At 38.9% G+C, this 288358-nt stretch overlaps 1 protein-coding gene and 2 long non-coding RNA genes across 6 annotated transcripts; 2 read left to right on the forward strand and 1 right to left on the reverse strand.

The window, feature by feature from the left end:
* Nucleotides 1–1328: 1328 nt before the first annotated feature.
* Nucleotides 1329–188891, reverse strand: LOC131479907 (uncharacterized). Of its 2 annotated transcripts, none has more exons than XR_009245158.1 (3): nucleotides 188707–188891; nucleotides 180681–180806; nucleotides 1329–1411 (listed from the first exon to the last, which is right to left on the reverse strand). It is a non-coding gene; the product is annotated as an uncharacterized LOC131479907 (long non-coding RNA). The 2 variants fall into 2 exon arrangements; XR_009245159.1 differs by lacking the exon at nucleotides 1329–1411 and adding an exon at nucleotides 119571–119691.
* LOC131479906 (uncharacterized) lies at nucleotides 45872–52744 on the forward strand. Its single transcript, XR_009245157.1, has 3 exons — nucleotides 45872–46192; nucleotides 50288–50461; nucleotides 52597–52744. It is a non-coding gene; the product is annotated as an uncharacterized LOC131479906 (long non-coding RNA).
* A 178-nt stretch (nucleotides 188892–189069) lies between the features above and the next one.
* C3H21orf91 (chromosome 3 C21orf91 homolog) lies at nucleotides 189070–217297 on the forward strand. 3 transcript variants are annotated; one of them, XM_004588606.3, is made up of 5 exons: nucleotides 189070–189121; nucleotides 189911–190044; nucleotides 213114–213650; nucleotides 214591–214653; nucleotides 216970–217297. In XM_004588606.3, exons 2-5 carry the CDS (start codon nucleotides 189918–189920, stop codon nucleotides 217134–217136), a joined length of 894 nt encoding a protein of 297 aa, XP_004588663.2. In that variant the 5' UTR covers nucleotides 189070–189121; nucleotides 189911–189917; the 3' UTR covers nucleotides 217137–217297. The 3 variants fall into 3 exon arrangements, with proteins under 3 accessions (XP_004588663.2, XP_058517727.1, XP_058517728.1); XM_058661744.1 differs by lacking the exon at nucleotides 189070–189121 and adding an exon at nucleotides 189368–189782; XM_058661745.1 differs by lacking the exon at nucleotides 189070–189121 and adding an exon at nucleotides 189374–189740 and having other exon boundaries at nucleotides 189907–190044.
* The last annotated feature ends 71061 nt before the right edge of the window (nucleotides 217298–288358 follow it).

Here is a 288358-nt window from a genome sequence, read left to right on the forward strand (position 1 = left end):
CTATGATGAAAAAAAGATGAGAAGGCACTGCTTCCATATGTTACAAATTAGAAAATCAATGTACCAGATAGTTTGCTGATACATTTTTATTTTCCTCATCACAGAATTTTACATGACGAATGTCTGCAAACCAATCTTGTGCTAAAATGAGTATGTCTGAAACCCAATACTGTTTTAAAGTGGGTTTGTTTACTTCAAAAACATGAGTAATTGGAGTACATTTCTGGAACATTTTATCTATTTTAATGGACCTTTTCAAAGTGTGACCCAGACCAGATATGGTAGCCTAGCAGCTAAAGTCCTCACCTTGTGCATGCTGGGATCCCATATGGGCACCGGTTCTAATCCCGGCCACCTGGTGTCCCATCCAACTCCCTGCTTGTGGCCTAGGACAGCAGTTGAGGATGGCCCAAAGCTTAGGGACCCTGCACCCAAGCAGGAGATCTGGAAGAAGCTCCAGGCTACTGGCTTCAGATCAGATCAGCCCCAGCCAGTGCAGCCGCTTGTGGAGTGAATCAATGGACAGAAGATCTTCCACTCTCTCTCTCTCCTCCTCTCTGTATATCAGACTTTCCAATAAAAATAAAGTAAATCTTAAAAACAAAAATGTGACCCGATGAGACTAATTTAATGCCATTTATCTGGAACCAGTATGAAAATAAAGTAACATAAAATATGACTTGGCAATCCCCATCATTACAGAAATTGAAACAATTTAGGCAAGGAAAATTTTATGACTTAGAAAAACACAATTTGCCAATGATTGCAGCTTGCAAAGAAGAAATCATTGCTTTTTAAAGTATACCTTAAATAAGCCTGGAGAATAGGAGAAACAAATCAGTCACAGAAGGACAAGTATCACGTGAGACTATTTATATGAGATATCCAAAACAGGCAATCCTGCACAGTCATTCTCCATGAGTTCAGAGTGTGTTATAAAGTCTGAACGTGTTCTAGACATCTACTATACAACATTATACCTAAGTCAATGAGAGTTAAGTATTTTTATAAAAAACACAAACATATGTATATATAAGAATACAAAGGAATTATTGGAAATTATTTGAAAAGATAATCCTTGACTGTGATGATGGTATGCATATATCCAAACTCATTAATATTGTGTGTTTGGTATACTTAGTACAAATGTGTGCACTTGTTATATGAGCTGTGTTTGTATAACTAATGCCACATTAAAAGTGTACATCTGGTGTATAAGTTAGACCTCAATACAGAAAAAGGAGAAGAAGCAAGAGAGGGCAAAGGTGTAAATGAATCTACACCAAACGAAAGATACAGAAAATGTTTCCGACACAATTTTATATTACCTTTGGCAGGCATCTTTCACTGGGACAGTAACTTTTCATGCTTGTTATCTTCGTTGTTTTTGTTTTTCTTCAAGACAAATGACCTACGTAAATACAGCAAAAGATGTTCCCATTATTTTCTTTACATTAAAATCTGAAGAAAATATTCTACTATCCTTTTCCTGATGAGTTTTCAAAAGCTAGAGGCTTATATGAGAATTTCACTTCAACTGATACAAATCCACAGTATGTACAACGATACAACCTGTATATGGAAAACAGAAACTCTGCAGTTTAAACACTGTACTTGAATCTAATTTTACACCAGCATATTTTATTTGAAAGGAAGAGAGAGAGAGCATCCATTGATTCATTATCCAAATGCTAGCAACCTTAGAGCCAAGAAATCATCCAAGCCTCCCAGACGAGTAGGAAGGACCCAATCACTCCAGCCATCACAACACATCCTAGAATCTGCATTAACAATAAGATAAAGTCAGGAGTTAAGCCAAGTATCGAACTCAAGCACTCCAATATGGGACACAGTCACCCCAACTGGCATCTTAACCAGCAGGCCAAATGCCCACCCCCTACTACATCTTCGTTTATAAATGGAATAATTTTCCTGGAAGTTTCTTTTGTAAGTTTAACCTCAAATACATGGTTCATTTATTTTCTGTCTCTTGCTCTAAAGAGAACAAACAGCAGTTCAACTTAAGGAGTTCCCAGTTCTCTTAAGACTACAAAGTGCCTTTAACAGTTTATAAGAAACTGCAATCAACAAATACCAATATTTTAATGAAATACTTTGAAACATAAATTGCTGTTTATTCACCTACTCACAACTTGAAGATGTAATAGTTACAGATTAGAATTCAACATGTTTATGAAAATTTGTTCAAATACCAGCCTGTCATCTTAGCAAAGATGTACAATGAACCCTTAGCCAATGTCTAGATGAACATTCTTCTGAATTACATTAACCCTAAGTATGTATTTGACTAGATTTTCACCTTTTTTACAAATTTATTTTTATTGAAGTTTAATTAATATTCTTTGCAAGCATATATATATATATATATATATATATATATATATCTGCTGGAATTCTCCTAAATGTTTTTTCTGTTTCTTTTTATCAACACAAACTGTTTATGCTTAAGGATGTTACTTAACCTCAGATTAGAAAGAAAAAAATCTGTTATTTGCTTATAGTCTCACTGTTACTCCTATAACATTCAGGCAAGAATTGTTAGGTGATGGCCACTTCTAAAGTGTCAAGCTGAGGCAGTAAGGCTGCCTAAGTGAATCAGTAGGCTGCCAAATTGCAAAAGGGTGACAGAGTGGGCAGAAGGCAGCATTATAATTCTGCCACCAGTTTCCTGGTATTGAAATTTTAAGTACCCGCACAAATCAACAGAGCATGAAATCTCTTAAGGAGATGGAGAGATAACCCTTGCTGAGCTGGTCTATGGGTGATCTTCCCATTGTGACACAAAATCTTCTCCTCATTTGTCTACTAAGCTTATAACACATAAAATATTAGTAAAACATAAAACAAAAGTAAAACTTTTATCATTTACACTAACTAACTTCAAGTAAAAGAATGGCTACAATTGGGCCCAGGACGATAACGTAGTGGTTAAGGTCCTCGCCTTGCACGTGCCAGGATTCCATAAGGGCGCCAGTTCTAATACCTGCGGCCCTGCTTCCCATCCAGCTCTCTGCTTGTGGCCTGGGAAAGCAGTCAAGGATGGCCCAATTCCTTGGGACCCTGCACCCATGTGGGAGACCCAGAAGAGCTCCTGGTTCCTGACTTTGGATTGGCTCAAAGTCAGGAATTGCGGTCACTTGGGAAGTGAACCATCGGACGGAAGATCTTCCTTTCTGTCTTGCCTCCTCTCTGTATATCTGCCTTTCCAATAAAAATAAATAAATCCTTAGGAAAAAAAAAAAGAATGGCTACAACTGAGTTCTCCCCTTTTGAACTGTTTGGGCCTCAGTGCTCCAGTGAGGGAGATTCATAACACACAAGCCACTGAAGTGACATCAGCAGTCCGTGAGAAGGACTCTGTTGAGTCCTACCTGGGGTACAGGCATGGATGTGAAGAGGAGGCTATGTGTGGATACCAGCAGCTATAAATGCAGCGCAGCATTTAAAAATGAGGACATCAACATTCAAGTTTTTTGAGTGGTGATTCAGTGAGATGGGACATGATTTCACATGAATCATATGTATATTTCATCAAAGAAGCATATGATGTAAGGATTCTGGTCATCTGACCCCTCCTGAAGCTAGTATTACTTCCAGACAAATTTAGCATGAATCTTTGATATGTCTTTTATAATACAGAGAAATCCATAAATTACATCGTTTCGAATCAGCTTTGAACATTTTCTACCACTTAGGTGGTAACTTAAACCTTTTATTAAGCAACACCCATTGATTCTACAGTGTTCCAAACATAAAGTATTGCAAAAACATATCTTTTATAAGGTTGTGCCAACTATGTGAGTTGGGTATTATTATTCATGGTTCACAAAGAAAAATTTGAGGCATCAGAGTGAAAAACGATTTCCCTAGTTCAAGTCATGCAGCAGGAAAATGGGAAAGCCCAAGTTAGAAACCGGAGTCTGGTTCCAGTGTCCCAGCTCATTACTAACCTTACCCCTTAGAAGTGGATCCTTCATTACCAAAATGGTGCCCTCATCTGTGTCAGCTTTCATTTTATGTAACTGCAAAAGATACCTGCTGTCATCTACTCAGAATAAATAGACTGTGCTAAATTCAGAGAGTGCCTGGCAACTGCTATTTGTAAAACTGGATCTGGCTGATTTTAACATCTGATTTTCCATATCGATTGTATGATAACCTCACACAAGTAAAAAATAATAGATAGTGTATATATAGTTTGTATAACTAATTATCTCATTTACTCAAACATTGTTGCAGGGAGAGGGGAAAAAATGGCCGACCATGGAGGGATGATGTAAGGGGGAAGGCAGAGAGAGAGGGCCAAAAAGAGCCAGAAGAAGGAGAAAGTATAGTTAAAAATAGTATAAGCAGGTGTGCGAACCTCCCAGGACACTGCTGAATCAACAAGATCCACGCAATCTGGAGAACCAACCAAAAACAACAACAAAAAACCCAAGGCAGCGCTCGGCGGCTCAGGCGGCTCGACTTGTCGGCTTGAAAAGGGTGAGTTATGAACCCAGCAGGGGAAAGGCCAGCGGGAATTTGAACCGGAGGATATACAGGCAACTTTAGGAAATCGTTGCACAAAGCTACTCCAGTGGCGGCTAGAAGCTGCAGGAGTGCTGAAACCTCTAGCACTGGTGGTGATATTAATAACCTTGGCGGGACCCAGGTAAAGACAGGAACGGCTACCTAACACTCACTCCCCCATAACGAAACGCCACGGTACCGGGAGGGTGCTAGGACCCTGAAGTGCAGTAGCCAGCAGCTGCGACAGCCAGGGTGAAATCCCCAGCATCACAGCTAATCTAAATTCTGGGCCAACCCAGTCTGGGGGAAAGAGGAGGTGGAGCGGGGTCCACCAGATCCCGTGCCTCAGACAAAAAAACAAAGCAAACCAAACCAAACCAAACCAAACCAAGCCAAGCCAAACAAAACAACAACAACAACAACAAAAACAACAACAACAACAACAAAAAAACCCAAGTAAGGAGACCCTGGCGCCTAGGCACTGAAACCTGCGGCGCTGAAACCTGAAACCCAGAAGGGAAACAAAAAAACAAAACCTCCCTGGTCCAGAAGGAAAACAAAAACCTAGGCCAGCAAGACCTCAGGCCACCCACTAGGTGGCAACAGAGGTCAAGGGTGAGAATCCAGCAACACCTTGGGCCACAAGTATGGGACGAAATAAGAGAATTAGTGAAGTAGAAACAGCTAGCGCCACCCCAAAAAGCCACCATAAAGCTGGGTCAATCGCAGAGATTACAGATGAAAAAATTGAAGACGTCTCTGATAAGGAGTTCAGAAAAATAATTATAAAACTCTTCAGAGACAATGAAAATCGATGGGACGAGCTCAAAGATTTCAAAAACCACATAATCACAGAAACAAAATTACTCAAAAATGAGATCCTAGACTTGAAACACAAAGTTGAGATCTTAGCCAACAGAATTACAGCAGCAGAAGACAGGATATCTGACTTGGAAGACTCCCAGAATGAAAGCAGGCAGATTATTAACCAACTAGAGTCACAACTACACAAGGCGACCAAGACGATCCAGGAGATGAACAACAACATCAAGAAATCAAATATCAGAATCATGGGGCTCCCAGAAGGAGTGGAAAGAGAGATAGGCATACAACCAGTACTTGAGGAAATTATGCAGGAGAACTTCCAAAATACCTGGAACATGAACCCAATCCAAATTCAGGAAGGCCAGAGAACTCCCCACAGAGTTGACCCAAAACAATCCTCCCCAAGACACTTGGTAATCAAGTTACCCTCCAATGAATACAAAGAAAGAATCCTAAGGTTAACATGAACCAAAGAGAAGCTTACATTTAGGGGCAGGACCATCAGAATCACTGCCGACTTCTCAGAACAGACGCTCCAGGCAAGAAGGGAGTGGAACAAAATCTTTCAAGTACTGAAAGAGAACAACTGTCAACCAAGAATACTCTACCCAGCAAAGATTTCATTTGTATATGACAACGAAACTAGATACTTCCACAGCAAAGAGAAATTAGAAGAATATGCCAACACAAAACCAACTCTACAAAATCTCCTTAGAAATGCGCTACTCCCAGAGAAAAAGGAAGCAAGCCATAAGCAAGGATGGCAGTCTGGGAGATCTCAATAAAATCCATCCACAGAAACGACAATCAATTACCAACAACCTCAAAAACACAGGCATATTGCACGGCAAAATTATAATTTCTTAATATTAACCCTCAACACAAATGGCTTAAATTCATCACTCAAAAGGCACTGATTAGCAGACTGGGTTAAAAATCAGGACCCAACTATATGCTGCTTGCAAGAAACACATCTAACCAGAAGAAACGCCAAGAAACTAAAAGTGAAAGGGTGGAAACAAATATCCCACGCCAATAGATGAGAAAAAAAAGGCTGGTATGGCAGTCCTATTCTCAGATGATATGGACTTCAAAGTAACGAACATCGAAAAGGACAGGGAATGGCGGTACATTTTCTTGAAAGGGAGGATCCAACAAGAACCAATCGCCATTCTTAACATTTATGCTCCTAGCCCGGATGCACCCAACTACGTGAAACAACTACTTTTGGACTTAAAGGGAGACATAGATGAACATACGATAATTCTGGGAGATCTGAATACCCCACTAACACCAATAGATAGATCAACGCAGCAAAAGCTCAACAGAGAAGCCACAGAACTCACACACACAATAGAACAACTGGACCTAGTAGACATCTATAGAATATTTCATCCTAAGGCCACAGACTACACCTTCTTCTCAGCAGTGCATGGCACCTTCTCCAGGATAGACCACATAATAGGACACAAAGCAAGTTTAACTAACTACAAAAATATCAGAATCATACCATATACCTTCTCAGACCATCACGGAGTGAAACTGGAAATCAACAACTCAAAATGTCCCAAGAAACACGTAAACTCCTGGAGGCTGAACAATATGCTATTAAACGAACAATGGGTCAGAGAAGAAATTAAAGACGAGATCAAAAAATTTATGGAAACCAACGAAAACCCAGATATAAAAGTCCAAAACTTATGGGACACTGCCAAAGCAGTGTTACGTGGTAAGTTTATTGCAATTAGCGCACACGTCAAAGCCCAAGAAAGGCAACAAATGCAGGAATTAAGCACACACCTCCAGGAACTGGAAAAGCAACAGCAGAAGGACCCCACAAAAAAGAGGAAACAAGAAATTATCAAAACAAGACAAGAACTAAATCAGAAAGAAATTTAAAAAACCATTCAGAAAATAAATGAATCAAAAAGCTGGTTCTTTGAGAGGATAAACAAAATAGATACCCCACTGGCCCGATTGACAAAGAACAAACAAGACAAAGCAAGAATTAGCAGCATCAAAGATGAAAAAGGCAACATAACAACAGACACTACTACCATTAAGGAAATAATTAGAAATTATTACAAAGAATTATACACCACCAAATCCGATAACCACTTGGAAATGGAAAGATTCCTAGACTCCCACCACTTACCAAAACTCACCCCAGAAGCAACAGAAGACCTGAATAAACCCATTACCGAATCAGAAATAGAATCGGTGATTAAAGAGCTCCCAACAAAGAAAAGCCCAGGCCCAGATGGTTTTACTGCAGAATTCTACAAAACATTCCAACCAGCGCTAACCCCAATCAGTTACAAGCTCTTCAAAACAATAGAAAAGGAAGCAACTCTTCCAAACTCATTCTATGAAGCCAATATCACTTTAATCCCAAAACCATATAGAGAATTAAAAGAGAAGGAAAACTACAGACAGATCTCCCTGATGAACATTGATGCTAAGATTCTCAACAAAATCCTAGCCAATAGAATACAAAAAAAATCAGACAGATCATCCATCCAGACCAAGTAGGTTTCATCCAGGGAACGCAGGGATGGTTCAACATAAGGAAATCCATAAATGCGATACATCACATCCAAAAACTGAAAAACAAAAACCATATCATAGTATCAATAGATGCAGAAAAAGCCTTCGACAAAATTCAACACCACTTCCTGTTAAAAACCCTAACCAGGGTGGGGATAGAAGGAACAATCCACAATATAATCAAAGCAATATATGAAAAACCCAATGCCAGCATCATACTAAATGGAGAAAAATTGGATCCCTTCCCACTGAGATCTGGAACAAGACAAGGCTTCCCATAACACCACTGCTATTCAATATAGTCCTAGAGGTACTTGCAGAAGCCATAAGAAAAGCCAAAAAAACAAAGGAATCCAAATTGGAAATGAAGAAGTCAAGCTTTCACTATTCGCAAACGACATGGTTCTTTACATAGAAGAACCAAAAAACTCAATACAAAGACTCCTAGAACTCATACGAGAATTTCGCAGAGTGGCAGGATACAAGATAAATGAACAAAAATCAACAGCCATAGTGTATGCAAACGGCCACAAGATGGAAGAAAATCTAACCAACAAGCAACCATTCAAAATAATAGAGAAAAGCATCAAATATCTGGGAATAAATTTAACCAAAAGCGTAGAAGACCTTTATGAAGAAAATTACAAAACACTCAAAAAACAAATAGAACAAGACCTCAAAACATGGAACAACACCCCATGCTCCTGGATAGGCAAAATTAATATCATCAAAATGTCTATATTACCAAATGCAATATATACATTCAATGCAATCCTAATCAAATTGCCCAAAACATTCTTCATCGAACTGGAAAAAATGATACACAGATTCATCTGGAAACACAAAAAAACCACGAATAGCCAGAACCACTCTGAAGAACAGGAACTTAACAGGGGGAATCACAGTACCGGACCTATGGACATACTATAGGGCAGTGGTTATCAAAACAGCCTGGTACTGGCACAAAGATAGAGAGGAAGATCAGTGGAACAGAATAGAAACAACAGATGGAAACCCACACAGATACAGCCAAATAATCTTTGACAAAAAGACAGACAACAATCCAAGCAAATGGGAAGGTCTGTTCAATAAATGCTGTTGGGATAACTGGTTGATAGCCTGTAGAAACAAAAAGATAGACCCACATCTCTCACCATACACTAAGATCGAATTTAAATGGATAATAGACCTAAACCTACATCCAGAAACCTTCAAACTTTTGGAAGAAAATGTTGGAAACACACTGCAACACTTAGGAGTAGGCCCTGACTTCCTAAAAAAGACTCCAAAAGCAGTAGAACTCGAGACCAAAATAAACAATTGGGACCTCATCAAACTAAGAAGCTTCTGTACAGCTAGAGAAACATTCAACAAAGTAAAAAAACAACCTACAGAATGGGAGATCTTTGCACACTACATAGGAGATAGAGGGCTGATCTCCAGAATATACAAAGAGCTACAGAGAAACCAAAACACCAGAACAAACAAACTGCTCAAGAAATGGGCACGGGAAATGGGAAGACATTTCACAAAAGAACAAACCCAAATGGCAAACAAGCATATGAAAAAATGCTCAATTTCCCTGGCAATAAGGGAAATCCAAATGAAGACAACAATGAGGTACCACCTAACTCCAGTAAGGATGGCACACATACATAATACCACCAACACTTGCTGGCGAGGATGTGGGGAAAAGGGAACCCTTAACCACTGCTGGTGGGACTGCAGACTTGTACAGCATCTATGGGAATCAGTTTGGTGAATACTCAAACAACTGAAAATCAACATACCGTATGATCCAGCAATAGCACTCCTAGGGATATATCCAAAACATCTCCTACACAAGAAACCAACGTGCACGCCTATGTTCATAGCAGCACAATCTACAATCGCAAAAACCTGGAAGCAGCCAAAATGCCCATCAATAGAAGACTGGATAAGAAAGCTATGGTTCATCTACTCTATGGAATACTACTCAGCTATTAAAAAAAACGAAATGCAGTTCTTTGTGGTCAAATGGGCCCGACTGGAATCTATCATGCTAAGAGAAATGAACCAATCCCAAAAGGTTAAATACCACATGTTCGCCTTAATCTGAGATGAAAAGATGACAACCTGGAAGATAGTACCTGTATATTGTAATATTAGTGCAATCTCTAACAACCTGTATCCAATGCAATAAGATAAAGCGATATAATCTATAAACCAACAATTAATGTCAGAATACTTAAGTAATACATCGAAAAACTGTAAAACCTACTATACCCTCAATATGCTATGTTAATGCTAATGGGGAGGGAGTGCAGGGAAGTCTTTCAGGACCATAAAAAGAGTGAGGAAAAAGCACAATATAGCCTATCAAGATCAAATCTGGTAATTCATAAACAACAGACTCAAAGCGGCACTAAACCATGGTAAAACTACTATACCAATACATGAGGGGGGAATCGGGTGCGATCCTGACAACCTCTTTTTTTTTATTATTAATTATTTTGCATTATGTGACAGTTTCATTAGCTCTTGGAATTACCTGACTCCTCCCCCTCCCCACCCACTCCTCCACCTTGATGCAGTATTACAGTTCAAATTCAATCAAGATTCTTTCCTTGCAAACGTATACCAAGCATAGAGTCCAGCTACTTATTGTCCAGATGGTTTGAACAGTTTCTTGGGGAGACCATTTCTGGTCCGAAGTCAGAGCTGGTAGAATATGATTCCAGTCAATTAAGAGTCCCAATATAACATCAACAGCAATTTGCAATATTATGGAATTGACATGGTTTTGAGTAACCAGTATGTTACAAAAAAAAAAAAAAAAAAAAAAAAACCAAGTCCTAACCACAACCTATGATTAGCTCATTGACATTTCAATTTAGTTTATATACAGGACCGGCTGCTATATACCTTAAGATGGCTATAAGGTACCATTCAGCTGTCTCGTGTCTATTTCATTTTAGTATTTAGCCATTTGTTGTGTTGAAGTATAATTTTGCTGATCTTGGCAGATTTTAGGATAATCTAGACTGGCTTGTAACTATAACAAGATATTTGTCGACATTTAAGGTGTAGAACATTTTTTTTGGGGGGGGTGTGCAGGGAAATCCTCAACACCATGGTGAGGAGTGACTAATCTTTGTGTCCCACCCAGCGAGGCATGAGCCAATCCACGCCAGCTCTTTCCTGTCAGATTTCAAGCTCTACATCAAGTGCGTGGAGCAGGGGGCACTCCAGAGTGGAGCAGGTGGTACGGAGGAAATTTGGATCCCAACCATGAAGACTCCCAGACCTTCACCACAAACTATTAACACGAGCAACAAGGACTATATCCCAACTGCCAAGGAGGCCACAGGGAATTGGATGCCCTCAGACGCCGAGTACTCTGATGTCACCCACCCCCTACCGGAGCTTCCACAGGGGATGGAAGAAGTCCAAGCACTACCGTGCAGAAACCAACGTCATCGGAAAGACAACCAGAAGCCCTGAGCGGTCCGCAGAAACAGAAGAACAATAAACGTCCTTCGGGACCAGGGAGGAGAGCTCTCTCTGGTCCGAGCCTAGCTCTACCTCTGGACCCCCGCCCTCCCTCGCAATGACCATCGGTATCACCCCGAAAACCCCTCATAGCAAACAATCAATCATACAAACTAAAAAAATCCTAAAATAAATAGACAAACAACAAAAAGTAGAGCTTGGAATCTGACAGGAAAAAGCTGATGTGGATTGGCTCATGCCTCGCTGGGTGGAACACAAAGATTAGTCACTCCTCACCATGGTGTTGAGGATTTCCCTGCACACCCCCCCCAAAAAAATGTTCTGCACCTTAATTGTCGACAAATATCTTGTTAGAGTTACAAGCCCGTCTAGATTATCCTAAAATCTGCCAAGATCAGCAAAATTATACTTCAACACAACAAATGGCTAAATACTAAAATGAAATAGACACGAGACAGCTGAATGGTACCTTATAGCCATCTTAAGGTATATAGCAGCCGGTCCTGTATATAAACTAAAATTGAAATGTCAATGAGCTAATCATAGGTTGTGGTTAAGAACTTGCTTTTTTTTTTTTATAACATACTGGTTACTCAAAACCATGTCAATTCCATAATGTTGCAAATTGCTGCTGATGTTATATTGGGACTTTTAATTGACTGGGATCATATTCTACCAGCTCTAACTTCGGACCAGAAAGGGTCTCCCCAAGAAACTGTTCAACCCATCTGGACAATAAGTAGCTTGGTATACGTTTGCAAGGAAAGAATCTTGATTGAATTTGAACTGTAATACTGCATCAAGGTGGAGGAATCCACCAGGGGGGAGGGGTGGGGGGAGGGGTCAGGGGATTCCCAGAGCTAATGAAACTGTCACATAATGCAAAATAATTAATTAAAAAAAAATAGAGCAGGCTGCATCTAGCAGAGGTTTTGGATTATTTCCAACATTTTTTCTTATAGATTAATGTACGAATACATTCTCCAGGATAAAGAAGGAATGATGCTATACAGGAGCCAGACACTGTATTTTTTAACTGCGCTTACTCAACACCTAAATAACTATTGTTCTATTTTGCAGTTAATTTCAGGTGTAATGCGGCAAGGAGGCCAAGATGGTGCCACTTACGTGACACCACAAATCCAAACTTAGACAGTTTCAATTCAAACTCAGTTTGTAAAGACACTTGCTTTACTTGAAGAGGGAAATTTATGAGGCAAGAGAGAGAGAAGGAGAGAGAGATGAGGGAGAGAGAAAGAGAAATCTTCCAGGTACTGGTTTATTCTCCAAATGGTTACAAAGCCTGTGACTGGGACAGCCCAAACGCAGTAGCTTTTTTCTAGATGCATCAAATGGGTACAAGGGCCCAGTGCTTGGTCTACGACCCTGTGTTTTCCAAGGTCCATTACCAGGGAACTGGATCGGTGTGAACAGCCAGAATTTAGGCCTACAGCTGCTACCTGAAATGCCAGCATCACAGCGTCAGGTCAGGTTCTGGCTGCTCCACTTCTGGTCTTGCTCCCTCTGACTGTGCCTGGGAAGAGCAGAAAGTGGATGAAACATTTGTGCTGATGAACGCAACATGGCAGACTCAAACAAAGCTTTGGATTTTGATCTGGCCTAGCCCTGGATGGTGTGACCATCTGGGAAGCGAACCAGTCGATGAAATCAAATCTCTCTCTGTCTCACTCACTCTTTCATAGGAAATAAGTTAGTTTTTTAAATAGGTACATATTTATATAAAAATATATTTTCTTTTCTATTGTAAAAAAAAAATTGTTGCAGGGAGATCATGAATCTCATTTTGCATTGTTAAAATACATGACTTCATTTGAGCATTTGACCAAACAAAGTCACTTGGGATACCTACATCACATATAGGAATGGCTGAGTTTGAGTTCCAGCTTTGCTCCCAATTCCTGTTTCATGCTAATGGATACCCTAGGAAGCAGGAGGTGAACTTGAGTCACTGCCACCCATATAGGAGATTCAGACTGAGTTTCTAACTGGTAATTCTAACTTTCTTGGTCTAATCCTGACTGTTATGAGCACTTTGGTGGTGAACTAGTCAATGGTAACTCACTAATTTTCTCTCCCTCTCCTATAATACAAAGCTATGACATCAAAACTGAAGACTATAAATACACACATATATGTGTATATGTATTTATAGTACACACTATAAATAGACTATATATACACAATATATAAAACTAATTAGACTATAAATACATACACACATGTGTGTGTATGTGTAATAATTAAAATGTTAAGACTTTGAGAGAGAAAGTAGTATTTGCATGGAGTGGCTGCATTTAGTTATGTAAGTGAGTTCTAAACCAAACCTATAAAAATTCAATCGTCCCTATTAACGTCTTTTCAACAAATTTAGATAATTGCTTGCTTTATTTCCTAAAAGCCATGATATTTATTATATTTATTACAGGCACATCAGTAGGAATATTATACATGTTATTGTGCTTTTTTACCAAGAATATTTCTACTGTAACTGATGGGTCATTTTTTAAAGCTAGGGGAAGATTTAAAGTAATATAGGCATCTTATGTTAATATACATATATTAATTTAGGCTGTTAACACTACTGAGGGAGTAGAGACTATAGCTTGCTTTCTTTCAGAAACCAATTTACATGTTATTTGTGATTGCATGAGAGTGTTACAGAATCCATGGTATACTAAGAGTACTTAAATATATAACCAAATGTCTCCTCGAAGCACTTCAAATGTATGAAAAGAGTAGAATTGTTACTAGCTTCCCTTGTCTAAGAACACTAGTTGCTTTACTAGATTTTGTTATTGAAATTTTAGCACTTTTATTATTTTCTAATAGAGGCAAATAAATAAGACACTTTTACTCATTAAATGTGTAATCCTCCGCAGATAATTTTGCCTCTGCACTTACATACAGACTAATTGACATCCCTTCTGTATATTATTATTTTAATTAAAGTGTATTATCAAATGAGGAAATACATATAAAATTCCCAACGGTCAGTCTACTGCTTAGGAAATAATCAATACTGGCTTTAATTTTAAACAATATATTCTAGATTGTTACTATACATGAGTACATGAAACAGCCCAGGAAAAATATATATTAAAGTATGTATTTATTTAAATCTGAAATACTTTCAAAATCACACAAGACTTCAAAGTTCAAAGATGATGTATATTATGACAAAATTGCACATGTATCTAAGAAAAATTGCACCAGAATCACACATTTTTTCCATAAACCATTTGACACAGCATCATACTTTTCTGAAGTCTTACGGTATGCTAGACTATATCACAAGCGCTTAATTGAAGTGGAAAACATTCTTGCTATGGATTTGGTTGGTATGAACAGAGCAGCAATTCTCCTGCTGACGTTCAGATAGAGAAGCATGAGGAGCCACAGAAGGTAATGGAGGTAACCCCAAGACTCTTCAGTTTAACAGCACTCTCTTCCTAAAGAAAAAGATTATACTCATCTTAAAACCATCTTAGATGATCTCCAACAGGCTTCTCTGCTCATCAAATCATATTACCATTGTCTCAGTAAACAGACAAGTGTGCAAGAATGACATGTTTCCCCACCCTCCCCATGAGATAATGAGATTCAGAGGGGACTGATTGCTGAGCGGGAATCAAAGTGAAAGTCTGTTAACTTGAGGGTTGAAATATCTACAACATATTCAAAGAGCACTAATTCTAAGCCACTGGTCAGTATGTCTCATTGTAATCTACTCAAAGCTAGCACAAGACAAAAGTTTTAAAATTAAAACCAAATGTTTTTCAAATTAAAAAAATATCTATAAAATATAAAGATCATAACAAGGTTAACATAACAATAAGATAGAAGAAAATTAAAACCAAGGTCCTCTTGACATCTTTTAGTACAAGAATTCCTTAACTTAGGAGGCATTGCTGTTCTGGCTTTAGTAGTTGCCTGCAAAGACAAATTTCTGAAGATTCTTTGTAAGACAGAGTGACCAACAGGGGCAGACCAGGCTGAATCAGTCCATGTCATACACTGGTAAATCCGAACACCAGAACAGATTGTGGGTCGAGCCGGGACTGGTCGCAACAAAACCAGTGCGCACTACTGAACGCTAGGGTGAGGTTGCCTGTACTGGATTTGACTGCAGCACCCAACCAGCACTCGCGAGATCCAGGAAGGGAGGGACAGAGCCGGCGGGGGGGATTAAGGAGCTGGTCCCCTCGCTGGACAGCTACTCCCACTGGAGAGCTTGGGCTGGGATGGGGACAGACCAGACTAAGCAAGGCTGCAACACCTGTGCGCTGCACGTGGACTAGATCAGGGAAAAGCCAGGCTAGGCGGATTATTCCTGCTGGTACAAGCATAAATTAGAGTGGGTGAGGGATGTTTGGGCTTAGCCACAGCATCAACTGGCAGAAGCTGGCACTGGGGACTAATTCTGTCAAGTCAAATCACAGAACCACCCGAAGAGTGCATAAACTGTGACTGAGACAGACCTGGGAGGGAAATAGTGGGTTCCCCCCTCTTGGGTCACTACTCCCACGGGAGGGCATGAAAACTAAGACGGGGGCTGGGGTGGCTAGACAGAGAGGCACTCAACAACATCCGTGAGGGCTGTATAGTTGAGTTGGTTAGATGGAACTAAGCTTTAATACCCACTGACAAGTACAAGAGCCAAATAGGATGTGGGACAGACTGGACTAGTCTGCTATACATACTGGCAAACCAGGGTAGTGGGCGGGCCTGGTGGGGGTTATTGTGGGTCTCCCCGACTAGGCTGCAGCTCTCACTGTTTGATGCAAGGGCCGAGTATGCGCTGCGCAGAACCAGGCTGGACTGCAACACCCATTGGTTCCAGTGGAAGTCAGGACTGAAAACAGAAACAACCCAGCAATTGAAACCACCAGCTGATTGGGGTGATGGACTGTGCCGGGCCCTGTGCTTGCTAGAACATACAAGAATCTGATCTGGGAATACCTCAAAGTTTCTTTGGAGATCTCCCCAATCAAACTGCTGGACTCAGAATCCTAGCCAAGAAAAGACAGAGGACGGAGCAAGTCAATCAACCACCTCAGCTATATGTTGGCAGCGAAATACTGGGCAAATGAAGACTCTATGATGGACTGTGTCAATCAGTGGACAACCTCATCTAGTGAAACTGGCAGCGATTCATAACTGGAGAACTATTAAAACCATTTGAGCAAGAATCTCAGAGCATGCCCCACATCCGGGACTTGGGGTGGGTGGGAAACTGGGTGGGGCTTCTCCGTCAATATCCCCCTTTATCTCAGATACATGATGGAAACAATATGGACATAATACTATTACCCACTTCCCTATACCCCCTGAACCTTTTTTTTTACCGTAATTAACTATGTAAAGATTGTCAACAAAAATACAATAAAAAAAAATAGTAAAAAAAAAGAAAAATCTCAAGCCTAAAAAAAAAAAAAGGCAAATGAGAAGTGAGTTTTGCAAGCATCAGCTTAACCATCTGTGCCATAATGTCCACCACACAGATATGATTTTTAACTAAGAATATATATCTACATGTCATCATTAAGTTTCTATCATTTAATTTACATAATTTGGCAGGCCCAGAAACAAGTATGTAGACTCACATATTGATGCTTTATCATTATACTCATTGAAACTTATTATAGCCATCTAATTTGTCTAATTTATTTAAAGGTGAATTACTTTGTAATTGTTAACTTCATCTTGCTTTTCATTTTACAAAGAAATGGATTGTAATAACCAAAACATAGGAAAAGTTTCTAAAAGAGTTTATGACCAATAAATGCTGTGAATTCTCTCCCATCCTAATGTAGGTGTATTTTTTTAAGGATTGCAGTGCAGTGTAGCAGAAGGACTAAATGTATTTGCTGGCTACACAGATACATATCTATTTAACAGTCCCTGAGCAATCCTTAGCATGATAGATCTGAATAAGCCATTATGGCTTGAACTGGCAAATGAGACACATCATTACACTGTGTTTAAAACAAAAAGGCTATGCTTAGGGACCATTTGCCAAGAGCCTCAGGAGGTCTTTAAATACACCCAGAGAAAAGATCACATGTAGGCATCATGACAATAAAACAAACCTGGCATGTTGTCATCATCATATCAAAATTTCTTCAAGTAAGTGACCCTCATTGTTAAACATTCTGCCTCCATTAATTGAAAGCTTTCTCTGGCTTTAAAATCAGAAAATCTAAACTCATTGAGGTTTCACCTCCTTACTTTTCCTCTCCCCTCCACTCTCTTCCTTTCCTCCTCTTAAGTCCTTCCCTTTCCTTCCCTTTCTCTCTCTCTCTCTCTCTGTCTCTCTTTTATCTTGCCTACCTTACGATGCCTTTGTTCCATGGCCCCTGATTTCAGATTTTGTCTCTCTCACCTACTCCCATATCCGAGGATGGCCATGTCATAACTTGCAAATAGCCTCTTGTTCTGTATCTGACCAAATCAGGACATTGTCTGTATCACATAACATGTGATCAAACCAAGATACAACACAATCTCTGTCACACAGTGGATAATAATGATGATGATGAAGATTATCGGCTCATTTCTTTTGCCTAAAAGCTAAAACACAAAGTATAGTGCACAAAACTAATTTAGGATCAAATTACAGTCTGTTTTTCAGGAAGTTCAATGTGGAAAGTTGAAACTAAGAGGAAAAACAAAAAGGGCTGTTCTGGGAGCAAAGTTGGATTTGAACTTCCACCTTGTTATTTTTTTTTTAATTTATATGAATATTTATAATACTGTTGTGAACTGAGTCACAATTTCCCCTGTTGCCCATGAGAACTCTTTACTAATTTATTATTGATGTGGGGAAGCTAAAGGAAGCCCTTTGTACATGCAACAGGGAGAAACGTTTAATGGAAAATCAAGTGAACATTTTATCATTCCCCAGGGGGGATTTAAAAGTTCACAGAAAAGAAAGAACTGATGTATTTCCCTTATTTGTACAATACCAATGCTAAAGTGCAGTTAAAAAGTGACTTACTGGAATAAGACACACAAACTGGGGGAGCATTAAGTAGCTAATTAGTTATCTGATCCAGTTAAGCAACTTAGTCACCAACATTCATAAAGGACTCAGGAAATCACAGATGACAGAGACAAGCATGCTCCAATAGTTCCGTAAGCCAAGGAAAAAGTTTAGGACATTCTTCTATATATTGTGAGTCTCACCTTTCTGGCTGGTTCAGAATGATCCAAAGACCTAACATGGTAAAAACAGTACTGAGTCTCAATTATGATTCCAAGGTCCCTACACAGAAATATGTAGTACTGTCTTATTTATAAATGGATTACTAGACCATCGAATTGTAGCTGTATTTGGAAAGAAGATGGTCAAATTCAGTGTTGCAATTCTTATTTTAGGAGTCACATTAAGAAGTTGAAACTGAGTATCTGAGAGAGTTTCTTTGGGAAAAAAATAAAAACTAGAAATAGATACATACCTGTTCCTTCCCCCATCTCCTATAAGGAGAACAAGAACTGTATCTCTCCTCACCTTGAGTATGATATAATAAGCTTCCTAAAGACTATAAGACAGGTTGGTGCCTGTTTATTGATGTGGTCAAAGTAAGAATTGACCATCCATTTGAAAAAACATTAACTGAAAAGCAGACATTCAGCCAAATTCTTTAAAATGCTTTCATCTTGGGCCTGGAGCAATGGCTCAATGGTTAAATCCTCATCTTGGAAGCACTGGAATCCCATTTGGGCACATTCATTTGTGTTCTGGCTGCTCCGCTTCCCATCCCTGCTTACAGCCTGGAAAAATGCATGAGGCTAGGCCAAACCCTGGGGCCCTGGACCCACGTGGAAGACGTGGATAAAGCTCCTGGCTCCTGGCTTCAGATCAGTCCGGCTCTGGCCATTGAGGCCACATGGGTTGTGAATCAGCAGATGAACAACCTTTCTCTGTTTCTCCTACTCTCAGTAAATCTGTTCTGCTTTTCCAATAAAAGTAAATATTTTTAAAAATGCTTACATCTTATATTGGCATACCTAACTCCAGCTTCTTGCTTGTTGCTAACGCACATTTTGGGAGAAAACAGTAGTGACTCAAGTCGTAGAGTTCTTGTCACCTGAGTTGCATCCGGGGCTCCAAACTCTGGCCCCAGCCCTGCCCCAGTTGTTGCAGGAATATCAACTAGGGAGTTTGCAGATGGGAGCCCACTTTTACTATCATTCTTTCATAAATAATTTAAAACGTTTTTAATAAAAAGTGTGTATGACATTTACCAGTCGAGGGAAAAATCCACAAAGCCCTACAACCTACATCGTCAGCAATGTAACATAAGAGCTGTTTTTTAGAATATCTGTCAAGCCGGGAGGACATTGGTATCTGCACGTCAGTAACTACTGATAGATGATCTTTTCTTGCAAACATTTTTTTTGCATTACCCTCATGTTTCCAGAAGTAGAGATAACAAGGTAGGAATTCTGGTATTGTGGGTTAGACTACCGTTTGGGGATCCACATTCCACAGTGGAGTGCTTAGAATAGACTTCAGCTTCCGCATGATATCCATCTTCCCACCACAGCAACTGGTAAGAAGATAATGGTCCAAAAATAGGAGTTCCTGCAATCCAGTTGTAGTTCCTGGCCTGGTGACTGTGAACCTTGGGGGAGTGAGTCAGGAAATGAGATATCTCTCTCTCTCTTTTTCTCTCTTTCTCAAATAAATAAATAGAACTAAAGGTGGGAAGGAGAGGAAGCCGCAAAGGCCCTGGCTGTCTCCACGCAGGTTTCTGAATGTAAGAGACCACACTAAACAAAGCAAAAAATTTTCAGGAGTGAGTCAAGATTATACTTTTGATTATTACATCTATCTATGCAAATCACTAATATGAGTTTATATGGGGGATGAATTGAACCTTCCATTTTCTTCAGGATAAGTAAAATTACTAGTTTCATGGTTCATATTCAAATCAAAGATAAATAACAAATTCAAAGTTGCTTTGATATTTCTGTTAATGGTCTCAATTGTATTTTTCATATTTTTCTTTCATATAAAATATTAGCTTCCTAGAGAAATGTTTTTAAATTTGTCTTCAAAGTAATATGCTCTTGGCTAACAAAAATATTTTTAATCCTTATATTCCCCTAGGATTTTATGGTGGGAGTCACATAATCTCAGATTTTTCAAGTTCCTTTGAGATCTCATCGTAAAGTATGTGAATATCCTCCACAGATTCCACAAAACATAGAAACAAGTTCATAATTCAAAAACTCCTGAGATATGTAGCCTTTGTTGTGGAGCTTTATTATTTAAAAGCCCTTCCTCATATGAAAAGCAAAATCTATAAGCATTCAGTTCCTGTACTGCCTTGTGGACTTGGCAACAATCCACTCCCCATTCCAATCCCAGATTCACTGGACTCCATTTTCTCCCATCTCCTTGTGTCCCCACTGAGCTCTTCACACACACATAGCATGTCACTTAGCACAGAATGTTTCCTGTCTAAGCAGTGCCTCCTTTAATAGAATGAACTGCTGATAATCCACTGCACAGTATTCTGCATAAGATTCTAAAATAATCAGACAGGTTGCATCCCCTCAAGCTGTGCTGACACAACAAGAAAGCAAGGGTACATTCATCAACAATGTTCACTCAGAACGGAATTAAGGTAGATTCAGATTTCTTATCGTTTTTAATTTTTTATTGGTTGTGCATACTAGTGGGGTACCATGTTATTTATTTATTTATTTATTTATTTATCATTTGAAAGGCAAATTTACAAAGAAAGGAGAGACAGAGAAACTGTCCATCTAGTTGCTCACTCCCCAAGTGGTCCCAGTGGCTCGAGCTGGGCTGGCAAAGCCAGGAGCCTGGGTCTCCCACATGGGTGCAGGACTTGGGCCAGCTTCTGTTGCTTTCCTAGGCACAATATTATGGAGCCAAATTAGAAGTGGAGTAGCTGAGACTCAAACTGGTAAGCCCGCACGTCAGGCAGAGGTTTAACCTACAAAACCATACTTCCAACTCCCACATGTAATCTTTTAATACACATTTAATTAGTCAAATGATATGCATATACATATTCAAATAATGATAAAATAATCCCTTCAAATGTTTCTCGTGAAAATATTCAAATTATGTTTTCATTTAAGATACACAAAGTATATTGTCCTTATAGGTGGTTACCCTACTGTCCAGTAGAACACTAGAACTTCCTACTCTAACTGCAATTTAACATAAACTGTAGATTTCTGAGAAGGAAACATTTATTATTTCTCTCTTGGTTTAATATCATTACTGTCACCTCCCCTTCCAAATGTAATACACTAACACACTGTAAACTACATCATCTGCAATTTACATGAACTTTCATTTGATGTTATAAAAAGGATTATTTATGGCTGGAATGGCAGGAAAATTTTTACATATGTGTGTGATATGTATATATGTATGTATATATAATATTAGAGCATTTAAGTTAGCCACTCAAGAGCATTTATATAACCATGGGCAAAAAGTGCTTTTGCAGAGAAAACAAACTGATGAGGAATGATCACTCAGTCACATAATATACGCAGGGAATATCAAGCAATTCGATTCAGTGGAAGTATAACACATATGGTTGAAAGAATCAAGTGATCACTGAAGTTGAAATAAATATTAGTCGAAAGTCAACAGTTACTAAGAACTCAGTATACTGAATACTTTGATCCTATTTGAATATTCGGATAAGAAAATGAAATTCAATGCTTCATGCATGACTTCAGAATTTGAAGGAATGTATTCCTTTTCCTAATATTCAATCAGTTAAGTCACAGGCACAAAACCATATCCTACTCAATCCAGTGTCTTTCCATAAGACTCTAAAAATGAAAGGAGCAAACCACTGAAGTGAAGATAGTCAGAAATAATTAAAGTTGTTGTGACAGTGAAGACAAAGTCCAGCTGCACAAGAGATGACTTTGTTATTTAGTATTATTTAACAATGTAATTCTTAAGGCCATTATGGTGGAATGGTAGGTAAAGCCATCACTTGTGAGGCTCGTATAATGTGGCCACTGGTTTGTGCCCCAACTGCTTTACTTCTGATCCAATTTGCTAGTAATGGCCAGGGAAAAGCAGCCAAAAAATGGCCCAAGTGCTTGGACCCCTGCCACTCACATACCTGCCTCTTCTCCAGACCTGGACAAAACACCTGGATCTTGGCTTCAGCCTGGCCCAACCCAGGGCCACTGAGATCATCTGGGGAGAGAACCGGAGGATGGAAGCTCTCTCTCCCTCCCTTCCTCTCTCTCTGTGACCCTGTGTTTAAAATAAATAAATGCATTTTTAAAAAAATCTGATTCAAGAACACCAAAACTATAAAATATCTGTTATATTACTATCTGATACTTCATTACTTATGCTGATATATCTAACTGATATCTGTTGGATAGAAACTGTAATGAATGTAAACCTGCACTGGAAATGTTAGAACACAGTGTACAGAAATATCAGTGACTCATGCTACCTATAGCACATTAGCTAAAGGCAAACTCATTTTCCATGTAAAGCAAAAAGATATAGTTCATAGGAAAGCATTATAATCTCTTAAGATACAGAATTTACAGTGATTCTCACTGTGGGTTTTTCCCTATATTACAGTGAAAGTCTTCTTTATCAACAGTGCTCATTTGAAAAGTGAGGTAGGGCCCAACATGTCACCCTAGTGGCTAAAGTCATCACCTTGCACATGCTCTGAGATCCCATATGGGCTCCAGTTTGTGTCCTGGATGCTCCACTTCCCATCCAACCCCCTGCCTGAGGCATGGGAAATCAGTCAGGGAAGGCTTAAAGCCTTGGGACCCTGCACCCATGTGGGAGACCTGAAAGAAGTTCCTAGATCATGGCTTCAGATTGCAGCCACTTTTGGAGTGAGCAGGCAGACAGAGCATCTTTTTGCATCTCCTTCTCTCTGCCTTTTCAACAAAAATAAATAAATCTTTTAAAAAGTCAGGTTGAAACATAAATCAGTGGCTTCTTCAAGGCCTCTCAGAAGGACCCAAAGAGCCAAGCCAGCTTCCCTGACAAAGCTTCTTGGTCTGATCTATGCCTCCATCTTATTCTGATATCCAGAACCATAATCTTAAATGATTTCATAATCGCTCATAATATTCCAGCTAAGTAATATTTATAACACAGAAAGTCATAGACTTAAAATTCACACTACTTTATTTCTAGATTCTTCTTTTTCTCAAATTCAACAGATATTCAGCCATCATAATTTTTCCTCCATGGTTGAACCTTTACTTAGTGAGGGTAAAAACTTTCCACACGAAAGAATGACCAATAAACCTGTTATCAGAGTCCAGGTACACAGAGTAGTCCCTGGTGAACTGGAAGCCTTACATGGTTAATGAAATTTAAATATCAGACAGTATCCACACAAAAAGGGATTCATGACTTCCTAAATGTGAGTTATTTGTTTTAAAGATTTGTTTCTTTGTTTATGTACAAATTTGAAAGTATGAGTTTTATAGAGAGAGGAAGAGACAGACACACACACATAAACAGAGAGAGATAGCTTTCATCTGCTGGTTTGCTTCCAGCTGTCCATAATAACTTCAAGTTGAATGATGGAATTTCATCCAGTGCCCCATGTGGTTGACAGGGATCCAAGCACTTAACCCATCTTCTATTGGTTTCCCCAGGGTGTTAGCAGGGAGTTGGATCAGAAGGGGCCAGTCAGAACACAAACCTGGGCCCTTTGGTGATGCCGCCATCACAAAGGCTTTACTCACTGCCCTGAAACACTAGCCCTGAATTTGAATTATTTCTAGAAAATACCAAATGCTCTATTTTCCTCATGACTTTACACAACAGGAAGATTCAGGTAAGGTAAAATTTAATGGTTTTTGCAACTGCAGAAACGTTTTGATCTCCAGACTGTGCCATTAATACTGTTTCATAATTATAGTTTACATAATGCCTTTTTAAAAATACTTCAGGCAGAAAAAAATTATTTTCTTTGAGGCCAAAGTCTTGTACTCACATCAAAAGGCTTATCCCCATGTACTTGCTCTCAGTTGTATCTTTCTCAGAGCCATGAAACATGGGATGGGTTATAAGTATAATGTCAAATGCCTTACAATTTGTTTTCATAACCAGCAGCGGGATGCTTGTTATTCACATTAAATACATAATAGACACAGCAGGTGGTGCTGCTTTCATTCCTGATAGATCATAACAGACTGAAATATAATTATGTTGCGTTCTGTAGTATGGTTTCCCTCAAGCTCTCTCACAATCAAACAAAAACCTGTGTTACTGTGATTTAAAGTACTGCATGGATATTTCTATGCTTTTCTACTAAGTTTATGTTAGAAGAAAAAAGACTGTGAGTACATATTACATTTTTAACAATTATCCTTTGGCAAGTGTTTGGATGGATGCTCTAGTTACCTAGGAAATGAGGACAAAATGAAAATGGATTGACTTATCAAGTTGATTGTGAGCTGAGTTTCAAGTAGCAGGTGTGTGTGTTGCACATAAAATGTAGCTGCTTTGAAACTGATTTTTTTATTTGTTTTATCAGTAATGATGCCGCATACACTTGTAGGTAGAATAAAGTGACTGTATTTTGCAAGAAAATGCAGTTTTGAATGATATCCTAATGATTTCAGCTAGGAAAAAAAGATTTTTCAAAAAGTAATTCTGATGTGGGTGCTTGTCTTAATGTGTCACTAAAAATGATTATGTTTGTGACAGTAGAATCATATCGATGGTAAGAACACTGCAGTTGTCTGGTTCTTTTTAGTAATTGTCGGCTGATATTGGACTAGTGGGAAGGAAACTTAATGGCTATTCCTGTAAAAGCAGTCCTAACCTCCACCCTTGAAATTCTTCACAAGATGTTTCTGTACAACAGGCAGAACAGATTACAAATGAAAAATAAGTGTACTTTTTCTAAGTTATCCTAACTTGCTAATATTCTGTCTCTCCTCACAATACCACACATCTTCTTCCAAGTCTTGACTTCACAATGTCGCCTAACCCATCATGGCCCTATGCTATGATCTACCTTTCAAGGCATTCAGTTTGGAACCACTTCATTATTAAAACTTCTAAATCTAAGATTTGGCAATATTTAGATTCCTGCTTTTTATGCTGTGATCAAATGGAAAACATTGGAGCTTAAAGTCATAACGGTTTTCATGAACTGGAAGTTTGCATACGCCTACCCTCCAGAAATTCATGTGTTATAATTCTAACTCTGAACATGATGGTATTAAGTGATTGGGGTGGTGGGAGAGGGGAAGAAGTTGGGCATTTGAGAGTTGATTAGCTCATGAAAGTGAAGCCCTCGTGATATAAGATTGGAGTCCTAATAAGCAGCAGCAGGAGAGTCAAATTCTAATATGGAAAAAAACATAGTGAGAAGGCAATATCTGAAAACTAAGCATGACCTGTGGGGAGCAGCTGACCTCACGTGTGTGTTAGCTGGTCACAAGATGGCAGCTGGCCGAGGGCCAGGAGGTGGGATCTTTCTCGCCAGCAGGGAAACAGGATAGGCTAGTTCCCCCGCTGCGATTGCTGGCCTATCAGATAGCACCAAGTGACCCGCAGGGAGAAGTGATTGGTGGAGAACGATATAAAAGTAGCCGGTAAAAGACGGACGGACGGACGAAGATGGAAGACAGGGCACGACTGGGACGGATGGACAGAAGAAGACTGGGGGGCGAGCAGAGACAACTAGGGAGCGACAAGGAGACTGGGGGGTGACGAGGAGACTGGGAAAAGAAGCAGAGAGTACGGGAAGAATGTGGGAAGAAGGGTGGCAGAAAGCGGGAGGAAGGGTGGTAGAAGAAGCGGGTAGGAAAGCTTAGACCAATGAGTACAGGCGCAGTGGAGAGAAGTTCTTAAACGCAGACACTTTTGACAGTGAGAGGTCCGGTTGCCAGCTTTTCCTGGACCCTCAAAAGTTTGACCTGGCGTTTTTAGTGTTGCCGCTGCTGGGTGGTGGCGGCGACAATGACCTCTATGTCACCAGGCACCAAACCTACTGGCACCCTATATTTTAACTACAGACCATCTAAACTAGGGAAATAAAAGTTTACATTTTACCATTTAAGCCACCCAGTCTGTCATAATTAGTAATAGGCTCTTAGCTGATAAAAACAACAGTCTCAGTGGTTATTCCCAAAAGAGGAATTTTCATCTTGTTGGATAAGATTCTTTATAAGAAAAACATGGTTCTATAATGGAAGAATAATTGCAGAAAGCAGTGAAGCCTGGGAGACAAGTATCTCAGGACATAGAAGCCTTGCTTTTTTTTCTTCAACACACAATCTATAACCACTATAAAGTCACAATACAGGCAAAGCATTCTCTCAGGAATTAATTGGAAGATAAATCAAACCATAATGATTTTGATGATGACAAGAAATGGCGAATTTCCCTTTCACTGTGCAAATGTGATTGCTCCATGATCATGTGACTCTTTAGAAACTTCCAGGTAATGAAGACATGGATGTGTTTGCTACTATTTGAAGAAATTGAAGTAGAAAAATAGAAATCCCTGTGTGATGTATGGGACAGATGAAATGAGGTACAGATAATACAAGGTACTGGAATTGCCCATTAAGTAACAGTCTTTACATTAAAAGAAAGAGAGAGAGACAGAGAGAGAGACTGCTAAAAGGGCAATGAAGTAAGACACTGAAGTTATGGTAGAAGAAGTATAAATTTACTGAGGGACATAAAAGAACAACTGAAAAAACTGGATGTGGTAGACATGTTTCTGGACAGGAAATATCAATATTATCAATGTGTCAGTTTCTTCAAATTAGTCTATAAATGTAATACATTCCTAACAAATATATACATGAGAAATTTTCTGAATAACTATATGACTCAGTTTTATCTAAAAATTTATGAAAACAATAATGCAAAACTCTCCTTATTAAGATATATTATGAAGTTACAAGAAAAATGCATTATTGCTACCAAACTAATAACTCATCAATGGAAAGAACAGACAAACACACACATACACACACAGGGACATATAAGTCTAGGAATCTAGCAGGTGATGACAGGAGTATTTTAAATTAGAGAACAACAATTTATGAAAGTAAATAAATTTAATTTTTGAGGAGAAATATATTCATATCTCTAAAATCATACCAATCTGCATTGCAGACTAACTAAAGTAAAAATGAGACAAACTATAAAACTGTCTGTTTTATAAGTGCTACTGAAGAAAATTAGGATACAGGAAGCCTTTCCACATCTGACACAAAGACAAAATCCCTTAAAAAAAAGAAAAGAATTACAGGAATTAAATGTTACAATGAAAAAAAATTGTGTACATAGGACAATAAACCAGAAAATTCTTAAAACATACTTTAATAAAGGGCTAATATCTTTTCAAGTTAAGATAATGACAAAATGTCTAGAGACTGAGCAATATGCTGCTAAATAAACAATGGATTAAAAGAGAAATCAAAGAAGAAACTAACAATCTGCTTGAAATGAATGTTGGCATCAATATATCAATATATATCAATATATATCAAAACTTGGTGGGACACAGGCAGCACTAGAGGAAAGATTACTGATAATTCCCATGTCAAGAAACCAGAAAGGCACCAAGTAAATGAGTCAAGCATACTTTTGAAGGAGCTAGAAAAACAACAGCAGAGCCATCCAAAGATTAGTAGGAAAAAGAAATAATCAAGGTAAGGGAGGAAAAAAATAGAGAACTAAAAAAAAACAATACATAAAATCAACAAATCAATGAGCTAATTTTTGGAGAAAATCAACAAAATAGATACCCCACTAGTCCAACTAATCAAAAAACGAGGGAGAAGGTACAAACTCACAGAATCAGAGACAAAAAAAATGAAATAAAACAATGTATACCTCAGGCATATACGGAATAATTAGGAGCCATTACCAAAAATAAATAAATAAATAAAAACTATATGTAAACAAATTGAAAGACCTAGAAAAAATGCATAGATTTTTGGACACATATAATTTACCAAAATTGAATCATAAAGTAATTAAAAACCTCAATAGACCTACAACAAAGACAGATATTAAAAGAGTAATTAAATCTCTACCAACATAGAAAAACCCAGGACCGATAGTTTCCCTGCTGCATTCTTCCCAGTGTTCCAAGAACTTATCCCAATCCTGCACAAGCTATTCAAAATAAGAGAAAGGGAACAAATCCTTTCATCCTCTTTCTATGAAGCCAACATCACTTTCATACCAAACCCATATAGAGACACAACATAGAAAAAGAACTACAAACTAATATTACTGATGAACATAAATGCAAAAATCCTCAACACAGTTTTAGCCAACACATTTTAATAATATATCAGACAGATAATTCTAACAAATAAGGTAAGATTCATCCCTGAAACACAGGAATGTTTATCATATGTAAATCAATAAATTGAAGAGTAAAACAACAAGTGAAAAATAAAAACAATATGGTCATCTCAATATATGCAGAGAAGGCATCTGATAACATCAACACTACTTCATGCTTTATATTTACTTGAAAGGCAGATTTACAGAGAGGAATTAGAAAAGTTTTCATCAGCTAATTCACTCCCCAAATGGCCACAACAAATGAAGTTGAGACAATCAAAATCCAGGGGCCAGGAGCCTGGAGTTTCTTCCAAGTCTCTCATAGAGGTGCAAGGGCCCAAGGCCTTGGATCATCCTCTGCTCCTTTCCCAGGCCACAAGCAGGAAGCTACATCAGAATTGGAGCATCTGGAACTATAACCAGTTCCCATATGGGATGCCAGAGCTTGCAGTTGGAGGATTAGCTTCTTGAGCCACCGTGCTTGCCCCATTATTTGTTTTGTTAATGTTGTCACATCCATATCTTCATAATATTCAAAAGACGGAACAAAGACAGAACTGCCATCTAGTACATAATTTAACCAATATTTTTCACCAGCTCAGCTTAAAGAAGAAATATCATGGCATGATTTTGATCTGTTTGTGTATTATTTTTTATTTTGCTTTAAAAAGTGTTTTATTTAAAATAGCTGATGCCAGACTTCACATCAAGACTTCTACTTCATTCTCGGTAGAAAGGAAAGGACACAGTTTAAAACATACACTGTCAGTATTTGTGAAAAAGAATTAAATACGTTCAAGGAGACATCACTTGTCAATGATTAACAAATATAGAATAAATTGAACTTAGTTATTTTATAAAAATCAAGCTAGCAAGACAATAACCATATTAACAGCAAATCATCACAGTACTTTAAATAATCTTGGAATTCTACTCCATTTTATATTACCTTCAGCTTTTTAAAAGAGCTAAGACAGGCCCGGCGGCATGGCCTAGCAGCTAAAGTCCTCGCCTTGAAAGCCCCGGGATCCCATATGGGCGCCGGTTCTAATCCCAGCAGCTCCACTTCCCATCCAGCTCCCTGCTTGTGGCCTGGGAAAGCAGTCGAGGACGGCCCAAAGCTTTGGGACACTGCACCCGCGTGGGAGACCCAGAGGAAGAGGTTCCTGGTTCCCGGCATCAGATTGGCGCGCACTGGCCCATTGTGGCTCACTTGGGGAGTGAATCATCGGACGGAAGATCTTCCTCTCTGTCTCTCCTCCTCTGTATATCTGACTTTGTAATAAAATGAATAAATCTTTATTTAAAAAAAGAGCTAAGACTACATGATTATACAGAATTACTAGATGTGTGCTCCATGAGGGCAAGGACATTAATTTTTAGCCATCTGTAGCATGTACAGCACTGCCTACCCCATAGTAATCATTGAATCAATGAATGAAGATCACCTTATTTTCCTACAAGATGGAGAGTCTTTATAAAGAGTATCATGATTGCACATTTTTATTTTATGTGGACATGCAGAAGTTCATAATAGTGAGGAAAAGTTGGGGGTAAAGAAAGGGCAGCACGCACATGTTCTTTTGTATCTACTGGTGCCAGACGTTTGTCTTCTGTTTAGTACACCTCACAACCACCTCTGAGGTTGCTATTAATTAACACTCCCATTCTAAGAACACCAAAGAACAGGGATTTTAGAGAGATTCTCAACAAAATAAGGTTGTGATATGTGATTAAAGTCTAAGCAGAAAAAAAATGGTCTAGCAACTGCAAACTAACATATAATGAAGAAATTCTAATTATGACTATGAATGTTGAATATATATGACTATATATAATAATAATTTAAATAATTTAAAATTGTGATCTTGAAGAGACAGCTGTGCTCCCATCTTCATTGCAGATTCACTTGTGATATACAGAAACAATTCAAGTATCTATTTGTCAGGAGCCGTGCACTATAGCCACACTGAAGCCATTTTGAATATAGACTTATGGGACAGTGGAAACCCCCGGTTGGCTAGATGCTTGGGAAAGAAGTTATGAAACTAATCACACGCTTAGCTTCAATTGTTCCTAGCAACTGTTTCAGAATGTGATTGATGCTGTACTTACCAACATCTTGTTACTGATTACCTATGCTATTGTCGATATGTTGGTTACTATTGTTGATATGGTGGCTGCTCAAGAACAATCGGTCTTGAGACCATGGCTTGCGTCCCAGCTTCTCTTTCCCTGAGCCTTAGTTACTGAAGAATATAAAAACCCTCAGTTGAAATCAATAAACTGACAGCTTGATCAGACCTACTGTCTTGCTGTCCATTCTTTGTGTCTCTTGTCCCTTCATTCTCTCCTAGGTGGCTGCGACCCCGTTGACTGTCCTGCTGGACAGGACAAATTGGCGCCCAACGTGGATGTGTGCAGACCACCGACAGAGAGAACGCCGTGCCATCATTCATGGAGAGGCCTCTCGTGGTGTCGAAAGGAACACCGGTTGAGCAGTTTCACGGTTGACCCGCCGGAAGTCGAGCTCGTGGGAAATATTCACGGCGCAAATCTTACGGAGCCAAGGTAAGATGGGACAAGCATTCTCATAACATGACCTATTCTTGCAAGGTCTTATAGATTCATTCAAGACACGAGGAATTAGGGTGAAAAAGAAAGACCTCAAAACCTTTTTGGATTTTGTTGGTCTGATTTGTTCCTGGCATCCCCAGGACGGTTCTATTGTTGAGAAAACTTGGTGTAGAGTAGGTGATTGTTTTAAAGATTATTATGAAGTTTTTGGACCTGAGAAAATTCCTGTTACGGCTTTTAATTATTGGATTTTGATTTATGATATTTTAAAGATTAAGTCTCAGCATCCAGATTTACAGGATCTGGCTTTTGAGGGAGAACAATCTCTTAAAAAGAGTCACTCTCGGCTGTCCACACCTATCCCCTCACCTTCCCCAGGTTCTCGACCATCTTCTGTCATTATAGATATTGAGGCAGAGTCCAGTGCCAAGCCCCTGAGCAATCTGCCCCAGAAACTATATGCTCTCAGATTAATAGTCATTCACGACGCCTCTCACCCACCTCTACCTTATGCTTCAGAAGCAGCAGCTCCTTCAGCCCCTGCCTCATTACTAGAAGAGGAGCCTGTAATAGAACCCCGTAAGAGTGAGGCTTCAGATCTCCCCAAGAAGAGTGTAATATGCTGCCCTGTTATTCACATCCCTGCACGAGGTGGTGGACACCACGCCACGAACATCAACCACTGCAGTTTAAAGTTCTAAAAAATATTAAGCAAGCAGTGAAAGATTATGGCACTCAGACACCTTTTACCTTTGCCCTTATTGAGTCCTTTTCAGGCATGCATCTCCCACTTCTTTACCCAACCCCTTAGCTGAGAGAGGCAGGGTAAGATAAGCCATTTAAGGTTTATTAAAAAAAAAAAAAAAAAAAAGAAAGAAGAAAGAAAGAAAAAGAAAAGAAAAGAAAAAGAAAAAGAAAAGAAAAATATGTTCTGTAACTTGATGTAACAAAAGTAATCTGATAAAGAGTGATCCAAATCCACTGTTAAATTAACTTAAAGCATGAGATGAACCTATGTGTGCTTGTTTTATAAAATATCTCCAGGTTAAAGTATTTTGAAGAAGAGTCTGGAAGTTGCAACAGGTTTGAGAGTTATATGTCTCTGTTTTGACATGTTTGGTGTTTGTGCTTATGTTTGTTTTGTCAATATTCTTGGTGTTCTATTATTTTTGTCCGGACAAAACTAAATTTTGTTTTAATATTCTTTCTCCAGTTGTGTCTTTGTCTTGAATTGTTAAGTTGTTGTTCTTGTTCTGAATTGGGTGCGTGTGTGACTGACAGACGAGATGGGACGGACCATGACTAACCCTTTTTCTCTCTCCTGGTAAATAATTTTAGAGAGGTCTAACAAATTTAACAGGACCTGGCCAGACCGGACTCCCCACCTCCACTGAAAAAAAATTCGTGTGTAATTTTCTTGCTATTTGGTCTTCAGCTTATAGTGTTGTCCTGGCATTGATTAAGTCTAACATACAGTATTCAACATGTTCAGTTAAATGCTAAAGGTACTTTTGTTTAACTCATTTAGACCTCTAAATTCTTCAGAGCTTTAAACCAAATCTCATGACTTTGGGGGTTCCAGTAGGATCCCTGGAACTCTCAAAGATTGAGACAAAATTTAAATAATGTACTTGTCATTTAAAATAATTTGGATTATAATCTCACAATATTACAAAATTATGCTAAATTTATTGCATCATATATGCTGTTAAAATAGAAGAGCATTTATGTTCATTGGTCAAAATGTTTCCTACTCATGAAATTGATCCAGATTGTAAATTACTTGTGTTCTTACTTATAAGGAAATATGTGAAATTTTGCCTTGCAGGAGAACAATGGATTCTTTAAAGATGTATAGTAAAATGGGTCATAATGTGTATATTTTCTGAATGTTTGCCTTTAAAACAATGGAGTTGAAGTCTGATTCTTTGTGAAAAACAGTGTTTTAACATCTTCTTTTAAGTAATTTTCATTTTATTGATAACCAAACCTGTTAACTAACTTCAGTAAATTCCAAGGTAGTCTCTCAAGACAACAGCTAAATTTAAGTTTTTTCAGCTCTCTTGACTTCAGTAAAACAGAAGCTTAGGGGAAGCTCCAGGCCTATCAGCCATAAAACAAGGAAGGGATGTGCTTGGAGTCTGCCCTTTGAAGAATTTGGGATTTGACTTTGTCCCTGTTGTGGTGATTCTTATCTGCCTTCATTTTAAAAGGGAAAAATTTCCAAATCAGCTAGAAGAAGACTGAAAAAACTTCTCTTTCCCAGTTTTGAGGAGGATTTGTGCTAAAATGTGTTTCCATGAATTAGGAGAAATGATTGAAAATTGCTTAAAGCCATTGTATTTAAAAGTTGGTATCCTTTTATTAAGAAACTGTCTTAAGAAAAGTTGAGGAATGAATCTTGTAAGCTTTACATATAATTGGCTATAATTTTAAAGATACTATTATAACATTGTGTAAATCTTTAACATTAATACCTAATACATGCTGATGTTAGAATTGATATCTGTATTCAAAAAAAGTTTTTGAAGTGTGTATACATAGCAATGCTAGTAAATACCTAAAAATAAAAATATCTCCAATTTTGAAAGCTGTTAAGAAATTGAAGCATTGAAAAAAAAAATTGAAACATTGAACTTTAGGTAGTCTCTGTTTAATGGGTAGCTTTGTCAATTGTCTATCCAGCTTCAGTAAGCTCTATTCTTGTTCCAACCTTTGAGTTTGTTACAGTTCTTAAACAGTTAAGAGATGATTTTATGCACTAATTCCCATGTTTAAGGTTATATCTCCCTTTTGGTGACTGACTAAGGAAATATACATTTTGCCTTTCAGTTAGATAATCCCTTGTGTTCTGTATATTGTCTTTGTTAAATTCTCATGATTTAAAAGAACTGTGTTTAAGGGTATTTTCTGGTATGTACTTACTTTAAAATGTTTGGGTGATCATTTATAAGTGATAAAAAAAAATTTTTTTTTGATGTGTTGTTTGAATCAGTCTGACTAAATGAATGGATATTATAATGAGGAATCTTTGATCAGATACTTTAAGAACTCTTGGCATATTTAATAGGTTTAACTCTTCTGGTTCTGGAATTTCTAAATAGGCCCCTGACAGTCTCAAACTCAGAAGAATGTGTTTCAAAGGTTGTATCTTTCTGCTAATGAAGTTAATTGTGAGACAAATAATTAATTAAATCTAAAAAAAAAAATTAAATTGGGGGTGAGAGGCAATTGCAGAAAAGACATTGGGAAACCTTGCCAGTGGGGAGCCAGGACAGCTAAGTCTAAAAAGTACAAGAGTGTGTAAAATCCTACAGGTGGTATCAGAGCTAAACATAGATACTTTGTTTTCTAGGATTCTAGCAAGCCTATTGCATCCATTAAAGCTAAAGTTTAATTGTAAACTATAGGTATGGTTTATTCAGATTACTAAGAGCAAAATGTAATTCTAAATAATTGGTAACTTGAACATACTTAACAGAATTCTCAAGTAGCTGTTACAAAAGCTGTTTTGTTTTATGTGTGTTATCTGATATGCATGTACATGTTTATGAATGAAAATTGCCAAGCTAAATCCTTTTTAAAAATTATGTATAGATGCATAATTAAGCTCTTAGAGAGTCATGTCTGTTACTGTTTTCTTAGGACCTACAAGATCTGTTCAGCTTAATAGTTCTACACGATTTTAAATGGACTTACTGCTAGCGTACAGTTTCAAGATTGGCCATGGGAGCCCAAATCCTCATAAGCTAGATGGAAAATATATGAGTATATGTATGCAAGTGTTTAATGATAACTCAGATGTCAGAGAATGTTAAAATGCTCCAACATGGGAAACAGCTCTTACAGCAGACTCATAGACTGTCAATTTTAAGCAGCACTCAGTGGCCTCAGAATCAGCCCAAAAGGCATTCTGATCTGACAGGAGAGCCAGCAAGAGAGCAAGCATATCAGGTGTGGAAAGCCAGGACGCTGCTGCTAAGAGTGTCCCTCCGTGAAGGAACTCAGTGGTCCACGCCCCAGTGCAAAGAAGCAACCACCGAGGATGGTTGTGCTCTTCTCTCAATGGAGGAGAGAACTTCCACTTTGTGTGTTGCCAGGTCTGATGGGGTTGTTGTTGATTCAAGAGGCTTCCACAGCCTAAACATTGCGTGTCTGGAGCCTCAGGTGATAACTGACGTCACATATAAGAGTGCTAATTTGTTAAATCCACTAGAGTCACTGTGTACACTGGCTTCCCATGCAGGACTGTATATTCAGTCATAGTAAAATTAATAGTACACCTTGCTGTATTTTAGTATAAAAATTTATCATCTCAGTTTTTTATTATGTCTGAATATTTAACTCTTTGGCTCTAAGAAGTCAGCTTGCATTTACCTGTTCTGTGATGGTCTTATATCCTGATGCTGTATGCTAATCCTTGCATTGTTACTGTGCCTTCTGATTGATCTAGGTTAGCAATTTTATGCAGCTAAAAGAAGTTTCATGTATTCCATTGAGCTTATTGAATATGTTCCAAAATTTGAGACTTCAAGGAGTTAATTTAGACAGGTGTAAATCTAGTCCACAGTCTTAAATTAAAGTTTACTCTGACAAAGATTGAAAGCTAACAATTCTTTTACATCTAAGTTCTGAAGCTCAAGTATTCAAATTGCTAACCGAACTCACAACCTGCTAAGCTGGGAAAGTTAACTATGTTATGTCTTGTTATTTAGACTTCAAGAAAGAGAAACCTTTCAAGTGCCAGAATGTACATAGAACACCTAATGACTTCTGCCTTCTATCAGGAACCACTAGATGGATCCCCTACAGCTGCTGTTACCCAACGGCGCCCCCCCTCTCAGCAGGAAGTAGTTAAGAACAGATGACGGCGTCCCTTTTCCCTAAAAGCAGCTGGGGTCCATTTCTGTGTTTGGAAATGTAGGAGCTAGATGGGATAATGGGCAGTTAGGGTCCCCGGTTCCTGGTAAAACTGTCTTGTGTACATGTAACAATGTTAGTGTTATGAGATTCTTGAATGTTTGTATTTTCAACAATACTTGTACATTGTTAAATATGTCTTTTTGAATTTCACCAGTCAGCTACTCCCCAATATACCATCATATATGTGTCACTCCAGTAAAAGTCCACAATGTTTTGGCCAGAGTGATAAAAATCAATCAATACCTCCAGGGACAATGGTCTAGTGCCTTCCTAAATTTCACCAGTTAGCCACCAGTATAATTAAAGTAAATGAGACCCGAGTTCTACCCATGTCAGGAGAAGTTATTCTAAATGGCATTAAATTGGCAGCTTGCATGTTCAAGGAATGGAGCAGGATTATGGCCTTAGAAACCTCGATGGTTGCTGCACTAGTAGTTGCCATGCTCTTCCTGTATTGCATACACAAACAGCAAGCCTGGGAGCAAGTTGTCATTGGACAAGCCGTGATGGCACTGGCTGTGGAAAATCCTAGCGCTCAAGTTTGGCTGAGCATGATGTGTTAATAGGTGATCAGAGACGGATAAGATCTGACGGGACTCTCCAAGTGATAACCCCCCACATCATGCCATGCGGCTCCAGTCTTCAAAGAGGCTTGTCTAATATAATGGGGCACAGCCTTTGCCAGATAAGTGTTTAGCCAATGACGGGCACCTTTCTGATACCCCATCAACCTAAGACAGGGAGCCCTGGATGACTGGCAGGGCTGCCCAGAGACGGGTAAGAGCTGAGGGTCCCTCAGAATGAACCTAAGACAGGCAGCGCTTATCTTGCTTCACAAACCTTTCTCTTTTCGCCGCTTTCATTGATATATAGAAAAAAGGGGGAGATGTCAGGAGCCGTGCACTATAGCCACACTGAAGCCATTTTGAATATAGACTTATGGGACAGTGGAAACCCCCGGTTGGCTAGATGCTTGGGAAAGAAGTTATGAAACTAATCACACGCTTAGCTTCAATTGTTCCTAGCAACTGTTTCAGAATGTGATTGATGCTGTACTTACCAACATCTTGTTACTGATTACCTATGCTATTGTCGATATGTTGGTTACTATTGTTGATATGGTGGCTGCTCAAGAACAATCGGTCTTGAGACCATGGCTTGCGTCCCAGCTTCTCTTTCCCTGAGCCTTAGTTACTGAAGAATATAAAAACCCTCAGTTGAAATCAATAAACTGACAGCTTGATCAGACCTACTGTCTTGCTGTCCATTCTTTGTGTCTCTTGTCCCTTCATTCTCTCCTAGGTGGCTGCGACCCCGTTGACTGTCCTGCTGGACAGGACATCTATTGACAGATAAATGGATGAAAGAAATTAGTTATAGAAATTTAATGATTATCCAGTATTGAAAAAGAAGGAAATCATGCCATTTGTGTCAGTATTAATGAACTCTAAGGACATTATCCTAAATTAATACACCAGACACAGGAAGACAAATATATGATTCCACAATATGAGACACCTAAGATACTCAAACTCAAAGTCAGAAAGTAGGACAATGAGATGGGCATGATGGCTCAGTGGCTAAATCCTCGTTTTGCACATGCTGGAATCCCACATGGGCACTACTTTATGTCCTGGCTGCTCCACTTCCCATCCAGCTCCCTGCTTGTGGCCTGGAAAAGCAGCAGAGGATGGCCCAAAACCTTGGGACCCAGCATCCACGTGTGACCTGGAAGAAGCTCCTGGCTCCTGGTTTCAAACCAGCTTAGCTCCAGCCATTGTGGCCATTTGGGGAGTAAACCAGAAGACAAAAAATCTTTCTGTATCTCTTTCTCTCTACACATCTGCCTTCCAGTAAAAATAAATAAATATCTTCAAAAGAAAGAAAGTTCAACAATGGCTGCCAGGATATGAAATAGTTCTTCATTGGATACAAAGCATGTGTAATGCAAAATAAACAAATTATAAAAATCAACTGAATAACACAATAGAGTTCCCAGTGGAACTTCTGTAGTTCAAAATCTGGTAGGATGACCAATTTCATATTAGGTGCTTTTGCCACACACACACAGCAAAAGGACACAAAAGGAACTCTGGAAGATGTATCATGTGTCTATATGCTTATTTGTGGTGATGATAACACAGTTAGCCAAACCATCAAATTGTGCATATTAAATAAGCCTAATTATTCTCTTATAGATTATATTTACATAAGCTTTAAAAACCAAATAGCAAAAACAATTCCTGTAAAATGGGCAAATTAAATAAATGAGCAATCTGAAAATATAAAACACAGCTTTATATTTGATACGTGGAACAAATTCAATCATTACTAAAAAAATACAAATTAAACGCATATATTCTACTTGATTAACACAGATTTCAAAATTCATGACAAGAAGTAATAGATTTGAGAATGTGGGGAAATGAATTGCCTCAGTCACTAAAAAAATGCCATAAACTGCTATAAGCAGTTTTACTAAAAGCTTTACATGTATATATAAGTCCTCATTAGAAAATATCAGTTTTAGAAAAACATCTCAACAACATAACCAGACCAACTTATAAAATGTAATGTGGAAGTTTATTAAAACATTTATAAATGTGGAAAAAATGTAAAGGACATAAAAACAGGGACTTTGTTAAATAATATGTAGTATGCCCACACAATAAAACATTAGAAAATCATTTGTAAAGTGAACATTGATTTTACAGTTAAAATCATGGAAAAATATTTTATGACATCCTTGAGGCTAAACATAAAACAAGTTAGAAAGTCTATTGTGATTAATGTTCCTAATTCATAAAGCATGTATGTAAGTCTATATGTAAGAAGATATAAAATATTTGTCAAACTTCACATAATTATAATAAATAATAATATGTAAGGGAATTTTACAAGTGCATACTTTACATGTAAAGGTTAACTGAAGAATGAGGTTATAAGTGGCTTAATTTTTGCTTAGTGATAAAAACTTTTTGAAAAGACTATATTTTCATAATCAGAAAAATAGTTAATATAATTTTCCTTTAATTAAGATAATTTCTTAGAGGGATGAAACTGGAGTTACTTGTTCATCTGAGTATCATTTGCAATATTATGCTTAACTGTTTAAAATCCATACACTATTCATGCCACAGATTGATTTAGGACTTAGTCAGGACCTTTTGTTTCTTTATAAAATCTTCAGCTTTGAAAACCCTTAGAAAGAAAAAGAGAAAACTTCACAAGCAACTGCAGCATTCTATATTCTGTACGGCTTTGAGTACCGAATCTGGAAGTGAGAGTGCCTTTGACTGGTTCCTATCAATCACAAAGCAATTCAGAGGCACAGATCTCCAAGGAATGCGGCACACCAGCAAACAGCTTCACAACATGTGTCCAGCAAGAAGGGTTAGTGGGAACATGGCTTTCCACTTTAAATTTTAGGAACTGGAAAAATGAAAATTCTCATTTTTCTCGGTCTGATACAATATAGAATTAATAGAACATTTTCTAAAGTAAGATACTAAAAACTACATTCATACCAACTAGCTGGGAAGGTATAGTAACCCACTAGTAAATATTAAGAATCAGAAAAATCTCTAAAAATGTCAATAGTAAACCATCCCAAAGAAATAAGTAGGTCTATCTCATATGAATACATCTGTGTTAATAAGTTTGATTTTTACCCATTTTGAGTTAACTTTTCTTCATTCACCATCAGTGTCCATGCTAATAAATAATAAGATAATTATGTGATTTTAATTAATACTAAAACCTTTGTGGTTTTTTCCATACCCGTGCACTAGATGTAAAGAAACATGTCAAATAGGGAAGTTGTTTAGTCATTCAGAAATGGGTGTTTGGTATCAGGAAAGAACACGTAACTTGGGACCATGATTGCATCTGTAAGTGTCTCTGTGATCCACCACACACACACACCCCTCAAACTCATTTTGTAAATGTAGGATTTACGCTCACTTTCTTTTCCCTGAAGATGAGCTGACTCTTTATTGCTGTTGAATGACGGAGGTGCCCTGAGACAACTGACATTTACAAGACTTAACCTGAGCCCCACCCATTGCACAAGCTTGGAGTTTCCGTTTCCATGGAAACAAGTCAGATTGCCAGAAATGAGGTCACTTAGAAATGATATTTTATACAAGAAGCAGTACCCACTACCAACATATTAGTTGAAACAGTGATTTGTTTGCAGCTACTTCTTTTTTTTTTTTTTTTGTAAAGAATGAAACAAATACCTGTTTCCATGGTAGCAGATTAATAAACGTCAAAGATAGAGCTGAGCTCTACTTCTGGCAGCACCCCATGCTCTGAGCCCACTGTGCTGGGAAAGCCACCTGCATTATGGGGCTATAAAGATGTTTCTTAAAACAATAATGCAGATTAATTACTTTATGTTCATATGTTTCTCAAAGATGGAATATATTAACTAAATGTAAGGACATAATACTTTTCATAATAATAGATATCATAATAACTGCTATTTGTTGACTGTCCACAATTGACATATTATGCAGGGTGTTATGCTGTAGTTATTTCCAAGACTCAGTATCATTATCATCATTTTACGCAGAAATTGAGATTCATTGAAGATTGTGTGCTTATCAACAGGGACATAATTTTTAAACCAGCTCTGGCTTCTCTCTCACCTTATCCCAAGGGAAGAATGGAATCGAGCGACTTTGTCCCCACCCTCTGCTAACCACAGTGTTACTGACAGACTCCTTCCACCCAGGGAAAAACAGGTGAGAAGTAGCAATGTTTAGGATCTGTCAGTTTCCCTGAAGTCTGAGAATGGAAGCTGATTTCCAGTGTGACACTTTTCCAATGGAATTTAAGGAAATATTTTTCTTCTTCACTTCACCTTCTCACCATCAGCCAACAACCTGATGTTACTAAAATGTTTTAGAATATGTTATAAATTACAAAGTCTTGGTGTAAAAATGAAAACCTTTTAAATTCATAATCAACTACTGAAAATATCAGTCAAATCATAAGGCAACAGCAGGAATTGTCTTTATTCTGAAATCACACCTTTCTGGCTTACTGAACAATGTACATTTCTAATACTCAATGAGAGGCATAAGGGGCCACATGGTCTTCAGAAAATTAGATAAGGACAATGGTCATTTAGGTCTGTCTGCAAATTAATTTTGTCAGAGTTAAAAATAAACCCCCAAAAGCTCAAAGGACATACTTAGCAGAAATTGGATCCATGTCAACGTTAGAACAGCTGTCTTCCACATTTTTTCTCAGGCAAAATGTTGGTGGAAAACTGATATAACAGATTGCCTCTCCAGGCAAAATAAAATGGATGACTTTAATGTCAGCACAGGAAGAAAAGAAGGGAAAATTCCCAAAAGAGAAACTCGATGCTCACTTTTAATCTATGTCAATATTTTTCTATTAAAGTAAGAAAAGAAGCCATGGAGTAGAACAATTTTAGGGCATTGAAGCAGAGACATCCCTGATATTACAATGACAGAATTTAACCTGGAGCTTCTTGCCATCTGTGTAATAGGGCAAAGTTATTTTCACTTAAAGAGTTCAGGAGATTTGCCATAAAGACCCAAATGACATTTAATTTGAAGGTATAATTACCTTGTTTCCTGAAATCTCAATACCTTCCCAAAGACCAAACACTTTTTGAGAAATAAAACACAAATTCTCATGGGAAGAAAAAATATTCTAGGTAAAATGCAGTTTGATTTCTACTTAAGCTACAAACCCTCTGCTAATTCAATTTTTGTGTCTTTAGAAATGAAATTTAATGGGTTGGCGTGATGGCTCAATTGGCTAATCCTCCACCTGCAAAAGCTGGCATCCCATAAGACTGTCAGTTCATATTCTGGCTGCTCCACTTCTGATTCAGTCACATCCTCATGCAATAGCTGCTTGTGAGCTGTACTACCCCTGGGATTGAAGACAGGAAATGTGCTCACTTATAGTCCTTTGTCCTCTCCACCTCCCATGCTCCTGTGCCCATGATATTCCTAGAACATAAAGAGGGCACTACAAGTCACTCCCACTGGAATTTCCAGTACAGAATGCTTTCAAAAAGTCCAAGAGCTGCCAGAATAAATAACAGATCCAAGATTACCACTTCCATTACTGGAATCATCTCACAGTCGAAACTTGGTAGTAAACTACACAAAATCGATCAAATGGAATCCAAGCCAATATTACTTATCAAATGGAAACCCAAGATCCAACACTCTGGAGAAAGTAAATATTACAAAAACCATCCAATACACTGACATAGATACAACTTGTTTCACTAGATACAAAAATATGAACATTAAGCCACAAGTAAGGTTATAAACAACAGCATTATGGTGACTCCAAAATAATGCAATAATCTTCTATTTTCCAAAGATTAAAAGATAGAAATAGATCTTTCATCAATTAATTCACTCTGGAAATAGCCACAACAGCAGAGCAGGATCAGGTCAAAGCCAGGAACCTGCAATTGCATCCAGATATCTTCTGTGGGTGGTAGGGATCCAAGTATTGAAGTGATCTTCCACTTATTCATTAGGCACATAATCAGAAGTGAAGCCACTAGCGCTCAAACTACTGGGCATATGAAATGTTGTCATCACCGGTGGTGACTTAATGCATTGCACTACAACAGCCTCAATGCAACGAAGTTTGACAACAGATTCAAAAAAAAAAAAAGGAAACTGTTGAAATCTCTGCTAAACCGTTTGTAACATAATGGTCCCAACTAGAGATCATAACTCTCAGTGAAATAAGCCAATTCTAAAAAGAAAAATGTCATATGTTCTCTTTGATATAAGGTATTGTCTATGCCTGCAATGTCATGATACACTTACATAGCAAAATGACAGACTGGTGACTGTTGTTGAAGGACGATAAACAGTGGGCAGGGAGGGGTTAGAGGAATGGGAATGGCGAAGGTGGAAGGAGAAATCCCTGGGCCTTTGGAACTCTATCATGAAAAATCAAAATTAAAACAAGAAAAATGAATTTAAAAATAATTATGAATATGTTCATAGACACAAGAGAATATATACAACTAACTATAAACAGAAAGCAATGCATGACGTGAGAAATTCAATAATAACATTGAGATCTTAAAGAAGAATTAAGACTTGAAAATGAAGCATGCAATAAGCCACAGATAAAACATCAACTGTAGACTTCATTACGTGGAACAGAGAATATCAGAATTTAAAAACATGTCACTTAAAATAGCTAAGTCAGACAACAAAATGAAAGGGCGAATAGACATATAGACCTTTGAGACACCATGGCATGCATAACTATATTGATGCAGGAATCCCTGTATTAACAAGAAATTATGACATAGAAAATGCATTCAATAAAATAATAGCTGAAAAACCAAAGAATCCGGAGAAAGATATATGTACCCAAGTGTAAGAGGCCCATATATGTGGCCAGAAAAGAACCTCACTGCAACATATTATAATCAAACCTGGAAAAGGGCTACAAGAACAGAAAAGAGAATTTTTAAATCTAAAATAGAAACACAATTCTTCAAAAGAAATTTTACTAAAACGAGAGTAAAGTTTTCAATAGAAATTTTATATGCCAGAATGGAATGGAATGATAGATTCAAAGGCCAGAGATAAAATAACGCTAATCCAGAATAATTTGTTCAGAAAAATATCTTAATTTATAGATAAAAAGAAACAAAGGTGTTCCATGAGAATCAAAAGTTGAAGGAATCCATTACAACCAGATTTGTCCTAAAAGTAATTAAGAGAGTCATACAGACAGAGCCACTAAAAGAATAACTACCATGAAGATATTATAAAACCAACAAGGAAAATAACATCAGATATCAGAATAAAAAGAATATATTTTTTTAAAGATTTTATTATTATTAGAAAGCCGGATATACAGAGAGGAGGAGAGAGACAGAGAGGAAGATCTTCCATCCGATGATTCACTCCCCAAGTGAGCCGCAACGGGCCGGTGCACGCCGATCCGAAGCCAGGAACCTGGAACCTCTTCCGGGTCTCCCACGCGGGTGCAGGGTCCCAAAGCTTTGGGCCGTCCTCGACTGCTTTCCCAGGCCACAAACAGGGAGCTGGATGGGAAGTGGAGCTGCCGGGACTAGAACCGGCGCCCATATGGGATCCCGGGGCGTTCAAGGAGGGGACTTTAGCTGCTAGGCCACGCCGCCGGGCCCTAAAAAGAATATTTTAAAATGAAAGCTCAACCTCCCTTCTTCCACTCCTTCTCTCTCTCCTTTCAAAACTCTTTCCCTCCATCTCTTTCTTAGGAGAAAAACACAAATCTTTAAAATTATTCCTTGCTTTACTGAGAAGCAATGGAAAGATGTAAACTAAATAAGAAGCTCCAGTGATCATCTCCCCTGAGATGACAATTTGAACAACTATTCACACCTTAAGACATCTCCAAAAGAACAAGGAAAGAGAGTAAAGTGTAACAGAACAGTACAGAAACTCCAGAGATGGGATGCCAGGGTCTCAGGCAGTGGCTTAACCCTCTGTACCACAAAACCAGCCCTAAAAGGGTAAAATTACCAGGAGCTCATTCCCTAATGAAAATGTAACTCAGCATGTAGGCCAAAGATCAGTAGTTTTTTGCAAATTTATTTCACATACATTTTAAAGAAATGCTTGGCATTTAAACTGATGTTCATATTACCACCTTAGCATATTTCCTCTACCTTACATTACATCTTAGTTTCTGATCAATATATCACTTACGTCCAAAACTTAAATTCATAAAATTTAAGATACCAATATATGTGGTTATCAATGCACTTCTATAGGACCATGAAATGCTCTATGTCTGTAACTTGTGCAATGGAATTAATTGTCATTTAATTATAACTTCAGAAGGTCACAAATGAATATTTAGGATAAAGTGAATACAGGAAGACAATTATTCTAACTGTGGTATTTGACATGATTTATTTATGTTCCCTACTCATAAGTTACAAAAACTCAAGAAATCAAGGCTCCATTTAGTGATACTGAGCAAAAGAAAAAAAAAAAATGATGATGCTTTTAAGGCAGATGCCCCAGGTGTCCACACTACTGAAATATATCACTTTCCCAGAAGTAACAGAAAAACCATTGATGGTGCTTCACAGGCCCCTAACTCTGAAGCATAAAGAAACTGTTATTCCCAAAAGCTCTTTGATTTCTAGACTTTAAAGACATTCAGTAACACTACCACTGAGTTCTGAAATGGCAAGCTAATGCGAATGCCATGTATGGTGAGAAATTTCATATGAGCTCTGCATTGTCTCATTGGTTACCTTTTGGAAAACACTTATTAGATACAGGAAAAACAACAAAAGGAGAAGTCAAATGCTAAAAAGGCACAAACTTTCCTTCAGAAGGTCTATATTTTTCTGATGAGCAAGACATGAATAAAAATAACAATGTCACACCAATAGTATTTGGCAATAGCCATCAATGTTAATAGTTGTATCTTTGATTTGTTGCCTTTTTATTCACTGATTTATTCCTTACAGCATAATAAACATTAAATACATATCATGTTGATTGAACAAACCAATAATCAGAAATGTCAAATAAATAATTGGGCTGCCTCAAGAAAGAAAGTGCTTTTGACACCTGAGAGGTCCTGGAGCTGGGTTGGGGTTTATGGGAGATGGGAAACAGAGAAGGAATTCCAGCTGCATTATCCTAGTTAGATGCTCAGGTGACCTTTATGCTGTCTTCCGGTTTTATGAAAACAAAACTGAAACTTCCTGAGAGCAAGAACGTTAGTGAAGCTATGGTCCATGAAGGTTGCCATTGTCACTAATCTGCTTCCACCTTCCCTCAGCAACCTCGGGGATTTTTTGTTTGTTTCTTATTTTTAAAATCAGTAGACTATAATATTGTCATCTGTAGCAACCAAGATGTTCCATGGTAACACCAGAAATTCTTTCTCCTGTGTGAATGAGAGGTATCACTGTTACGCAGTCTTCTCTTTCTTTCCCATCTCCATTCTCCGTAGGCCCTACTAACCACTATTCTGTTCCCGACATCTACTAGATCATTTGTTTAGATTTCATTTGTGAGTAAGATTGTATGATAGGTACTGTTGTCTTTCTGGCTAATCTTACCTAACATAACGGCCTTTATTTCACTGCATGTCTATGTGTATTTTCAATTTCAACAGATTCCATTAACATGCTTCCATTCGTTGTCTTGTGAAAAATGCTACAGTAAACATAAAAGTACAGATGTCTCAACAGTTGACTTCATTTTCTTTGGGTTTAAATCCATACCTCAATTGCCGGATCACACTGGTAATTTTACTGTTAATTTTTTGAGATACTGTCACACATTTTCATTGTAGTTATACTAATTTACATTTCCACCAATAATGTGCAATGGTTTCCCTTTCTCCACATCTTCACTAACTTTTACTGTCTCCGTTTTTATAATGGCCATTACAACTAGAGTCAGATGACATTTCATTATGGTTTTTGTTTACAACTTCCTGATGAATGTATTGATGAGAATTGTTTCAGCTACTTCTTTATAACCAAGTTTATTGACAACTTTGTAGTTGTTGCTTTGCTATTTCATTGAGTTCCTTAAGTAATCTGGCTATTAATTGCTGTTAAGATTAACAGTTTTTTTCATTCTGTGGGTTTGTGCTTTACTTTGTTCAGAAGCTTTCATCTATGATAAAACTGTAGATGCTTAGTTTTCCTATTCTGTGCTTGTGGATCTTACCCATCAAATTTTTATTATTCCAATGCTATGATATACTTCCCCTATGTTTTCTCCTAATACTTTCATAATACCAGGTCTTAATAGATAGTGTAATTTCATCCTTTTTGCTGTGTGGATGCTCACTGTTCCATCACCATTTTGAGAAGACTCTCCTTTCTTCAATTTATGTTCTTAGCAAGTTTGTGGAAAATCAGTTGGTTGTAGATGGTCGGAATACATTTGTCTCTCTGTAATCAATGAGTTTTCTGCTTTCTTATATTTTGTCTTACTTATTAGTGTCTCTTTCAGCTTAGAGAACTCTCTTGTAGGACAAATGTGATGGTACTACATTTCTTTTTTTTTAAATTATTATGCATTATGTGACAGTTTCATAGGCTCTGGGAATCCCCCCACCCCTCCCCACGCCCCTCCCCCCTGGTGGATTCCTCCACCTTGGTGCAGTATTACAGTTCAAATTCAATCAAGATTCTTTCCTTGCAAACATATACCAAGCATAGAGTCCAGCTACTTATTGTCCAGATGGGTTGAACAGTTTCTTGGGGAGACCATTTCTGGTCCAAAGTTAGACCTTGTAGAATATGATCCCAGTCAATTAAGAGTCCCAATATAACATTAACAGCAATTCTTATCTGTTGTTTAAGGAAGTGTATTTTCTCTGAGACTAAAAACTTCTGCTACTTCAGCACTAGATGGAACCCTAAATCAAGGACTGTTGTAAGTCTGCTGATGATGTGTTGTCATTGTTTCATCAATAGAGGGCACCCACTTCTCAGGTATATTCCAAATCTGCATCTAGGATGTCGTTAAGAATAAACTCCTAGTGTTTTATTTTAAGCAAGGTTCAAACATGTTCATTTAAGAAAACTGAGTTTTGGACAGAAAAATATTGCTGACAAGTTTGAACATGCCCCCAGAATGAGAAACGTTTGTGAACTGTCTGAGGTTGGGTACAAGCTGGTATTCAAAATAGATCTTAATAAGCAGGATACAGAATCTAGTGTCACAGCATAGCAGAATAAGCCAGCACATACGATGTAGGCATTCGTAAGAGTACCCATTCCAGTTCAGGTTGTTCCACTTATAATCCAGCTCCCTAATAATACTCTGAGAAAGCAGTGAAACGTGATCCAAGTGTTTGGGACCCTGCTATCCGTGTGGGAGACTTGGATGGAGTTCCAGGTTTCTGGCATCAGCCTGGCCTAGCTTGGGGAAGAACTATAGCTACAGAAAGTTTATACAATTACCTTGGTACTTCTTGGCCTTTCCCCAATTCTCAACTATATATCTCTTGTGAACAGGAAGCACATATTCAGAAGCAACAGTGAAGACATGTTGATAGGTGGGAGGTATTATGAAGACTACAGTGGAACCAACTGGGTTCATTCATTTGGGGAAATCTTACAGCTTGAGGTAAACTCTAGAGTCCATATTTGCAAAAGTAAAATCAAGTTTCTAGGAAGAAAGTGAAAATAGGAACACTCTGAATCCAAGATTCAGATTCCTTACAGAAGAAAGAATATTATAGGGTTTCAGGAAGATAGACACATTTTAAGGGCATGATTTTCCTGGGATGACACATTTGAGTCTCTGACTTATTCATATTATTAACTGTATGATACGATTAATATCTTAGCCCAGTATCTTAAGTATTCCAATGGTTGGAAAAATAAAAATTCCTTAACCAAAACAAATTGCAAATATTTGTCAGTCACATAAAAATGTGAGAGAAAATTAAATCTGACCATGATGATAAGCAAAGCTTTCTTAATACTTTTGTTTCAACAGAGGCCCAGATGAGAATTGTGCCAATGCGTTACTAAACAGAAACCTAGTGCCCAAGAAACAGCCCTGCTTGAACTCCTCTTCCCTCTCCATGAAGTGAATAGCTCTGGCACTACAAAAACATTATCCAAAAAACCTAGGAGGCTATTCTGGTATTGTGGATGCATGAAGGGGGAAAAAAAAATCAATGAGCAAAGCACTCAGTTTTATATCTCTGGATTATAAACCATGCCTTGAGATGGCCTGAGAAATAAATGTCAAACGTGGAAGGACTCAATCAGTTGCTACCCAGAGAAAACAACAGAAAAGCCAATGTAAACTCAAAGAAATATCAGGAGAAAAATAATTTCTATATCTTCCTGTTCCTCACAACTTATCTTTCATATAGCCATTCAAATTCCTTTTCCTTGGAGATACTGCTGCACCCACAGTTTTCGACTGTGTTCTTGCAATCACCACAAGGATTAAAGAGACACCATAATTTTCATTCAATATTAGGTGCATTAGCTCAATTCCTACAATATTTGCCTGAGCCATCAGTGCCATCTTACCATTCATTAGCAAGTCTGAGTCATGGCTATATATATATATGGATTCTAGAAAATACTGAAGTGCTTATAAGATCATATATATTTTAAGATTTTCTTATTGGAAAGTCAGATAAACAGATAGGAGGAGAGGAAGATCCGTCCAATGATTCACTCCCCAAGTGGCCCCAATGGCCAGAACTGAGAAAATCTAAAGCCAGGAGCCAGGAGCTTCTTCCACATCTCCCTCGCAAGTACAAGGTCCCAAGTCTTTGGGCCATCCTCAGCTGCCTCCAGGGCCACAAACAGGGAGCTGGATGGAAAGCAAGTCTGCCGGGACATGCTCTGGCACATGCAAGTTGAGGAGTTTAACTGCTAGGCCGCCTGCACCAAGCCCAAAATCTATTTATTTTTATTAGCAAGCCAATACACAGAAAGAAAGAAATGCAGAAAGGTCTTCCATCCACTGGTTCACTCCCCAATGGGCTGCAACAGCTCAAACTAAGCTGATCCCAAGTCAGGAGCTTCTTTCAAGTCCCCCATTCAGGCACAGGGTCACAAGGTTTTGAATCATCCTCTACTGCTTTCCCAGGTCACAAGCAGGGATATGGATGGGAAGTGGAGCAGCTGGGATATGAACCAGTGCCCATATGGGATCTTGGCACATGCAACACGAGGACTTTAGCCAATAGGCTGCCGTGCAGGGCCCTAAAATTATATTTTAATACTGGCACAAATAAGAACATAATAACTTTCCTATTGAATTAAAGCCATAATTAATTCATCCCAGGTGTCTATAACTAAAACAAGTTTCTGCTTGTAAAATTTAGCTTCTTTTGAAAAGCATTTAAAACTGTGTCATTCCATTTAATAATTTAATAATTTCAATTTGAGATACATCGGTCATTTGATTCATTATATTTTTCTTTGTGTAAACAAGGTGACCCTGGATCATCTATGAATTTATTCTTTTCTTTCTTTACTAACATTTGCTGTGCTCTTCTTAGGTGCAGACTCGTGTTGGTAGATGCCTAGAGATAGAAGAGTGAATGAGATGTGGAACCAGTGCCCAAAGCCTCACAACAAAGCAGAAGTGATGTGAAACCATCTAAATCAACACCTAAACAAGCACATTGCTTACAATGTGTGGACAAGGAGTTACAGAAGCTCAAAGTAGCAAGGTACTGCAATGCAAAGGGCAACAACAGAGATGGCACTGAGACTGAACAACCCATTTAAAGAATGAAAATACTGGGAGGAAGAGGATGACTTAGAGGGGGTAGGAGAAAGAAAACCAGCAAAAGGATTGTTAATAGTAAGATAAAAAGGCATGACCGGAGAACATATTGTGTAAAGAGAGGACACGAGATAAAGCCAGATGAAATACAGCATATAGTGAATGCTAAGTTAAAAATCATTGAGTTTGTGTCTTTTTTTTTTTTTTCTACAACATCCATTGGCAGACCTTGGAGCTCTGTGAAGTGAAGCGACAGGATTTCTCCTTCTAAGTTTTAGGAAGAAAATGTTATGACAGGATACCAGATGTGTATGTTTTGAATGTGGATGCAGGGCTATGTGCAATTCTTAATAAATTAGAACAAGGAAAATGTAAATGGAAAATTAATGGTTTTAGAGATAACAAGTAGATGAGTTTTCCAGATGAAATTAAAATGTCAATTTAATTATTCTGTCAATAGTCTTTTCTGAAGTATGTTGAGTCTAAATGAAGCAGAAATTTCCAAACTGCTGCTTACTGATTGTTTCCAGATGTTCTTGGCTTCCACTTTGTTTCTATATCATGCAGGACAAGGAAAGCAGCAACTGCCACTCTAACACGTCTGTAGTGCTCACAGCACATAAAGAAAAATGACAATTGACAACTATCTGGCTCTCTTGATCAAAACAGACCAAGAAAATCTGTAAAAGATCAAGCAAATGAGACGTTATCAAGTTACCCAGAGTGACAGTCAATCGTGATGACTTTAGGCCAATCACAAAGTGAAGTGATAGATTTGTTTGTGGGCACTCACTATGCAAAACAAGAGTTTTTATTTGGAAGGCAAACCTCAGTCTATTTTGGGAAAGAATTCTAAACAAGCCTTTCTTAAATAAACATTGAAATAGACTAAAACCAATTCCTGTATAAAAGACAACACTAACCATAAACAGATTTATCCATTATTCTAAAGGAAAACATTCCTTCTAACAGCGTAACTACCTGACACACCACTGAAGTCTTTCCCTGTCCTAAACTGTTGGCTTCTTCATACTTTTTAAAAGATAGATAGATAGATAGATAGATAGATTTATTTATTTATTTATTTATTTTTGGAAAGTCAGATATACAGAGATGAAAAGAGACGGAGAGGAAGATCTTCTGCCCAATGATTCACTCCCCAAGTGGCTGCAATGGCCAGAGCAGAGCCGATCTGAAACCAGCAGCCCAGAGCTTCCTCCAGGTCTCCCATGAGGGTGCAGGGTCCCAAGGCTTTGGGCCGTCCTTAATTACTTTCCCAGGCCACAAACAGGGAGCTGGTTGGGACGCGGAGCTGCTGGGATTAGAACCAGCAGCGATATGGGATCCTGGAGCATGCAAGGCAAGTATTTTAGCCATTAGGCTACCGCACTGGGCCCTGGCTTCTTTAATTTTAAAACACAAATAATTAATTATCTTCTTCGGGACTTTTCAGGTATGGTGTGTGTGTATATACATACACACATATCCATATCCAGCTGTGTTTATGGACTCACTCCATGTGTACCTTCTATATTTGTAAATTCTTTTCTTTTGTTTTCTCTGTGATATTTTATTAGGTGATATATATTTGACACATACATATTGATCATAAAATTACTTATTTTCAGTGTGATACAAGATAAAATAAAAAATACAATTTATTATAACACTCTAAGACTTTAAAAATATACTTTTAGCACAACTATCCACCACTTATCAGAGTGCTCATGTATAAAATGTCTAACACATGTATGAAGCATTCCCTCAAAAAAAGATTTTTTCCATTTCAATTCAGCCTCTTAGGTAGCTTTTGTCTATTGAAAGAATTTCAAAACGTGGATGTTATGCTCATTTGTACTACCTCTGATGTAACAAGTTTCTTGATTAAATTCTTTCACAGTCAAAGACATATGCCAGGGTGATTATGCAGTTTGAATGCATTTTTCCATTACTATGAGTGTTTCTGATCTTTTTGGCAAGTTGTTTCTATTGATGGGAGAATAAAGGTCATTAACAGAGTAAATATAAAGTGATTTCATTTCAACTAAATCCTTTTATTTTACCCGTGCTTTTCTCCAGAACGTGAACACAAAGAGTCATAAGCAGGTGAAATGACAGCAGTGGCAGAAGAGATGGAGAGCAAGACCAGCACGCCTTCCACCAGGAGAAACCTCAGACATACAGAAACAAAACACATGAAGACGCGAGGAGCATCGGTCTTTTTCTGGTTAGACACGTGAGAATTACCGTTGTGTTACCATTTGTCATCATTTTCATAATCTTATCCTTTTCTCTCCTTTTTTTAAAGATATGCCTGTTTACTAGAAAGGTTGATTTACAGAGAAGAGAATGAGGGAAAGTGAGAAAAGGCTGATATAAAAAGAGAGAGAGATCTTCCAGCTGCTGGTTCATTACCCAAATACCAACCACAGCCAGAGCTGGGCCAGCCCAAAGCCTGCAGTCAAGATCCTTCTATGTGAATGTCAGAATATTCCATTTTGTTAGAAAAAAGTATAAGCGAGCCAGTGCCCAGATGGGTCTCAGCCTACTGGTCCACGGAGGGCCACAGATACATGGTACACTGAGTGCCCAGGGCCGTGCACTGACTGCAGCCTCAGCACACCAAGGATCCCACAGTCCACACAGTTGGCAGGGTGCCAATGTCCCTGTATACCTTCCTCCTCCATCTACCCTTTATGGTAATCCATTCTGTCCAAAACAGCTTCAGGGTGTGGGCCAGTCACACAGTGCCATTCAAAGGCATGTGTGCCCTTAAACTGATTGGCTGGTGTGGCGTACACAACATATATTTACATCCTATAGAATTACTGTTACTAACCCATGGCTTAATCTTCTTGCCCCACCCTATATAAGCACGTGCTTAGCTGCCAATAAATGGACACCTCACCATAACTGTCTCCAGTGACTTTCCTGTAAGGAGTGCCAACGCCACACTCAGTTGCCTGTGAGGGTCATCTACCAGCCAAGACCTCAGCAAATCAGAAATGTTTTAGCTACCTGAAATTTAGGACAGTTTGCCTGGAATGGAATGGACTCTGCTATATCCAATTTTAAAGGAATGATTGCAGGGTAAATAATTTCAGACAATTCTAGAGAGAAATTGTTGATCCACTTTCCATGAAAGCAGTATTACTTCTTTACAATAATTCCCACTAAACGCATTAGCCACCCATGGTATTTGTGATTCCATAATTTACTGTGATTCCGTAATGTACTTTCTTAAAGCTTTTTGTATTCCAGAAAAAAGACTATCACTTTATCAGCTAGCTGGCTTCCCACCAATTCTTCTGGAAGTTTCCCAACTAGCACTCCATTCCCAGGTATTCGCATTATGCATAATTACTCACAGATGGCTGAACCGCTACCCATTCAGATAGCACAGACACATCCTCAGGCTCAGCTCTCCAATCTGCAGCAGTGGACTTAGAAGAGAACTTCGGAGATTCTACATTTCAGAATCACTGCCCAAAACTGCTTTCAGTTCATGATAAAATTTCCTTTCTGAACAAATCTGTAAGTGCACTGAGACCTGGCCTCTCATCCAGCACAATGAAGTAGAATTGATTACATCTTTTTTTTTTTAAGAAATTTATTCATTTTATTACAGCCAGATATAGAGAGGAGGAGAGACAGAGAGGAAGATCTTCCCTCCAATGATTCATTCCCCAAGTGAGCCGCAACGGGCCGATGCGCGCCGATCCAAAGCCCGGAACCTGGAACCTCTTCCGGGTCTCCCACGCGGGTACAGTGTCCCAAAGCTTTGGGCCGTCCTCGACTGCTTTCCCAGGACACAAGCAGGGAGCTGGATGGGAAGTGGAGCTGCCGGGATTAGAACCGGCGCCCATATGGGATCCCGGGGCTTTCAAGGTGAGGACTTTAGCTGCTAGGCCACGCCACCGGGCCCGAATTGATTACATCTTAAGATCTTCACATTAGAGAACAGAAGTTCAACCTACTGTGGGGAAAAAAAAACTTTTTTGGCCTTTTTTTTTTCTCCAAATAAGAGCTTTTATGATAAATTAAGGTGATATCTCTTTGGGAGAAGAAAAGTATTCTTGATTACACACTGTTGATAAAGATATAAAGAAAGTGTGATTTTTGCTTTCCTATACACTTAAAAACAGGTTCTTACATACTCATTAATTGGCACCTGGGGTAACCCAGTCCTGAGTTTGGAAGACCCTGAATTGTACTGGTGTGTTTTGATCTACCTAGAACCAGAGAATTTCCTAGAGACTTCTGTTCATACAGCAAATTTGTCTTGTTTCCAATGCTTTGCAATTTCCCAAGCTCCTCTGATGTGGTTATATTAAAGTCTGAAGAAGAAATAATAAAGATCTTAGGGGAGCAAATAATAGACCCTTTCTACTCCAAATAAGTCCATTCACTCTTGTCCACTCTTTCCAGGAACTGCTATATTCTGAGCATTTATCCTCCAAGGGTTGATTTTACTTGAGAACAGCTCTGTTATCATCCACTAGACTTTCAAAATAACATATTAGCAACACAATCCCAGCTCTGAGGCATATTTTAAAGGTTTTATTACAAAGATTAGTCTGTAGTTTGCTCCTGGGAAATGGCTCTTCAGGATTAACAACCAGAGTTTAGAACTGCGATGAGTCAGTAAATCAGACTTGTCTTGTTCAGAAGCTGCACAAACATCAGCTGGGAATAGGCAGTCAAACAATACCCTTCCCCTGGCCGCTGCTTCAATTATGATCTTGTTTGAACGCCTGCCCACCACATTTTCCCAGGACACCTTTAAAAGGATCTTTAAATAAGGATGCTATTCTGTGAATCATCTGGCAACTTCCTGGAAAGCAACAGCGCAAGATGTCCCCACTCACAGCGACTGACCAGACTCCCAGTGGAACACTTCAAAGTTAGTGATTCACAAGATGCTCACTGCACATCAAACCTGTCTTTACTGGTTGAACTGATAGGCCTGTAAGCAACCAACACTTTAAAGATCATGAGCTTTATTTACTTGTTGAATTCTTTAGTGGAGGGTTAAATGTGATTATAAAACAAATTGAAAGCATATCATTGCAAAGCTTTTTAAAGAAAAACAAGAAAGGAAGAATGAGAGCCAGGTAAGAAGCAGGGAGGGTAGGTTAGGAAGTATTATTACATTCTTCAAACTGCATATAAAAAATGTGTTCCCTAAGTATACATTTAATGTTTTTTGAAGAATTGGCAAGAGAACAGAGTACAGTACCACTGAAGTCTAATGCAAAGGGACAGAGGCAAAAGGATTTCCCCCAAAGAAAAGTAAACCTATTATGTTGTGCTGTTCAATCAACAAGCACATTTTTGAAGCACTGAGAATATGAGGATAACAGATACACAGTCCCCACCTGCCAGATGTTCACTGCCTTACAAAGGAGAGAGAAAGAAGTAAATGCATTACATTCTAGTTTGAAGCTTACTGGAAAAAAATAAAACAAGTGAACCATGAAAGCTAATACCAGTAAGAAGACTAGCAGAAAAGAATACAACGGGAAAAAAAGAATATTTGGGCAGGGATAATATACTATCAATGATATTGGCAAATAAAGCATTTCCATAAGTGATGATCACTTATTATTTCTTAAAACCTAATTAGAGATGGGGGTATGGAAATAAGTTTTCTGGTTTAGGAAAGTGAATAGGGGGTGAGGAAAATGCAAAGAGAAGCCAGAAAGAGAGATAATATGGGTTGAGGGTAAAGGAGTTGTGGAGTGTACATATAAGTTAAATTTACGGAAAGAGATACTAGTTAATTATCCTATTAGAAAGGAAAAGAACAGGATTAAGAAGAGATTCTGAAAAAATGCTAGGACTAAAGTGAAAACATAATAAAGGAATCTGGTGTGGGAAACTGAGAAATAACAGACGGTAACAAAGCAAAGTTTGGTGGCCCCTGTAATGCCAAGGGAAGTTTTAGAATGGGAAGGGGGAGTTAATAGCAACAAATGTTTCTCAAAAAAGTTAAGAATGGGACTGAGAAAATATCCATGGTCAGAGAGGCAGTGGAGTCAAAACACTGCCCTGCTGGGCAAGTTGGTGCTGGAAGAGCGACTTAATTCATTATCTAATTTGTCATTCTTTAGTTGGTAGACCAAAAGAACAAAGAACAAAACACCACACTGACTCAAAAGCTAACTTTTTTTTTCAACAATCAGTTCCAGCTTTCATCCAGAAAAATCCAAGACATTAAGAGAGACATCATTTGTCACCTTGTCCAGTAAGCTTAGACAACACTGGCACTTCATGAGCACGGTCTTGGGAAGACCCTATCGTGCAGCACTAAATCCCCCTCTCTGTGTCTGCTGTATACACTAGAGGTCTAGGGTGTCTGTAGGGGAAAAGAGAAGAGTTTCAGGTAGTAGTTTATTACCAACTGAATATAAATGTAAAAATATTCGCCCAATATGGAAGGTAATACACAATGACGATAAGGCCTTCAACAATAAGAAAAATTGATGACATGGACAATTGCCTTTTTAAGTTTTGAGTAGTAAGACGCATTTCTTCAATTTGCTTTTGAATCTAAATTCAGTATGAACAATATGAATACATTTGCATTGTTTCAAAATGTAACACTGGGCCTGGCGTGATAGCCTAGTGGCTAAAGTCCTCACCCTGAACACGCACAGGATCCCATAATGGGCACTGGTTCTAATCCCGGCAGCCCATTTCCCATCCAGCTCCCTGTTTGTGGCCTGAGAAAACAGTTGAGGACAGCCCAAAGCCTTGTGACCCTGCACCTGCGTGGGAGACCTGGAAGAGGTTTAGGGCTCCAGGCTTCAGATCAGCTCAGCTCTGGCCATTGAAGCCACCTGTGGAGTGAAACAGTGAACGGAAGATCTTCCTCTCTATCTCTCCTCCTTTCTGTATGTCTGTCTTTCTAATAAAAATAAATAAAAATCTTTTTAAAAAATCTAACACTATCTAGATATCCCCAAAACTCTATATCATGGCTTTTGATTAAAATTATGGCAGGTCTGAAACAGGTACAAAATCGACATTTTTGATACTACATTCCTTTCAAGGAGTCAAATTATGCATATCTAAAATAACCAATACGAATTCTGACATTCAGTAATGTCATTTATTAGTTTGTGATTGGGTGGTCATTATAGTATTATATATGTCAATTAATACATTACAATAATTAGCAATTAATGTTAATAGTGCTTGTGCTTGATACAGTGGGTCAAGCAACCATTTTGAGACACCAGCATCCAACACGTGTTCTGTTTCAACTCCATGTTACTCTGTTACCCAGCCAGCTTCTTACTTATGTTCCTGGGAAAGCAACAGAAGATGGTTCTAACACTTGAGCACTGGCCATGCTTGTAAATGGCCTGGATGGAATTCAGGCTGCTGCTTTTTCCCTGGTCCAGCCATTGCAGCTATTTAAGGAATATTGTGGTGCAAAGAAAAAGAAAGACTAAATTTTACATAGAGTCACATTTAAGGGAGTGAACATTATTATGAAATGCTAAGTAAATAAAACTTTCAGAGGTGATGTTATCTCTGAAAAATAACTTGTTCATGGGAATACTAGGTTTGTCCTTATGATTGACATTATTTAATCTCCACTAACATTATTGGCACAATGTAAACATGAGCAGAGTGTTCATGTCAAGTGAGATAAGCAAGTAAGCCACTGATTGGAAATCAATAGCTCAGAGTTCTACACCTACCACTCTAGTGTTTTATTATGGAGTCCTGGAAAAATAATTTACCACCTTTTAATTTTATTCTTTACTAGCCTTCAATACAGAAGAACCACTGGGGTTAGCTACTTTCTAACCTCTCCTCTAGTTTCCACATTGTTTTCTCCAGATACAAGGTATTAAAATATCTCTGCTTGAAGAACTAGGCCGGCATAACCACAGAGTAGTTTGTATATTTGAGCACAAAGGAGTAAATAAAGATGAAGAATTATCTGTGTGGCTCATCCTGCAGGTCAGCTATATACATATACCCTCTTCCACTGCCGATCACAAGGTAAGATTCCCTGTCAGAAACCTTATAATCTGTGACTTCCACAATGTCCATCAAGGATGATACACTGCTGAAACTTTCAATAGCACGTTACACCAGAGCCACCGGTCTTTCTTCAACGGCAGTAACTACATTTTAACTTCTTGAAAAATCTAAATATAATAATACTAAATTTATTGGTTAAAAATACTAAATCTCCTTTTTGATTTAAGTTACCATTTTCAAATAACATCTAAATTGTCCTAAGTACAGAAATGTAGGAATATCTTTGTCCAAATACAAATATAAATGTCGGTTGACTCAGTTTGCTAACATTTGAAAAGCAAAAGGAAAAATAGCTTCCTATTAGTGAGTTAAACTCACTATGGCAATGTATTTTTTCTTGCTTGTCATAGTTTTATACTCAATGATTCCTTCCTCAATTCTCTCTTACTTTTATGCCATCCTTAATTGATAAATGAGACTTTTCTCAGGTCAATGCTCAAAATTAAAACCCATACGTTTTATCAAAAATCAGCACAAAATTTTCAGAAGATCTTTTCTGACTCCGAAATTATCCACTAACTTAGAAAATACTGTCCTCGTGCTATCAAAGATCAAATTACAGTTAAGAATGGCTAAGGATATAATAAAATAAAATAAAATAAAATAACAAGCAAAGCAAATTCAATTAGGATGCCTCACAAACATTTGCACACAATTTCGTCAGAGCCAGGGATCCATCATTGCTCCATTTAATGAATGACCTGGCCTTGACTACTTCTACCAGTTCTGTTGGAAATATTCAAGAATCCGAAACACCTGACACCCAGGAGGAAAAGCTGAGGGTAAGCATACTTTGTAGCATGTACTTGTCATCTCCGTGGCTACTTTAGGTAAACTGTGTCCCTTTTCACACTTAGAAAAAAAAGCTTCCAATTTCGTTATTTCCTTTCATAAGAATTAATACATCCTAAAATAGAAGGAGCTTGTGTTTTTGTCCTTGAAACCCACAAAGAAGAAGAAGGACTAGCAGGAGACACTAGAGGGGAGGGAAAACATCCAGAGTAGGGCAGTGTGAACCAGAAAAAAAGAGAATCAGGCTGCAACATCTTGTAACAAAACAGAAGGAGCACATTAAACCACTCTGAACCACATAAGAGCCTTCAGATTTAGTATTGACAAAGTCATGTGCATTTCCTAGAGAATGGATTGGATTTTCCTGTTCATAATTCAAGTCTTAGTGCTATGTAAACCTGTCTTTGAATTACTATTTTGTCCTTATATTTATTTCCAGACAGTTTAGATTTAAACGGACTCTTGGATCCTACTCTCTAATTTACACTGAAAATATTCTTGATATTGGGCTCACATTCCTCCCCATTTAGATCCTTCTGCCTCCTAACACTGTTCGCCGATCCCTACCAAGTGTCTGGTGGGAACAGATGAGCATCTGGGTTTCTTTTGATTGTTGTGAAAGCTGTACTTGTACATATACACCGAACAAATGCTTTTGAAAATAATTTTGAAGACAAAGGGGTGCTAGAAGTAGGATATCAGGAAGCATCAACAGTAGATGAATGCTCCAAGAGTTGGGAAAATATCCAATCTCATTTTGTGACAATGGTCTCATCCCAATAGAATACTGTGTCCAGTGTTTATCATTGCAGTTTAAAATGCTTCTGAACTAATTTGAGAGGGGCTAGTAAAAACCAACAAAAACAAAGGAAAATACAAAAAGACAGAAATGGAAAAGTTGTATTTGGAGAATAATTAAAGGCACTGGTTAGTTTTTTTTTAAGGCTATAAGAAAATTTACACTAATAACTAAAATACAACTGAGTGGTTCATATTGGACAAAGGAACAATGAAAGGAAATATGCTCACATTAAAAGAAATGGGGAGAGAGAGCTTTGTTAGACATAAGGCACAAACTTTTGGCCTTGATGTTAAAACTTTGTAATATAATGCCCAAAACTGTTGCAAAATTTCTTGGAAACATCCATAACAATCTGTACCAATTAGTTAAGCATTTCTCCACTGCTAAGAAACAATTTAACAGAGAATAGCTCTTTTGAGCAACAATGGGCTATTTATGAGAATTTATATACATAAAAATTAAGGTCAGACACAAACTCCGAAGCACAAACCATTTTTTGTTAACATTATAAAGATTACTGACACCCTTAAGTTTTATTAGATTTAAGAGGCTTAATGTTCATGTTGCAGCTTGTTTTGGTATTTTTATAATGTGACTCTGACTCTGTATTTTGAGCCAACCACTTTGTATTAGGATTTTATAAAGACAGAGTGAATGAGATATCTACATAAATATGTCAAACATTTTATTAGGGTGCTTGACTCAGGTAATTAAGCAATCATGACAGCTCAAAAGATTCCTGTGACAGGTCATCTGCAGACTGGGGAGCCGAAATGCTGGTAATATGGCTCAAAGTTAGTATGAAGGTCTCAGAAACAGGAAAGCTGAGCGCATAACTCAGGTGGAAGCTGAAGGCTTGACTGCCAATGAAAGAGGATACAAGTGTAAATCTTGGAGTCTAAAGGCCAGCAAGATGAAAATACTCAGCTCCCAAGAGAGACTGTTTTGTCTTCTGCATTTCTTCTCTCCAGACTGCCAACCAAATCATGGTTACAACCCACTCCAAAGCCAGGCTTTCCCACTCAGTCCAATTAGACACAAATGCCTGTCTCATTCACAGACACTCTCATAGACACTGCCCAAACAACGTTTTTTTTTCCACAGGTTTCAAGGTATTCTTTTATTTTTATGTTTATTTTTATTAATTACATTGCATTATGTGACACTGTTTCATAGGCTCTGGGATTCCCCCAACCCCTCCCAGTGCCCACCTTGTTGCAGTAGGTATTCTTTAACCCAATCAGGTGTACCGTCACTAAGCCTCACAGACTCTTCTATGTAGTATGAACTTGTTTAGGGCTCCAGAGTTAATTAAAAAAACAAGAAGAAGAAGAAGAAAAGAGAGAAAAGATACAGATGTTCTGATTTATAGAACATGCAAACTTGTGTGTAGCACATGATCCCTACTTCACAATATGGTAACCACCTGCCTATGTGGTGTCCCAATACCTGATGGAGGAGAAATTGGAGGATAATCAAGATGGATGAAAACAGGAAGGAATCAAGATCCAGAGCCTGAATGAGAAAAGAGCATGTGGAGGCTAGAATTCTGTCTTGATGGATTGTTCAAGCTTTGAAAGACTTAAAGCACAAAGTTACAAAATCCAAAACTTATTTTACTAAACCCATTCTGAAAATGTAAAGAATGGAACAGAGTGGTGTGGACTAAATGTGAGAAATCATTGTGGCTTCAACGTGGTAGTGGGAGCCAACTTAGAGTGTGGCAAATGGATGCCAGAGATGCTTAAGAAGCACAGTCGATAAAGTGCGGTGATGGGGCAGAGGATAGGGCTGGTGAGTGAAAGAGGAAAAAGCAAAACAGTCATCAATTGTTGAATTGCCCAAATACGTTGAAACTGAGTCCCCAACATGATGGTATTTGGAGTTTAGGCATTGGGAAGATCATTGGGGTCATAAGTGCTGAGTGTTTGTATCCACAAGGTCGCTGGCCCTTTTCACCATGAGAAAGGACAGCAAGTAATAACACGTTCAGAGGATTGGGGTCAGTTCTGTTCGGAATGTTTTGTAGAATTCTGCAGTGAAGCCGTCTGGGCCTGGGCTTTTCTTTGTTGGGAGGTCTTTAATCACTGATTCAATCTCTGCTTCAGTTATGGGTTTGTTCAGGTCGTTTGTTGCCTCTGGGCTAAGATTTGGCAGGTGGTAGAAGTCTAAGAACTTTTCCATTTCTTGGTGATCTTCTGATTTGTTGGAGTACAGTGCTTTGTAGTAATTTCTAATTATGGCCTTAATGGATACGGTGTCTGTTGTTATGTTGCCTTTTTCATCTTTGATGCTGTTAATTCTTGCCTTCTCTTGTTTTTTCTTTGTCAGTCGGGCCAGTGGGGTGTCTATCTTGTTTATCTTCTCAAAGAACCAGCTTTTTGATTCATTGATTTTGTGTATGGTTTTTTTTATTTCTATCTGATTAATTTCCTCCCTTGATTTGATGATTTCTTGTTTCCTATTGTGTGGGGGGCTCTTCTGCTGCTGTTTTTCCAAATCCTGGAGGTGTGTGTTTAGTTCCTGTATTTGGCGCCTCTCTTGGGCCTTGACATGGGCTCCAATTGTGATGAATTTACCCCGCAGCACTGCTTTGGCTGTGTCCCACAAATTTTGGAATGTTGTGTCAGAGTTTTCATTGGTTTCCATAAATTTTTTGATCTCACCTTTAATTTCTTCTCTGATCTATTGTTCGTTTAATAGCATATTGTTCAGCCTCCAAGAGTTTCTGTATTTCCTGGGGCATTTTGAATTGTTGATTTCCAGTTTCATTCTGTGGTGGTCTGAGAGGGTACATGGTATGATTCCTATCTTTTTGAAGTTATTTAGGTTTGCCTTGTGTCCTATCATGTGGTCGATCCTGGAGAAGGTGCCATGCACTGCTGAAAAAAATGTATAATCTGTGGCCTTAGGATAAAAAATTCTATAAGTATCTATCATGTCCAGTTGTTCTATTGTTTGTATGAGCTCTGTTGTTTCTTTGTTGAGTTTTTGTTTTGTTGATCTGTCTATTGTTGTTAGTGGGGTGTTAAGATCACCCACTATTATTGTGTGCATATCTATGTCTCCCCTTAAGTCCGTGAGTAATTGCTTCACGTAGCTAGGTGCATTTGAATTTGGTGCATATATGTTCACAATGGTAATTACTTCCTGATGGATCAGTCCCTTCACCAATATATAATGTCCTTCCCTGTCCTTTTTGATGTGTGTCAGATTGAAATCCACATCATCTGAAATTAAGACAGCTACCCCAGCCTTTTTTTCTCGTCCATTGGCATGAAATATCTGTTTCCAACCTTTCACTTTCAGCTTCTTACAATTTCTTCTGGTTAGATGTGTCTCTTGTAGGCAACAGATAGTTGGGTTCTGTTTCAGGATCCATTCTGTTAATCTATGCCTTTTGATTGGTGAGTTCAGGCCATTTGTGTTAAGAGTTAAAATTGAGAGGTTGTGATTTTGCCCTGCCATACTTGTTTTTGTGGGTGTTGATATCTGTGTAATTGCCCTTCCTTGTGTGGACTTTAGTGGGGAGACCTTCCTGTTTGCCATCTTTGCTTATGATTCACCTCCTTTTTTTCTGGATTTAGTGCATTTCTAAGGAGATTTTGTAGAGCTGGTTTTGTGCTGGCATATTCTTCTAATTTCTCTTTGCTATGAAAGTATCTGATTTCGTTCTCAAATACGAATGAGATCTTTGCTGGGTACAATATTCTTGGTTGACAATTGTTCTGATTCAGGATTTGGAAGATCTTTGTCCATTCTCTTCTTGCCTCTACAAACTCTTCAAAACAATAGAAAAAGAAGCAACCCTTCCAAACTCATTCTATGCAGCCAACATCACCTTAATCCCAAAACCCGACAGAGACCCAACTGAGAAGGAAAACTACAGACCTATTTCTCTGATGAACATTGATGCTAAGATTCTCAACAAAATCCTAGCCAACAGAATTCAAAAACACATCAGACAGATCATTCATCCAGATCAAGTAGGATTCATCCCTGGAATGCAGGGATGGTTCAACATTCGGAAATCCATAAATGTGATACACCACATCCAAAAACTGAAAAACAAGAATCACATGATAGTATCAATAGATGCAGAAAAAGCTTTCGACAAAATCCAACACCACTTCCTACTAAAAACTCTAACCAAGGTACGCAGAGATGGAAAAATTCACAACATAATTAAAGCAATATATGAAAAACCCAACGCCAGCATCATACTGAATGGAGAAAAACTGGAACCCTTCCCACTGAGATCTGGAACAAGACAAGGATGTCCACTTTCTCCACTACTATTCAACACAGTCCTAGAGGTACTCGCTGAGGCCATAAGACAAGAAAAAGAAATCAAAGGCATCCAAATGGGAAACGAAGAAGTCAAGCTCTCACTATACGCAGATCACATGATTCTCTACATAGAAGATCCAAGAGACTCAATTCAGAGACTGCTAGATCTTATACGAGAGTTTGGAAGAGTGGCAAGGTACAAAATTAATGAACAAAAATCAACAGCCATAGTGCTTGCAAATAGCCCAAAGATGGAAAAAGACCTAACCAGCAAGATACCATTCAAAATAACAGAGAAAAGTATGAAGTATCTGGGAATAAACCTAACCAAAAATGTAGGAGACCTATTTGAAGAAAACTACAAACTGCTTAAAAAAGAAATTGAACAAGACCTCAAAACATGGAGTAACATCCCATGCTCCTGGATAGGTAAAATCAATATCATTAAAATGTCTATACTGCCAAAAGCAATATATACATTCAACGCAATCCCAAACAAATTGCCCAAAACATTCTTCATGGAACTGGAAACAATGATCCAAAGGCTCATCTGGAAACACAAAAAACCACGAATAGCTAGAACCATTCTCAAAAACAGGAAGTTAGCAGGGGGAATCACAGTCCCAGACCTCTGGACATACTATAGGGCAGTGGTTATCAAAACAGCCTGGTACTGGCACAAAGATAGAGAGGAAGATCAATGGAGCAGAATAGAAACACCAGAAGGGAGCCCAAACAGGTACAGCCAAATAATCTTTGACAAAAAGACAAATGACAATCCAAGCAAATGGGAAGGTCTGTTCAATAAATGCTGTTGGGACAACTGGTTAATAGCCTGCAGAAACAAAAAGATAGATCCACATCTCTCACCATACACTAAGATCAGATCTAAATGGATAAAAGATCTAAACCTACATCCAGAAACCTTCAAACTTTTGGAAGAAAATGTTGGAAATACTCTGCAAGATCTAGGGGTAGGCCCTCACTTCCTAAAAAAGACTCCAAAAGCAGTAGAAATCGAGACCAAAATAAACAATTGGGACCTCATCAAACTAAGAAGCTTCTGTACAGCAAAGGAAACAATCAACAAAGTAAAAAGGCAACCCACAGAATGGGAGAAGATCTTCGCACACAACATAGGTGATAGAGGGCTAATCTCCAGAATATACAAAGAGCTACAAAACAACCAAAACACCAAAACAAACAAGCCACTCAAGAAATGGGCATGGGAAATGGGCAAACACTTCACAAAGGAACAAACCCAAATGGCAAATAAACATATGAAAAAATGCTCAATTTCCCTGGCAATAAGGGAAATCCAAATTAAAACATCAATGAGGGACCACCTAATGCCAGTAAGACTGGCCCACATGAATAAAAGCACCAACAACACTTGTTGGCGAGGTTGCAGGGAAAAGGGAACCCTACTCCACTGCTGGTGGGGCTGGAGATTGGTACAGCCTCTATGGAAATCAGTATGGAGAATATTCAAACAACTCAAATTCAACATACCATATGATCCAGCAATAGCACTCCTAGAAATATATCCAGAACACTTGTTTTATGAGAAACCAACATGCACTCCTATGTTCATAGCAGCACAATCAGTAATTGCAAAAACATGGAAGCAACCAAAATGCCCATCAACAGAGGACTGGATAAGAAAGCTATGGTTCATCTACTCCATGGAATACTACTCAGCTATTAAAAAAAAAACAAAATGCAGTTCTTTGTGGCCAAATGGGCCAAACTGGAAACCATAATGCTAATGGAAATCAGCCAATCACAAAAGGTTAAATACCACATGTTTGCCTTAATTTAAGACGATTTGATGTTATGTATAACATGTTATGTTATGAATGTTATATGTTGTGTATAAACTAAAATTGAAGTGTAAGTGAGGTGGTCACAGAAGGTGGCTAGGAACTCGCATTTACTTTTACCATATTGGTTACTCATTACTATGTCAATTAATTCCATAAGGATGTAAATTTTTGCTGATGGTATGCTGGAGCTTTCAATTGACTGGGATGATACTCTGCTGGCTCTGTCTTCAGACCAGAGAGGGTATACCTAAGAAGCCGTTGAACTTGACTGGACAATAAGATGCTGGACTCTATGTTTGGTATACGCTTGCAATGAGGGAATCTCAACTGAACTTGAGCTGTAGTTATGCAACAAGGTGGAGGAATCCACCATGGTGGGAGGGTTTGGGGAGGGGTGGGGAGAATCCAAGTACCTATGAAACTGTGTTACATAATACAATGTAATTAATGAATTAAAAATAATAAATAATTAAAAAAAATAACACGTTCATCTATGAATCCAGAGAGGGTCTTTCCCAAGCAATGAATCCACTGGCATTTTGATCTTGGACTTGATTTCCAAAGTCTTGTGAAGTGAATTTTGTGTTGTTCATGAGACACCCACCCATTGTGAGGTGTTTTTGTGCCAGTCTGAAGAGTCTAGGAAAGCTGATACAAGGAGACTCTGAGATAAAGAATGGGCTTCTTGTTGGACTGTGACTCCTAGTCCACAAGCTCAAATACAAAGACATCCTGGATTTGCCTGAACACTTCAAAATCTTTTTCTTAGTAGGCTATTCAGTAAGAAAAATAATTGGATTGACCTTTAACATATTTCTGAAGTTTTTTTCTGAGATATTCTTGTTTAATCTCCAAAATAGCTCCATAAATTATTTGACAAAGAACTAGAGACACCTAGCCATAGAATTACATAAGTGAACATGCAAGGCCTAAAATCTAATTTCTTGAATTACTTCACAGCGCTTAAGATTTTTATAAAATCCTATTCCCAATATTCTAGACTTGTTTTTGCTTTCCTTTAGGCCAAAGTACATCATTTCCAAAGGCAAATCAAAATTCCAGCTACCCTGAATCTTATGTGCAATGTGAAACCCACTCATCATATAATTTCAGATATACTTGGCAACTCAGATAAGCTGCTTTGGTGGAGCCCGCATGAGCACTCCCCTGGTGACTATCTAAAGCATCGTCAGGCAGAGTTTTAATTGAATCTGCCTAACACTCTCCTGGAGATTAAAGGTAAGTGCTTCCAAGAGGAAAGAAAATTAATAGAACCGAAGAGCTTAAAATCAGATAGTTGAATTTCAAGAGAAATGAGTGGAACAATGTTATAGCATTTATGCCATTGGCAATAACAGCATAAGCCCTGCTAGAAAAAAATACTTGAATCATGATTTCTTTTTCAGAATCATACTGTTTCAGAGATGGACAATAGATCAAGAGTAAACTTAATCACTTGATGAAAGCCACATACACAACAAAATGACTACCCAGGATGGCATGGTTTAATCCCACGACTTTAGGAAGCTAAGGCTACTTAAGGATAAAAAAATAAACTATATTTAAACTGAATGAACATTGAATGGAACTGATGAGCTTTTGAATTCAACTGGTCAAGATAAAAAGCTAAAATTTTCATTTAAAAAAAAGCTGCTTCTTGTTTTAAGCACCTGCTATTAAACATTGAGCTATAAAAGGTCATACTGCAATAGGTCATACTGCAAGAGTTTTTAAAAATGAAATTTTCAATATAATCAATGAATAAAAATGTTACATTACTTCCTATTGGTAAAGAAGGAGGACTTGGATTTCCTTGCAGACTTTATTATTTTCCAGATTCTATACTCTTTCTTTTCTTTTTAAGATTTATTTTTATTTTATTACAAAGTCAGATATACAGAGAGAAGGAAAGACAGAGAGGAAGATCCCCCATCCGATGATTCACTCCACAAGTGAGCCGTGACGGGCCGATGCGCGCCAATCCGATGCTGGGAACCAGGAACCTCTTCCGGGTCTCCCACACGGGTGCAGAAACCCAAGGCTTTGGGTCATCCTCAACTGCTTTCCCAGGCCACAAGCAGGAAGCTGGATGGGAAGTGGAACTGCTGGGATTAGAACCGGCGCCCACATGGGATCCTGGGGCATCCAAGGCGAGGACTTTAGCTGCTAGGCCACACCGCCGGGCCCTCTCGTCCCTTTCTAAACTTTAACCAGCAATATATAATATATCTGTATAATCTGTCTTCCCAAGTAGATGTATTCCACAACCACTTTTTTTACATCTTTTCTCTTCTCCATTTGTGAAATTATTTCCACACCATATACATTTCATTTTAGTTGCTTCTAAAGGTACCTTTCAGTTTCATGTACACAGGATGTATAATAATTCCCTTATCCCATGTCTGTCAGCAGATATGGGACATTTATGTATAAAATTATGTTTTAGCTACAGTTTTCCATGACCTTTTATTTATTTGAAAGGCAAAGTTATACATATGCACACACAGAAAAAGTGAGAGAAACAGAAAGACAAGAGAGAACGCCCATTTATCGGTTCACTATCACAGCTAAACTAGGCAAAAGCCAGATGACTATCACAGCTAAACTAGGCAAAAGCCAGGAGCAGGGAACTTCAACTGAGTCTCCCACATTGATCAGGAGCCAACAGATCTGGGCCATCTTCCACTGCTTTTTACAGGCTGTTAGCAAAGTGCTAGAATACAAGTAGAGCAGCCAAGACTCAAACTGGTGTCAATAAGGGATTTAGGCATCACTGAATGTGGCCCAACTGCCTCTATCACTGCTCCAATTCCCTTCAAAGTTCTTTCAATTTCTTTCTTTTTTTTTTTTTTTTTTTTTTGAGCTGACAAGATGTGGTGTGTCTCAAGTATTTCTAAGTTTTTCAGAAAATATTGGTCACATCCATAATCTATACCCCAAGATCATTTCCTATTCTCAAAAGCTTTCTCTTCTGATTTACTCTAAACTCTGCTAGCAAACAGGACGACTCCTTATTTCAGTTCCTCTCTCTTCTCATTTTTTGTGTATAGGGACAAGAAAGCAACAGATAATTTCATAATTTTGCCTTGTAATTACTTGGATCAGAATCATATGTTCATTTGGTATATTCCCTATTTTATAACATCTCAGAAAGGAGCTTTGCCAATATTTTAGCAGTATATGAGACAAGTCATGATTTCTGAAACCTCCAATCATCTATTCACTATTTTCACATCATTGCCATTTTTCAGTTCTCAATTACAGATAAATAGCAAATCAATGCCACATAGTTTAGGTTTTGTTACAGCAGTATTCCAACTTTGGATATCAATTTCTGTGCCTGTTATAAAATATCATATATTCATATACATCACTATTTTGTGCCTGAAAAGTGCAATCATTTTATCTGTGCATGATACTAGGGCTCAACAAATTGGCCTGAGCTGCGATTCATTTTCTAGTCTCTTCTAAGCCCACTCACATGGCTATAAAAAAATGAGTTCTGCCACCTAATGCAACTGTCCTCAAACAATGCATCTATTTGGTATTTGGTTTAGATTATCCACTGTGCCTTTATCTCATTTCTCATTTTCAAAGGACACCAGCTTAAAATTTGTGTGACAACTGCAGGATGTCAAAAACAATAAGTACTTGACCTAAGATCATAAGTCACAATATCATTTCTTTCACATTCCATTAAGGAAAGCAGATTACCAAGGAAACATCCATTAAAGTGGCAGAAAATAATCTCATCCCTTAAAAGCAGGAGCTGGGAGCAAACTCACTGAGCTCATTGAAATGCACTGGTCCCAAGGGAAAATAATGCCAACTACAGTATAGTAGGGGTCAAAATAGGTAAGTGTGGCCCTCAGACCTAACTGCCAACAGGTTCTGGTAAGATAACTACCACCAATAACCTAGCTATATAAGACACCTGGTGTCTCCCTAATCCTTGGACCTGCTCTGACCAGAAGTGGGAGAAAGTCTATATAGACAATGGTGCAGCCTCAGCACAGTATCACAGGAGGTGGAGAGAGGTAAGCCAGGAACTGGGGCTACGGATACCATGGTGGTAATCTAACATAAAAACCCAGACCTGGAAGTTGGTGGAGGTAGTGGCACAAGTGACTGCAAACAAAGAGCCGTGTACCAACTGCAATAAGTAAAATCAAACTGTAGACCTGTGGGTGACACAGCTTAGAAACCTACCCCAAGGAGAAGAATCTGACAATCAGAAGTACAATGACCAACAGCAAAAGAGGAGGCAGAGGCATAAGGAATATTACTGAAGCCCTCCCTGCAAAAGAGCAAAACCCTTTGCCAACCTCAGGGTTAACTGAGGAAGACATCGAGAAAATGGGGGATACAGAATTCAAAACACTTGTTATAAAACTCCTTATCAACAATGAGAAGCACTTAAAGCAGGCATTCAAAGAACTTAAGAATTTAACAATTTCACACTGGAAATGAATCAAATGAAAGCTAAATTATCAGAAAAGAAGAATACAGTGGCAAAAAATTAAAAGTACAGTGGAGAGTCTCCAAAATAGAACGAAGGAGGCAGAAGAAATCTCAAAATTAGAAGATATTTCCTGTCACCAGGGGGATACAAACAAAAAGCTGGAAACGGAGCTGAATCAGGCCAAAAAAAGTATTCAAGAATTGAAAGACACTATTAAAGGGAAAATACAAGAGTTATGGGTGTCATAGAAAGTGCAGAAAGTGAATTTGGGTTTACAAATGTGCTTATTGAAATAATAAAGGAAAATTTCCCTAATCTAGAGAAAGAGTTGGGAAACAACATGTAGCAGGGGCACAGAACTCCCAACAGGCTTGACCAAAAGTGATCTTCACCAAGACACATGATAATTAAGCTCACTTTAACTGAATATAAGGAAAAGATCATTAAGTGTGCACATGAAAAAAAATCAACTGATATATAAAGGAATGCCAGTTAAACTCACATGAGACCTCTCACAGGAAATTCTACAGGCAAGAAGACAATGGAGTGACATATTCCAGATTCTAAAAGCAAAAAATTATTGGCCCAGCATAACATACCCAGCAAAATTTTCCTTTGTCTTTGAAAATGAAGTAAAATTCTTTCACAGTAAAGAAAAATTAAAAGAATTTGCCTCGTCCAAACATGCCCTAAAAATGATACTTAAAGATGTTTTCTTCACTGAGAAGAGGAATAGCACCCGCCAAAACCAAAGGCAAATGGAAAGAACATACCCTAAAGTAACAACAGAAGACTAAACCAATGAACAATCCATTGCTAAAACGACAGAACCAAATTACCACCTACTTGTATTAACTCTGAATGTAAACAGTTTAAATTCATCAATCAAACATCGTAGATGAGTAGACTGGATTAAAAAAACAAAACACATCTATTTGTTGCCTACAGGAGACATGTTTCACCAACAAAGATCAGCATAAACCATATATAATGGATTTTGAATTTCTTGCTAGCTTTATCTCTTCAAAACACCTTCTGATTAAATTCTTCAATAACTCAGATCATACAGTAGCATCATTTTCTTCAAGAACGTTCTTGATTTTCTTTTTCATTTCTTCAGCGACACATTAGTCATCCGGTAGCATGTGATTTAATTTCATGGTGTTGTCAATTTTTTTCTTCCTGTTGTTGATTTTGTTTGTGGCTTTTCGTTTAAGGGCATGTATAGTAACTATGTAATGGAGACTGTCATATCCAGACACCATGAGGTTATACTAATCATGAAGAAGCTAGTTCACCCCTGAGAGAGAAGGGCTGGGACTGTGTACACACTAGCCAGCCCCAGCACTCCCTTCCAATACTGACTATAGACAAAGGGGGCTACACCAAAGCCAACTTTGAAGTCATTCTGGACACCAACCACACCCACATGTGGTGGCCAGCCCTCTCTAGTCCCACCCAACACATGTCCCTGGAAACCCAGAGTAAGCCTTAGGCACTTCACTAAGACACAGAGAATTTCCAAAAATAAAACCTTCAATTTTTAAAACAACAATAATAAAAATGCATCCTCTATAAGAAATCAAAACAAGATATCCCTCCCTCAGCTGCAGAAAAATCAATGTAGAGAGGCATAGCAGCCTAAGCTTCCACCTGTGGTGCTGGCATCCCATATGCACACCAGTTTTTTTCTTGGCTAATCCATTTCTGATCCACTCACTGTTATGGCGTGGGAAGGCATCAATAATGAATGTTTCAAGTCACTGGGCCCTTAAAGCCACTTTGGCGACCAAGAGGAGGCTTCTGGCTCCCGACTTTGGATCAGCACCAGCCATTGCATCCATTCAGTGAGTGAACCAGCAGATGGAAGAGCTCCCTCTGTCTCTTCCTATCTCTGTAACTTTTCTTTTCAAATAAATATAAAAACTAAAAGATAAGCCTTTACAAAAATCCAATATAGAAACATACACGGAAGCAGTATAAGACCCATAATTACATATTAACATCAAACAGTGAAGAAAAGAAAAGGTTAATGAAATACATATGAAGGAATCAGAAAAATTATTGCAAAGTGCCGGAGACCAGCTCTGGCTGACTGAGAGCTTGCAAAGAATGCGTGGATCGGCGAGACTATATGAAGAAGAGATAAGACACGGACCACTATGGCTTGATGCTCATAATGGACAACACAGAAAAGTTGCCTTCTTTATTTATACACAAATCATCACAAGCTTTTGCACAATATCCAATTGTTTCATTTTTACATCATGATTAAGAAAATACAAAAAACAATCCTAAAAAATATTATTTACTTTAAAGAAAACATTTTCGCCAAACCATTACTCATTGAAACCTGCAGTCACCTGGCTGAAGCCAGGAACTCCACGGTTGGCTGCGTTTGCAGTTACATAGTGACAAGTAGTTTACTCATACTTAAAATCAATTTTTACTAAACACAAACTAACTAATATTGCTTAAAATATTAAGAGTACAGAATTAATAGATCATAAATGAAAGGACTTTATAAAAGCATATAACATAGATTCTTTGCTAAATCTTATAATCAAATCATGCATTAATTACCGTCACCTTCACCTAGTGTTGATTCAATTGTTTTTTGTTCTTTTGTTAAAGGGCAGTGAAAGGGATCAAGGCAGCTCAACCAATCTACAAACAGAGGGCCTTTACAAGAAACTTCCTTTTATCTTATAAACTGTTTTCTTTCCCTAAATATAAGTGCCAATATAAGATAGAAGTTTTTATAAACTGTTTTCTTCCCCTAAATATAAGTGCCAGTATAACATTGAGATTTTAAGTCATTTTGAGGGGGTTCATATTTGTTTCCCTTTAGAAGATGCCCCATATACTTTTGCTTTCTGTGGTGAGAAACTAAAATGTGTCATATCATGTTTTGTAACAGTTCGAGGCGCATGGTGAACAAACTCTTTGTACCTCCATGATTGCCATCTGTTCCAAGATATTATCAAGCCATTCTTAAGGAAAACATTACTTTTACTAGGGCAAATTCCAGGACAAAAGTGGGCACATAACAGGATGTTTGGAGACACTGTGGGCTCAATTGTACTATTGTATACTTTTAGCTGTGTGTCATAGCCTTACGCCGCTAAAGATGTTTTTATCATAACATGATTGATTAATTTGAGGTGTCATACCAGTTACAGGAATCACTTCACATTAGCAGAAAAACAACACCACCCTCAGGAGAGTTCTATGAAACCTCAGAGAGGTGACTGAGTGTCCATACAATGGGGTGAGGCAGCAATGAGGTGACCAGAGACATTCCGCCGGGTCTTGCCTCGCTGTCAGAAACTCCTCACAGCCTTGCTAACCGAGGAGCGGTGCTCATCGCACACTCATGCCATCCAACCCAACTGCATGGCTCCCCACAGTAAAGCTATTTAAAATTATACTGAAGCAATTATAAAGTTAGGAAGTCAGATAATTACATGGATAACCAATTCAGCAAAGATACTGAAGAAAATCAAACAGCAATATTAAAAATGTAACATTCAATAAATTAAACATAAAAGCATAAAATCTTAACAATAGATTTGGTGATTTAGAATAAAGAATATCTGATGTAGAAGACACATTTTTAACTAAGACAAATGAAGAAAGCAGGGGAGAGGAGCAGGGAGGGTGAAGGAAGAGGTGGAGGAAGAAAGGAAACAGAGTAAAATAGGAAACAATTGGAAAGATTGAAAACAGTGTTTAAATCTGTGAGATACTATCAAATGACCAAACATGCAAGTCTCAGGGATTTCTGAAAGCAGGGAGGAACAGAACGGCTTACAAAATCCTTTTGGTGGAGCCAGTGCTCTTTTATGGTGGTGCCAGCATCCTATCTGAGTGCTGGTTGGAGTCCTAGAGGCTCCACTTCCAAACCAAACCCCTGCTAATGGTTGGGAGGCACTGGAAGACGGTTCACGTTCTTGGTACCCTGCACCCACATGGCAGATCTGCAAGAAACTCCAGGCTTCTAACTTCAGATCAACCCAGCTCTAACCAAAGAAGCCATTTGGGAGTGACAGCAACAGATAGATTTCTCGTTGCCTGTGTGTGTGTGTGTGTCTTTCTCTCTATGTAACATCACCTTTCTATAAAAAAAATATTTTAAAAAAAGACCTATTTGGTGAAATAATAGTGAAAATTTCTCTAGTGTATAGAAAGGTATGGACATTGAAATACAGAAGGTTCACAGAGACACAAATAAGCAAGATCACAAAAGATCCTCACCATAACACATTTTCAAAGATATCAAGAAAATATCCTACGAGTCTCCATAGATTCCAAATAAATTTAAAATATTTCCTATCAGAGTAGCAGCAGAATTCTCAGCAGGAACTCTGCAGGCCAGGAGATGATGGAGAAAAGCAGTCCAAGAGAAAGCAAAACTGCTAACCCAGAAAATTTTTTACTGCCATTTACTTACCTCTAATGCAATTCTTAATGTATTTGGGTCTTTTTTGTTTTGTTTTTTTATTCATTGATTACATTGTATTATGTGATACAGTTTCGTTGGAACTGGGAATCACCCCACCCCTCCCTCCGCCCTCCCCCCATGTGGAATATTCCACCTTGTTGCATATCCACTGATCAAGTACAGTTGAGATTCCCTCTTTGCAGGCATAAACTAAACATAGAGTCCAACATCTTATAGTCCAATCTAGTTCCTCAGCTTCCTGGGGAGACCCTGTCTGGTCCGAGGGCAGAACCATCAGATTATCAACCCGATCAATTAAAGGCTCCAACGTAAAATGTATTTGGGTCTTAGGCTACTATTTGCCATCTGACTTTCTTGTCTGTTCTGTTACTGACCCTTTTAGTTGTTTTATTGCGGATTTTCTAACATATTTCATTTTTCCAGCTGGATGTTTACCTACTTGTATTTTTAAATGATTACTCTAGGATTTACAATATGCACTCCGAACTTATTACAGACTACTTTGTTATAATTACGTATTAATGAATATAATTCACCACTACATTTACTTATCTCTCATTCTTGATTGCAGACATATGTAGTACTTTAAAATATATCCTGCATTGAATTACTTTTTTGGGCTTTAGGTAATCAATTTTCTTGAAAATAAAAGAAAAATCATTTTCATCCTCCACATGTTGACTATTCCATAACATACAACATAATCTCTCCTCTAGGTCTAAGAGCTATCTGGTATCATTTCTCCACGATCTAAAGAAACAGTTTTTAGCATTTCTTTTAGGCTAAGTTTACCGGAAATAATTTCTCTTGTGTTTTTCTTGTCCAGAAATCATTATTTTCCCTCATTTTGAAATAATTTTTTTTGCTACTGATACAATTTTAGGTTAATTATGTTATTTTCCCATTGACTTCTGGCAATGATTGTTTCAAATGAGAAAAGAATTATTACCTTTTACATGTTTACACTGTGTAGAATGTGCCTAATTATTCTTGGTACTTAAATTTTCCTCTAAGATTTTAGTATTCAACAATCTGACAACAAAGAACCTAAAGTTGTGATTGCAACTATCCTTCTGGGATTGTCACCCTTCTCAGATGAGTACATATTTCTGAAAAACTTTTAGTGATGTGGCCACCATCTCTTTAAATATTTTCTGTCCAATTTCCTATTGGACATTAGACTACTTGTAATTTCCTTACAGGTCACTGAGGTGCTGTTTGTTTAGCTAAGTCTTTTTATTATTTCTGTTTGAGCTTTATGTTTGCATAGCATCTTTTGACCTGTTAAATCCACCAATAATTTTTCTTATGCAATGTCCATGTTAAAATAAACTCATCAATTTTTAAATTCCAAATGCTTTTATTTTTTCAGTTGCAATTTGGATTTCAATATGTATGTGTTCAACTGTCTCCTGATTTTTTTTCTCTTTACCTTATGGATTTTTTAATATATTCTTGAGGATTATTTTAAAGTCTACCTGCTAAAGGTAATGTTTGGATTATGGATCTGTATGGATAGTTTGTTATTTAGGATCATACTACCTACCAGTTTTAAACAACTGGATTATTATGGTCTCTCAGGATGAAAGACTGTCAGCATTAAAGCCTGACAGTGCCCTCTGGAAGACACAACCTTCCAAGTCCATCTTCCAAACTCTCGATGCCACATTTAACTGAGAACAACCTTAGGTGCTACAAATCTACAGACGCAGATAACTCAAAAAAAAAAAAAAAAAAAAAAAACATGAGCCCTGTAACAACATAAGAAAGTGGAGTCCATACTGAGCAGAAAGAGAGATCTCCTTATAACTGCTGATAACTTAAACTCCAGGATTCAGGGATTCAAGTTACACTCGAGCCCAACAATCTAACTTCTGATTGAAGCCAATCCTAAGTCAGCACGGATCTTTTCATACTTTTAGTATGCACGTGCTTATGTATATCTGAAGAGTTTGTCACAGTCTGTACTTACCCTCTAAAATTCCCATGAGAAAGAATTAATGGCCAAAGATGATTGATTTTTGTTTGGGGTTCTTCCTATGTGTACAGTTCATGGACATATAACTGATTTCTGTGTAACCCATAAACCTGTGCCTACCCTACTCCTAATCTCTGCCACTGGTCCAAAGTACGACCTTACATACGAAACCAGTCGAAAGAGTTCATCCATCTGAAATTTTCAGAATTCTTTAGGACTTCTTTGTCTTCTTGCACCCACAACTCTTAGATGGCTTTAAAGAGAGGGGTGGAGGTTGAGCAGGGAGAGAGGGAGAGGGAGAGAGAGGGAGAGAAGCAGAGAGGGAGAGAGGGAGAGGGGGAGAGAGAGAGAGAGAGAGAGAGAGAGTACATATACACTTAATCTCAGATTTCCTGTTGTGATGAGAGGACTACCAGTCTTTTACCTCCTTCTACATCACAACCAATAGCAATAACTTTATCTCCGTACATTTTTTTTTCTCTTTAATGCTCAAGTTCTACCAGTTTTCTTTTCATGTCCATTTATACTTTACAATTTCTTCCATGAAATAGTGCATCTCTGGAACTTTGTAATAGGTCATTTTGCTTGCAACTTCTTTTTCTGTACTCTTATTTTCAATTTCTTACAGAAATTATTTTCCTTCACTAATTCGATTTTCTTTGGCTTTTTCTTCTTATTGTAGCCCCATTTTTAAAAATACAGCTATATTTTTTGGACCAAAAGAATTGTCTATACCTTTTAAAAAATGCTGATTTTATTTGAAAGGCAGAGGTACAGAGAGGACAAAGAGCACTTCCATCAGCTGATTCACTTCCCTAATGGCTGCAATGGCTACAAGCTGGGCTGATATGAAGTCAAGACCTTCTTTTAATCTTTCACATGGGTACAAAGGCTCATGGACTTGAGCCATCTGCTGCTACTTTCCAGGCACATTAACAGAGACCTGTATTGGAAGCAGAGCAGCCAGAAAAGAACTGGCACTTCTATAGGATTCTAGCACCTCAGGCAAAGATCCATTTTATATAGTTTATCTTTAAATAAGTGTAACATCTTTTTAAGAATAGTGTGAGGGATGACAGAGCATCAATTGTGTGTAACACTTGAGAATTTGAATTAGCAGGCCCAGTGCGATGGCTCAGTGGTCAAATCCTCTCCTTGCATGTGCCTGGATCCAATATGGCTGCTGCACGTCCCAGCTGCTCCACTTCCCATCTAGCTCCGTGTTTGTGGCCTGGGAAAGCAATAGAGCATGACCCAAAGCCTTCGGACCCTGCACCCACATGGAAGACCCAGAGGAAGCTCCTGGTTCCTGGCTTCAAATTGGCTGAGCCCCAGCAGTTACAGCCACTTGGGAAGTGAACTAGGAGACAGAAGAGCTTTCTTGGTGTCTTGTTTCTCCTCTCCATAAATCTGCCTTTCCAATAAAAATAAATAAATCTTTTTTAAAAAAAAAGAATTTGTATTTGAAGATTGCACTAATCACTCATACAAAATCTTTTGTGAGACTATTTGTCTACAGTTTTCTCTGCTTAATAAGCCAATATCCCTGTATCTGCACCCTCTGGTCTGGAAATATGCCATCTTCACTTTGCTGCTCCCCTCTAGCACTTTGCTCTAATGAGGCGGAAGAGTTCAGATATGAGAAACTATTTGCCATCATGAGTCCCCCCTGAACTTGAGATCTTTATTTTAGTCTCTGGTTACCCATCATCTCTCTGGCTCGCATCACTTTAATAAAATCATATTTGGATAGTACTTCCAAGACTGTAGCACTTCTACAATTTCCTCCTAAAGATCAGATGAGATAGATCAGCACTAAGTTTCATCTCTCTTACTTGAATTGATGTTCCATGTATTTCACAAGCCTAGGACAAATCCAGGATATGGTGATAAAGCCAATTCCTTAATCACTGAAAATAAATGAAAACCTCATGTCTTTTTCAGTTCCCCCTCCCCTCCTTCCCACATGCAAACAGCATTTTACTGTGTTTATTTCTTTGGCAATCTTTGGGTGAATAAGATGTAAACAAATATATTTTCTCCACAATCTTAAAAAGTTCACTCTTCAAATATACTTTCAATACTACCTTGCAAACGAAAATCCAAGGATCTTGCACTTTGAGAACATACATGCATTTATACTTCATAGCCAAATAATTTGATCTGGGGAATTTCTTGAAATGAAGCAATTTAACACGGTAAACTTCTGAGGTCAACATGTCATTTAACATTATTCTGAAGCTAAATTACAACTCAGAACTAGAAATTTAAGAAACTGATCCTGGGTGGTTTCTTGCCCCCAGAAAGTCACTAGAATTAGCTCTGCTCTCAAGTTCATCAAATAAGTGAAACCAGTTCCCAATCAGAGGTGTTCAGCCGAATACAATCAGTGTGACATTATTAGTCATTCTAAATCCATGTACAAATTTGCCATTCCTTAGAGTTAGAGGTATTCCATGAAGTATTTTACAAAACACAATGATTCAATCAAGCTATGACTGATTTCTCCACATTCACATCTAGTAATGCATTTTCAAATTGAGAAATTATTTCAACAGTGTTTACAACATATATTAAGCACCTTCTACTTTGGGGACCAGACAAAAGGCACACACAAAAAAAGCAAATAATCTTCACATATTTCCAATTCAGCAATTATTAAATTCTCATTTTATGCTTTTAGTTTAGTAGGCAAAGAACTCTAAAAGTTTCTGGTCTACAACAAAGGTGTATTATTAAGTGTGCAGATTCATTCTTAAACAAAAAGAGAAATTATGGTGACAGTCTAAAATTCTATTTCATAATAATCCTTGGCAAGTAGAGGTCAACTAATGAAGTTTCAATTAGTCCATGTCATATAAAATAATGTCAATAATAAATCATTAACGGTTTATTTCTATGGAGGTTGCTTGCATATCCAGCTTTTCCATATTCACTACTCACTATCAGGTGTCAGCAAAGATAAAAAAAAATCTAAATGTGTGTCAGCAAGAACGTATGGGGGAGTGGGAAAGTGACAACAGATTCTGTGCTGATGCACAAGCGATCTCTAAACTTCCACTCTTTACAAACTTGGAAAGCATCCTTGTTACTCAAATGAAAATTATAGTAAGAATATAACCCCTTAAGCACATGTTATTCTTTATCAACTAAGTATTTTCATCAAAACTAATTTCCACACAAGAACAAATAAACATGCACATGAAAGAACTACTCCACATCTCTAACATATGAATTTATGATATCAACTGGGCAATTCAATTCCCATTTCTAAGAAAATGTGCTTTTAAAACAGTCACTTTAGGGCCCAGTGCAGTAGCCTAGTGGCTGAAATCCTTACCTTGCATGCGCTGGGATCGTATATGGGCACTGGTTCTAATCCCAGAAGCCCCGCTTCCCATCCAGCTCCCTGATTGTGGCCTGGGAAAGCAGCTGAGGATGGCTCAAAGCTTTGGGATCCTGTACCCGTGTGGGAAACCCAGAAGAGGCTCCCGGCTCCTGGCTTCAGATAGGTGCAGCACCGGCCATTGCAGCCATTTGGGAAGTGAAACAACGGACAGAAGATCATCCTCTCTTTACAACTCTTCTCTGTAAATTTGACTTTAAAATAATAAATAAGTCCTTTTTAAAAAAAAGTCACTTCAAATAGATACAGAAACTTGATAGTAACTACCTCTGTTTTCTGGCTCATATTAAATAGCATCAGGTCTTCAAACACACTGCATACCTGACACAATACTTGGAAGATATTTTCACAAACTCACTTTCAGATCAATGTGTAACTTGCTCCCAACAAACATGGAGAAATAAAAATCTGTTTTCTATTTAAATCGAGTCACTGCCCAGTTTCTCAGACATTTATATAAACAGTGTCTGCACTGCAGAAGTTTCCTACTTCTGGTTACTTTTAAAAGCCATCCTTACTGTTTATGTTCTCATGTCAAGCTACAGATACCTCACAGCCACTACTGTCAGCATTTTGTGTTTTTAAAAAGATGTTATTCTTTATTGATATTGTTATTTTCCATGACACTATTACTATTTTCCCTTTCCTTTCTTCCCCCTCCATCTCCACTCCATTCCTCCGCCACCATTTTCCTCTATATTATCAGAATCGTATAGTCCTTCAGCATCAGTCACAAGTCCAACATTCTGCTATTTAAGTTTATCTTGGCATTGTAGGTATAGGCAGCGGCAGAAAACCTGGCATGAAATTTTCAAGGTATATTTAGAAGTTTACCTGGGAGTCATCTTTTCACTCAGGCATAGAGATATATTCTTCACTCCCCAGTATGCTAGTCCTTATTATACAGTTCATCTGTGAGAACATATGTGTGAACTTGTTACTTATGTATCTATTTATTTTGTATTTTGCACAAAGACTGCCTTACATCAGAAAGAACATATGGGATTTGTCCTTTGTTGAATGTTTGATTTCATTGAGCATAATAGTCTCCAATCGGGACCACTTTGCTGCAAATGTTAAACTTTCATTCTTTTTAATGGCTGTGTAGTATTTCATGGAGTAGATGTACCACAGAAAACATCTTAAAAAGTCACTTTCTCCTTTTCAATGTTTACAACCAAACAACACCATTACAATCAATCTGAATTCTGCTATGCTCTTTAAGCAATAGGCAAACACAGACACATTTGCTCTTTTACTTTTATGCCAGTTGAATCATTCGCTGCTCATCCTTTACCTGCCTAAGATCAGCTTCCATACCCCACAGACTAAGGTATACCAAGTTGTGTTCATGATAGAGGAACTTCACCAAAGGTTATATAAGGAAGTGTCCTTCTAATTCTGTATCAAATCTCTCATGTAGCACCAGCCCTGGCATTTCTTTTGTTTTCAAGCAAAGCCAGTACTGATACAATGTATGTCCATTTATTGTTTGAATGCTAAGGAACTGAGTACACATTGTATCATTAGACCAAGATTTTTACAAACTGGGTATAAAGTTGTTTGTTTAAATGTTTGCCAAATATAAAACAAAAAAAGGGAAGAAAGGGGAGTGTTATTCCTTTTAAAACAAGAGCTCCAGAAATTTAATTTACCAGGAATATAAGACATAGCAATTGAAATAGATCCGCACTCGGGGCCTCAGGCTAGCTACCAATTCTACAAGTGTGACACAGTCATCAACAAATCTGGCATCCAGTTCTCAGAATGCAACTTGGAAACATGGAGTTAAGTGACTAATGTAGTGACTGTGAAAATATTGGTTTTTCTTGCTAATCACCCCTTAAGTCATAAATATCCTTGTATGCATCTGATGGATACTTTGGGCAAAATGATCATGGCATTAAATCACTGTGAAATATATCTTTCTTTGTCATATTAAACTTTCATGCAATTATTACTGCAATTGATGAGCTTGCATAGAGAGTGGAGAAGCCTTTGATTGATTCAATGGTAAGTAATAAGAAGTGTGAGTCAGCTGTTTCCCTGTTTCAATTTTAATTGCCCAAGGAAGAGTCAGCAAAGGCAAACAGTTAAGATTACTGCAGAAGGAATGTCTGTTTTGTGTCACTCTGAGTGTACTTATCCTTCTGTATATTTTAATGACAAAATAAGTCATGATTTTCCTATTAAAATGAAAATGCATTTCAGATAAGATCAAACCTTTTTCTCATTATTCCCAAGCAATATCCTCCATCACTGAACCCTGTACTCCCGCTTCTTGCAATCCCACCACCACCACCATACCATGGGGAAGCCTAGCCCTAAGACTCTGCACCCATGTGGGATACCGGCAGGAGGCTCCTGCAGGAGGCTTCTGGTTCCTGGCTCCTAGCTTCAGATTGACTCAGCTCTGGCTGCTGTGGCCTTTTGAGAATTAACTAGTAGATGAAACATCTTACTCTGTCTCTTCTTCTCTATGTAAATCTGCCTTTCTAGTAAAAACAGATAAATGTTTTAAAAATTCCCATATTTTAAATTTTTATGTTTGTATCTTAAATTTTTATGTTTGTAGATTTCTTTGCTAGGTTTTTCACTGTTTGCATTAATATGCATTTTATCCACCTGTGTTTTTTGTAAATGACTGGTATAGCTAAAGCCTGTTTCCTCCTTCTCAAGTTCATGCTGAAGTATTAACCTCCAAGATGAAAAGGAAACAGCCTTTGGGATGTGGTGATGCCATGAAGACAGTTGCCTCAAGAAAGAGATTTCTGTCCTTTTAGCAGTGGCCCTTGCAATATGCCTCACCCCCTCCACAAGGCAAGGTCACGGCTAGAAGTCAGAGAGGAAGCCAAACATACAAAATCTGCTGGCACACTGATCTGGGACTTCCCAAATGCTAGACCTGTGAAAAATAAGTTTCTGGTGTTTAAAAACAACCCAGGTCATGCAATTTTGCTATAATAGACTGATCATACTAAAGAACGGCATCATTCTTAACCAATTTTTGTGAAGAAGTCTTTGAAATCTAATTAATAGCCTATTTTTTTAAATATCCTAGATGAATTTATATTGTCAAAAATAGCCATTTATCCAAACAGGAGTTGTTTTGGTTTACCGAAAGGGCACATAAGAAAACAGCATACACGATACAACTATATAAAGAGACTCAGGAATCTGATAGTGTGCTCAAGGAAGAATGAAGAGCATTTAGTAAGGCAATGAGCCACTAAATCATAGATTGCTTAAGAGAGCCCTTGTGCTTCCAAGGGGTACACTCCTATTCCCCTTGATAACAATGCCATTTACTTCCCATGAAACCCACATCCAGGAAATGTGTAAGTTTGCAGTACCTCACTGTTGACAATGCTGTACAGCAATAATGACATACAATGTTTCACAGCAGATCTCTAGGGTGAGTTCTTCTTCCCTGACTAAAAAATTATACCTGGATAGAAAAAAGATGGCCGACTGCAGAGAGCTGGTGTAGGGTGGAGTAGGGAAGGAGGGGAGCCGATCCAGCAGAGAAACAGGCCAGGAGGTGCGAAACTGTAGGGAGAAGAACGAGAAGGTCACTGGAGTTCACTAAAGCAAGAAGATCTACACAGCGTGAAGGAACAGCCGCAAAAAGTAGGAAAGAAAATACAGCACGCCGCGAGAAACCTGGTGAGTCACGATCCCAGGCAGGGGGAAGGCGGCGGAGGCTCTACCGCCCCAGGGAAAACAGAGGCGGCCGGAAGGATAGGCGCCCACACCGACAGGGGCACCAGTCCCCTGGAAGGCAGGAGCCCCCAGAGGAGGCTACTGGACTGATCATTGGGTGCATCATCCCTGCAGAAGTGGAGGAAAAGCAGGGGAGATTTCCCAGAGGCTTGCCTACCCGCTGCTCAGCGGCTGAGGGAGAGTGCAGAGGGAACAGGAGCGGCGCTGTGGGACTGGGGCTCAGAGATCCCCGTATCGGCTCTGAGCTGTGGACTGGCTGCGGGAGAGTCAGTGGATCCTGTTGCTGGACTAGCCCTGAGCCCCAGAGGCTGGGCAACGCTCGACAGGGCCTCACGTCCTGGTCAGAGGAGCGGACTAGTGGGGGCACATTTCACCTCAAGGGCTGTGTGCCTCTCAGAGATCCGCTTCTACCCTTGAGAGAGTGCAGCTGAGGAAGTGGCTTCTTCAGGGCAGAGTCCCCAGCTGGGCTCAGCTAGAGAGGCCAGACCAGAGCGGGCTCAGCTGAACTGGCCGGACAGGTTTTCCCAGCAGGAGCCCACTCGGAAAGACCTGCCTGTGGTGTTGCAGCCCTCAGCGGAGCAGCGCTTCCGAGTTTGGCACTGGGGCCGAGGAGATTTCCAGCCCAGCACAGGCCGGGGTTGGGGATTTTAGACTCCGGGCAGCAGGAGCCCCTGCTGTGCTAACCTCAAGCCCTGAAGGAGAGTCTCGGCTCAGCACTGAGGCGGAGACCCCCGCTGTGACCCAAAGCCCAGGCGCGGCTCAGCAGAGTGAATCTGTAGGGCACTGCCTTTGAGAGGGAGCCACAGGGGAAGGGGCCTGGCACTGGGGCTGGCCCACAAAGCCTCCTGACCCAGCTCAGGGCTGTGATCTACAGACCCTGAAAGCAGCTGGTGACTCAGGCAGTAAGCCCTGCTGGGCTCAGCCGGAGGCCCCAAACCAGAGCCAGCTCATCTGAATCACCGCTAAAATCTCAAAACAACAAGAAGCAAAAACACAATGAGGAGAAGTATCAGAAAAAGCAATGACCCAGAGGAAAGATCAAGCACTCCCTCCCAATACAACCAAAAACTAATCTCAATATCTGAGATGCAAGATGAAGACATAGAGGAACTATCAGATAAGGACTTTAAGAAGCTAATGATGAAATTCGTCAGAGAGAGTGAAAAGCGCTGGGAAGAGTCTAAGGCATTCGAAAACCATATCACTGCAGAAATAAATCAAATCAAAAAGGGAATCCTCGATATAGAGCACAAAATTGAAAGCCTAACCAACAGAATGAACACAGCAGAGGACAGAATATCAGAATTGGAAGACAATCAGAATGAAAGGCAGCAGCTCATCAAACAGTTGGAGACAAATCTAGAGAAAGCCAATAGGTCCATACAGGAAATGAAAGACAACCTCAAAAAATCAAATATTAGAATAATAGGCCTTCCCGAAGAGTGGAAAAGGAGACAGGCTTGCAACGGGTGCTCAATGAGATAATACAGGAGAACTTCCAGAATATTGGAAATATAAATCCAGCACAAATCCAGGAAGGGCAAAGAACCCCCAGGAGATACGACCCAAACAAATCGTCTCCCAGACATGTGGTCCTCAAGCTACCTTCAAGTGAACACAAGGAAACAATTCTAAGACAAGTAAGAAAAAAGGATAAGATTACTTTCAGGGGAAGGGAAATCAGGATCACAGCCGACCTATCAGAAGAAACGCTCCAAGCAAGGAGAGAATGGGGTAAAACCTATCAAATCCTGAAACAAAACAACTGCCAACCAAGAATAATGTACCCAGCAAAGCTCTCATTTATATTTGAGAATGAAATTAAATACTTCAACAGTAAAGAGAAACTCGAATAATACATCAACACGAAACCAGCTCTGGAAAATATCCTCAGGAAGGGGCTAAACCCAGAAAGAAAAAATACAAACCAAAATCAAAGATGGCAAATGGGAAGACCTCCCCACTAAAATCCATACAAGAAAAGTCAACCAATCAAGAACTCTAATAGTCGCAAATACACACTTGCACACTTACACTCATGGCAGCCCAAAACCAATTCCTTTCAATATTATCTCTAAACACAAATGGCTTAAACTCACCAATCAAAAGGCATAGATTAACGGAATGGATCATCAAACAGCACCCAACTATATGTTGTCTACAAGAGACACATCTAACCAGAAAATCCTGTAAGAAATTTAAAGTGAAAGGATGGAAAAAGACATTTCATGCCAATGGACGAGAAAAAAAGGCTGGCGTAGCTGTTCTAATCTCAGATGACCTAGACTTCAAGCTGACAGACATCAAAAAGGACAGAGAAGGACATTATATATTGGTGAAGGGACTGATCCATCAAGAAGTAATTACAATCGTGAACATATATGCACCTAATTCCAATGCGCCTAGCTTCGTGAAGCAACTACTTACAGACTTAAGGGGAGACATAGATACACACACAATAATAGTGGGTGATCTTAACACCCCACTAACAACTATAGACAGATCAACAAAACAAAAACTCAACAAAGAAACAACAGAGCTCGTACAAACATTAGAACAACTAGACTTGGTAGACATTTATAGAATTTTTTATCCTAAGACCACAGATTATACATTTTTTTCAGCAGTACATGGCACCTTCTCCAGGATCGACCACATGATAGGACACAAAGCAAATCTAAATAACTTCAAAAAGATAGGAATCATACCATGTACCCTCTCAGACCACCACGGAATGAAACTGGAAATCAGCAATTCAAAATGTCCCAGGAAATATAGAAACTCTTGGAGGCTGAACAATATGCTATTAAACGAACAATGGGTCAGGGAAGAAATTAAAGATGAGATCAAAAAATTTATGGAAACCAATGAAAACTCTGACACAACATTCCAAAACTTGTGGGACACTGCCAAAGCAGTGCTACGGGGTAAACTCATCGCAATTGGAGCTCATGTCAAGGCCCAAGAGAGTCGCCAAATACAGGAACTAACCACACACCTCCAGGAATTGGAAAAGCAGCAGCAGATGAGCCCCACACACAACAGGAAACAAGAAATCATCAAAACAAGGGAGGAAATCAACCAGATAGAAATAAAAAAAACCATACACAAAATCAACGAATCAAAAAGCTGGTTTTTTGAAAAGATAAACAAGATAGACACCCCGCTGGCCCGTCTGACAAAGAAAAAACAAGAGAAAGCAAGAATTAACAGCATCAAAGATGAAAAAGGCAACATAACAACAGACATTACAACCATTAAGAACATAATCAGAAATTACTACAAAGCACTGTACTCCAACAAATCAGAAGACCACCAAGAAATGGAAAAGTTCTTAGACTCACACAACCTGCCAAAACTTAGCCCAGAGGCAACAATCAACCTGAACAAACCCATAACTGAAGCAGAGATTGAATCAGTGATTAAAGACCTCCCAACAAAGAAAAGCCCAGGCCCAGATGGCTTCACTCCAGAATTCTACAAAACATTCCGAACAGAACTAACTCCAATCCTCTACAAACTCTTCAAAACAATAGAAAAGGAAGCAACCCTTCCAAACTCATTCTATGAAGCCAACATCACCTTAATCCCAAAACCAGGCAGAGATCCTACAGAGAAAGAAAACTACAGACCTATCTCTTTGATGAACATTGATGCTAAGATTCTCAACAAAATCCTAGCCAATAGAATTCAAAAACACATCAGACAGATCATTCATCCAGATCAAGTAGGATTCATCCATGGAATGCAGGGATGGTTCAACATTCGCAAATCCATAAATGTGATACACCACATCCAAAAACTGAAAAACAAGAATCACATGATAGTATCAATAGATGCAGAAAAAGCTTTCGACAAAATTCAGCACAACTTCCTGCTAAAGACCCTAACCAAGGTAGGCATAGATGGAAAAATCCACAACATAATCAAAGCAATATATGAAAAACCCAATGCCAGCATCATACTGAATGGAGAAAAACTGGAACCCTTCCGACTGAGATCTGGAACAAGACAGGGATGTCCGCTTTCTCCGCTGCTATTCAACATAGTTCTAGAGGTACTCGCTGAGGCCATAAGACAAGAAAAAGAAATCAAAGGAATCCAAATGGGAAATGAAGAAGTCAAGCTTTCACTATATGCAGATGACATGATTCTTTATATGGAAGAGCCAAAAGGCTCAACACAGAGACTACTAGAACTTATACGAGAGTTCGGTAGAGTGGCAGGGTACAAAATTAATGAACAAAAATCAACAGCCATAGTGTATGCTAACAGCCCCAAGTTGGAAAAAGATCTAACCAGCAAGATACCATTCAAAGTAACAAAGGAAAGCATGAAGTATCTGGGAATTAACCTAACCAAAAATGTAGGAGACCTATTCGAGGAAAACTACAAACTACTTAAAAAAGAAATTGAACAAGATCTAGAAAGATGGAGTAACATCCCATGCTCCTGGATAGGTAAAATCAATATCATTAAAATGTCTATACTGCCAAAAGCAATATATACATTCAACGCAATGCCAATCAAATTGCCCAAAACATTCTTCACAGACCTGGAAACAATGATCCAAAGGTTCATCTGGAAGCACAAAAAACCACGAATAGCTAGAACCATTCTCAAGAACAGGAAGTTAGCAGGGGGAATCACAGTTCCGGACCTCTGGACATACTATAGGGCAGTGGTTATCAAAACAGCCTGGTACTGGCACAAAAATAGAGAAGAAGATCAATGGAGCAGAATAGAAACACCAGATGGGAACCCACAGAAATACAGCCAAATAATCTTTGACAAAAAGACAAACGACAACCCAGGCAAATGGGAAGGTCTGTTCAATAAATGCTGTTGGGACAACTGGTTGATAGCCTGCAGAAACAAAAAGATAGACCCACATCTCTCACCATATACTAAGATCAAATCCAAATGGATAACAGATCTAAACCTACATCCAGAAACCTTCAAACTTTTGGAAGAAAATGTTGGAAACACACTGGAACACTTAGGGGTAGGCCCTCACTTCCTAAAAAAGACTCCAAATGCAGTAGAAATCAAGACCAAAATAAACAATTGGGACCTCATCAAACTAAGAAGCTTCTGCACAGCTAGAGAAACAATCAACAAAGTAAAAAGGCAACCCACAGAATGGGAGAAGATCTTTGCACACGACTTAGGTGATAGAGGGCTGATCTCCAGAATATACAAAGAGCTACAAAACAACCAAAATGTCAAAACAAACAAGCCACTCAAGAAATGGGCACAGGAAATGGGCAAACACTTCACAAAGGAACAAACCCAAATGGCAAATAAACATATGAAAAAATGCTCAAGTTCCCTGGCAATAAGGGAAATCCAAATTAAAACATCAATGAGGTACCACCTAACGCCAGTAAGACTGGCCCATATGAATAAAAGCACCAACAACACTTGTTGGCGAGGTTGCGGGGAAAAGGGAACCCTACTCCACTGCTGGTGGGGCTGCAGGCTGGTACAGCCTCTATGGAAATCAGTATGGAGAACATTCAAACAACTCAAATACAACATACCGTATGACCCGGCAATAGCACTCCTAGGAATATATCCAGAACACTTGTTTTATGAGAAACCAACATGCACTCCTATGCTCATAGCAGCACAATCAGTAATTGCAAAGACATGGAAGCAACCAAAATGCCCATCAACAGAGGATTGGATAAGAAAGCTATGGTTCATCTACTCCATGGAATACTACTCAGCTATTAAACAAAACAAAATGCAGTTCTTTGTGGCCAAATGGGCCAAACTGGAAACCATAATGCTAAGGGAAATGAGCCAATCCCAAAAGGTTAAATACCACATGTTTGCCTTAATTTAAGATGACACGATGTTATGTATAACAAGCTATGTTATGAATGTTATATGTTGTGTATAAACCTAAATTGAAATGTCAATGAGGTGGTCACAGAAGGTGGATAAGAAATCGCATTTACTTTTACCATATTGGTTACTCGTTACTATGTCAATTAATTCCATGGTGATGTAAATTTTTGCTGATGGTATGTTGGAGCTTTTAATTGATCGGGATGATAGTCTGCTGGCTCTGTCTTCAGACCAGAGAGTGTATACCTAAGAAGCCGTTGAACTTATCTGGACAATAAGATGCTGGACTCTATGTTTGGTATATGCTTGCAATGGGGGAATCTCAACTGAACTTGAACTGTGGTTATGCAACAAGGTGGAGGAATCCACCATGGTGGGAGGGTTTGGGGAGGGGTGGGGAGAATCCCAGTACCTATGAAACTGTGTCACATAATACAATGTAATTAATGAATTTAAAATAAAATTAAAAAAAAAAAAATTATACCTGGGTAGCATTAAGGTCCTGCACTCCTCCCATCCCATGTTAAGTGTTCTTATAATAAATAAATAAATAAATAAATAAATAAATAAATAAATAAAATTTAGAACCAATTTTAATTTGTTTGCATTTTGAAATTATCATTTCTTTGCATTTCTTATCAACAAGTTTTCAAAATTTTGTGAGGATAGCCTATTTCTTGATTCTGATAAGGTACAATATTCTTTTTAAATGCCTCTATAGAAATATAATCAGGAAGGATAGATAGAAGCAAAAAATCCAGCAAAGAAAGATGTGTGTGAGAGAGAGAGAGAGAGAGAAGGAAGAGGTACACACATGTGTGTACATTCCTGGGAATTTGTAGAAAGGCAGAATAGCTTGAACTTTCACAAGGAATAGTCTGTGAATTTCAGTTGATTCTATGCAAAATTAGTATTCATAATCACTATAAGAACGTATATAAGTAGTCCTTGTTTTCATATCAATTGACATTTATTCTATACATTAAATTGGTTCTCTTCTAAATAAATGTACTATGAAACAAAACAGAAATTTGCTTTCTTGTCAATATAGATCAACAATCATGGCTAACACTCACCAGTTCCAGTCCAGAGAACTATAGAAATGATAGCACTTCTGCACCTACATGGAAAAATCCAGTGACAACTACATTTCTCCCTGGGGTAAGGTGTCATCTTTAATTAGTCTAACTTTCTGCACTGGTTAATTCCATGTGGTAATTCACCGATTAGTTGAGCAGTAATCCTGAAACATGGAAAAGACAATGAGGTCCCAATTGTTTATTTTGGTCTCGATTTCTACTGCATTTGGAGTCTTTTTTAGGAAGTGAGGGCCTACCCCTAAGTGTTCCAGTGTGTTTCCAACATTTTCTTCCAAAAGTTTGAAGGTTTCTGGATGTAGGTTTAGATCTGTTATCCATTTAGATCTGATCTTAGTGTATGGTGAGAGATGTGGATCTATCTTTTTGTTTCTGCAGGCTATTAACCAGTGGTGGGGCTGCAGGCTGGTACAGCCTCTATGGAAATCAGTATGGAGAATATTCAAACAACTCAAATTCAACATACCGTATGATCCAGCAATAGCACTCCTAGGAATATATCCAGAACACTTGTTCTATGAGAAACCAACATGCACTCCTATGCTCATAGCAGCACAATCAGTAATTGCAAAAACATGGAAGCAACCAAAATGCCCATCAACAGAGGATTGGATAAGAAAGCTATGGTTCATCTACTCCATGGAATACTACTCAGCTATTAAACAAAACAAAATGCAGTTCTTTGTGGCCAAATGGGCCAAACTGGAAACCATAATGCTAAGGGAAATCAGCCAATCCCAAAAGATTAAATAGCACATGTTTGCCTTAATTTAAGACGATATGATGTTATGTATAACATGTTATGTTTTGAATGTTATATGTTGTGTATAAACTAAATTGAAGTATAGGTGAGGTGGTCACAGAAGGTGGCTGGGAACTCACATTTACTTTTACCATATTGGTTACTCATTACTATGTCAATTAATTCCATAAGGATGTAAATTTTTGCTGATGGTATGTTGGAGCTTTCAATTGACTGGGATGATACTCTGCTGGCTCTGTCTTCAGACCAGAGAGGGTATACCTAAGAAGCCGTTGAACTTGACTGGACAATAAGATGCTGGACTCTATGTTTGGTATACGCTTGCAATGGGGGAATCTCAACTGAACTTGAGCTGTGGTTATGCAACAAGGTGGAGGAATCCACCATGGTGGGAGGGTTTGGGGACGGGTGGGAGAACCCAAGTATCTATGTAACTGTGTCACATAATACAATGTAATTAATGAAGTTAAATAATAAATAATTTAAAAAAAAGACAATGAGAAATTTTTTCAGAAAATTTGATTCCTCCATAGTACAAGATATTTTGAGTTGAAAATCCACTGAAACACAAGTCTGAGGAGCTTAACAAATTTTGGATTATACTTTTCTGATGTTGCATGTTGGTTCCTTTCACATTGTGGTCAGAGGTTTGAATTCTATAAACACTTCAAGAAAAAACAGGTGTTTCATTTATCTTCATGTCATTAAATCTCAGCACAGCACCTGATCCTTATCAGACATTAGTAATTATCTGGTGACGACTAAATCAGGTCACACGAGCTTTTGCAAAGAACCGTAGAAAATTTGGAGGAGTAGGCATCTTGGTGTGGCAGGTTAAACCACCACTTGTGATACAAGCATCCCATGTGGGTAATCCAGCTCCCTGCTCATGGACTGAGAAAAGCAGCTGAACATGACCCAACATCTTGGACCCTTGCAACTATATGGGAGATCTGGTAGAAGCTCCAAGCTGCAGGCTTCATGCAGGCCAAGCTCTGGCCAATGCAGCCTGTTAGGGAATCGAGAGAGAGAGAGAGAGAGAGGTGTGTGTATGTGTGTGTATGTGCGCGCACGAGTGTCCTTTCTCTCTGTAACTCTGCTTTTCGAATAGAAAATAAATCTTTAAGAAAAAGAACAGTATGGGCCCAGCGCAATATCGTAGTGGTTAAAACCCTCACCTTGAATGCGCTGGGACCACATGGGCACCAGTTCTAATCCCGGCGGCCCCACTTCCCATCCAGCTCCCTGCTTGTGGCCTGGGACAGCAGCTGAGAACATCCCAAATCCTTGAGACTCTGCACCCCTGTTGGAGACTCAGAAGAGCTCTTGGCTCCTGGCTTCAGATTGGCTCAGCTCCAGCTGTTGTGGTCACTTGGGGAGTGAACCATTGGATGGAAGATCTTCCTCTCTGTCTCTCCTCCTCTCTATATATCCGCCTTTCCAATAAAAATAAGTAAATCTTTAAAAAAAAAAAAGGTACAAAAATTTTTGACTAATCAAAGTTATTTGAAAATGACTCTCATGGTGAAAAAGTGAGAAGGTAGAAAAATCTTCTAAAAACAAAACTCCTGGCTTAAAAAGAGCTAAATGCTAAAAGAAATCTAAGGTCCAGTGGTTAGGAGAGTCCAGGCAAGTGTAAAACTGATAACCACAGGAATACAAAACAGATCTGCACAAAAACATTGTACTTTCATGAAAAACAGTGAGACTGGATTAGAAGTAAGCTTACCTATGACCTTAGGCAATGACTTCATCTATAACAGAAACAAATCTGGATCATCGTCTTGGTGAACCTTTCCTGCTGTTCCTGGGACACCCATCACTTCTGAGAAAAGGACAGTGCACTATGCAGCCTGGGCACATTACAAGTTTATGCAGTCTAACTTCAAATGGGCCCTCTGTGCCCAGCAATCCTGCAATGGCAGCCAGCTTTTCCTTCCCTGGTGGATTTTAAAAACTTGTATTTTCTCACCTTTCACCAGCTTCTTTTCTTGCATCCCTTTAACTCACTAGTCCATCAACTTTAATGGAAAAATTGAGGCACTGGGCCCGTCTGGCTCTTGTCCTTCACCAACCCCTGTCCTCATCTTAGAGCACATCTGCTTTTTATCTAGCCTTCCCTCCTGAAAATACAGAACAAGGTACTTCCCTCCCCTTCTCCAAAGATGATTCCCTGTGTGTACAGGAGGTCCCTTTCCTAATTTCTGTCAACCTTGAATCCCATACTTATCATCTGTCTCCCCAACACATCTTCTATATTGCAAGATTACTATATTTCTCTATGATTTCAAATGTGCAAATGTATAGCTTAACTTCAAAAGAAAACAGGGTAAGACAAAAAACATCTATTGAATTTACTCCATTTTCTAAGTATTATGAAACTTTTCTGGACTACAGAGTTTTCCAAGTAAACTCTGCTTAGTAATTCCCCTTTTAAACTCTATTACAAAGCCCCATTATTAGTTCCTGGAAAAGATATGGAGATTTCTCTCCTCCATGGCTTTCAAATACATCTTTCACACTTATTTTCACATTGCCTTCCTCATTTTTGACAAATGATTTCATCTGCCAAACCAAAACCATTCCGGTCGTCTTGGCAACTTCCTCTAAATGCTCATACCTCACAACCCATCAATCATCAAGCTCTATCAATTCTTCCTTCACAGTGATGTTTAGATTCCTCTCCTGTTCTTCATCACCTAAACTCCCACTCCTCTGTGCCCAGCGAACTCCTACAGCCTACTTGCTGTATACAATGTAGGAAAGAGGGCAATATCTCAGCCTTAAATCTTTAAGTCCTATAATCAGAATGTTTTAGTCTGAAAATAATCAAACTGAATCTGCTTCATGCTTTTTACCCCAATAGTCAAACTAATGGAACATCCTTTGTCAAAAATAATAATAAAAAAAAAAACTCAAAAACTTGCAAGACAGAAAAACAGCATCAAACCTCATAACTCAGAGCCAAGTCTTCACTGGGAAGTAGCTACTACAGAGTTTTGTATTGCTTCCAAACTATACATTCACTCCCATATTTGTTCTCTCGTCTCTATCCCCAGATGACCTCGACTGGCAGTCTCTGCCTAAACCTACACAGATTTACAAGATACGCATATTTCCTTGTGCACATAAAAAATTAAGTCACTCTCTTTTCCTTTTTTTTTTAACATATTTTTGTTGCATTTCATTTTATTTAATTAATTACATTGCATTATGTGATACATTTTTTTATGCACTGGGATTCCCCCCGCCCCTCCCAAAACCCTCCCCCCACGGTGGGTTGCTCCACCTTGTTGCATTTCCATAATTCAAATTCAGTTGACATTCTTTCATTGGAGGTATTTACCAAGCATAAAGTCCTGGTAAGTTCAATGGTTTGTTGGTGAGACCATCTCTGGTCTGAAGGTAGAGACGGAAGAGTATCATCCCAATCAATTAAAAGCCCCAACATAATATTTCCAACCATTTACGACATTATGGCATTAATTGACATGGCATTGATTAACTAAATTGTTGCTAGGAAAATGCAGGTTCTCAACCACAACCTGTGACTTCTTCATACACATTTCAATTTTGGTTTATATTCAACCGTGTTCTATACACCTTAAAATGGCTATAGATTGCTATTCAGCTGTCTCATGCCTATTTTAATTTTAGTCTTTAGCAGTTTATAGCATTGAAGCATGTTTTTGCTGAACCTGGCTGTTTTTCAGGTGGTCTAACTCTATAATTCTAACAGGATATATGTCAACCATTTAGGTGAGCATGTTTAGGAGGAGTGTGCAGAGAAATCTTCCATACCCCAGTGAGGAGTAACTAATCTTTTTGTCCCACCCAGTGAGTTATAAGTGCATCCCCGCTGACCGTTTCCTGTCTGTTTCTAAGCTTTCCTTGTTGTTCCCTGTCTATCTATTCTAGTTTTGTTTGTTTGTTTGTTTGTTTGTTTTGAGGGGTTTCTGGAGCGCTCCTGATGGTTATTATGAGAGGGAGTGGGGACCCAAAACTGGAAGCAGACAAGGACCACAGAAAGCTCCTCTCCCTAGTCCTGAAGGAAGTTTACTGTTCTTCTGTTTCTGCGGACCGCTCAGGGATCCTGGTTGTTGTTCCAATGACCTTGGATCCTGCAAGGCAGGAACTGGGCTTCTTCCATCCCATGTGGTAGATCCAATTGGGAGTGGGTGACCTCAGAGTTCTTGGTCTCCGAAGGCACTCCATTTCCCCGTGGTCTCCTTGGCAGTAGGGATGTAGTCCTCGGTGCTCAGACTGATAGTCCTTGGTGAGGATCTAGGAGTCTTCAGGTTTGGGATAAAAGCCTCCTTCTGTCTGCCTGCTCCACTCTGGGGACCCGTCCCTGCTCTATGCGCATGACCTCCTGTTAAGAGGTTGTTAGGATTACTCCTGATTCCCCCATTTGCCTTTGTAGTTTTGCTCTTGTCTAATGCTAATTCGAGTCTGTTGTCTATGAGTTACCAGTTACGATCCTGATAGGTTATATTTCCTGTCTTCCTCACACCTTCTAGGGTGATGTAAGATTTCTCTGCTCTCCCTCCCCATTTCCAAGTATCATAGGGTCTTACAAGTACATTAGGTTTTACAATTCTTTGATGTAGATCATAAGCAATCTGCCTCATATCATTGGCTACTTCACAATATCTTATTGCATGAGATACAGGCTGTTTGGGGTTGAGATAATATTACTGTTTTTCGGATTGACATCATTTTGTAACAGCCACATTGATCACAATAACAACAACAACAACAACATCAACAACAAATTGTAGCACCCTGCTAAAATAATGTGCCACTGAGTATGCAACACATGCTTAACTAAAAGGAAACACAGAAGTCTTTTGGGAAATGTGATGCCCTCGTATACTTCATGAGCACTTGATGAATTCTACTAGAGAATAGAGATTATTTGGAAGCAACCAAACTGACATAAAAATATCAAAACATATGAGATACAGCCAAAAGAGCAAACAGACAATCACCGAAAAAAAAAAAAGTATAGATTGGGCTGTTGGAGTTACACTTTCCATGTTGGCTTCCTTATATGAAAGAGAATATATGGTATTTGTTCTTTTGTGATTGACTCATTTCACTGAGCATAATGGCTTCTAGTTGGGACCACCTGGATTTAAATAGAATAATATCATTCTTCTTAATAGCTGAATAATATTCCATGGAGTAGATGTACCACAGTTTCTTTAACCACTCTTCCTTGGACGCACATCTGCTTTGTTTCCATGTCTTTGCTATTGTAGATTGTGCTGCTGTAAATATAGGATTACATATCCCCTTCTCATGTGCAGACTTCACTCCTTTTGGGTATATTCCTAAGAGCGGGATTGCTGGGTCATATGGCAGGTTTATTTGCAATTTTGCAAGCACTCTCCATACTGATTTCCACAGTGGTTGGACTAGCCTACACTCCCACCAGGAGTGAAGGAGGGTGCCTTTCTCCCCACATCCACGCCAGCAGGTGTTGTTTTTCGAGTTCTGAATGTAGGCCAGTCTCACTGGAGTTAGGTGGTACCTCAAAGTGGTTTTCATTTGTATCTCTCTGATGGCTAGAGAGCCTGAGCATCTTTTCATGTGTCTGTTAGCCATTTGAACCTGTTCTTTTGAGAAATGTCTGTTCATTTCTTTTGCCAATTTTGCTACAGGGTTGGTTTTTTTACTGTCCCTGGGTTTCTGAAGCTCTTTGTAGTTTCTGGATATTAGTCCCCTATCACTCGTGTAGAATGCAAAAATTTTTTCCCATTCTGTTGGTTGCTTCTTCACTTTGTTAATTGTTTCTTTTGCTGTACAGAGCTTTTTAGTTTGATGTAGTCCCATTTGTTCATTTTGGATTTGATTGCCTTTGCTTTAGGCGTCTTTTCTAAGAAGTCTTTCCCTGTTCCTATATCTTGGAGTGTGTTTCCTATGTTTTCCTTTAATAGTTTGATGGTTTCTGGGTGTAGATTTAGGTCCTTGAGCCAGTTAGAGCTGATTTTTGTATAGTGCGACAGGTGCGGGTCCTGCTGCTTTATTCTGCAAACTGCTATCCAGTTGTCCCAACAGCATTTGTTGAATAGACCAAGTTTTTTACCTGGATTGTTTTCCGTTTTCTTGTCAAAGATTAGCTGACTATACATGTGTGGATTCCCTTCTGGTGTTTCTATTCTGTTCCACTGATCTTCTTCTTTGTTTCTGTACCAGTACCAGACTGTTTTGATAACCACTGCTCTGTAGTATGTCTTGAGGTCTGGAATTGTGATTCCTCCAGTTTGATTTCTATTTTTCAGGACAACTTTAGCTATATTCGTGGTCTTTTGTGATTCCAGATGAACTTCTGTATCATCGTTTCTATTTCTGAGAAGAACGTTGCTAGGATTTTGATTGGGATTGCGTTGAATCTGTATATTGCTTTCGGTAATATGGCCATTTTGATAATGTTCATCCTGCCAATCCAAGAACATGGTAAGGTTCTCCATTTTCCGAGGTCTTCTATTTCTTTTTTAAATGATTTATAGTTTTCATCATAGAGGTCTTTCACATATTTAGTTAGCTTAATTCCTAAGTATTTAAGATTCCTTTCCTCTATTTTAAAGGGAACTGTACTTACAATTTCTTTCTCAGCAGTGGAATTATTTGTGTACACTAGTGCCATCGATTTGTGTTCATTAATTTTGTATCCTGCTACTTTGCCAAGGTCTCTTATGAGTTCCAATAGTCTTTTGACTGAGTCTTTTGGTTCTCCTATGTAGAGAATCATGTCATCTGCGAATAGCGATAATTTCAATTCCTTAATTCCAATCTGTATTCCTTTAATTGCTTTTTCTTGTCTAATAGCTCTGGCAAGGACTTCCAAAACTATATTGAAGAGTAGCGGTGAAAGTGGACATCCCTGTCTAGTTCCAGATTTTAGCGGGAAGGCTTCCAATCTTTCCCCATTTAATATGATACTGGCATTGGGTTTATCGTAAATTGCTTTGATTGTGTTATAGAATGTTCCTTCTATGCCTATCTTGTTTTGGGTTTTTAACATGAAGTGGTGTTGGATTTTATCAAATGTCTTCTCTGCATCTATTGAGAGGATCATATGGTTTTTATGAGTCAATTTGTTGATGTGATGTATCACATATATTCTTTTGCGAATGTTGAACCATCCCTGCATACCTCGGATGAATCCCACCTGGACCGGGTGAATGATCTGCCTGATGTGTTGCTGGATCCTGTTGGCTAGTATTTTATTTAAGATCTTTGCATCTATGTTCATCAAGGATACCGGTCTGTAGTTCTATTTTTCTGTTGTTTCTCTCTCTGGCTTTGGTATTAAGGTGATATTAGCTTCATAGAAAGAGCTTGGAAGGATTGCCTCTTTTTCTATTGTTTGAGAAAGCTTGTGTAAGATTGGGGTAAGTTCCTCTTGGAACGTTTAGTAGAATTCAGCAGTGAAGTCATTTGGTCCTGGACTCTTCTTGGTTGGGAGGGCTTTAATTACTGATTCAATCTCAGTATATGTTATTGGGCTGTTTAGATTGTTAATTGCTTCTTGGCTCAATTTTGGTGGATTGTATATGTTCAAAAATCTATCCATCTCCTCTAGGTTTTCTGATTTGTTTGCATATAGTTGCTTGTAATAGTTCCTGATGATTCTTTGTATTTCTGAGGTATCTGTTGTTCTATCTCCTTTCTCATCTCTGATGCTATTGATGCGTATTTTCTCCCTCCTTTTTTTTAATTAGTCGAGCTAGTGGGGAGTCTATTTTGTTGATTTTCTCAAAGAACCAGCTCTTTGATTAACTGATCTTGTGTATAGTCCTCTTGGTCTCTATTTGGTTTATTTCCTCCCTTATTTTGATGATTTCTTTTTTCCTACTAATCTTGGGGTTGCTCTGTTGTTGTGTTTCTAGATCCTTCAGCTGTAAGGTTAGCTGATTTACTTGGTGCTTTTCTTGTTTCTTGACATAAGCACTGATTGAAATGAACTTTCCTCTCAGCACCGCCTTGACTGTGTCCCATAAGTTTTGATAAGTTGTGTTGATGCCTTCATTTGTTTCAAACAATTTTTTAATTTCCCCTTTGATTTCCTCTCTAACCCATTGCTCATTTAGTAACATATTATTCAGCCTCCATATGTTTGTAAGTCTTCCTTGGTGTTTTGAGCTCTTGGTCTCAAGCTTCACTCCTTGGTGGTCTGAGAAGATGCATGGTATGATTTCCACTTTTTTAAATTTGCTGAGGCTTGTTTTATGGCCTATAATATGATAATTCTGGAGAAAGTTCCATGTACTGATGAAAAAAAAAGGTGTATTCTCTGTCTGTAGGATGAAAGGTTCGATAGATGTCAACTAAGTCTATTTGCTCTAGAGTTTGGGTGAGTTCTATCATTTCTTTGCTGAGTTTCTGGTTTTTTCATCTGTCCATTTGCATTAATGGGGTATTAAGGTCTCCCACTATGATCGTATTGGAGTCTATTTCTCCCTTTAAGCCCGTTAATATTTGTTTTACATAGCTAGATGCTTTGGCATTTGGAGCGTAAACATTTATTATGCTGATCTCTTCCTGCTGGAGGCTTCCTTTGATCATTATGTGGTATCCTTCTGCATCTCTTTTGAAGCTCTTCACATCAAAGTCTATGTCATCTGATATAAGAATGGCTACACCTGCTTGTCTTTCCTTACCATTAACTTGAAATATCTTTTTCCATCCTTTCACTTTCAATTTTTTTCTGATCTTTGTTGGTGAGATGCGTCTCCTGTAAGCAGCAGATAGTTGGGTTTTGTTTTTTGATCCAACCCTCCAATCTATGGCATTTGACTGATGAGTTTAAGCCATTTACATTCAGCGTTATTATGGATAAGGGGCAGCTTGATCCTGTCATTTTGGCGATGTGTTGTTCTATGATTGGGTCTTCTGTTAGCCTTTTAGTGGGATGTTCTCCACATTTGCCTTTGTTTCTGGTGGTTGCTATTTCTTTTTTCTTTCATGGGAACATCCTTGAGTATCATTTGTAGGGCAGGTTTAGATGAGACAAAGTCTTGAAGTTTTTCTTTATTGTGGAAGAATTTTATTTCATTTTCAAAGACAAAGGAGAGCTTTGCAGGGTAAGTTATTCTGGGTTGAAAATTTTTCTCTTTTAGAATCTGGAATATGTCACTCCAGTCTTTTCTGGCCTGTAGTGTTTCCTCTGAAAGGTCAGCTGTGAGTTTGATTGGGGTTCTCCTATATGACACCTGATTTTTTTCTCGTGCACATTTAAGGATTTTTTCTTTTTGTTCAACTGAAGAGAGCTTGATTATCATTTGTCGTGATGAAGTTCGTTTTTGGTCAACTCTGTTGGGAGTTCTGTAGCCCTCCTGTACATTACGTTCTAATTCTTTGCTCAGATTAGGGAAGTTTTCCTATATTATTTCACTGAATATGCCTCTAATACCAGCTTCTCTTTCTGCACCTTCTGGAACTCCCATAACTCTTATGTTAAATCTTTTAATTATATCTTTTAATTCTTGGATGCTTTTTTTAGCTTGACCTAGCTCTGCTTCCAGCTTTTTGCTTGTTTCTTCATGGTGACAGGAACTACCTTCTAATTCTGAAATTTTTTCTTCTGCCTCATTCATTCTGTTGTTGAGACTCTCCACTGTATTTTTAATTTGCTCTACTGTGTTCTTCATTTCTGATATATCAGCCTTAATTTGATGTATTACTGCTATTTCTTCTTTGAACTCTTGTTTGTGCTTCTCATTGTTGACCAGCAGCTTTGCAATGAGTTTTCTGATTTCTTTGCCCCCATTTTCTCAATGTCTTCCTCAGTTAACTCTGGGAGTGGGCGAAGCTTTTGCTCCTTAGTTGGAGAGACTTCAGTAACATTCATAGTGCTTTTGTCTTGTCTTTTACCTTTTGTAGTTGCCAATCTGGTTGACGAAATCATCTCTATGGTGTATTACCTACACGTCTATAAGTTGATTATTATGTTCAATCAGTGCCCTGGATTTGGGGAACACAGCTGCCCTGAATAATTGCTTTGTCCACAGCACTGATTTTGTAAGCAGCACTGAGCTTGTCGCCCCCTGCTGGCCAATAAGTCTAAGTACCTCCTGGGGTTATTTTGGGTGGAGTTGGAGGCGTGCCTTTTCGAGGCTGTTTTTTTCCGTGGAGCCTATGCAGTGCTCTAAGATGGAGGATTTTTGTACCCAGGTCAGCCCTTGGGCGATTCAGCTGACCTCCCTTCAGTGTAACAGTATCTGCTCCGGTGACACTGTTATCTGAGAGTTGCTGAATTAGCGCATGCGCAGTTTGCCACCCCTCCTCTTGCAGTTTATCAGTGTTCGGAGCACTTGCCTCAGTGTCCAAGATGGCGCCTGTATGAGGCACCAGTAAAGATCAGGCTGTTGCCATCAGCTCCAGGGACCACACAGACCCCACAGGCTGCAAGGCTGTTGCCGTGGGCTCAGCTTAGCGCAATTAACCAGCAACACGTCCACTCTGGATCTCTACTTAGGGTTCACACCTGCTGCCCTGCCACCCGATATGGCTCCAGGTGGAGAACTGCAGCTGCTGGCTTTCAGTTCCAGGGACCACACAGACCCTGCAGGGAGCAAAGCTGGTGCTCCCCGCCACCCTTGGATCAGTTCCATGTGAACAGCCAGAAAGGGGCCTGTGTGTTGCTCTGTCAGCTCTGTGTTCCGCCTCTCCACACAAGATGGCGCCCTGAGTCCCCGACTCTCTCCACCTGCAGCTGGTCTCAATCACTCAGCTTGTCTCAATCACTCAGCTTGTCTGTCCACTCCCAGACCACACTCGCTTTCCTAGCTCCCCACGCGGACACAGGCTCTCACCTGGCGGTCACAACATCTGTGTGGAGGCCACTGCTGGATGTTTGGCTGGCGCTGGAAACGGATTGCTGGAGCCTGGATCACCGGAGCCTGGATCGTCAGAGACCGGATCACTAGGGTCTGAGTTGCTGCTTGCTGACTGCTGGTGGGTTCTTCGATCCACTACAACACTGTTGTCTCGTTTCCACAGCTTCCCTGTGTCCAGGGGGGGTTCCTGGCACCCCCTGCTTACTGCGTGAGCCCTACTTATCCCCTGTAATCTATTGTACTTCTCCCTGCCTAAAGATTCTGCACCTTATCAAGTGTGTCTGTACTCTATGCCACCATCTTGGTTCCTCCCACTCTCTTTTCCTAATCATTCTCTGTGCAACACAAAGACAGTTCTTGGTAGTTGATATCAAATTTGCCTTTTGTCTATTTCAGAACAATTTTGAATACGTCAGTCATGACAAAATGTACCATTTGTGACATAGAGTCAGACCATCATCTCCTAACAAGAGTGAGCTTACGGAAAATGGAAAGAAAATAGGCAGTAATGTAAGGCAGACAGGGTAAAGACTCCAGGTTCTAAGATAAACCATATGGGTTCAAAATCACGGTTTTGCCACTTTCCCACTGGGTGCTCATTTGCAACTTACTTAGCCATTTCTTTTCCCTTTGCACATAACTCCTTTTGTTAAAACACCAGGGTGACTATGTAATATATGAATATCACTTGGCTATTTCATTGCAAACTGTGAAAAGTTCTTATAATAATGACTCGCACCTATGAAGTACTCAAGGAATAAAAAGTGGTGTTGCCATTTCCCTTAGTCAAAACTCTAACAATTCAGACCACACAGAGTCTCAGCTGAACTTTGCTATTTTCTACTTCCCTTGTTGCCAGGAATGACACCTACAGTATTTACACTACAAATTAACTTTAAGTGTTTAAACTCAACTTTATATTTTAAAGCAAAATGCAGTAAGACATATGATTATAATGGAGTAATTGGGGTGATGAGAGCAATACAGTTAAAAGATTATATAAATATGGCCACTGAATATGATGGAAAAGGTTTGAAAAGAATTATAAAGACAGGGAGAACTCGGAAGATGGCCGACCATAGAGAGCTGGTGTAGGGCAGTGTGGGAACAGAGGGGAACCGATCCAGCAGAGAAACAAACCAGGAGACACAGAATTGTGGGGAAAGGTGTAGGAAGGTCACTGGAGTTCACTGAAGTAAGAAGATCTACACAGCGTGGAGAGACAACCATAAAAAGGAAAAAAGAGGAGACAGCACGCTGCGAGAATTTTGGTGAGTCGCGATACCAGCCAGGGGGAAGGCGGCGGAATCTCAGCCGTTCCTGGGAGGACAAAGGCGGTTGGAAGGACAGGCATCCACACCGACAGGGGCACAGACCACTGGAGTGCAGGAGACCCTAAAGGAGGCTACTGGATGGAACAAAGGGGGCATCATCCCATGAAGATAAGCAGGGGGGGTTACCCAGAAACGTGCCTCCCAGCAGGTCAGCAACTTTGAGAGAGTGCAGAGGAGACTGGAGCTGCACTCTGGGTCCGGGTTACAGTAATCCCCAACTCAGCTCCGAAAGGTTGACTAACTGCAAGAGACTCCAGTGGAAACTGCTGCTGGGCTCAGCCTGAGCATTAGGAGCGGGGCAACAGAGCCTCCCTGGACAGAGGGGCAGGCTGGTGGGAGCATGGCTACATGACTCCCACAGCTCTGCTCCCAACGGCAGAACACCTCTGAGAAAGTGCAAAAAAAAAAAAAAAAAAAAAAGAGAGAAAGAAAAGCCTTGTAAAGGGGGCAGGGCAGGGCAGGACTGTGATCTTGAACAGATCCCCTGCTGTGCTCAGCTCAGCAAGAGACCCCGAAGCAAAGCCAGTTCTGCAGAACCGCGGGGCAAGTTCTCCCAGCGGACCTGTGGCCTGAGGTGGCGCAGGGGCCCCAGCTACACGAGGCTCCCACCCCAAGCCCAAGAGGCGGGACGCGGCTCTATAGACCAGTGGCCTGAGGTGGCACAGGGGCCCCAGCTACACGCGGCTCCCGTCCCAAGCCCAAGAGGCGGGACCGGCTCTGTAGACCTGTGGCCTGAGGTGGCACAGAGGCCCTGAGCCCAAGAGGCAAAACACAGCAGAGTCAACTAACCCAGACGGAGGTGTGGAGCAGTGTGTCTTCCAGTGGGGCAACAACTTTGAGTGGGAGCTGCAGGGGAAAGACATAGAGCCTCCTGACCCAGCTCGGGGCTGTGGTCCACAAACTACGAACAACAAGCAGCTGGAACCCCCTGCTGTGCTTAGCTATACTTAGGCCAACACTCCATACAGCAGTTGCTGGGTCAAACTTCATATAAGCTACAGCAACGAGGGCAACAGCTCTGGACAAGCAAGTCAGAGGCTAAAATCCCAAAATGGCAAGAAACAACAACACAATGAGGACAAGTATCAGAAAAGGTAATGACTCAGAAGAAAGATCAAGCATTTCCCCCCAAAACAACCAATACTAATCTCAATACCTGAGATGCAAGATGATGACATAGAGGAATTACCAGAGAAGGAATTTAAGAAACTAGTGATGAGATTCATCAGAGACAGCGAGAAGTGCTGGGAAGAGTCCAAGGAATTTGAAAACCATGTCATTGCAGAAATAAATCAAGTCAAAAAGGGAATCCTCGATATAGAACACAAAATTGAAAGCCTAACCAACAGAATGAACACAGCAGAGGACAGAATATCAGAATTGGAAGACATTCAGAATGAAAGGCAGCAGTTCATCAAACAGTTGGAGACAAATCTGGAGAAAGCCAATAGGTCCATACAGGAAGTGAAAGACAACCTCAAAAAATCAAATATTAGAATAATAGGCCTTCCAGAGGGAGTGGAAAAGGAGATAGGCTTGCAACGAGTGTTCAATGAGATAATACAGGAGAACTTCCAGAACACCGGAAATATAAATCCAGCACAAATCCAGGAAGGTCACAGAACCCCCAATAGATTCAACCCAAAGCGATCCTCACCCAGACATGTGGTCCTCAAACTGCCTTCAAGCGAATACAAAGAAACAATTCTAAGACAAGTAAGAAAAAAGGACAAGGTTACTTTCAGAGGAAGGCAAATCAGAATCACAGCAGATCTCTCAGAAGAAACACTCCAGGCAAGAAGAGAGTGGGGTAAAACCTTTCAAATTCTGAAGCAAAACAACTGCCAACCGAGAATAATGTACCCGGCAAAACTCTCATTTGTATTTGACAATGAAATTAAATATTTCAACAGCAAAGAGAAACTAGAAGAATACACCAGCACGAAACCGGCCCTAGACAACCTCCTCAGGAAGGTGCTAAACCCAGAGAGAAAAAAAGAAAACTAAAATCAAACATGGCAAATGGTAAGACTTCCCCACTAAAATCCATAAGAGGATAGTCAACCAGGCAGAGATTCTAATAGTCGCAAATACACACTTGCACACTTACACACACTCATGGAAGCCCAAAATCACACCCTTTCAATATTGTCTCTAAACACAAATGGCCTAAACTCACCAATCAAAAGGCACAGATTAACAGAATGGATCCTGAAACAGAACCAAACTATATGTTGTCTACAAGAGACACATATAACCAGAAAAGCCTCTAAGAAACTGAAAGTAAAGGGATGGAAAAAGATATTTCATGCCAATGGACGAGAAAAAAAGGCTGGGGTAGCTATTCTAATTTCAGATGATATAGACTTCAAGCAGACAGACATCAAAAAAGACAGGGAAGGTCGCTATATATTGGTGAGGGGACTGATACATCAGGAAGTAATCACCATTGTGAACATATATGCACCAAATTCCAACACGCCTAGCTACATGAAGCAATTACTTACAGACTTCAGAGGAGACATTGATATGCACACAATAATAGTGGGTGACCTTAACACCCCGCTAACAACAATAGACAGATCAACAAAACAAAAACTCAACAAAGAAACAACAGAGCTCGTACAAACAACAGAACAACTGGATTTGGTAGACATTTATAGAATTTTTTACCCCAAGGCCACAAATTATACATTTTTTTCAGCAGTACATGGCACCTTCTCCAGGATTGACCACATGATAGGACACAAAGCAAACCTAAACAACTTCAAAAAGATAGGAATCATACCATGTACCCTCTCAGGACACCACGGAATGAAATTGGAAATCAGCAATTCAAAATGCCCCAGGAAATACAGAAACTCTTGGAGGCTGAACAATATGCTATTAAACGAACAATGGATCAGAGAAGAAATTAAAGATGAGATCAAAAACTTTATGGAAACCAATGAAAACTCTGAAACAACATTCCAAATCTTATGGGATACGGCCAAAGCAGTGCTGCGGGGTAAATTCATCACAATTGGAGCCCATGTCAAGGCCCAAGAGAGGAGTCAAATAAAGGAACTAAGCACACACCTCCAGGATTTGGAAAAACAGCAGCAGCAGAGCCCCACATACAACAGGAAACAAGAAATAATCGAAACAAGAAAGGAAATTAATCAGATAGAAATAAAAAAATTATACACAAAATCAATGAATCCAAAAGCTGTTTTTTTTTAAAAGATAAACAAAATAGACACCCCACTGGCCCGCCTGACAACGAAAAAACAAGAGAAGGCAAGAATTAACAGCATCAAAGATGAAAAAGGCAACATAACAACAGACACTGCAACCATTAAGAACATAATCAGAAATTACTACAAAGCACTATACTCCAACAAATAAGAAGACCACCAAGAAATGGAAAAGTTCTTAGACTTATACAACTTGCCAAAACTTAGCCAGAGGCAACAAACGACCTGAACAAACCCATAACTGAAGCAGAGATTGAATCAGTGATTAAAGACCTCCCAACAAAGAAAAGCCCAGGCCCAGACAGCTTCACAACAGAATTCTACAAAACATTCCGAACAGAACTGATCCCAATACTCTACAAACTCTTCAATACAATAGAAAAAGAGGCAACTCTTCCAAACTCATTCTATGCAGCCAACATCACCTTAATCCCAAAACCCGACAGAGACCCAACTGAGAAGGAAAACCACAGACCTATTTCTCTGATGAACATCGACGCTAAGATTCTCAACAAAATCCTAGCCAATAGAATTAAAAAATCTTCCAACAGATCATTCATCCAGATCACGTAGGATTCATTCCTGGAATGCAGGGATGGTTCAACATCTGGAAATCCATAAATGTGATACACCACATTCAAAAACTGAAAAACAAGAATCACATGATAGTATCAATAGATGCAGAAAAAGCTTTCGACAAAATGCAACACCACTTCCTGCTAAAAACCCTAACCAAGGTAGGCATAGATGGAAAAATCCACAACATAATCAAAGCAATATATGAAAAACCCAACGCCAGCATCATACTGAATGGAGAAAAACTGGAACCCTTCCCACTGAGATCTGGAACAAGACAGGGATGTCCACTTTCTCCACTACTATTCAACACAGTCCTAGAGGTACTCGCTGAGGCCATAAGACAAGAAAAAGAAATCAAAGGCATCCAAATGGGAATCAAAGAAGTCAAGCTTTCACTATACGCAGATGACATGATTCTCTACATAGAAGATCCAAGAGACTCAATTCAGAGACTGCTAGATCTTATACGAGAGTTTGGAAGAGTGGCAGGGTACAAAATTAATGAACAAAAATCAACAGCCATAGTGCTTGCAAATAGCCCAAAGATGGAAAAAGACCTAACCAGCAAGATACCATTCAAAATAACAGAGAAAAGTATGAAGTATCTGGGAATAAACCTAACCAAAAATGTAGGAGACCTATTTGAAGAAAACTACAAACTGCTTAAAAAAGAAATTGAACAAGACCTCAAAACATGGAACAACATCCCATGCTCCTGGATAGGTAAAATCAATATCATCAAAATGTCTATACTGCCAAAAGCAATATATATATTCAACGCAATGCCAATCAAATTGCCCAAAACATTCTTCACGGAACTGGAAACAATGATCCAAAGGTTCATCTGGAAACACAAAAAACCACGAATAGCTAGAACCATTCTCAAGATCAGGAAGTTAGCAGGGGGAATCACAGTCCCAGACCTCTGGACATACTATAGGGCAGTGGTTATCAAAACAGCCTAGTACTGGCACAAAGATAGAGAGGAAGATCAATGGAGCAGAATAGAAACACCAGAAGGGAGCCCAAACAGGTACAGCCAAATAATCTGACAAAAAGACAAATGACAATCCAGGCAAATGGGAAGGTCTCTTCAATAAATGCTGTTGGGACAACTGGTTGATAGCCTGCAGAAACAAAAAGATAGATCCACATCTTTCACCATACACCAAGATCAGATCTAAATGGATAAAAGATCTAAACCTACATCCAGAAACCTTCAAACTTTTGGAAGAAAATGTTGGAAATGTTGGGTTGCACCTCTGCAAGATCTAGGGGTAGGCCCTCACTTCCTAAAAAAGACTCCAAAAGCAATAGAAATCAAGACTAGAATAAACAAATGGGACCTCATCAAACTAAGAAGCTTTTGTACAGCAAAGGAAACAATCAACAAAGTAAAAAGGCAACCCACAGAATGGGAGAAGATCTTTGCGCACTACGTAGGAGATAGAGGGCTAATCTCCAGAATATACAAAGAACTACAAAACAACCAAAACAACAAAACAAACAAGCCACTCAAGAAATGGGCACGGGAAATGGGCAGACACTTCACAAAGGAACAAACCCAAATGGCAAATAAACATACGAAAAAATGCTCAAGTTCCCTGGCAATAAGGGAAATCCAAATTAAAACATCAATGAGGGACCACCTAACGCCAGTAAGACTGGCCCACATGAATAAAAGCACCAACAACACTTGTTGGCGAGGTTGTGGGGAAAAGGCTGGAGATTGGTTCAGCCTCTATGGAAATCAATATGGAGAACATTCAAACAACTCAAATTCAACATACCGTATGATCCAGCAATAGCACTCCTAGGAATATATCCAGAACACTTGTTTTATGAGAAACCAACATGCACTCCTATGTTCATAGCAGCACAATCAGTAATTGCAAAAACATGGAAACAGCCAAAATGCCCATCAGCAGAGGATTGGATAAGAAAGCTATGGTTCATCTACTCCATGGAATACTACTCAGCTATTAAAAAAAAACAAAATGCAGTTCTTTGTGGCCGAATGGGCCAAACTGGAAACCATAATGCTAAGGGAAATGAGCCAATCACAAAAGGTTAAATACCACATGTTTGCCTTAATTTAAGATGATATGATGTTATGTATAACATGTTATGTTCGGTTTGTTGTACGTTGTGCATAAACTAAATTGAAATGTCAATGAGGTGGTCACAGAAGGTGGTTAAGAACTTGCATTTACTTTTACCATATTGGTTACTCATTACTATGTCAATTAATTCCATAATGAGGTAAATTTTTGCTGATGGTATGTTGGAGCTTTTAATTGATCGGGATGATACTCTGCTGGCTCTGTCTTCAGACCAGAAAGGGTATACCTAAGAAGCCGTTGAACTTGACTGGACAATAAGATGCTGGACTCTATGTTTGGTATATGCTTGCAATGGGGGAACCTCAACTGAACTTGAGCTGTGGTTATGCAACAAGGTGGAGGAATCCACCATGGTGGGAGGGTTTGGGGAGGGGTGGGGAGAATCCAAGTACCTATGAAACTGTGTTACATAATACAATGTAATTAATGAATTAAAAATAATAAATAAATTTAAAAAAAAATTAAAAAGACAGTGTTTCAATAATAAAAATTTAAAAGGATCAACATGCAGTGAAAAATTGCTTTAAAACTGGAAAAGCAAAGATGATACACTTTGAGACATTGCTTGTAAGGAAAAAAATCCAATGAATGCAATGGTTTGAAAAATAAATAAAAGGAGAAAAAAAGAAGAAATGGCTAGAGCATAACAGCTTAGAAATTTTATGAGAGCAATCTCTACTAAAAATACATAAAGGAAAGTGGGAAGGACTATAAGTTACATATCAAATATCTCCATCGTGCCATCTATAAAATTCTGCTAACTTACGAAATACTTCCAATTCCAGAGGTTTAACAAGTTATATTTCAGGACAGACATCTGGCACTGCAGTTAGGATACCACTTGGGTAGCCAACATTCCTTACCAGCACGTCCAATTGCCAATCTGACTCTGCTTCTAATTTCTGCTTCCTACTAATGTGCAACCCGGGGAGCAGCAGGTGGTGCTCCAAGTACTTGTTCCCTTGCTGTTGAGTTCTAGAACATTATCACAGTGTCCTAGTTCAGCAGTTCTCACCACTGAGGGAATTTGGTGAATCAATCATCAGATAGAACTCTGTCTCTGGCTGTAGGATGTTCAAATAAATTCTGAAAATAATTTTAAAATCAAACCAATTTTCTTATTTTTATCATTCTGTGATGTGTTCTTTTGTATGTTCTATATTTTACTTTTTGTTTGTATTTTTCCAATATGTCATTAGATTAATAAATTTGCATCTTTAAGTGAAATCTAGCTAAGTATTGATGAATTAATGATGATATTCACAGCCTGAAAGTGTACAACAGTGACCTGGCAACAACACTGGTTTGATACATAAAAAATATTCTTTACTTCTAAAATGTATGTTCATTTAAATGAAGCAATGAAACAAATAAGTAGAAAAGAGTCACATTGTTTCTGTGGTGATTCTTCATCTGCAACAAGTAAAATATTTTTAACTGCATGTATTGGCATTCTACTAAAGGACATATTTCCAACAAGCCATTGTTTTGTCAGTGTCTGGTGTTAGAAATTGTTCCTTTATGAAAACAAGACTGCACCTCCATAGGATCTCACCTTTCATTCTAAGCAGATTTCCCATGGTTATGATACATTACAATCTGTTACTAATACAGAGTATATTTCAGTGTCTCAAAGTCGAAATCAAGGATAGATCTATTATGTCCACATCTACTTTCCTAAAATATATCACTAAATAGGTTTGTAATATAATTTAATTCGATAATTATAATAGTCATAGTTCAGAAATAAAGTCAATGATGGTTTGCTTGTTTTAACAAACCCAGTTGCTTGGATTTACCCCCCAAGATTCACAGCCCAGAAGCTTGGTCTTCAGCATGCCAGTGATGGTAAATAGGGGATCTTTAAGAAGCGGAGCCCAAAGCGAGGATAAGAAAGCTATGGTTCATTTACTCCATGGAATACTACTCAGCTATCAAAAAAAACCCGAAATGCAGTTCTTAGTGGCCAAATGGGCCCAACTGGAAACCATTATGCTAAGAGAAATGAGCCAATCCCAAAAGGTTAAATACCACGTTTGCCTTAATATAAGATGAAAGGATGTCAATCTAGAAAATAGTACCCATATATTGTAATATTATTTTAACCTCAAACAGCCTGTATCTAATGCATTAAGATAATGTGATGTAATCAATGAACATACAATTAATGTGAATCAGACTGCTTATATTCAATATCAAAGAACGGTAAAACCTAATATACTCTTGAGACCCAAAGCTACTCGGAAATGGGGCGGAAGGGCAGAGAAATCTTCCATCTCCTTAGAATGTGTGAGGAAGACATGAAGTATAACCTATCAGAAACATAATAGGTAATTCATAGACAACAGACTCGAATCAGCATTAAATAATAGTTAAACTACAAAGACACATAGGGGAAATCAGGAGCAATCCTGACAACCTCTTAACAGGAGGTCATATGCATAGAGCGGGGGGGACCCCAGAGTGGACCAGATGGACAGGAAGAGGCTTGTATCCCAACCCTGAAGACTTGGATCCTCACCAAGGACTATCATTATGGGCACCAAGAACTACATCCCAACAGCCAAGGAGACCACGGGGAATTGGAGTGCCTTCGGAGGCCGAGAACTCCGAGGTCACTCAGCCCCATCTGGATCTACCACATGGGATGGAAGAGGCCCAAATCCTTCCTCACAGGACCCAAGGTCACTGGAACAACAGCCAGGAGCCCTGAAGGATCTGCAGAAATAGAAGAACAGCAAACTTCCTTCAGGACTAGGGAGAGGAGCTTCTTCTGGTCCTTACTTGGTTCCAACTTTGGATCCCCACCCTTGCTTGCAATGACCATCAGGATCGCTCCGGAACACCGCCCCCCCAAAATAGAATAGATAGTCAGAGAAATACAAGGAAAGCTTAGAACCAAACAGGAAACGATCAGCGTGGATCCACATATACCTTACCAGATAGGACACAAAGATTAATTACTCCTCACTAGGGTACTGAAGATCTCTCTGCATACCCCTCCTAAAACTGTTCTGCACCTAAACTGTTGACAAAGACCTTGTTAGATTTATAAGCCAGTTTAGATTATCCTAAAATCTACCAAGTACAGCAAAATTATGCGTCAACACAATAAACTGCTAAATTCTAAAATGAAAACAGACACGAGACAGCTGAATAGTACTCCATAACCACTTTAAGATGTATAGCAGCCAGTTCTGTGTACAAACAAAAACTGAAGGGTCAATGAAGTAGTCACAGGATGTGGTTAAGAACTTGCACTGTAATAACATATTGATTACTCAATACCATGTCAATTAATTCCATAACGTTGTAAATTGTTGATGTTGTGCTGGGGCTTCTAATTGATCGGGACGATATTCTGCCAGCTCTGACTTCAGACCAGAGATGGTCTCTCCAAGAAACTGTTGAATTTATCTGGACAATAAGATGCTGGACTCTATGCTTGGTATATGTTTGCAATGAAAGAATCTCGACTTAATTTGAACTGTAATACTGCAACAAGGCGGAGGAATCCACCATTGGGGGGGAAGGGCACGGGAAGGGGATGGGGGAATCCCAGAGCCTATGAAACTGTGTCACATAATGCAATGTAATAAATAATTTAAAAAAAAAGCAGAGCCCAGTGCAGGGTAACTGGGTCATTGGGAGTATTACCCTTAGAAACAAATGATGTAGTTCTCATAGGCCCATGGTTAGCTAACAGGAGGGGGTAATTATAAAAGCAATACAGGTCCCTCCCTAATGTCTCATTTTCTGTCTCATCATAAAATCCTTCCCTCTTGCTCATTATGCTTCTATGATCCCTCCATCATAATGTGACAAAGCCAAAGCTATGAGGTTAAGCAGTCCTTAACACAGGCAGTATCCATCCAAAAGTATTGTGTTTTACCGCATAAGAATCAATTAATAGCAAATTCCCTATTCTTTGGCCTACCCAAACATTCTTCCTCTTACTATTAATTCATAGGCTTTCCCTGTTTTCCACAAAAATTGCAGTGACGGGCAGATAACTAAACATGACTATTCTTTCATTATTCTTTTACACAGCAACACTATGTAGTTCATCTTTTCTTGTAGCTTCAACTCTCAAAACTTACTTTCCCCATATTAGTACTAATTATTAGCCAATTTGTAGTCATGCTCTAGTGTGCTTTCTTAATTGGACCATGCTCACTGCCTCTACATCTCATTCCAACTATTCTTCTAGGACACTTTTCATCTGTATCCAACCTGCCCCTTACCAGTCACTTTAACATCCTCTGTTTGCATGCATCTTTCCCCCTGGCCTTCTGCCTCTTCTGATATCCCCTTCTTCAGAGCCCTCTTAAACCTGGAATGTGCCTCTCACTCCTTTGCATTTGTGATCTATACCTTTTGTAATCACCAATGTTCCCTGTGTGTTAGCCATGAGGCTCTGGGGAAATGATACATTAGTTGATGACAGGAGTACATTTTAGTATTCCATTGTACAGTGCAATAAGTTTCAATACAGGACTAACAGAAATTTTATTTATTTTTTTTTAGAGATTTATTCATTTTATTACAGCCAGATATATACAGAGGAGAGACAGAGAGGAAGATCTTCCGTCCGATGATTCACTCCCCAAGTGAGCCGCAACGGGCCGATGCGCGCCGATCCGAAGCCGGGAACCTGGAACCTCCTCCGGGTCTCCCACGCGGGTGCAGTGTCCCAATGCATTGGGCCGTCCTCAACTGCTTTCCCAGGCCACAAGCAGGGAGCTGGATGGGAAGTGGAGCTGCCGGGATTAGAACCGGCGCCCATATGGGATCCCGGGGCTTTCAAGGCGAGGACTTTAGCCGCTAGGCCACGCCGCCGGGCCCGACTAACAGAAATTTTAAAAATGAATGCTTTACATATTTTAATGTTAATATTTGTAGGATTTACAACCATTTCAAAGAGAACAAATACTTCTACCTTATCTAGTTGCACTACTTTCAATAAAAACAAGTTGTTTTCTTCCATCAAAGCTAGTCTCACAAAGAGGCAGAGAGACAGAACACCAAAGGACAGAAACTTTGGTCAGGTGCAAATGTAGCTACTCTTTCATTTACCCTTTTAAGTATTTATTCACTTATGATGATTTATTGAAACTCCGTAACACAGAAAAGGTAAACTTGCCAGGGCCAGAATTGTGTGATCTGTTCTTTCAAGTCTTGAAAACCTTCCATTTTAGAACTCTTGATAATTCTTTCCAGGAAAATCAAGAAATTGTGGCTAGAATCACGAGCACTTAGAGGATGTGAGGCCATCTAAGTCATAATCATCGGAGTACAATGGCGATAAAATGATTAGGCCCAGCTCTCATCTGCCAGTGAGGTCAAATGCAGCAGAAGATCCCAGGTTCCTCGTGTCCTGCTTTCTTGTACCTATTGTACATGTACAGCATACTCTATAATCTTCCTTAGATTCAGTGATCATGGTGGGAGTAAAAGTTTTCCCTTAATACAGCAGCTCAAAACTTCAATTTCCTCAGCCGTATAAGGACATAATGAATATCTACCTCAGTTGGTTATTGTGTGTATTTAGTGAGAAGATTTGAGTGCAAAAAACAAAAACCCCTTAGGTGTTATGTGTATGAGCCATTCAGTGATCATGGTGGGAGTAAAAGTTTTCCTTTAATATGGCAGCTCAAAACTTCAATTTCCTCAGCCATATAAGGACATAATTAATATCTACCTCAGTTGGTTATTGTGTGTATTTAGTGAGACGATTTGAATGCAAAAAAAAAAACCCTTAGGTTTTCTGTAATATGGTTAGAAAAATATGTGGATTATCATTGAAATACAGCTTATAATAGAGTACTCTGCAGAAAATGTACACTAGGCAATGGTTTACGGCGTGTTCGTGCAACAAGATTATGCAGCCATTAGGTTTTCATTTGATAAACTAAGTTTAACCACAAACAAAAAATGGTGGTGGTGTTAGATGTTATAAAGGAAGCATGGTAAATATTTTTTCATTTGGAGTAAAACTAAAAGCACTGTTAGAAAAAAAAAGATCTTTCAGTGTTCACTAGTCTTCTATCAAACACAAATACATCAAAGAAAAAAATTCTTTGAATCATTTCATATAACACATTTACTTGGGTTGCTTGACCTCTGTGTGAGTGTAAGAACGACACTCAAAGAGCCAGAAACAGGGAGGGAATGCAAAAGTCATGTAATAAATGCTCAAGACAAATATCACTTATAAACCACCTAAGAAGTGCACAAATTCTCTTGCATAAATGTGGCCAGAAATATGTTCAGCTCTCTTGTTTTCCTGTATTACTGGGGCCAATCTTGCTGATTTCTTCAGCTATGAAATAGATATTTTTTGAAGTCTTTCTACCTTCACATATAAAAGAAATATGGCCTTAAAAATCCACAACAACCTTTCTTTATTTCACAGACATTAATTCTTGGGGGAAATTTTTAAATTATTTGTTATTCTTAGTAGCTTACTTAAATATTTCTTTAACAATGCATTTTGTGAACCCTCAAGCAAGTGAGATTCTTTCCTTTTTTCATTTCACTAACAGACTAAAATTTCATAAAATTCCAATTAAAAAACTGACATTTATTATGTAGGATTAGTTGGAGTATTGTGAGTGATCAGATCAGAGAAATATCTGTGAATAAGCGCTAAGCTTTTCAGCCTGAACTATAGTCCTGAGCTGTAGTTTGCTGCCCCCTTGAGGAGCCATGAGTGGTTAAATCTATTAACTGGATACTTTCTTATGTTTTTATTACATTAGGCTTATTGAACTTGACTAAATTACTGATTGTCTTAATCATGCCACAAATTGAAATAATATTATGACGCATCTTCTACAAATCCAACACCAAAAATTCCAAATAGCTATAATAACCATTACATTATTAAATTTCCAAATAAGACAACAGAAAATATTGAGTTTACCGTTTGCCTTCTGTGAACAACCAGCATGGAATAAGCATTTGTCCAGGAATTCAAAAAATATGAGCCTCATAGTTCTGGATATCCTGGCTGAATTGCAATGAGTAATAAAATCCATTAAAAAATCATTCAGATTGTTTATAAGCAAATGTCTATTTGCATGTTAATTTAAAATGTGTGGGTGGTAATATATTAATGTTTATCATTTAAGTATGTCTTCCAATTTGTGACAGTAAAGATGATTACATAGAGGCAAGTTCTCACTTGCTAATTCAGCACGCATTTATCCAGACCCTTCTATGTGCTCTTCCTATGTACCGAAGGTCAGTTGAAAATCTATGAATTACTTAATTCTCTCTATATGTCCTTTGATATTCCAAATGTATGACAAAATTTACACTCAGCATGAAACTCAGGGATCAGGAAAATGGCCAAGGCAGATTAATCCTCACCCACTCTCCACTTAAGCAATCAAACCATTAGACTGCATTAAGAATCTTTCGCCTGCAGAGTTCAAAAGCCCTAAATTACACACTTTGGGTAAGCCGGAGTCAACTTCCAGATGTGTGCCCCTCACTGCTTTGGGGATGTGCATCAAATTATTAGTGTACCAGAGTGGCCACCAGAGGTCGCAGCAGGTGGAATTTAGTGAGGCTGCCCACCTACAACACAGATGAGGCAAGAGCCCTGGGGCTGTTCTGGGTGCTTTTCCTGCATTCCAGCCACATCCCAGCACTTTCTCCCTGTAACCTGGAGGCCCAGACTAGTCACTAATGCACTAGGCACACCAAACCCTTTTTTTCAAAATTCTATTCCTACACTGTATTAATTCTGAATCCAGGCTGTATTAGTTAATTCAAGCCACAGATTTAATAAGTGGGAATTGGCTGACGCAGTCTTTTAAAAAAAATTAGCGGTTAAAAATGCAATTTGTTGATTTTATTAGATATGTATGATCACACATATACACACACAAAATAAAACCAAAAAAGACGTTTAAGCTCTTCTCTAAATTCATTAATTTCCAACCTGGCTGAAAAGTCAAGCAAATGTTATTGCTATTCTTGTGTTAGCTCTTCTTTCTTTTTTATTTTCTCTTGTGAGAGATCAGCCCTGGATCTCTGCCTGCTTGGCCTATGCAGGAGGTCACGTTCAGAAGCCAGACCATGTCCCGGGGAAACTCTCTGACAACCTGGCCTGTTTACTGGTCCAATGGGCCAGAACAGTGGGTTGCACCGCAGTCTCCTCGGTCCTTGGACAAACTGTGCTGAGACTTCCTTGTTAAGTCAAAAGGGGCTGGGGCAAAAGGGGTGTTGTGATGCAACAAGTTAAGACACCACGAGGGTTTGTGTCCTGGTTGTTCCACTTCCAATCCAGCTCTTTGCTGGAAACCTGGGAAAACCAATGGAGGGTGGTCTAAGAGTTGGCACCCTGCCACCCATATGGGAAACCTGGATGAAGGTTTTGGTTCTGGCCTGGCTCTGCCTTGGCCACTGTGGTCACTTGTAGAATAAATCACCCAAAAAATGTTGGTGTCTTTTTCTCTTTGTCTATAAATCTGCCTCACAAATAATAAACATTTGCAAAATATGAGTGAAATATTATAGATTTCAGCAGAGAATACATCAAATCATCCTGTATCATGGGAAACTTTCAAGAGCTACAACTCCCTGCATTAAAAAAAAAGAGTAAAATTAAATCTAAAGAATAAGAAAGGCCACCCTGCTGGGCAGAAATTTGGTTCTGTGGTTAGGAAATCACTTGGGACGCTTGCATTCTGTACCAGAGTGCCTCACTGCAGTCCTGGCTCTGCCTTGCTGTTTTCTAATGGACACCCTAGCAGGCAACGAGTGATGTACTTGTCACACACGTAGGAAACCCAATTTAATTGGAGCTCCTGGTTTCAGCCTGATGCATTTCCTGAGATTATAAGCATTTCAGAAGTTAATCAGTGTATATTATTTGGGAGTTGGCTCTTATCCTCCCCTTTCTCCAGTTCTATTATTCGCTCTAGCTACACGGATATACCTCCAAGCGGAGCATTATCTCTTTATCTTTGCTTGAGATTTTTAAAAAATAAGACATCAAATAAAGTCAGAAAATACTATTTCATATCTTCATCATTTTTCATTAGGGAAAAACAAGAATTTGTCATTTTCACTGAGGAGATTTACTAAACCGCTAAATGTTCATTATTAATCACAGGGTGATTTAGACCTCTGCACTGACCAAGATAAGGTCAGGTGGGTAACTGATTGCAAGAAGTCTACCTACATTAAGGAAGGGCTCTTGCCTTGCCAAATTCCCAACTGCTCTACCTGACTCTAACCTTTCCCTGCCTCAACACATTCTCTTCAGTAGTCAGAATGACTGACTCATCTCAGAAGCACTACCTGCTGTGGTAAACAGCCCCCTCACATCCCCGTCCTTACATGTTAGAAATATAATTTCTCACACGTGTCACTGTCATGCGAGACAGGGTGGGGGACAGGGTGGGGGGCAGCGTGAAGGCTGTGATCCACCTGGTCTTTCAAGGATTCAGCTTCTTTTCACTCAGTGTCTTCTTCATCCTCTCAAGTTTGAAGTTCCATTCTAAATTGCTTCCTTCCAATCTAGCAAAAGAACAAAATCATAGAGGAATGGGACACGAAAGAGGCCAAACCTGCAGGGGACACATAAGACTTCTGCTCAGTACTTCCTGTGATAGCTAACGTTATGCTTAAATATGACGGTGATCGGGAATGAGGTTACCATTTAAACTGTTGATCTTTGAATAAAGGAAAAGCCTTCCTTAATGTAGGTGGACTTCTTGCAATCAGTTACCCACCTGAGCAGGAGAAAGACATTGACATCCCAAGACAAGAGAGATCATCAAAAAAATTGCCTTCAGATTTTATCTGCGTCATTGGCTCACCTGGGCCTCCTCCCCTGTGCCTGACAGCACTGCAGATTTTTGACTCCTCAATCTCCATTATCATTTCAGCCAATTCCTTATAGAAAATTATATATTATAAGGCCAAAAGTCATGCATTGGATCTAAAACTGCAAGCAAGAAAGCTTAGAAATGCAGCTTGGTAGAGTGCCCAGAAAGATGAGGTCTGAATAGTATGCACCAATATCTTCTAAAACAGAAATTTGCCATATCAGCTTTGTGGGTAGATTCCCCCAGGAAACTCCCCCATTGTCCTTGAAGTCATGCCCAAATTTATTATCAAGCCATAAACGTCCAAATTCTTACCTTTACCTACATCTGTATTGAAGCCTTTCCTTGACACTCTTACACCAGCATTATACACTCTGATGAATATCCTCTGCTTGGTCCCATTCTCTATGGAGTTCAAGTCATTCTTAAGCATTGTTTATAATGACAATAAAACACCTAACAATTATTGAGCACTTATTATCTGCTAAATATAGTCACAAAAAACATACATTTACTTGTAATTCTGTTAAATAAGTATTAAAATTATTCTGGAAAATTGTGGCACAGAGTATCTAGATAATTTAACCAAAGTCAGCCAGCAAATAAACAGTAAAGATGTAAGCTGCTAATGTAACTTGAAAGCTTTTTCACCCCAGTCTCCGCTTGCCATTCTCCATGTTCATCAAGCTATATATCTTGAGAAGATCAGTTTGAACTTCTCCTTTTATGACTCCACAGATCTCAGGTCTACCTACTAAAGTATTCATGTAACTACTTATTTCCTATAATAACATGTGTGTTGTTACTACTGATATTCTAGCATCTCTCTTAAACTTTGGGTTCAGAATTGGTAGAACTACATACACACGCACGCACACACATGTGCACACACTAATGGCAGAGTATTCTATTTACAATATTAGCAAAAAGAAGGCCCAGTGTAGTAAGTCTCTCTCTCCTCTCTCTCTCTCCGTCCCTCCCCTCTCTTCCCAGATCTATTCTTAACCCTTCTCCTCTCTATTTTATGCTCCAGGAGGCTGAAATCCATTGACCATAACAATGGTCTTTTTGTCGTTCGACTTCTGTATTTGGCCATTAGGAGGCACTGGTAGATAATGAAATCACAAAAGAAAAGCGTATCAGAGTTTCTTCCACCGCGGCATTGTATGCTTCTACAAACATTCCCAGTTGTTACAGGGAAACCTTTGCTATAAGTACTCCCTCCATTGTCTGCAGCCATTCTCTCCACCTTGTGCTAGATGATGTCATCCCTACTCACAGGGTATCTTGCTATGCCTTGCTGAATTCTCCCAATGCTTCCACAAGCTTAAAAATGCTCCTCCACTGCCCAATTTCATTTACTCTTTTCTGTCTCTTTCTTGTTGGTAGTCAATATTCACAAATACAATGAGGTTCAAGAAGAGACTTAAATAGAGATATAGACCATGATAAATATTTGGAACATCTATGGATTGATAATAAATATGGACATTATATCAAGGACAATGGGATGGATTTAATACAGAAAAATATGAAAATTCCATATGGAGAAACAAAAAAAACTAAAATGGACACAAAAAATGGTATGAAGAAATGAAAAATAAACCATATTGATTGAAAGAAATAAAATAAGGAAAATATAAACCTCCATTAATAATCTGCCCATTTTCATTGGTCCAAATAAAATTCCAACTAAAAAGGTTAATTTGGAGCCCAACACAGTAGCCTAGCAGATAAAGTCCTCTCCTTGCATGTGCCGGAATCCCATTTGGGTACAGGTTCTAATCCTGGCAGCCCCGCTTCCCACTCAACTACCTGCTTGGGAAAGCAGTAGAAGATTGCCCAAAGCATTGGGACTCTGCACCTGCATGGAAAACCCACAAGAAACTCTGGGCTCCTGGCTTAGAATCGGTGCAGCTCCAGCCACTGTGGTGGCTTGGAGAGTGAATCAACAGACGAAAGAACGTTCTATCTCTTCTCTCTATATATATCTGACTTTCCAATAAAAATAGATGTGAAAGAAAGAAAGAAAGAAAGAAAGAAAGAAAGAAAGAAAGAAAGAAAGAAAGAAAGAAAGAAAGAAAGAAAGAAAGAAAAAGAGAGAGAGAGAAAGAGAGAGAGAGAGAGAGAGAGAAAGAAAGGAAACAAACAGTGAAGCCCAGCACCTGGGTCATAACAGGTTATAAATGGCTAGTACAGGGAAAAAGCTAATCTTACAGTCGATATTAAAATGTGCATGCAAAAACACAAAAATATCTCTAATAAAATCTATTGGCCTGTAAGTGGAATAAGGGAGCAGCCTCGATCAGTTATGTTCAAGGATTTAAACTCAACCATCTTTCAATCAACTAAGAGTGCTCTGGCACATGATGCCAATAATTCAATCAACCAAGCTTGCATCAGTGCACAACACAAATTATTCAATTAACTTTAGTGGCATAAAACAGACAAGCAGTTTAACCATCACGAACTTTTATCCAATCAGTAAGAGCTGCAACCTGTCTAGTAGTGAACAACTGAACCAAGCAAGTTCTTCCAATTCCATGTACAGAAACCAATTTGGGGCAATCAGCTTATTTCATGAGCCAACAGATAAAAAAAAAAGAGAGAGAGAGAGATTTTCTTGTGGTAAGTATTCTCAGCACTCCACTTTCAACACTTTCAGTGAACCCAATGTTATGATGGACACATCCTGGAAACATATCAGGAAATCTAGCCTTATTGTTGCTATTTTTTATTGCTCAGGCTGTCACAGGCTAATTCGATGAAAGTGAAATCTCCAATCACAGAAGTCCTTCAAAGAAATCAGCCACTAGTATTTTCTCAGGTCCTCAAAGACTCATCTCTATATTGTGTAAATGAGGCCTCTGGTTCCCGTCTACTCAACCAGTGGTCTATCACTTCCTCATCTGAAGATGTCACCTTTGGCTCTGTTAAGGAAAAGGGAAAACAGTCTCTCTGGCTACTTTAAAGCTGGAGAGGGATGTTGATGGAGATAGCAGTCAGGATTCAGTGGAAGGTTTGAATTTATGATTCCATCTGCAGGGTCATCTGGAGCTTGACAGCCTCTAGAGCATACAAGCTTTACAGGAATGTAGAGTGTTCAGAGCCCAAACCTAAACAGTACCCTGAAAAGGGAAGGAGTTACAAAGGGGACTTAGTCACTTTAGGACTACTCCCACTTAGTCCTAAAGGGTAAATGAGAGGCTGTGGCCTGCTAGAACTTGAATCTGTCTCTTCTCTCAGATTATCTGTTAGCCTACTATTGTTTTTTAACACAAATTTCTTCTAAACAGTGAAAGTTACTTATCCAAACACAACATGTTTCACCTAAGAATACTACATGTTCCACATTGTTGAGCTGTGAGGATGTCCAAGGTCTGTGGATTTCCCAAGACCAAAGAATTCAGTAAGTTAATAGATAGTTGTTAAGTCCCAATATTTGTTATCATGACCTCTCATGTATAAGATGGATCTCAACAATGTAATGATAATGGCAAACCAAAAGAGTTCTCTGTAAATGAAGTGTTCCACTTCAGGTCTTCATAAGAAGTTGTCATGGACCTGTTCCCTGAAATAACAAGAATATTTCTAAACTCTCCCTGTGTTGCATACAGTGAACAAGTTAATGCCAAAACACAATAACATTAGTGGAAATAAGCACGTGAACAATAAGAAGAAAAGAAATAATGCTCTAGGTGCATGGCTACGTTCAAAATAACTGCTACTTGATGATGATACTAAAGGATGAAGGTTAAAGAGGAGTATCGATAACAGATACACCTATCTTAAAAAAAATGAATTTGTGTCCTTTGGTGGCTTGGCAGGAGAATTTATCTTCCTTGTGACTTTTTAAGTTGCCCTCCAGCTATTGAAATCAGATAAGAAACACAGCTTTCACTTAGGAATGGTGCATCCAGGATTCTAATCTAGATATTTTTTTTTTACCACAGTGGAAATACAAAGAAGTATAAAATCCTTCCCCATCCTACTTTAAAGACGGAGAGTGATTTTGAAGGATCTTTACTAACACCGAATCTTCCGAAGCATACTTAGGGCTTCCAAGCCCCTGGGATTGTGTGTTCAGGAGAATGGAAATGACCTGTTGGAATTCGGCAAGTGCACCGATAAACCTGTTAAGTCATGAGGTCTAATTGTCCAGTTAGAGATCATTAGTAAGGAATGATAGCACCATTACATCTCAAAAGGCTCAAACCTAACTTTGAGGAGGTATTTCTAATATGCACTAAAGCAGAAGAGAGACCCAGGAAAGCTGTCTTGAAATAGCTTCTTGAAGTGTTTCTTAACGATCTCAGTAGACATTTCTACCTTCCCTGTAGATTGGAACCAGCAGGCACAATGTAGATGATATTGCATACCTCTTGTTTTAAAGATTGCCTAAGTGATGGTCACCCTAAATGAGGGACCACTGTCACTTTGTAGGTTCTTAAGAAGTCCAAACTAATGGACTTATTTCAGAAATCAGCATCACCACTAGTTCTGTTGGCCAGTTCTAAAAATAAGGTTTTCACCCAACTAGTGATGGTGTCTACCCACACCAACAGGTTCTGGATATTTCTTAGGTATGTGAACAAAATGGTTGTCATTGCTTTTCCAGGACAGCTTCATTTTCTTTGTACTTTGGGGAGAGCAGGCCTTTGATTTAAGGAATCATTCTGAAGACAAAGCTTGAAGTTCCTCACAGCATGTTTTATCATGTTTAGGAGATCCTTTCCCATAAACAGGCTGTGGGCCTACTGAAAAGCCTTATCCTTCACCAGGTGGAAAACTTGATGGAGACTGTAAATGCTCTCCATTGGCAGGAGGAAGGAAGATGGATCTTTTCTTCTTTAGATTGAACCCATCCAAAGTGCTGGAAACTATAACTTCTAGAAAGCACCCATTTGGTCTCTTCAAAGGAGACGCTTGACCTAATTGCTTGTAGACAGTTTCCCAAATTAAAGTAGCCTCTAAGGACTCACGAAGGGAAGATCCTTCTCTGCCATTCTGGTTGACAAACCGACCAGTCAGTCCTCAGCTGTTTCGCGGAGCCAGTTGCAGTGTGAAACTATCACTTCTATGGAGAGGAACACTGAAGGTAATAACATATTTCCTGATGGTTTTTGATAGGTGAAGCATTTGCAGTTAAGATGTGCCTTTCTTTCAAATATCCACATAAGCATGGAGAACTAGGACAGCATATTTACCCTCAGTGTAAGTATGTACTCTTTTAAAAAATTGTTTATTTTTATTGGAAAAGAAGGTCAGATTTACAGAGAGGAGAGATACAGAGAAAGATCTTTCATCTACTACTTCACTCCTCAAGCTGCCAGAGCTGAGTTGATCCAAAGCCAGGAGCCACGAGCTTCTTTTAGGCCTGCAAGGCAGATGCCGGGTCCCAAGTCTTTGGTCCATCCTTGACTGCTTTCCCAGGCCAGAATCAGGGAGCTGGATGGGAAGTGGAGCAGCAAGGACACAAACAAGTGCCCATATAAGCCCAGTGCATTCAAGGTGAGGATTTAGCCATTGAGCAATCATGCCAGACCCAAATTCACCTTTTTATCTGAGCTCAACTTGAGATCTCTCGTCAGAGCCACTAGCTCTGTCAATTGAGCACTTGTGCCAAGAGAAAGATGACCGCTCTTAACGATCTCATTTAAGATGACTATGAGACCTTTTATCCACCCAATGGGTTCCTTGTTCCAGAAAGGAATCCCCACCAGCACAGAGAATCCAATCCAAGTCCTTTCATGGAGTCTCACTGAAGTTTTCTCTGGCTGAATATGTCTATAGAACCACCTGTTCATATTCATGTTCTGGGCTTTCCATGTACTCAGGGACAAAACAAATGGAAATGAAAGAGGAGCAAGTCTTGAAATATTGTAAGGCCTTTCAGAAGTAGTTCAAGGTGCTTTAAAACGCAGATGCCAGGACCAGCATTGTGACACAGTGCATTAAGTCGCTGTCTATGCTGTCAACATCTCCCATATGAGCACCAGTTCAAGTTGCAGTTGCTCCACTTCCCACCCAGTTGCATACTACCACATCTGGGAAGGCAGCAGATTTGGATGAACTGCTTGTGCCACTGTACTCATGTGAGAGACTTAGATGAAGCTCTGGGATCCTGGCTTTGGTGTGGCCCATCCTTGGCTACTAAACCTTTCAGGAGTAAAACAGATGAAAATTCTGTGTGTGTGTGTGTGTGTGTGTGTGTGTGTGTGCACGCGCGCACGTGCATGTGTGTGTACATGTACATGTGTGTGTGTGTTTCCTCCCTCCCTGTATCTCTGACTTTCAAATACATAAATAAAATATTTTTCAAAAGACAAGTATCTGTTCTCAAGGGACTCCTTGTATGGCTAGCAACCCTGTCGCTTTACAATGGTGTACACTGTTTGATAATTTTCCCAGGATTAATTTTGTGGCTTCAGAGATTAGGAGTGTGAGAGCTGCCATCATGTGGAGGCAGCCCAGCCACCTGGTCAGGTTGTTCGCTAAGATACCCTGCAGGCTACTGAGCTGATCTCTTGAGCTGGGTCAATACTTCTAAAGCCATTCTTTTTCTATTGCATACAGACTGAAGACTTTATTCATTGGCAGGCTTAAAAACGGGTCTACCTTATAGAACTGGCAAACATTTGGTTTATCTCACAGGAGAAAAAATGTTTGCACATAAGTGCTATCAGACCATTTCCTGCCTCTACAACACAGAAGGTCTCATTAGGAAACACTATTACAGTCAATACTTCCCTCTAGAAATCAAATCTCTCGATCCTACAGCTTGTATTCTGCCATGCAGCAAGAGAGAAAGACTTGTTTCTTCAAGGTTTGGAGTTCCCCTATGTAATGCTATATCTGACTCCAGAGCACAAAACATCAGACTTTTATGTTAAGTACAATATAAGTTTTGCATATTTTACAACCTTACAATTTATCTTATAATCTATTTAACATGAAAATTTTAACCAAAGCTGTGAGCCAGACCTAATCAGAGTTGCAGTAGTCACTTCAACAACTAAAATAGGAAGATAGTGCTAGCTCCTGTAAAACTCGATTCTCCTGAGTAATTGAGACTCCATAAAGACAACAGAAAACATATCACACATTCTCCTATTTGTAAAAATTTCCTTGCTTAGGTCAGTTACAACAGCACAGGAAAACCTTGTTTAAAAGGACTAGCACAGAGAATCAACATGTGATCCCATTATTTAGGGTAGTTGAATATATCTTTCATGAAGCAAAGATATAAAGAATCAAATCATTCTGATGCCAAGAACTGAAGGAAAATCAACAAAATGCAAACTACAAAGGAGGAAAAAAATCAAGTTTAAAGGGTTAATTAATTAAGACTTTTCCCCGTGTCTCTCTTGCTAGCTTAGGTGGGTAAACCTATCCAATAACCAAACCAAAGACACCCTCCTCACTTCCTTCCTTGCAGTTGAGACTGTGAGAAGAAAAGGAGTAAAAAGAAATAGGAAATAGAGGAGTACAGGGTTCGTTAGATATCATACTGGGCAGGCATAGTTTTAACCTGGGCCACATCAGACAGAGACCTTCAAATACCCTAAGACTTTACTCCAGTCTCACAGCTTGAATGAATTTACATGGAAGAAAACTGAGGCAGACCAAGATTGATCAACATTGCCTATGTAAACTGAAGGGGAGCTAATCGTGTCGGCCCAAAAGAGCCTGCCCTCTAAGAACAGAATCTCCAATAAAGAAACAGAAGCAGTCCATCTTTACTCAGCTTTCCAACCATCCTAGTCAAGCCCCCAGAGAAATATTACAGGAATGTGTGGTACTGAATGCTTCAAAATACATGACTCTTTTTTGTTTTAATCTCTGTAACATTGGGCTCCATTTCTGCTTTTTCCTGACACTGTAACCCCTGGGGGTCACTGTGGCACCTGAGGATCACAAGGAGATCATCCAGTTCTGCATGTCATTTGATCACAGTACCATTCATGAGATGCCTATTACCTCTCTCTGGTCATTGATCAAAGAAAAGCTATATGGAGACATGCCACATCCCTGTTCGCCCAACTCTTTTGATCTCTGTTGCTTTTGTGAGACACTTTGAGGATTAAGACTTATTCTTTACCCATGCCACAATGGAGTCATCGGTGCATTTACTTGTGGTGCCATATCTGACATATGCCAGAAGTCAATTTTTCCCAAACAAAGCACTTTGAGAATCACTGTACTAAGTATTATAAAGGTTAAGATATTAGATTGTGGGTTTATAAAATCATATTTGGGGGGACATAAGTATGGTGGTATACCAAACTAATCCTCCACTCTGTGGCGTACACATCATATATATGGGCACCAGTTCACATCCTGGCTGTTCAATTCTCTTCCAGCTCCCTAGGAAAGCAGTGGAGAAAGGCCCAAAGTGTTGGTAACATGCATCCATGTGGAAGACCCAGAGGTAATTCCTCGCCCTTGTTCTCAAATCAGGGTAGTAGCTCAAATCTCTTCAGTCTTTTGAGGAGTGAACAAGTGGATGGAGCATCAACTCTCTGTATCTCACCTTCTCTTTGTAAAATCTGTTTTTCAAATAAAAATAGGTAATTCTTTTTTTTTTCAGGAAATTGATAACACAAGTGAGTTGAGAGAAGTCAAATAATGTTGGTCAGGAATACAACTTGACACCAGCAGTGGTAGGAGCCAGAGGAGGGGACAAAGTTATAGAATCCCCAGAGCTATATCACAACAGTAAATGGACGCTTGGCCAAGTTCACTGTGGAAGACAGGAGTCACAGAGAAGTAGCCACGGATATGCTACCTTGTGCAAAGAGACAGAAGAAAATGCTCATTTCCCAATGTGTTTCTCATCTCCTTGGACACTAGTAACCTGTTGCATTGTTTTATTTGTTTTGTTTTTTCTCACTTCTGAAACCAAATGCACAGGAGCTTTTCTCCCTCCTGACTCCAAATGAATGCAACTTTTTCAGTCCTACTTTCCCAAAACTCCAACACCAGCAGGGAGGGCAACTTTTTTTTAATGTTGTTTTAGAGACAATATTTTTCGAATTTTTTCTGAGCAATTACTTTCTAGCTTTTTTTTTCTACACACGAATGTTATTCTCTTACCAACAATACATTAAATTATGCTGGGATCAGTGTTAATGGTGGCCCAATATCGACTCACACAGTGCCCACTCATAGAAAAGTTTTCCAAAATTTTGGTATATTCAAAACTACCATCTTTTTGTTCAGAAAAACAATGATCCTGCTTTTCCAAAGAACAAAGACTGGGACAGGAGTCAAAATTAAGACCTACAATGAAAGGAAGCTCAGATCAGTCAGAACAGGAAGTGACCCCAACAACTGGGGAATGAAGCAAGAATATTCCCATAAATGAAGAGGGAAGCAACAAAGAAAAAGGAAATCTGCCAAAAATGCTTAAGATTGTATGTGAGTGAGCACTGTCTAGATGCTCATGGACCCATATTATATTTTTGATTTAGTTAATTATCAATTTTGTGACCTAAAGTAACACAGTCTGTGGTCCTGAGCCTGTTCCTTATATCTAAAACAGAACTAGTAACAACTACTTGGGAGATTCTTGTAGAAGTATGATAAAATATGTTAAGTGCCTGAGCAATTGTAAAGGAACACAATTACAACAGTACATTCATTTTTACTGAATTCCACAGTAAAGCTTCCCAATTGGGAAGTTTACTGCACTTTGTTGATATTTTCATGTGGAAACTCCTCCAAATCAGGCTTCTACAACGACTAGCAATTGCTGCATACCTATACGTTGCTTAATGTCCGGTGCTAAAAGAGACAAGCAATTACTACAACAAACAACAGATTCCAACTCAAACACAGCATGCAATGTTCATTTGTCTCAACAAAAAATAATTGGCTATAAAAATATTTTCAATACTTTTGGGAGCAAACAGTAACCCACATTTTTTCAAAAGTCACAGGACGACTCAAGCACTGCATTTGCAGAAGACACAGAAAGAGAATTTTCATATTCTGTTGCTGTACCTGTGCTCTCCTGCATCAGACCTTAAGCAAGGCTGCTAAAGTAACCTTTCAAAAAAGCTCCACGTCTTACAAAGACAGTACAAGGGTCACAGGGCAATCAAGTAGGAGTCGGAAACTGATTTCCAAAAGCCTTTTTCTCAGACCTTGAGACAGCTTAACTTCATTCTAATTCTGAATGGTGAGTGTACCATACCCCATGAACTCTAACACGCGATTCTCAGAATAAGGGTTGAAAGGAAATGCTAATGCCCCAGGCAATCTACTGCCAACGCTCAGGCTCTGGCCTACAGGTGCTACCCAAGGCAGGTGCAACTGCAGCCAGCCCATTCCCCTCACCCCGACCCCTTTTCTATCCTCTTGGCTCTTTTTCCTTACAAAACCAGTATCACTCCCAGGTAGTCCTCAAGTATTGCTCCAGGAAGCTCTTCAAATCACAATTTTTTCATAAAATATTTGCAGCTTCATGTGATTTCAATCCGGTATTAATGCAAAAAAAAATCACTATTTTGATTATCTGAATTATTTACCTAAGTAATGAGAAAGAAGAATTTTTAAAAGCTTTCCCAATTTAAGAAAAATACATTAATCAATCAGCAAATACTATTACATTTCCTACTTTGTCAAAAACTAGAAAACAAATGCTTCTTCAGGACCCATCTTGTTTACCCTCTTTTGTTTGAATTATTCCCTCACTTCCCTCCTCCTCAGACTAACCTCTTTCTGCTGCTTCACCTTACCACACTGAACTTCCCAACAGCTTTTGTAGATTCCTCTATAAAACCTCTTATTGCTGTTATTATATCACTCTTTTTTCTTAATAATTATCACAACATAATTCTCAGAGATCCATTTCTATTATTGATGGTTTATTTGTAATCCTGCAAGGTGTTTTGGATTTTCCTGCCTTACCTCATCGTTCGACTACCAAGTCTGGAACATAATAATGAGAGCTTGAAAGGTTGTAAGATTTTTGTACTGCTTGCAGCCAAAAAGTTAACCCACATTATCTTCACTGATGCTGGTAGAATTTATATGACTCTAAATCAGAGATGAAGGACATTTTATCAACCACATCAGGCACTTGTTAGAATGTTGACATCTTTGCACCAGTTTTCTAAGTCTCATGTTTTCAGGGTAACACAAAGAAAGCCAGAGGACACTTGGATATATGGTAGTTTGTAGTGCCATATAGAAGCCCTAAGTTTAAGAAATCCAAATACTGGACAATGTCAGAAAAACCCAAGCTCTTTGTCCCTAATCAAGGTATGATTGCTATCTTTCAAAACCATTTGCTATGTGAAACAATCCTGAAAGTGTATTTGGGGACAAGAGGCAATTATCTGACAAAAAATATTTTCTGATTTAGTGAATAAATAAACTAGAGAGCCAAACCAGGATAATGGTAGAATTAATTTAAAAGTAAAGGAGGAGGAACAAAGCAAGAAGGAAGGTCCTTGTTTTTTCCAGAGACCTCCTTGTCCAGTGGAATGCCTGGAAATGCTTAGCAACCCGCTCTCAGAAAAGCCTTGGCTTGCCACATTTTCCAATATCCTTAGCTAACGTATTTCCATGGTAACCTGAAATAAACTGCTGATGTCTCAGGATGCAGAGTTAGGGAGAGATGCATAGCAACAGATCATTAATAGCATTTCCACCACACACACAAAAGATGCGAAACATCTCAACAGAAAACTTTACTGCATAATTGTAAAGGCAGTAGAATAATTAAGGAGTTTTAGTTTGAGTGTATATTCTGTTATCCTAAAGACAATTTTGTTGGAAGTTTTTCTAATTCGGTTTTTAATTATGTTTAAAACTAGCTCATAGAATTCTTGAAAACTCATCACTTGGGTCTTACAAAGTGGGTACCAGTCAGCTTCAACATGGTTCTTAACAATTGTTTCCTATCCTTTCCTGTCTATGGTGTCACGTTTGCCATTCCAATCCCACTATGTATCTTGATTCCAGGTTTCCTATTCCCCTCAATTCCAGCTGCTTATCATGTTGGAACTCTACTGAGGATCCCTTTATTATCTTCCTCCTCTCACTTCACACTTCCTCCATCCCACTCCTGGAAAGCCTTCATCCTATACTTCATCACTACATAACTCTGTCTGTCTGCCTCTCTCTCCCTCAGCCCCCACACTCCAGGGACAGATCCAACACTTCCATGGAGCCCTCTTCAGGGATCAAGATTACAGAAGTGAAGATGACCTCTACATTATCAAGTGACAGCTGTCAGTACATTTTCTTCTTGGAACTGTAGCCCCAACTTCTTGCCGTGTTCTACTTAAAACAAGCATGCTTATAAAGGACATGTATTAACAAATCTGAAATTTTCATGTTTCATTTTATGTGAAACATGAATTCAGATTCCCACATGTTCAAATTTTGGGAACACACCAATACTGAGACTTCTTAATATACAGCACTGGACATGCAACATATTCTTAACTTTTCATTTGCTAATTTATGTCCACAAGGGGGCAGCAAAAAATTTTACATGAGCCGCACATCTACTGTAAAGAAATCAGACAGGAAACCATTAGAGACTCAGAAAACAACATTATTTAAAACATATGAATTAGAAAGTGTAGAATTTATACATTTCTTAAAAAGATCTGTTCCAAAAGAGATCCAAGACGGCGGACTGCAGAAGGCTGGTGTAGATGACTGTGACGAAAGCTTAGGGACAGAATCTAGACGAACCGGGAGCTGGAGGAAGAGAAGTGTTGGACAAGGTGTCTGAAACTCCCTAGAGTTCACAGAGAGAGACAGTTGCCAAGAAGGAAAGGAAGGGCTAAGGTGGACGCACAGGGTCACAGCCAGCAGCCGACAGCCCAGGAGGGCAAATGCTGATTGCAAACAGAGAGGTGGACAAAGCCAGGAGAGTTGTAGATCTGCACAGGGACATAACCAGCTGGAATCTCTGTCACCCCCCGGAATAATGGAGGAAGGCAGAGGAGCCAGGGTGAGGAACACTGGTGAAGGAAAACAATTAACCCGATTAAGCGATGAGTGCCTGCTCCAGCTTACCCAGAAGCAGGGAGATGTCACTGGGGAGGGAGCGGCTGGAGAGTTGATCATTCGCACTAGGTCTGCTCACAACTCAAGAATCTGAGCCCTGAGGTCCCGAGAGAGAGACCAAAAATCCTCAAATGGGAGACATGGGATTCCTGGGGAACAGTGTGACGCCAAGGCTGGGTCACAGGTTAGTATAGTTGTAGGCAGCACAGTAACCAGCTTAGCCAGCAAAATTCATTGACAGTGTGGTCCACCTGGGAGTTCATGAAAAATAAGAGTATACAGTTGGTGGTAAGCCTCTCTGCCACAACTGGCATCTTAATTCACAGTCAGTTAGCAGCATATACTGAAAAGCAAACAGAAAGAAGAGTTTCTCCTAAACAAAAGCAAGCAGAAAATTGCACATGCAAATGTTAAGACCGTAGACACTCTCTCAATCTCCTTCACCTCTTGGAGGACAAGTAGTCATAAGGGTAAACTGGAAACAGAATTCAGGAAAATTTGGGGCAGGAGTTTAGTATAACAGTTAAGACGATGATTAAGGACGTCCACATCCAACAGGCTGTATTAGAGTTCCTGGACTCTGTTCCTAGCTCCAGCACTTGACTCCACGGACACTGGAGTAACTGATTTTCATTCACCCATGTGGGAAATCTGAATTGAGTCCCGGGCTCCTGGCCCAGCTACTGAGGACATTTGAGGCATGAACTACAGGACAGACTCGCTCTCTCTCTCCTCTCTCCTTCTCCCTCCCTCCTTTTCTCACTCCCATCTCCCTCTCATTTTCAGATCTTAGCTGGAATAGTCACTATCCAGATGCTCCCCCCAACATATCCTCACAAAAGGACTGCTCAAAGTACATAACTGATCATAGTAATTTCTCATGATACTCAATTGTCTCTTTTCAAATTGCCTATGAAAACCTTGGTAATAACTAAAACACATGGAGAAAAGAGAACCCCTGTGCTCTTGATGCTAATGTAAATTACTAAAAAAAATGTGGAAAACAGTATGGAAGTTCCTCAATAAAACAAAAATAGAACTACCATGTAATGCAGTGATTCCACTTACAATAAATAAAATACATCAGATGAACAGATATCTCCATTCCAACATCTACTGAAGCAATAATCATAATATCCAGCAAATGGAAACAACCTCAGTGTCTATCTAGCAATGACTGGATATAAAAACGTGCTGTATATACACAATAGAATATTGCTCTACCATGAAAAGTAATGGAATCTTCTCACAATAGCATGGCTGGGTGTGGAAGTCATTATGTTAAGTGAAATAAGCAAGTATATAAAATAAATATATCATTATCTCATTCATGTTTAAAGGCTATATTTTAAATAGTGCTTCTAAGAGATCAGAAAGTGGTGTGGGCAGGGAAGAAAGTTAAATGCCTCAAGGATAAATATCCTCAAAATAATTTTGTAATGATTTTGACCTGTAGGAAATCATTTTATAGTACCTCATACATATGTATGACTGAAAAAGCAAGGGAAGTTGCAACTATTGGTGTAGTAGTTAAAATGCCAGTTAATATCCTACATTCCATAAATGGAGTCTCTGGGTATGTGCCTGCTCTGCTTCAAATTCCATCTTCTTTTTAATGGACACCTTAAGAAGCAGCAGATAACAGCCTAAGTTTTTGGTTTCTGCCACCCAACAGAATTCCCAAATGTGAAATTCAGATTGAATTCTGGGTTCCTGACTTGTTTTGACTCACCCCTGCTATGCCAGAGCTATGGGAAGTAAACCTGTCTCTGTCTACTTTCTCTCTTTCTATCTCTAAAATAAAGTAAAAAAAAAAATCAAATATATTTAAATGAAATTTTGCTCTTTCCTCCTATTCATCCATGTCAAGTGTCACAGGCAAAAATCCGACATGATATTCATCAGCAGAATTTGAAAACTAGCTCCCAATGCCTGCAGACCATTGGGGCCAAAAGCACTAATTGTTTTAGGAAAGATGGCATATCAACTCTAAGGAAGATGCAATGGTAAATAGAGCCTTCCATTTACATGCAAAATATCATGAATTTTCAGAAGACATACAGAGGCTTTCAAATATGGTAACTGAGCTTAATCTATCATTTAGATCATATCTTTTATTATGAAAAGCAAGTTATATTACATTCCATAATTCATCATTCAACTTGTTTGACACCACTTAAGCAAAACTGTCTTTATTTCCACTGTCACAAAACCAGCCAGTACACACACTTAAGGATTTAATAATAGTGCAGTTAATACTTACCTTAGAATAATCAGTTTTAAGTTTCATGAATTATTTTAATCAAGTAACATTACCTCTAAAATTGTACTTTACAGTTCTAATATAAGCATGATGAGCCATGTGCTAGGGATAATGAGAATGAATGTCAAAGACAAGATTCCTTATATTAGACAAGGTGCATTAAAGAAACAGAATGCCTGGGATGGATTCTCTCTAATACATAGATTGAATGAGATCCATCCAAGTAGAGGGGAAAGGAATCATCTTTTCTCAGATTAGCAGTTTAGATATTAATTTCATTCAGAAATACCCTCACAAACCCAAACATAATAACATGTAGTCAAATGTTGGGCACCTCATGGTCAAGTTACACAAAATTAACCATCCTTCTTTGGTATACAAAAAAACCAACCATTTAGGGACAAAATAAGATTAACATAAATAATGGGGAAAATGGCACAGAATTAAGCACTACATTAGGTTATGCTACCTATAATTCCTATAGGACTTCAGAAACAGAATAGAGAATTTCTGATTAACTGAATAACAAATATAACAAATAAATGAAAGACAAAAATGTGTTGGAGACTTTACTGTGGATCAGTGGGTTAAGCCACTGTTTATAATGCCAACAACCCATACGGGCATCTGTTCCAGCCCAATCCAGCTCTTTGCTAATGTGTTTGGAATTACAATGCAATATGGCCCAAGTGCTGGAGCCCCTGACACCCTGGTATAATTCCAGACTCTTGCCTTTGGTTCAGACAGTCTTTGGTCATTCTGGCCATTTGGGGAGTGAAAGTGAACCAATGGATAGAAGAGGCGCTCTCTCTCTCTCTCTCTCTCCGTGTGTGTGCATGTGCGTGCATGCGTGTGTTATTGTTGTCTCTAGGTGTCTGTGTGTGTGGCCTCTCAATGTTATTCTCCCTTCAAATATTCAAAACAGATCTTTTTCTTTTTTGAGACAGGTGTTTAAAATGATTTGAAAATGAAGGTGGGCATTGGTACAACAGTTAAGACCTTGATTAAAATGCTCATATTCTATATTCGAATGCCTGACTCAACTCCAGTTTCATCCTAATGCATACCCTGGGAGGCCACTGGTGATAGCTCAAGTATTGCAGTCCCTTTATCCATATACAAGCCTGGACTGTGTCCTCAGCCTCTGGCTTTGGCCTAGCCCAGCTCCAGCTGTTGTACACATTTGGAAACTGATATCAGTGCATGGGAATTTCTTTATCCCTCTCTCAAATAAATAAAAATGAGGGAAAAAACACATAGAAAATAAGAGAGAAAAATAACAGACTGCTTTAGCATTTTTCCTGTCTGAATCTGATACCATTTGGTGAAACACTATTTTAGCTGACAGAAAAATGGCTTTTGATGCTTCATATTCCCAAACAGCTGCTGGTCCTAAGTGTCTCAGCAACTAACTCAGCCTACTGTGAATCCGTAGGTTATAATCTTTGTATTCATAGCTTCTAGAATATTTTTAGATATTTTCAACAGAAGGAGAAGAACAAATGATGTGATGCCAATTGATTTTTCAGACCAACAGATGCTATTCACTGCATTAGTTTCCTACCCGCTATTCACCACATTCTATTCTTTCTTGGGCTGAGTTTTTTTTTTAAAGATTTATTCATTTTATTACAGCCAGATATACACAGAGGAGGAGAGACAGAGAGAAAGATCTTCCATCTGATGATTCACTCCTTTTGGGCTGAGTTTTATTAAGAGACATACAAGGTTTAATTTCACATTCATTGATTTTATAATGGACTAAGTAATGGCATATGAGCAATCCTGTTGGCCAATGTTGATGGAAGTTTTTACAGAAAACTGATCACAGAAATAACTAAGCCAAATATTTGAAAGTGTTTCTCTAATTGTTCTTGCAGGTATCAATCCCAAATGACCTCAGAGTCATTAAGTATATAGAGTTGACAAATCTGTCATTTTTCATTAATTTTTGATTCTTCAATAGTTTTAGACCAACTCTTGACCTAACATAGACCCCATTTTCTATCCACTCTTGCTAGCCCAGCATGGACCCAAGGAATGTTGCCTTTCCATCAACAGAAACAGACAAGTGGACTCCATTTTTACTGATTCTCCATGATGCCCACACAGCAACTTTACAGACTGATCACTTTGCTCTGATCAAATCGAACAAAGCTGCTCTTTCTCTAGAGTGATCTTCCCCAACCATAGTTCTGAAAAAGAATTCAACCAACTACTAGGAAGCTAGTACATGTGAAATGCAAGCAACTATTACTACAAAATGAAGTAAGGTTTCCCTATGCATTTAGAGTGATAGTTTCTAAAAACTAGCATGGCAGAGCAGGTAAAGCTAAACATTTAATTTTCCATAGAGTTTACTTTTGTTAAAGAAGCCAAGCAGTATTTAAGAATTTATTACATAGGTTCTGGTTCAGAAACTCTCCTAACTTTTTTAGCATTTAATTTTTTGAAAAAAACTACTTTCATATCAACAAACAAATATGAATGACTTGACTTGTACCACATAATTATATTAAAAGCTTTAGGGTAGAGTTAAGTTTCAATGTAGGGGGAAATCATAGAATTTAGTAAAAGGGAAAGAGAATATATTTGGAAAAGATTTTAATGGGAAAAGATCTAGATTGTTGAGAAAGAATTTAGTATCCCAAATTCAGTCAAATGAAAAAGAAAAAAAAGTCAGAAACCGTGAAATAGACTTTTGAGCTTTTTTTTTTAAAGATTTTTAAAATGTATTTGAGAGGTATGTTAGGTACATAAATATAATAAGAATCCATATAGCCCATAACCAATACTTGATTTATAGGTCTTGAAGTTCCCATGATCCGAGATGAAGAGCCTCAGACAACTGATATTGAGAGATTTGGAGACTCTAGTACAGAGAGTGAAATCATAGAACACAAGACCCTGGAAACGTCACTCAAGCATGAGGAACTCCAGACATCAGCAGTAGGATTGCCTACATTTTAGCGAAGTTCAATAAAATTAAAAGCATAAACAGGTTATCATTCCTCAATCTGGAAGAGATAAATCACCCCAAAATCAGAAGACAGTCCCATACTAAACAAGTCAATCCTTACTTAGAATAAACATTCATCTTGAGGAAAAACAAAGTGAGGAGACCTCATGGGAAGTAGGGAGAAAGAGACTTGGTACAGAGGTTTGTTTTATATATAACTTGAATGAAAAGCTTATTTATTTTTTTCTTTCCTTTATTTATCCTATGATACAGTTCCATAGGCTCAAAGATGTTTACTTTGAACTGGCATCATATTCTACCACCACTTAGAGACTAATTATAGTAATCCCTCGTTGATGCGGAGTCATCACAAGACCCCCATCTTCTAGATCAGTAAGAGAAGCAGCTGGTCAATTAAAAATCTGTAATTGCTGAGAAATTCTCTGACAATCCACCTGCACAACTACGTTTCATTCACTTTCTAGGGCATCAGATATGTCCAAACGTTCTATTAGCGATTCATACATTTCGGTTTCAAAGATTATTTGATCATTATTAATGCGATACTAAAAGGTCAATATTTATGTGAGGGATCCTTTAATGCTTGTGTTAAATATGACTGTATTAGAGACTGTGGCATTTGATGAACCAGTTGAAACACTGTTTGGGAGTCCCAAGTCAAATATAAAAATTCTCCGGTTCGAGTCCTGACTCCACTTCCAAATTCTTTCTTTATTTCTCCTTCCTTCCTTCTTCTGTGCCTTCCTCTCTGCCTCTACCTACTCCATATATGATATGCAATATAATATGCACATATATATTTAAGTGGTACAAAATTTTAAAATAAAAAGGACAATGATCAAAGAAAAATCAAGGAGCCTAGTTCTTTGGTGCAGGTTAAGCCAATGCCTGCAATGCCAGTCTCCTATATGGATGCTGTGTCCCAGATGCTCTACTTCTGATCCAGCAACCTACCAATGCTCCTGGGAAAGCAGCAGAAGATGGCCCAAGTTCTTGGGCCTCTGGACCTATGGAAGAAACCTGGGAGAAAAGCCTGGCTTCTGGCTTGACCTGGCTCAGCCCCAGCTTTTATAGCTGTCTGGGGAGTGAATCAACAGACAGAAGATTCTCTCTCTCTTTCTCTCTCTCTCTCTCTGTCTCACTTTCTCATTCTTGCCATCTCCTCCTGTTCATCTTTTTGTAACTCTGCCTTCCAAATAAATAAATATTTCTTTTAAAAAACAATAAATTTAAGCAGTATCATCCAAAGATATTTGATAATTGATGAGAATGTTTATGTTAAAATATGGTCAAGTAACAGTGAACATTTTTTTTCCTTATAGACAGAGAAAGAGAGATAGAGAGAGGTCTTTCATTTGTTGGTTGACTCTGCAAATTGATGCAAGGGTTAGAGCTGAGGTGATCTGAAGCTGGGAGCCAGGAGCTTCTTCCAGTTCTCCTATGTGGATGCAGGAATCCAGGAACTTGGGCCATCCTTCACTGCTTTTGCAGGTCATAAGCTGGATCAAAAGTGAAGCAGCTGGGACAGGAACCAGCACCCACATGGGAAGCCAGCAACACAAGGTGAAGGATTAGCCTACTGTGCCAACACACCAGACCTAAGACACCAGATATGTGTTAAGACACCTAAGACACCGTAATTTAAAAAAAAAAACAAAAACAAGAAGAGACAACTTGTCCAGGATCAGGATGAAGCACTAGAATGACTAATACAGAAAAAAAAATGAAATATATTCAACTCTTTTCCTTAGTCCTAGAAACAACCAGGCCTTTCTGTAGATACAATTCATCTGGCTTAATCAGTTATTTCACCAAAGTTGGGTGCAGAATCACATCATTTGACATGTGTTTTTCAGATCATATCACTATTATGTAAAGACACAAAGAACAGTCACATGAAAGTCATCCCGTCTGTTGCCACATAGAGGAAGTAAAGAACATTATTAGGCGCCCCTTTTATAAAGCACCACATTGAGAAAGCTTATCAAACCTTAGTACTAAAAACAGTGTTGCCTTCCCCAAGGAGTTTAGCTACTACCTAGTTTCGGAAAAGAGTCAACAGATATTTCTATTTGCTTTGCTTGTCAGGAAACCCAGGGCAACATCCACATAGGACTTCACAGATTTTGCAGCCTAGATGTTTGTCCATGGCTTCCTAGGTACTCATTAATACATTCTCTGTTCACGACCCTCCCTTTCTCATTCCACATTAGTTTATTGTGTGTGCTTGCTGTCAACCACCACAAATTCAGATAGGAGTGTGAAAGAGAAAGGTGACGAGACAGACACATTAAGAAATAGACACAGAAATAAGTGCCCCTGCAGCCTTTGTATGGAACCGACTGGTGCAGTAGAACCGTTAATCTGAAATCTTGCTTCCCATGGTTTCAGTTACTTGGAGGCCTATGTATTCATTGGGAAGTTCCAGAAATGATCAGTCAGAAAATTTATATTGTAACCCAGTCTGAGTCCTACGCAGGATGTCTCTGTTCATCTCTGTCCCTAAAATATCCACATTGTTTCCATCACTCACCTCTCATTGCCTAGCTATTATCTTGTCAGATCAACTATCTTTGTACTTGTCTCCAAATGAGCCTTACACAGTAGCCTAACACTGTGTTACATTATCTATGTCACCCACCTTGCTTCATGTCTTCCAAAAGGCGGCAGTATCAATTATGTCATCACAACAATGTGAGCACAACATAATAAAATATTTTTAAAGAATGACAAGTCACATAACTTTTGTTATTTTATTACAATTGTTCCATTCTAATGCAAGCTACAATTTTCAAGCTTTTCCAGTGCCTAACTTATAAACTGAACTTTGTTACAGATGTGTATGCGGTAAAAAGAGTAGTACTATTCATGGTCTTGGAACATGCCTCTCCCCAAATCTCTCCCCAAATTATGGGGAACTACTACACTTTGCAGGGGTCCTAGAACATCACTGGTATCTAATAATTTTTAATATTTCTAAACAAGGATGTATTCCTAGATATTGTTTACTTCCATCAAAAAAGAGATATGTTTCTTACTGAGAAAGTGTCAAAGATACCGAGCACAGTTCAAGTGTGCCAGCTTTCAGCATCAGGCAGGTAAATTGTGGGATTTTTTTGACCATACTGAAGAATAACACTGGAGAAATAAGTAATGCTACACCAGCACAGGCCAAAGAACCTAAAAGGAAACATTCAAGTGAGATTCCTTATGATCGGCATGTGGCTAAGAGATAAAATCTTCTGTTGAAAGCATGTTTATCCACTGACAAAGGAGAGCTAGCATGAAGTATAACAGGACAGCAGCCACTCATGCAAGCAGATACACTGCTGATGTTTTTAGGTGAATTTGGCAGAAATCCAGAACACATTTTACAATGGGAAGAACCCAGAGAATAACTATTTGTAATACAAAGGTATCATATACATGTAAATATATAGTTTATTAAGCAAATGATAGAAAACACATTAAGATATGGTTCATTATTTATAACATTACCAACATTACAATAATACATTGAACCTTCAGAGTTTTACTTTTATGACGTGGAGCTGGAGAGCCCATACCTTCTCTCTTAAAAGGCAATTGGCAAAAAGGAATACTACATCAATCTACAGAATTTGGAAAGCTCTGAGCTTGTTATGAATTTCTAAAGGCACAATGATTCCCTTGTCTAAAGGGATGTTTTAACGTGGTGCCATGTGGAATAACTATTCTAAAAAAAATTAATTGGAATAGAGGATAAAATTAATGTTTGTGCGCTTTCCCCAGTGAGAACTTTGTCCATGTATTCATTCCAAGAAACATTTGCACAGAGCTTTCTGTGTCCAGTCACTAGGGGAAGGAGTTAATAAAGCCAAATAAAACATACTCCTAGCTCTAAAATGATTAATTAAGGTTCTAAACAGTTTGTATTTTTCTCTTATAAATGAACTGTAGTCTCTCAAAATCTTTGCTGTCCTAAAGTAGAAAAATGAAATATGCATCTGAAAGAATGTTACATTCTTAATTTTTATCTATTTATTGTTTTCCACTGGAATTCCTCTGTAATTTGAACCAACCAACCCTGAGAGTCAACCTTGTCTTCTTGTTATCTAATTTGTGAGTTGCTGGTGATTATTTGTTATTTTTTTGTTATCTGGAATTATCCAGAGAATGGGGAGTAGCCATGAGGAAAGGTATCTGCTATTCTAAATAAAGTTTTGTTTTGTTTTGTTTTTCTAAAGCATTTACAATTCTCCAGGAGTTCTGCCCTCCAGCCTCTCCTTTCCATTTAATTTCACACCTATTTTTCTCTTCTCATTTAGGTTGAAAAGTCTTTTAAAATAGATCTATTATCATTACTTCTTTATCTTCTTTTTATTCTTCTACTACAACTTTCTTCAGTACACCAAAACAAACTCGCCTGCATTTCGATGACACCCATGTCAGGAAGTGTACAGAGCACTCTTCAGTCCTTCCACTTGACCCTCAGTAACATTCAACATGACTGACCACTTCAACCTCTTGACTTGCTCCTTGACCTCCATTTCATTAGACTCCTCTGAGTTTATTTGGTTTATTTGGCCATTTCTTTGGTCCTAACTTCTCATCTTCCTGCCTTTGTGTCTCCTTCATTTTTGTCCAACAATTGCACTTGAGATTTCCTTGGAACATCTCAGACTATTTCCATTACTGAGTGAGGAGTTCGAAGTGCAAGATATTAATATAGATATTAATATAGATGGTTTCACATAAAGATTTTGTCTACCCTGAAAACCCTCAGCTAGTATCATTTGTTCAGTAACTGCAACTTTACATTTCTGAACTTGCTCCGTTCTAAATTTTCCATTTTAAATTTTTATTTGTATGAGGTGAATAAATTTCATATTTCACATATACAGATTTAAGATCATGATACTTCCCTTCCTTCCACTATCTTTACCCTCACCCTCCCTCCTTCTTTCGTTATTTTATTCTTTTTAATTTTTAAATATCACACTTTTAGCTTATTTCACCATCACAAAATTTACCCTTAACTAAATAAATAATTCAACAAGTAGTAAGTAGAAAAACTACTATTCCTCAAGAGTATAGATGGGAGAGACCAGATGGTCAAACAGGGTAGGAAGTTATAGCCAAGAGTGCAGAAGAGCACTGCAAGAAAAGATCAGGTAGAACACAGAGCTAGAGAAGGAAAATCACCGGATGGGGTGAGCAAAGCTCCCTGGAGGCCACGGGAGTAAAGCAGTAGCTGTACAAAAACATCTGCTGAAAATGCCACGGTTATGGCTAGCAGCCCAAGAAGAAGGTGAGCTATGAAAAAGTGCTCCACCCCCAGATAAACGCCAAGCAAATTCAGAGCCAGCACAAAGGGAACAGGAACAGGCAGGCTCCTGGCACAAAGAGATAGTCAAGACAAAAAAAAAAAAAAAAAAAAAAAAACAGGACAAAACACTAGTGAAGGGAAGCAATGCTGAGTGGAACCCCACAGGCTCCTGATCACCCCCTAGAAGGCTCCCAATCGATCACTCTCCCAGACTGGGGTAGTCACAGCCATTGGGTAGTGAGCCATTGAAAAGTGAGCCTCTAAGAATTAACTCAGGGAACAGAAGCAGAGTCCACCCCACCCTCAGAGGATTTGTACTCTAAATCCCCTGGAGAGATACTAGAACCAAGAGGGGTACACTGGAATCCCTGGGAGGCAGCAACTGAATTGGGATCAGCTACATGAATCTCACAGTAAATCACAGAAAATACGCAGACACATTCGTATCAGCTAGCCTTAAGATCCAGGGGCTCAATCGCTACACCAGGAGCAAAAAGAAAAAGACAGCAGGGTGAAAACCCACAAGGTGTACATATCCATAGTAGGAACCACCTGGTGACACACTTGAGCAATCCCAGTAATTGGGAAGCTGCAAGAACAGTAGATGGCAAGCTAACAATCTGAGTGGCAATAAAACCGCAGACCTGGGCCACTTCACAGCTCTATGGGTTGCAGGCAGGGTGAGACACAGAGAAGAACTACCCAAGTGGCTAAGGGAAACAGCCACGGCGGGACTGTCTGAAGGTACTGAGGCCAAAGCCTCCCCATCCACAAATTTGTATGTAAAGACAAAAGCTGCTTGAAGAGAAATCCCATTGATCTGCAAGGCCATGGGGAAGGAGAACAGAAAAACAGCAAGCAACATAAATGAGGAAACCAATGTTTCCCTCAAAAATGAGCAAAAGACCATCTCAATCTTAAAGTTACAGGATTAAGACATTTAGGACCTCCCAGACAAGGAATACAAAAGGAATCATTATAAAACTCTTCACAGACTATGGGAAACAAAGGCAAGAATTCAAGGAATTTAAGGAATATATCACAAGAGAGATACAATCTATAAAACAGAACCAAATTGAAATAGCTGAAGAACATAATACAGCAAAATAAAAAGGTGACTGAAAGCCTCGCCAATATAACGAATGAGACAGAAGAAAGAATATCAGAATTGGAAGATGTCCTATTTGAGGACATGCAATTAATCAGACATATGGAAACTAATCCGAATAAAACCTATAAAACTATCCAGTAACTGAATTACTCCATTAAAAATCAATTATCAAAATTATAGGAATTCCTGAAGTCGTGGAAACAGAGGCAAGAATGCCAGAAGTATTTGGTGATATTATAAAAGAGAACTTCCCAAACATTGGGAACATAAGGGGAAGCCAAATACAGGAAGGGCAGAGAACCCCAAATAAATCCAATTACAAAAGACCCTTACCCAGACACATCATTTTCAAGCTCCTCTCAATGAAACATGAAGAAAGAATACTGAATCAAGCATGAGAAACGGAGCAGATAACATACAGGGGAATACCAATCAGACTCACTGCCAACTTCCCAGAAGAGACCCTTCAAGCATGAAGAGAATGGAGTGACATTTTTCATATTCTAAAACAAAAACTGTCAACCCAAAGTAATATATCCAGCAAAGCTCTCATTTGTGTTTGAAAGTGAAATAAAATATTTGCACAGTAAAAAAGAAGTTAAAAGACATTGCCAACATTAAGCCAGCCCTAGAAACAACACTCAAAAACATTCTAAAGACAGAAAGAAAGGAAGTCAGCCACACTCATGATGGCAAAGGGGAAGATCTTCCCATTAAAGTCCATAAAATAAACCATTGAGATACCATTTGGAAAAATGGCCTTATGATTTTTTAATGCTGATTTTATTTATTTGAAGATCAGAGTTACAAAAAGAGAGGAGAGATAGAGATCTTCCATCTGATGGTATATTCCCCAAATGGTCAAAATAACCAGGGTTGAGCCATGCTGAAATCAGGAACCAGAAGCTTCTTCTAGTGTCCCTGATGGCACAGGACCCCTAACCAAGCACTTGAGCAATCATCTGCTGCTTTCCCAGGCTCATTAGCAGGAGCTGGATATGAAGTGGAACAGCCATAACTCAAACTACTACCCATATGGGATGCCAACACTACAGACAGTGGTTTACCTGCCATGTCATAGAGCCAGCCACTACTGTATGATTTAAACTATATCGCTATTCAGTATTTAATGATCTAATGTAAAGCTATTGCTGAGCCCATTCTGTTTCAGACACAGTGTAATAGGGATTTCTAGTTGTCTCCAAAGGAATTATAACTAACTCTAAAACCTGTTAAGTAGCAACCTTCTTTGCTGACCTATCTGCTAGTGCATTTCTTTTCTTTTTTTTTTTTTTTTTTCATGTGGCTATTCCAATTTTGATGTTCTCTCCAGTCAACTGTCACTTCCAGAAGCTCCAAAATTGCCTGGAGAAGAATTGAAATTTCTTTCCCATGTATAATGGAAGAGCTCTTTTCAGTCAGTAGGTATGTGTTTTCCCATGTAACACAAGAAAGCACATTTAGAGTCTGTATAAACATTAACTCTATCCAATTACATGGCTCTAATCAAAGCAGTAAGTTAAGCCTTTTAGACTAAGTGTCAAATTCCTAGCTTTCATCACTTAGATCAAACTCATATGGTCACATCCAACAGTGTCAAAATGTAAGTGACATTAAGGATGTTGCTTGGAACCACCATCTTTGACTCCATAGGTGAACTGCAGCTCAGACCTTTAAGATTTGGAAAAATATCCTATCGCCTTCTGGGACTATTTTTTTTTTGAGAGACATGTCTTTTTCTGCTACTGGCACTAATCGAAACCAAATATCTAACCATGGGCCATCAAGTTGTCATGCAACCTATACTTTCTATCATGAACTAGATGTTCTCTGATCCAAGAAGTCATTACATTTGATATGCATTGAGCAAAATATGGTTCTATTCCTTTGACAGCCAGTAGTTACATGTGCAGAAACAAAGAAGTATGACATTACTCAATGTTTTCCCTAGGGACTTACTATAAAAAAAAATTTACTTCTTGTTCCCAAAACTTTATTGTCTTATAGCCTGGAGGACTTACCTACAGGAAAAGGAAGGCTTTAACCATGAAACATAACAATGATTCTATTGAACTAAAAATTAAGACCACTATCCCATCATTTAGGCTCTTCATCTGTCCAAGTCAAAAGACCAAACAGGGAGTCAATGCTGTTAGATTGACTGATATGCACCATGAAGAATAAGCACTAATTGACCTGCTTGCTGCAAGAAAAGAGAATTCATGATGACTGCTTCTTGGTTTTTTGACTAAGATCAAGTGAGAATCCATGATGAATAACACAAGAAGGTCATTCTAAAGACAAATTACAACATAACAGCAAGTTACAGAAGCAAAGATTGATTGTAATGACTAATTTTACCTTATTTTGCTATGATACAAATATTTAAGCAAATATGCATACAAATATTTAAGGTAATATAAATATGAGGTATAGATACAAATATTTAAGCAAATATTAATTTTCTTTTCTTATTCCATTATATAAAAAGTGTATTGACTCTATATAAATGTCTAAGTATTATATATTTTATATTTCAATTTTTAACTTGAAGAGTATCAGAAATAGAACCATTCAAAGACTTTACCTTTTCCCCTGAGAAAGAGAATAAAGTGTTTTTAAATTATACATATAGCTGAATCATACCTCCAGCTTCCGAGGTTCTCAACTTACAGATGGCAAGTCGTTACACTCCTTGACCTTCATAGTTGCTTGAGCTAATTCAATATAACATTTTATTTCTGTATACAGACATGTTTGTGTGTGTGTGTGTGTGTATATATATATATATATATATATCAGCTTTTTCCCACTTTCCCTACCCGACCCTCACCTGCTGCTCCTACACTCACATTCATGCTCTATCTAGTTTCCTCAAGCAAGAATCTAATAGCTATTCTAAATTCTTTCCCTTCCTTCTACCCACATATTTTCACTGCCAATTACTCCTCCTACATGGTTCTATAATCCCTCCCTACTACTCTTGCCTAATCAAGCTTGCATTCTACTTTTGACTACCTTGAAATAGCCTCCTAATGGCTCTTATAGCAATTCTGCCCTCCTCTGAATCCTCCTCCACATAGCCATAATGACACAAAATCCGATTTAACCATGGAATTGCCAGACGTAACTCTGTTGCAAACTTTCGACACAGGTGCTACTCAGTTAACACACTTACCACTCTATAACGTGATTATTTATTTATTTAATTCTTTATTTCTCTTTTCAATTTTACCTTCTAGTTATCTCTAACTGATTGAAATTGCTATTAAATGATGCTGTTTTCCTCATTCTTCACTCCAGGATATTTTCCACAACTGGAATGCCATTCAGCTCTCATCTATTTAACCCAAGATTGGGATTTGGGAATATCTCTTTCAAGCATCCCAGACTTCTGGATCAAATTGTTCAATTTCCTACAGTCACCATCACCCCAACTAACCTCTCATTACCACATAAACTGAAATGAACTATTTAAAATTTATCTCTTCAAACAAAGAGTGATCTCTCTGGGAACTCGTCCTATGCCATATTTATATCCCAGGCTGTATTAGACAGACTGGCACATCTGAGGCACTCAAAAATAACTGGAATTTCTGAGATCATTTTGAAACTCTGTGACAGAACCCAATAAATGTTTTTGGCCTTTCTTGGAACAAATTCCAATCTATTCCCAGAGATAGGTTCCCCTCTCAACATTGTTTCCCATGTTGCTTTCCTATAACTGAACACAAGTAATATATAAGGTCTCACTGTTAGCTTTCTGGAATTTAAAGGACTTAACTGGGGGGAACAATCTATTGTTCTTTATTCCACTCTTCTTTCTGTCTGGGATGTAACCAAATGATTGGGGTTCTAAAGGGCAATTTGTTTCTCAAGATGTAAAGCCATTCTCTGAAGAGGCACAGGGTTGTGGGTCTCTGAAAACCAGGAAGCTGTTGTATCAGGTGGCATTCCTGCACTCAGGACTACACTCAGGTAGCCTTTTGTTACATCAGAGAATATGACCTCTACATAGGTCTTTGTTACCAGTCTCTGGTTGCATAGTTACTGCCTGCTTTGAGTAAGGGTTTTTCTTTTTTAGTTGGTCATAAATAAATGTTTCATTGAAATCAACTAGAGTGGCATTCTGTTTCTAAATGTATGGCTCTACTCAACTATGTCTAGGAACTGGAAGGTTGAATGACTTTTAATATGTTTGTAAGATACTTTTTCATTTCTTATTTAACATTAATAACTTGTCACTTAGCGTTGAGAGGAAATTACTTGAGTAACTTTTATAGCACTCTTATTCACAGCTAGTAACTATTATGAGGGTCTCATATTGCCTAATTAAGAAATAAGGACATAGTAATTAGAGTTCTTCCAGGGATTTACAACTAAGAAGCATTCATGAATAATTATCCAAATACACTAAATTAATTATATCTATGTGTATAATTATGTCTTTTTGTCAGCAGCAAGCATAGATTATTGATTTAATTATTTATGAACATAATTGATTTTGATTATTATTTATAAACATAAAATTGAATGAAGAAGACAACAAGCAACACACTGATGGATTTCAAGAACATATGTGTCTCTGTTTTACCATATACCATATCTCTACCTAACAATGTGTTTATCTTATTGCTTCCTCAAGTGCATCATAAGCCATTTTAACACTATTCACTTCACGCGCTACAGTTGATATGTAGATACTGACACCATATAACTTTTTCTCCAAATATTTAAGGCTAACTTGTTGACATCATCAATGCACATTTTCTGAGTGACTCATACCTGAGCTTTTCCATAATATGTTCCATGTGTTTTTTGTTTGCAACCAGTGTTCCAGACTTGTATGCTTGTTCTTCAGCCAGTGTGAAAATCAAAATTTCCATAGTAACATACCTGAGCTACTGATTATTCTCCTGTTTAGAGAATTGCTTTAACCTTTTGTTGTTGCATAAAGCATGACACTGTACAAAGTGCTTCTAGATTATTTTAGCCCTGTCTGTGCTTTTCTCTGCATCCACTATGTAGTGAAATCACTGAGAGGTTTAATCAGGCAACATCTATAATGTCATTTTAAACCCATCCACTCAGTGGTAGAAAACAAAATCTTTCAATGGCTGAAAGGCAAACTCAGTTTCATTCAGGCTTAAAAGAATCATTGCTGTAAAATCCCAGATAGAAACATGTTCACTCTTCAATACTAGAATCTTCAGGGAAGGAGCTGGCACAACAGTTAGAATGCTACTTGAGGTGCTCACATCCCAAACCAGAGTGCTGGCTCAAGCCACGACTCTTTTTCTTATTGATATTACTAACCCCAGGAGGCAGCAGAAGACATTTCAAGAGCTTAAATCCCTTCTACCAAAGTGGGAGATCAGAAAGGGGTTCTGGATTCCTGATTTGGGGCCGGCCCAGCTCTAGATGTTGCAGGCATTCAGAGACTGAGAAAATATATGGAACATCTCTTTTTGTCTATCTTTAAGATAAAATGAAAATTTAAAAAATACACAATTACTAAAATTATCAAAGTCTGTAAGAGTGGGGACAAGAGGGAAAACATGTGAATAGATTACTATGGATATTAAGGAGAAGTTCTACCTTCAGTTCTCTCTCCTACAACCTGCAATTTCATATTGTCAATATTTTTTAAATCTATAAGAAATAAAATTTTATATATTGATCCTTGGTTAAATAGATCCAGCAAGACAGCAAGAAAGAAACAGGCTGACTTAAAGACGTTGAGTTATCATGTCTACTTGCCCAAAGCTTCATTCACAGTGACACTTGTTGGTCATGGACTATATTTAGTCACACTTTGAAATCCTATCCAATGAGGTTCAGCTATATGAGTGTTCCCCAAACACATTGTAATCAGCCTTACAATTCTGTGTCTCTCTCTGACAATCTGATTATACTACTAGCCACTTCCACCAATCAGTATAGATTTTGCAGGCTCTCCACCAAAAGATAAACTGAAGAAATAACATAAATTGAATTTCTGGCTACTGGGAGAGTTTCCTTTTTCGATTGTATTTTAGGGCCATTCCTGAAGATGGGAGTGAAGTCTTAGCAATCCACTTCTTGGGTATGTATATAAAACCATTCTTAACCAGATTCAAGTGCTTTTCCCTTCAATTGCCTGATCTGAAGGAATTCCTCTTTGAGAGTGTAATATAATGCCACAAAAGGCAAGGCGAGAGTTAGTGAAATTATTCATCCAACTTATTTCTGCTTGCATAATCTTCTGACACCTGATTTAAGATTAATGATTCCACTTGCTGGCCATGTCTAACTTCAGTATTGGTTTCTTATTCTCGCTACTTGTTATATAATCCCCTATTCTTTTAGGGAAAATATAACGCAATATGACTCTGATCTATGTCTCCAACATTTTCTATCATCACCACCTGGAACACTTACTCCATCAGGCCACATTCATAATGCTTGTTCACTTTGTCTTTTCTTCCTCTAGAAACATAAAAGCTATTTCTGCAGGCCATTATTCAATGCAATATTCTTGGTGATACCATTCCTGACAACACTTTTTAGAAGTATACTCCATTGTGGCATAGCAAATAAAGCCACCACCTTGAAACTGGCATCGCAAATGGACACCAGTCTATTTACTGGCTGCTTCATTTCTGATCCAGCTCTGTACTAATGCCCTGGGAAAATCAGCAGAAGATGACCCAACTCCTCAGATACCAACCACCCACATAGGATCTTAGATGAAGCTCGTAGCTTCAGCTTGGCCCATCCCTGGTCATTGTGGCCGACAGGGGAGTGAACTAGTGGATGGAAGATCTCTTTCTCCCCTTCTCCCTGAAACTCCAAGTTTCAAATAAATAAAAAAATCTATTATTAAAAAATGTGCCCTGGAAATCTTGATTCATCCAGATTTGTCTTTCTCCTTGCACAGGTAATCATCTGATATACTGTTTATTTTCATTCACTTCTTTATCTTGGGTCTTTATCCACCATAATACAAGCTAGTCACAGGAAGGTTCATCTGCCTAGTTTACTGACCCACTTCACACTGTCAAATGCTTCAAATTTATTTTCTACTTTTGTCTTACATCTTTCAAATGTTAAATATGTAAAATGATGAGTAAGAACAAATCAGATCAATTTGTTCTTTGGCAACCTTTGCTGATTTTTAGAATAACAGTGTCATTGATTGTTTCTGATTCAAACACAATGTGAGTCTTTGTTTCTTAGAGAAGTCAACCAAGCAAACAATTAGAATTATTCCCAGTGTGAAGAGGCACATTGAATCCAGAATCTCCTGGAGTTGTTCTGACCATGTAGAAATCAGCCTGATCTAAAATTAGTAGCTCCCTTTTAGCTTACTAACAACACACACACACACACACACACACACACACACAAACACATTACACCCACCTGCAAATAAATTTAGTATAAATTAATAATGTTCTTACAAAATTCCTTCAGCTTATAGATCAGATTTCTTGTTAAATTGGTTCCTTGAGCATGTTGGGATTTCATAGCAATTAAAGTCCTGGACATAAACAAGAGGATAACAGAGAGAGAGAAGAAAAACTGGTTACCCCAGGTCAGGTATATCCCTCTGATGTGCCAATTAAAGGGCTTGCTGGAAGGCTGTCCTCAAAGTGGAAAAAGCATCATCAGAGATAAGAGGATGACTGCTTTACTTGCCCACAAAACCCACCAGGGAGCTGAAGTGCCTTTCAAATAACAAAATTTCCACTCTTAGCATACTATTTCTTCCAAGGCTGAAAATTCTACTGACATTGAATTTTAACAACTCAGAAACTTAAAGGTTGCTTTTATGCACTTTAGTTTTCTTAATCCAGTGACTCCAAGAAACGCAGTATTTCTTGGGGAGGATTAAAAAGTCATTAATTTTTTATCTATACCTTAAGTAAGACATTATATAATAATAATAATAAATAATAAAACTTCCCTATGTGTTCTCTCTAATATAAGGAAATCATCATGCAAATTGGAATGTATAGTGATGGAGTAATGGAGACTATCATATTCAGGTGTGAAGACACAACGCAACATGTGTCCCTACTTCCAAACAAAAGATGGACTCCCAATGAAAGTGTCGGATATATCTAGACAATGGGATGATGGACTGTCTGACATTATCTGTACCAGCAATGTTGGGGCACACTTAAATAGCAGACTGATGGAAATGTAGCTCCAAATGAAGAAATGTACTCTTGTGACAATATGGGAAAAATCGGTCGGTGGACAAATCGGGGGGAGAGGAATCCCAGATTATACAGAATTGTACGATAAAATTCAAACTTTTAAATTAAAATTTAAAAAAACTTCCTTTAAACTACATGGAAACTTTAATAGTATGTACTATACATTACAGAAGTCTCCCAAAATCTTGCTTCAATTAGCATTACATTGCAGAATGAATTTTTTTTGAGATTTATTTATTAACTTGAAAGAGCTATAGGTAGAGTGGGAGATACAGAAAGAGAAACCTTCCATTTGTTGATACCCTTGCCAGATGTCTGCAACAACCAGGGCTGTGCCCTGCCAAAACCAGAAGCCAGGAGCCTCTCCCAAATCTCCTGCATGGATCACAGGGGAACAAGTATTCAGGCTACATTCAGTGCTGTTAACAAGCCATTAGCAGGGTGTTGGATCAGAAGTGGAGCATCTGAGACAGTGGTGCCCATACAGGTTTGCCAGCATTTCAAGCTGTGGCTTACCCACTGCCACAATACCAGCCCCAGGGTGAATAATTGGATATACTGTATTATTTCTGTACCATAGACTGTCAGAGATCTATTGATTACCAAAAAGAGTTTTCTCCACTTTTAACTCCTTTTAATAACACAATAATGCTGCATTTAAAAATAGATAGTTTGGGGACTAGTGCAGTAGACAGCAAGTTAATCCTCAAACCTATGGCACCTGCATCCCACATGGGTGCTGGTTCATTTCAAGGTTGCTTCATTTCTGTTCCTCCTCTCTGTTTATGACCTAGAAAGCAGCAGCAAGCGTCCCAAGTCCTTGGGACCCTACACCCACCCATGTGTGAGATCTGGATAAAGTTACTGGTCTTTAGCTCCTGACTCTTGGCTTTGGCCTAGCCCAGCTCCAGCTGTTGCAGCCATTTGGGAGTGAACCAGTGAATGAAAGATCTCTCTCTCTCTCCCCCTATTTCTCAGTAACTCTGCCTTTCAAATAACTAAACAAATCTTTTGTAAAAGGAGTTAGTTGTACCCCCTTTTCTATTGCAATTCAATTCACAATAGCTGAGATATGGAACCAACCTAGATGCCCTTCAACTGATAACTATATAAAGAAGTCATAGAATATATACACTATGGAATACTATTCAGCCATAAAAACAGATTGGCCTTTCTGCTTTTTACTTGTTGAACATTAGAGTTGGTGGTACATTAGAGCTCTGATTAAAGGAAGGATTGAAGTTGTGTTTTTACAAAACATGGAGGAAAGGAAGAAGGGAAGGAAAAAGGAATGAATGAAGGGAGAGAGTAAGGAGAGAGAAAAAGGAGGAGGAAAATATGGCTATCATAATTGTGTCTATGAAATCTGTTCTCTTTATATTAATAAAAATAAAATAAAATGTCAAAAACAGGGAAACCAAAGGTATAAATAGTAGATTAGTGGGATCTGGAGATGAAGGTACAAGTACATAATAGGAATTCACTGTGTAAATTCCCTCTTTTGAACATGATAAAAATGTTCTCTAACTATTGAAGAGTAGAGATCATTACATAACTCTAAATATGCTGAAAATCACTCAATTGTACATTTTAAGTGAGTTAAGTATATAGCTTATAAATTATATAGCAATAAAGCTACTATACTTTTCAATTTAAAATTAAGACAGAATTCTCTTAAAATTAACTTCATCTATCTCTATTTCATCTTAGAGAAATTAAGCCACTAGGGCCCAGAGTGATAGCTCAGTGGCGAAGTCCTCACCTTGCAAGCACCAGGATCCCTTATGGATGCCAGTTACAATCCCGGCTATTTCCTCCTCCCATCTAGCTCCTTGCTTGTGGCCTAGGAAAGCAATAGAGGACGGCCCAAAGCCTTGGGACCCTGCATCCATGTGGGAGACCCGGAGGACACTCCTGACTCCTGACTCCTGACTTTGGGTTGGCTCAGCTCTGGCACTGCAGCCACTTGAGGAGTGAACCAGCAAATAGAGAATCTTTCCCTTTCTCTCTCTTTCTCTCTGTAAATCTGATCTGCCTTTCCAACAAAAGTAAACACATCTTTAAAGGAAAAAATAAATTGGGATATTAAACGATGTTTAACAGCTCAAGCTACACTTCCATCGGCCCAGTTGCAGCCTTTACACACACCTGGGGAATAAAACAGTAGATGAGAGGTATTTTGCTCTCTCCCTATTTCTTGCTCTTCTATTCTTCCTCTCCCTCACCTTCTCCCTTATTCACCCTCTTTCTCCTTTTGCTTTCAAATAAAAAATTTTTTTGAAAGAAAAGAAATGCCTTTATAAACATCTACCCCTCGATTCAGTTTCTTTTTTGATGAATATAATATGAAGAAATTGAAATACAGGAAAAGAATTTGTTTGATCTCCCCTAGAAGCAGGCACAGAAATAATTTAAGATCTAAACCTGACAATGCAGCTTTTGCTGCCCCCATTAATACAGAAGACAAGAAGAAATGGAGACATGAGGTCAAGGATTTGGAATGAGGAAAAATGAGCAGTTGGGGAAAGATGTGTTATTGGGCTAAGAATGGATCTAGACTTTAGAAGAGAGCCTTCAGCTCTAAATGCAAGTCTCTGCGACTTCAATGTACAGATGATATTTAAACTGTTAGGCTACATGAGCCCATCAATCCAATGAGTACAAAGTAAGAGAGTTCCAAGATGCTTTAACAGTCTAACAATTCCTTAAAAATGCTAAAAATAAAGTTATCCTATGATCCACTCCTACACAGAAACCAAGAGCAATTAAAATATATGCCCACACAAATATTGTACATTCATTTCTTATCAGGAATATTCATGGTTGCCATAGGTAGGAGCCAGTAAGGGAGAAACAGAGTAAGAGTAAAGTGTCCTAAAAGTCAAGGAAAGAGAATATTTAAGAGAAAGGTGACAGTTTGTGTTTGGAACACTGTCAACAGGTTAAACAAGGTAAAAACTGAAATCCATCTATAGCTTTTACTACGTGGGAGTCAACAGCAATTTAACAAAAGCTGTTCACTGAAAATGACTAATTAGAAAATGTAACACAAATGAATTGCAGATACAAAATGCATGTAAAATTATTAAGAATAGTGGTCTTTTTACAGAGCAAGAAATAATGCAGTAGTTGACGGGCGATAGAATCTGGAAAAATTTCCCCTCCCTAAGACAGAAAAAATAGCATTTATAAGCTGTTGAAAATAACCAAATAACCGAGAAACTGATTTTACAAGAGAGATGGCAGGGGGTAGAAACTGATGAAAGAGTGGAAAGGACTGACTTTGGCCAGGAATATGGAGAAGGCATCCCATTGGAGTATGTGGGCACAGGGCACAGCCATGAGCAACTGTGGAAGCAGATTTATCTTGGAAGTGTCTTCTACTGTCTTTAATAAGAAGTAAATATTGGAGCCAGTCTTTTGTAAAGTGGCTAAAATGCTACTTGGGATTCTTCACACTCTATTGGAATGCCTATGTTTGAGTCATGACTCCGCTCCAGATTCCAGGTTCCTGCTACTCTACACCCTGGGAGGCAGCAAGTGGAATCTCAAATTTTTGGATATCCAACACTTTAGTGGAAGATTTCAACTGAGTGCCCACTGTCTAGCTCTTGGCTTCAGCTAGGTCAGATACCAGCCTTTGAAGGCCTTTGGGAAGTGAACGACTGGATGGGAGCTCTCTGTCTGTCTCAACTACTCAACCACTGGAGCCATTATCAACTACCCTCCCCAGGGTGTGCATTAGCCGGAAATGGGAATTTGGATGCAAACCCAGGCACCCCAATATGGAAGGCAGGCATCCTATGCAGTGTATTATTTACTGAAATATATTTTCACCTTATTCAATCTATATAAAGTAAAATAAAACTCAACAGTGCCTCCCATAATAAAAGGCTAGAAGAAGAGCCAGGTTTCACAAGGAATACAAATCCGAAGCAATAAAATAAGACAACGCTTTGGTCTTTTCTTTCACTAACTGTGTTGGCTTTTGTGTGTGTTGGTTTCTGGGTTATCTCCACTATTCCTATGAACCTCTTCACTTGCCAAACAACATCTCAGTACATAGTTCCCAAGATCTCCATCATCTGGTTGAGTCTTTGTCTTCCTCAGACAAAATGCACAAGGCACAAAACAATTGTCTCAACTTGAATCGAGGTTTAGTCTGTGATTCAGTCATCTGGAATAAAGAATAAAAATCCACTGGCCAAAATTTAATGACCACTCAACCCCAATAATTCAGACAAATGTGGGAAAAAAGTAACTTCAATGATAAAGGTCAAACAAGGGCACAACATAACTCCACGAAAGTTTGTACTTGCAATCTCTACAATAAGAATGGATGTCCTCAAATCAACACACAAAAGATGGTATGTCAGAGCTTTTAATTGATCGGGATGATACTCTGCTGGCTCTGTCTTCAAACCAGAGAGGGTATACCTAAGAAGCCGTTGAACTTGACTGGACAATAAGATGCTGGACTCTATGTTTGGTATATGCTTGCAATGGGGGAATCTCAACTGAACTTGAACTGTGGTTATGCAACAAGGTGGAGGAATCCACCATGGTGGGAGGGCTTAGGGAGGGGTGGGGAGAATCCAAGTACCTATGAAACTGTGTCACATAATACAGTGTAATTAATGAATTAAAAATAATGAATAAATTTTAAAAAATCAACACACAAAAGAGATCAAGGTAAATTATAAATATTGAAAATTTGTTTTTGCTCTTTTTATTTTCAAATACTCCTTTCTGATTCAGGTAGCTTTTCATAGTGGAGATTCCCAGAAAGTCTTTGTGGAGTGCCTATTAGCACAAAGCAACAAGTTCTTCACTGTACACATGAGACAAGCATAAAATCATATTTAACAGCAAAATTTCCATTTTTGAAAAGGTTGAGGAGCTGGAATGTTGCCCTGATTGCAAAATAAAATCTGTTGAGAACACAGAAAATTTTGAAGCTTCTCTTCCTTCTTCAGAGAAGTCTAATGAATACTTATTACATATGAGTACACTGGAAAAGTAGACTGTAGGCAAAAGTAACAAGAGAAAACTCAAACATAAATCTATTAATGGCTTGTTTTCTTCCTAAAATCTTTTTAGTTGCAAAAAATTGTACGTGATATATGTTTACTTACTTAATAATTCAAATATGTACATAACAGAGAGAGAAAAGACTTCTTCCATTCTAGGACCTCATTCCTGACTTTTCCAAAACCTCACAGAGAAAAATACAGTGAGCAGTTTGGTCTGAACTCTTCTCATTAATTTCTAGGTTAGGTTTATTTTTTTATTCATTCATCTTCATTTTTGAACATGGTCTTTCTTTATGTTGTTGTCTCCTTCTCGGTATCCCTGGTAAGTTCTATACTCAGACCCTAATTGTCTCACATCCAGGTCCTATAAAGACATCCTTGATAATGTCCTAAAGATCCAATCTCTTAAGGTTCTCATATTTCTCCTTTTTTAAAAGCAGACATTGTACGGACTTGTGAAGCAGTCATTTGGAAATACGCGTCTCTGAAGCTATAATCATTTTATAATTTGTTCTGCCCCACAAACAGCTAGAGCTAGTCTTCCAGAAGGACAATCCTTTAAACTGATCTGTAGCATTAAAGCTGCTTAGGGCTATTTCAGATAAACGGGGCTGTCCTGTCTGTGATGTGTTCAGTCCCTTCCATTTAGGGAGGATCTGCTGTAATAACAATCTACTGGAAAATGAACTCTGCAATAGAAATTCAGCAGGGAATAACAGAAATAGCAGAGCTTACAAATGTATTGAAAATTCCTTTTTGAAGGTCAGAGAATATATCAAACCCAAAAAGCAAACACATGCTGTTAAAAAAGTGTATTATGTTCTTATAAGATCCCAATGAAAAGTTCATGTGACTTTACATTAAAAAGAATTAAAGATTAAAAGATTCTATGTTAAAGATAGTCTAAATTCCTTAAACAATTCATAAAATGCAATTTTAAAAATCTCTGGCAATGTTTCCTCAAAAGAAAAATTCTCCGAAAATACACTCTTAATGGACTTCATAGTAAGTGACAGTTTAAAAGTCTTACACTCTATAATTTAAAGGTTATGTCACGTAGACAAATTGCTGGAATTTTTCTCATTTTTTACTTCTCATTACACTGAAAATAGTATCTATTTTCCAAGAAATTCTTGTAAAGTCTGAATGCACACCCTCAAAATTCCTATGGTGAAGTATAATCTTTAGAGTGGTAGTAGATGAAGGTGGGCCTTTGGGAAGTAATTAAGTTCATGAGCTTAGAGCGCTCCAGAATGATATCAGTGTCCCTTATGGAGGCATGGAGGAGAACAGTTTTTTCCTCCATAATATGAGAACACAGCAACAAAGAACCACTCTGTGAACAAAGAAAGTCCTCACCAGATAGCAAGCCTGTCAATATTTTGATCGTCAACATCCCAGCTTCCTAACTAATAAAATGTGTATTTCCACAACCTATGAGACACAGTCAGTAGTATTTTATAGCAGCCTAAATGAATATCTTTATAATACATGCATAACAGAGGCTTTGCCATACCTCTGCACTGTTAATGACTTCATGTGCAACAAACAGCAGACAATCCCCACTCATATCACTAAACTTCACCCTACAGGACACCCTTACTATTCAGTTTTCTGTCTTGGTATTCATTGTGAAGTAAGCTTTCTCAAGATTGCCTAGGCAAGTTCAGAAACGTGGGCAAATCTGAGTCATTGAGGAATGAGAGTTGTTGGACAACTGTCCTTGCATTCTGTCCTTTAGCGAAATAATGTTGATTCCCAATCAATTCACTTCTCTGGGATGTCCCCAGGAAAACTGAGGACCCAATGGCTGAGACAAATATCTTATTTTAAATTATGCCCTTCATTATCTTCCTGCAATCACATCTCCAATAAACTACCCTCACCCAAATGATTGCCTCAGGTCTAACTAAGGTGGAAAACCAAACAAAGATTCATCATCAATTGCATGACAATCGTCTTTCTTATATCTCTTCATTAATGTCTTTCACTTTGCTGGTGAAGCAGCTTTCTAATTCACTAATGACTCTAAAAAAAAACAGTTCTCTAGATCTGGCAGTCACATATGACTACTGAGGATCTGAAATCTATAAAATCAACACACAAAAATCAATAGCCTTTTTAAATGTAAACAATTCTATGGCTGAGAAAGAACATGTTAGATTAGCTCCAATTACAATATTGCAAGAAAAATTTTTGAACACCTTCTAATAAATTTATCCCAGGAGGGATCTCTAAAACAAAGGTTTCATACATTATTAAAAGAAATAGAAGACACCAAAAATGGCATAATTATTAACTTTCAATGTTACCCCAAGCAAAATACCAAAACAATCTCCTCAGACCTAGGGAAAACAAAGCTAAAGTTTGAATGGAAAAGCAACAGACTCTGAATATCTAAAGAAATATTAAACAACAGAAGCAAAGTTGGAGGCATTGCAATACCAAATTTTAGGTTGTTCTACAGGGTAGTTGTATCAAAGCAATCTGGTACTAGCACAAAAATACACATGCAAATCAATAGAACAAAATAGAAATCTCAGAGGTGAGTCCACACATCTACAGCCAAACAGTTCTTGACAAGCAAACTAAAATCAGTCCAGAGAGAGAAGAAAGTCTCTTTGATAAATGGCGCTGGGAATATTGGATCTGTGAGGACAAGTATCAAGTCCCGTCTTACAGCTTATTTTTTAAAAATCATCTAAAAATGAATCAAGGATCTATTTGACCAGATAACATCAAATTACCAAAGGAAAACATGAAGAAAACTGCAACACAAAGGTGTGGGCAAAGACTGCTTGGAAAAGATCTCAGACACATATGCAATTAAGGCAAAAATGAACAAGTGAGATTTCATCAAGTTAAGACACTTCTACACTGCAAAGGAATTCATCAACAAAGTGAAGAAACTATCAACAGAATAGAAAAAAAATATTTGCAAATTATGTAACTGATACAGGACTAATATCCAATCTGTAAAGAACTCCACAACAATGAAACAAACAATCCAGTGAAGAAATGGGCAAAGGTCATGTAAAGACGATTTTCAAAGGATGAAATACAAACAGATTCATGGAAAGATACTCAGGACTACTAGCCATCAGGATTACGCAAATTAAAACTTCAATGGGATTTTACCTCTCCACAGTTACAGTGGCTATCATTTGGAAATCAATAACTGAAAAAACAAATGCAAGCAATGACAAAGGGGGAAAGACAAACCTGCTGTTCATGGGAATTTAAACTATCAAAACTATTATGGAAAATAGATTGGAGGTTCCTAAAAAAGCTGTGGATCTGCCATATGACAAAATCATCCTTCTTTTGGAAATCTACCCAAACAAAATGAATCAACATACAAAAGAGTTATTTATATACCCATATTTATAGTTTATTGCAGTCCAATTTACAATAGCTAAAATACGGACATAAGATATGAAAATCAACCCAGATGTTCATCAACAGATGACTAAGTAAATATAATATATATTCACTATGCAACACTACTCAGCCATAAAAAAACAAAAAATAAAATGAAACCTTTTCTTTTGAACTAAAGGCTTGTAAATGGAAAACACTATGCTTAGCAAAATAAGCCACTCTCAAAAAGACAAATATCTTGTATTTTTGTCTAATATGTGGCAGCTAATATGGAACACACAAAACAACATAAAAATTAAATGGTCGGGCCCAGCTAGATAGCATAGGGTTAAAGTCCTCGCCTTGCATGCGCTGGGATCCCATATGGACGCCGGTTCTAATCCTGGCAGCTCCACTTCCCTTCCAGTTCCCTGCTTGTGGCCTGGGAAAGCAGTCAAGACGACCCAAAGCCTTGGGACCCTGCACCTGCATGGGAGACCCGGAACAGCTCCAGGCTCCTGGCTTTGGATTGACTCAGCTCCAGCCGTTGCGGTCACTTGGGGAGTGAACCATCAGATGAAAGATCTTCCTCTCTGACTCTCCTCCTCTTTGTATATCTTCCTTTCCAATAAAAATAAATAAATCTTTAATAAAAATGAAATGGTCATTTTGGGACAAAATTTTAATTTTTATACTCCAATTAATAAGTGGTTCTGTGGTCTTTTTTAACTTACTGATTAGTATGATACATGGAAAATTAAGCCTGGGAATATAGAGTTGATTAAAATTATGACTCTGAAAATATTGTTGAAGAGAGAGCATTGAGGAGAGGGTGTTGAGGGAGAGGAGCAGAGGAGCAGGAGAAGGGTGACTGACTTCTTGGAACTGTACAAAAAGAGTGCATAAAACTCTTTGTCTTTCCATTAATATAAAATATCATCTTTCCCAAAAAAGCTAAAACAACAAAATAATGTGTTTAAAAATAAATACTTCAAATTGAGAGATGCTAACAAGTGTAAACTACACTTCAGATTTCAAAACTCTTTCAAAACTAAAAAAATTAAGTGCCTCAAGAATAATTGTATATTGATTAGTGGAAACCATATACTTTGAATATAATGCATCATTAACCCCACTCATATCCTTTTACTTTTTTTTGTAACAGAACTATGAGATCATTTTGATTTTATCAGTGGCTAGACTTATCCTTCTGTGGGATTACTGCCGTAGGCATTGTGGCAATGAGACATTAAGAGTAAGAAGGGTTCCTTGGCGGAGTTCCTGTGTTTGACAATGCTGGAGAAACCAACATCTTTTATCTAGATGTTGGGAACTAGAAGTGCAAGTTAAAGGCAAAGTGTGGAAGGAAGAGTGAAAGTTACTTCCCTACATATTTGCATCTCCAAGATGGCTGCTCGGTATACGGGAAGAGGATCTGGAGCAGCAGAAAGTCTGTGTCTCCAGGGAGGAGAAAGGAATCACATCTACAAGCTTTCAAAAGAAATTGCTCTAAGAGGAACAGCCCAGAGTCCTTAGCAGTCTACACTACAAGTTTCAGCTGGAACAAATACTTTTACTTTCAGCTTTGAGATTTTTCATGCAGACATTTTAAGAAAGCTAGAGCCATTTTCAGAAAACACTCTTGAAATTTTGGAGAACTTATCAAGCAGGTGTTACCAATAATGATAATGATTATAATCCATTCCTTTCTAAGGGAAAGCCCTAATACTTCCTGTGAAAAACACTTCTGCCCATACCCCTTTGGAAGGCGGTCTCATCTATAACCTTAGCTCCCAACATGGCATAAGAGTACACACCCAGCCCCCTGCTTGGCTGCCATGGCTGTATTGGATGGAGCAGCTAATTCTTATACTCACTCGTCAGTGGGGGACAGCTTAGGAGGAAAAGTTTGATTCAGTCAGGCTCCCCTTCTCAAAACTGTCAATGAGGAAATCATTAAATCAGACTGTTTATAGTCAGAGTTACGCGTCAGATAGCTACAGTGGCCCAGGAAGGCCTGTCCAAAGCCAGGAACCAGAAGCATCAAACGTGTCTCCCATATGAGTACAGGGTCCCAAGTGCTATACACATCATGCAAAGCTTTACCCAGGACATTAGCATGGAGCTGGATTGGAAATGGAAAAGCTGAGACAACAACTGCCACTCACACACCAGCAGCAGAAGGAATAAATGCATAAGAAGAGAAAACTGGAGTCTGATCCTCTCCCCCAGGTGTGTTGCTTGGGTAGAGAAGTTGTAGAAAAGTACAGAGTTCTGGATCTCCCACGTCAATCTGATAGTCCAGCATCAGCAAAGAATAGTGCAGTGGGTTTCTTCATGCAATCATGACATAGGGCCAAAGCTAGACATGGCTAGACATGGCTGAGTATCACACCAGCGGACAAAAAATTACAACTGGGATCCTATCTCAAGGTCACAAATGAGAAGCAGACAAACTTTCATCAGCTTTTTATCAGTGTAACAGAATGCTGAAGAGAAACAATGTATGAAAAGGTGTTTATTTTTGAGGTAAAGTCCAAGATCAGGCAGATCCATTTGTTGGGCATTTGATGAGGATGGCAGATGGCAAATCCAAGTGAGTACAGAAGAAAGATCATGCGGCAACCTGGGAAGCAGATGATGGACAGCTGGGCCCAATCCAATCTTCTACAACCAGCCTTCTCATGAGAATTACTATCCAAGAACTGTTCTCGGTCCCTTAGGTACCCTCCAACTGTGCCCACCTTCTAAACAACATAATTGAATTAAGATTCCACCTTCTTAGTGTCATTATATTATGACTTTCTGCATTAGAGTACCTAAGTAGATCAAAGAGCCAGATTCTGTTCAAACCACAACATAAACCCGCCCCCCAATTACCCAAGCAGGAATGGAAATTCACTTGTCAGAGCTGATGGCCAATGGAGCTTAAATGTTTAATACAGATGCAAGTGTAATCCACAAAATTGAAACTTATAATTGCAGAGATTTTACGAAGCGGCCTTTTGGAAGTCTGACAAATATAATAATCACCAGCCACCTCTTTTCCTGAAAATCCTCTCACACCTTCATCCCATTAAAACTAAATTTGGAAAAATGAATAGCGACTGAAAGAAGAGGAAAGATGAAATCCAAAACTGATACAATTTTAAGCTTGACATGACTTTAAAAGGCATGCTGAAAGCTAAGTGACTGGATCTAGTTTCATGCCATCAAAGGAAAAAAACTCTGCATATTGTAAGTTCAACTACAAGAAAAAAAAGTTGCTTGTTTTACATATGACTTAGTCTATGAGGTTTATAGTTGAAGTAGATGCACAGGAATTCGTCACATCCTTTACATAACAGTATTAAGAGCCCTCTTTGGAAAGAATTCTAACACACATTTTTATAGAAATATCATATCATTAGATGAATTGGTTCCATACTAAGTTGAAATTAACAAAGTGAATTTCTGTTTTTCTTTTGCCTGGCCTAACCTCTAAAATATGTCCTTATTCCAATTTAATACTGGGTTTGGGTAATGATCTTAGACTATTTTGTGGTATTATCGCAAAATACCTGAAATGAGTAACTTTAAAGAAAAGAGGTTTCTTTAGCTCACAGTTTAAGGGCGTGACACTGATATCTAGGTTAACATTCTCATGGTGGATGGCTTCACAGCAGCACAAGCATCTGTCAAGAGATCCAAAAGCACACAGAAAGCCAGAGCAAAGGGAGGAATCAGGCTCATTCTTCTAATGACAACCCACGTGTGGCAACAAACTCGAGTTCCCAAGGAGAGCTACTGCCTAACCCTATCCATGGCAATGGCCCCACTTATCTCCCACCGGGCTTTACCTCTTAAAGGTTCCTTACCTCCAAATGTCACTAAACTGAGAGTCAAGCATGAACCTTGGAGTACATGCTACACTGAGAGCATAACAGTTATCATGATGATTCTAGCCCATCTTCTTCAGTATAAGCAGCCCAAGGATTTACAGTTCACCCTTAGAAGAGTAGCACTCAGAAGATAAAGACACTCTGACCTATTCCCATTGGTCTGTAGTTAATATAAACTCTAAAGGCATTTCTACCATTTGGGAGGGGAGGTTGCAGACTCTCCTCACCCCGTATCACGGAACAGTTAGCAATGGCAGGGTTCTGACTGTCACAATTGAGAGTGATGCACTGGCCATCTAGCGGGTAGAAGCCAGAGATACTGCTAAAGATGCCACAGCACAGGGCTCGTAACGAAGAATTATCTGCTCCAAATATTCAGTACTACTGCAGTCGAGAAGTCTGCTCCAGAGGTGAGTTAGAATCCAAACCCCTTTCAGAATTCCGGTAGTCTCTTAGCATTACCCACACTTTGAGCTATTAATATAAGAAATTTGGCATACACAGAATCTTTTTGTTCTGAGGGAGGCCTTGATTGAAATTTCAGAATTATTGCAAATTTAAAAAGTTCCCACTATAAGAACTTAATTATAAATGACACTCTGATAAACAGTTCTGATTGTAGTTAAGAACAAGAAAACTAGAGAAAACATAAACTTATCAATACTGAGTTCTACATAATGAGGATTAAGTACATAAGTAAAAAGGAGAAGAGTGAAAGGAATAAACCTATAAGCGAGAAGTTCAATTTTATAAATTCTGTAATACTGGAAAACAAATTAATCATTAGCTCAATTAACACTATCAGTCGTGAAAATTCAAAACTTTAAACAACGCTGCGGCACAGACATAGGGAATTCTTAACACATCAGCATGCTAAGGCTTAGGAATTAGGTAGGTCTTAGCAAGCAGGGAGCAGGTGTGAGGCCTCTTCTGGTCTTTTCAAGGTTAGACACTCTTCACCAGGTCATTCTTGGCAACCTTATCAGATACATGAGAACTCCCATGGTTGTCGTCTACGGCCATATCACCCTGAACGTGCCTGATCTCAGATACATGGTGATAACTTTAAGCAAGAGCTGCATTTTGGCCCGGGTGTTGAAGAAATCTTGTCAGTTGGGTGAGTGCTAACGCAGACATAGGTGGAAGGTCAACCACCTGCAATCCCTAGCCCGGAGAGGGTAAGGATGAACAAGACCTTGTTAATTGTATTACTATGTTTCTATGATCTTTATTTTTCCTTTCTTTTTTCAAGACCCTCAGATCTATGTAGTGACATTTTAGAAGAAATCTAATAAATCTGGTGTCTGGGAGTGACTCGTTGACTTGCTCAATCGAAAGCATGTTGAGCTCCTTGGTCCCCACTAACATTACTTAATCTTATATTTCCAAATCTTTCAGTGCCTGACATTAAGTATTATTTCTTGCGAGATTGTTTTGTGCTGGCATACAGCACGCAGAGGGTTAAGCCACTGCATACAATGCCAGTTCATATGGACACCAATTCAAGTTCCAGCTGCCCCATTTGCTACCCAGTTCCTGCTGATGTACCTGGGAAAGCAGTAGGAGAGGGCCTAGTTTATTTCTTTTTTTTTTAAGTTAAAATTTGTCATAAAGGTTTACTTTCACAAGTTTCTACAACAGAATATTGTATTTCAGCCTCACTTTTAACATGTAGGTGAAATCTTATTTCCTATTTTTTTTTGTTTTATTTTTGATGATGTTTAAATAGTTGAGAAGAATGCATGCCCATGTGGACCACTGATTAGGTTGGGAAGGATTAAGAATTAGGGGAAAGTGGATGAGACCAGTGTTTCCAATTTAATTTTTCTTATTGTATCTAGGGAAAAGGAGAGAAGCCACATCCAGCATCCTAAACGCAGTAATATCTAGGAATGGGGACGGCCACCTACTGTCATCCCATGGTTCCCAATGTGGAGCATGTGCTGAGGGTTCTGCTCAAGTGGTTTCTACGGTTCTGAAATTCTATTGATTTCATGGCTCCAAAGATGAGGAAATCCTTCCAAGGTCCATTGGCTGACATAGTCCACCTTAGAGTCTCCATTCACCCAGATACTTGCTGTCACCACTTGGCTGGGAGAGTTGTCCAATTTGTTCTGCCCTCCATCTTCTGGTACTGTATTAGCTGTCCTCTACAGGCCCCAATCAACTGTCACATCCCCCATGTGCATCTGGGCATGCCATCCACAGCACCATCTTCAGCAACTAAGGAGGCCTAGTTCTGACACATGCACTCCACATTCATACCACAAATCCTCAGATTCTCCCCATGGTTGGAATTTTGAGTCCAGCAGTTCAGCTGGAGGTGTCTCCAAAGAAAATTTGTCTGGGGACATCCAAGACCTGAATCCTGTGTGTGCCAGCCAGTAGGGGATCCAACTCAGTCTGTCACCTACATCAGCCTACCCACATACTGGCTGTTGCAATTGTTGGGCTGGTTCTGTCTCCAGCCCCATCTCTTATGCAAATCAATAGATGCTAGAGCCATCCCAACTCTGTCTACCAAGCACTTGGCCCTTATGTACACCAATGGAAATTACAGCCCAGTCACAGCAACCCCCAATAACTCCCACAGGTTCTCACCCAGCTTTGGTTCCTGTGCATGTCAGTATGCACAGCAGACTGGTCCAGTCTGTCCCACTTGGGGACATTTGGTTTTTTTATACACCAATGGGGGCTGTAGCGTAGCTCAGTCCAACTAACCCCACTATCCAGCCCACATTCATGCTGACAGGTGCTACCACCTGTCCAGCTAGGTCCAACCTCAGCCCTGGTTCTCATGCTCACCAGTAGGAGATGAAGCCCATCAGAGAAGTGCCCACAGTTTCCCAACTAGGGAGGATCTAATTTCTTCAGCACCTGCCACCCACATGGAAAATTTGAAAGCATTTCCTGGCTTTGGCCTTGCCTGGCATCTATAGCCATTTGGGAAGTAAACCAGCAGACAGGAGACCTCTCTCTGTCTCTCATTCTCTCCCTTTGTACTCTGCCTTTCAAATAAATGAAATAAATTTTAAAAACAAAACAAAAATCTCCTCCTAAAAAAAAAGAAAATATAAGCCTTAAAATATTAAGAATTGGATCCAGCACAGTGGCTTAGTACCTAAAACCCTGCCTTGCACCCACCAGGATATCATATGGGTGCCAGTTCATCTCCCAACTACCCACTTCCCATCCAGCTTCCTGATTGTGGCCTGGGAATGCAGAAGATGATGGCCCAAAGCCTTGGGACCCTGCACCTACATGGGAGAAGAGAGGAAACTCCTGGCTCCTGATTTCTGATCGGCTCAGCTCCAACTGTGGGCCACTCATAAAGTGAACCAATAAATGAAAGACCTTTCTATCTCCTTTGCTGTCTAAATCTTTCTCAATTTAAAAAAATCGCTTTTAAAAAACGAAGGAGTCATTAGACTATATTAAAAAGTTTTTAACTTATAAATAAAAAACTTCCATGAATTCTTTAAACACTTGAAGTTTAAATGTGTAATTCAATTAGTTTCAATGTCTGATCTTGAATAGTTCAATACATATGTAACATGAACTTAATTACCATGAATGCACAAGAGAAAAATTACATTGTATGTCAACAGTAAACTCTGCTTAATTAAAAAAAAAACTTCAATTTATTTTATTTACTTTTTAAAAAAAATATTTATCTTTAATTGGAAAATCAGATTTACAGAGAGAAGGAGAGACAGAAAGGTCTTCCATCTACTGATTCACTTCCCAGGTAGCTACAATGTCCAGAACTGAGCCAATCTGAAGCCAGGAGCCAGGAAATCCTTCCAGCTCTCCCACACTGTGCAGGTTCCCAAGCCTTTGTGCCATGCTCTATGGCTTTCCCAGGCCGCAAGCAGGGAACTGGAAGGGAAGTGGAGCAGCCGGGATATGAACCAGAGCTCATATGGGATCCTGGTGCATGCCCAAAAACTTCAATTTAAAAAACACGAACTGGGCCCAGCGTCGTGGCCTAGCGGCTGGAGTCCTAGCCATGAACGCCCCGGGATCCCATATGGGCGCCGGTTCTAATCCCAGCAGCTCCACTTCCCATCCAGCTCCCTGCTTGTGGCCTGGGAAAGCAGTCGGGGACGGCCCAGTGGTTTGGGAACCTGCACCCATGTGGGAGACCCAGAAGAGGTTACAGGTTCCAGGCTTCGGATCGGCGCGCATCGGCCCGTTGCGGCTCACTTGGGGAGTGAATCATCGGACAGGGGATCTTCCTCTCTCCTCCTCTCTGTATATCTGACTTTGTAATAAAATAAATAAATCTTTAAAAAAAAAACAAAAAAATACGAACTAAATATCACATTGTGATGTAAATTGCTAAACACATTACTTTCGAAAGCAAAATATTAATATACCTAATAATTCATTGTTTGATATACAGAATACCAAATATCTCCTTTTTAAAGATGCAAGAGCTTATCAAAATATCAACATGTGATTAGGATATTATCACTGAAATAACTCAAAACTTTCCCTTTTGTTGTTTCATTGAAATTTATTTTACTAACTTCTAATTTCACTGATAAATATTTTATTTTTATATTATTCAATGACTTTGTATGTCATTTTTTGTCATTTTTGTCATTTTATGTGTTCAATTACATGACCATTATTTCTCTCCATTGTATGCATTTTTATTAAAATTGCTTATAGATGCTCATTTGCTAAATGTATCTATTACAAGTATTTTTTCCCAATCTGTGTTTTGCTTTTCACTTTTTAACAGTGCATTTTAAGGAGTAGAGGTTTAAATTTAGAGTTATCTAATTATTCAATTGTCTCTTTCATGATTGGTGATTTGTATATTTCTTCCTTTTTAAAGCTTCATATGGGGGCTGGTATTGTGGCGTAGCGGGTTAAGCCATGGCATGAAATGTTAACATCACATATCAGAGTGCTGGTAGGGCCTGGCTGCCTTACTTCCAATCCAACTCCTTGATAACATGGCTGAGACACTAGTAAAGGATCACTCGAGTACTTGGGCTCCTGAGAGCCATGTAGCAGATCTAGGTGGTTTTTCTTACTTGTGATTTCAACCTGATCCAACACCTGTCATTGCATCCATATGAGAGTGAACAAGCAAATGGAAACTTTCAGGCCCCCATGCGCTTCTCTACAGTAATCTTTCAAACAAAATAAATATACATTTTTAAAAACTTTATAAATACTGCAATCACCAAAAATTGAGGCTGAGAACATTTAAAGAAAGCTAGGATGTGGAACAGATATGAGTTGGCTATAGTGTAAAATGTATCAACTCTTCACAAAATTGCATCATAGGTTCTTATATGACAATGTTAAACATACATCTACTCTGTCACCCAGTCCACTGGCAAAAAAAAAATTAGTTTATCCATATTGATAGACATACACAATAGATGAATCATAAAAACATCATGCTGTGCAAAAGAACAAAACAAACACAATACACACTTTATAACTCCATTTCTGTGAAGTTCAAAAGTTAAAACCAGTCAGTATTAGTAGAAATGAGAATGATAGTTGCCTCAGGTGAATTTCAGGAAGGGACACCACAGGATTCACCGAGGTTATGGAAGTGTGCTATGTCTCATCAGTGGTGTGATTTCCATTGTTATTAACAGTGATTTGGCTCATGCTTATTATATTTGTGATGCTGTTTTCATTTGCTGTTGACTATATTTAAAATCTCTGCATTTAAATCATGCTTCAAAAGTATTATATGCTCTATTTAGAGACCTAAGGATAAACTGTCCTAGATGCACATCAGCTGAGGGATATGCACACTTTATAATGTTCAAGTATTAAGCACTGCAAGGTATTCTGCTGGAAAAAAGTGTTGAAAAATGGAGAAATTCTGTTGGGGTGTTCCTGCGTATTCTGCATGATTGAATGGTCTGTCTTCATCTGAGTCCTTCTAGATGTAAGTTGATGCTCAGCATTAGTCATGAGAGGTTATCTCACTCTGGATTGTAGAATTTTTATTTTAGTGGGAATTCCTAACAATCGGCTGTATTCTCCAATATATTTGAACTGCTTTTTTGGGCAAGTATCAAAGATTAATTCTTTCCCCACTTACAATTATAAACATAAAATGCAATATAAAGATGTGATACAAGAAAACAGGGTTGGAAAAGATTTACTGAACTTCAGCATGCCTGTTAGAGTATAACTATGGATAAATTATTACCAAAATCTTTTGTCCTTCATGAGCAAAACTGACTCTGAGTTCACTTTAAAGCATTGTTTCCCTGGAAACCTGAAAAGGATATGATAAAAGTGTTGATATTAGGAAATATTTCTAATTACTTTAAAAATGCATTTGGCAAAAAGGGAACACAGAACACAGACTTCTGTGTTCCCTTTTTGTCGCTCATGTGTTGGTTACTGAGTGGCACTTTTTTTGTTTTTATTTTTTTTCATGGTAATTTGTTGTTGATGTTGTTGTGGCTGTTCCAACTCATACCAGTTATTGACCTTGGTTCATGGCTTCTCATTTATGGTAATGTATAGTGATGGAGTACTGGAGACTATCATATACAGACATGGGGGTATAATGGAACATGCATCTCTGCATCCAGACAAAAGATGGATTCCCAATGAAACTGTTGGACATGTGTAGACAATGGGATGCTGGACTGTCTGACATTGTGTGTACCAACAATGTTGGGGTGCACTTAAATAAGAGACTGATAGAATTATGATTCCTTATGAAGGACTACACTATTGTAACAAAATGGGAAAAATCTGACGGGGGGTGAGAGGTTGAGGGGGAATCCCAGCCTACACAAAATTGTACCTCACAATTCAAAATTCAAAATATATTTTAAAAAAATGCATTTGTCCTGAGTGAAACTACATGAATTGCAAAGGCCTCGCAGGAATACATATCCATGCAACCACGTGGGAGACTGGCTCAGCTCTGGCCGTTGCCACCACTTGCAGAGTGAACCAGTGGAAGGAAGATTTTTCTGTATCTCCTTCTATCTGTGTATTTGCATTTCCAAAATTAAATAAATCTTTAAAAAATTACTCGGGAAAACATGCTGTTTTTCTTTTCTTTTTCTCTTTTTTCCTTCATTCCTTCCCTCCTCCCTCCATTCCTTCTTTCTTTCCTTCCTTCCTTCCTTTCTGATTTATATTGATTTACTTGAGAGGGAGAGTCAAAAAGAAAGAGAGGGAGATGTGAAATGTTCTTACTAGAGTTCCATATGGGACACTTGTCATTAGATTGTCTTTAAGGATACAGGGTAGGAAAAGCAGTGTGTTGGGAAGTCAGCATCACACACCCCTTTTCAGTAAGATTTCTAGTATTAGTACCCACAACAATGAAGAGGCCAACATCTGGTGGTCAAGTTGAAACTCTCTGTACAAACAGATGAGATAAACACATGTGGTCCATTCTGGCTTTGAAGACTCTTCTCTCAAATAGAAACCTATGCCTGCAACGACAGTATTTGGGGCATCAACTCCAGAGTTCTTTCGAGGCACTTGCCCACCTTGTGAGTCAGCACAATCTCCCACGTGGATGCAGGGTACCCCTTGGCCATCCAAAAGGACGCTTTGGGCCATCCTCTACTGCTTTCCTAAGCCACAAGCAGGGAGCTGGATGGGAAGTAGAGCAGCCAGGACACAAACTGGTGCCCACATGGGATCCCGTTACGTGCAATGCGAGGACTTTAGCCGCTGGGCTATTGCACTGGGCCCTTGAGTTACCATCTTAATTCTTAGGTTTGCTAGATAAATGTCCTCACGACATAAACAATAAGTCTAATATCCAGGATGGGCATGGACATATGTGTTGCAGGTAAGTCATTGTTTAGGACTTCAACTTCCTGTATGCACACACCACGTTCAAGCTCCTGCTACTTTTCCTCAAATCGATGCACACCTTGGGAGGCAGCAAATGCTGCCTATGTACCGGAGAACCTAACTTTCGTATTGGAAACCAGATGGGGTTTTGCATTCTTGGCTTCACCCTGGCCCAACCTTAACTGCTGAAGGCATTTGGGGTGTTAAACGCTGGATGGAGATATTTCTTTGTCTCTTACCTTACAAACAAAATGAAAATGAATTTGTTAGTTAAAAATAATAATGAATGAATTCAATATTTTTACTGAGTTATAGATATAAACCCATATATATATATATATATATGAACTAACATTATCATTAACAGATACTAAGAAGCTTTGCAGAAATAATTATTTAATACATCAATGACTAGATAACAAGTTTGGAATGATAAAGCTTCGGGGCTTCCTCCCTTTCATCACCTGTCAAGCATAAAAGCAGTAATCTTTCTGATGATGAAACAGAAATATTTAACAATGTGCAATTCTAATTCATTTTCCAAGCATACATGCAAAATTTACCTAGACTGATAGCAACACACTTAAGCAATTACAGTTGATCCACACATTATAGCCACTGTTAGCTAAATTCTCCTGGGTGTTTAAGAACCCATATGTGAACATAAAAGAGAAAGAGGAAAACCATGCTAAATGTCTTCTTAGGCCTACAATCTTCTTCAACTGTGAATGTATTTCTAAATAGGTAGGAATTAAATAATATGATCACACAGCCCATATTGTGTGAATACTGCAGTATCTGAAGAACACGTCCCTCAAAAGATAAAAGAATAGAATCCATGTAAGCCTGTTGCAGCGCCAGTAAGGTAAACCTATCCATCTTGGAATGCTCACAAGAATAACAAATTTCAGTAGCTGTATTGAGTTTAATATTAGCAAACACTTGCTCTAACAACATGCTACATAGGTAACTATAATTCTCCCCATTTTCAAATTTTAGAACATGTGTGGACCATATCTTATTAATCTTTCTACATCTAGGTTTTGCATAGAACCTGCTAGCTAATTAAGGCTACCAATAAATAAGCAAATAGGTGTTAGTGTTGTGGTGTAGCAGGTAAAGTTACTACCTGCAACACCAGCATCCCATATGGGCACAGGTTGGAGTCCCAGTGTTCCACTTCCAATCCGGGCTGCTCCATTTCCAAACCATGTTCCTATTAACACACCTAGGAAAAGCAGCAGAGGAAGGCACCCACACCCACATGGAAGGTCAGATGAAACTCCTAGCACCCAGTTTCAGTCTGGCCCAGCCCTGACAATTATTGGCATTGGGGAATGACCCAGTGGATGAAGGATCACTTTCTCTCCCCCCACCCACTCCGTAACTCTGCCTTTCAGATAAGTAATTACATCTTTTACATTTTTTAAAAAATAAAGAAACAAATGGACAATTGATTTTGTGAGTAGCAGCACAGCAACCAATTAGTCTTGGCAGCAACTCAAAACTTCTGAATAAATAAGGATATTTTCAGCTTCAAATAACAAATAGCACAATGGCAGATTAAGAATGAACAAAATCAAGAAGACATTTACTCATTTTAAAAGGAAGCATTTACAACACTGCAGTGATTCAATTCATAATTGCAGTGATTCAATTCATAATTCAGAATGGATTCATGTTCTTTCTTTCAACTCTTCCAACTTTGTATTTTACTAACATTAAGGAAATTGTGTTGCTAACAGATCTAACAGCCTAAAAACCAAATAACTGTGTGACTCAATGAACTTACAAGTTAAGTTGTAAAACAAATGCAATCCCAAAAGGAATAAATTCCTCAAACCCATTTCAAATATGGTCAGGAGGAAAAATAGACAAAAAAAGCCCTTTCTTGGATGTGAGGGTGATCTGGCTGCAACATCTGTCACCCCATTGATTCAGCTGGTCTAGCTGGCTAGGCGGGTGTCCCCTTCCTACCTCACCACTCTACGTGCGTCCCTCCCAAAGCTGCGTGCTAACTCAAAGAGGACAACCATCCCCACTAGAAGAGGATCAGTCTTCAGTCAAGGGTATACAAGTAGCTGAACTCCCCTGCTAGAACCTTCAAACAAGCTCTCAAGAAAGCCCGTCCAATAGTAGACAAAAGGGCTCCATTTGTGTGAGGTGTCACCAGCTAATCAGGTTCATCAGAAGTTGTTCAAAGTTCTTTTTTTGTGATAAGTAATAACATCATGCAAAGATAAAATTCCATAGAGAAAGTAGGAAATGAAGGGCACTTCCTACTTGTCGTATACATCTTCCTCCTTGCATCTTCAAAAATCCTGAGAACAGATTTTTTCCAGTTGTAACCATCCTTTGTTTGCGGTGATCTGGCCCTCTCTTGAGGACAATGTTGTGAGATAAGCTTTCCTGAAACACCCTAAAAAATAAGTACAGGAGAAGCAAGCTGTTCTGAGATACTCTGCCCTTAGCCCCATGCACCCTGTTTAACTTAAATTCCACATATTTGGTTACACTTCCGGACAGCAGAGTAGGGCTCCACAATGAACAACACAGAACAATCTCCTTCAGAAGGGCAGAAATAGGGTTCAACCAAGGAGATTCCTCTGATATGGGATAAGGCAAGCAGCAAGATTAGAGCTGGGACTATGAAGCCACACTTTCCCGATCCAATGGAATCCTATCTGCCTCTCTGTCAAATAGCCCCCTTCCCAGGATGATTCTCCCTTCAGCTGGAACCTGGCAGAGCTGCAGTGTAACCACTCCCTTTCCAACCTCATCAAAGAGGCCAACACCTGGGAGCTCTCCTCTCTCCCACTTAATCCAGTCACAAGACAGGATACACAACCACTGTTTCTCTGCTTCTCTCCAAATCTCTACCTTAATGATCCACTCTACCTCTGGCCACTGACCATATGTGTATTTGCTTTGTCAACTTTTAAAGGAATGTTACCATGTTGTACAACACACATGTATCTGTACTTACAACATATACCTAGGTAGCAGGCAGGGACCCAGGATAGGAATGTGCAGACCCCCATCTCTCATATAAAATCATGTTGGAACCTTCATAGACGACAGATTTTAAAATATGTAAGATATAGTACAATAATAACAATAGCAGGAAATAAAATGTTATTCCCCAAGGTAGTAGACATACATCTTCACATAATAACTAAAGTGTAAAAGTATTTCAATCCCATTAAAACTTCCATTCCATGGGTAGTTGTCTGACCTAATTAAGATGCTGCTTAAGGGCCCAGTACAGTGGCTCCATTAGCTAAATCCTCCTCTTGAAAGTGCTATGATCCCATGTGGAATCCCTAATGCTTTGCTTTCTTTATTTTGATCGCTATATATAAAGGACTTCAAATTCATTATCCATATATATAGAGATGATGCATTCTGTTTTATGAGAGGGCTCCAAAATACTTGTAGAAAAATGGAACTAAAAGGTAAATTTACATTGATTAAGAACAAGTTTTGAAATTCATGAATAAGCTTTTCAAAATATACATTTATATGAACTTTTTCAAGTCCTCTTGTATATACATATAATATGTTACGTGATTTTTTTCATCCATTCAAATTACATTTTTTAAAACACATTTATGTACAGGCCTGGTGTGATAGCTCAATAGCTAATCCTTCACTTGGAAGTACCAGCATTCCATATGGATGCCAGTTTAAGTCCTGGCTGCTCCACTTTCCATCCAGCTCCCTGTTTGTGGCCTGGGAAAGTAGTTGAGAATGGCCCAAAGACTTGGGACCCTGTACCCAGATGGGAGACCCAGAAGAAGCTCCTGGCTTCTGGCCTCAGATTTTCTCAGTTCTGCCCTTTGTCACCACTGGAGAGTGAACCAGCAGATGGAAGATCTTTCTGTCTCTCTCTTTCCCTCTGTAAATCTGCCTTTCCAATAAAAACAAATAAATCTTACAAAAAAGAAAAGAAAAGAAAAGAAAAGAAAAGAAAAGAAAAGAAAAGAAAAGAAAAGAAAAGAAAAGAAAGAAAAAGAAAATGATGCTTGATAGGCCAGCATTGTGACACAAAGCGTTAAGCCATGGGCTGCAATGCTGCATTCCATATGGTGCCAGTCCCATCCCTGACTGCTCCACTTCTAATCCAGCACCTTGATAATATATCTCATAAGGCAGTGGAAGATGACCCAAGTCCTTGAACCCTGTACCATGCGATGGACCAGATATGACTCTTGACTACAGTTGTGCCAACCTGGCCCAGCCCTGGATTTTGTGGCCAATTGTGGAGTGAACCAGTAAATGGAAGATCTATTTCTCTTCTCTCCCCCTAACACTGCCTTTCAAATAGAGAAAAAAAAATCTTTATTTTACAAAAATATTTTATTTGGGACTCCCACACCCGATATTACAGTGCTTGGGTTTGCATCTTAGCTCCATTCTGACTCCAGCTTCCCATGAAGGCACTTTGTAACAGGCAGTTAGCAACGACTCAACTGGTTTGATTCCTTGCCACTCACGGTTTTAGTCTGCTCCTAACCTGGCTGTTGCGGTCATTTGGGAAGTGAATCAGAAGATGGGAAACGTGTGTCTGTTTCTCTGCCTTTAAAATAATTCTTTAATTCCTCCATTCTAGATGTATATAGAGTTCATTTCTTTGCATGAAGTGACAAATCTACCAAAAGCAGGGACTCTATTTTGCTTTCTACGGCATAATATCTGACACAGTATATCATATTTAGTATGTATTCAATAAATATCTAGCATGAATACATTAATAGAAAATTATTTGAATTTTAACTGGCTATTAGTATTTTGTGATAAATGCATTAAATGGAAATTTAAAAAACACAAGCTGTATTATTTTTAAGTTAACTTACCCTTCACACCATCATCTCACATCAGCAAATATTTCAAAATACAACAAAATTTTAAATTATCTTTAGAACTAAAGGAGCACACCAACAGTTAACTCAGATATATATCTGAATCTCATTTTCTAGCTTCAGTATTCTACACCCAGGCATGTAATGTTTAGACAATGAGGTATAAAAATATACTCTGGTAAAATATTATGAAACAGACTGTTTCCTAACTGCAGACATCAATCCTAAACTTTCCTTTTATCACTTTGAATTTAACAGTGGGAACAGTACACATTAGTAAACACAGAATTTGACCTGCAGTGGGGAAAAAAATCAATAGCTTGGTAGTTAACTCCCAATCTTCTCCTAGAAATGCCAACACAGAATTTATCCACAGCCTGAAATAGGTTTGGTTTGTTCTGCTTGCACTACAGGACAATGGATCAGCAGGCAGCTTACCCATAATGTCAGCATTACTAAAACTCTAGACAGTAAATCCTCTCAATGCAAATATTCATATCCCAAACTGTCAAAAGAATGCTTGTCTAAGCTTAAGAAAAGCCATAATTTTAAGAATGATATTTGCTTTAGCATTAAGGACTCCATTAGAGCAGCAGTAGACTCCCTGTATAGAATCCTCAAAGAGTTAGAATTTTAGTAAGTGGATCAGCAAAACGGAACTAAATCTACCACAGTGTTCAAGTTGAATGAGAATCAAAATGAAATCTAAAACAAATAGCTGTTGCATTCTTTGTTTATTGAAACAATGGTTTGGACAGATATTTTAACCCCAAATATATTTTTTAAGTCAGTATTGAGTCTAGAGTTGAAAATTAAATCTTTTAATTTTATTTTAATGTGTGATTTATTTAGTTACACACTCGTTCAAGAAATAGTTACTGAGCATTGCTACAAAGATAACTGAGTCAATTCCTACGTCCATGCTTAATCTTTCAGCATTCCAAATTGTCACTTGACAACACAGAATAAATATATGAACATCACAGAATAAAGATGTGATCTTCGAGCTTCCCTTGAAGCTAGGCACTTGGATCAACCAGAAACGTTTTGCGGCAAGTTGTGAGTAACAACCTTAAGGAGCAGCTAATACATGTTCTGTACCTGTTTTCCCACCTCTACCTCCAGTTGTTCAATGTGGTTTTCTTTATACTGAAAGGACCTATCTCTTGTATCCAGATATGAGACCATATCCTGTGGACAGCAGAGTAAAAAGCCAGGTAAGTGGCCAGTGCAGTGGCACTGCAAGCTAATCTTCCACCTGCAGCACCAGCATCCAAGCACTAGTTCCAGTCCCAGCTTTTCCACTTCCCAACCAGCTCTTTGCTTATGACCTGGGAAAGAAGCAGAGGATGTGCCAAAGTTTTGGGTTCCTGCACACAGGAACCTGTGAGAAGCTCCTGACTCCCAGCTTCTAGCTGGTCATCATGAACATTTGTGGAATGAATTAGTAAATGAAAAATCTCAATCTCGCTCTCTCTCTCTCTCTCTCTCTCTCTCTCTTTTCTTTCTTTCTTTCTTTCTTTGTGACTCTGACTTCCAGGTAAAATAAGCACTGAGTATTATGTGGGCCAGAACCACCACAGCTGCTGAGACTGCCACTTCTGGGACTTTCTAAAGAGAAAAGGTCCTACCTTTTAAAGGTATTATTTTTGAGGTTTTTTTTTTAAATCAGTAGCAGTAGTAGTGGTGTGAAAAGCCTAATCCTGATAGCTGAAAGCACAGGTTATGACATATTGTGTTAAAGTAAATACAGGATGAATAAGATAGAGTAGGGCCGAATTATGTTTATAAAGAGCACCAGTGTAGATTATAAAAGACTCCCTTTCTTCTTTATTATATTTCAGATCAACTCCATTTCTCTATGACTGAAACCAATTTCATTTGGGGAAAGTCTTCTCCCATGAGATCAAAGTACTATAATTGACTACGGAATAAATACATACATTAAACTTGGTCATTTGAACCCCACTGTATTTTTCAGCAACCACTGCAAAATTGCATAATAAAATAATCCACAAATCGGTGTCTAAACAATTAACATGATTCTTTGTTCTGTTGATGAGCTGAGTCTAACCATAGGTTGCAAGCTGGTCACTGGTCTGTTTTATGTCTCATGATATTTGGATAAGCATATACCTGTGTATAACTATTCTCACAACACAGTTGGCACAAGAAGCTGCACAAAACCATACATAGCGTGGGGAGGGGTGGGGGATTCCCAGAGCCTATGAAACTGTCACATAATGCATAATAATTAATAAAAAATAAATAAATAAAAGCAAAAAACAACAACAACAACAAAAAAACCATACATACACACATTTGAGGCCTCTTCCCATGCTAGATTCATTAGTATTTCACTGTCATGCTAACTTCAATATCACCGGACAGAGAGATGGAACTAATAATGCAATTGACCGTACATTTCTCTTGATTTTCTAGTATCTTTAGGATTAAAGTACAAGAAGGTTGTAAATCTAGATCCACACATGTCAGTCTTTCAGGGTTTTACTCCTTTTTTTTGTAATTATTTTGTTTTGAAAATCTACACAGTTGATTAGGGCACAAAGGGTCAAGGGCTACAGGAAAGTGGGTAAGACCATTGTTGCCACATGATTATTACTATTATTTTTTGTATGTGGGGTAAGGGGAGAGATAAAGGGAAAAGCCCCATCCAGCCTCCCATCCATCCCAGGTCCTCGATGTGGGGCATGCAGTCTTTCTGGTTAAACAGAAAAAGTACATCTCCAGTAGGAAATAAGACAAAACAAAACAAGACACAAAGAATGACAAATGGATAGATAGAAATGCTGAGTATGCTAAATTTACCTTTAAAAATGGGGCCATGCTTGGGGCAGGCACGGCAAGCTAATTCTCCACCTGTAGCACTGGCATTTCATGTGACTGTCCCAAGTTCCAGCTGTTCCACTTCCAATCCAGCTCTCTGTGAAAGGCCTAGGAAAGCAAAAGATGGTAGCTCAAGTCCTTGATCCCCAGCCCTTGCTAGAGAGAATCAGAAGAAGCTCCTGGCTGTTGACTCCCAGCTTCACATCAGCTCAGCTCTAGCTGTTGTGGCCATCTGGAGAGTGAACCAGTGAATGAAAGAGTCTCTTGCTCGCTCGCTTTGACTTATTATTTCTTCCATGGCACATTTTTTATAGGTATAGGAATGCCTCCCTACACACTCCCTTCCCATTTTTCCGCATCCCCCCTATTTCCCCCATATTATCATAGTAGTACAGTCCTTTAGTGACAGTTACAAGTTTAACATTTTGCTATTTAAATATATCATGGCATTATAGGTACAGGCAATGGTAGGAAATCTAGCATCATACTGTCAAGACATATTCAACTGTTTAATTGGCTTTTGAGTAAAAGTAAATATCAATCTTAAAAAGAAAAAAAATGGTACCACACTATTAAAAAGCACCAAAAATAATAGTAACCCAAACAAAGATTGGGGAGTCTTAAGAAAGCAGGGAAAATTTTTTCTAACATTCATTTGAGTTGGACTAGCAGATGAGAATTTCAAGAGATCTTATAAATAAATCTAAAGTGTAAAGAAAAACATACTGACACTTGGGAAAGAAACAGAAAATATCAAGAACTGAAAAACAATTTCTATAATAAAAAACACAATTTTTTTTCTGGCTGCCTTAAAAGCAGATTAAACATTACAGAAGAAAAGACAACAAACTTAAAGACTTGTGAATGGACACTATAAAAACTGTAGAACAGAGAGGAAATTCTGAAAAAATAATGAACAAAGCCTTAATGACCTCTGGAATGACATTTCTCTATTTAGCATACATGTGACTATAATCACAGAATACAAGGATAAAAAAAAGAGAAAAAGAATTCAAGATCTGATGAAAAATATTAACCCCTTATCTAAGCTCCCTAGAGGACAAAAAAGAAAGCCAACAAGGACAAATCCGAATCAAATTATCACAAACTATGATAAAGGAGAAACCATAAAGTAGGCAGACAAAAAGACATACACATGGGGAAGTTAAAGATTATTAATGACTTCTTATCAGAAACAAGCCAAGCCCAAACACATGGGACTCTTTGAAAGGCTGTGGGGTAGCTGGCATTATAGTACAGTAAATTAGGCCCTGACGCCCACATCCCACTTGAATGCAGGATTGATCCCCCTGCTAATGTGCATAAAGTAAAGTAGCTGAAGCCTGCCTACTGCTTGAGCCCCTGCTACACACATTAGAGATCCAGAAGGAGCTCCAGACTCTTCCCCACCCCGCGATTTTTGCAGTTTTTTTTTTGGGGGGGGGGGTGTATGTGTGTATGTGTGTGTACATGTCTCGTAACTCTACCTTTCACATAAATAAATCTGAAAAAACAAAAAAGCAAAGCAAAACAAACAAACAAAAGCTTGGGGGGGGGGGAAAGAGGTGTCCTCCTAGAATTCTACAATGATACTTCAATTTGTTCATGGAAAAATAGAATAATAAAAGATAAGCTGACTATTGTGAACAGTGCGGCTGTGTACATGGGGGTACTGGTATCTCTTTGGTTCACCGTGTTCAATTCTTTTGGGTATATACCCGGTAGTGGGATTGCTGGAACACATGGCAAGTCTATTTCTAGTTCTTTATTTTTAAGAACTCTCCACACTACTTTCCACAGCAGTTGCACCAGCTTACATTCCCAACAGCAGTGTGCAAGCATCTCCCTTTCTCCAAATCCTCACCAGAATTTGTTACTTTCTGTGTTTTGGATTTTAACACAACAAATATAGTTTTTATACCTTCATCAAACTAATTATTACCATTTTCATTATCTGATTAGTTTATAATTAACTATAAGTGGGTGGAATGATCATTTTTGCATTCAATTATTATTCACATTAAAGTCTTAAAACCAAAAAAAAAAGGATAAAAGATAACCTTGCTTTGCTGAAAAGATTTTCCATTTCAAGCACAGCTTTTTCCTAATAATATGCATTTTCTATGAACTTTCGTAAAGGTCTCTCATAGATGTTTAACAAAGTGTAAATGAAGTTCTTCAGATACAGGAAAGTAATTTCACATGAAAATGTGGACATACACAAATAAATGGAGAAAAGAGGCAAAGAGAAAAAAAAATCTTGATTTTTCTGGGCTCGGCGTGATAATGTAGTAGTTAAAGTCCTCGCCTTGCACTTGCCTGTATCCCATATGGGCACCGGTTTCTAATCCTGGCGGCCCCACTTCCCATCCAGCTCCCTGCTTGTGATCTGGGAAAGCAGTCGAGGACATCCTGCCTTGGGATCCTGCATCCATGTGGGAGACCTGGAAGAGGATCTGGGCTTCTGACTTCGAATTGGCACAGCACCAGCCGTTGCGGTCACTTGGGGAGTGAACCATCAGATCAGAATCTCTTCCTCTCTGTCTCTCCTCCTCTCTGTATACCCGTCTTTCCAGTAAAAATTAAAAAATCTTAAAAAAAAAAATCTTGATTTTCTTTCAAAATTTGTTCCAAAGATAGCTGATTAACCAAAAAGAGTCTATCTATATGAAATAAAAGTGAACACAATAAATATAATGTACTATCATAAATTTCTTATATTTTACATGAAGTGTTATATTATTTAATGTGGACATTAAATACGTATTTACTAAATCCTATAACAACCTAAAAATAGATGAAATACACAAATATTACATATAAATACATATTTACATACCAAGGGTGTACATTGTCTCAGCATATTCTGGCTGCTATAGAAAAATTCCTTAGACAAGGAAATTTATAAAGAACTGAAATTTACTGCTTGCAGTTCTGGGAGATGGAAAGTCTACACTTGGGAGTATCAGCAGATTCAGTGTCTGGATAACGGCTGGCTCTCTGCTTCTTAATGGCACCATGCGGCCAACTGACAGAAGGAACAAAACAGCTTCCTCAAGCCTATTTTCTAAAAAGGGGCACTATTCTTGGCCTTCTTGGCCAAATCACCTGAGGACATCACTTAATGATGCCACCACATTAAGGATTAATGTTTCGATATCTTAATTGTACGGGCACAAACATCCAAACCACAACAAGCTAGTGAAACTCGCCTTTGAAGACAGTTACGCAGTTTCTTTAAAATCAAATAACAATCCCACTCCTGCATATTTACAGAAGGGAAAGACATCAGGACACAGGAAAGACTCGTACATGAGTGTTTGCAGTGCCTCTAGTCCAAAACCTTGAGAAAGAACTGCAAAATATTATTAAATAAAACAAAGCAATTGCTATTGTTAAATATCAACATGAATCTCAAAAACAGGCTCACTCAAATTTTGTCAATCACAAAAGAACATCAGCTTTCTCTGCATATGTGATTTTAGAACAGATAAAACTAATCTTTAGTAACATAAGTTAAACCAGAGGTTAGGGAAGTTTTTCTGGGAAGTGCATAAAAAAAAAGATATTGAAGCCTGTGAAAACATTCTATAGCTTGATTGGGCTGGTCCTTGTACAAGTGTTTAATTTTGTTAAAACTCATTACCTGTGCTTTTAAATTTAGAAAATTTCCTATGAACTACATCTTGCCATGGTGATTGAAAAAATCGAGAAGTTTCAAGAAATGCTATCAAGTTGTATAAACTGTAGAGAAATAATTCTAACAAATTATAAGATAAGCAGGTTGTTATTTTAGGAAGTATTTTTTTATTTAAAAGATGGGTAGAATCCAAAATGCCCCACATTTTCATATTTTCTTAAAATAAGAAATCTAGATAGAAAAAAGGTAGACGTTCCTACCTTCATTAGTGCACCTCAAATGTGAACCTGCATAGAAATCATTTGCTTTTTAAAAAAATAATAAATTCATTTTATTTTTAATGATGTTTACATAATTGAGATGCATGTCTGCCAATGTGAACCACCAATTTAAGGTGAGGAGGATCGAGGAATGGGGGAAAGTGGATAAGACAACTACGTCCAGTCTCCTTTTTCCTCCTGGTATCTGGGGAAAGTGGAGAATGAAGGGGGGAGGGCCACTCCAAACAACCCAACCACATCGGTACCTAGGAATGGAGGGGGGGCAACCAATTTCATCCCAGGGTCCCCAGTATGGAGCATGTCCCAAGGTTTTGATAGTTCTGAGATGCTATTGATTTTGTTAATCCAAGGTCCATTGGCTAACATAGTCCACCTTAAGAGTCTTGATTCACCCAGATAATTGTCCAGGAGTGTTGATCAATTTGTTCTGCCCTCCATGGTGCTGGATGTCCTCTGCAGGCTTCAATGAACTGGTTGTCATATCCCCCACAAGCATCTGGGCATGCTGTACCATGACCACATAGACCATGGCGCCCGCGGCAAAGGCCAGTGCATAGGGCAGGATGGGCTCAGCCAGCACCACAGCAAAGGCCCCGAAGACCCCAGCCAGGGGCTGCACCAAGCCGCTCAGCTGCCCGTACCAGAAGGCTCGCCAGGTGGAGAAGCCTGCTCCTCGCAAGGGGAGGCTGACAGCCAGACCCTCTGGGAAATTCTGGATCCCGATTCCAATGGCCAAATTCCTGGCAGTCTCAAAGGTAGCGGATGCTGTCTTCTTCACAGCCCCAAATCCACACCACTCTTCAGCAACCATGGAGAACCAGTTCTGACAAGTGCACTCCATGGTCAGACCACATATCCTGTGATTTTCACCATGATTTCACTTCTCAGTCCAGTGATCCAGTTGGGGCTCCCCAAAGAAACCTTACCAGAGGTGACCCCAGACTTGATTCCTGCATGTGCCAGCTATTGTGGGGTCCAGCTCAGCCCATCATCCACATCAATCAACATATACACTGCCGGTTGCAGTCAACTGGTCAGTTCAGTCCCCAGCCCCATCTCATACAAAAACAAATCCTGCCCACCACACACACTGCCTTCAGATACAACAGTGGGAACTGCAGTCTAGCAGGAGAGAACCCAATTTCCCCCAAACAGACATGCCCCTAGTCTTAGTTCCTGTGCATGCCAGCATGTACAGCAGACTGGTCTGGTCTGTCCCACATCCTATTCAGCTTTTCTGTACATCAGTTGGTGCTGCAGCCCAGCTCAACCCAACTGATTCCACTACTAAGCCCATACGCATGCCAGCAGGTGCCACCGCCTATCTAACAGGCCCACCCCAGTCCTGGTTCATGAGTTGCAGCTCATCATAGAGGTGCTCACAGCCCTATTGGGTCCACTCCAAGGTCCAGATCTTGCCATTTCCAGGTGGTTCTATGGTCTGGCTTGACAGGACTTGCCCCAAGTCCCAGTACTTTGCCAGCTGATGATGCAGCAAAGTCCAACCAGCCTGCGTTTATTCTGGCTCATGCATGTACCAGTGGATATGGTCGCTTAACAGCCTGGCTTTCCCCACCTTACCCAACTCACATGCAGGCCAATGGGTGTTGTAGACAGGCCTGACCTGGTCTGGCCCCATTTCCAGCTCTCATGCTAACCAGCAGGAGCAGTGGCTCAGGAGGGGACCACCCGCAGCACTTGCCGCCCTCCCAGGTCTTATGTGTGCTGATGGGAACTGCAGCCCAGACTGGCACAGCTCACCTCACCTCGGCATTCACCAGTGGATGGAGCAACCTGGCTTGGTCTGGCCTGCCCCCAGCTTCAACTCATGCTGATGGGTGGCTGTAGCCTAGCCTGGCCCAGCCTGCCCCCATCCCTGGCTTTCATGCAAGCTGGTAGGTTTGATAACCTAGTCTAGCTTGTCATGGCCCACATCCCATCCTGGCTCCCACAAGTGCCAGTGTGCTATGGTTTGGCTTGGCCCTGCCCAGTCTGCCTCCTACAGAGCCAACCCACACACCTGCTAAAAAGTGAAGCAGCCCTACCCAGCCTGACCAACACCCAGGCCTGACTCACATGCTCACTTGCAGGAGCAACTGCCTACCAGGGGAATTCTTCAAGTTCCCCCACCAGGCTCACTCCCTGACCCAGATTTCACACGTTCCAGTGGATGCTACACACTTACCCGGCAGTCTGCCCTCCAGTGTTGGCCTTTATACATTCTGGGGGATGTTGTGGCCCAACCTGCCCCACACCCAATTCTTGGGTGTGCCTGCAAATGCTACAGCCTGCACCAGCCTGCCATCTTCAGAATCCCAGTACCCATGAATGCTGTTGAGTTCCAAGGTCATGCCTAGCTCAGCCTGTCACTACCCCAGTTCTGGCGTAAACCCAGCTGGTGTGGCAGTCCCACAGTGGTGAGCCCATGATCCTCCACAGAATCTGCTGCTAGACCCAGTTCCCTCATGGGCTGGTTAGTGTCATAGCCCAGCCTAACACGGTCCACCTTCTCCCCCAAAACTCACTGCCAGGTACTGTGGTTGAGCTGTGCCAAGCAGGTTCCTCGGCTACAGCTTTTGTGTACGCCAGCAGGCAATGACTGATACCAACGAGCCCAGCTCAGGTCTCCCACATGGGCGGTTATATTGTTTGGCCCCCAAAGGTCCCCTGGTTTTCCTCCTCTAAACCACCCGGTCTCAGCCCTCTCATTTACCTGCTGATATAGTAGCTGGTTAGGTGGAAGTCCCCTCAAAGTTACTCCTCACCCGTCAGTTCTCTCATCAGTATTCCCTCCCACACATCTCCAGACCAGCTTTCCTGAGCAATCCAAAGCCCCCCCCCCCCCCGCAGCATGCCCAGTCGTCTGGTGGTGGTGGAGGTACCATGCCAGCCTGGGGCCACTCCTGCCTACCCAAGAATCACCTACAAACATGAACACTTGTGTGGCTCCCCAGACCCTGTCTGTTGGCATGCAGGCATCTGCTCCTACACATCTTTAGAAAAACAAAAATTAGAATGTGACTACACTGGCACATCGGTAAATTTAACACAAATGTGGCACTAACCTGGCCCAGGATGCACGCCAGTTGTGAGCTGTTTCTTTCCCAGTAGTGTTTCACCTGCCTAGGTAACAAAGCAATCTAGGCAGGTGCCTACAGCTGGGGTGAAATCACTTGTTAACTGCAGGTTCGGAATTAGGCAATCTTCAGAGAAACCTGGCGTAGTACAATTCTAGGAAGGTGTCAGGTGATGTCATGGTTGCTGCCCACCCACTACACTTTTCCAGTACAAAGAGCAGTAATCACTTCTCAGACACAACCATGTCTTATACCTAGTGCCAACTGGATTCAGCATCTCCGGGATACAGAATCTGCTACTGCCACCGTTAGTTCAAAACTACTGTCATGTAGATGGACAGTCTAACAACTTTAGTATTTGTGACTGTAACAGAAACAGGTACTTTCGGTGATGTGGAAAATCATAGTGATCTTTGGCTAACAGCCTGGAGTTGAAGCCCCAGATCAGTCTGTAAACACTTGAGGTAGAACTTGAGGTAGCTGGTCTTGGGTTACATAACGATGGAACAGTTCCCCTTTCTCCTCTCTGGTGTTGTATCACAATAGCAAAATCCAAGTGAAAGTGAAACCGAGATACAGAGATGATACAGAATGACTTAAAAAGTCAGGGGAAAGATAGAGATAGAGACGGAGATGGAGAGGGAGGGGGGGAGAGGAAGAGGGAGGAAGAGGGAGGGAGAGGGAGAGAGAGGGAGGGAAGGAGAGAGAGATACCGACTGACTTAAAGAGTCAGGCAGAAAGTTTAAGAAAACAGTGGGACCTAAAACTGAGAGGTGTGAATCTTCTGGGGCGTGCAAGGACTGTACCATACATGGGACGAGAGCACCCTACCCTTAAAAAGAAAAAACTCGGTTTCAAAAAGCAGCTTTTGTATTTTACACCACGCCTAAATCAAGACACCTGGACCATGAACTTTTCCCTCGTCATACAGGTCAACCGGGAGCCACCTGGAAGTTCCTGAGAGATTTCAAACCCGTCCCTTCCCTCACAGTCCCTTTTCTGGCACCTACCCGGCACTTTCCGGCGCCGGCTCCCCGGCTGCCCGCTCCCGGGGCGGGAGTTTCCACTACGCCGGAGGGGGAGGCGGTAACGGGCTCGTCTACGCGGGCGCCGGGAGGAGGGGGCGGTGAGGACGCGCGCTCCGCAGAAGGGTAACAAAGCCGGGCACAGCGAGGGGAGCTGCAGCAGAACTCCACAGTAAGGGGCGCCGAGCATCCCAGAGGGACAGAGAGCGGACGCCAGCCTGCCCGCGAGCCGCGGCTGTGCGCTCGGACGCGCCACCCTCCCCGCCGTCTGGGCGCGATGGCGCCGGCGAGAGAGGGCGGGGCCGGGCGCGCGGCGGCGGCGGCCTCCGCTCCGGCCGGAAACAATAGTGGAGGATCCCGAGCCGCTGGGAAGGGCTGCGGCGGCCGGCGGGGCCGGACGGTAAAGACCCCTGGCTCCTCTCCCCGCCCCACCCCACCCGGCCGCCGGCCCTGCTCCTCCGCCTTTGGAGTTTCGAGCCGGGCTGCCCCTCGCGGCCATCGCGTGCCAGGGCGCCCAGAGGGACGCGGGTGTGAGGCAGGCGCGCGATCCCAACGCCGGGGACCGGGCGAAGAGCCGGCCTGCCGAACGCCGAGGCGGGACGCACCGGCTCCCGGTGTGGGAGGACCCTGAGGGCCGAGGGGGATGCCGTCGGGCTCCGGGACCTCGCGACGCGCACAGTCCCGCACCGAGGGACGTGGTCGGCTGCCCTCCCGGGATGTTGGCGTGTCCACGTGCGCTCTCCTCCTTCAGGAAGCCTCGCTGAGTCGAGGCGGGGGGGACACGCTTGAGGTTCCAAGACCAAGTTGGCCCAGCAGTGGCCCCGGCAGGTCCTTTGCCCCACTTCTGACAGCGCTTACTCGGTGGACCCAGCGCGACAGCTAAAAAGGCCTGTCTTGCTAAGCTTCTTTCTGTGTCAGGGGGAGGAAGCGGAGGAATAATACGTGCAGACATCTTTCTGTCCGATCCTCAAAGCCAAATGAAATACACGACAAAAAAACAGAAAAGACACGTGGGCACACAGACAGGTCCAGCCGGGCTTTAAAGTTTGCTAGTCTGCACAGTAAGATGTTGAAGTGCAAGTGTGGCAATGCTTGTGTTTCAGCACCCGTGTTTCCTAGAAATTCTCTGTATCGCCTGTTGTAAGAAATTCTGGGGATTGCCTGAGTTTCCTTTTCTGTTTTCTGACAGGGGCACTATGAACGAAGAGGAGCAGTTTGTAAACATTGATCTAGATGATGACAACATTTGCAGTGTTTGTAAACTGGGAACAGAGGAAGAAACACTCTCCTTCTGCCACATTTGTTTTGAGCTGAATATTGAGGGTAAGGACACAAGCGACTTTCAGTGAACTTGACCCAAGCGTTGTGTGATGAACTGGTTGTAGACTAAAATGCCTCCCGTGACTGGGCACTGCAAAGTGTGGATATGCCTAAAAGATACTTTTCTGGAAATGAAGCTGTGGTTAACATGGGAGTTTGAAAGGAGGTCTTAGCCTTTTAAACTGAAAGTAACAGTTCCATTTTTACTAATCCAAAAATGAGATGTGAGTGTTGACAAGTGAACATGCTTTCTGCTTTGAAAGCTTCTTAGGGTATCTGATTTTAACACATGCTTGTGTTGCATAGTAACAGCATGGGCATTTACTTTGATGAACCGTGTAATTTTATTCCTTCTGGGTTAGATGCTAATATGCCTGAGATGAGCATAGTAATTCCTCCTTCCCCTCCCTGCATTCTGTTATCTGGGGGAAAAAAATTCAATTAAAAAAAACTTCTAGGTGATCATACTCGCCTATAGTAATTTTTTTTAAAAAAGTAAAAGTTTTTTTATATTTTGCTATTAATATCTTTTCAGAAGTTCTCCAGATATTGACAAAAGGTATTCACTTGCTATGGTATGCAGTGATGTGCTTATGGGTATCATAAAGCTTGCTCTCAGGACACAGAGGACATGCTCCTTAATCTTGCAATCTTATTAAAACTGATTCTTTTTAGATATTTGTGAGTCAAGTTTTTAAAAATCTGGGTATTGCAAAAAAAAAAAGTTAGCCTTTGCCTGTGTTTTTAACTTTTAGGTAAAATTTATTAGTGGAGATACTTTATTAGACCTTCCACTTTTGTAGAGAATCAAAATAGTATTTCCTTTTTTGGATCATATAGTAAATAGGATATATGACGTGCTGTGATGTAGGAGATATATGTAAGTTTTGTAATTCTGGAATTGTTGTATTACCCTCGTGTGTGTGATGGGAGAAATCATGAATGTTCCTATGTGTGCTTATAACTTTGGTTTTCATAAATATAGTAACTCATTTCAACGGTGTAACAGAAAATGACTGTTCTATAGCTTTGCAGTATCCTTAGGCATGCTAGAGTGAAAGGTTAAATTTTGTTCTTTGACCCTGGATTGATGCAGAATTTTAGATGGGCAAAGGCATTAGAAATTAACCATCCCAGATCTTCCTCTCTGTCTCTCCTCCTCTCTGTATATCTGACTTTGTAATAAAATAAATAAATCTTTAAAAAAAAAAAAGAAATTAACCATCCCAAACTTGCTACTATTTCCCATTTAAGAAAACAAACCCTGTAGTGTTTTCCACTTAGGAAGACAAATGGCCGGATAATCTGTTCAAGGTTACTGTCCCGGCGAAAGCAAGCTGTGGCAATGTGCCATACACTGTACTAAGTCCCTTGCATGGATTATCTTATTTAACTCAAAATAGCTCTGGGTGACTTACTACTGTTGAATTTTTTTAATGTAATGGAAATGAACTGTAAGAACCTTAAAAAGTCACAGAGCTGTTAACTGACAGTGTTAGGCTTTGAAGTCTGGCTGTCTGGCTCTGGTACAAATGGTCTTCATTCCATTGAACTGCCATCTATAGTTGTTTTGATAGGTCTTGTGTTAGAAACTTGTCCTTCTGAATCCTAATTACTTATCCTTGCTATTTGTTCAGCCAGCCAGCTTTTCCTAGACAGGGATCTTACTAACTCATCATTAGTGTGGTTCATACTGTGATGTGATGAAATTTTTCACAGAAACCTAAGTTTTCATAATTGCCTCTGTAATATGCTTAACAGGTTGAAGGCTTAACTGGGCCTCAATTATTACAGGCAAACATTCCTCAGGTAACATCGTTGTCAACATTTTAGCTTTGATACTGTCTCTGTGTGTTGACATAAGTCCTTTGTGTTCTGAAATGGTAGTTGTCTTCAAACTAAAGACAAAACAGTTCTCATTTTGAATGAATCTTTTTTAATACTTGACATGTGCCAAGTTTTATCTATTAAAATTCCAGCTTTACTTAACAAATCAGAGCTAAAATTTCTTGCCAGCTTATATGGTGTGGGTTCTTAGCTTTCACTAGTATAACATTTTCATTCTTACTACAGTGATGCTATATTATGCTAATGCACTATTAACACTTTGTGTAATAGGATTATTGTAGGAAAAAAAGGGGAAAGAAATGAACCTGAATTCTACAAAATTTTAGCTTATATCAGTATATAAATTTTTTGCATCAGTGGATAAATTAAAAAGTAATGACATATCAGAAAACTAATTTTGTTTTATCTGACAGTACATTACAATGAGAGACACAAAATGAGACTTAGCCCTACTAGTTTGGTGTCATTTTCTCTCCAATCTGGTAATATTTCTATTGCTGAATTTCTTAACTACTGATTGCTAAATTTCAAGTAGTCTGCTTTAATTTTTTTCTGCAGAGGCTTAGTCAAAAGAAATTTTCTTGAGGAATATAAACATGCTGATTTTGAGTTCATACATTTATTGTAAAGAAAAATATTTCATACTGTTCGGATTGAAACTTACATCAAGTTCTCCACTCAGCTGACCTCTGGTTTGTATGTGTGTATATATTTGTAAAATGAGCCTGAGTAAGAAGAAGAAGAAGAAGAACAGCAAAAGGCAAGCTCACCTTCTTGGAGAGTTTGTTTTTTGGGCATGACTCTCAGTTGCTCTGTCTCTGACATCAGTACCAAGAGCCCAGTTCCCTTACATACCCCAGGGACCTGGGAAATACAGTTTGAGGGCTCAAATATTTATAAATACAAAGTTAATTTTTTTGTATCTATAATTCACTGTTAGGATAATTTATTTACTTCTAGAATTAGGAGACAAATGCATAACCTTAGTAATTAACACAATCACATGTTTATATTAGAATAAAAAATTCAGGGATTTCTTGATGAACAGCATTAATGTAGCAATTTACTTATAGCTTTGGTCTAACCATGGCATTCAGACACAATAAACTATTGGCTAGTTCTCTCTGTTTTTGTTTAAGGTTTATTTTGATTGGACAGTCAGATATGCAGAAAAGAAGAGAGACAGAAAGATCTTCCATCTGTTAATTCAGTACTCAAGCAGCCACAACAGCCAGAGATGAGCCAATCTGAAGCCAGAAGCCAGGAGCCTCTTCCTGGTCTCGCACGCAGGTGCAGGGTCCCAAGGCTGTGGAGTCGGATAGGAAGTGGGGCCACTGGCATTAGAACTGGTGCCCATAGGAGAACCGGGCATGTGTGAGGCGAGGACTTTAGCTGCTAGGCTACTGTGCCGGGCACAGTCAGTACCCTTTAAAATTCATCATCCTTCACAGTGCTGAATTTCCACCAAGGTCTGTCACTCTTCCTCTTCGTCCTCCTTCTGACCTACAAGTGTCTTTCCACTTAAGTAAGGGAGTCCAGTGACATTAGCTTCCTATCTATTCCCATTCCATAGTGGCAAACTTTATGTATTTGTACTGGAAAAAAGTGTTAGTAAAATTTGTACTTTAAATTATGAACCCTAATGGACTCTGGAGCTGTATCTTTGATGTGCTTGGACATAGACTCGAGGTCAGTTTTTTTTTTCCTACATATTTTGTAAACGTTACATTACATAAAGCACTATGGAAATAACTGTGATAGTAAAACCTCACCATTTGATAGGACTAGGGAAAAGAGCAAGTGGAACGTGGCTAATTGCAGGATAAGTTTATAGACTGTAAGAAAATGCTTGAAACAAGGCTGACAGCACCTGAGAAAGGCATGTGATCTGAAGGAGCCAGCTTCCCGCTTCTCATCCCTGTCCTAATTATAGCGGTCTCTTTGTAGTTACTTCCAGCTTTACTTCACTGTTTGTAAAGGTTCCTCATTCAAATTCTAAGGTAAGTTTAAAGTTTAGACTATGAAGGTAGTCTGTTAGAGATAAGGTCTGACTATATGTAATAGTAATTTCATTGTGCTTTTGGGATAAAATCCGATAGATATTTATACCTCACTTAGATAAGGCTAGGACAATTGGGAGTTGATACGCAGTTCCATGAAAAGGATTCAGATCACCTTCTGAATTTCCAGATCACCTTCTTAATACATAGTTTCCACCTTCAAGGCTACCTCATGACACACTGTGACTTCTGATACTCCAGCCACTGCTCCTTTTTCCCAGGCAGATTAAGAGAGAACATCCAACAAGGCATATAGTCAGAACTGTTTCCTGCACTTAAAAAGGACCTTTTCCTTAAGTTCCACTTAACAGTTTCTTCTTCATTTCATTAACCTCAAATTGAAGCACAGTTGCCCTACATAAAGGCAATGTTTTGAAAAGAAATGGACAAGGGATATTGAATAGACAACTTCCAAAATGGACACAGACAGGTCTTTTTTGCAAGCTCTCAATCTACTGCAAGCTCTTGATCTACAACCAAGACCAACAAGTAGTGTTGTATTCTGAAGATGGTTATGCAGCCAAACCTCGTGTGGACTTTTTTCCAGCAAGCTGTAGGAATTTGAATGTTGACCCCTTTTATTATATAGCCATGTTATGATTAATCTAGACATCAAGAGGTCCCCACGTTTTTTATTCTAATATAGATTTATGTGATTATACAAGTTACTATGTTATAAATAAAAAAACTGCATTCTCCCAGCTTCCATGCAAGATGGATTAACATGATAATTACTAAATCTTTTTTGGTACCTTAATTGGAGGAAGCTATCAATAGCGAGGCATATCTGTCACCATTCTGCTTTCGTTGTGATTAAGTATAGGGATCAGGTTGTAAATTTTGACCCTGCAATTCACTGGTTTGGTTTGTTTGGAAAGCCATGGTTTTGTTTTGTTTTGAAAGGCAGAGTTACATTTTTTATCTGGTGGGGCCAGGACTGAAACCCCCAGTCTCCAGTATGGAATCAGGATCCTAAACAGCATTGTCACCACTGTGCCAAACACCCACTGCAGAATGCCTAAGTTGTTATTGTGAGGCTGATTCACAGTAAGAACAGCATTATAGTTTTACTATGTAATCTTGAAGTTATAGTGGCAGAATCTAATTTAAAAGGCAACTTCGGTTGTTGTCATTTGGCTCAAGAATACATGACCGTATGAACGATGGAGCCCAGATTTTTGTCTGTTGTTGATGTTCAGAATGAAGCTGAAGAGTAAATGAGTCATAGTAGTTAGCATAAATTCCTTATTCCACTCCTGTGAGATTCAAAAGCTGCAGCTGGGGCCAGCCTGCAGAGCCAGTCTGGATTTCAGTCTGCATTTATTCTGTGGCCTGGAGCAAGTTTTATGTATTCTGTTACTTTGGCTAGAGGTGTGTGCTCATGTAAGTTTTAAATAGGAAATGATTGATGTTTACTTCTTTACAGTTAGTGCCATTTGAGATTGAATAGGAAGGCTAAAAATCCTTATTTTACAAACCAGTTTTTAAATACAATCAGACATTTATTATAGCTAATGCTTATAGATCTCCATTATCAAGAAATAGTAATAATAAGTCATCATTTATGTGTGGTGAAGTGAAAACATGGAGATAAAGTTGCCTTGAAGTCATGTAGAAAGGAAGAGACAGAGAGCTGTTGAAATCCAGGTTTCTGATGCAAGAGTTGTTAAAGCACCCGTTGACTGCTGTGGCAAGTGGACATTTCTGTGGCATTGTCCAAGTTTACATGGTTTAGGTGTAGACCATCCCTTCTAGGATGGCGGACCTCATTTGTTCTGATGCCGCTGATTGGTCCTCCTAGTGCCCTTTATAGCTTATTTTTGTGTGTGTTTTGTTTTCTTTTTATTAATAATACTGGCAGAGTCTGTGCTAGACTTTCCAGTTTTGCTCTCCCTGGTCTGTCTTCACCTTGTATATTCTCAAAGCTAGCAGATCTACTTCCTTCTCTCTGTCTTCCCCAGCCTTCCAGGCTGCATATCTATAATGCAACTAATTTTAGACATCTTGCTTATTTGTTGAAAAACATTTATCTACTTCTTTGAAAGGGAGAGTTAACAGAAAGATCTTCCACCTGCTGGTTCACTCCTGAAATGACTTCAGTGGCCAGTCTAAGCCAGGCCAAAGCCTGGAGCCCTGAACTGCCTCTGCGCCTTTCATGTAGAGACAGGGCCGTGCATACTTGAGGAGCTGGCACAGAAGTAAAGCATCCAGCACTTGGCTGCCATTTCAGAGGGCAGCCCAACGTGCTGAGCCATTACTCTGACTCCCCTCACTTGCATATTGTTTTAAACTACATTGTTGCTTTACTTACCCTTTATTAATTTGGAATGCAGTAGGTAAAATATGTGAGGATTCCCACTTCATCAAACCTTGCAATAAAAATTACTGCAGCTGGGAGTAGAGATTACCTATTCCAAATCTTAAAAAGCTGCTTCCTCAATGCAGCCTTCCTGCCCTCCTACACACCCCAATATTACTCTCCTTGTGACACCCTTCTCTTCATGAGGCTTGCTATTATGTATTCTTTTAGTAATTTGTTTATGTGTTTGTTTAATGTGCCCTCACTGTGATCAGGTAAGGACATGGATTAATTTATCTGTGGTATAAAATCAACAGTCAGTACTGGTAAGGAATGATGATGATTTCTTGACTGGTAAGTGAACTCACATCAAGGAGACTTTAGAGGTGGCCTTTCTTTTAATTTGTCCTTAATCTTGCCCATGGGGAGCCTCTTCTGCTATTTTTCTGCACATTCACAGAATTTCATGAAATATCTCTGGAGTATGCTAAAGTATTTATGGATCTAACTAATACAAGAGCATTTCTCTTATTTGAAAGAAAAATATAGGGCCCAGTGCAATATCCTAGTAGCTAAAGTCCTCACCTTGCATACACCAGGATCCATATGGGTGCCAGCTCTAATCCCAGCAGCTCTGCTTCCCATCCAGCTCCATGCTGTGGCCTGGGAAAGCAGTTGAGGATGGCCCAAAGCCTTAGGACCCTGCACCCGCACGGGAGATTCAGAAGAGGCTCTGGGCTCCTGGCTTTGGATCAGCTCAGCTCTGGCTGTTGTGGCTGCTTGGGGAGTAAATCAACGAATGGAAGATCTTTCTGTCTGCTTCTCTCTGTATATCTGACTTTCCAATAAAAATAAAACAAATCTTTAAAAAAAAAAGAAAAATACATAACATACAGTCAGTACTAACAGCACTATCTGGTTATATTATTTAATCAGGAATGAAAGCATGACATTTTGCCCCAGACACAAAGTAAATTATTTTAACAGGGCTGGTTTTAGAATGAGAGTTTCTAAATTCATTTTGTATGCTGTCGCGATTTTTGGACACCACAATTGAGTAGTAAATTCTCATCGTGATTACGCCAAGGCATTTGATGACCCTGAGTGCTTTCTAAGTCAGTGATGAAAATGTTCTTTGAATCAATGATTCAAAGTTGAAAGCAAGCAAAATACGCAACCCAGACTATCCTATTAATAAGTCTAAAGTAATTAGAAATAATGGACTTATTGGGATGAATTAAAATGATATTTGGGTCAAAATTTTGTTCATTCATCCAGATAGTCATAGATGAATTATTTCGTGAAATATGCTGTAACAAATGAAGATTGAAGGCCTTTAACACTTGGTTAAAAATTGTTCCAAGTAAGGGATATAATTTTTTATAATTAAAATAAATTATAACAGTTATTACTACAGAGTTAATAGTGAACTTGGCCACCAAGAAATAAAGCATAATTTTTATATTATATCCCATCTTCAGTTTTTGCAGATATAATTTTATTACACTCTATTTTCACAGGCTTAATTTACCATAGTATCCATAATATCCATAAAATCATAGTATCCAAAAAGTAAGAAGACTACACTTCCATTGGAGTATAAACATGGACTAAAAATAACTGTCATTTTCCCAAGTTTTCCTTTCACACCTGTTTATTTTTTGTGTAATATATTAGCTGCTGCTGCATTTCAGAGAAAACCTGATATTTACCTTTTTGAGACTGCCTTATTTCAGTAAACATGATTGTTTTCAGTTGTATCCATTTTGTTGCAGAAGACAGTGTTTCATCCTTTTTTATGGCTGAGTAGAATTTCATAGTTATTTGAACTCATGTGTTTATTACAACTCAATTCCTAATAGTTAAGATACAGAATAAACCCAGATGTCCATCAATTGATGACATAGTTGACATTGCTAAAGAAAATATAATATATATGTATACACTATACAATATGGTTCTTCACTTTTGATTGTTTGCTTTGTAGGAACATTAAGTTTAATGAATTCCCTTTCGTCTATTTTTGTTTCTGCTTTCTGTGCTTTTTAGGATCTGATCCAAAAAATTACTTAAAAATTCCAATGTCCTGAAACATTTCCTCTGTTCCATTCTAGTAATGTCATAATTCTAGTCTTATTTTGAGGTATTTGACTTGATTTTTGCACCTGATGAGAGAGAAGAGTACAGTTTTATTCTTCATTTGGATATGCCTTTTTTTCCTAGCACTTTTTAATGAAAAGACTGTCTTTTGTCCAGTTAACCTCTTGGCACCTTCATCAAATATACGTTGGTTAGAGATGCATGAATTTATTTCTAGGTTCTTTGATCTGTTCCATTGCGCTGTGCCTTTTTATGCCATTTTATACTGTTACAATTACTATAACTTTTGGATGTATTATAAATTCCTTGTAAAGTTCCATATTGGTTTGACTACTGAGGGTCTTTACTGAGGGTTCTCTACATTTTTCAGTTGTGATTTTTCTGGTTTCTTGGAAAATATCATTGGTATTTTAATAGAGATTGCATTGCATTCATATATCACTTTGGGTAATAGGAACAATATATTGGTAGTAATTCTTTTTGTTATGAAGATTTATTTGTTTTTATTGGAAAGTCAGATTTAGAGAGAAAAGGAGAGACACAGAAAGATCTTCCATCCACTGGTTTACTCCACAAGTTTCTGCAACAGCTGGAGCTAAGCCGATCGAAAGCCAGGAATCTTCCAGGTCTTCCACATGAGTTCAGGGTCTCAAGGTCTTGCATTATCTTCTACTGCCTTCCCAGGTCACAAGCAGAGAGCTGGAAGGGAAGTGGAGCAGCCAGGATACAAACCAATGCTCATATGGATCCCAGTGCATGCAAGGCAAGGACTTTAGCCATTTGGCTACGGCACTAGGCCCAATATTGATTGTTAAAGTCTGTGAAAACAGGATGTTTCTGCAAGGCTGTGTGTTGTGTGTCCTCTTTAGTTTGTTTCATTCATACTTAGTTTCTATGTACAAAGAACATTCTGGTTCATGGAGAATGAGACAAAAAGTTTTGTGCAAAATTTTTTCATAATACTCATTTTCCATGAGCTTTATAAAGAACCCTTGTATTGTATTAAAGAGTTTCTTTTTACTGATTTCCAGTTTTGCTGCATTTTGTTCAGAAAAGATACTCAATCTGATGTCAGTTTCTAATAGTTTATCTGTTCTTTCCTATGTTCCATGTGCTGTTGGGAAGATTGAATTTAGAAATTTGCATTTTGACAATAATCCCAACTGCCTCTTAAGCTGAAATTCTACAGGGCTTAGCAAGTACAATTGTGTAGTTACAGTAATGACTTCAGCCCGAAATCTAACCTAAGATCTGCTTTTCATGCCATGTGCCTGTGCTGTGGTGGGATGGTTTCCTAATTTATGAAAGTGAATTGGGCTGTATGCTGCGAGCTGGCCCTAACACCCTCATTACTTCCCTCTCACCCACAGTCTCCATTCAGTGTCTCTGATGCTACTGCTTCTCTCTAGACTGACTGGCATTCCTCTGTTGCACCCTAATCCAACCCGTTATGACATGGATTGCCTCAAGAACCACGTCAGTGGCAAGCATGGACTTAATTCCATCATCTCTCATCACTGCCCCGTATTTCAGTGTCTTCTCCTTTAACACCACCTGGAAATTCTCTTTGTTTTCCAGAAAAATCTTTAAAATGCAAATTTGATCGTGGTATTCATTTTCTTAAAACATTTCAGGGATTCCCTGACATTTTTCTTTAGGTTGACATGTTAATTCCTTTTTTTTTTTTTATGACATAGTTTCATAGGCTCTGGGATTCCCCCATGCCCTCCCCCCATGGTGGATTCCTCCACATTGTTGCAGTATTATAGTTCAAATCCAGTCATAGTTCTTCATCGCAAGCATGTACCATGCATAGAATCCAGCATCTTATTGTCCAGATAAATTTAACAGTTTCCTTGGGACACCATCCCTGGTCTGAAAGTAAAGCTGGCAGAATATCATCCGGTCCAATGAAAAGCCACAACATAACAATAACAATTTACAACATTATGGAGTTAATTGACATGGTATTGAGTGACCAATGTGTTAGAAAATACAAGTTCTTAACCACATCCTGTGACTACTTCATTGACATTTCAATTTTAGTTTATACAAAACCGGCTGCTATATGCCTTAAAATGGTTATAGGGTACTATTCAGCTGTCTTGTGTCTATCTTCATTTTTATATTTAGCTATTTATAGTATTGAAGCATAATTTTTACTGAACTTGGAGAATTTTAGGATAGTCCAATCTGGCTTATAACTCTAACAAGGCATATGTTAACAATTGAGGCTCAAAACAGTTTTAGGAGGGGTGTGCAGAGAAATCTTCAGTGCCTTAGTGAGGAGTAACTAATCTTTGTGTCCTACCTAGTAAGGTATATGACAGTCCAAGCTGTCTGTTTCCTGTCTGTTTCTAAGCTTTCCTATTGATCCCTGTCAATCTAATCTAACTTTAATTTTTTTTTTTGGGGGGGGGCAGCAGAGCGACCCTGATGGTCATTGCAAGAGAGAGTGGGGAGCCAAGGTTGGAAATAAATAAGGACCAGAGAAAGCTCCCTTCCCAAATCCCAAGGGAAGTTTGCTGTTCTTCTGTTCCTGAGGGTCACTCAAGGCTCCCAGCTATTGTTCTGATGACATTAGTTCCTGTGAGGAAGGATCTGGGCTTCTGCCATCTCATGTCGGAGTTCCGAAAGGAGTGGATGACCTCAGAGTTCCTGGCCTACAAGGGCACTCCAATTCCCCGTGGTCTCCTTGGCAGTTGGGATATAGCCGTTGGTGCCCGTGCTGATAGTGCTAGGTGATGATCCGGGAGTCTCCAGGGTTGGGATACAAGCCTCCTCCTATCCTCCTGCTCCACTCTGAGGTCCCTCCCTGCTCTGTGTATATGTCCTCCTGTTAAGAGGTTGTCAGGATCGCTCTTGATTCCCCCTGTATGTCTTTATAGTTTTGCTACTGTCTAATGCTGATTCGAGTCTGTTGTCTATAAGTTACCCATTATGTTCTTGATAGTTTAAACTATCAAGAATGCCTTCTTAAGTGACGCGTTCCTTCATCTCTCATTATTCCCTAAACATAGTTTCCAAGCCATTTATGCCCTCCTCGCATTCCACCCCTTTCAGTCACATTTTCTTGCCTTTGCTTATATGATTCCCTCTATCCTAAATGCTGTTTATTCTCACTGCATATGTAACTATCTAACTTTTGGAGTACAGGTAGCAAATGACAAAGTGTGATAATATCATTGTCTGTGTCACAGTGATGCTGTGAGAAAGATGATGAGTAAGGAATTCTGTATAAACATAGGCAAATAAAATGTGTGAAGCAAATTTAAGTACTAAACTGGAGTACAGAAAAGTTTCTTTTTATCTCATCTGAACAAATGAAATACTGCTGAAAGTGTTGTTGTGATTGGTTTAACAGTTTGTCCGTTAGCAAAATTATATATATATTGAGGTGGTTTATATATATTGAGGTTTGAATTAATGCATTTTTCATGGTATTTTTATTGTTATTACTACCCACATGCCTACAGAAAGGACTAGGATGGCACTGGCTGCTAGGCATGCATTCCTTGGTCTCCCACATCAGTGCCAGGTGCCCCGTTATTTCAGTCATCACTGCCAGGATCTGAATTAGCAGAACACTAGAGTCAGGAAGTGGAGCTGAGAATGGAGCCTAGGAGCTCTATTGCAAGACACGGACAGCTTAACCCATTGACAAATGCCTATTCCCAGGAATTTCTTTTTAATGTTTTAAATTTTCACTATTTAAAAAAATGACAAGAAGGTAAAAACACTTTTTTTCCAAAATAAAATTTCCTTTCTTATTGAAAAAGCAAAAGATGCCTATTAGAAAATAAAAAAGAAAAAATCAAATTACACAAAACAGAAGTGAGCATTTGGCTTGGCTCTTAGACTTCTGTAGGTGAGTATTTGGCTTAGCACTTAAGACACCTATGTGGCTTACGTCAAAACGTTGGTTCAAGTCACAACTTTGCTTCCTGGTGCAGCTTTCTGCAGATGCTCACCTGGGGCAGCTCCCAACTCACATGGGGAGTCCCTGCCCTGCACATGGGAGACCTGGATTGAATTCCCAACTTCACGGTTTGGCCTGGCCAAGTTCTAGCTAGCTTTGGCATGTGGGGAGTGAATAAAAAGATTGGAACTCGCTCGCTCTTTGCCTCTCAGAATAAATACAATTCTTCAAATTTAAAAAGTACCAGAAATTGGAATCCAGGTTATATCTTGGCAGAACAGATGTCCCCAAGAGTCTCTGATTTTTCACTTAGAGCTTAACACCTGGTCCTTGGGACCCTCCTTTATTAGAAGGCTGAATATACAGCATTTTAAAATGTGTCATATTTCTTCTAGCATGTTTAAATGTCACAGCAAGAGGGGTTTTATTCTGTTCTAAGCATTGCTCTATGGTTTCTTTCTCTTTTTCTGAAGATTTATTTATTTACTTTTTAATTTTTTTAAGATTTATTTATTTTTATTGGAAAGGCAGATATACAGAAAGAGAAAGAGAGGAAGATCTTCCATCTGATGATCTACTCCCCAAGTGACCGCAACGGCCAGAGCTGAGCTGATCTGATCTGAAGCGAGGAGGCAGGAACTTCTTCCAGGTCTCCCATGCGGGTGCAGGATCCCAAGGCTTTGGTCAGTCTTCAACTGCTTTCCCAGAACACAAGCATGGAGCTAGATGGGAAGCGGGGCTGCCGGGATTAGAACTGGCACCCATATGGGATCCTGGTGCGTTCAAGGCAAGGATTTTAGTTTCTAGGACACCACACCAGGCCCAGATTTATTTATTTTTAATTGGAAAGGAAGATCAGGTATACAGAAAGGAGAAACAGAGAGAAAGATTTTCCATCTCTTGGTTCACTCCCTAAATGACCACAATGGCCAAAACTGTGTCAGTCTAAACCCAGGAGCTTCTTCAGAGTCTCACATTTGGCTGCAGGGTTCCAAGGCTTGGGCCATCCTCTACTGCTTTCCTGGGCCATTAGCAGGGAGCTGAATGAGAAGTGGAGCAGCCGGGACAAGAGCCAGTGGCCATATAGGATCCTGGCACTTGCAGAATGAAAATTTAGCCATTATGCCAATTGCACCGGGCCATATGTATATAATCTCTTACTACCTCTGAAATATAAGCCTCCTGGTCTGAGTCACTATTGTAATATGGAAGGCCTAGTTTATTGTCCACATATAATAAGTATAAATACATTTGTAGAAGGAATAAATGAATGCATTTATTAATGTAAATACATCTATAAACTTTTATATATGTAATATGTACAGTTAACAAATGTTTGTGAGAGACTACATTGTGCTAGTAGAATAGAAAAAACTTACATTTCTATAGAAATAAGTGAACAACAGCCTTTTTGGGGAGAAAGAGCTGAATTTTCTTCGAACTTCTGGGGCAGTGAAATAAATTTTAGATATTATTAATTAACATTTAAAATGAAAAGGGATTGGTGTTGTGGCACCCCAGGTGAAGTCACCACTTGAAACACCAGAATCCATAGTGGAATAATGATTTCGTTCCCCAAAGCTCTGATTCCAATTCATTTCCCTGATAATGTCTGGAAGAAGGTCAGATGATGGCCCAAGCGCTTGGGCCCCTGGTATGTACTGGAAGGCCAAAGTGGATTTCCTGGTTTCTGGCTTCATCATAGCCCCTTCATTGTAGCCATTTCGGGATTGAACCATCAGATGGTAGATCTCTGTTTTTCCATGTCTGTCACTGTGCCTTTCAAATTATAAATAAATAAACAAACAAACAAATAAATAAATAAGGGAGGGGACTGGTAAGGAAGCCTAGCAGCCAAAGTCCTCGCCTTGCATGTGCCAAGATCCCATATGGGCACCAGTTCTAATCCCGGCGACTCCACTTCCCATCCAGCTCCCTGTTTCTGGCCTGAGAAAGCAGTTGAGGACAGGAATTTGCCTTGGGACCTTGCAATCACGTCGGAGTCCTGGAAGTAGTCCTTGGCTCCTGGCTTCAGATTGGCTCAACTCCAGCCCTTGTGGCCACTTGGGGAGTGAACCAGAACCTGCAGATGGAAGATCTTTCTGTCTCCTTCTTTCTGTGGCTCCAACTTTCCAATAAAAATAAATAAATCTTAAAAAAAACTTAAAACATACAGGAAACAATGTTAAGATTAATAATCCTATTTACTAGCCATCTATTAATATTTCTGACTTGTACTTGTTTCATTGAGGAGAGGACTAATTATTTAACATGCGAAACAGAGATATAAATATGTGTGTAAATATATATGTGTATATATATACACAATTTAATAACCACATTTCTCAATGTATTATAAACTTTCTTTTCATGTCAGTATGTGAAAGTTGCATCAGTTATTTTTAACTTTGTGTTACCTTGTACCATAATTCGTTAGTTAGTGCCCCATTGAATATTGTTTGACTAGCTTTCAGTTTACAAGTTCTATTACATTCTTAGATATATAGTCATGTGTTACTAATCAATATAAGGATACTTTCTGATATTTGTAGCATCCGGTGGTTCTTTTATTTATTTATTTGAGTTACAGAGAGAGAACAAGATCTTCCATGTGTTGATTCATTTCTTAGGTGGCTACAACAGCCAGGATTGGGCCAGGCAGGAGCCAGGAAGCCAGGAGCTTTATCCAAGTCCACCATGTGGGTCACAGAAACCCAAAACCTTGGACTATTTTCCACTGCTTTTCCTAGGTCATTGTCAGGGAGCTGGATAAGAAGTGAAGCATTTAGGACATGAACCAGCATCCATTTTGGATTCTGGCATCACAGGCAGGTAGCTTTACCTACTATGCCACAAAACCAGCCTCCAAGATGAGCTTTTGTTTTGCTACCATAGAGTGTACTTACATAAATTTAAATGCTAAGGAGGATCACTCAGCCGCTTGATGCAATCAGGATATAATAACCAGTGTGTGGTGCTGCCCCTTTGACATAACATAATGTGTAAGTAATGGAGTCCACTGCAATGGTAGAAAGTGTAGTAAATACATGTAGTATCATGATTTTTTATTATTATTAACCATTTTACAAAATTGCTGAATTGTATATATTATACATTTATAGAATTGGCAGAACAGATTTATTTACTGAAGCATTATCACAAACATAGAGTGTGTTGTGCTAGACAGTAAGACCTTCTCAGCTCCGTTATAATCTTATGGGGTTATTTATATACACAGTCTGGTTGACTGAAACATTGGAACATGGCACATGACCATGACATTTTTTATGTGTGTCTGATTAAATTCCCATTGCGTTGTAGCTTCATTTCCCAAAGGTCTTCTTGGGAGTCAAAAGTATGTCCCAATTAGCAGTCCTACCCTTCATTTCCTGGTCTTCCATTGCTTCTGAATTAATACCATGTAATCTGTGAGTTTTAAAATGTGTTTAGTTGTGGGAATTTTTTTAATTTTACTTTGATCCTCTAGTGTTTTGTTTAAATCAAAGTTCTATTTACTCTAGAATTGTTGTCATGCAATTATTATAGATGGTCACAATATTTAAGAATGTTAAACCTCTGGGGCTGGCACTGGGGCACAACAGGCCGATTCTCCACCCTGTGGCACCAGCATTCCTCAGGAACACCAGTTCATGTCCTAGCTGCTCCACTTGCCATCCAGCTCCCTGCTATGGCCTGGAGTGCAACAGAGGATGGCGTAAGTCTTTGGGACCTTGAGGGAGACCCAGAAGAAGCTCCTGGCTCCCAGCTTCAGATCAACTCAGCTCTGACCATTAGAACTATTTCCTTCTCTTTCTGTAAAATCTGCCTTACAATAAAGAAATCAGTCTTTTTTTTAAAAAATGAAATGAAGGGCAGAGAGTTTATACAGGTATCATATTTCTTGCTTTTGAATCCCTGAATTTCTTATACTAATTTGTTCCAGTTCTTCAGGTTCTTTTCATTTTCTCAGGCTTTTTAAGTCATATTTATTTATCTTTTTAACCTTTCTGTCACTTTTCCTTGCAAATTGGTGCTCCATATGCCACATGAATGTGGATTTGTAAAATTTGTTTGTGTCTTATTTATTTGAGAGGCAGACACAGAAAGAGAGTGACAGATTTCCCAATCAGCAGTTCATTCTCCAAATGCCTGCTACATCCAGGGCTGGGCAAGGGTGAAGCCAGGACCCTGGGTCTAGGGAGCAGGAACCCAAGTGCGTGAACTAACACCTGTTGCTTCTCAGAGTACACAGTAGCAAGAAACCTGAACTGGAGGTGGATGCCAACCCTCTGGCTTTGGCCTGGCCAGGCCAACCCTGGCTGTTACGGGTGTTTGCCAAGTGAAATAGTAATTGAAGGTCACTCTATGTCCCTGCCATTCACATAGATAAAAACAAATTAAAAAAAAATTAGGAAGAATTAGAATCTAAATTTGGTGTGCTTTAAGTACTAGAAAACCAAATACATCCATGTGTTATCTCTGCTTTTGTGAGCTTGGTGTCCCATATTAACCCATCAGTAAGGTTTCGAAAGAAATGTTGATGGTTCCCATCCATGTTTTCTGTCTAGGTACTCTTTGCTTAGATGCCTGTGGACAAAGCTGTCTTCTCTAGTTCAGTAGCATTTCCCACAGTGTGATGGTGTTTCATTTTTTGGTCATGCTAGCTACATTTTAGCTTGTCAAAACCATTTTGGATGATTCAGCAGATTATACCCATTGTCACAGAAAGTTCTGTTCCATGTTGTTCTTGAAAAAACAGGTAGCTAAACTGGGGAATAGAATTGAATGTGGATTGTTATTTTTTCATACCCTTTCAGTAATAAACAGTTGTTACATAGGTGTGTTTTCCCCAATGTCCAACTGTTAGAATGAAAAAGTGGAAATCACTACAAGAGGCTTTCTTTTTGATAAATCATTATAATTTATACATCCTAACAATGTATAAATGCATATCTGGATTATATTTTAAATTTGTCTTTTGTCATTCTCTATGGATGACTGAAATTTCTTCTTATTGTTCATTTATTAGATTAAACTGCTTTGATTAATTCTTAGCGCATAAAAAGCTTTAAAATGGCATAAACATCTCAAAACCACAATCTGTCCTTAACCACCTGTTGGTATGTATCTTTCTTTAGGGTGGCAATTCTTAAAATGTAGAAAAGCAAGTTGATGAAACCCATCTGTGATTTGGTTTAGTGAAGTTGCCAATGAGTCCATCTGTTACCAAAGCAGAGAAAAGTAATTACTTCTCTTAAAGCAGTATGTTGAGACCTAGAACATGGCTGCGTTTACTCGTTGAAGTGGTGTATGGATTAGGGAAAAGTGTGATGGAAAGGGTCAGTAAGCATTTTTATCACTATGCTTTGTAAGGCACAAAGAACAACGGATAAGAACTTCCAAAAGGCAAAATCCTGTCATCTTGTAGGAAGAAAGTAAATCCTGTGTCCATTCTTGCCTTCCAACCTGTGGTCTGATCCCACAGGTTGAATAACAATGACGGGATAGACAATATGGGTAACCTGTCACTGAGTGGGAGAGAGTGACAGTCGAAATAGTGACGATAACTTCTTGAGAACTATAGCTTGGCTGCTGGCTCATCAAATGTCTAGTCAAAATGGTAGAAGCATTACTGGGACAAAGAGTGAGTCCAGAAATCCAGTGCTGTATCGATGCCCCGCAGGTGTGACACCAGAGCCCAGGAGTTAATGGGAACACATGACATTAAGGAAGTGGTACAAACTGCTTTGAATTGAAGAATGCCCTCTTTTTAGAGAGGTAGCTGCCCTATAGAAAGTGCCAGTGGATGCCATTACATCTGGTTCTAAGAGAAACCAAGAAATTGAAAAATATATGTAAAGCTTTTTAAAATATGCAGGCAGAATTTTGGGCTGTGTGTGTGTATACTCTCAACACAGGGCCTTTTCTCTGCATCTGTTATCAGAAATGATTATTATCTAAAAACAAAGAAGTAACATTTTATTTCTTTCAGGCTTTCTTAGACAAAATTTGGCTCATCCTTGCATCGTTAACAATTAACAATTGCTTTAAATGTATAAAATTACTACGGCACAACACAGATCATTACAAAAGGAAAAACCCCTTCAATCTTGGAAAACTATTTAAGCTGGGAAAAATGTGAACTTCCATAGAAATTCTAAAGCAATACTGCATGAAATGCTGCACAAATGTCTGTCATTTTTGATGGCAGTATGCTTAAAATTTTTTTTCACTACAACTTAACAATCTGAAACTGAAAGCATAGCAAAATTTTCTTGCCTAATTTAAACATTAAGAAAGAATACATGAATATAGCACTTGGAAAACCCATGCTGTCGGTTACGTAATTCCAGTCTGAGATAAAAGTTGAAGTCCACACTCTTAGTGCTTTCAAGGCTTAAACTCATGTGATATAGGTGTGCTGTGACTTGACCTACCTCCACTGTTACAGTATATTTGCTTAGCCTATGAAACATCACATGACTGTCATCTTGTAGGAAGAGCCATTCTTTTCATTGGAAAGTAGAATATGTAAGCAAATTCAAAACAAAGTCTAATTGACAATACTGAGCATGCATAAGGCAATCAGATGATATGATTCAAGAATGTGTGAAGTGTAGCTGTGCAGTCTCTGTGTAGTAACTGAGAGATGTTGGTGTTTGACGGGACCAGCTGGTAAATCATCAGGAAGAAGACTGCTCATTACCACCAACTCATAGCCTTCTTCAAGGGGCTAGGAATAAAAGCAACAATAATGGGAGGTGTGGTAGATTGCTGTGGTTTTTAAATGCCATTTGGATTATTAACAGAAAAAAGTTATGACATCATGTGAGGCAAATTATAGATGTGATCTTGGAAATACTCCATTATTTTACAAGGGTTTTGCTGTAGCTAGACATAAACATCTCCATTTGAGTAGCTTTAATCACATTTTCATAAAGCAAATTGATCTTAAAGAGGGAGCTTAAAATAGAAGCAAGACTAAAATGCCAGATGGATTAGTGGGAGGGTTTCCAAAACATATAAAATTGTGTATATTATATAAAATTGTGTATAGGGCCCAGCGGCGTGGCCTAGCAGCTAAAGTCCTCACCTTGAATGCCCCGGGATCCCATATGGGCGCCGGTTCTAATCCCGGCAGCTCCACTTCCCATCCAGCTCCCTGCTTGTGGCCTGGGAAAGCAGACGAGGAAGACCCAAAGCATTGGGACCCTGCACCCGCGTGGGAGACCCGGAAGAGGTTCTTGGTTCCCAGCTTCGGATCGGCACAGCACCAGCCTCTGCGGCTCACTTGGGGAGTGAATCATCAGACGGAAGATCTTCCTCTCTGTCTCTCCTCCTCTCTGTATATCTGACTTTGTAATAAAATGAATAAATCTTAAAATAAATAAATAAATAAATAAATAAATCTTTAAAAAAATAAAATAAAATAAAATTGTGTATAATTGTGTGCATATATATTATTATGTATTATATAATATACATAATATATATTGTATTAATTATATTATATGTTATTGTATATATAATATATAATTATATATAATTAAATAGCTATATAATTATAGTATATATACTATAATATATAATATAGTATAATATATATTGAAATCAAGAATAAAAGTAGGAAAACATTTAAAAATTATTGAGTAGGATCAGCTAATTTCTTAATAGCCACTGTTGATTAAAAAAATAAAAAGTATAAACTTGTAAATAGCCTTTATCTAGAAGGGGGTGTTATTACTTTAAAAATTAGTCAATATGATTGCCAATTAATGTATTATTTCTTTATTAATAATGACTTCATGAGAAAAGTACGTAGAAAGCTTTGAGGCTTATTTTTAAAAAGTACATTTTTGGGCCCAGCGGCGTGGCCTTGCGGCTAAAGTCCTCGCCTTGAAAGCCCCGGGATCCCATATGGGCGCCGGTTCTAATCCCAGCAGCTCCACTTCCCATCCAGCTCCCTGCTTGTGGCCTGGGAAAGCAGTCGAGGATGGCCCAATGCATTGGGACACTGCACCCGTGTGGGAGACCTGGAAGAGGTTCCTGGTTCCCAGCTTCGGATTGGCGTGCACCGGCCCATTGCGGCTCACTTGGGGAGTGAATCATCGGATGGAAGATCTTCCTCTCTGTCTCTCCTCTGTGTATATCTGGCTGTAATAAAATGAATAAATCTTTAAAAAAAAAAAAGTACATTTAACATTTGCAATTTCAGTTGCATTGGCTTTTTAAATTTTATTAGCAAGAAAATTGTAGGGAAACATTCTTAGACTGGTTTAGAAATTCCTTAATTACTCTGCCCTTCCAAAGTGTCATTAATTTACTAGCATTTAGGTTCATCCCATTTCAAAAGCTGCTTCAAAAACAAAGTAGAGTTTGGAGGTGTTTGCGTTTGTAAATCCAGTTAAAATGGAAGTCAGCTTATTGATAAAGCATTGGTTGTTTTCTTCCATTTTAGATTGAGAGGATGAGGTAGAAAGAAACTCCCTTCACAGCTTATAAAATAAACACACATATGTTGCTGGTACAAATGGACGACGTCTTTTCTAGACTAAAAAGTAAATTATTGATGTATTAGGTTCTGTTATTCTCTATTACTCTGGAGTGACTACAGTTTATAATAATGTCTGTTTCAAAGTGTAAAGATGGGACTTTTGAATTTTCTCAAAGAAATGATAAAGTTTGAGATGGTAGATACACTTATTACTTTGATCATTCGGCATTGTATGCTTGTATCAGAAAACACTCCATATTCCATAAACATGTCAAAGTAAAAGTTTTTCAAGTGAAATAGTGTATTCAGTTTTTTTTGTTTTCTGTAACACACAAGATATTTTAAAGTATATTTGTGGAAAAAATACTTTGAAATTTAATTAAAGCACCAAGGTTTCTTCTTTGGTCAACTGGTGGTGCTAGAGTCCATAAGATGATCAGCTTTGGGGTCTGAGTGGTGAGGATGGAGGAAGTTTCCATCGTCAGGTTGAGTCTGAGAAGCATGTAGGTAATTCTTGTACGGCCATCCCACCCTGAACGCGCCCGATCACGTCTGATCTCGGAAGCTAAGCAGGGACGGGCCTGGTTAGTACTTGGATGGGAGAGAAGCAGAAGAATGCAGGTAATTCCCAGGAAAGTGCCGTACTTTGTGTATGTTCACAACTCTTCTTGCACATGATGCCTTTTTTTACATACATGAAGTACAGGTAGAAAAGTGGTAAATAAGTAAGAAATTGCTTTAAATTTTTTTTAAAAGATTTATTATTATTGGAAAGCCGGATATACAGAGAGGAGGAGAGACAGAGAGGAAGATCTTCCGTCCGATGATTCACTCCACAAGTGAGCCACAATGGGCCGATGCGCGCCGATCCGAAGCCAGGAACCTGGAACCTCTTCCGGGTCTCCCACGCAGGTGCAGGGTCCCAAAGCCTTGGGCTGTCTTTGACTGCTTTCCCAGGCCACAAGCAGGGAGCTGGATGGGAAGTACAGCTGCCGGGATTAGAACCGGCGCCCATATGGGATCCCGGGGCTTTCAAGGTGAGGACTTTAGCCGCTAGGCCATGCCGCCGGGCCCTGCCTTAAATTTTTTTAAACAATTTTTATTCTCGGTGAAAAACCTCAAATCTTGAGATTACCTTGTAAGAGCAGCTGTTCATCTGTGCTTCACATACGCTCATAATACTGGTAGTCAAGGAGATGTGCTTAGAAACTTGTGAGGATACTAATTGAGAATCAGCCGTCTTAGCAAGTCTCACCAAAGGCTGATGGTTTTATCTCTTCAGAACAAAATTTCAAGCAGTTTTACACCTAATTGCATCAAGGTGGATGTATTTTATTGTCTTGCTATTACCCAATTTTGAGTTAATTTAAATTTTTAAGTCAAAGGGTAAATAACAAGGATGATTTTTTGAGTCAACCTGACACCTGTGTGGCTTCCTGCTTACTCCTTTTTCAAAATCATACAGATTTAGACTGATTTGTTTTGGCAGACATTACATTTCAGCTTGACATTCCTGAATCACCTTTGGTATGAAAGCATTACCTAGTGTTTGATTTTAATAAAATGACTTAACTTTATGAAAATGTGAATGTATTTTATAAGTGAAATGTGTTATATATTTGAAAATGTGTTCTATATTTTAAAAAATTGTTATGATCACATAAACTCTTTTAGGAGTTGGGAGATATAAAGTGTAATTTGGTACATTTTCAAAGTACTTGGGAGTTGATGTATTAGATTAGCCATTTGGCAGATTGTATTTGTTTCTGTTTCAAAAGTAATATGTAATTTATTACAAAAAACAATTATGTTGATCAAATTTTAGTGTTTGTAAAGTGGAAATTTGAGAACGAATCACTTTCCTTTTTGTAAAATTTATCTAAATTGCCCTCTGACTTCACAAGACTTTTACAAATGTATAATTTTCCAGTTGTTATATTTTCCAAGTAAAAACATAACATTCAAGAACATGAGTTACTGAATTTTTGTTGGAAATTTTTGTAAGTATGCACTTTAGGAGCATTGGTGGAGAAAGCACTTTTTCAATAAAGGCCAGAAGTCTATAAAGATAAATTGCTGGACTTAGTAGTATTTTTGTATATTATACATAATAATATGCCTGTGAATTAAGGTTAAAATTGAATCACTAAGTTTTTAGAAAGGTTTTCTTATCCACAAGAATTTAGTATTGTTCAATGTGTAGCTAAATTTAAACAAATTAATTCATCGTGCTTTTATGCCAATATTCTTTAATATTTTCCATTAATGTTATCAAGATTGATAAATTCCTAAAGTGACATATGAAAGCCTAACATTTTTTTATCTTTTGTTTCTTTTTTCTTTTACCCTTAGGAGTACCAAAATCTAATCTTTTACACACCAAATCATTAAGGGGCCATAAAGACTGCTTTGAAAAATACCATTTAATTGCAAACCAGGATTGTCCTCGATCTAAGCTTTCAAAAAGTACTTATGAAGAAGTTAAAACTATTTTCAGTAAGAAGATAAACCGGATTGTTCAGTATGCACAGAATAAGGATCTGGGTTCAGATTCAGAGTGTTCTGAAACCCCCCAACATCATCTGTTCAATTTCAGACATAAGCCAGATAAAAAATTCCTCCCACAGTTCGACTCCCAAGTACCAAAATATTCTGCAAAGTGGATAGATGGAAGTACAGGTGGCGTCTCAGACTGTACTCAGCGGATTTTGGATCAGAGGGACCATTCAGACTTTGGGCTGGCTGTGTTACAAGGTGCAGGTGCTGCTATCTGCCATAACAATGTATTGTGGCCTCATGGTCACACCCAGGCACAGAAGAAAGAAGAAACCATCTCTAGTCCAGAGGCCAGTGTCCAGACTCAGCATCTACATTACAGCAGAGAGGAATGTAAGTAAAATGAGAGGAAAGGGAAACATTGAGTGGTTTTAGTATTGGGATTTGTTGTTATTGCTATTTGATTATGTGTGTGATGTGTCAAGAATTTTGATAGAGATGTAGGAATCATAGTAACTAAAAGATAAGTTCACCTTGGCAAAAATGAGATGTCTTAAAATCCTCCACCCATTCTCTTGGAATATGTCCTAAGCATTGAAGTTCTGCACTCCTGTAGTTTGGCCATCTTAAATTATTACTGACTAGAATCAGCAAGCTGTGAATTGAAGTGTCCAGGGCTCATATACTTTAGAAGTGCAGCCTCAGTTATTGAATGGCTAATATACACTGTCATGTATATTATTGCATATATATTTGCATATTCCTGGAAGACCAGTTGACTCAAGTTACATTTCATGTTTTCCTATAGGCTAGGCGTAATTTCTACACGAAAGTTAGCCAGACTTATTCTGTCTGTGACGGTTTCTACAAAAACTTATGAAACTGAGATACTTTTAGAAAGAAAAGTTGATTTTTCATGTTTTTCATAGACTGCAGGTCATGTACTTCTCAGACTGCAGGCCATGTACTATGTAATACTTAATCAAAATCTGTTTAATGTAGTGACTTGAACTTCTCTAAAGCAGAACAGAATAGGAGATAATCAGAATCCAGCAGACCCGCTACCATATAATTTTTGGATAAAAGTTTGTTCCAAGTGGAAAGTGGTGGTATACCAGTAAAGTTGTAAAGCCCCATTCCCAACTGTGGGTTGTGATCCGGATTTAAAGACAACTTTGGAAAAGAAAACTTTTTTAGTTGGTTAATCCTGGGGTACTTCTGAATGTTGTCTCATGGGTAAGTCAGAAAAAGTTTTAATGGTCTTTGTGTTAGTGATGTAGGCAGCTTATTTCCCCAGGTTGTTGTGGTGAGTGTGTACACTTGTGTGTTTCAGTGAATTTGATGACCCTTGATGAGGTGGAACAACTGACTGTAAAGCTCCAACAGCAAATCCAAGGTAAAAAAAAAAATCAATCTCAATTTTTTTTTGCATTTAAACATTTTGATACCCAAAACCTCTATGACAGCACATCCTTAAAGCGTCAGTGCCATTTCAGTTTCAAATCAGGATATTTGTAATTTGCTAGAATTTCCAGAGCAAGAAAAAGAAAAAAACAAAAAATAAAAAACTTCTTTGTAAACTGCAGTAAGTCTATTTTTCTTTCCTGAGTTAAAACTGACCATGATTGGAGCCAGCATTGTGACGCTAAGGTTTAAGCTACTGGCTGCAGTTCTGGCATCCTATACAGGTTCCTGTTTTAGCTTCTCCACTTTTGATCCAGCTCTGTTAATGCACCCAGAAAAGTAGTGGAAGCTGCCCCTGCACCCACATGAAAGACCCAGAAGAGGCTCCTGTTTGTTTCATCAGCCTAGCTCTTTAGGGAGTGAATCAGTTTATGGAAGATCGATCGATCTCTCTCTCTGTAAGTGACTCTGATTTTGAAATAAGTAAAAAAAAAATTTAAAAACTAGATTAATGTCTATCTCTTACTAACAATTTAATGATTGTATGCTTTTGCACCAGGAATGTACTGGTATGTTTCTTAAGGGTTCTTTAAGGCAGATAGTATTAGCCCTGTTTGACTTTTTTTAAAAAATTATGAATTTAGCTCAAACACATAGTAAGGTAATACAACTAATTTAATGGACCCTTGACCCTTCTTTGCTAGTTTTAATGGTTATTGAAAACATAGCTAATTTTTTTAATGCCCTGGGTTTTTGTTTTGTTTTGTATTGTTTGCTTGTTTTTAGTGTTGATTCATTTTCCTCTTGAATGACAAAACAATGGAGAGAGATTGTTCTTCCAAATTATCGTTGGCAGAAACAGCAGAGAGAAGTCTATCTCCTGTGTTCTGGTTCACTCCCCAAACGCCTGTAACAGTTGCAGTGGGCCAAGTGGAGGCCAGGAGCGTGGCCTTTCATCCCCGTCTCCGTGTGAGCAGCAGAGCCATCATCTGTTGCCCTTGCCCAAGAGCGCATTAGCAGCAATCTGGATTGAAAGAGGAGTGGCCAGAACTCAAACCAGCATTCTGATATGAGATACAGAGAGCCCAGTGATGGCTTAACCCAACAGAGCTGATTTTTCTTGCCTTCTACTCATTCTCCTTATCCCATTCCCACAGCCATCATGGATTATTTTTGAAACAATCCCTGAAAACATGTTATTCTACCCAAAAACCTTCGAAGTTTTCTCTAATGGATAATTGATAAAACAATCACAACCTTGTTATCATCCCCAAAATAAGTTAATCTGCTAACATCATCAAATATGATGCTGACATTAACAGTGTTTAAATTCTCCAGACTCCTTTTCTTTACAGTTTATTCCCACTGCAGGAATAAATTGCACTTCAGCAATGTTACCTTGCTTACAGAGATCATGCATTCAGTCAGAAGATTAAGAATTCTAATCCCTACCTTTTAACTGCAAAGCTGTAATGTTTCTTGATGATACAGCTTCTCACATGATAAAAACAATAGTAAGAGAAATTTAAGCTAATTGCCTGAGATGCTAACAAGTAAAAGTAAGAATGCAAAAATCCAGATAATCTAACCTGAAAGCCTCTTAAGTTTGTAGGCCTGAATACTGATGGATACTTCCTAGCCATAAGTTATACAAAATATCGATCGAATCTAATTATTGCTTTTTTTTTCCTTTTAAAGATCTATTTTATTTTGATTGGAAAGGCAGATTTACAGAGAAGAGAAGCAAAGAAAGATCTTCCAAGCTCTGGTTCACTCCCCAAAAGTGGCCACAATGGCCGGAGCTGAGCCGATTCAGAGCCTGGAGCCAGGAGCCTCTTCAGTGTCTTCCACATGGGTTCTGCGTCCTAAGGCTTTGGACCATTCTCTGCTGCTTTCCCAGGCCACAAGCAGGGAGCTGGATGGGAAGTGGAGCAGTGGGACGCGAGCTGACACCCATGTGGGATTGTGGTGCTTGCAAGAGGACTATTAGTCAATTGAACCATTGCACTGAGTCCTAATTATAGATTTTAGTTGAGAAATGACTTAGCTGTAGTAATAACCACAGTATGTACTGTGATGTATAGTACACCTGTATAGTCATGGCTTAGAAATCTTTTTAAGTTTCACTTGCTGCAGAAGGATGCAGTATACCACTGCCAGTAGGATGATCAAGCTGCTAGGCTTTAGAGAGCACAGTGTCTGCCGGGCGCAGCTTCATTGTGAAAACAGGCTCAGAGTACTGGAAATATAAATATTAATATTACCTTTCTGTGCACTAAAGATGAAACTACTTCTTAAATCTGTACAGAAGTTTTTGAAGAACTAACACATCAAGTGCAAGAAAAAGACTCGTTGGCCTCAGAGCTCCACGTCCGCCACGTTGCCATTGAACAGCTTCTCAAGAACTGTTCCAAATTACCATGTCTGCAGGTGGGACGAGCGGGAATCAAGTCACACCTACCGATAAACAACTGAGGACAGCAGCACACCTGACTTCCTTTTCTCCACCAGCGTTGGTCTGCCAGGCATGCAAGCTTTGAAAAGTTTGAAGAAAATAGGGCCCATTTTTTGTGGTCATTACATTTGCAAAACAGGCATTACTTAACAGCATTTTCCAATAAAGCAGATCACCATTATATCTAGTCTTTTAGGGTTAATCATTTAACTTCATTTTGAAAATCTTTCCTGAAGTTGCTAAATATCCTTTCCCATCTGTTACCACATGTGACTACTTAAATACACTGTTAGTGTGATTTTACTACCCATATTTTAATGTTATTCACCTGCCAAAACAGTAAACTAATTCTGAACTACTAAAGATCATTTTTAAGAAGGAAATGGATTTCATAATATCACCTCTTATTTATTATGAGCAATATTTTAATATAAAAATTTATATATAAGATGCTATTTAGGTATCCTCTTTATAAATATGTATTTGAATAGCTGCATATTCATACACATGTGTGAATATGTTTGCTCTTATTTTAGATCACTGCATTTTATTCTCCTTAATATAATGTTTTTACAACTGTTTTCTTGCTTTCCAAAGAAAAGTGCATTTTGGAGTAGAATCCTTTCTAGTTGAATTACTTCAGCTTCTAATAATTTGTGAAAGCAAAATTAATATTTTTAATGCAGTTATGAAGATAAACTACACTGTTGTTTTTAAGAAAAGCAGTTCTGAGTTAGTACAGGAAGAAAATGCTCATAGTTCATGTGTGTCCATTTATCTCTGTAGAAGTGAAAATTTGTGCTTTATTGTCCCTTCCCTCTACTGACTTTGACCTTTTAGAATTTGAACAGAGTAACTCAAGCCCCACTTCCAAATGTTATTTAATACCTGTCTTCATATTGAAAGTGCTGCAGAATTGTCCCATTTTTGAGAAACATTAAAATCTCTGTACCATTTCAGCTGAAGATTCAAGAATCCAAAACTGTCTTAGATTTTGTTATCAGCACTGTTGAAATTATTATTCAAAGAAAACACTTTAAGGTTTTAAGGTAGTTTTCTAAATTTTAGGATCCAAAGGAGATTGCTTTAAAAGCCCACACTGAAAAAATATGATGCCTACGATGTTTGCAAAGAGTTCTTAGCAGATCATCATAAGCAGCTAGTTATATTTTGTAAAAGTATAACCAATGTAAAAATTCAAATGTGCTCTAAATTCTATTTTCAGCTGGTACTTGGAATGTAGTTAGGAGAAAGATCCTTGGCCTGAAAGAATCCACAGAAAAGGCCATTAAACCTGGCAGCTTCACACATAAAGACAAAATGATTTCTGTCTTCAGTTTGGTAACCTACACTGACTGCGGTCGGATTTGGATTGAATACAAATAGTATTTGGCTAAGAAATGCTGCCTATCTAGTCAGAGGCAGTTTGTTGTAAGACTAAGATACATTATATTGAGCTGAGAATATTAACTGATATCCTATTAACTTTATTTTGTTTTTCCTGTGATTATGACTTAACTGTCAAGCTTTTTGGAAAGAACTTTCGAAAGATGCTTTTCAGTTCTCTGAATTCTTTCAGTCACCCAAAATGAATTTAAAATCCGAGGAGTAGAATTGGATTAAATGTCTTAGTTTTTCTAAGCTTTAAATGAGATGTGTACAATATGAAAATTTTCAAATAAACAAGTTGGATAAAGATATTTCCTGAGTGTACTAGTAAGTATCTCAATACTTACTTGTTAGGATTATATTTTCATATTTGACTTCTCTTTTTGACATGAGTCATTAAGAATGTTACCAGCCAGTATGCTTAAATACATTGGATCTTCTGTTTAGATGACTTAGAGACAGACATAAAAGTTTGAGATCTGTTGCATTTGATATCAGTAGTAACACATTTCCAGAATATGAGCCATATGGTACAGGCCTAAATTACAACAGTGTTATCCAAAGACAGTGTTTGCTTATCTCTCAAAGAGCTTTCTGGCAAATATATAGCTTTTCTAATGAATTTGGAAGAAGTGAGTGGGATTGTGCATGTACTTAGGTGTTTACTAGTGACTGATTTGTTCCATATAAGTATTTCTACTTAGGCTTTTCAAAGGAAAGGTGCTCCTGAAAACTATGTGTGGTGCTGGTACTCACACTAGTACTTATTCAGATGAATTTCTAGGAAAAAAGAAATTTCTTCAAGTGTTTTGCACAGCACTTTATCCAAATATTTCATAAACATATTCCTATGTTAATTTTCTTAATTGAATATGCAATTATTCTTTATGCAAAATAGGGATCAGGTATAGAGTTGAGTTCCAACTTTGAGGAACATAAAATATCACGAATACTTCTTTCCATACGTGGCTGTTTTTCCATACAGCTGTTAGTACTTTCTGAGGAGATTTAGAAGAGAATCCCGTGTATGATTCAAACATTTCTAACATTTTCAGAGTTTATACAACTAAGGAAATTTTTACTCAATATATTTCATAATTAGAAAAATGGAGTTTAAAAAGAAATCAGAAGTGTTTTTGACCATTATAAAAGATTAGTGTTTAAATCTGCTCAGCCTTATAATTTCACTAAAAATCAGTTATGTTTACTTTGAGGTTATCATCTTATCCTTTGATTCTAATGTTGTATCTAAATTTCATCTCAAAAGTGTGCACTGGGAAGCCAAGAATGATGATTCAGGCAGCAGGATAGGGTTTTATTCTCTTTCGTTTCTTATGTACAAAATGTTGGAACAGAGAGATATTCTTCATTTTTCAAAAATATGTGTTATTTTTACCAAAAAGTGCCCATTTTTATAATACATTTAAGGATTATTTTTTTAAATGTCAAGTTTATGTTGGAAAGTGAATTCAGAAGTATATTTAAAATATATTGTCATCTTAAATATACCTTGGCATTTCATTTTTCCATTTTCTTTGCCACTGAAAATGGTTTAAAGTGCTTTCATTTTTTTGTTGTTCATTTTTTATCTTGGTGTTTACACTGTTGGGATTTGCCAGTTAATTTTTGCTAGTTTTTTAAATAGCTTTTTGGATCTGTTCTGTCTTGTTTACCAGTTTGGGTTTTATTTTGGAAGAAATTTGCTTTCATTGTTACTGTTGCAAAATGTAATGCAAAACATATATGCTCTATACTTATGTAGGAATTTTTGAATAATAAATTATTTATGTAGCTTTTTAGGTGGTTCAGGTTAGTGAACACATGTTTATGGAAACTTAAATAGTATATTGCAAAGTCCTTGTTTCGTTATTTTTTCAGACTAAATGTCAGTTCCATTAACTGACAATGTTATTGCTTATAATATAAAGTAAGCTATTTGAGTATTTTTAAGTGTGTCAAAAGTTTAATGTGCTAAATCTTTAAATACCTGTGTTAATATGGATGTAAAGCAAAGATAATTTCATTTAAGTATTTGATGGCATTTTCAACTTTAGGTTAATAACAATAAGTATTTGAAGAAGAATGAGATGAAAACCAGTAAAAGATACAACTTCAACAAATTTTTCTTGCCAAGTTTTATGTTGATGGGGTAGAAGAGAGTTTATTTGCCATGATAACAAGGTGTCTGGAAGGTTTAAATGCTATGTCTGGAATCTCAGTGTTTGTCTTGGGGCTCACTATTTTCAGCCTTTCACTATTGCTATTGTTACGGTAATTTTTCAGTGTGGTCTCATCTAGTAAGCAACTTCAGCCTGTGATTACCTTGATATGAACCTTATGATCACCACCCCATACCTTATCAGGCGTTTAACACCTAGCTAGCAGTAGAGACTTCCAGCATTACTTTTTTTTAAGAGTTCGCATTATTAGCACATTTTAGTCATTCGGAATTGGTTCACAACTTTAATCTTAACAAGGTGGAAACAGGAAAAAAATCAGGGAGATGACTAGTGCCCCTCCCCCAGAGCTAGTTATTTCCCTCAGCTGTACCCACAGCAGAGGGGGAGTGGTTGTTTCTTTCTTTATGTCTGCATTCATGTTTTTTTTTCCCCTTCCTGTTATCTCCAAAAGAGGCAAGTAATGATGTATTCAATGGTGATTTCTGTTACAAATACCATTCCAACTTTTGTAATGTTTCTATGTTAATCTTACTTTAAATCTGAGCAGTATATGCTGTGCTTATTTAACTTATTTTCTCTTTGATATTACAAAATTATTTTACATTGTGCTAAGACATTTGGAAAAAGAAAATAAAACTGCCATGGTAAAAAAAATTTTTAAAGTTTGTTTAGACATTATTTGGCTGTTACCTTTTTCTTGAAAACTGCAATAATTTATATATTTGTATCTCTGGAAGCATAACTATATAGGCTTGTTTACTATTTTTAATTTTACGAAAATAAAATAAATATTTTGATATGTACTAGTTTCAGTGGATTTTTTTTTTAGATATCAGTTCTTTTATATGGTTCACCTGTATAGTGAAAGATTTTGTTTTACTAGCTTAGGAGTCTACACTTAGAATTCATTTTTGTGAAAATCCTGTCTTATCTATGATTCTTAATATTCCCCATGTCCCCAAACTCCAGAAACATTGGGTGACTCATTGGGTGTGTGTGGGATTCATTAAATAGAGTAAAGGCACCTACTTGCTACAGTGGTTAGACAGCCTGAGAATATCATTATATTCTAGTTTTAAAAATATATTTTTTTATTGGAAAAGCAGAATAGCAGACATAAAGGGAGACAGGAAGATTTTCTATCCACTGGTCCACTGCCCAAATGTCTGCAACTGTCAGAACTGAGCAAATCTGAGGCATGGAATCAGGACCTTCTTCCAGGCTTACCATGCTAGTATGCGGTTCCAAGGACTTAGGCCATCCTGCGCTGCTTTCCCAGGCCAGAAGCAGGGAGCTTGATGGGAAGCAAGCAACCAGGACTCAAATCAGAGCCCATTTGGAATGCTAGGTCTTGCAGGCAGAGGATTAGCCACTTGAGCCATCACACTGGCCCCAAGAATAGGATTATATTCTGAAGATTGTGTCTGAACTATACTGAATTTGTTGAAAACAAGTGTTTTTAAAATGAGAATCTTAAAAATAAATAAAGGCACAGCTTCGGTTGCCCACATCCCATATCAGAGTGCATCCGTCCAGTTCCAACACCTCCATTTCCAATGTAGCTGCCTGTTAATGCACTTCTTCAAAGGCAGGAAGTGACAACTCAAGTGCTTGGATTCCTCCTACCCATGTGGATAAACTGGGTTAAGTGCCTGGCTCCTGACTTCATCTTGACCCATTCCTGGCCATTTCAGCCATCTAGGAAATTGAACCAACAAATAGAGTATCTCAACAGTCCATAGTAGCCATTTTTAAAATAAATTGGGTATAGTTTCTGTGCATTAAATACACAGGTTTTAGGATTATTACTGGGGTGTATTTTACATAGTTGTGTAGCCACCACTTAGTTGGCCCCTATATGGATTTCTTTTCCCATCTTTCACTCATTGTTCTTTGTCACTAATTTGCATGTGTCTACTTTAGAGCTTTATACAAATGTAACCTTAGAGTATATACCCATTGCCTATATGACTTTTTTCACTGAACTGGATGCTTTTGAAATTCATGTTAGTGCAAGATCAACATGGTTCACTTCCTGTTTTTGTAGACTAATAATCTATTGTATGATTATATTATATTCTGTATCAATCCACCTCTCAGACATTCATATTTTCAATTGGTGGCAATGAACAAAGCAGTTACAAATGTAGTTAGGTTGGCTTTTTAAATAGTAATGAAAACTCCAGGGTCTGGCACAGTAGCCTAGTCTACCCTAGCAGCTAAAGTCCTCTCCTTGCACGCACTGGACCCTATATGGGCATGGGTTGTAGTCCTGGAAGTTCCGTTTCCCTGCTTCCCATCCAGCTCCCTGCTTGTGGCCTGGGAAAGCAGTCGAGGACAGCCCAAAGTCTTGGGATCCTGCACCCTGGGGGAGACCCGGAAAAGACTGGGCTCCTGGCTTCAGATCAGCTTAGCTCCGGCCATTGGGACCGTTTGGGGAATGAGTGAATCATCGGACGGAAGATCTTTCTCTCTGTGTTCTCTCCTCTCTTCATATCTGACTGTCCAATGAAAATAAAATAAATATTTTAAAAAAATAGTAATGAGTGCTGGAGTCCAGCTCCAGCCTGGCTTGCCTGCAATGGAAGCAATGTTTCTCACACCTTCCTGTTTTTCTACATCCATCACACGGACCCCGGCAAATGAGGAATTCATTCTCCACTCATTGGCTAAGATCAAGTGAAAATAGGAATGAAAATAGGAGTAGAAGAGTAATCAGTATCAATTGTGGTTAGCATTTATGAATCCTAGTATTTAATTGCCATTTTCCCATGAATAGTTTTTAAAGTAATTTGTTTTTTTGGTGGTAATAATTTAAACTAGAAAACAAAGACAACTGTGCAAAAGACCAGGGACATACTATAAAATAAGGAAGATTTGAGGGCTGAAACACTTATTTCATGGAGTGTTAGAAGAACCTTAATCATTCTTGAAAGTTTCTTGAGTGTTTAACAGTCCAAGTCTTACTACTTCGTGGAAAGGAAGTGAAGACCCAGAAAATCTGGCTTCAAAAGAGCACCAGAGCACAAATGATGCTCTCATGTTGAGCTTTCAGTACTTTATGCCATTAAGGGAAATTTATATTAAATTTTCCAAGCCTGAATGTAATAAATTGTGTTCCCACTCAGTTCCTTGGCCTCTTGGGGATTTTCAAACTTGACAAAATGGTTTACTTGTTCTCATTTTCTAATGTTATTACAGGACCCAGCATTGTTTTCAGGTATCTTGAAGGGTGGCAGGTGAGGTACTGTGTTGCTTGAAATATGAGGGAAACTACAGGCAGAAAAATGCCTTCTTTATGCAATGTATTTAATGAGATTGTAGATTCACAAAAATATTTTACAAGGTTTTGTTTGGGGGAAGTCTAATGTTTTGGGTTTTTTCCTAAAAATTGCACGTAACTTACAAGTTTTTGTCAATAGATTTTTCTTTCTTGTTCAGTTTTCTTTTAGGGGAGGCTTTTTTGTTCTCTTTGTTGCTGTTTTGTGTGTTTTGCTTCCTGTCCCTTCCTATCTGAATCCCAGTCCCAAATTTGGACAATATAAACCTCCCTCACCTCTAAGAGCAGGACTTGCTATCTGAAACTACATTGCATCCAGGGCACTCCACCCTACGCAGGGAAGTAAAGAAACTGGGTAGGACAGAGTCGCGTTGATATTCATGTCTGTCAGTGCAAACAGCAAGCACTCAGCAAACTCTGAGCAAACTGATGTATGCCATTCAGTACCCATTGCTTTGTGACTGTGCATCTAGTACAGGATTAATTAATTGTCTTTGTTCCTACTCAGTTTTGCAGGCTTCTGGGTGTTTTATGCCCTTTGAAAAAATTGCATTTCAGCCTCAATCCATTAGCTGCTTTCTCTAACTTGCAACAGAGAATTCTCACCCCTAACTTTATGTCTGTGACTCTCCTGATTTTTTTTAACATTTTATTTTATTTATTTGAAAGGAATTTTTCTCTGCTGGTTCACTTACCAAACACATGCAACAGCTGAGTCAAGCTAAAAACCAAGAGCTTAAACTCAGTCCAGCTCTCCTGCATGCATGTAAGGAACTCTATTTAAGCCATCATGTGCCGCCTCCCAGCTTTCGTGAGCAAGAAGCTGCAATTGAAAATGGAACAGGGTTTCAAACCAAGGCACTCCAACACAGAATGTTGGCATCCCAAATGGGATATTTATTTTTTTTAAAAGATTTTTTTAGAAAGGCAGTTATACATAGATAGGAGACACAAAGAGAAAGATCTTCCATCTGCTGGTCCACTCACCAAGTGGCCGCAACCACCGTAGCTGCGCCAATCTGAAGCCAGGAGCCAGGAGCTTCCTCCGAATCTCCCAAGGGGCACAGGGTTTCAAGGCTTTGGGCCGTCCTTGACTGCTTTCTTAGGCCACAAGCAGGGAGCTGGATGTGATGGAGCAGCCAGGATTAGAATTGGTACCCATATGGGATCCAGTGCATGCAAGGTGAGGACTTTAGCCACTAGGCTACTACACTGGACGCCCAAGTGTTATCTTAACCACTATGCCAAGTGCCAATCCTCTCCTACTCAGGATCATATGAAATCAGTTTCTATAAGTGTGCAACTTAGAGAACAACTGCATTATCTAAGGTAACCTTCAGAACTGCATAATGGCCTTAGCTTAACTGAAATCTACAGGAAGATTCTGAAGACTAAGACACTTAATTTTCTAATTTTGAATTTCATCAAACATGCATGTTACTTAGATTCATCTCCAGAATTTCCTGAAAATGCAACCCTTTGCTGCAGCTTAACAAGTGTTGCACCTGACAAGTACCCAAGTGATGTTGATGCTAATGAATTACAGAGAACTTGGCACCAACACCACTGCCCCAGAATTTACATCCCCAAAATTGTGTCAAAATCACTTCTCTGCTCAAAGGCCTGGCAAAATTACCACTGCCTTCAGAATAAACCCTGATCCTTACACCTCATCATTTAAAGCTTTCACTATTTTGCTTCCACTTCCTATTTTCACTTTTTTTTTGCTTAACCATTTGTTATTTTGATTGCCTAATTATAGAGTTCCATAGGCTCATTTTCAACTTTTTAAAAATTATTATTTTCCACAATACAGTTTTGTAGGCATAAGAATTCTCCCCCCCACTCCTTCTCCTGCCTCCCTATTTCCCCTTCCTACCATATTCTCTTATGTTTTTAGAGTAGTCTAGCATAGTATAGAACAGTATAATATAGTATAGTATAATGTAGTATAGTGTAGTATAGAATGTTATACTTGAGTTTAATTGAGTCATGGCATGTAGCTATAAGGAATGGTAGAACATCTGCTATCATTTTCAAGGTATATTTAACAGTTTCATTGGGAGTCCTTTCATCCTAGACTACAGATGCCTACAGCCAACTATCTTCACTTTCACTATCTACACTATGCCTACTATCTTCACTTTCCAGTCTCCACGGAAATGCTAATCTCCATTATATTGTTCATCCAGGAGAATAATACTTATTTACTTACTTATCTGTTTTGAATTTTGCATGAAGGCTGCCTTATTGCATAGAGAATATATGGTATTTTGGGGGACTAACTTATTTCACTGAGCCTAATAAACTCCAATTGGAAAGTTTGCTGCAAGTGGTAGGACTTTGTTTTTTGTTTTTTTTTTTAATGTCTCTGAAGTATTTCATGGAGTAGATGCACCAGTTTTTACCCATTCCTCATTTGACAGACACCTGGAGTGTTTCTATGCCTTCGCTATTATGGATTGAGTTGCTATAAATATAAAGATGCAGGCTGCTTTCTCATATGTAGATTTTATTTCAGGTGGATATATACCCAGGAGTGGGATATCTGGGTCATACAGTATAAGGTGTATAAGGTGTATAAGGTGTATAAGGTGACAGGTAGGGGTCATGCTTCTTACTTCTGCAAGGGATTTGGTTATGTGCTAGGAACTCCATCAAACTCACAAAGCTTTGGGTTCAAGGAATACAAAATTCACCTGGACTCAGTGAACTAAAAAAGTTCTGCCAAAGGTGATTTAAACAGTAAGAATTTTAAAATGTTCATTTGATTTAGTAACCAGGAATTCACCAAGGTCAAGCTTAATGATCCTACACACAAGGAAAAGAGAAGGAAAAGGCATAAAAAACCTAGTCAATAAAATAATTTCCTGAAAACTTTAAAATTTTAGGAAAAATTCAACCTTAAGTTCCAAGAATCCCAAATATCTCCAATAGAATCAACTTAAGGAAACAGCAAAAGAAAAGCATTAAGTCACTGAGAATCTTTTTACAGTTAAAACATCATATTTCTAGATAGCAACCTTACATTCCAGGAAAGACTATGATGAAATATTCAAAACCTTGAAAGAAAAAAAAAAAAGCCAAGAATACTATACCCTGTAAAACAATCCTTCCGAAAATGAAACAACTCCATAGCAAACCAAAACATTCTCAAGGAATTCAGCACTTCTTTCACTTGCAGAGTGAAAGAATAATGATTACCATGTGAAACATGTGAAAGTTCAAATCTTTGCAGTAGATACACAAAAAAATGATCTGATTTGAGTCCCTATTATTACAGAAAATTCTATTAGTACAGAAAACCGCCAAACCACAAAGATGTACAAGAGGAATAAAAGAACAAGTACTACAAATAATCAAAAAAGAAATTAACAGACTAGCAGGAGTATGTTTTTCTGTATCAACTAAAATGTTGCATGTAGGCAGCATGTATGTATGTATGTATGTGTATAGAGAGAGAGACATATATATATGAACATATGCATTAAATTCTATCACTGAGAGATGTAAACTAGCTGTGTTTACAGAAGAAGACAGAGACATGCTGTCCACAAGAAACTTCACCAATAACCCATACATAGACTGAAATCAAGGACATAGAAAAAGGAAACCAAAAGTATAGTTACATCTACATAAAGAAGGTAATTGTAATACAGATCAGCAGGTGAATTTAATATTCATTATATATATATATATATACACACACACATACACACATCCAGTATAAAAGATTCAATACATCAAGCAAACATATTCATAGAATTATGAAACTTATAGGAGTTATCTTCATTTTGTGACTAATGGCCAACGTTGACCACAGATAAAACTATCATAAATAGGCAGTCCTTTGGCACAGTGTTTCTTTTTTATTTTTTGTATGATTTATTTATTTTTATTGTAAAGTCAGATATATGTAGGGGAGGAGAAGAAACAGAGAGGAAGATCTTCTGTCCGTTGATTCACTCCTCAAGCAGCCGCAATGGCTGGAATTGTGCCAATCCGAAGCCAGGAGCCCAGAGCTTCTTACGGGTCTCCCACACAGGTGCAGGATCCCAAGGCTTTGGGCCATCCTCTACTCCTTTCCCAAGCCACAAGCAGGGAGCTGAATGGGAAGCGAGGCTGCTGGGGTTAGTACTGGTGCCCATATGGGATCCTGGTGCATAGAAGGGGAGGACTTTAGCCATGAGGCTACCACATTGTGCCCAGCACAGTGTTTCTTTTTTTTTTTTTTTTTTTTTAATTTTATTTTAAATTCATTAATTACATTGTATTATGTGACACAGTTTCATAGGTACTGGGATTCTCCCCACCCCTCCCCAAACCCTCCCACCATGGTGGATTCCTCCACCTTGTTGCATAACCACAGTTCAAGTTCAGTTGAGATTCCCCCATTGCAAGCATATACCAAACATAGAGTCCAGCATCTTATTGTCCAGATAAGTTCAACGGCTTCTTAGGTATACACTCTCTGGTCTGAAGACAGAGCCAGCAGACTATCATCCTGATCAATTAAAAGCTCCAACATACCATCAGCAAAAATTTACATCACCATGGAATTAATTGACATAGTAACGAGTAACCAATATGGTAAAAGTAAATGCGATTTCTTATCCACCTTCTGTGACCACCTCATTGACATTTCAATTTAGGTTTATACACAACATATAACATTCATAACATAACTTGTTATACATAACATTGTGTCATCTTAAATTAAGGCAAACATGTGTTTCTTAAAAGACCACTCGTAATGCCCACATCTCATGTCAGAATGCAGCTGAGTGCAGACTCCATTTCTCATTGTAGCTTCCTGTTGATGAATACTATGGGAGGTAGCAGGTCATGTTCAAGTATTTGGATTCTTGCCACCCACACAGGAGACATGGGCTGAGTTCCTAGCTCCTGGATTTGATCTGCTCCAGCACTGGCTGTTAGAGGTATTTGTGGAATGAGCCAGTTGATAAAGATTTCCAAATAGAAAGGTAGATAAGCAGACCAATGTGGCAAGTTAGTAGGTAAGTAAATAGATGGATTTCCAAATAAAGTGAAAAAAATAAGTATATATTGAAATGTGAGCTTGCATTTCTTCACTGACTTAGAAAACTGCACTTAAAAGAATCTGAGAGTAAGTAAAACTATTTCCTTTTTAAAATTATATGGAAACTCAGATATTCTTTAAGGCTAATTGCTTCAATCCTTTCAAGACCTTGAAACTCCCTTTTTTATAATAGATACTTTATAATTCTCCCATAATTTTCATTTTAAAAAGTCCATAGGAAACATGCAAAAAAAACCTATAAGAGACTACATGAGAATTGCTGTAGATGAGATATGAGAGGAAAGTAGAGAAAAATATGATTCATTCTACATTGGGAGTAAACACTAGGAAAACAACCAGAGCAATAATATAAACAAATAAGCAAATGGATAACCTGGAGTAAACAGAGCATGTCTGAAAATAAGATGAAACTTAGATCAATTTGTGACTGGAAAAGGAAATTGAGAAAACCCCTCTCCAACAGATGAAATTTATTTTGTTCCTGTTTTTCTTTATTAATATAACAACAGCATGTAGCTCACAGATACAGACTAAGAATGTATGATTCTTCCCTCCCACCTCCTCCCTTTTATTCTTTCATTTTTAATACTCTTTATGTAACTGAGAGGGATGCACACTCGTGTGAGTCTCCAATTAGAGCAGGACTGAGGTCTGGAGGCAGATGGGTGGGACAAACGCTTCAGTTCCTTTTTTTCCTCCTGCAGAGGCCTGCTCCTTGCTGTCAAACTACATCAGCATCTATGCATGTGGGAACAGTCATTTGATGATGCCTTAGAGACGTTGATGTGAGGAAAAGTGTTCCAAGGGTGTTATTTGAGTGGTTTTCATAGTACTGAGAGATAATCAGCTTTGTTCCACCAGGGTTGAGAAAATCTTCCCAGGCTCTATTGGCTGACCAAGTCTGTTCCCAGACTCAGCTCACATATATGCTGACAGGTTCTGCAGCCCAGCCTGGCCTGGCCTGGCCTGGCCTGGCCTGCCCCAGCCCAGCCCCAGCTCTCACACTCAACAGCAGAAGCTGAGACTTAGTAGGGGAGTTCCACAAATTCCTTTACCAAGTCTGCTCTGAGCCCCAGATTCCACTTGTGCCAGCAGGTGCTGTTGCTCAGCCTGACGTGACCTGCCCCCAGTCCTGGCACTCATCAGCAGGTACTATGGCCCAGCCTGACTAGCCCGCACTCATTCTGGTCTCACCACTGGATGCTACAGCCTAGCCCAGCCTGGCCTACCCCTGGACCCAGCTCTCGGTAGGTGCTGAGGACTACCAGACTGGCCTGTTGCGCATCCCAGATAAAATTTCACTTGTAGGATAAACTAGAAACTTGAAAAGTTACTCTAAATGTTTTGTAGAGGAAACAACAAATTCTGTAGCTTTAAACTTACTGTTTGTGATCCCTTCTGTAACTGTTCCTATAAAGAAAACTAAATTCAGACTGTTTAGAAGGTCGTGGCCTCATAAGTCAGTTGCTACCAAAGATCACCAAAACAAATTCAGAAAATCGCTGGCCTACATAAAAGGAGATTTTTAAGAAGATAGTAAGCAGGCAGAAGGTGGAAGAAAGCCAAGACACAACTAATTACAGGGTGTGGGATCTTAACTTTGAAGCAAAGCACAGGCAATGTAAAAGGAGAAGACATAGCCTAGGAAACAGGCAATTGACTTGAAAAAGTGGTGAAGGCAGAAGAAGAATTTTCAATGAGTCGGGGGTTAAGGAAGCTGTGTTGTAATTCTCCTTTGCCATTATTGAGGTATTTTCTCACCTTTAAAAAGCACAATTGAATTTAGTATGTACCGGACCTAACTTCTGCAAGTCAATGTTAATATATTTGGAGTGTACAACCACCACAGTTCCTGCATGAACAACAGAACCAAGCTAGGAAGATGCAGAGGAAGTGTGATTTCCTTTAAGAAAAAAAACCCAAAAACTGTAAGGTGCTTTTACAGGAAACTATTTTTATGCTTCTCTCTGTCAAAAAGAAAGGAGAGCCACATCCATCTGGCTCTGATTATGAGCAGCCACGTATTATCTGTGTATTGATTAAGAGGGGTCCTCAGGCTTTGATACTTTATCACTTCCACACATCCTCATATCAAAGAAAAGTATCTAGGGAGAAGGCTGTATTAGAAGCAACTTGACTGTGACTCTCCCACGCAGAAGTCAGGCCATCTACAGCACAGCTCCCAATGGCTGGTTCAGGGGACAGTTTCACTTCTCCATGGGAAATGAGAAATGTAAAGACAGCATGGTAAGCTGCCTACTATGACACAATTTATTCAAAATGCAATTGGACTTCTAAGATTTTGTCTTTCCTTTGGTGGGGATGAACAATTGTTATTTAATGAAATGAATGGGATAATGACAGAGACCGGTTTTCATTTTCAGTAATCTGGTTTATTTGATATTGTGCTTTGTAGGTTTTCTTTGTTAAGTTTTAAGTCTACACTAGATAAAATTAAAACCACCATCCTATACTGAAGGGTTCATCATGATTCTTCAGAGAAACCACAGTAATAGCACACACTTTATATATGGAGAGAGCAAAAAGACAGAGATTTGCAGTAAAATGGCTCAGGGATAGTATGGGATAAATATTAGCTGTATAGTAAAAGCTACTTTCACAGTAATTTCTAGATTGATGTTTAGCTAAAGAACTAACCCATTGATATAAAAATAACGATCATTGCTAGTCTCTAGCTTTAACTTTACTTTAATCCTCCATAAATTGGAGAGCCTCATCAGTCAGTTGCCACTGAGCAACTCAAACACTCGCTCTGCTTTTCATGATCTCTGCAGACACAAGACACTCTTAAACTATTTTGAATTTTTCTGTGTATTTTAAAGAGTATTTTATCACTACTCTTTAATGATCTGCCATGCTAATTATCCTTTTATATATTATCCTTTTATTTTCTTAGCTCTATTGTTCAATATTCAATTATTTAAAATCTGAGTTTGGGGCAACACACAAAAGACACACACAGACCTCAGTAGATTTAATACTCTGCTATTTTAGAAAACATGATGGCAGGTTGTTAAATTACTGAATATTTCTTTTGTTCATACTCTCCTCACAGCCTCCTATCATCACTCGAAAGCCTCTCCACAGAGTTAACTCATTCAGAGAAAGACACCACTCAACAGGAGCCACCACCACCCAAAGCCTACACTCCCCTAGGACACCTCTCACCTCTAAATCTCCCCAAGACTAACTGCAGAACTAACTAAATTGCTAACTCCTTCCGCATTTCTCAGTGACTATCCCACTGCCACTGTGAACCTCTGAGGCAGTTTGAGAGACCGGTAGGGTTCTGGGCACTTAAAAAGCACTACCCAGCAACTGTTGAACTAGTTAATTCTCTTAGGTAACCTAAGAGAGTCAAGAAGCAAATCACTCCAAATCTGATTGTTTCCAGAACTCCCATGCCGTGATTCCATCTCCACCTGGGTTTATAGTTTTCATTTTTATCTTACCAGATCCTCTCTGCAAATGGGCTTTTTCTGCACTCTGATGAATCTTGGAAATAGCCAGGGAAGGTCAATACAGTTGGAAAAAGAATTCAGCATGCACGTGTGTCTACAGGCTTCTACTGCCTTTTCTACTTTTCTAGTGCCTCTGTCAGCTTCATGCTGGAAGACAACCAGCAGACAATGGGATGGTAGCAGTGCATCATAGTAGAGCCTCAGCAAGAATCTTTTCTACATCAAAATGCCAGTTGTGGCAAAATTCATCTCTAGGAAATTTCAAAGCCTGTAAATGCCCACTTGGAGGAGGGAGAGGAGGAGAAAACACACATGCTGCTGATCCTGATGAATTCTTCCAAACCCGGAAGCTCGGTTAGGTATCATGAAAATCATGCGTTCAAGGACCTGTGCACCGGGTAGGTAGGTGGGATTTCCTGTGTCCACAGAAGGAGCTCTCTGCAACGTGGAGAGAAGACACCAATATGTCAGCATTTCTTGAATAGAAATGTGTTGGTTCTTTTATGGGAAATTGATAAGATGGCAGAAATGGAAAACAGAAGCACATCTTCTGCAAGTTCAGGTACCGAGGTGTGGATTTTGACCAGCTCCTGGACATGTCTACTGAGACATCTGCACAGTGCCAGGAAGCAGCAACTCCCCATGGAGACACCAGAGGTGCTGAAGACGCATCTTCAGGACGCAGGATCCTTCCTGATGGTGTGCAGCACGGTGGGTAACTGCCACAAAAGACTTTTGACTAGGTGGGAATCAAGCCAGGGATGATGAGCCAGTGTTGATCTTCATCACCTCAAAGCCTGTAGAGCTGGGACAACACCCTGGGTCACCCACTCCTCCTCCCCCCACCCAAGTAGCCTGCTCAGCAATAAAGGCATATATATTACAAATTAAGAGAGAACAAAACAAAAGACTTTTTAACATCACTACCTGAAACCAATGAGAGGTAGCTAATAGAGCTGGAGCAGTAAGGGATTCTCATTATGAAGCCAAATTCCAATCTCAACCTAAGTAACTCTGAAGTGGAAACCAAGTTATAAACAAGAACTTGAGAACAAGATCAGAAACTATCAGTCAACTAGCCCTCTTCTTAGCTGTTACTGCTAACTTAATGCTAATCAGAAGTGAAAGGAGGACCTGTCCAATTACCCACTGACCATTTATCTGTGGTGTTGATGGACGGGAAGAGAAACAGAGGCTGCTGCTCAGCAAGAATTGGTGTTTGCCTGCAGAAATTCTTGCAGCTTTCTCGCACTTCTGAGTGTACCGGGCTGCTTTCATTAGTCAGCTCAGGCAAAATCTCCTAACTGGTTTTTCCAGAAATAGCACCATCAAAAAGTCCTAAGAAAAACACAAAAGTTGCTGCTTCTCCTTTCTTCTAAAGCAGTTCAGCCCTAAAATCCTAGAGCAAGCAGGTGACACAAGAAAAACAAGAACCCATAGGGTGTGGGAGTGGGGTTGGGTGAGGGTTGCCACTGAGAGACGCCACAGCAGGAGTAGACAAAGAGGGCCTCACATTTTGAGGGAGGCATGGGGGGATGCAAGTTTCAGGCCAAGAATATGAGGATATGTGTGCAGGAAGAGCAGGGGCACATGGTGTCTTGTTGATGGAGCCTGAGACTCTGTGTCGGAAACAGCATCTGAGCGGGAAATGGGCAAGGATGGAAAGAGATGATTAATAACCTGAAAGAAGGTTAATCAAATCCCAAGTTTTCCACACACCAGAAAACTTCATGATGCAGAAACGACACCGGCTAAAGATAACCAATATTGTTACCTGTTGTATCTCCACAAAAACTTTCAGCTAATTATATCATTACAGTAAGAACTGTAGTATAATTATGTCAATATAAAATTTCACCCCGGGACTGGTGCGATAGCATAGCAGTTAAAATCCTCACCTTGAATGTGCCGGAATCCCATGTGGGCGCCGGTTCTAATCCCGGCAGTCCCACTTCCCATCCAGCTCCCTGCCTGTGGCCTGGGAAAGCAGTCAAGGACAGCCCAAAGCCTTGGGACCCTGCACCCACATGGGAGGCCCAGAAGAAGTTCCTGGCCACAGATTGGCTCAGCTCCAGTCATTGCGGCCACTTGGGGAGTGAATCATCGGACGGAAGATCTTCCTCTCTGTATATCTGCCTTTCCCATAAAAATAAATAAATCTTTTTTAAAAACTTGTAGTGCAGCATGCATATTTAAAAAAAATTTTTTTTCACTCCTACTCCCCCTATGCACCTGACACCATGATACTTCCAGAGTCTACCAAACAGGGCAAGGAAATGGAGGAACTCAAACTCTGCCCTCAATTACTTCATCTGAATATTCAATTAAAGTTCACCACATACATCACCTTGAACACTTCCAGATTGTATAAAGGCATGAACCCAACTCTTGGTAAGTACAGGCTAGCACACTTTTAAGCATGTCTACACTCCCTCTTAAAAAGATGCCTTTGCTTTAACTGATTATAAGTCTTGTTCCTTGGTTAGCCTTTACCTCCTCATGTCTAGAGTTCATTTTTACATCAGAGACTAGAATTGGGACCCAGCTACACAATTTCTTGATCCCACAACCCAAGACTGTTGGGGCCCAAACTCTCCTTTCTCAAGGAGTTACAAGTTTGGAAAGTGAGAGAGCTAGAATGAACCCTGTAAGTTTAATTGGAATTGAAGATAATGAGGTAAACTCATGATTTTCTTTTTTATTATTATTATTTCATTTTATGACACAGTTCCATAGGCTCTGAGAATCCTCCAACCCCTCCCCAAATCCTTCCCCCATACTGAATTCGTCGATGTTATTACAATAGTACAGCTCATAACCAGTCATAATTCCATCATTGCAGGCATGGACCATGCAGAGGGTCCAGCATCTTATTGTCCGGATATATTCAACATTTTCCCTGGGAGACCATCCTTGATCTGAAAGTAGAGCTGGCAGAGTATCTTCCCCTCCAATGAAAAGCCACAACACACATTCAACATTAGGAAGGATCATGGACATTTACAACAGCATGAAGTTAACTGACATGGTACTGAGTGACCAATATGTTAGAAAATACAAGATCTTAACCACATTCTGTAACTACTTCATTGACATTTCAATTTTAGCTTATACATAATCAGCTGCAATAAACCTTGAAATGGTTATAGGGTACCATTCAGTTGTCTCGTGTCTGTTTTTCTTCATATCTATATTTAACAGCTTATAGTATTCAAGAGTAATTTTTACTGAACTTCGTGAATTTAATGATAGTCCAAACAAGTTTTAACTCTAACAAGCCATATGTTAACAATTGAGGAGCAGAACAGTTTTAGGAGGGGTGTGCAGAGAAATCTTCAGTGCCTTAGTGAGGAGTAACTAATCTTTGTGTTCTACCTAGGAAGGTATATGGGAGTCCAAGCTGACTGTTTCTTCTCTGTTCTAAGCTTTCCCTATTGGTCTCTGTCCATCTGATCTAATTTTGGGGGGCTCCAAAGTGATCCTGATGGTCACTGCAGGAGATGGTGGGGAGCCAAAGTTGGAACTAAGTAAGGACCAGAGAAAGCTCCTCTCCTGAGTGCCGAAGGAAGTTGACTGTTCTTCTGTTTCTGAGGACTGCTCAGGGCTCCTGGCTGTTTCGATGTCATTAGACCCTGTGAGGGGGGTTCTGGGCTTCTTCCATCCCATGTGGGAGATCTGATAGGGAATGGTTGACCTCAGAGTTCTCAGCCTGTGAGGGCACTCCAATTTCCTGAGATCTCCTTAGCAGTCGGGATATAGTCCTTGGTTCCCATACTGATAGTCCTTGATGAGGTTCTGGGAGTCTCTGGGGTTAGGATACAAGCCTCCTCCTGTCCTCCCGCTCCACTCTGGAGTCCCCTCCTGCTCTGTGCATATGACCTCCTGTCAAGAGACTGTCAGGATCATTCTTGGATCCCACTGTATGTCTCTGTAGCTTTTGCTATTGTCTAACGCTGATTTGAGTCTACTGTCTGTAAGTTACCTGTTACAATCTTGATAGATTATACTAAACATCTTCCTCACACACTCTAAGAAGGTGGAAGATTTCTCTGCTCTCCCAACCCATAAAAACATATCGGGCTTTTCAGTTCTTTGATGTACATCATAAGCAGTCTGTCTCATTGATTATTGGTTCATTGGTTACATCACAATATCTTATTGCGTGTGATACAGGCTGTTTGAGGGTGTAATAATATTACAATTTACAGGTACTATTTTTAGGATTGACATAGTTTCATCTTAAATTAAGGCAAACATGTGGTGTCTTGCCTTTTGGGATGGGTTCATTTCCCTTAGCATAATGGTTTCCAATTGGGCCCATTTGGCCACGAAGAAATGCATTTCTTCATTTATTTTTTAATAGCTGAGTAGTATTCCATGGAGTACATGAACCATAGTTTTCTGATCCATTCTTCTGTTGATGGGCATTTCAGTTGCTTCCAAGTTTTTGCAATTATTGATTGTGCTGCTATGAACATAAGGGTGCATGTTGTTTCTGATGTAGCAGGTGTTTTGGATACATTCCTAGAAGTGCTGTTGCTGGGTCATATATTATGCAGATTTTCATTTGTTTCAGTGTTCTCCATACTGATTTCCATAGAGGCTGTACCAACCTGCAGCCCCACCAATAGTGGAGTAGGGTTCCCTTTTCCCTGCATCCTCGCCAGCAAGTTTTGTTGGTGGTTTTTCATATGTGAGCCATTCTTCCTGGTGTTAGGTGGTACCTCAGTGATGTCTTAATTTGGATTTCCCTTATTACCAGGGAGCTTGAGCATTTTTTCATATGCCTGTTAGCCATTTGGATTTGTTCCTTTGTAAAGTGTCTGCCCATTTCCCATGCCTATTTCTTAACTGGTTTTTTTTTTTTTTTTTGGTTGTTCTGGAGTTCTTTATATAGTCTGAAGATTAACCCATTATCTTCTGAGTAGTGTGCAAAGATTTCCTCCCATTCTGTGAATTGCTTTTTTACTTTGGTTGATTGTTTCTTTTGCTGTACAGAAGCTTCTTAGTTTGATGCAGTCTCATGTGTTTATTGTAGTTTGATTGCTATTGCTTTTGGTAATTTTTTTAGGAAGTTGGGGCCTACACCTAAATCTTGCAGGGTGTTTCCAACATTTTCTTCCAAGAGTTTGAAGGTTTCTGGATGTAGGTTTAGGTCTTTTATCCATTTAGAATTGATCTTAGTGTATGGTGAAAAATGTGGGTCTATCTTTTTGTTTCTACAGGCTATCAACCAATTGTCCCAACAGCATTTATTGAAGAGACCTTCCAATTTCCCTGGATTGTCATCTGTTTTTTGTCAAAGATTATTTGGCTGAATCTGTGTGGGTTACCTTCTGATGCTTCTATTCTACTCCATTGTCGTTCTCTCTGTCTTGGGCCAGTACCAGGCTGTTTTGATAACCACTGCCCTATCGTATGTCCAGAGGTCTGGAATTTAATCCCCCCTGTTAGATTCCTATTCTTCAGCATGATTCTAGTTATTCGTGGTTTTTGTGTTTCCAAATGAACCCTTGTATCATTTTTTCCAGTTCTATGAAGAATGTTTTTGGTAATTTGATTGGGATTGCATTAATTGTATATACTGCTTGAAGATAATGCAGTAAACTCATTATTTTTAAGAGAAAGAAAGATGAATCCAGATGCACAAATGCAAGTTTCACCATGTGTAGGCACATTGAGAGGGTAGTGGAGGATTAACCCCATACTGCTTCCTCCACTATCAAATCAGTGAGTAAGAACTAGCACCCAAACTCCGGCACCTAAAAACTGTTCACCAAATAACAGCCTTGGAAGGAAATGATTGACTTTAGCATTAGAACAAAGGAAGTACATAATGAGTCTGGAGTATCTTTTTATATCAGAAAACACAGCGGTGCCAAAAATGGGGACATTCAAATGAATACAGATTTGTTAAAGGTGTCTATAATGGCAAATGAGACAAAAATTTGTGAATCAACTGAATAAAATAGAAAAATACACATTCATAATGATTAAAGATAAGTAATTTTTTCATAAGAGATAAGCTATGCATATAATTTTTAAAATTTTATTTTTATTGCAAAGGCTGATATATAGAGAGAGGAGGAGAGACAGAGAGAAATATCTTTTGTCCGATGGCTCACTTCCCAAGTGACCACAATGGCCAGTACTGTGCTGATCTGAAGCATGGAGCCAGGAGCTCTTCTGGGTCTTCTATGAGGGTGCAGGGTCCCAAGGTTTTGGGCTGTCCTTGAATGCTTTCCCAGGCCACAAGCAAGGAGCTAGATGGGAAACACAGCTGCCAGGACTAGAACTGGCACCCACATGGGATCCCGGTGCATTCAAGATGAGGACATTAGCCTCTAGGTCATGGTGCCAGGCCCATATATAATTTCAAAATAACTTCCCCTAAGTAATTAGTTGCAATAGGAAATAGAATAACTATGATGACGAAGGCTGTTAGAGTGCACTGCAATCAAATAAATTGGTGTGGGAGAGTGAACATTAGGATGGGGTGGGGAGAGGCACAAGATTACCATTTGCAATATTAAAATTCAAATTCAAACATAGGAAAGATTCTACAAGACACAGGTATAGGCAAAGACTTCTTAGAAAAGAAAACCATAGACAGTTAAACCAAAATAAACAAATAGGACTACAGCAAACTAAGAAGCTTTTGTGTAGCAAAGGAAACAGCTAAAAAAAAAAATAGAAGAGTTAGATAGATAGCAGAACAAGAGAAAATCTTTGCACACTACACAACAGATAGGGGACTAATATCTAACATCTAAAATGAGCATTAGAAACTCAATGACCTCAAAGCAAACAACCCTGTGAAGAAATGGGTGAAGGAAATAAGCAGGCATTTTTCATAAGAACAAATTCAAATGGCTAATAGACATATGAAAAAAAAATGATCAGGTCCTTAGCTGCTAGGGAAATACAAATAAAAACCACACTAAGGCATACCTAACTCCAGTAAGTATGGCCCATATAAAGAAATCTACTAACAACACCTGCTGGCAAGGGTATGAGAAAAAAGATTCCATACTTCACTGTTAGTGGGAGTGCAGGCTAGTACAATCACTATGGAAAGTCAATATGGAGAGTGCTAAGAGAACTGAATACTGACCTGCCATATGACCCAGCCATCCCACTCTTGGAAATACATCCAAAGGAAGTGAAATTCACATATGAGAAAGTGACCTGACACCCTATATCTATAGCAGCACAATCAATAATAGCAAAGACATGTAAACAATCCCTATGCCTGTGAAAAGAGGAATGGATAAAAAAAACTGGTACATCTACTTCATGGAATACATCACAGCCATGGAAAAGAATGAAATCCTACAATATGCAACAAACTGTTTCCAACTGCATATCATTATGCTTCATGTAATAAGCCAATACCAAAAGGACAAATATATGTTCTTTTTGGTATAAGACAGCCTTCATGCAAAGTACAAAATAAATAGGTATATATTCTCATAGATAAACTGTATAATGGAGAATAGCATACCGGATACTAGATACATTGCTCTACACAGCAATACTGTACTACTCTCTTTAAGTAGGACTTCGAATGAAACATTTAATAACACCGTTATAGCATGATACTAGATCTTTTACTTTCTACCTACCATGCCACCATACATTTAAACAGCAGAATGTTAAATTTGTAACTGTTAACAAAAGGGACTACACTATCATGGTAATTCACGTGAAACAGCGAGAGGGAAAAATGAGAAGGAAGCAAGCGGAGAGAACGGGTGTTACACCTTCAAAGCTGTATCATGGAAGAACTTACTTTCATTTTTTAACAATTCTATGAATGTATGACTGCATAACATTTACGAATACATTCTTTTGGGAAAAACAGTAAAAAATCCTTGTGTTATTCCTGGACCTCATTGATAGAATTTAGAAAAAAATAACAACTAAAACTATTTAGTAATAATACGTTTTAGATTAGAAAAATGAAAAGGTTTTTACTAAAAAAAACATCATATAATGGTCCTCAACAAATATTTGATCATTAGCATTTCAAAAGTTGGCAGATTGAATAAAGTGAGACTAAATTGTCAAATCATAAAGATCTTTGCTTACAGGTATATAATAAAATCCTACCTGCATGTAGGTGCTGCCTTGACCTGCCCAGATTACCATCGGTTCTTTTACCCGTAAGCGATGGTAGGTGCCATGGTCACTCCCAGCTTAGCCCATCGCCACCCCAGCTCACGAGCTAACCTGTGGGACTTGTATTTCTACAAGGTTGGGCCCACACTTCCCCCATAAAGTTTATCCCCAGACCAAGTTCTCTCATGTGCTGATTAGTGTCTTGACCCTACCAAATGTGACCAGTCCACTATTCCACCACCCAGTCAGGTATAGTACCTAGCCCTGCCAGATAGGAAGCCATCCATAGCTTTGGTGTGGACTGGTATGTGGCATTCGGTGATGCTCTATGCTAGCAGCTCACCTCAGGATTCCTAATTTGGCTGGTGAATCAGTCTGATCCAAATAGATCTTATGGACACTCCCCTCCAAACCTTCAGGTCTCAGTCTCCAGGCTTGCCAGAAAGTTCCGGGATCCCGTTACTGGGAATCAAACAAAATTCTCTCTCACCTACACTAAAACTGGCCTTATTCATGGGTGTCCCAAGGTAGCAATTTCATATCCTAAAAACCCCAGAGCTCACCACTGGGAGGCCAGCAGGCAAAGTCTGGCACCATTTGGTGCACTGGCCGACCGAGCCAAGGACTCAGTCACTGCCTTTCGGCAGTGCCTTTGGCCTGAGTCCCCTGCCTTGGGTCCTGCCCGGCAGGGGCAGCCCCCACAGCCACCACACTGCAGGAAGCTGCAAACCGCCCCCAACCCCAAGGCCTGAACCCCTAGATAATTTAGCTCTTGTGCCTGCATATTTGTTCAATACACAAACAGTTCGACTCTGCAAATCGAATCCTTAATTTTATTCTTCCTTGTACTTAAGATATGTAAGTTGTATTAACCATGTCCCCTGTAATACCTCTGAGACCTCTCTCTTTCACTATGACTGTCTAAACTTAATTCTAACCTTGTCACTTAATTCAGGATGATTAGGTACCGCCTAATGACAGTGTTCCCACAATGAGCTCTACCCCAGAAAGCTTCCAAATACAGATTTATCTATGTCAAACTCCTACTTTAAAATACATGACAATGGGCCCAGCACAAAAGCATAGCAGTTAAGGTCCTCACCCTGAACGAGCCAGGATCCGATATGGGCACCAGTTCTAATCCTGGCAGCCCCGCTTCCCATTCAGCTCCCTGCTTGTGGCCTGGGAAAGCAGTAGAGGATGGCCCAAAGCCTTGGGACCCTGTACCCATGTGGGAGACCTGGAAAGAAGTTCCTGGCTCCTGGCTTCGGTTCGGCACAACACCGACTGTTGCAGTCACTTGGGGAGTGAATCATTGGATGGAAGATCTTCCTCTCCTCTCTGTCTCTCCTCTCTGTGCATCTGCCTTTCCAATGAAAAATAAATAAATAAATAAATCTTAAAAAATTCAAATCACAATGTTTTATTGCCTTGGGTTGGACTGCATAAAATCAAGGGGGATGTTCAAAGCTAGGAACCGTTCTTTTTGAGAGGTGCTCCCCAAGTCAGTTCCCCAGAGCAGCCCACACCATCCTTTCTTTCCAACTCTATATAAAACTTATTGGATGTTTTGGGAATTCCTTGCCTTGTCCTCTCTCTCCACAAAGTAGTTTTCCCTCCTAAGACCTATTTTAAGTGTCCAAGATTTTCCTCAAAAACCTGTACTTTTAGAGCACTTTGCTTCTAGCTCTAACATAGCTCTGTTTAGGGCTAGTCTGAGCTAACAACTGACAACACACTAGGTCCAAGAACAGGATCTCCTCATTCCCTCATCTTTTGCACAGAGATAAGTAACTAGTAAGGGCTCACTAAACTTATGTTGAGGGAATAAATTGAATTTGAAAATAAACTGCTTGCAAATTTTGGTAGTCTTTAACTTCAGAGAAGCAGTTGATTTTTTTTTTAAAGATTTATTTTATTTTTATTACAAAGTCAGATATACTGAGAGGAGGAGAGACAGAGAGGAAGTGGAGCTACCAGGATTAGAACCAGCAGCCATATGGGATCAAGGCGAGGACCTTAGCCACTAGGCCACGCCGCCAAGCCCAGCAGTTGATTTTTTAGAGATACTCTTACTTCTCTGAGTTCCCTACATGGCAGACCTGCTGCCTTTTTATATGCAATTCATCGATCAAATATCAAGCTGCAAGGGGGCTTGTGATTGCACCTGCGGTGACTCAGACCTGGGGGAGGCTGCACATACATGTTCACATTTTGAGCTTTTGAGGGAGATGTTTTTGTTTTGTTTTCAGAACAGCAACATTCTTTTAAAAAAAAAAGATTTGTTTGTTTTTATTGGAAAGGCAAGTCTGTAGAGAGAAGGAGAGACAGAAAGAACAATCTTCCATCTGCTGATTCAATACCCAAATGGCCACAATGACTGGGGCTAAATTGATCTGAAGCCGGGATCCAGGAGCATCTTCTGGGTCTCCCACACACGTACAGGGTCAATGCCTAGGGCCATCTTCGACTGCTTTCCCAGGCCACAAGCAGGAAGCTAGATGGGAACTGAAGCAGCTGGGACAGGAACTGGCGCCCATATGGAATCCTGGCACATGCAAGGCAAGGACTTTAGCCACTAGGCCACCATGCTGCAGGCCTAGCAAGATTCTTAAAACATAAACAAATAGGTACTAGTGTGGTAGCATAATGAGTTAAGCCACTTGCTATAAAACCTGCATCACATATGGGCTCTGACTGGAGTCCTGGGTACTCCACATCCAACCCAGCACCATACTAATATGCCTGGGAAAGCAGAAAATTAGCCAAGTGTTTGAGTCCCTGCCACCCATGTGGGAAAGCCTGATGAAGCTCCTGGTTCCTAGCTTAAGCCAGGCTCAGCCATGCAGCCATTTGAGGAGTGAACCAGCAGATGGGGGATTTCTGCCTTCTCCCCAGCCCATCCTCCCTCTGGGGTCATCTTTCAAATAAAAAAATCTTGTTTTACAAGAGAAAAATGTAATGTCGATTGTGATCAGGAATGGAAACCTTGTATCACTATCAAAACAGTAACTTCTTTGGAGAAGCACTCCTGTTCTCAGGCCTAGAGTCTTTGTCCGTGACCATTATACCTGTGAATAAGTTGCCACACTCCAAAAATCTGTCAGATGATCAGTGTCAACAGAGCCTAAAACAATCTATCCTGTCTAAACATTTCTTTGAGAAATGTAAATTACTGACTATCTCTGATGACCTTAGACATTTGACCCAAAGAGATCCTAACAGTACCATGAAAGTTCACTCCAGGCATGGTGCAGATTTTGGTGGCTTAGGAGGCACCTGCAGTAGCTTGGATAGCCATCCCCAAGGGAAGAAGATATGAACACCTCTTTGAATGTGCCTGCCCTTCCATTATTTGAAGGACAGACTGCTTCATTAGAGACATACACTTAATTCTCTCTCATTCTGGGTCTGCCTGTGTCTCTCTCTCTCTGACACTCACTCTCTCTTTTTCTCTCTCTTTCTCTCTCTCTCTCTCTCTCTCCCTCAGCAGAATAATTATTTGAACCCATAGATTAGATCTTTTCTGGGTAACAGTAGTACAAAAAAGAAGAGACATCAAGTTAAAAAATCCAGAGGACTTTGAAATAAATGGAAAACAATAACAGCAAAAAGTTATACAGCACTATCATGTGCTACAAGTTGCTCTAATGCTTCCCAAATATTACCAGAGTCTGTCCTCTCAGCAAATGTAAATGATACAGGAAACATTACTTTGTATATGGGAAACCAAAGCAAGACAAGACTGAACTGACCACATTGCTTGAGTGAGAGTGGTATGAGATCAGGCATTCTGGGCAAAAGGACCTGGGTTCTTAACTACTAACTGCAGCACTCAGCAACTCCAGGGTCTATTGACAAGATGTGCTCTTCTTAACACTCTGATGTGGTGTTCCCATTCATCCGGGTTTATAAGCATCAGTAGGTGTTTCCTGAGGCTGTGTTTGTGATGAAGAGTTTCCAAATCTGAATGAAGAGAGTATAAATTCAAAAAGTCATGCGATACCAGTTAAATGAACCAGAAGACAGATGATCTTTATGCTTCAAAAGTTCTAGACAAGATCCTGTCTTCGCAGCCATTATTCTGGTGCATATCCATGCATCTATCTCTGTTATCAAAACTCTCATTTTGTAAATCACTTAAGCACAGGTAGCCCACAATTCACTGCCTCAACCCCAATTCTCTTTACTACCCAGTGAAAATGCCTCTTTAGGAAAACAGAAAACAAAAACTGAGCTGAAATCACTGGAGACTTGCTCCCATTCTCTTGGTATGCTGGAGTGTTCACTACCTGGGAAACATTCTAGAAGCACTGTTTAATGTTCACATGACGCTCAAGTCAACACAAATGAATGTTTAGAAACCAAGGCCAGGGTGAGCAATCGGATATACAACCCTGGTTCTTTGCAGGTGTGGAGTCTCATACTCTGATTTCAGCAAACAATGCGTACAGGCTCAATTTGCCTTAAAGTTTTATATCTCTGCTTCCACCAAGATTCAAATTCAGGATTTGGTTTCTTTACCTGTTTTGGGAACATACCTGACCATGGCTGTTGCTCTACCTGCAGGTTTTATGAGGACAGCAAACTAGAGCACATTGTGTTAATAAAGCATAATCAGGCATTAAATCACAAGGAGTTAAAACAAACAAAAGCAAATTGTGCTGAGTGATTTGTTTATCGGTGTTTGTGTGTGTGTGTGTGTGTGTATGACTACAGCATATCTGAATGAACAAAGAGTGAATCATCTCTTAGCAACTTCTCTTAGGTCATAGTTGATATTACCCCTGACTTAGTTTAAGACTTGAAAAAAACGTTTCTGCTTGGAGCAAAGTTAGTTGAGAGAGCACTAATGTCCATTCAGTTATGTAACAGCTGTTCAACAAACACTGTGTCTAGCAAATCTTGGGATTTTTTTTAAAAATCTGTGAATAAACATGCAGGAGAGAGAAGCAAGAGCAAGTGTTAGAGCCTTCTCAGCATTCCTGCTGGATTGCAGCAGCAATGTCTTTGCAGTAGTGTGCAGCTCTGGATTTTGAAAGGAAGGTGATCAGGAAACAGGGAGACAGAAAAATGACACAAAATGGACAAGCCTGGTTTTTCCCCAAACAGACACGGAGGTTCCTAACGGTAGTTGCCTGGGAGATTAAAAGTGTTTGTCTCTCATCAAACCTACCTCTAACAATGGGAATTTGACACAGAATATAAGAGACCTTGTTGGGGGCCCAGCCTGAAAAGCTAGTGGCAAAAGCCCTTGCTTTGCACACACCAGTTCTAATCCTGGTGCCCCACTTCCCATCCAGCTCCCTGCTTGTGGCCTGGCAAAGCAGTTGAGGACGGCCTAAAGCCTTAGGACCCTGCACCCATGTTAGAGACCTGGAAGAGGCTCATGGCTCCTGGCTTTCGATCAGCGCAGCACTGGCCATTGTGGCTGCTTGGGGAGTGAATCAGCGGATGAAAGATCTTTCTCTCTGTCTCTCCTTTTCTCTGTATATCTGCCTTCACAATAACAAAAAATAATTCTTTTCAAAAGAGAGAAAAAGAGAAGAAAAAAGACAAGACAAGAAAAAAGAAAAGAAAAGAAAAGAAAAGAAAAACACCTTGTGGGATGCCAGTATTCCATATCAGAGTGCCAAAGTTCAAGTTCAAGTCCTGGCTCCACTGCCAATACTGGCTTCCTGTTAACATACATCCTAGGAGAGAGCTGGTGATGGCTTGTGCACTTGGATCCCTGCTACTTGCATGGGAGACTGGGATGGTGTTATTGATTTCGCCAATGCTGCACTGGATGCTATGGGTGTTTAGGGAGTGGAATCTTTCTCTCCCATTCTCTATCTCAGTCTGTCTACCTCTCAAATAAAAACAGTAATTCAAATCCAATTTCTATCATTTCCCACTCCTACCCCCAAAACCGGTGCAATGTTTGGCAGAAAAGGGCCACAACATCTTTATACCAAATAGGGAAGCATAAAACTTGGACGCTTCCAGTTTTTGCAACAACAGAAGATGTTACCAGAAAGGCCCACACTACTTGAGCATTCATTACTTATAATCATCCCGCATCTACTGCCCACCCACTGCATCCATAGAATAAATCTAAGGCAAGGCCACTGAAAGAAGGGAATTAATGTTCTATGTTGGTAGCTAGAAAACCTAAAATTTTAGGAGGAGACTGTTGTTCTCAAGTCCACAAATATTCAAAGCCTTCAGAGATTTTATTGTCAAGAATCTGACCTGTTCAAGGTTAAAACTTGCCTTAGCAGGAATTCCTCTAACAAGGAGAACTGGAAAAATAAGATTATCACCTTATTAGGAAATAAAAATATTTTCTGGGATTGATGCAGTGCACAGCAAGCCAATCTTCTGTCTGTAGTGCCAGCATTCCAAACGGGTACCAGTTCTAGTCCCAGCTGCTCTGTTTCCGAACACTATCTTGGCTTATGGACTGGAAAAGCAGAAGACGCCCCACAGCGTTGAGCCCCCGCAACCACATGGGAAACCTGGAAGAAGTTCCTCTCTCCTGGCTTCAGAATGGCTCAATTTTGGTCATTGTAGCCATTTGGGGAATGAGTAAGCAAATGGAACATCTCTCTCTTTCTCTCTGTAACTCTGACTTTCAAGTAAAATAAGTAAGTCTTTTTTAAAAAGTTGGAAGAGTGATATATAAAGGTACTGCTTGCTGTGCTCCTAGGTGCAAAAGCAGAGCAGGGAGGGTGTGGTCTCAACATGAGCACTCAGTGTGGCTGGAGGATGGGGAAGCACTTGTTCCACAGCAGCTCAAGGCAACAGTACGAGGTGCTCTCAAATCCATACCATTCTTCAGGCTTAAGTAAAATATTTCCAAAAATTAAAAAAAGTTCAATATTACGAGATTTACTTAATGACAAGCACTGCATATTTTCTTGAGGTGATAAAAGAATCTTATTAAAAATCAGAAAGAAATCAGTGATGTATGAAGTCATGCGTTTGAAAGATAGTTCACCTTTAGCTTTGCTGAACAAGCAAATTGGCTCTTACAAAGGATTCTGCAAAGCGACTCTTTATCAAGGACATTTAACATTTTTAAAAAGTGATAACAGGAGGGTCTGGGGCACTGGCCTAGAGGCTGAAGTTCTCACTTCGAACATGCTGGGATTCCATATGGGCACCAGTTCCAAAACCAGCAGCCCCACTTCTCATCCAGCTCCCTGCTTGTGGTCTGGGAAATTAGTCAAGCATGGCCCAAAGTCTTTGTCCCTGCACCCACATGGGAGTCCTGAAAGAAGTTCGAGGCCCCTGGCTTCAGACTGGCTTAGCTCTAGCTGTTGTAGTCACTTGGGGAATGAATCATTGGACAGAAAATCTTCCTCTTTGTCTCTCCTCCTCTCTGTATATCTGACTTTGCAATAAAAAAAAATAAAATACATCTTTAAAAATATATTAAAAAGTGATAACAAAGAAGAAAGAGTCTATGACAGTAGTAAGAACAGAACTCATTCTCCTTAGTAAAAATATGTGAGAGCAGTCTTCCAACTACAACCAGTAAAAGCTCAGTTGATGATCCAAATTGCCTAATTTTTTTCTTATAATTGTATTTATTAATTACATGAAATATTTTCTCTTTATATTAACAAAAACAGAAAATGGATGAAAATTCTAAAAGAATATGAATATTCTTTCTGCATATTTTACTTTTCTGAATTTTATGATACATCAACTTTAGCCATAACTTAGGGATACTTTCGCAAAACTGAAAAAGTTTTTTGAATCATAAAATCAGCAGGTTTGCTAATGTCAAAAATATATACACTTTCATTTTTAACAGTAATACTTTCCTGGACATAATGGAGTGAATTTGAAGCTTCAGACATTCGGAATGTCACAACTTTCCATTCCATTGTGCAGGATCCTTGTACTGGGGACAAGGAAACAAATACAAACAAGGCACATTGCTGGTCCCAAGGAGTTTGATATCCAGTGAGTATCTAAACAAGAACTCAGGGATGGGCCCGGCGGCGTGGCCTAGCAGCTAAAGTGCTTGCCTTGAATGCCCCGGGATCCCACATGGGCGCCGGTTCTAATCTTGGCAGCTCCACTTCCCATCCAACTCCCTGCTTGTGGCCTGGGAAAGCAGTTGAGGACGGCCCAAAGCTTTGGGACCCTGCACCCGCGTGGGAGACCTGGAAGAGGTTCCAGGTTCCCGGCTTCAGATAGGCGCAGCACCGGCCATTGCGTTCATTTGGGGAGTGAATCATCGGATGGAAGATCTTCCTCTCTGTCTCTCCTCTCTGTATATCTGACTTTGTAATAAAAATAAATAAAACTTTAAAAAAAAAAAACCAGGGATGCCTTTTTTAAAGTAAATATATTTTTACAAAGAAAAATTTTCAACAAAAGATGATCTGCTTTTTGTTGTTAAGTTTACTAGAATCTCCTGAAGAAATGGAAAGAAGGAAAGTGAAGATTTTCCCAGCCAGCCTGGAGCTTTGCTGAACTCTGTACTGATTTAGACAGGAAGTGTGTCTATGGTACTTCTTCCTTAGCTTAAGATTCTCCATAGTCACGTTTTGACTGTAGGATTCCAGGGTAAATCTCTTAAGCAATCCACGATACTATTAAAAAATTTATAAGATGTAGTTTTGCATTTACTTATTTGAAAGGCAGAGTTACAGACTTACACAGTGACAGAGAGAAAGGGAGAGAAAGATTTTCCATATGCTGATTCACTCTCTAGGCATTCTCAACAACTGGTGCTAGGCCAGGTTGAAGTCCTGGCAGCTTCATCCAGATCTCCCACAGAGGTAACAGGGACTCAGACACTTATGCCCAGCTCCTATCGTTTTTATAAAAATTATGGCAACTGCGAAGCAAACCGTTGCCCATTTGGATGCCAGCAATGCAGGCACCAGATTAACCTGGCTACACCATGACACTGGCCCCTCTATCCTATTCTGACAGAGAAAAATCTGTATGTTCTTTTGTTTTACAGATGACATGAAATGGTCAGAAAAGAACTTAGAGGCACTTGGAAATACAGCCATGCTGCCCTAGGGGACTAGATGCTTCAATATGGCTCTTGGCAGAAAGTACATAGGATGCCATTTGTCAATCACCTTTTCCTTCATGTCAGAATCTTTCAAAAGGCCAGGTATTTGAAGGGTTTGGGGTTATTTTTAAGCCAAGATTAATTTGCAGTTTGGAAAGTTTTCCTGAGCAAGGTTATGTTTAAGCTTGCAATTTTAAACTCCAGACTGCCAGCTTCTTTTCTCTCCCCACTCAGCTTCACAGAGGACTAAAAAGCAGCTACCAGCCTCATGAAATATTTGGCCAAAAGACCTCTCTGACAATGTCATGGGCTTTCAGGCAAGGGAGGAATCACACTTGTTACCTACTTTTCTGGCTGTTTCTGCCAGTTTCATTGTATTCACTCTTCTTGATTTTTCTAAAGCTCACTAAGAAATATGACCAAATAGATTACAATAAGCAAAACAGCCCATTAAAAACATCCATGCACTTGGAAAAAGGTGATCTGATTTTTAATGGGAGCTCTGGAGGACAAAGACTGTCTATGATAAATTTTTCACAGAACTCAGACAAAATCAAGTAATTTGATACTTTGAGGGCCTCACTTCAAAAAGAATACAAAGATAGCTGGCAGAATGTAAATTAACACCACTGCTATGGACACCAAGTTGGCAGTGCCTCTTACTAATACTTAAAATACATGTGAAATGTAGGCCAAAGTTGGACTTCTAGGACCTTGTTTGTTTCATGCAAATATTCAAATTAGCTCAGAGCAACTGTAGTCAATACAATATAATTTATAATTATAATTTTCCAAGATGATCTTAGAGGCAACCAAACTGATCACAAATAGGAAAGTGGGCAGATGAAGTATAATCCTAGATTACTTGGCAAGCAGAGAGGAAGCACTCTGCACCTAGAAGCAGAAACAGCCATCATTGTTTTGGACAAAGATGCAGCACAAAGTGATTAGCAATTACCACAAAATCAAGAAAATTCTTTATATGTTTTTTTCTATAGAAAACAAACACAGGCACAGATATTAAAGGAACACATCATTAACAGCTTCCAAAGAAGTGATCTAAGGGTATGAATGCAAGTTGGGAGACTCCATTGCGTGGTCTTTCCTTCCTTTTCACGTGAAGCTTCATGAAAGTATTATCTATTAAAAAGTAAATGAAATGAAAGAGTCTAAGCAGGCTTGCAACAAATGAATAAAATACAATAAACAAGACAGTCTACTTTCTCTTCTTCATCTGAGAATATTGTCAATTCTGTATTCTCCTTCGTATAAGCACAACAAAACTTTTTGACTCACTCTATATGAATTTGTAAATCCTCGCATAGCTTCCTCATAATACACATTTCTCATTAACGTCTCCTCTCACATGCATGGATTTCAAACACTTTTGTACAAAAATAAGCTTGTGCTCTAATTTTATTCCCCATTAACTTTTTGACCTAGATGATAGATAGACCTTAACATATGTGTGTGTACAACATTGTGCATATAACCCAACAAAGAGTTTAAGGGAAATTTCATAACAAAATGCCCAAACTTTAATTCTTAACTCAAATTATATACATATATGGATGTGAGTACACACATAAACACACACAAACACACCCATATATAGAGGGAGATTTTCAACTGGTCTTAACTTTTCCTCCCATGCTCATCTCCTACCCGGGGTCATAGAGAGACTTACAGGCAGCTGTCAACCCTACTGTAAATCACTGTGCAAAAGGCAAATCATAATGTGATGGGCCTGAGGCAAAGAAGGAATATCATTTGCTAATTACTTTTCTAGCTATTTCTGTCAACTTCATTATAGAGTTCTTAACTTCTCTAATGCTAATGAGATACATAAAAAAGGATTACAATAAACAAAATCATCCATTTGAAAAAAATATGTATATCCCACTAAGAAAACCAGAACGATCCATTTTCCTCCTCAATCTTTATCCCAAAGAGACAAGGCTAAAAATTACTCAGGTTTCTTAATCTGCTTCAACTCTTATAATAAAATACAGTCAGCTGGGAATTATTAAATCACAGAAAAGCTGTTTCTCACAATTCTGGAAACAGGGAAGTTCGCGTTCCAACAGCCGGCAGATATGTTGTCTACTGAAGGCTTACCTCCCAGTGTCCCGTGCGGTACCTTTTCACGGCACCCTCACGGGGAAGAAAGAAGCACATTGTCTCTCAGTCTCTGTCCTTTCCCTGACAGCATTAACCGCATCTCTGAAAGCTCCACCTTCACGATCATTTATTTCACCAAGGTTCCACTTCCAAAGTTGGAAGGTTAAGAATCAACACATGAATTTTAGGTGGACACAAAATGTTCAGGCCATGTCAGCCAAGGAAGGAAATACCACTGAAAGAGTGATCGTGGAAAAGGAGAATCTGTGAGAGTGTAAAGCGGGAGGAATGTTAAGTCCATCTTATTTTTATTTTAATTGTTTCAGGAAAAAAAATCATGAGACTTACCCTATGATACTACTCTACTTTGAGAGCCTTATTAAAAACTCAGGGGCCAGAGTGGGGCACAGCATATCAGGCCACCGCCTGTGATGTCAGCATTCCAGATTATCATGTGAATTCAAACCCTGGCTGCTCCACTTGTGATCTAGATCCCTGCTAATGCAACTGGGAAGGCAGCAGATGATGGGCCAAGTATTTAGGCCCCTGCCACTCTCATGGGAGACCTGGGGGAGTTCCAGGCTCCTAGCTTCAGCCTAGTCCAGTCTCATCCATTGTTGCCTTTTAGGGAATGAACCAATGGATGGTGCACTTTCTCTTTCTATTTCTCCTTGTCTACCTCTTTGTGTGTAACTCTAAGTTTCAAATATATAAATACATCTTTTAAAATAGATTTTTTAAATAACACAAAAATACAATGAAAACTAGTACTACTTCTATGCAAAGCAAGGTGGAAATGTCCATCAATACCTAAAATTCATGTAAAATCTATGTCAAAAGTCATACTTTTTGGAATAGCATTGTGGTATAGCAAGTAAGGCTGCCAGCTGCAATGCTGGCCTCCCACACAGACACCCGTTTGAGTCCCAGTTGCTCCACTTCCAATCCAGCTCCTTGCTAATGACTTGGGATAAACATTGCAAGATGGCCCAAGTGTTTGGGCTCCCACCATCCATATGCAGCACCTAGATAAAGCTCCTGGCTCCCAGCTTGTATCTGGCTTAGTACCAACTGTTGCAGCCATTTGGAAAGCGAGTGAACAAGTGGATGAAAAAATCTCTTCTCTTTCTGTATCTCTCTCTCTGTGTAATTCTGACTCTAAAAATAAGTACATTTTTAAAAAACTGTATCTCTAGGATGTTGTTTATCTAATGAAACAATTATCAAACATGACTCTGCACAGTTATCCAGTACAATATTATTCATAAAAACAGTACATGAATGTAATGCTAAGAAGAAGGTAATCTCAAACCAGCTGTTGAATAAAAGTCCACCATCCAATCAAGGGCTGTACAATATTTTGTGATCAAATTAGAAATTCATTGAAGGTGACCTCATAAAGAAAACAAACTGTGATGTATTATGATTAACTGAGCTAACAGCATAATAACTATTATAAGTTCACAGAGTTTACTAATATCTTTAAGTGTAGGAAGATGTCATAATAACAATATATAATTGACTAAACCAACAGAATCCCAATTGACAATCCTGTGATGTTCTGTCAAAGTTAAGGGTAGATTTTGGATCATCTGAAAGACGGAAAGTCAGCATATTCTAGCAACACTTTTCTATAAAAATTAATCTTTTCAACACACTGAAGTTTGCATCTGTACTCCCAAATGAAAGGAGAACTTCCAATGAAACTCTTCAATTTACCTTGACAATCTGATGTCAGATTTTCTACCACAGTCTATATGTACAATACCATGATACATTTAAGTAGCACAATGTTAAACTTGCAACTGTTACTAAAAGGGAACTATTGTTACTACTGTAACAATATGGGGGGAATGGTGAGAGGGATAATGGTGAGGGAGGGAGAGGAGGGTAAGTGGGGAAACCCTATACCCACAAAACTGCATCAAGGAAAATATTAACTTTTTTTAAAAAATACTCTTCTCACCAGGTCTTTGTTTCCTACTGACTGACTGAATTTAACATTATACTTTCTGACAGATGCTTGAAGATAGTTTCAGGTGCTGCTACAAAACTTCGATGGACTTTAATCATTAACAAAGTGAGTCCTGAATTACCATCCTTCAACAAAAGTTGAAGAACCCTTCCATGTGATGTGCAATAACGGATCTGGCTGCTTCTGCTTAGAAGAGAGTTAACGAGGAAGGCATACTTCCCCTTAAGAAAAATATAGTCCTATTGTGGTATATATGTAAACAGGGAAGGAATAGTAAAAGTTTGACCTCATTAATATTTTTGCTTGACAAAGATAAAGATAATGGTATCAAGAGTTCATCTTAGTCATTTGAAAAAAAATGCTTTGAAGCAGCACAGAAAATAGATCACATCCCTTGATCATTCTCCTAAAGCCCACAACAGCTTGTGATGCACTAGAGTCGTGGAATGGAGGATGCAATTCAGGTCTCCCACACTGGAGGCAGGAATCTTAACTACTGACGACATCATTGCTGCTTCCTAGATTCTGCATTGGCAGAAAGCTGTAGTTAGGAGCCAGAATCAGGAACCAAATCAAGGCATTTCAATGTAGGTAGGACACAGGAAGTTTAATCATTAAACACCCACTCTAAATTTGGTCATTTTTTAAAGTTAGAAAAGTACTCAGAGAACCTTGAAATTTGAGCAAATGATGTCATGACAAAGGACCAAAAATAAATTGGCCTTTTAATAATATAAATACATAAATATATACATATGTGTATATCTTAATAACCAAATCAGTTGACCTACAATACACATATGTAAACAAAAAAGTCAAATGTTAGTTGATATTTAAACAAGAAAACTGATTTACCCATAGTTTATTGAAGTTACTCTTTCTGGTAGTGAATCAATCAGAGGCTTCAGTTTCATTTAATTGAAAGCTCAAAATAACAGTGGCTGAAACAAGAGATTCTCTACGTAAGTGTGAGGACAGGCTACTCAGAGCTTGTTGTCATCCGAGCATATAATCCATATCAATGGCTCCAGAGTTACCTAGGACCAAGGTTCCCATTTCTTCCTCTGGAGAGTCCTGGATGGATCATGTCTTGAAGATCATCCACAAACTTAAGATGACAGTTGAAGTTCTATCGCTAAGGTGATGAGGTAATGTGACTGGAGCAAGATTCCCAACTGCTTAACCAAGGAAAATCAAGGGATCTTACACAGAATGCATGTTAGGAAAAAGCTCTTCATGTACTTCATTGTTTTGCAACAAAATAGCTTGTTTTAATTCCATTTTTTGCAGATGTTTTAAAGTCATCTCCTATAACTAAAAAATAACATCTGCTGATCCAGAAATCCTCTCAACAAAAGTGGCTAAGAAAGAAAAACATATTTATTTGTGGATAAGCAGGATATCAGAATATAATGCACAAAGCAGAGAGTCTAATAAGAGATTGCAAAGACAGTGAGAAATCTCATAATCCATACAGTCAAGCATACACAGCTCATCCCAGATATAGTCAAGGCTGCTTTCAAGGCTCAGAGAACAGTTTTATCACCCTTAGTTCCCAAAGTTACCTAACAATTGGGTTGGCCCTCAGTGTTAGTATGATGACTTTTAGGCAAAGGAAAATTCAAATGCTCACGTATTTGTAACACAGGGCTTTTTGTTTGTTTGTTTTTCACAACCAGTAGCAAGGCTAAAATTAGGCTCCTACAACTCTTGTTGACCAGAAGCAAGGGGTCTATATTTCTGTTTATATTTAATGGAAATGGTTCCAAAGTTCCCAAGATAGACAGTCCAAAATCAAATGTATCAGCCACCTGTTTTGGAAAAGGATTTGCATGCACCTATAGAAGAACAGAAGGCATAGCTGGCTCTCAGGATCTGCATTCTGTGTCTTCAATTCAACCAGCCACAGATGGCAAAAACAAAATCTGTACTCGACATCTACAGACTTTCCCTTCACATTATCCCCTAAACAACATGAACACTGTACACCAACTAGTTTTTCGGCAAATTTACATTATGTCAGGTATTATAAATACTTTACAGATGACTTAAAATACACAGGAGGATTGCACAGGTTATATACAAGGCTACACTATTTTATATAAGCAACTTTAGTATCTGCGGATTTTAATATCTTGCAGGAGAGTCCTAGAACCAATCCCCAATGGATAACAGGGAACAACCAATGATATTTACAGTTACAATTTTCTAAAGAAAATGATCAGAAAGAAAGACAAGTCTCTTCTTTTGCAAAGGAAGAATTAAACCTCATACTTTTAATTTGTGCTTATCTCACATTAGCCAGGTCCCTTGAAGAAATATTTGTGGAAACCTCAAATAAACATATGCCTTTACATCTCATTAACCAGCACTTAGTCAAATGGATACAATCAATATCCTAGAAAATTAAAAATTAATCTTTTAGTTGGGTGTATAGCAACATCTAAGAGCCAAAGCAAAGCAAACCAACCAATCAACCAAACAGAATTCTGAATTCTGTTTCCAAAGAAAAAGTTATTTTGTAGGTACCTGCATGTTTTTTTGGGTAGGTACCTGCATGTATTTTCCACTAGTGCTGTTTAAAAAGTATGCTTGCTTACTATTATGTTCAAAAATATGAAACTGTGATAGCTGTAAAACAAAAGATTTTACCCTTCTTTAATTCTGTTTAAGAATGGGAGTTCATGAAGAACGAGGTCTAGCTCATCAGATAAAAATGCTTCCTTAATTAGAACCCAGGTTTTCAAATGTGATGAGAAAATAGCACTTGAAGTGAGCTTGCTTTGTTCTTTGTATAATAGCTTTTGACCTGTTATGTGGTTACTGGTACATTACTTACAGATGACTGTTATTCACATTATGAAGCAGGGAATATACAACAGCAATACAATTATAAAATACTTAGAAATTATCTTAACAAGAATGAATAGAACTTAAACAAAATGTTATAACCTACTAAAAATTCAAAGTAAGAATCTTTTTAAAAACATACTTTGTGTTAGAATGGGAAAAACTCGACATCAAAAATTGTTAATTAACAAAATATTTTTCTCTTAATACAAACTCAGTTACAATAACAATTTTTTAAAAGATTTGTTTATTTTTATTGGAAAGTCAGATATCCAGAGAGACAAGGAGAGACAGAGAGGAAGATCTTCCGTCCGATGATTCACTCCCCAAATGAGTGCAACGGCCGGTGCTGCGCCTATCCGAAGCCAACAGCCTGAAACCTCTTCCAGTTCTCCCACACAGGTGCAGAGTCCCACAGCCTCGGGCCATCCTCAATTGCTTTCCCAGGCCATAAGCAGGGAGCTGGATGGGAAGTGGAGCTGCCAAGATTAGAACCGGCGGTCATATGGGATCCTTGCGCGTTCAGGGCGAGAACTTTAGCCGCTAGGCCACACCACCGGTCCCACAATATTAATTTTTAATGAGCCAAGAAAACAATGAATCCCATTCAAAAAAGTGGACACTTTAGGATGGGACCAAAATAAAGTGATTTATCGCAGCCTCAGAGCGCCTGTCATTGTGATAAATATGTTCTGGGATTTCACTAGCTTCTGGGTCTTACTGGAGGAGTCATTATCTGTGTCGGTGACCTGTCTGGATTGTTGCTATCTCTTTTGGCTGACTGTGATTCTGGCTCATCTTAATCCTCTTTCTAGATCATTAATGAAAAAAAAATTCATGTATCTGGTTTCTAAAGTATCAGTGGTCTTGGGAAGCAGACATGTTGCTCAGTACTCCATCATTGAGATCAAAAGGAGCATTATTACAGATGCAAAATCACCTCTAAAAGTTGACTGTTGCTTTTGGTTCATCTATTTTAGGCATCAGCTGCCTCAAATGTGTATATCGCTTTTGAATGTCTTATTCCATGAAGCAGTATTTTTTTTTCTCGTTTTTGCACTTCGATGAATCATGTGCCTACTCAATGTAAACTGTGCAGACTGCACAAGATGCTCACATTCCTGAGATAGGAGGTTCTGTTCTGAGAAATCAGTTACTCTTGCCTTAGAGTCCACAGATGGTCCTGCTAGTTCACCACTGGGAACCAGCAAAGTGCTTGAAACTGCTGCAAGATAAGTAAGACTGGAGTTGGGCAGGCAACAGAGGAGTGTGTTCCAAGGGAAGATCTGTCCCAACATTTTTATATCACCTTATATTTTCACAAGGAATTTATTTCTGCCATCTTTTTGAATAAGTTATTTCTCTGAATTTCTGTGGGGGAAAAAAGTAAGTAAAAGCACCAAGGAAAATTGTAACAATGAAGAAGAACAATGAAAGAACATCTCCCTTTATGGAGCATTAACATTTGTGCTAGTGTATTCTGGCACATAAGCAAATTAACAGACCAAATCAAAGAGTAAAAAGTCAAGAATTAGACCAAAGGAGAAGGGTATTCAACATTTATCAAGGATGGTAATTCATGGTAGTAGGGAAAATATAAGCTATTTCATGTGTGTAATTGGGTGAAATGGGTATCATCTAGAAAAATAGTCAAGTGGAATGCAAATTTCAAAATACACCCCATAAAATATGTCTACTAGATCAGAAGTTGGACAAAGGGGAAGGCATTAAAGCCACCACTGAGCCACCTATATTCCATAGTGAAGTGCCCTGAATTGAATCCACCACTACTCTGATACAATTTCCTGCTAATGCGCATTTTAGGAGACCATAGATGATGACTCCAGTATTGGGGCCCTGCACCCACATGGGAGATCAGGATGGAGTTCCTGGCTTCTCCCTTGGGCTTGTTCTAGCTCAGCTGCTTTGAGCATCTAGAAAGTGAGCCAACAAATGGAAAAGACCTATCATTTACCTATCATCTGTGTCCCATGCTATCTCTTTCTTTCCTTCTAAGACAAACTAAAAACAATTTTCAAAATGAAACTTAAAAAAAAAATTCCATATAAGTACTAGAAAACTAATGGATAGATCTTTCCAAATATGATCCAATATTTTTTAAATCAATAAATTCAGCTTCATAGTGCACGTAATAGAGAAAACAAATCATAAGACAGGAAACAAAAGCCTGTAAGTAAAATCAAAGATAAATAGCAAATTATTAAGGAAATCTGAAACTTCTGTTATAGACAAAAACACCTAAAGGCTCTGAAGTATAAAATGTTTTGGTGAACTACAAAAAAGGAAAGATGGAAAAATATATGAATGAATAATTTACGAAAAGGAATAGGAATGGGTCTTAAGCATATGAGAGAAATGTACAATCTCACTTAAAGTGAATATAAACAAAAACTGCTTTAAAATTACTTTTACCTATCAGATGGACAAAAAGTAAAAAATCTGATAATGAGGGGCATTCAAAATTTCATGAGACATTTGTGTTGAGAAAAAATTCCTGCATTTTAATTCCACTTTCCAGAAACCTTTTGGCATATCTTCATATGTTGACTGAACTGTGGAAAAACAGGCACTTAGAACATTTCTTGTAGAATTGTAACACGACAAAATAGTAACCACATGCAAGAATTATATGAGAATTACAAATTTCTAGTACACTTTTGGAATTAGTAATCTAAATTCCAAAATTTTGCACTTACAAAGAATTGGGTACATGTAGTTATTCATGGAAGCTTTATTTGTAGTTGCAAAAAAAAATTGGAAACAACAAAATTTTGTGCCCTATAAAAAGAATCAGGAAATCATTTAGAAACTGTTATATAATTAGCTCCATAATATACTTTATTGAATAAACTACTATAGACAAGGAAAAAAAGAGGAAAGGTGTACAAATCTGTTCCATGCATAGGGACATTACAGCAAATAAAAATAAATCCTCCAACATTCAGGCGAAAGCAGGTGGCTGGTGCAAGAGCCAGATGACTCCAGTTGCAACGGATGTGATCATAGAATGGGAAGGATGTGGACAACCAGAGCCATGCAGGACAGAATGGGAAAGGGACTGCTCACTGCACAGGTCTATACGGCTGTTTGTAACTAGTGTGTTATGATTTTTAAAGTGAAAATTACATGTTTTTTTCAATCAGGGAGGTTCCCTGACGTGAGCACAAGCAATAAGCTATAATAAAATCTTTCAAGAGTCGAAGCTGAAAAAAGTCAGTGTAAATCAAAATGCCTACATTTTTTCATAAAGTATTGCTATACCTGACTATCCAAAACACCAGTAGTAGGAGCTCCATGTCTAAAATCTTTTCGCTGAATATTTATCAGCAAGAGCAATAGATCAGAAAGGCAACAGACACAACATTTATGTGATAGTTGTGTTTTTTAACAAGTTTACCATTTGACATAAAGGCTACCCTTCTTTTTTTTGAAGATTTATTTTATTTTTATGGGAAAGTCATATATAAAGAGAGGAAGAGAGACAGAAAGATCTTTCATCCAGTGATTCACTCCCTAAACAGCCACAACCACCAGAGCTGAGCCAATCCGAAGCCAGGAGCCAGGAGTCTCTTCCATACCTCCCATGTGAGCGCAGGGTCCCAAGGCTTTGGGCTGTTCTCAACTGATTTCCCAGGCCACAATCAGGGAGCTGGATGGGAAATGGGGCAGCAGGGCTTAGAACCAGAGCCTGTATGGGATCCTGGCACATGCAAGGCGAGGACTTTAGCTGCTAGGCTACTGCACCAGGCTCAAAGACTGCCCTTTCACCAAATTTGATACATCATTTCCTCAATCAAATTACATGAAGTCACCTTGGTGGAACTGATTTTAAAAGCATTTTGTTGTAATGGGTAATGGGTTAGCATTTCGCTATTCTTAGTTAATCTCAGGACAACTTCTTTTAGATTTTTCAAAATCTATGAAAAAAAAGGGGTGGTACATAAATGAAACCCTGTCAGATCCAGATCTGCAAAGTTCTGGCAACTGACCTAATTGGTACATTTGATAAAAAGGAAGCCTTGAGCAAACATCTTACAACCACATTCACATAATCTAACTCAAATAATCATTCCTTTCAACTTGTTCACATCTATTTTAATGAACTCATTGTTTATTGGAAATCCTCATATGAAAAACATAAATGCAGTAGCGATTCATATGCAGGAGAAAACTGGGTGCTTTGTACGGTTTAGAAGTAAATTAGGGCCAAGGATAGTAGCCTAGTGGCTAAAGTCCTCACTTCACTTGCACCGGGGATCTCATATGGGTGCTGGTTCATATCCCAGCTGCTCCAATTCCCATCCAGCTCCCTGCTTGTGGCCTGGGAAAGCAGTAGAGTACGGTCCAAAGCCCAGGGACCCTGCACCCATGTGGGAGACCCAGAGGAAGCTCCTGGCTCGTGGCTTTGGATCAGGGCAGCTCCGGCAGTTATGGCTACTTAGGGAGTAAACCAGAGAATGGAAAATCCTTCTTTCTGTCTCTTCTTTTCCCTGTAAATCTGACTTTCCAATAAAAAAGTGAAATAAATCTTTTTTAGAAAAGTAAATTTGGGGGCTGGCACTGCGGTATACCAGGTGAAGCTGCTGCCTGTTACACGCACATTTCATCTGAGCACTGTTGGTTGACATCACTGATGCTCCACTATCAGTGCAGATCTCTGCTAAAGACCAGAGAAAAGCATCAATAGATGGCCCTCCCATGCCTGAGCTCCTGCCATCCATGTGGGAGACCTGGATGCTCTTGGATCCTGGCACCAGCCTAGCACACCACTGGTCATTGTGGCCACCTAAGGATAGCATCAGCATATGGAATATGTCTCAATCTGTCTCTTCTTTCTCTTTCAATTCTGACTTTCAAAACACATAGATAAATCTTTGAAAATAAAAAGGTCAGAGAAAGCCATTCAGAAGTAAATCTCCATTTAGGGAAATTTTTCGAGTGGTGTTCCTGAGTTAGGTAAATGCGGAGGTAACTAAGTTCACATGGGGTGGGTATACAGCACCAAAGGGCAAAGAAAAAACTTGTTATCACAGCAAATTCGTGGTTCAAGACAGCAGAAGGTAAGAAAAATCATCATGTGGGAAGAAATGCTTTTTTACATATATAAAGAATCTAGAGCGTGCTGGGAGAGATGATGCCAGTGGTACAACTCTGTTTCCTGAATCGGAATGTTAAAAGTCTATCAGGGTATATCAAGAACGACTTTTACCAGGACGGGATCTGAGTCTCAGGAAACACTTGAAGTGGATTAAACACGGTTTACAAATGATGCTGGGCCCACCAGCAAGGCCTAGAATCTGGCTTCAGCATGGGAAATATGTACCAAAACAATTTTGGAACCATTGTGCCATCTCCTTAACAAGGAAGTTTCTAGGCAACCTGTTGCTGGGGCAACTGGATCCTGGAAAAACTAGGAGAGCAAATAAACGGATGAGGCCATTTACCTCTATTCTAAGAAGTCACTTGACATAGCCATACAAACATGAGTCTGTTATTTTCAACCAAGTTCTGCTTTTTCACTCCTGCCTGCACTTCTTTGTCTCTCAGCTACAGAGAAAAGGCTCAAACCCAGAAGCTGTTGATTACAATGCTGGTGAAACAATCCTGGCAAGTAACATAGAAGGCTTGTGACCATGACACACTGGGAGCACATCTGTCTCTCAAAGAAATCTAAATTCAATGATATGTTAAAATCCAACTTGATGAATGTTAGATTTACCGACCACCCATGAATGAAAAATACCTGCAGAGTACAAACAGGTCTTTATTAAGCAAACAGAAGTCTGTTCTTGGTACTTTCCCCAAACAGCGGAGGAACAAACAGGAGAGGAGAATACTGCAAGTGTAAAGACAAGCTGGGTAGTGGAGACAAAGGTTTTATACCCCTTCTGACGTGGCATTGGCCCTGTTTGGGGCCTTTTAGGGCAAGGAATATTGACCTTTGTCCATCATTGGCCTGTACGTGGCCTTGGCTGCCTTCGGAGTGTACCAGATCTCTGGCTGTGGTCACTCTAGTGTCCACCCACTTCCTGTAACCGTGGTAACCATCAACAAAGGTTTAAAAATAATCTGTGGGCTGAAATCACCCCTTCAACTATCCTTTTGATGCTTAACTATGGTATTGTTAGAAACTAATTTAAATTACTTATATTGGTTTCTAGGAATATTAAACACTTCTTCCCCAGAATCACCAAAGATGAGTTTCAAAGGCTCTTACAAAAGAGCATCAATATATTATTGAACCACAGTTGGTTCAAAGTTCTAGATTTTAAAAACCACAGATGATGAAGACAATTTCCCTTCCACTACAAACCCCAGGACATGTCTGATGTTAACATCATTGGTTCAATTCGCAATCCCCTTGAATTGTCAGGAACTTTCCTACCTTGTAGACAAGCCCAATTTTACCTTCTTCAAAACAAGGTGCTATGGCTTGGATGTTAATTCAGATGTCCCCCAGGGGCTTGGTCCCTTAACTGAGGTCTTTAGGTCCCTAGGGATGTGTCCTCAGACATTAGTTCAATTGAGAGGGTTTTCATAAAAGTCTAAGCTGGGACAACACCACTCTGCTTCTTACCCCATAGGTGACCCATCCTCCCTGTGTGATAGAATATTCACCATCTATCATGGGTCCTGGTCAAAGCAAAAGCCCACATCATTCACTTGGTCACAGAATGTCCCACACTGTGAGCTATCTAAACTTCTCATTTCCTAAGTGGTTTACCTCAGTGAAAACAACAATGTTGAAAATATGATTCATACACAGGTTTTGTAGAATATTCATGATTCCTTGCTTTGGTTGTATTCCATGCCCATTTGTACATCTGCCTGCTCTTGCCCGTGAGATTTCAGGACAGGTTATTCCCAAAGTATTTTAAGTTGAAGGAATTTAAGAAAACCATAGAACTCAAAATTCTTGATACTTTCCTTTGCCCTTTGTCCTTGCAGCAAGTCATTAAATGTGAGGATTTTCTGGCCTTCCCTGAGGCACATAATTGACACTCATGTCAGAGATGTCCTTGGTGTTTCTAGAAGAAAACAACATCTTCGTCACCAGGACAGACACGCAGAAAAACATCTGAAAAACACCATCCCGAGTTTCCCCATTTGTTGCATGTTCAAACTTGCTGTGTCCTACCATCTTTCTCCATGACATCCACTATTGATCGAACTGTTTCTTTGAGCCTTCAGCCCTTTGAAGGTTATCTTGTCATGCAAAAACCTACTTTAAAGTAGAATCCTATATCTTTCCCTTGTGAATCTATCCTTTGTTATAGGGACTGTGGTCATAAGTAGGATGAGGTTAGAAGAAAAACATCTCCCACTACTGCACTTACCCACAACTCTCCTGTTTGTCATTCTATTATCTAAAACCCTTGCATACCCACAAATCCTGGTAGCATCTTGGACAACATTGCTTGTATTCTACAACCAGCAGAGTTCCTGGCACAACGTGTTTCTATTGTGCTCAACGATTTGAACTTGGTTCTCTGGGTCCAGCGTTCATGTTACCATTTCTATTAGATTTTTAAAAATTCTTTAGTTTTATTGGAAAGACAGAGTAGATTAATGAAGAGAAGGAGACACAGAAAGAAAGAGCTTCCATCTGCTGGTTCATGGTTCACTCCTCAAATAGCTGAAATGGTCAAAGCGAGCTATTCTGCTGCGAGCTATTCAGCAGCTTGTTCTATGTCTCCCCCGTGCAATTAGGGTCCCAAACTTTGGGCCGTCCTCTACAGCTTTTCCAGATCACAACCATGGAGCTGGATGAGAAGTGAAGCAGCCAGACAAGAACTGGCACCCTTTTAGAATCGTGGCACTTGCAAGATGAGGATTTAGACATCGAGCTATCACACCAGACCCCTTTACTAGTTTTTGGCTTTTTTTTGGTTTGATATGAAAATGAAATACTCAAGCAATATAGATTTTAAAAGAAAAGAGTTTTATTTTGAATCATGGCCCTATAGGTGCAAAATCTAGAACTCATCTATTGGTGAACTTCCTGCTGCCAATATCCAGAAAAGGAAAAGAGCATCACATGGCATGATATTGGGAGTAGCTATCTATGTATCTGGTCTCTCTCTCTCTTCCTATATAGCCACCAAAAGCCTATCATAGCTGCTCTGCCCTCATCACAATATCTAATCCATCACTTCCAAAAGATCCACCTGTAAATACTACAGTTGGATGCTTTCACTCTTTGCCATCTCACAACGGGAATTCAATTTCAACATATGAAGCTTCAGGGAACGCATCCTAAACCATAGCACGATTCCTGGCCTTTCTGCTTCTATCTTGTTATTGCCATAAAATGTTAAATGTTAACCCATAGTTAGTTTCTTGAATGCTCAAATTCACCTTCTCTCTATTTAGCATGATGAATTGACGTTTTTTTTCTACAGGCATAGTGTCACTCCTGCACTCCTGCACTCCTGCATGGACACATGTTTCTACACTAAGGTGGATTTCGAGGGGGCAGGGCACTTGTTAGCTATTCTTGTTCTCTCTTCCAAAGCTGTCCTATTTTCTTTCCTATTTTAATTTATAATTAGATTTTAATCTATCACATGTGACTTACAGATACAATTCTAAGAACATAACAATGTTCCCTTTCTCCCTCCTGCCCTTCATTTCCCTTCTCCATCTCGTTTTTCCTTCCTCCTTTCTTTTTAAAAATTTTGAGATAACATTTTAATTTTACATTATGGTAAAAGGGTCTAATATTTTGCTTAATAAGTTTAACAAGTAAAAAGCAAAGGGATCCTACTTTATTGAGAGCATGCACAAAAAGTACGAACAGAAATTTTTAGAATTTCACCCTTATACACTAAATTTTAAAGTAGTCATTGATTATTAAAACTATGGTAGTATTGCATTCTTGTTTGACACAAGCATAAAACAAAGTTCAACAAAACTGCATATACAGCAATATTGATACACACACACATATTCCCTTTTATACTTGGCTGTCTGTTTTTAAAATTTTATCTCCCATATATAATAAAGAACATATTTTGTTTTACTTCTGGTCTGGCGTATTTCACTCAACATAATGTCCTCTAGTTCTGTCCACTGCCTTGAAAAATCTCATTCTTTTGTTGAGCTGAATAATGTTCCACTACATGTAAACACCAGTTTTGTTTATCCATTCATCTGATTGATTCTAGATGATTCTTCAGTTGATTCCAGATTTTGGTTAACAGTACTGCTATAAATACGGTGGCACAGGAATCTCTTTGATTCATGATGTTCAAGTGTTTTGAGTATATACTCACCAGTGGAATTATAAAAATACATGACAAAACCTTCATAGTTTTTAAAGCAATTGTCACACTATTTTCCACAGTGGTTGTATTAATATACATTCCCACCAACAAAGTGTAATTGTTCACCTTTGTCCACATAATATCCAGCAAGTCTCATTTCTTTTGGTTTGATTTGCATGTCCCTGATAGCTAGTAATAGTGATCATTTGTTCATGTATTTGTTTGCCATTTATACTTTTATTTTGAGAACTATTTAAGTCATTTACCCATGTCTCAACTTGTATTGGTTGCTTTTTGTTGATTTTTTTACATTATTTATATATATGATATATTAATTTTTTGTCAGGTGGTTAAAAAATAGTTTTCCCATTCTATTGGCTGTCTCTCAGGTCTACTGATCATTTCCTTCACTGTGTAAATGTTTCTGAGTTTCTCACAGTCCTTTTTGTTTACGTTTGCCTTTGCTGTCTGTGCTTTGGGGCTCCTGTCCAAGAGGCTGTCCTCTACACCAACATCTTACAGTGTTTCCTGTTTTCTTCTTCCATCCATTTCAATGTCTTGGGCCTTAACTTTAGGTCTTTGATCCATTTTAAGTCTTCTTTTTAAGTGCATTTGCTTTAGGCATTTGAGTGGTAAAAAAGGAAAAGTCAAATTCAGAATCACTTCCAGTCATCTTGGATTCACAATTTCATATAGTTTTCCTTTGGAAATCCCACAATTATAATACTTTCATGATTATGGGACAAGGATCACTCAGAGGGCAGTCTACTGAGTCTTGTTTATCATAATTGGCTTTCATTATTTTATAATTAGTTTCTAATATTATAATCTATTTTGTAGCAAAGTCAGTATAACAGTATATTAACTGTGTTGAAAGTCAAGGCAATTCATTTTTTTGTTTTGTTTTTTTTTTAAGAATTTACTGTTTTTACTGCATCCCCTCAGTTAAAGTTTCACATAATTTCCATACAACTGTTATGGTCTGAGGCTTTATTCCAAGGTATGACGGGGAAAACACACTTCTCTTTTTGCATGGGTAAATGATGTCTACTACAGGAACTCCTAAAGGAAACAGACTTTCAGTTTTGGCTGGATTAAGCATATCCATATGCCCAAAATTATATAACTAGGCCCTGATCTAGCAATAAAGCAAGGAATGACAAGATCCATTAGTGTTAGCAGTGACACAAGGACAGTGGAAGTGGCCTGCATGTGAAGAACTGGATACCAGTAACCATAGCATAGTGTTAGCTGGATCAGCAGAATGAGGAAGTCCTCAACACATTGTAGCCACAAAAATTATGCTTAAGGGATAGGTGTTCGTGAGAGCATGTAACTATATTTGGCTTTATGTACTTATTATGAAAAATTATATTTGAGGACTTCTTTAAGAAGAAAGCTGCAATTATTTGCTGGTACTGTAAACTGACTTGTGGCCTGGTATCCTGGGAATTAGCCTGGCTTTTTGTGGCTATCATCCAAAACCGCAAACCACTAAGTTAAAGTTAAATATAAGCTAAAATTAAATCACTCTGCTGAATGAGGACATTTTAGCAATGGCATTGCATTCATTAAGAGTGTGGAGTGTCACAGCAAGTCAATCATAGTCATCACAAAAATATTCTTAATGTTTTCCCACAAGTTTCATGATCTCTAGCTGCATAACACTGCAAGTAGGAATAAATGCATTTGATCTCTCAATGTGAACAGATGTAGATGGCAGAAATTTGATATGTGTTCAGGTTTCCAAAGAACAGTATCTAATTTTCTTCCTGAAAATCAATTTTTTAAAAAAATTAAAGCTCTTCCTGTATATTAAAGTGAAAATTGTTTCTGTACAAGTAACCAAGGGGAAAAAAATCCTTGTAATTTCAAAGAGAAGAGTATCACGACCAAACATGAACATCAAGAAAAATGCATGGTGAAGAATGTAAGTGTTAAGTGTAGACATGTAGAAGGTTCAACACAAAAATGAAGTGTTTATAAAAAAAATAGATCAGTAGCTCTGAACATTTGGGAATGGTGAGGGGTAGAGGAGCTGCTACTACTATGCAGTTACACTTTTGGCTTCTTGCATAATCCAACCTTCTGGAAGCATCCAGCCTCTCTCACCTTGTTCCAGTTAACAGTATTTGGAGGTCAGTGTTAACTGTGTATGCACGCAGGTTTAAAAAGTAGGCAGTCACAGTCAGTGATTTTCTGAGAGTAATTCCCTGCATGCTTGACTGTTTACTTGGGAATTAGAAATTATTGTAAGTTACATCACCTAGTTCCTCCTCTTAATAAGCTCTCATCCAGAAGAGCAAAGAAGATGGAAAATTACCTCCTAGGGTGTGGGTTCCTGCTATCTATTGGGAGAACCAAATGGAGTTCCTGGAACTTAGCCTTGCTCAGACCTGGCTGTTGAGCATATTTAGGAAATGAACCAGTGGGTAGAAGGTTCTTGTCTCTCTCCCTTTCTCTCTCTTAGCTTCAGATCAGCTCAGCTTGGGCCAGTAAGGCCATCTGGGGTAGCAAACCAATGGATGGAAGATCTTTCTCCCTGTCTCTTCTTCTCTCCGTAAATCTGCCTTTCCAATAAAAACAAATTTTCTTTGAAAAAGAAAAAGCTGTAATAATTTAGATCAGAGCCTGACACCATACATAAGAAGAAAGCAATGGAGGTGAGATACATGAAAAAAAACATACTCTCAAGTAGTGAAGCTTGGGGCAGTGAGGTGGAAGAAGGAGAGTTCAGCAGGGCAGATTATGAAATTTAAAGGGAAAGAGAGGGATAAATTGTCAAATAAAAACCATGCGTGGAGAGAAGAAGTGGACATTGTAAAAGACAACATTTAAATACCGAGGATCCTTTGGTGCTGCCATTGTAGATCAAACATGTGAACAGCTGGGTCTTAGAAAGAGATAGCAATGAAGACCCATCTGTAGGCTGGATTTTACTAGTCAGCTATAAGAACTCTTAAAATAATGGATCCTGGATCTTAGTTAAGATGAAACTCCTTTGATCTTTTTTTTTTTTTAGCATTGGAGTGTGTTTGTATGTGTGCTGTCTTTGCTATATCACATAATATGTGATATATTTTATTGTCATCTTTAATCATTTCTAAGATTTTTTTTATCTCACTTTTGATTTCTTCTCTGATCCACTGTTCATTCAAGGCCACACTATTTAGTGTATGTGTGTTTGCATATTTTCTTGAATTCCCGAAATTGTCAATTTCCAGTTTCATTCCACTGTGGCCAGAAAAGATTAATAGCACAATTTCCATTTTTTTGTTGCTGTTTTAATTTGTTGAAACTTGTTTTTATGGTCTACCATATGATCTACCCTAGAAGAAGGTCCATGCACGGATGAAAACAATGTGTACAGCTGAGAGATAAAACATTTTATAGATATCAATTAGATCCATCTAGTCAATAGTGTAGATTGGCTCTGTTGTTTTCTGGTTGATTTTTTTTTTCTATTTGCTCTATCCATTGATCAAAGTGGGGTATTGCCGTCCCCCATTATTATTATATTGTAGCTCATCTCTCCCTTTAGATCCATTAACATTTCTTTTAAATAGCCAGGTGTCCTAGCATTAAGCGTAAATGCATTTGTCTGTTTAACTGATCCCATAATTATTACAAAGTGCCCATGTCTCTGTTAACAGATTTCATCTAAAGAAGTGTATTTTGTTGGACATTCGGGTGGCAACTACTGACCTTTCTTTTCTGTTTGCATGGGACATGTTTTCCCATTCTTTCACTTTATGTGTATCTTTGTGAGGAGTGTTCTTTGTAAGCAGTCTGTATATAGGCTAATCATATCTTTTAATTGTGGAATTTACATTATTTGCGTGCAAGGTTATTATTGGTAAGTAATGACTTGGCAGTACCATTTCTCTTTTTTTAATTTTTTATATATATATTTTTTTATTAATATTTGCATTATGAGACAGTTTCATAGGCTCTGGGAGTCCCCCCACCCCTCCCCCTCCCCTCCCCCCTGGTGGATTCCTCCACCTTGATGCAGCATTACAGTTCAAATTCAATCAAGATTCTTTCCTTGCAAACATATACTAAGCATGGAGTCCAGCTACTTATTGTCCAGATGGGTTGAACAGTTTCTTGGGGAGACCATTTCTGGTCCGAAGTCAGAGCTGGTAGAATATCATCAGAGTCAATTAAGAGTCCCAATATAACATCAACAGCAATTTGCAATATTATGGATGGAATTGACATGGTTTTGAGTAACCAGTATGTTAAAAAAAAAAAAAAACAAGTCCTAACCACAACCTATGATTAGCTCATTGACATCTCAATTTTAGTTTATATACAGGACCGCACTGGCTGCTATATACCTTGAAAAGGCTATAGGGTACCATTCAGCTGTCTCGTGTCTATTTCATTTTAGTATTTAGCCATTTGTTGTGTTGAAGTATAATTTTGTTAATCTTGGCAGATTTTGGGATAATCTAGACTGGCTTGTAACTCTAACAAGATATTTGTCAACATTTAAGGTGCAGAACATTTTTTGTTGGGGGGGGGTGTGCAGGAAAATCCTCAACACCATGGTGAGGAGTGACTAATCTTTGTGTCCCACCCAGCGAGGCATGAGCCAATCCACGCCAGCTCTTTCCTGTCAGATTCCAGGCTCTACTTTTTGTTGTTTGTCTATTTATTTTAGGCTTTTTTTTTTTTTAGTTTGTATGATTGTTTGTTTGCTGTGAGGGGTCCTATGTTCATAGCAGCACTATCTACAATCGCAAAAACCTGGAAGCAGCCAAAATGCCTATCAATAGAAGACTGGATAAGAAAGCTATGGTTCATCTACTCTATGGAATACTACTCAGCTATTAAAAAAAACGAAATGCAGTTCTTTGTGGACAAATGGGCCCGACTGGAATCCATCATGCTAAGAGAAATGAACCAATCCCAAAAGGTTAAATACCACATGTTCGCCTTAATCTGAGATGAAAAGATGGCAACTTGAAAGATAGTACCTGTATATTGTAATATTAGTGCAATCTCTAACAACCTGTATCCAATGCAATAAGATAACGCGATATAATCTATAAACCAACAATTAATGTCAGAATATTTAAGATCTACATTGTAAAACTGTAAAACCTACCATACCCTCAATACGCTATGTTAACCGGTAATGGGGAGGGAGTGCAGGGAAATCTTTCAGGACCATAAAAAGAGTGAGAAAAAAAAGTACAATATAGCCTATCAAGGTCAAATCTGGTAATTCATAGACAACAGACTCAAAGCGGCACTAAACAACAATAAAACTACTATACCAATGCATGAGGGGGGAATCGGGTGTGTCCTGACAACCTCTTAACAGGAGGTCATGTGCATGGAGCAGGGGGGCACTACAGAGTGGAGCAGGTGGTAAGGAGGAAGCTTGGATCCCAACCATGAAGACTCCCAGACCTTCACCACAAACTACTAATACGAGCAACAAGGACTATACCCCAGCTGCCAAGGAGGCCACAGGGAATTGGATGCCCTCGGAGGCTGAGTACTCTGAGGTCACCCACCCCCAACCGGAGCTTCCGCAGGGGATGATGGAAGAAGTCCAAACACTACCGCGCAGAAACCAACCTCATCGGAAAGACAACCAGAAGCCCTGAGCGGTCCGCAGACACAGAAGAACAATAAATGTCCTTCGGGACCAGGGAGGAGAGCTTTCTCTGGTCCGAGCCTGGCTCCACCTCTGGACCCCCGCCCTCCCTCACAGTGACCATCGGGATCGCTTCGAAAACCCCTCACAGTACCATTTCTCTTTAAGAATGTCTATAGAAAGTTTTGAATTTGCTTTTTACTTTCACTGGGAGCTTTATGACTTTGTGTTCTTTCATGATACTACTTTCCTGCTTCTCTGTACAGCACTTCCTTAAGTATCATTTGTAAGGCTGAACAAGTAATAAAAACTTCTTTTAACTTCTGTTTGCTTTGTAAGGTCTTTATTTAATCTCCTTTTATAAGTGAGAGTTGTACAGAATACAATATTCTGGGCTGTTTGTTTCTTTTAGACCTCAGACTGTGTCTCTCCACTTTCTTCTAATATGTAGATTTTCTGACAAGAAATTAGCTGTCAATCCAACTGGAGATCCTTTGAAGATACCTGGCATTTCTTTCATGCACATTTTAGAATTTTTTTTTCTGAATGCTTTGGGAAATCATATTATTTTCCTTGTTCATGCTTCTTGTATTTTTATGTTTATTTTTAGGTCCCTGTTTTTGTTTTTGTTTTGGAATGTATCTTTTTGGCTTCCCAGAATGCTTGTTCCATTAGCAGCTAAGCAGAGGTGTGGGCTCGGCAATGCTATGGCTCTCCAGCCAGAATTGAAGGGAAGGTCCTGAATCCAGAGTGACACCCACATTGGTTGTGATGGATGTCTGGTGTCAGTGTGGAGAAGGATATCATCTTACCAGCCAGTGTATCACAACCCAAGTCTCTGCTGAGGGTACAAACACAGTACCTCTTACCTCAACCACTAAAGGGAATGAAGCACAGAGAGGAGCTCTGGGCTCTTTAGTATGGAAATAGAGCCTTCACTGATGACCCTCCTAGGCAGTCAGGAGATTCTGAGCTCTGGAAGCCAGACCCAGTGACTTTCCTAAGGCTCAGCCACACCCCATACTTCAGTTTACAAATTCTTGCAGTCCCAGGGCACAGGATTTCCACAGTCATAGTGAGCAGGGGATCCATTCTATGGCCCACACATCTCCCTGTCCATGAAAAGAGCTACTCCATTTTTGGAGCAAGCTGTCTGCCTGTGAGGTCAGTAATCACCTCACCTTGGCAAGCTGAGTTCACTGACCGAATGAGAAAGGGGGAGATATGCCCTTGCTCCATGAATGGCTGCCCTGCCCTCCTCCCCTCCACCAAATCTCTAAGCCACACTCAAAGTCAGCAGAGACCTTAGATCTTTCTGGTGTATCTTTCAAGATACACCAGTAAAACACAGACCACAACCACTTCTACTAGCTTTATTAAGATGGTGTTTCTTCCCTGCTTGTTGCTGGGCTACTTGGTGGGAGCAGGGCAGGGGAGGAAAAAAGTGTGACCCTTCACAGAGATGGATGTGGTTGCTCCTGCATTCTTTTGGTATCATCCCATGCTCAAAATGAACATGTCTTCTCCCTATTCAGTCATTTTTGATCACCTCTCATACACTATATATTCACATGACCAGAGGTGTTTCATCAGTTTGGACAGTGGTGGTAAAGAAAGTGACAACCTGGACTCTGCCTTGAAAAGCAGACTTTGTCTCTTACTGGCTTTGTTTTGAGTCTATGCTGCAGTTGCTCAGCAGCAAAGCTGTGTGCCTAACTTTGTTCTTAAACTTAAGCAAAGATTGAAGTATTGTTTTAAGCTGCAAAGAAATTCACTTTTTGTGATCTATGACCTATTTTGACAATTGTCATGTGACACTGAAAAGATTAGCTGACCTTTTTAAATATCCAGGATCAAATTCAGATTTTGTAGAAATTTAAGACTGTATATAACTTCCAGACTGTTTTTTTGAAGAGAAATACATAGTTACTCATCCAAAATTAAGTATGAAAATGAATACTGGGCCCGGCGCGATGGCTCAGTGGTTAAATTCTCTTTTTCCAAGCACCAGGATCCCATATAGACACTGATTCATGTCTCAGCTGCTCCATTTCCCATCCAGCTCCCTGCCTATGGTCTGGGAACGCAGTAGAGGATGGTTCAAAGCCTTTGTACTTGGGGAGTGAACCAATGGGTGGAAGATCTGTCTCTCCTCTCTGTGGATCTGCTTTCCCAATAAAAATCAATAAATCTTTTATAGGTTAATATCTATCTACAGTGAGAAATTAAATTGTAACGATTAAAAATGCTTAAAACTGACAAATATCACAACATGCCTTACATAACATTTGTAATACTTTTTACCATGCCTTTTGTGCTACATGCTCTTTGATGATATTTTAATGCGATGACAGTTTATATTTTCTAAAGGGAGCAAAAAGAAAATTAGTCTTTATAGAATGCTCACCTATAATTTGTATTTTTATTTTTAGTTCACAATTTTTACAGGCAAGTGCAAACTCAGATGTACTTGCTGTTTGTGAGACTGCCATTGGTTTTGCCACACAAACATTGGAATGTTGAAATATTCTGTTTTGCAGTATTCTGCTAAAAACAATAAAAATGACATGTGTATAATTAGAATCGTGCTCTTACATACACTACTATTCCTGGTAGGATATAATTTTTATTTTGAACTTCAAAAAATGACTGAATTCTACTTGTTTACGACTCTACAATTTAAATTACTGGAAAAATATCCGCAAATAGCTTCTAACGTCTTTCATTCAAGTATCTTTCTCTTCTATTACTTATTAAGCCAGGCTCCAAGTCACATACCTGGGAATCACTCCTACCTTGGAACAGGGACCAACAATTTAGCCCTAAATGGAAGTGACCTAGAACACCTTCGTAAGCATATTCTATCCTCTTTAAATTCATGCTCAATTCGACTTCCCTCTGCCAGTCCAAAAATGCCTGCACATCACCCATGATTTGAAGCATGATGGAGAGTATGGTGAAGAGGAAGTCAGAAAGCGGAGCTAGTTCTCTGAAGACTGGTTCTTTTTGCAAATTTTGGGAAAAGATGCGCTGATGTGATTGTTAGAACCCTTACCAGGGCCTGAGATGGAGCCTGCAAATAAAAGCAGCATGATGAAGGCTCAAAAATAGAAACATCAGCCAGTAGTACAGGATTGAGAGGCCAGAAATAAACCAACATATTTATGGTCAATAGACATTCCAAAAAGGTGTCAGGCGCACGCAGTAAGGAAATGACAGTCTCTTCAATAAATGATATTGGAAAAACTGTGCCACATGAAGAAAAATTAAAGTGGGCTTCTTTACATCAAATACAAAAATCAACTGAACCACACTGAAGACTTAAATATAACATCTGCAACTGTAAAACTACTAAAAGACAGCATAAAAGGAAAGCTATACAACATGGATTTGGACAATGATTACTTGGATATAACCCCAAAAGTAGACAAATATGTTTGCATCAAACTAAAAATTTAAGCTTTATTTATTTCACAATGAACCTGCCTCTTTGTTCTCACTTGAAAATAAGGAAAATATTTGCCTAACTTATTGGAAGGATAGCAAAGGGAGACATTTGTAAACACTTTCAAAATTAAAGGCTGTAGGAAAGTAGGTATAAGCAGATTTAACACTAGGAATTAGAATTTTGTGGGAAACTTATCCCAAATCTGCTTTCTTAACTTTCCTTTCATCCTCATTTACACGTGTAATTCTGTTATCTCCTTCTCCCCACCTGGATCAAACATTTCTTTTTTTTCTTTTTTTTACCATGCCTTATTTCCTTTCCTCTTTCCTATGTTTTCTAGCCTACAGTCAATCTCTTTCCACTCAATATCTATTTTTTTAATATATTCTATTATTGTTGTTTAATACATTTTATTATTGTTTCTTATTATTGTTTATTATTATTCCCTTATCCCCTCCCCAGTTCCTTCCCCCCAGTTCCTCTATATCATTACTAACATATAGTTCTTCATACTCAGTCATATGCCCATCATTGCGGGCATAGACACTGGCAGAGAGTCCAGAATCCTATTGTCAAGATATAGTAAACAGTTTCATTGTAAGTCCATCTTTGTCTGGAAGTAGAAATGCATACCACACTATATCCTCACATCTGAATGTTAGTCTCAATTTCGCAGCTACTGTACATCTCCTTAAATGAAAAGTCATGATTCAAAATCAACAATAGAAAGAAGAAATTTACAATGCCATGAAGTTAAATGACATGTTACTAGATGTGACAGTTTCCATTACACAGCTACTAAACATCCCCTTAAATGAAGTCATGATACAAAATCAACAATAGAAAGAAAAATAGAAATTTACAATGCCTGAAGTTAAATGACATGTTACTAGATATGACAGTCTCCATTACATGGCTACTGTACATCCCCTTAAATGAAGAGCCACAAAACAAAATCAACATCTGGAAGAAAAAAGAAATTAACAACATGAAGAAGTTGAATAACACGCTATTAAATGACTAATGTGTAGCTGAAGAAATGAAAATCAAGAACCTTCTTGAAGAAAATGATGCCACTTCATGATCTACGAGTCATTGAATGATTTAATCAGAAGGAAGTGTTTTGAAGAGATGAAAACAACAGAAAACAACAAAACCAATGTGATAGAGTTTCCACTGATCTTAGTTGAAGTGTGTCTCCTCCAGACAATAAGCAGATGGGTTTTGTTTTTTAATCCATTCTACTAATCTATGATGTTTGATTGAGCTTAAGCCATTTACATTCAGAGTTTAATATACATGGGTGTTACATTGGTCCTGTCATTTTAGGAATGGGTTGCTCATTGGTTTAGTCTTCTGTTGTCATTTTACTGGGATGTTCTTCACATTTGCCTTTGGTTTTGTTGGGTGCTATTCCTCTTTTCTGTCAAGAGAACTTCTTGAAATATCATTTGTAGGGCAGGTTTGGAAGAGGCAGATTCTTGTAACTTTTCTTTACTGTGGAAGAATTTTATTTCATTTTCAAAGACAAAAGAAAGCTTTGCTGGATATGTTGTCCTAAACCGACAACTTTTTTCTTTTAGAATCTGGAATATGTCACTCCATTCTCTTCTTGCCTGTAGAGTTTCTTGTGAGAGATCTCCTGTGAGCTTAATTGGCATTCCTTTATATGTCAATTGATTTTTTTCACGTGTGCACATTTAAGGATATTTTCCTTATGTTCGATTGAAGACAGCTTGATTATCATATGTCGTGGTGAAGATCGCTTTTGGTCAAGCCTGTTGGGAGTTCTGTGCCCCTCCTGAAACTTGTTTCCCAATTCTTTCTCCAGATTAGGGAAATTTTCCTTTATTATTTCATTAAATACATTTGTAAACTCAGCTTCTCTTTCTGCACCTTCTGGGACTCCCATAACTCTTATATTTGGCCTCTTAATAATGTCTTTCAATTCTTGAATAGTTTTTTTGGTCTGATCCAGCTCTGCTTCCAGCTTTTTGTTTGCTTCCCCCTGATGACAGGAAATACCTTCCAATTCTGAGATTCTTTCTTCTGCTTTCTTCATTCTATTTTGGAGACTCTCCATTGTACTCTTAATTTGCTCTACTGTGTTCTTAATTTCTGATATACCAGCCTTGATTTGCTTTATTGCTTCCTTAAATTCTTTGAACTCTTGCATGAGCTTCTCATTGTTGATCAGAATCTTTAAAATGAGTCTTATGGATTCTGTGTGCCCCATTTTCTCGATGTCTTCCTCAGTTAACTCTGAGATTGGCATAGGGTTTTTCTCCTTTGCAGGGGAGTTTTCGGTAATATTCATTGTGCCTTTGTCTCTTCTTTTGCTCTTGTTCATTGTACTTCTGGTTAGCAGAGTCTTGAATTCCTTGGGGCAGGTTTCTAAGCTTTGTCACCCACAGGTCTACAATGCGATTTTACTTATTGCCATTGGTACACAACTTTTTCCTTGCAGCCACTTGTGCCACAACCTCCAGCGAATTCCAGGTCTGGGTTCTTACGTCAGATTTCCACTGTGGTCTCCACAGCCCCAGCTCTTGTCTCACCACTCTCCACCTCCTGTGATACTGTGCTGAGGCTGCACTGTTGTCTCTGCAACCTTCCTCCCACTTCCGGTTGGAGCAGGTCCCAGGATTAGAGAGACACCAGGTGTCCTATATAATTAGGTTGTTGGTGGTGCTGATCTTGTCGGAACCTGTTGGACTTTAGGTTTGGGTGCCACACGGACTTACTTTGACCTGTACGCTGCCAGAGTCAGTATTAATTTCCTGTGCGACCTGTGCTATCACGGACCTCAGCAAGTTCTAGCGAGAGCAGCACATGCGCAGTTCACTGTTGTCCCCTGCAGTCCCAAAGGTATTGCCACAGTGCCCAAAATGGCACCTGATACACAACCACTACAGTTCTTGATCTGCTGCCCGTCAGATCCGAGGGCTACCCAGACCTGTCCTGGGTGGAACCCGTAGAATGCCAAGTCGTTGCAGTTCACTGAGGCAGAAATGAGCTCACTCCCAGCTCAGCGCATGCTCTGTCCCTTCCCTTGCCCTTTTCTCCTTTCGCAAAATGGCGCCCAACTCAGCTCTAACAAGCTGACTTGGCTGTGAAATCCACTCTGTTCTCGCACTGCCCATCTGAGATCTGTTGCTCTGTCTCTGCTCCTGGTCAAATCAAACGGACCAGCAGAACGGACAGTTCTTTGGGTTCACCACGCAAGCTCCCAGTGAAAGTCCCTTCCCACCTGGTTGCTGGTGGCATTCCGGATGGTGTTGGAGTTTAGATTGCTGTGCTGGAGTATCAGTCTCTGTAACACCACACCGCTGTGTCCGCTGCTTTCCTGTGTCTGTCAGTCTCCAGGTACCCCTCTGCTGTTGTTGTGTCCCTTCCTATTTCCTGAAATATGTCCTCTCTGCTTCATCCTGATTAAATGTTTTTCTGCCTGCATAAATGTGTCCTTACCCTATTCCGCCATCTTGACTCTCTTCCACTCAATATATAACTCCTATTGTTTATATGCTCTTATGTAGCATAGCTGCTCCCTTAGTCTTTTTTTAAAACTGATAAAAATCTTTATTTATACTAAGAATTTCTCTTATAATTTCTACCACTTACTTATATACTTATTCAATAAAAGCTTTTTTTTATTACTGTCCAAGATAAGGTTTTGTGGGCAAAGGAATTCGCCCCTCTACCTCTCTTTCTTCCCTCCCCATTCTCCATACTATCCCCCACTTTTTTCCCCTCATTAGTACAATAGTATAGTCCCTTCAGTAACATCACAAAGTCCAACATTCTGCTGTTTAAGTGCATTATGGCACTGCAGGTATAGGCAATGGTAGAAAATCTAGTATCATATCGTCAGAGTATATTTAACAGTTTCATTGGGAGTCCTTTTATTTGGAAGTAGAGGTGCATACATCTAGGTTTTTTCTGAACTGCTTTGTACATCTTTCAAACCAATGGGCACTGGGGAAGACAATCAATCAATCAAGAAAAGAAGTGTAGCTATGTGATAGATACCTCACTCTGCAGAAGAGATTTCAGTGTGACCCTGAATGATTACCAGTCTCAACTAAGAAAATACAGCTAGTGATGAAATTCATGGCAGGCAAACTCTGCGCATAAGAGGAAACAATATGATGGATGGTCCAGCCATGATAGGTGGCTCAAGTCTGACTCTCAGTTCATGAGTTTTGGTTCCAGAGTCGTCATCCAGTGGTGACTGAATTGTCTCAGTGATATGATAACAACATTCTGTTGGGAGCTGAGCACTGGGTTTACTGCTTGCTTAAGAACAATATCCTAATTATTCAGTAAAACATATTATTACTGACAATGTAAAGTTTTATTCGATTTTTATATTTCTAATTAAACGGATGCTCTTGCAAATGGATTACTATGCCCAAGATTGTTAAAGATTCTGTTTTAAAGTGTGGACAAAACAGGGAGTTAATGCACAAGAGAAGTCTTAAATACAGAATTTTAATAATCCTACTTGTCATCTGTTCATTCTCTCTGGGAAGTAACTGTTACAGTTCTCTATAATCTTATTTTGCATGGTAGCTTTAAAAATGAATGACCCTGTTTTCATTTAGGAAATGGATCATAAATCTAAATATGAAAATGAATAACTTTAATATACCTGCTAACATTATCACATCAATTTCATGAAATTTCTGAAGGGTGCTTTCAATGTATTTTTATCTCTATTTTACAGAATGTGCACCCAAGATATCCCAAAACTCTTTAACTTACTTAAGGTCACACAGCATTTCAGTAACATAGTTAGAATTAGAAGCTGATTTTTCTAACAAGAAGGTCATGGAAATTAATCAGAAACATAGCAAGTCCAGTCTTTGATGATTTTGAAATCCATCTGAAGCTGAATGCTGATTTGCACAGGAATAAATTCATCACATCTTCTGGTTTTGCATCTTTAGAAGATTTTTTAGTGTGAAAACCTGTAACATAACATGCAACCTCTACTTGTTTTGTACTTCACAACAAAGATACATGCCAAAAAATATTGTACAAAAAAAATCTTATTATCATCCATGTATCTCATTTATAAAATTCAGAGAACAGAATCTACAGGGCTCGGTTAAAAAGAAGGTTGAGGTTCATGGTTCAAGATTCTGCAAAATGAAGAACTATCTTATTAAGAGGATTCGATTATCTCCTAGGGTTTCTTGCACTAGAGAGATCACTACCAGCCAGGGACAAGAATAATGACAATGTAATAACACAGAATAATTGTGGTAAAAAATCATGTTATACCCTGGTGACTGGCTATGCCTGATGAGCAGGTATTTAAACCATAATCATTAATGTAAGAGAAAAGGTATGCAAACACTTGAGGTACTTTGCTCCTACTTCCCCGCACCTGGAAACAATCCTAATATTGCTAGAACATTTTAAATTCTTTCTACTGACATATTTTTTCAACCAAGAGATCTACCAATAACAATGTTTTACCTATACAACTACCAAAGTTTTACATTTCCTTAAATAGATAATTGCCAATTCAGAGATTTTCCAACATTATTTTTAAAAGATTTATTATTTATTTTTATTGCAAAGTCAGATATACACAGAGAAGAGACAGAGAGGAAGATCCTCCATCCAATGATTCACTCCGCAAGCGGCCACAATGGCTGGAGCTGAGCCAATCCAAAGCCTGGAGCCTGGAGCCTCTTCCAGGTCTCCCATGTGGGTGTAGGGTCCCAAGGCTTTGGACAGTCCTCAACTCCTTTCCCAGGCCACAAGCAGGGCACTGGATGGGAAGTGGATCCGCCAGGACATTAACCAGTGCCTATATGGGATCCTGGTGCATTCAAGCTGAGGACTTTAGCTGCGAGGCTACGGCACCGAGCCCAGGTTTTCCAACAATATTGAGCATACTCATCTGTATGGATGCATGTTAAATATCGATTTTCAGGCTTTAAGTGGTTCCAGTGTAGGTGGAAAGACAGGTCTGATCATTCAAACATAGATACTGTAAGGACCACTTGGAGAAATGAAGCTTTCTAAAATGTCTCTATTCCACAGATTTAACAAGGGGAGAGAGCAAGTAAGAGAGAGCGAGAGAATGAGAGAAAAAGAGAGACACTAAGATTTTCAACCACGGCAACTCATTCATCCATACATCCATTCAATAGGAATGTATTGTGAATTTAAACACTGAGATACTCTTGGTTCACACAGAACTGATTCAACCTCCAATTCATTGCTACCTCTCCATCCGCTGCCAGGTGACACACAGAATCCAAACAATACACCAGGCTTGCCAGGAGTGAAATCAAAAAGATTCATGGAGAAGATATTATTTGAAAATAACTTTAAAGAGTAGATAGATTTCCAATTAAGAAGATGAGGTAAGGGGAACTATGTCAACAAAGAAATAATGATATTTCAACTTGTGTTCAAAATAACAGGTTGCATCCTGAAGTCCAAATGAATAAGTTAACATGGCAAAAGAGGGTTGTAGCTGAGGTACCCTACTCACCATATTTCAAGAGACTTCAAAAATTTACCTCTTATATCTTCTGGAAATTCTTTACTGCCACATTCCAATATGTTTGGATACTCTTTGGGCACAGGAAATTCCTGTCACTAGCAGCCTGAAACCTTTTTATCCAAATACCCGTCAGTATCCAAAGCTGAGAGTTCTATTCTGAGCACTTCTCTTCCACTGAAGTTTCCAGCAAACACTTTCTTGATGCAGGGTATAGGGACTGAGGTAGGAAAGGATGATCAAAAACATTAAATAAGCAATGTAAATATTACCTAGGGTGTTCTAGGGATGCTGGGGCCTCGGGAGAAGGAAAGGAAGGTAATCAAGCTTCACAAGCATGGAGTGAGTCTTCAGGCATATTGCACTTCAAGTACATGAACACTCACTAAACACAACTTATTTAGACACATTCAAGAGAATGTATTGGTTAAATAATAGTAAATTTAAAAGTAGGCAATTCCATGTGGCTTATCCTCATACTTTCCCACCAGTTTTGTCTTTATCTGAATGCCTCAAGTGCTGCTATTTATATGGCTATGCAGGGAGTTTGTGTCTTCATCTTTAGTTCTTTGAAATTTTGGGATACTGCTAATATTAACATCCCAGAACAATTTGCATTAATATATCAACTTGTCTGTCTTTTTGTCTCATATCTGTAATCAATTCCATTTGATAATTTATTTCTTATAGTTTTGTTCATTTTTTACATTTTATTATTTTTATTATTATTATCATTTTATAATACAGGTCCTTAGGCTCCTGGAATTTCCCTTATCCCAGCCCCAATTCCGCGCCCCCGCCGCCTGCATGCCTAGTTCCTCTATATCATTACTAAAGTATAGTTCTTCATATACAGTCATATGTCCATCATTGCTGGCATGGACAATGGCAGAGAGTCCAGAATCCTATTGTCAAGATATAGTAAACAGTTTCATTGTAAGTCCATCTTTGTCTGGAAGTAGAAAGAAATACTACATTGTATCCTAACATCTGAATATGTTAGTCTCCATTTCATAGATACTGTACATCCCCTTAAATGAAGTCACAACACAAAATCAACAATAGAAAAAAATAGAAATTTACAATGCCATAAAGTTAAATGACATGTTACTAGATATGACAGTCTCCATTACACAGCTACTATACATCCCCTTAAATGAAGAGCCACAAAACAAAATCAACATCTGGAAGAAAAAAGAAATTAACAACACCATGAAATTAAATAACATGCTACTCCATGAATAACATGTAGCTGAAGAAATGAAAATCAAGAACCTTCTTGAAGAAAATGATGCCACTTCATGATCTATGAGTCATTCAATAATTTAATCAGAAGAAAGTGTTTTGAAGAGATGAAACTAAAAGAAAACATCAAATCCCATGCGATATAGTTTCCGCTGATTCTTGTTGGTGAAATGTGTCTCTTCTAGACAACAAATAGACGGGTTTTGCTTTTGAATCCAGTCTACTAATCTATGACGTTTGATTGAGCTTAAGCTATTTACATTCAGGGTTAATATGTATGGGTGGTACTTTGGTCCTGTCATTTTAGGAATGGGTTGTTCATTGGTTTAGTCTTCTGTTGTTATTTTACTGATATGTTCTTCACATTCACCTTTGGTTTTGTTTGGTGCTATTCCTCTACTCTGTCAAGAGAACATCTTGAAGGGGCACAGAACTCCCAGCAGGCCTGATCAAAAGTGATCTTCACCAAGACATGTAATCATCAAGCTCTCTTCAATTGAACATAAGGAAAAGATCCTTCAATGTGCACGTGAAAAAAATCAATTGACATATAAAGGAATGCCAATTAAGCTCACAGGAGACCTCTCACAGGAAACTCTACAGGCAAGAAGAGAATGGAGTGACATATTCCAGATTCTAAAAGAAAAAAGTTGTCGGTTTAAGATAACATATCCAGCAAAGCTTTCTTTTGTCTTTGAAAATGAAATAAAATTCTTCCACAGTAAAGAAAAGTTACAAGAATCTGCCTCTTCCAAACCTGCCCTACAAATGATATTTCTTACAATTTTTAAAGATTTAATTGTTTTTATTGGAAAGACAGTACAGAGAGGAAGATCTTCCATCTGCTATCTTATTCTCCAAATGGCACAATGGCAGGGACTAAGCCTTTGAAACTAGAAGACAGAAGCTTCTTCTGGGTCTTTCACACTGGGTCTTCCACACTGGTACAGGGTCCCAAGCCTTTGGATCATCCTCTACTGCTTTCCCATGCCATACTCAGGGAGATGGATGGGAAGTGGAGCAGCCAGGGCATGAATCGGCACCTACATAGATCCTGGCACTTACATGTAGATGATTAGCCTATTGAGCCATCATAGCAACCCCTGCTTAAACAAAATTAAAACCAAAATAAAGAAATGATGCTCCTTAATAATAATATGAGAATCTTAAATTAACTTAAGAGGGACAACTAAGACATGTGACTTAGTTTCTAAGATTCTATGAGAAAAAGAGAAAGATTTGCAGCAAATAAGGAAGCCTTGGGCTTTTCTCTATTTTAATTTACAAAAGAGAAAACAAGAATAATTTTCTCCCTTTAAAAAGCTTGAGTAACAGGGTATCCAGAAGAACGTGATACTGACTCTTATATGAATAAGCAAGACCATGATGAGAAAACTTTTGATTGTTATCCTATTCACTGTCCACTAGGTATCACCAATTTTTGTCCATCTCCATCAGATTGTTTCCATAATTTTTTCTTATTAATGCTTCAAGACTAGTGTCTGGCACAGTACCTCATGCATGCAAGACAATCAGTATTTTGGATGACACCAAAACAGTGGTACAACAGGTTAAACCACCACTTGAGACACCAGCCTGCCATATCAAAGTGCTGATTCAATTCCCAGATGCTCAGCTACCAATTCCACATCCTAATAATGCATTGGAGAAGGCAGCAGATGATGGCACATGTATGTGTACCCCTGCCATGCACATGGGATACCCAGACTGAGCTCTTAGCTTCCTACTTTAACCATGGCTCTGATTTGGCTGTTGCAGTCATTTGGGAAATCTATTCATCAACCTCTTCATATTCCTTTCCACAAGGTTATAAATGGATCAAAGCAATATAGTCTAACAGAAATAGGAGGTAGAGCAGAAGAGAATAGAAAACAGGAAAATGCCTGACACTTTCTATGTATGCACATCTAATAGAAAAAAAAGAAGTTGCACACTATTCATAAAATAGCAAGTACACTTATTTTCTTAAGAGAGTTTCAACAAGCTAGTTAAATTGGTAATACATTTAGAGTACTTAATTGTAGCATTCATGGAATTACCATCCTAGTGAGTGACTGAGAATGTCAAGAACTTGATGTTCTTGTGGATTAGTTCAATGTAATAGATCAACCTAAGTTTTAGCTACTTAAAGTGATATACAATGTATATATCTTCCTGTGTGCTGTGTCAGGAGGTCAGACTGTTAGCTGGGTGATTCTTTGGCTGCCTGTGTTATTAACTTATAGGCTAATCAGGTTATTTAATTTTTGCAAAAGCTGAATAGAAGATTCAATTTGTTTTCATGCATATATCTGGCACCCAGGCAAAGAGGAAAGAGAAAATGGGCTCGTCCGGACTACTGACTGGGAAACCTATGTTGGCCTCTCCAGTCTGAGATATTTGTGAGTTTGCACTTCTGTGTGACTTAGGGTCTTACAGAAATTCTTCTGAAACACATGAGATGGAATCTGCAACTAGTGCAATACAATTCCTGCTATTTTCTACTGTCAGAATAGCCACGGAGTCCCACATTTTTCAGGCAAAAAAGGGTCATTGGAAACCTGCTCCAAGCCCATGCTAATGAGAGGAGGTGAGTGAAGTAACTTGTAATCATTTTTAGCATGCCACATCTTGACAAGTTTCTCCCACATAGCACTTCAGAAAGGGACCTAAATCTGCAGCTAGACTGGTCAACAGAGGCTGCTGAGACCTACCTGCCAAACAGTACAGTAATTCTGCCAATAACAGAAGGGTGGCAAATGCTGAAATCATGTCAATAGAGAAGAGGTTGAATGTGAAGAGGAAAAACTACAGAATAGGCAAAGCCATCTGTTTGTTACATAAATGCTAGAGACAGGAAGCTCTCTGAGTGGAGGATGGCAAGTATAGCAGGGCATAAATCACTTAGATAAACATGGTACTGTGAAATGTCAGTTGTTTTATCTTCTGATGTTGCTGATGAGAAAATCAGGATTCCAATTCTTTCCAAGAAATGCAGACCCTGAAAAATGGAGATACAAATATCTTCCAAATGAATGCTTCAGATTGAACCTTTCTTGCTTGAGAATTTAAAATACTTTAATTTGTTCAAGGAATGTTTGATCTACTTGCATACACCTTGCTTCCCTGTGCATGTGGTACACTCTTGTGAGCCATCCAGATTGCCCAAAAGACTGAAGCATTGATTCTCCCAGCAGTGGAAGTGTTGGTGGCTGGTGCCCTCAGCTAAGTTCCTCCCTGAAATTTACTGTGTTCTAAAGAGAGCCAGCTTGTCCATTCAATATAATTGCTACACCTTCTTATGAAATTGGCTTAATACCTTTTTGTGACTATGCCATGGTTCAACATTTCACATGGTTTGATACTGCCTCTTCATTCCCTATCATTATCTAAGTGCTTATTTCATGGAAAAATCAACCCAATGAATAAAGACATCAGCAGTTGTGGTAGCAACAATAATGAAAGAAATTATGTTTACTTTAGAGATTTTGGGGAGTTTCCCGATTTGACTGAATTAGACACACAAATTGCCAGTTTACACTGCCCCATCAGGGAAGCCTCAGATAAGCAGCCACACAGCCGAGGAAGATTTCTCTCAATACTTGCATCTTCTCGAGTCCCTTCACTGGTGTACTTGCAAACTGGCTTTATGGCTAGGGGTAGGGGCCTAAAAGAGCCCTGATTTTTATCTTTGCCAATTTCTGGATGTTAGATACTCTTATCTTTTTTATTTATTTATTTATTTTTATTTTTTATTTCTTTTTTTAATATTCATTTATTCATTAATTACATTGTATTACATGACACAATTTCATAGGTACTGGGATTTCCCCCCCCTTCACCCCAAACCCTTCCCCCATGGTGAATTCCTTCACCTTGATGCATAACCACAGCTCAAGTTCCGTTGAGATTCCCTAATTAAAAGCTCACACCATACAGAGTCCAGCATCCCACTTGTCCAGTTCAAGTTCAACGGCCTCTTAGGGAGGCCCTCTCAGGTTTGAAGGCAGAGCCAGCAGAGCGTCACCTCGATCAATTAGAAGCTCCAACATATCATCAGCAACAGTCCAGGTATGATGAGGCTGGTGCAGCGTCCACTGATTGACATAGTTCATCTTAGAGTTTCCCCTTGTCCAGTTTTCCTCTGGAAGCATATAGCTGAGGTGGTTGATTGATCTGCTCCATTTTCCATCTTATCTTGACTGATTTTAAGTTATCCATGGTGTAACAAATGAGCTCATCAATTTTTAAAGAAATTTCAGTTCTTGGGGACCAGGTGGAGCCACTTGCATAATCTCATTTCTCTGCATATTAGCACACTGTCCTGCTTAGGCTTATTTGGACCAGTGTGAACCCTGATCTCAGAGGTAGCACATCCGATAGTGGCTTTTCAGTGGTCTAGGTTTGTAGCACGAGAATCAAAGAACATAACGATTAATCAAAGCAATTCAACTTAAAGACAAGATTTGTAGTGATCAGGTGCTTTTACTAGCGAGTAAAAGCTCAGAATACAATAGGTAAGTGGAGTCTTCCAAAGTAATTAGGAAAGATAAAAATAAAGTAGCAATTGGTAGTGAGATATAACTAAGTATGGGCAAAACAGAAAGTGAAAGACACTCTAGAGACAGGAGAGCCGCTGAGCAGGCTTTGTGCAGAGCTAAGGAGCAGTAAGCAACATTTTGACACAATCACAAAACCTCCCTGGTAAACTGCATTTAATCTTGGAAAATCTTACGCTGTTCTGTTGAGTGGATAATCTAGCCAGCTGAGATCAATTCTATCTACTTCCATGTACATTCTTACAGTCAAGCCCCTAATATTTGATTCTTTCACAAAGATGATATTTTACTCCCTCCAGGTTACCACCTTGCTGAGCAGGTATTAGAATCAAGCCCAGAACAGGTGCAAAGGTTGTTGACATCATCAGACACAACAGAGAATGGAAGTTGACAACAGGCAGAAAACATTTTCTTTTGAGGATCAAAGAATTTGCAGGGCCAACTGTATTAAATCACCCTTTGGCCTTAATAGTGGCAGAAAAGACTGTTATGGAATTGGGATTCTTAACTCATTTTTTCAAAAACATTTATTGAGTGTCTCCTTTGAGAGTATCACATTATATCAGGTCATAGCACACAGCAACAGTTTAAAACAGGCACAGATGTACCACCATGGAGTCCAACGAGGATCTGGAAAAAACACTATAATTCATATGGAAACACAGGAGACCTTGAATAGAAGAATGGGAAAAAATACTTGCAATTAATGCAACTAATGGAGGATTAATATCCAAGCTACATAAAGAGTTCTAGAAACCCAACAACAACAACAAAAAAAAAATGGGTAAAGGAAAATAAACAAATGGGACTACATTAAAATGAAATAAAATTCTCCCACAGTAAAGAAAAGTTTCAAGCCTGCCCTAAAAATGATACTTAAAGATGTTCCCTTGACAGAGAAGAGGAATACACCCACCAAAACCAAAGGTGAATGTGAAGAACATATCAGTAAAATAACAACAGAAGACTAAATCAATGAATAATCCATTGCTAAAATGACAGGACCAAATTACCACCCATACATATTATTAACCCTTAATGTAATTGATTGAAACTCAATCAAACGTCATAGATCAGCTTA

Source organism: Ochotona princeps, chromosome 3 (genome assembly GCF_030435755.1).
Source record: "Ochotona princeps isolate mOchPri1 chromosome 3, mOchPri1.hap1, whole genome shotgun sequence".
Classification (NCBI taxonomy): Eukaryota; Metazoa; Chordata; class Mammalia; order Lagomorpha; family Ochotonidae; genus Ochotona; species Ochotona princeps.

Excerpts from the sequence above, each read along its gene's own strand:
- C3H21orf91 (XM_004588606.3), top strand. The coding sequence starts at position 189,918 with ATGAACGAAGAGGAGCAGTTTGTAAACATTGATCTAGATGATGACAAC. Across the intron at positions 213,651-214,590 it reads ACATTACAGCAGAGAGGAAT|TGAATTTGATGACCCTTGAT; the intron begins GTAAGTAAAATG and ends TGTGTGTTTCAG. Across the intron at positions 214,654-216,969 it reads GCTCCAACAGCAAATCCAAG|AAGTTTTTGAAGAACTAACA; the intron begins GTAAAAAAAAAA and ends AAATCTGTACAG.